Source organism: Engystomops pustulosus, chromosome 9, assembly GCF_040894005.1.
Source record: "Engystomops pustulosus chromosome 9, aEngPut4.maternal, whole genome shotgun sequence".
Taxonomy (NCBI): domain Eukaryota; kingdom Metazoa; phylum Chordata; class Amphibia; order Anura; family Leptodactylidae; genus Engystomops; species Engystomops pustulosus.
The window spans coordinates 8,370,092-8,593,829 of NC_092419.1; the positions used below are offsets into that span (position 1 = coordinate 8,370,092).

Sequence of the window (223,738 nt, forward strand, 5' to 3'; positions counted from 1 at the left end):
TTTTTCAGCAAAAGAATAATCTTATACCATTGACAGATCCACATGGAAGAAATGTGGGTCTCCTCAATTACTGAAGTTAAGGTGTGACTGTAACACATAGGGGCTTATTTACTAAGGGTCCGCAGATCGCATTTCCGTCAGGTTTTCCAAAGATTTTGGGTATCGCACCGCTGGGACAGGGATTAAGAAGTGGATTTTGGCGCACAAGATTGGATTATGCTGCAGTGCTGGCTTTCATGCGACACAAATCGGGGTGGGCCGCTGGACGATCTGACTGATTCAGACAAACCGCGGGATAAAAACTTAAAATTGTGTCGCAAGACAATGCACTTACATGCACCAGGAGGAAGACGGTGAACTCCGGGGACTTGAGTGGGGAAGCGACACATTGCAGGATATCGGGCACACGATCTTATTGAATCGCGGCACAGGGCATTGTCATCGGACAATGCACTTTCGGGAAATCCTCCGGACCAGGTAAGTAAATGTGCCCCATTGTATCCTGTAGCTACAGCCCAATCAGGAGGTGAATAATGGGATATGTTTGAATAAACTTCAGAATGCTGACTTTATTTTACCTTGTATTTCTGGATATTTCTAGAGTATGAGAAAGCCATATATCAGTGCCATTCCTGCAAAGAATAAGTCTAATATTGTTCCCTCTAAGTTTGCTTCATGAAATTCTGTGTCCGCGTTATGTTTTTCCTAAAATAAATATAGAATTTCTTAATCAAATGTATTCTGGGGGTCAAATAAAAGTAAATAAATTACGTAAATTAAATTAATTCGTTCAGTAAATAAATTGTTACGTGTTGCACAAGCAACCAATAAAATAATTACTATCAAATATTTTCATGACAGTATCAATGGTCTGAGTATCTTAGATAATTTCCGCACCTCCTCCATCTTTATGAGGAAGCAATCTATGAAGTCACGGGGTCAGTTCTCATCCAGGGCGGCTCGGTGGGTTTTCACCTTTTCCTTAACGAATTGTTTCAGACTGTCCATAATTTTAAAGATCATCTGATAATGACCAGGAAGGTAATACATCAGAGTTGGGAATAAAGTGAAAAGCTGATTGAAAAAAAATGATAGAATAAATGTAAAAATAATATTATTTTCTTTAGTATCACCTTACATGTTATATAGAATTTATCATACTTTGTATTCTCTCAAAGACTGTTGGCGGTGTCTGTTTTTTTTTTTCAAAAAGACATTGGGGTACATTTATCATATGATAGCGTCACCCGGCAGGGGTGGATGAAGACTGCCATAAGGCATAAGGAAGGAATTAGGCACAATGGGGCTCATTTACTTACCCGGCCGCAGAGTTTTCAGAAAGTGCATTGTCCGACGATAATGCACTGTGCAGCAATTCACTAAGATCATGCGCCCGATATCCTGCATGTGTCGCTTCCCCGCTCAGGTCCCCGGAGTTCACCTTCTTCTTCCTGGTGCATGTAAGTGCATTGTCCGTGTATAATGTGCTGTGCGGGGAGTCACCAAGATCGTGCGCCAGATATCCTGCATGTGTCGCTTCCCCGCTCAGGTCCCCGGAGTTCACCTTCTTCTTCCTGGTACATGTAAGTGCATTGTCCGTGTATAATGCGCTGTGCGGGGAGTCACTAAGATCGTGCACCCGATATACTGCATGTGTCGCTTCCCCACTCAGGTCCCCGGAGTTCACCTTCTTCCTGGTGCATGTAAGTGCATTGTCCGTGTATAATGCGCTGTGCGGGGAGTCACTAAGATCCTGCGCCTGATATCCTGCATGTGTCACTTCCCCGCTCAGGTCCCCGGAGTTCACCTTCTTCTTCCTGGTGCATGTAAGTGCATTGTCTGTGTATAATGCGCTGTGCGGGGAGTCACTAAGATCGTGCATCCGATATCCTGCATGTGTCGCTTCGCCGCTCAGGTCCCCGGAGTTCTCCTTCTTCTTCCCGGTGCATGTAAGTGCATTGTCCGTGTATAATGCACTGTGCGGGGAGTCACTAAGATCGTGCGCCCAATATCCTGCATGTGTCACTTCCCTGCTCAGGTCCCGGAGTTCTCCTTCTTCTTCCCGGTGCATGTAAGTGCATTGTCCGTGTATAATGCGCTGTGCGGGGAGTCACTAAGATCCTGCGCCTGATATCCTGCATGTGTCACTTCCCCGCTCAGGTCCCCGGAGTTCACCTTCTTCTTCCTGGTGCATGTAAGTGCATTGTCTGTGTATAATGCGCTGTGCGGGGAGTCACTAAGATCGTGCGCCCAATATCCTGCATGTGTCACTTCCCTGCTCAGGTCCCGGAGTTCTCCTTCTTCTTCCCGGTGCATCTAAGTGCATTGTCCGTGTATAATGCGCTGTGCGGGGAGTCACTAAGATCGTGCACCCGATATCCTGCATGTGTCGCTTCCCCGCATGACTCCTAGATTTAATTGAAATCAGTTTCTTTGTGGTGTGCAGGCATGAACTTTACATTTTTGTCTTTGAATGGAGGGCCAACACTTTGTAGCAAACTCTGCATTTGGCACAGACATAGAAAGGTCAGCAGACCCCCCCCCCCCTTCCCAAGATAAGTGAAGGACTCAGAGTTGGGACCCGCATCTATCATGTATGTATAGAATGTCCCATGTATATGGTATTGTAGCTGTTAGCCATGTAGGCCAAAATTAACAAAGGTAATGAAAACCTTCTAGATTTTGGACTTATCCTTTGCACCCATAAACATTTAATACATGTTGTACTTACCTGTCCAGAGCGGCTGCTGAAAACCTTGAAAAGATTGTTAATATTTGATATGAGAGTCAAATATTTTTGGTCTTCATAGTCAAATCTTTCACCAAACACAACGGAGCAGATGACATTGGAAACAGCGAGTCATAATATAAAGGACCGATTTGACATGCTTGTGCAGCGCTGCGTAACCTGTGTGCGCTATATAAATAAAGAATTATTATTATTATTATTATAAATGTTGGGTCAATTGGAGCGTCTGTTGGTACATATATAAATTTAGACAGTTGTTGCTTGAAATGGTTATTCCTACCTGAGGTTTTTATTTTTTCTAAATAATTGATAGCTACAGAAGCAAACTCTAGAACCCACACTACATTCTCCAGAATCGGGGTCTTCTAACCAACACCCCATGGCCAGATTGAATGGAGAGCATAGCCAAGAGATTAGCCTTGGTTATTTTTTTATTCCCATTTTGTTGAAAGGAGAGAATGTGCAAGAAAGGTTTGTGACCCCTCTGTATTTATGTTGCAACTTGTGAATATTTTATAAATAGAGATAAGTTTTCATTTGAATTTGGGGCTTGGGGTTCAGGTGCGTCCCATGTGACCCTGAAATATAAGTGTATTGGAGTCTGAATCTCCAATATGGCAAACTGACGCCCCTAGCTATCAACCATGGCTGTGATTGGCCAGAGGGACAGCCCAAAAACTAGCTGCATCAGCTGTTTTCCATCCATTGGGCCATATATACAGGTCATGCGGGACACACCCAAATCCTGACCCGAGCGGAAACTTTGGGTCCACTCATCTCTAGTCAAAAAATGCCACAAAAAATAAAAAATATTGCAACTGGAAAAAAACATATCATAGTAGAATGAAGCTGAACTATAGGAGTGTGACAGTATGGTAGGGTCTGGTGTGTAACTTCATATCGGGTTGCCTTTTGCTTGTCTTATTGTCCACTATTATGTTATGAGCTTAGGTCACCAATCTGACCCTGAATGTGTATCAAAGCCAAACTAAAAAAAGATAGCCTGATGCCGATTATCCCAAGAGTGGTGATAGAATTTTATCAACCATAGGCTCGCGGAAGTACGTAAAACGGCCTTCACCATGGTCTGTCTACCAGGCTCGCGGAAGTACGTAAAACGGCCTTCGTCATGGTCTGTCTACCCCACCTTCACCAAGCAAGTTTTCATGGATGTGTCTGTTGCTCATCAGCTATAGGATGTAATATGTGTCACAAACTTAAGAGACTTTGACAAATATATTTGGATCTCCATCCACCTTTATCATTCATAAATTTCTCCGAAAGAAACTGGGCTTCTTCTTGGATTCTCTCTTCAATGCTTCTCTTTCCCATTCCAAAATTTCTCAAAGTCGTCAAAGAAAATCGACGAAGGATTTTCCACTTTTCACCACTGCTGAGAAGGATTCCTGTACATACATGAAAACAGTTAATTAACATCTTCTCCGAAACGTAAATTTACAGAAAAAGCTAAAAATGAATAAAGGATAAGAATTCTCTCATGTACTTAACGGGGCTGTCCACTGATTGATATCATTGGCGTAGCCTGAGGATATAGTGTCAATAAAAATTAGTGGACGACCCCTTTCAAAAACTCCTACACTCCTGTATCAGGAGATTATGATCAGGACAAGTTTTTATGGTTTGTGGGTGTAAATCGTGTCCCTGAGCATAACACAGAAGCCTTTAATTTTACATATACTTTTAGGTAGGTTGACTACAGAACTCCAATCTCTCACCTATTACCAATACATACAAGCAACATAGGGGGGGCACATTTACTAAGGGTCCACGGACCGCGATTCCGTCGTGTTTTCCTGAATATTTCCCATTTTGCTGCGTTTTGCGCAGAATTGCCCAGGGTTTTTGCCGCACACGCTTGGATTGTGGCGCCTCGGCGCCCGCTTGCACGCGACAGAAATTGGTGGGTGTGGCCGTCGGACAACCCAACGGATTCGAAAAAAAACTCGAAATTTAAAAAACGAAAAGTGTTGCAAGATCAAGGACTCACATGTATCAGGAAGAAGAAGGTGAACTCCGGCGGACCTCGGCGCAACAACGACACCTGCAGGACGCACGATGTCAGTGAATCACGCCGGACCCGAATCCTTGTCGGATAAAGCACGGCGGGATCGCGACAGGAACGGGTAAGTAAATGTGCCCCATGTTATTAAATATATAACGTTGATTTCTTAAAGGGGTATTCTCATCTGGGCACTCACCTTCACCTTCATTCATCTGACATATGTAAACATTTCTTCAACTAGATGTTGTTAAAAAAAAAAGTTCCTGTGTGAAGATAATTTCTCATAAATGTAACCATGTTGCCCCTTAGAAACGAGATCAGTTTCCTTGGATACGACCACCTCTGCTGGAGTGATTGTACAAAGAAGCAAAAGGTTTTTGTATATGAAATGTCCGGGAGTTACTGCATATCCTACAGCCGTCCTGTGGTAATGATTGCTGAATCCTGGTGGTCCGGCAGGACTCTATAGCGCAAGTCTGGCCACTACTGCCAGAGTGTGACGTGGTCGTATCCGAGGAAGCCATCTCGTTTCTAAGGACAACATTTATGAGAAATTATCTTCACAGAGGAACATTTTTTTAATTAACATCCAATTGAAGAAATGCTTACATAAGGCAAATGAATTTAATTAAATGTAAATGCCCAGATGGGAATACCCCTTTAAGTATTTACCAGTCATTGTTTTTTGATTACCGGTATGTACATTATCATCTTACCAAAGTCCTTTGTGAAAACCTCTCCTAGTCCTATGTCTTCTCTATCACTAAACACATCACCATGGTCCACCAAGGCTTCCTTCACAGCGTCATATCCTATCAGCATGACTGTCCGAACGTTTACCATGTAGATGGTGTAGACCGGTCCATACTTATTACCCAGCTAGAGGGAAATAGATGACATAAAACGGTGTATAAGACACTTAAAGTGATTTTACATAAGGAGATTTCAGGTCGGAACAAAAGCAGTGACAAGGATCCTGCCTAGTCAACAATAGTCAATCCCAGAGAATTTGTCAACAGCTTTCTGGTCACTTCAGTATAATATGATAATATAGCAATAGTAGAGATATCCATTTTGGATTGTCTCTTGTATTTGCCAGAGAGGGGCAAAACTACCCCCCCAAAAAAAACTTATTGGAGGACCTAATATGTTATTGAACATTAAATCCAATGGTCTTCATTTAATGCAACATTCCCTCTACAGGAGCTCTGCAGGCACACTTAAAGGGAACCTGTCGCCAGGGACCTCATTTTCACTAAAGACGGGTTACAGAAGCCCCTCACACCTGCAGTGCACATCTGCCACTCTGCCTTCTGTAAGCATTTGCATTACAATATAATTGTGTGTTATAATTTACCTTGCATCCTGACAGAATCCTCTGTGTAGTCCCAGGGGTTGGGCTTTGGTTTGGATGCATTTAAAAAAAAACATGTGACTTGTCTGTGCTGCAGACTGCTCATCTCTTGGTCCCCACCTTTGTATTCTTGTACAGCTCCTCCCTCTCCCACTGATGTCATCTCACCAGGCTGTGACCTCTGTGAAGGAGCAGGATGGAGGAGCTGTAGAGGAGCACAAAGGTGGGAACTGAGATCTGAGGAGTTTGCCGCACAGACAAGTTACATGTTGTTTTTTTTTAATTCTTCCAAACCAAAGCCCAACCCCTGGGACTATACCGAGGATTCTGAGAGGGTGCAAGTTAAGTTGTAATACACAGTTTTATTGTAATGCAAATGCTCAGAGAAAGTAGAAAGGCAGATGTGCACTTCTGGTGTGATGGGCTTCTGTAACTTGTCTTTAGTGAAAATGAGGTCCCTGGTGAAAGGTCCCTTTAATGGTAGATTCCACCACAAATCACAACTGATCGTTGATGGTTCCCACAGTAGGATTCTATATGATCCATGGATTGTAAAGAATCCTTTCTGGCCCTAAGTATGCTGGGAGGTTTCAGCATTACGGCTTTAGCGATGTGATTTTTTTTTACCCTAAAGTCCTACAGGTCCTACAAGCAAGTAGGTGTACAAACCTTCATAAAAGACTGTGGTACTTAGCTGAAATATATTCCCCAGGATTGGTAGGGGTGTAGGTCCTGGGGGTAGGTTCTTCTGTTTGATCCCACGCCACCATTTAAGTAGATAAATTAGAAGGGTGACCACAGTAACCAAGAAAAGCGTCGCTGTAATGTTCACAGCCATCCTGTGCCCCGGGGACAACAACGTTGTCTACAATGTGCTCCTCTGTTCCTCTGTATTTATATTATCAGACACTTAGAAGAAATCCAGATAACTTGCGTAGTGTAAGACCAGTCGGGGCGTGTTCAACGTCTCTACAAAGTTCACATGGATTGCGCAATGTGTTGTAAATGCTAAAAATAGGACAACTGCAGGACAGGAACAGGAAGAGGAAGAAAGCGGAGGGCATTGTTTTTCTTTTGTGTTGTTGTTTTGTACACAAGACCCGGTGCTGCTTCTAAGAACCGTACAAGATTTTGTGGCACATTTTCTAGTAGTTTCAAAAAGTTTGTGCAAAAATTGATCGTTTATGGCTTATATTCTTTGGAAAGTAGTCGACTACACCGCTCGAGAAACTACACAGCATTGAACTTTTTGAATCTTTGTAACTTTATAACTGCAGCAATAAATGTGCAATTCATACCGGATGTGGACTGGTTGTTGACTTTATTTAGTGCTAAATCAGCACTTGATCTTTAGACATTGTCAACTCCTCTTTACAGCTGGGATGAGCACAGATGATAATAAAATCTATTGAGAAGAGGATGAAATAAAATCTCAGAGCTGGAGAGGGTTCGATGTAGAGCCACAAAAATGATAAGGGGTATGGAGGGTCTCAGTTATGATGAAAGATTAAAACAACTAGATTTATTTAGTCTGGAAAAGAGACGACTACGAGGGGACAGGATTAATTTATATAAATATATGAATGGTCCATACAAAAATATGATGGTAAGTTGTTTTCAAATAAATCAAATCAAATGACGAGGGGGCACTGTCTGGAGAAAACAAGGTTTAATCACCAGAGGCGACAGGACTTTTTTACTATGAGAACTGTCAATCTGTGGAATAGCCTGCCTCAGGCTCTGGTCACAGCAGGGACAGCAGAGAGCTCAGGAGCAGAGCACAGCAGGGACAGCAGAGAGCTCAGGCGCTGGTCACAGCAGGGACAGCAGAGAGCTCAGGCGCTGGTCACAGCAGGGACAGCAGAGAGCTTCAAGAAGGGTCTAGATGCCTTTTTACACCTAAATAACATTGATGGTTATGTTATATAGAATTGTTTCCCCTAAATCCCTTCCCCTTCCAATCCCTTCCCTTCCTTGGTTGAACTTCATGGACATGTGTCTTCTTTCAACCGTATAAACTAAACTATGATACTATGATATGTTGATGTCATTTTTCAATACTTGTCCTCCAAATCCTGCAAACTGCAAAGAAATTCAGACTTTTTCATTTTTCTATTTCGGAGAAGAAACACAGTTTTTTCCATATTACCTTAATATGTGTGTGGAAACAACTTCTTGCCAGTGTAGGTGTTCATCAAGCCCCCAAAATATGGTATAAAAAAGTGTGTGTTCTGTAACCCATTACTAAACCATCAAACATTAAAAAAAAAAAAAATATGTGTAACAGAATATGGTAATTTTTTTTTTTAATTTCAAACGTATTGTCCCAGGTTTTCTTGTTATCCGTCATCTCACAGGAAAAGGAAAACCAAGATAATCAATGAGGGTCTGGACCATCATTGATCCAGCGGTCATGATAATGCACCCACAGTAATTTAGAGAAAATAGGTAGAACCACCAAGTTATGTCATCTACGGTCCTTAACCCACTAACATTTGCAAAATCTGATCACATGAAATCACAGCAGCCTCCGTGGAGGATAGGGAGGAGTAGAATTCCTAGAATTCCATGGAGGTTGCTGTGATTTCATGTGATCAGATACATACAAGGGGTAGATTTTGCATATGTTAGTGGATAAAGGACCTTAGATGACATCACTCTAGTCACATGACATGAAGTGCTGAATGGTGAGAAGGAGGCATGGAGCATGGGGAGGAGTAAAAGTGAGTGAGGATAGGAGGAAACCCCACCCCCACCTCGATGCAAGATCTGGCTGCATATCAGGTCAGATAACAATGTTGATTTTAATGAGGATGTAAGGGAAATTTTTTATTTGCTAAAAGAAGGTTGGCAATTTGTTAATGGGAACCTGTCACTAGCTGTATTATTACATTATTATTATTTATTAGGAGTAAAGTGACTGCCAGCTGGAAAGAGACAATGCAAACACCTGACAATGCTCCAAGCTCCCATAATTGTAGTAGAAAAGCCTGGGTCACCCCTAATCTCAGCATTTATGTATTAGTAGTAGTGATCTTCTACTAACTGTTACTTGACCAAGAGGACAATGACCTAGAAAGTCTTCTCTTAGCTTAGGTTACACACAACATAGCAGATAATATTTGGATTTGCATCCATAGTTTTCCTGTGTTTCACTGTATAATATTCTATACATTGATACAGTACAATTTTATAGATTATAAATTATTATACATATTATATTATTTTATAGACAATTAAAAAAATACACGTTTCTATTTTACAAAAATAATTTTTTTTATTATCCAATTAAAAGTTTTCAAATTTTCCCTTTGTGGGCCATTTCTGAGAACTTTCCAATTTTTTGTCAAATTTCTACTCTCTGCTCATGAAAAGAATATTTTCACCAGTAAATTCATCCCCTGAAATTCTGTGTCTGAATTCTTTTACGAAACGAAAACCTAGTCACGTGGAAAGTTCTCATCTCAGGTGTTTTAGGGAGTTCTCACCATCTTGAATAAAATTCCTTAACTTGTCCATCATTTCCGGTTGGCTGTGATTTACCTAAACAAAAACGAATATGTGTTAATGGAGGATAATAGTGACCAAGAACATTTTTTCATTGTCCACTCTCCATTCATTGTCCATTGCCTAATTTCCATTGTTACATTTCAACCCAAGATGCCTTTTCCACCGATAACCTACACTACATTTCCCTAAACCCGCTTCCAAACTTTAGATTTTTTTCATATCTACTTCCATCATTACACCCTCATCGAATGCAAGAATAACTCCTAAGTATGGGGGCATCTCTATCCATTTCAAAAAATTTTCCTTTGCAACCCCTTCGCAACATGTTACGTGGCCATATATGTCCTAGGGGTACATGTCCGGTGCTGTTAGTGTTGTGTGAACTTCTCTTCACCAGGTTGCTACAGATTGTTTAAACTCTCCCACCCTTGTCCTTGCTAGATCCCCCTCCCACCGAGCCTACATTCCCCATTCCAGAATCCTGCTCAACCCCTCCCATTCATTCTGCATTCCCCTGGTTGTCTGAAAAACATACTTTTCCTGCAGCTCCTTAACGTTTCATTCTCTGTGATCCAGGCTTAAAGAGGGGAAAAAAGACAAATTGTATCTGATTTGCAGATTCAGCAGATACAAACTATGTATAGAAAAAGAAAAAGTAAAATAGAATAAAAAAAAATAAATGTATATACCGTATATATACTTGAGTATAAGCCGACCCAAGTATAAGCCGAGACCCCTAATTTTACCACAAAAACCTGGTAAAAACCTACATTTTTTTTACTTGAGTATAAGCCGAGTTAGAGTTTTCAGCACATTTTTTGTGCTGAAAAACTAGGCTTATACTCGAGTATAAATGGTATATAAAAAGACTACCATCAGTGATTAAACCGGGGGTGTAGTTTTCTACATGTGGTCTTTCACTGGTCACACACAAAGGCCACTGAAAACCTGAAAAAGATCCTATTTGCCTTTACTACTGAAGCCCCGCAGTCTGATTGATCAAGTATATACTCGAGTATAAGCCTAGTTTTTCAGCACAAAAAATGTGCTGAAAAACCCAAACTCGGCTTATACTCGAGTCAAAAAATAAATATATCTAAACTCACCTTTCCGATGACCCCTGTATATCATCTGTGCGATCTGTCCAGCAGCGGCGGCAGGCTATAAACACTGGGGCAGGGGCAGGCTGGCTACATACTGGGGGGGTCTGTGACCAATGCATTTCCCACCCTCGGCTTATACTCGAGTCAATAGGTTTTCCCAGTATTTTGTGGTAAAATTAGTGGCCTCGGCTTATACTCGGGTCGGCTTATACTCGAGTATATATGGTAATCAAAGAACATTTTTGAATATTTTGAAGGTAGGTTTACTTAATTTGGGGTGTACAGGCCTCACGTAGTTTAATTGCTCTCTAAATGGTAAATTTTGAAAACTTGACAACAGTAAATGTAAGGGTTGGAATCAAACCTAAGAATTTTTTGAAACACCTTTGTTCTCAAAATAGAGACAAGCTTAGCTGTACAAACTTACAAAAAATCCCAGCATGCACCATACAAACTTGTTACAAAAAACATTTTTATTTTAAAGAAAAAATTACAGAATAACTTTATATTTTATTTTGTACACTGATACATTCTTGGGGGGGAGGGGGATTTATCACGCACTGGCACATTCACACCTTCCCCCTGCCATAGAGGGGACTTATAAGGGAAAATAGTCTCAATTACCAGCTCCAGGACTACTTCAGGGTTTCTATGCCAGAAAACTGATGTACAACCATCCCCTTGAGTTACTTATTCAAGTATTTCCTAAAAATCTAGCAGTTTTTTATTGTAAGATCTCAAAACGATTGGTTTCTTTAAAGCAAAAAATTGTCCTTAATTCATAGACGAGGGACGACTTTCATCTGGTAAGCATGAGGACTTGTTCCATTGGTGTTGGGCTCTGGCCTAATATCCAAATTGTCTCTGTCTATGGTCGGCTCCAAGGTGAACTTCTGCAGTATGGTTGTTAAGAAGAGGAAAAGCTCCATGCGGGCCAGGCCTTCCCCTACACAGATACGTTTGCCTAAAAAAAGGAAATAATAGGAAACGGAATGAACATGGGGTACGTGAACAAAATTTAAGGGGTTTTTCAACTAGCTCTGAGTTTTTAATTTCCAGCCATAAAAATACAAAAAAACTTGTACTCTTTGGGGGTCATTTACTAAGCGCCCGATTGGCGTTTTCCCAACGTGTTACCCGAATATTTCCGATTTGCGCTGATTTTCCTTGTATTGCCCCGGGATTTTGGCGCACGCAATCGGATTGTGGCGCATCGCCGCTGGCATGCACGCAACGGAAATCGGGGGGCGTGGCCGAACGAAAACTCAACGGATTCGGAAAAACCGCCGCATTTAAAAAACGAAAAATGTGTTGCGGAGCTTGCACTTACCTTCACTCAGCTCGGTGTAATCCAGTGCGTTCTGATTCTCTTCAGCGCAGCAGCGCCACCTGGTGGATGGCAGAGGAACTACCTTAGTGAATCCCGGCCGGACCGGAATCCACCGCAGAGAAGGCGCCGCTGGATCGCGAATGGGCCGGGTAAGTAAATCTGCCCCTTTGTCTTAAAGTGTTTTACATAAAAACGAGCCATGCTTTTGGTCTTCCAATGTCTGTTTATTTCCACATATTCTATGACTTTGAATCTCAACTTCAACTCATCAACAATTTTCTGGTGTTTTTGAAACTGATCACTTACCTGCAGAGAAGGGCATAAATGCATCATTTTTCTTGAAGCCACCTTTATCATCAAGAAAGTGTCCAGGATCAAACTCATTTGGGTTCTTAAAATATTTGGGGTCTTTGAGGACAGAGGTCAGCACTGGAAGCACCAGGGTTCCCTAAAAACAAGTGTACAAAATCTGATAAAACTTATTGTAGATCTGGATGGTCTGTGAATGCATTCTTCAAGATCGTGAGAAGATCCCACTTTCTTTGACATGGAATGGAATCTTGAGACTAGCGCTTTATTAGGTAACAGCAATATAGGTAATGTTAGTCCAAAAGAACAGAAATAAGAAAGAAAATGAGTCAAGAAGTTCAAAAATGACCAACATTTGGCACCTTAGGAATGTGATATCCTCTGAAGGTTGTGTCCTTGTTGGCCGCACGGGGCAATCCTGATGGGACAATATCTGCAAATCTCTGGATCTCGTGGATCACGGCGTCGGTATAGGGCAACTTACTCCTGTCTTCTATTGATGGAAAGCGATCTCTGCCAATCACATTGTCAATCTCCTTGTGGATCTTCTCTGTGGATTTACATGGACAGAAAAAAATATATTCAATGATTTACATTTGCTGGATGTGGCAAATATTTAGAGAAGCAGCAAGTACGTAATTTGAAGTTCCGGGGCCTAAAATCCCTAACAATGTTACCTACCGACTAAGTTTACCATATATACTCGAGTATAAGCCAAGTTTTTCAGCACAAAAAATGGCGGCTTATACTCGAGTCAAGAAAAATAAAGTGTACTCGCCTTCCGACCCCCCCCCCCCCTGGCAGGTCCTCTTTCGTACATCGTGGCCCTGGTATAGGCTCCGTGTCCCGGCATGGTACGTCGCAGGTATTGTTGTGTCAGGCGCACGCTGATGTTCTTATGTGTGCACCGACATCAACACACACTATGATGTCAGTGAGCGGCTGACGTCACCATGTCTGTGACGGACCGCCCCGGGCCACAGAGCTGATTCTGGAGCATCGATGTATAGAAGAGGACGCGCCAGGGGCGTCAGAAGGTGAGTACACTGTTTGTTTTTTTCCTATAGGCATTTTATTGGGGGCAGGGGCTGCAGGCTATATACTGTGGGGGGGGGGGAGGCTGCAGACTATATACTGGGGGACAGGGGCTGCAGACTATATACTGGGGGCAGGGGCTGCAGACTATATACTAAAGGGGCTGGCAGGCTATATACTACAGGGGCTGGCAGGCTGTATACTACAGGGGGCTGGCTGGCTATATACTACAGGGGCTGGCAGGCTATATACTACAGGGGCTGGCAGGCTATATACTACAGGGGGCTGGCTGGCTATATACTACAGTGGCTAGCAGGCTATATACTGGGGGGGGGCTGTGACCAATGCATTTTCCACCCTTGGCTTATACTCAAGTCAATAGGCTTTTCCAGTTTTTTGTGTTAATATTAGGGGTCTCAGTTTATACTCGGGTCGGCTTATACTCCAGTGTATACGGTAATTTATAATATTTGTCGCAGGAATGTTGGTCTTCTGAGGTGCTTAAGGAAATATGCCTTTGTGTGCTCCCGCTGCTCTTCTTTTAGCTTCTTATACCCTGTTTTTAATTAAAAAAGGCTTTTAAAATTATGCAAATTAGCATGAGGGGCTCCAGGCTCCATTGGTGTTAATGGAGCCCCTCAGGCTCATTTGTATAATTTATGAAGCCCTTTTTTCTTATAAACAAGGGCATAAAAAGCTAAAAGAGGAGCAGGTCATGCCAGAGGCAGTATGCCAGTGTGCTTGGTTTACAATCCTTCATCCTGGTGGTAGATGTCCTTTAAGCTCATGCATGACTGTAACATCGACTATAGCTACTACTCTGTAAGTGGTAAATAATTTGTCAATTACATATATAAATATAAAATTCTGATATTTTACCTTGTACTTCAGGATATTTCAAGAGTATAAGAAAACCATATCTCAGCGTCATGCTTGTCGTCTCCATTCCTGCAAAGAACAAGTCTAATATTGTTCCTTCTAAGTTTGTCTCATGAAATTCTGTGCTTGGATTCTTTTTTTCCTAATTAAGAAATAGAGTGTCTCATTAATCTTTATATATCCCCAAATCATCCCAAATTTCTGTCTGTATAACAAGAGTCAATTGTACAATAAGAATAATGGATTAAAGACCACAACAAAGTCTAAAAACATCGATAAACTCACCTCGTCCATCTTTATGAGGAAGCAATCTATGAAGTCACCAGGGCAGTTCTCATCCAGGGCGGCTCGATGGGCTTTCACTTTCTCCTTAATAAATTGCTTCAGGCTGTCCATAATTTTGAAGATCATCTGGTGATGACCAGGAATGTGATACATCAGAGTTGGAAATACGGTAAAAAGCTAAGGAGAAAAGGCATAAAAATATTACTTTGACATCTCAATGGGGTTGAATCATTATACCTTCTCTTTCAGTTTTTTTCCCCCTCCAAACGACATGCTACTATGGGCATGTCTCGGAGTAGGAGTTCCCGGGGCATGGACACCCAGTACCACCAGATTCACTATAGTCTCCGCTGGAAAATCCGAGCAAAATATAGCAAAAAACTCAGTTCAGAACTGGTCTTAGGTCGGAACTGGCAGAGTTTGCATCTGATCTTCCAAGAAGCTGGAGCCTCGTAGTAGATATGGGCCCCAGAGCTCCACCATGGGTAATATCTACTATGAGGTAATATCTACTACTTGGCTCCAGCTTCTTGGAAGACCAGGAGCAAACTCTGCCTGTTCCGACCTAGGACCAGGTCTGAACTAACTGAGTTTTTTGCTATATTATGCTCCAGTGGAGACTATAGTAATATTGGCATTCAAAACTTAGGTCTTAAAGAGGACCTGTCACCCAATTTATCGGCACTAGGAGCTGCTTACTAGAGTAAGCAGCTCCTAGTGCTTGATTAAACGCCGCAGTGTTAGAGGGATAGCGTTACCAGAAGCCTCCTATAACGCTATCTAACACTGCGGCGGGGTACAGTGTAATTTTCGGACAGCTAGCAAAGCTGTCCGACGTATTCATTAGGGGCGGGGTTAGGGCGTGGCTAGGGGTGGTGACTGCCGCCTAGCGCGCGGCAGTCACTGCCGGCCTATGGAGTGAGCGGGGCGGTCCGGGGAAGAGGCAGCGCCTCGGACCGCCCCCTCATGAATACATCGGATAGCTTTTTGCGAGCTGTCCGATGATTACACTGTACCCCGCCGCAGTGTTTGATAGCATTACCGGAGGTTTCCGGTAACGCTATCACTCTAACACTGCGGCGTTTGATCAAGCACTAGGAGCTGCTTACTTTAGTAAGCAGCTCCTAGTGCCGAAAATTTAGGTGACAGGTCCTCTTTAATGAATTCCACCCAATGATTCCAAAGGAAAGGTCCTCTTTACTGTGCAGTAGTTTCAACCATTGTCGGACTGGCCCACCAGAGTACCAGAGGATCCTTCGGTGGGCCCTGGCTCAACCCAATACTGAACCCCCGAGGTCCATCAGAAAACAAAACAATTTGTAGGCTGCTAGAGTATATTTCCTAGGGTGATAATGAAGAGTGGGCCCCCAAATTGATTTTCTCAGGTGGGCCTAATGAAACCCAGTCCGACATTGACTTCAACTGTCGTCATCCAAAGATAACAAAGATAGAGACACCAAGTTTTTTTAAATTCATGTTGATTAAATTAACAAAATTAATTTTAGACAATTTTATGGTATAACTTACTTGCCCTGAACGACTTGTAAAGACCTTGGAAATGTTGTCAATGTTTGATATCAGAGTCAAATATTTTTGGTTTTCATAGTCAAATCTTTCACCAAACACAATGGAACAGATGACATTGGAAACAGCGAGTCGTAATATGTGCGTTGGGTCAATTGGATTGTCTGTTGGCAAATATAAATAAATGGTCAGACAGGGGTATTTTCTTTGAGTTATTAATGTTTACACAAGCTATTGTTAGAGAACATTCCATACTTTCCTAAACCCATTTTAAATGGTGAGCAAATGGCATTTGTGACCTCCTCTTCATTTGGCCCTACTCTAGAATGGGGATGAGGGGACCACTGAACTAAAGATGGTTGGGGATCCGCATCTCTCAGGTATTTATGACATATCCTATGGATAAATCAAACAATGGAGATCATTTACTTACCCGTCCATTGTAGTTCAAAGAAAGTGCATTTTCTGATGATAATGCACTGTGCCGCAACTCATGTGTCGCTTCCCCGCTCAGGTCCGACGGAGTTCACCTTCTTCTTCTGGGTGCATGTAAGTGCATTGTCCGTGTATAATGCGCTGTGCGGGGAATCACTAAGATCGTGCGTCCAATATCCTGCATGTGTCACTTCCCCGTCCAGGTCCCCGGAGTTCACCTTCTTCTTCCTGGTGCATGTAAGTGCATTGTCCATGTATAATGCGCTGTGCGGGGAGTCACTAAGATCCTGCGCCCGATATCCTGCATGTGTCGCTTCCCCGCTCAGGTCCCCGGAGTTCACCTTCTTCTTCTGGGTGCATGTAAGTGCATTGTCCGTGTATAATGCGCTGTGCGGGGAATCACTAAGATCGTGCGTCCAATATCCTGCATGTGTCACTTCCCCGTCCAGGTCCCCGGAGTTCACCTTCTTCTTCCTGGTGCATGTAAGTGCATTGTCCATGTATAATGCGCTGTGCGGGGAGTCACTAAGATCCTGCGCCCGATATCCTGCATGTGTCGCTTCCCCGCTCAGGTCCCCGGAGTTCACCTTCTTCTTCCTGGTGCATGTAAGTGCATTGTCCGTGTATAATGTGCTGTGCGGGGAGTCACTAAGATCGTGCACCCGATATCCTGCATGTGTCACTTCCCCGCTCAGGTCCCCAGAGTTCACCTTCTTCTTCCTGGTGCATGTAAGTGCAATGTCTGTGTATAATGCGCTGTGCGGGGAGACACTAAGATCCTGCGCCCGATATCCTGCATGTGTCGCTTCCCCGCTCAGGTCCCCGGAGTTCACCTTCTTCTTCCTGGTGCATGTAAGTGCATTGTCCGTGTATAATGCGCTGTGCGGGGAGTCACTAAGATCCTGCGCCCGATATCCTGCATGTGTCGCTTCCCCGCTCAGGTCCCCGGAGTTCACCTTCTTCTTCCTGGTGCATGTAAGTGCATTGTCCGTGTATAATGTGCTGTGCGGGGAGTCACTAAGATCGTGCACCCGATATCCTGCATGTGTCACTTCCCCGCTCAGGTCCCCAGAGTTCACCTTCTTCTTCCTGGTGCATGTAAGTGCAATGTCTGTGTATAATGCGCTGTGCGGGGAATCACTAAGATCGTGTGCCCGATATCCTGCATGTGTCGCTTCCCCGCTCAGGTCCCTGGAGTTCACCTTCTTCTTCCGGGTGAATGTAAGTGCATTGTCCGTGTATAATGTGCTGTGCGGGGAGTCACTAAGATCCTGTGCCCGATATCCTGCATGTGTCGCTTCCCCGCTCAGGTCCCCGGAGTTCACCTTCTTCTTCCTGGTGCATGTAAGTGCATTGTCCGTGTATAATGCGCTGTGCGGGGAGTCACTAAGATCGTGTGCCCGATATCCTGCATGTGTCGCTTCCCCGCTCAGGTCCCTGGAGTTCACCTTCTTCTTCCGGGTGCATGTAAGTGCGTTGTCTTGCAACATAATTTGAAAGTTAAATTCTGCGCTCAGTCTGAATCAGTCGGATCGTCCGACGGCCGCCCCCCGATTTGTGCCGCATTGAAGCCAGCGCAGCTGCGCCACAATCCGATTGAAATGTGGACTCAGTCGAATATCCACAACTTTTTTCGTTATTTCAAGGTTGCGGTTTAATTCCGTATCACTCTAAAGTGGATTAGTGAATAGACCAGAAAGGTCATTCTAACGAAATATTAACCTCCTCTAGGTGTATTGGAAATATATTAGCCCCCTTTTTACATCTATATGATTCATTGTTTTGAATAAATCATAAAAAACAAGTACTGTCACATATGAACAGACACAACAAAATATCTGAATATTGTGATTTCAATTTCAATCTAGAACACATGGTTGCAAATCCCACCATATGGTCAACTGTATGAGAGAGCCCATCGAATATGGCGAATTTTTTGTCACAACAATTATCGTATGACAATATTTCGAATGAAATCTCTAAAGTGTTCTCCAGGGAAACTTTACCTTTAAATCAGTCCGACATTAATACAGCGTTTAGAGATTTACAAAAAACCTATAGACAATACGTAAAATCTAGTTGGGAAGTAGCAAGCTTCGAAACATATCTGAAACAGAAGCTGGTATATAGGGGACTCCGCATTAACCTACACCCCAATTCACATCAAGAATATAATGAATTCATTAAGGGGTGGCAACAAATTCTTACTGAAAATTCGCTCCGACTGATTAACTACCTCTATGAATACGAGAAAGTGCATCTTAACAAACTACATGAAAGACTAAATAAAGAGATTAAAGAGATCCAGACTTTCAACACAAATTCTGAGTTTATTACTCTAGAAAGTAAATTACAGAAAAACGTTATATCGCTTACAAACGATATAAAAGAACGGAAACACAAAAAGTTCCTGAGGGACGTGAAAGATTTTGAGACCGACCAGGTTTACGCTCGCAGGAATCCTAATCAGTTTAGAGCCAGAAACATCGGCAATACAGACGTTTCAGAATCAGAAATATCCTCTTCCGATCTAGACTCAAATCAAACAAGGGAAGGCAGTAGAAACAAACGTAAAATTAGCCATCGGAAAGGTGGATATACAAAAAGGGCGTCGAATAACAATAATAAAAAAACAGAACAATGGCCTTCTCGATCATACTCCTTACCTATTGTTTCACATCCATACAATACACCTCTCCCGAGTGGACAAGTACCACAAACAACATGGGGCATGCAAACATCGAATCCGAATACTATAGGATCAAATACCACAATTCATCCGGTAGGGAATCAATTCTTCCCCATGCAAAGAGAAACCAACATATGTGGGTCCGTACAAACCCCCATGCCAAGGGATATTGTGGGAACACCAGGTTTGAATGCTACAACACATCCCACTATTGGGACAAACCAGGGTATAACAACAAATCCCCTAACAATGATGAATACGAACACAAGTGTGGCACCCAAGACCTCTTTTTTAGGGACACCGGCCCCCAACATGCAACTACGGGACCGAGAAAAATGGGGGTTCAATGGGAAATGAAGAGACATCGAGAAGATCTTGATATTAGAACTCTGAATGCAATAGACAAATTAGTGATCAACATCTCTTCCTATACTCTAGATGATGATGAGCTAAACCTTCTTCGTAAAGGACTATCTTTCACGCCAACCCCATCCTTTGATACTTTCAACTGGATAAAGGACATAAACTTGTTTGCACGGAAATTGGCACTACACAAGCAACACCTCAAATGGGACAATGAGACTCAGGAGAGATGTAGAGATGATAGAACACTACAAATCCTTCTAGATTTAGAGGAAGAAAACATAAACTGCCCAAAAGGCATTAATCCACCTCTCACATCTTTAAGACCTCGGTCCAGAAACACACCACCTTTCTCACTTTACCCCATAATAGAAACATTTGTACATCTAGTCACAAAAGACATCAAGCGTATCAAAGTCCAGAAAAATGAAATTAACTCAAATTTGAGCAAACAGGAACAATTTGCTTTCCAGAGATTGAAAGAAAACAATCAAATAATTCTCAAACCATCTGATAAAGGTGGCAACACCGTCGTAATGGACAGCAAACAATATGTAGAAATGGTGAAAAAAATCTTAGAAGATAGAGACACATACGAAATATTGACACAAGACCCGACTAAACAATATCTCAGTGATCTCAAAGAGATCCTTGATGATGGTCTTGGAAGAAATTTGATTACTCTGGAGGAATATAAATATGTCTATAACAACAAACCAACCATATCAACTATGTATGCCCTTCCCAAGATACACAAACAGGTCACCCCTATCCCAGGTCGCCCTATAATATCTGGCACCAACAACCTAACACAAGGCATCAGTGAGTATGTTGACAACATTTTACATCCGTTTGTATCCACCTTACCCTCGTATCTGAAAGATACAAAGGATGTGATAAACAAAATACAAGATATGAGGGTACCCCCAGGAACGTTTTTAGCCAGTCTTGATGTGGAGGGGTTATACTCGAACATTATACACCATCTGGGCCTAACTGCAGTTAAGAGTTTTCTGGACACGAAAGGGACACATTTTACAGACCACAACTATTTTACGTTGACACTTTTGGATTTTTTACTGTCACACAATTATTTTTTGTTTGGCGGTACCTTTTACCATCAGGTGAAAGGTACCGCCATGGGCACTATCTGCGCACCCACTTACGCGAATTTATTTCTTGGGTGGTGGGAATCTTTTTATGTTTTCAATGAGGAAAACACATCATACACGGATCACATTTTATTTTGGGGCCGTTATATAGATGATGTCCTCATCCTGTGGAATGGGGATGAGGACACATTCTATAGGATGGTAGATATACTGAACAAAAATGATATAGGTATGAGATTCACACCAGAAATTAATGCATCAAAAATTAATTTTCTGGACCTTACCATAAGCATCAATCACCTTGGTGACCTGGAAACTGCAGTTTACCGAAAAAGTACCTCAACCAACAGTCTGTTAAACTGGAACAGCTGGCATCCCAAGCCTTTGAAACAGGGAATACCGATTGGACAGTATCTGAGAGCAAAACGGAACTGCTCATCAGTCGAAGCATTTGAGACTGAATCTAAAATTCTGTACAGACGATTTCTTGACAAAGGTTATCCTAAAAAGTGCCTAAAACGAGCCTATAGAAGGGCGAAACAAGCAAATAGGGATACCCTTATTTCCGAATCAACAAGGAGGCAAGAGAAGGAAAAGTTGGTACGGTGTATAGGGACCTTTGATTCCCGGACTGGAGATATTCTAAACATTCTAAAAAAGTACTGGCCAATTCTACAGTCGGATGACGATCTCAGAAGTGTAATTAGTAATAAACCGAGTATTACCTATCGCCAGGGCAGAAACATCAAGGATACCCTAGTCCATAGTTTTTTTGAAACAAAATATAACAAGAAAGAAACGTGGCTAACAACATCACTAGTAGGCTCCTACCCCTGTGGAGATTGTAGCTTTTGTAAGTACATGGTAAAAGTAAAAGAATTCTCGGCTAATAGTAAGACGTACACTATTCGGAAGTTCCTGAACTGCAAGAGCACCTGTGTGATCTATATAGCACAGTGTGCCTGTCCCAAAATATATGTGGGAAAAACAATCCAGGAGTTAAGAAGGAGAATATCAGCGCATCTCAGCACAATCAGGACAGATAAAGAAACATCCCTGGCGAAACACGTAAAACAGCAACATGGAGGTAACATGAATCATCTAAGGTTCTGGGCTATAGACCAAATTAAAATAGGCCCTCGGAAGGGCAACATAGATAAATTACTGCTTCAATTGGAAGCTCGATGGATTGACCGGTTAGAATGTTTAAGCCCGAGAGGCCTGAATGAAGGCTTTACTTTCTCGGCCTTCTTATAAACCCCTTTACCTTTAATCGTGCAGCTCTACTGTATAGCGATTATACCTTCATTGCCATACTTCTGAAAATTGATTGACTACTCAGAGGCTTAGACATATGAATGGGAGCCCACATTAGGATGGGCTAATAATAGCAACAATATTTTAAAATACTACCAGAGGAGGACTATGAATACTATGAATACAAGATACTACAATTTTATGATGCACTAACAACATAAATGGACAAATATTAATGTCATTTTTGAGTTCCGCATACACCCCAATATAGAAATGTTGATGCACCACAATTCCCCCCCTCCCCTCCCTCCACACAGAACATCGGAAAATTAAATACTTACCTACTGTGGATCGCTAACCTTGAACAGCATACCCTTGAAAAATGTGATAATCTCTTCAGGACATGAGGATCAGCTACACGACTCCGATCTGAAGTCCCCACGCATGCGCATTAAAATTTGTCAACGCAGAAAATAACTTGAAGTTGTGGCGCATGCGTAGCTAGATAGATTCTAGTTACCGTATCTTAAGTTCCTGCGCGTGCGCATACTAGCTATCTCTAGTTGCGAAACTCCAAGTTTTCGCGCGTGCGCACATATCAAACCACCTGGTACTTGGTATTTTCAAGTTCTTGCGCACGCGCGCCAGAAATTCGCATAAAAACCACTTACTCACCAAACTTACAAAGTTGTTGCGCACGCGCGTCAGTAGGTGCGCACGTCAGCTGGAAGGTTAGGATGGGCGGTCTAGGAGCAGAGACATTGGATGACTCCTCTGGGGGGGCGTGTTTTTCATGCCCTCACTCATTCCGCTCTTCGTTACGGATAGGCTAACTCACTTGCAACAATAGTTGCTATAGGTCAGAGATGAGGGGAGGAAACAGTGACAACATAGTGACGACACAAACGGAGGTGTTATAAACCGGAACCTGGCTCGGGAGAGCACACTCTAGCCCCGGCACCCCTGAGGACGCCACTAGTGTGGCGAAACATGTCGGGGGGGCGTTAGTGTGAACAAACTTTTAAGTAGCAGATAAAGTGTGTGTGTGGAATCAATTGAACGAATGATTACTAGGGATAGACTAACGTAGGATTAATGAGATGATAGAATTGAATACCAGATACATAGGATCTCAACTACCCCTGGAGTGTAGCCATTTGACTGGCAGTGAATAGCAACTGCAAATAATACAAGTGCAACATCCCCCACCGGGGCCTAGCCTTAAAGGTGAGGCCTGGAGACAGCCGGGGCCCGCGGTACCGGAGTGGCTGGCGGTTGCGGCCTAAGCACGCTATTGTCACGGTGCTTGGTACGGGGGAACCGGAGGGCTGTCCTACAGCCTGGCAGGTCTCCAGCAGGGTGGTGTTGGCAAGAAATGATGAGGGAGAGGCTGCTATAGCGGATCTCCCTGGGGCAACCCCCCGATGTCCCGAGTGTGAGTCTCTGGGTGATGGACAGGGTGCCGGTGATGAAGGCAGCCGTATTAGCAGGGACCAGACGGAGACAGAAGTTGAAGAAAACAACTTACAGTTCTTTATTTGAACCGCAGGAACCGCAGCAAACGTGCCTTTAACAGGTAGGTAGGGTGCCGAGATGTGAGTTGGAGGGAGCCTCAGGAGATAGTTCACCAGCCTGGATGTAGAGGGCAGGCTGGGAGGCAGCTGTGTCCTGGTAGGAAGCTTCAGCTTGTCCTGTAGGGCTTCAGGTATCACCTTCAAAGGTAAGATGATACCCCTTTTCCTCACTACACTTACTCTAGTCTGATGCTCCACTCTTCAGAGGCAGGGGCTAAGCTCTTCCTGCTCTGGTATGGGCTAGACAGAGATTACTCACTCACTGATTCTCCTACAACAGAATCTCTCTGAATCCTTACTAGAATAATCTAGTCTCCAGAACATTCCTGGCCAGAGGTTTTATTACCTCCCTTTGGTCAGGTGGTGGCTGCTCCTCCAATCACATCTCAGCTTACAGAGCACAGGATGTAACACATATCATTGGATAACAGCATCTGGCATTATACAAAATACTTAACCTCTGCCTTGCCAGGCAGGATTCACCACTGCAATATCCCTATGTCCTATTAGAACCATGTTGTGTAATGGGATTACATGCAGGTGGGACGTATTCGCAAGCACTACCTCGCCATTGCATCGGCGAGGGTGTTGCATACCCCGGGGGCAATTGAAAGAGCCGCCCTCGGCTCGACTACAGATGGTTTGGGGCACAGAGGGGGCTAAGGGCACTTCTGGGAAGTGCAGGCTATGTGAGGTGTAGGGACAAACCGCCCATGGTCCTGGAGACAGGCACCTGGGTTGGTGTCGGACTAAGACAAAAATATAGCTGTATGACAGTTGGTCGCTGACGCCATTAAACCGAACTGTACAGTAGGAAAGGTGTGGTGTCATGTCCTGTAATCCACTCCTTGCACCAAGGCCTGTATATTTGTTTGATCAACACTTCTTCCCTGGCGGCAATTATATAGTGTATATATGCATACATTGGCATATGTGACACAATAAAACATTGTACTACATAGAGACGGTCCGACACAGCCACTCTACAACCTGAAAAGCCTATGAAAGGGTTAATGCAGACTACTGGCATATATGACAGTGTGCAAACAGGTTAAGATCACATTGGCTTAGGAGCCCAATGGGTACACATCTTATAACATTGCAAACGTTACAGAGGTGGATAGGCTACTCAGGGTAGCACGATAGTAAATGTCTCTTTCCTGCAAAGAAAAGGCATAAAAAAGTGCAAACAGAATGTCCATACCTAAAAAGGAAGGCATTAAGTGCAAAATAATAAGTCAATAGCCACTTTTCCCTTGTAGTATCTGGCAAAAGTCTCACAGAAGGTCTCTAATGACAAAGTCCATCTTCTGGGTACAGCCCTTGATGTGGGGAAAAGTGCAATGGAAAAAGCAAAGGGTCTCCTCCATGTGTAGAGGGACAGAGTCCTTTGAAGAAACTCTCTGCTGTGGCAGAGGAAGGGGTGCTATCATAGCACAGGCCAATAATCAGTTCAAGGTATGTCTCTTGACTGAGATAAATAAGGGTAAGAGTCTCAGGAAAGTCTCTGGCTCTTTGGGGTAAGGACAGAAATATACACAATATGTACAGTACCTGAAGTGGGCTACAGCCCTTCAGGGGTTACTCTGCATCTTCTTCGGTGGTAAGTACTTCGGTGTCAGAAAAACGTACCTGCCTCCTGCTCCTGCGGGTCACCAGCTGGTACTCCTGCAGGTACGCAGGAGCTTTACCTTTTGTCTCCCTTTGAGACCTCCGCAGTTCCGGCTGGGAGAAGATAACAATCTCCTCATCGTCCTCCTCTGATTCAGGCGCTGGAGTCGGAGTCTCAGCTGGCTCTGATGTTTCAGGGGTTGCAGACAGTGGAGCCGGATCATCCTCCACAGGCAGCAGTATTGGAGACTGCGGTGGGGATGATGGTCTCTGCGAGGTACCTCTTACTGGAGTGGAAACAAAACAGAATTGAGGCACAGTCACAAGTTCCAAGAAACTGGGGGTAGGCGAACACAAGGAGGTCTGTAAGTTGGGGGTCGAGGTGAGAGGTGTAGACATAGGGGCAAAAGGACGAAGACATCTCTTCAGCCGGTTCCTATGTACCCGGAGTGGTGGACGGTCTCCTCTTGAAATCTCGTAGACTTCAGGGGAGAGACTGTCCCTAACTAGGTATGGCTCACGCTCCCAACGCCCATCTAGCTTACTGGTAGGATGGTTGTTGCGCAGCCACACTCGATCTCCTGGGGCAAAAGGCTCAGCACAGGCATTACGATCGAAGTCCCTTTTTTGTTTCTCTCGGGCCTCTTCTAACCGCAGATCCACAACTTCTCTGGCATCCGCCAGGCGCCTCTGGTGTTCGTGAACCCAGTCAGTCTGAGGGAGTAAAGACTGGGAATCAGGGGACTCCATGTCCCAGGTCATATCAGCAGGGAGATGGCCGTGTCTCCCGAACATCAGATAATACGGGGTGTATCCTGTGGAGCAATGAGTGGTATTGTTGTACAGGTACACTAATTCGGGCAATAGTTTTGGCCAGTCAGCCCTTTTTGCAGGGGTCAGAGTCCTCAGCATATTGATTAGAGTCTGATTCATCTTTTCACACAGCCCGTTGCCTTGGGGATGATAAGCTGTGGTCCTCAGCTTCTTGCAGCCATATAGGGTGCACAGCTCCTGGAAGACTTGGGACTCAAATGCTGTTCCTTGGTCTGTAAGGATCTGGTCCGGACAGCCATAGGGGAGGATGAAGCTCTTCCACAGGGCCGCTGCGGTAGTCCCTGCAGACAGATCTCTGACAGGTACTGCAACCACAAATTTGGTATAGTGGTCGATGATCGTAAGAGCATAACTGTGACCGGATCTGCTGGGCTCCAACTTCACGTGGTCCAATGCCAGGATCTCCAAGGGCCGTTGGCTCACAATGGGATGGAGAGGGGCCCTTTGGTTGTGTCGCTCTCCTCGAGCGATGGCGCAGGCCGGGCATTCTCGACACCAGGCTTCAATGTCGGACTTCATGTTGACCCAGAAGAATCGCCTTCGGAGGGTGGCTTCAGTCTTCTGAGCGCCAAAGTGTCCAGACTGGTCATGGTACATTTCCAGTACTATCTTGGCGTCCCTCCTGGGAATCAGAATCTGGTATATCCGATCATAAGTGATAGGGTCCAGAGTTCTTCTCTTGAGCAGACCTTGGTGCATGCTCAGAGTCTTTCTCTGGCGCCACAATTGAGACAGTTCTCCATCAGCTCTTCTGCGCCGGATTCTTTCAGGCACTCGCCCACTAGAGAGATAGTCCATTACTTCTCCTATGGCACGGCTATCAGCCTGAAGACTCATCCAGAGGTCCTTCTCCGCAGGGGGCTCTGACTCTTCTTGAGGAGTCGCTGGCTCTGCCTCTGTCGGTAGGGAGTAAACTCTCTGGGCATCTTGACGCACAAACCGGGCATAGAACGCTGGCATCTCCACATCTTCCCACTGAGCATCCGTGGAGGGTCCCTCCCACTGGTCAGGGAGACGGGACAGAGCGTCGGCGTTGTCATTGGTCTTACCAGCCCGGTACTTGATGGTAAAGCTGAAATTGGCAAGTCTGGAGGCCCACCGTTGTTCCAGTGCTCCAAGACGAGCGGTGTTCAGGTGCGCCAAAGGATTATTGTCTGTGAAGACAGTGAAAGATGATGCAGCTAGGTAGTCCTTGAACTTTTCGGTCACAGCCCAGACTAACGCCAGAAACTCCAACTTGAAGGAACTATAGTTCTGGTCGTTTTGCTCCGGTTCTCGGAGGGAACGGCTGGCGTAGGCTATGACCCTTTCAGTTCCGTTTTGGAGCTGGGATAATACCGCCCCTAGACCTTGCTTGCTGGCATCAGTGTATAGGGTGAAAGGCAGACTGTAGTCTGGATATCCCAACACCGGAGGTTCAGTCAGCCGTTGCTTGAGCATCTGGAAGGCAGCTTCTCGTTCGGCCGTCCACTCAATGGATACTCGGGAACGTTGGCTCTCTTTTGGCAGGCCCCTTAGGAGCTCTTGCAGGGGAGCCGCCAGCTGGGCAAACTTCGGGATGAAACGCCTGTAATAACTGGCAAATCCCAGGAAGCTTTTGATGTCCCGTACGGTTGATGGGGTAGGCCAGTCGTGGACAGCTGCAATCTTCTCTGGATCTGGCTCAATTCCATGAGCGCTCACCACATGTCCCAGGTACTTGACACTAGGTTGTAGCAGGTGGCACTTGGATGGCTTGACCTTCAACCCATGTTGGGTCAGGATTTGGAAGACTTCAGCCAGATGGTGGAGGTGGTCTTCATAAGTCTTGGAGTAGATGATAATGTCGTCCAAATATAGCAGGACGGTCTCGAAGTTGCGATGACCCAAACATCTCTCCATCAGCCGTTGAAATGTGCCTGGGGCGTTGCATAGCCCAAACGGCATGTTGTTGAACTCGAACAGGCCCATTGGGGTGGTGAAAGCCTTCTTCTCTCGGTCTTCTGGCGCCATGGCCACTTGCCAGTAGCCACTGGTCAGGTCCAGGGTAGAGAAGTAGGCAGCTGACCCTAGGGCTGCGAGGGATTCCTCGATTCGAGGCAGAGGATAGGCGTCCTTGTGGGTGATATTGTTGATTTTCCTATAGTCAACACAGAATCGAAGGGTTCCATCCTTCTTCTTCACAAGGACCAGCGGGGCAGCCCATGGGCTGCGACTCTCCCGGATAACGTTGGCTGTCTTCATCTCTTGTACCAGCTTCTTCACCTCTTGGTAACGGGCTGGAGGTATGGGCCGATATCGTTCCTTGATAGGAGGATGAGAGCCAGTAGGGATGGTGTGTTGGATCAGAGTAGTCTGTCCAGGGGGTGTTTGCTGAAGGCCTGTTGATGCTTCATAACGACATCCAGGACACCTTGTACTTGGTCTGCAGGAGTAAAATCGTCATCTCCAATATTGAGCTCAAGCCACCAGGATTGCTCGGCAGGCTCATCTTCAGCACCTTGCTTCACTTCCAACTGTTGGGAGGCAGACAGAGAGGTTTCCACCAAGTCTTCAGGATGGACACTGAAGAGAGTAGCTACGGCTTGGTACTTTCTCAGATCCACTGGGGAGTCTCCCACATTTAGTAATCGAATGGGTACTTGTCCTCGGGATACAGTGACTAGGCTCCTGGCGGCTAGAATGGGCAGGTCTTCATCAGCTGGTAGAGGTTCTACTATCGCCTGGTAGTCTTGACCTTGGACGCCCATGCAGGCTCGACACCATACTAACGTCTCAGTCCCAGGTTGAAGGCGGACAGGTTGGGGATCCTTGATCCGGGCTCTGCAGATTTCTCCATTAGGGCCAGCAAACTTCTGTTGCGCCGCTAGAACCTGCATAGTCTCCTGAATTACCTTCCGGGAACCGTTGGGCACTGTTGGCAGGGAGTCGTGGAGAGCCTGCAGCACTTCAGGGTAGCAGTTGCGGAGGACATTGGTACCCAGTACCAGGGAGAAGTTACCGTTTTCGGGCACACGTGTCACCACTACGCCCTGTCTGGTTAACTCAGTGTCTCCAATGGTTAGCGTGGGCTCCCAGTAGCCGCGGATGGGTACGGGTTTTCCGTTCGTAGCAATGATATTCAAGTAAGCCTTTGGAGGCTGGACTAAGGATGCTCTTCCTCGGCATTTCTCGAAGGCAGCACTCCGGAGGGTGGTCACTTGAGAGCCGGTATCAATTAAGGCCGGTAGGGTAACTCCATTGATGGTTACATGAACCATGGGGCGAGTCCCCACGAACCTGGGCATCCAGTTAGCATCTCGGGGACTTACAAGTTCTTCCCTTGGAGGTCGTCCCTTAGCTCCAAGGGTTTGTCGTTTAACTGACGACAATCATTCTCTTCATGCCCATATTTATGGCAGTAGCTGCACCGCTGACGGGGTTTCTTCTGACTCCAGGTGCTTAACGACTTCGCTTCTTTTGGGCGCTGTTTAGTCGGAGATTCACGAGGAGTAGCTGACCGTACCGGGTTCTCTGGAGGTTTCCTCCTCCTAGCGGAGACAGTTACTTCCAACTGGGTCAACCGATCGAGGATTTGATGCAGGGTGTCCGCCAGATTAGAGACCTGTCCTGCTAAGTCAGCAACTTCCGTAGCCGCAGGAGTAGGTGATGTCGACTGCATTGGATAGCAAGCTAGAGCAGATTCCTCCATTTCCACGGATTCAGGCTCTTTCTGCGGTCCAGTAGGCGGTCGGTCCCCTAATATGTCAATGGCAATTTCCTTAAACTCAAGGAAGGAGGCCTGGGCATGTTGAGAAGAGATGATCTTTAGTTGACACCTTTGATTTCTATCAACAAGTCCATTAATAAATTGTTCCCTTAAGGTTTGATCAGAGGTTTCAGCGTCTTTGGGCTCAAGGCAGGTGATGGCCTTCCATGTCTCCTGTAGGGAGAGGGCAAAGTCTCGGAGGGACTCTTGGGGCTTCTGTCTTTTCCCGAAGAATTTCTGCTTCAACTCGGAGACAGTACACTTGTCAAAGGTATTGCGTAGCCTATCAAGAATCTGGACCACATTCTGACACTGTTCTCGGGGCCAAGACTTGACTTCCCGGAGAGCGGGTCCTTTCAACTGCCCGATGAGGATGCCCACTTTCTGTTCCTCTGTAAACGGACACAGGGCGAAGGTGGCTAACAATTTGTCTCTGAATTCAGAGAGAGTGTGTGATTCTCCCTCGTAGTGGGGTAACCAGGGGGCCCCCGGATAGTAGGGCATAGTCAGAGGCATCATGGTGGGAGTCCCAGGGACACTAGTTGTAGCAGGGCTGAAAGGACTCTCTGGAGGACTTAACATGCTCCGGTACCCTGAGGAGGGACCAGGGGACGGGACTTGCGCCAGTCCCGTATCTTCGTCCTGGGCGGACATGACTTGCCTAGCTGAGGGAAGTCTGTAGAGTTACACAATGTCCGTTGCTATGGGCGATGGCTAGAATGGGACGTGGGCACTTTAAGACACAGTCACTATTCCCTGGGAGGTGAGCCAATAACCTAGCGTCGGAAACAATCTCTACCCCCCTTTAACTTCCCCAGCGGTACTCACTCAGGATCAGCCGCGGTGACAGGACAGCTCCGGTGCATGAAGGACTCCGTTCCCGATGTCCGGCAGGCAGCAGGGGCTCGGTGATGCTCAGCGGTGTTCTCCTCCAGTCGCAGGACACGTGCGCCGGACCTCCGGATGAGGCGCACACTGTTGGCAGGCTTCAGGCGCGGCCTGCGCCGAAATCCAAGATGGCCGATTAACCCTCTTCGTTGCCGGCCGCACTCGCTCCAGCTCCTCCTCCACGGTAGTTCGCGCCACTCGCGCAGGGGGCGGAGCCTAGTGACGCCTCTGGAGTTCCCGCCAGTGAGGATTTGGCGGGCTGGAAATACTTGCTGCTCCACACGCCTCTGAGGTAAATGCTTCAGGCGCAGCAGCGCCGGATGTAGCAGAGCTGAAACAGTTCTTGCAGGAATTAACCTCTTGAGTGCTGGAGCGGCGCTCGACAGCACGTGGCAGCAGTATAAAGTTCAATGTAGAAACACACAAATACTTGGGCCTAAACCCGGATGGCAGCAGGGTTAGGCAGCACAGTCTTTTTCTTAATAAAGTACAGTCTTTAGTGCCAGGATAAGGCACAGAAGTATATATCCTGTGATTCGTGACGCCACTTGCAACATCCCCCACCGGGGCCTAGCCTTAAAGGTGAGGCCTGGAGACAGCCGGGGCCCGCGGTACCGGAGTGGCTGGCGGTTGCGGCCTAAGCACGCTATTGTCACGGTGCTTGGTACGGGGGAACCGGAGGGCTGTCCTACAGCCTGGCAGGTCTCCAGCAGGGTGGTGTTGGCAAGAAATGATGAGGGAGAGGCTGCTATAGCGGATCTCCCTGGGGCAACCCCTTAGTGTCCCGAGTGTGAGTCTCTGGGTGATGGGCAGGGTGCCGGTGATGAAGGCAGCCGTATTAGCAGGGACCAGACGGAGACAGAAGTTGAAGAAAACAACTTACAGTTCTTTATTTGAACCGCAGGAACCGCAGCAAACGTGCCTTTAACAGGTAGGTAGGGTGCCGAGATGTGAGTTGGAGGGAGCCTCAGGAGATAGTTCACCAGCCTGGATGTAGAGGGCAGGCTGGGAGGCAGCTGTGTCCTGGTAGGAAGCTTCAGCTTGTCCTGTAGGGCTTCAGGTATCACCTTCAAAGGTAAGATGATACCCCTTTTCCTCACTACACTTACTCTAGTCTGATGCTCCACTCTTCAGAGGCAGGGGCTAAGCTCTTCCTGCTCTGGTATGGGCTAGACAGAGATTACTCACTCACTGATTCTCCTACAACAGAATCTCTCTGAATCCTTACTAGAATAATCTAGTCTCCAGAACATTCCTGGCCAGAGGTTTTATTACCTCCCTTTGGTCAGGTGGTGGCTGCTCCTCCAATCACATCTCAGCTTACAGAGCACAGGATGTAACACATATCATTGGATAACAGCATCTGGCATTATACAAAATACTTAACCTCTGCCTTGCCAGGCAGGATTCACCACTGCAATATCCCTATGTCCTATTAGAACCATGTTGTGTAATGGGATTACATGCAGGTGGGACGTATTCGCAAGCACTACCTCGCCATTGCATCGGCGAGGGTGTTGCACAAGCACTGGCTCACATCGAAGTAGAGCACTGGGCATGAGACTATACATGCCTTCAAGGTAGTCACACCAGAATGATGTGTGTGTGTTAGATGACATATGAGAGGATCTAAGAAATTGATACTGGATAAAGTATTATAATTGAGAACTGCAACATTGTAGCATCACCGTCAATAAAAATAAAACTGACGATCAATGCCAAACTAACAGCACAATACTGACATCTAGTGGCCTTTGAATTATATATATCAAGATCCTGTGTTCTTTCTAAAGATAGTCTTCCTAGTTCTGTGTTGTACCACACAACAAAGTCTCCACGATGGTCTGCATAATTTTAATATAAGCCAGACAATTGTCCAAGTTAAAAATTTCATTCAAGTGGTTGAAGATTACAACCCCCTTTTAGTACAAGTATTAATAAAAGTGAAGTTTTAACGACTAATGAGTCTCAGTGAGGTCTAACGACCTTTTTTGTAAATACAATCCGATTGCATGCAACACAATCCCAGCGCAGGCACCTGTTAAATACCTGTCAAAGCTGTGCCATCCCTGAAAAAGGCAGAAAATCAGGGGAGAGTGGAGGGGAGAGTTGCTTTCTGTTTGTTTTTCATGTTTGGCAAAAGAAATTAAATTAACAAAAACTACTGGCTCAAAATTTTAAAAAAAAAAAAAACATACAATAGTAATATTCTGATGTCCATAAGGTTTCAAAAGGACACATGTCCAGTTGTCCAAACTGTTGGACTACAGCTCAGATCCATTATTGAGTTTAGAATCCACCAATGGATCTGGTACACTGGTGTCTAAACCTGCATGTGCATTAAAGGGCTTTTCCCCCGAAGGCATGTGGATACGGCCTAACTTGTCTTCGTGTGATAACCCCTTTAAGCCCAAACTGTCAACTTCTTTGTGCTTATCACAAAAAGACAAAACATATAGAACATTTCTGACGGATGCAGATTAGATGGTAGAACATTATTGAAATTTTGCTTCGAGTGTCAAGGACAGTAGAATATCTACTATGCATCGCCAACATGAGAGTACAAGACAAATAGTTTAAGATCTCCACTCACCTTTGTCCTTCATAAATTTCTCAGCAAGAAACTGGGCTTCTTCTTGGATTCTTTCCTCGATGCTTCTCTTTCCCATTCCAAAATTTCTCAAAGTTGTCAGGGAAAATCGACGAAGGATTTTCCACCTTTCTCCACTACTGAAAAGGACCCCTGTTAGTTCATGAAAACGGTTTATTAAGATGTAACCCTAATATATAGGAATCTTATGTTCACATAAAAAGCGAAGGATGGATAAAGGAAAATAAATCTCTCACATACTAAAAGGGTTGTCCACTAATTTTTGCTGAATTGCTATTGATTGTTCATCCTACATTAGGGTCAATATAAGAGGAAAATAAGAGGCTCTGTAGGCAAGTCCATATCTTTCTTCTCCCCCCATGGTGGGAGCTTGTTGGATAGTAGAGCTTCTTGCCTTGGCATAATCAATAGTTCTATGGGATTGTTGTGTGGTCTGTGCGGGTTTAAGAATTTCGAAGGGCCCAAGCTTAATTTGGGGAAACCAAAGACAATAGACAAGCTTATTAGGGCAAAGACCTTGATCGATTCTATTCCAAAGCTCCTGGAAGACACTCTGCAGACTATATGGACTAATGTATCTCTTAGCAGGTTAATGAATAAACTCAAGAGCTTGTCATGCATGATTAATGTATCCCCTTAAGCTAAGAACCAGTGGTGCCTTCACAAAGTAATTGGTGTAAGTATACAGCCAATGGGTTACTTCTATCGAGAGCTGATTGTTTGAAGTCAAATAGTTTGGAGGTGCCAATACATATAAACAACATATTATTGAATCAAGAACTTTTTTTTCTAAAGAATGACCAGTTTTTGTTATTTTGGTAATGTAAGTTATTGTCTTACCATAGTCCAATGTGAAAACCTTTCCCAATCCTACGTCTCCCCTATCACTAAACGCTTCACCATTATCCACCAAGGCTTCTTTCACAGCGTCGTATCCAATAAGTACAACGGTCCGAACATTTACCATGTAGACAGTGTAGACAGGTCCATGCTTCTCACCCAGCTAAAGAGACATAGAAAAACATAACATGTGCTAACTCTGAGGGAAAGTTGTGTACAGTACTGGAACTATCTATCTATCTCATATCTATCTATCTCATATCTATCTATCTATCTATCTCATATCTATCTGGGGCAGATTTACTTACGCGGTCCATTCGCGATCCAGTGGCGCGTTCTCTGCGGTGGATTCGGGTCCGGCCGGGATTCACTAAGGCAGTTCTTCCGACGTCCACCAGGTGGCGCTGCTGCGCTGAAGTTCCCCGAGGCCCGCGGGAATGCACTGAAGTTCACCGGCCTATTCCTGGTGAAGGTAAACGCGAGTCCAGCAACGTTTTTTTTTTTTTTTTAAATGTGGCGGTTTTTCCGAATCCGTCGGGTTTTCGTTCGGCCACGCCCCCCGATTTCCGTCGCGTGCATGCCAGCGCCGATGCTCCACAATCCAATCGCGTGTGCCAAAATCCCGGGGCAATGCAGGGAAAATCGGTGCAAATCGGAAATATTCGGGTAACCCGTCGGGAAAACACGAATCGGGCCATTAGTAAATGACCCCCTATCTATCTATCTAATATGATGTGATAAAGAGGAAGGTCAATGATGTGGAAGCCGGCGGGGCCATATTTGCATTTGTCAATATTTCAAGAAAGATTGAACCTAGAAAGCTTAATCCTGGTCTTAAACCTCCAGCCAGATTTAGAAAACATTGGTCTAGTATCACGGCCATAAATAAAGAACAGACAGCAGAAATAAACCTGATTGCGATACAATCCGTCCTGTAAAACGTCAACGAGTAAGTGTAGTATAAATACCTCGAGCAAAGACTGTGGCATTTCCGAGGTTTTGAACTGAAGCATGTTCCCCAGGATAGGAATAGGGGTAGGTCCTGGAGGTAGGTTCTTCTGCTTGACCCCATGCCACCACTTTATAAGATAGATTAGTAGGGTGACCCCAGTGGTCAGGAGAAGCGTCGCTGCAATGCTCAGAGCCATCCTGCGCCCCGGTGGCTACAGTTCTGGCCGTCCTGTGATCTTCATCCAGGAGAAATCCACATGACGTGCGAGCACTAACACAGGGCCGGGCGTGTTCAGCGTCTACACAAAGTTCACATATATTGCACAATAAACTATTGGTGCTAAAAATAACACAGAACAGGAAGGAAGCCACTCATGCTGTTTCTCTCATACGTCCTTTTCTAGCTGAATTTCATGTTTTGTACACAGCTCCATGACGTTCCTTCTAGGAACTGTGCACATCTCAGCAGAATGTCCTGCTTGCAGTTAGTGCAGGTTTAAGACATTTTGTAGACGTTTAAGATACTTTTTAGGCATTTTACGAGACCACAAAAAGTAGGCGTGTCTTAATGTAAAGTAAGCGTGGCTTGGGTTGTGATTGGGCAATGATATCTTATACAGTATGAGAATAGTATCAGCCTAGTCTAACGTCTTTTTAGGTGGCATTTACAAAGCTAAACCTTTAAAGGAAACCTACCATTTGATTTGATGTACTATGAAGCAAACATACCCTGAGACTGCTGTAGCTACACTGATGCAGGATCATATCTTGGTTAATCCCTGAGCTGAGTGGATTTGCTAGTAAATCAGATATAACATTATGATAATGAAGCTTGGTCGCTTCTATGGCTCCTTCAGCTCTTCTCCTAGCCTGTGAGGTTTTCTCTGCAGGAGATGACGATGCAATCACTGTTCTCCCTGCCAGACAGAATAATCAATTGCTGCACCATCCCCCAGCTGCTCTGTATCCAGCTCAGGTTGATTAGTGCTTGACTAGTCATGCTTAGTCATGCTTTCCTTACCAGCCATTTGTAAGTCCAAACTCCCGTGTGTAACGTGTTTATCTTGGCAGCCATGCTGTCCCAGCTTTCCCAAGGTCCTGAATATTATAATTGTCTTTTCAGCAAAACCAGATCAGGTCAGGGTCTAACCAAGATATGATCCTGCATCAGTGTAGCTACAGCATTCTCAGGGTATGTTTGCTTCATACTGCATCAAATTAAAATGGTAGGTTTCCATTACCTTCCATGCAGAGATGGATTGTATGGATATTATAGCCCCCCCCCCCCAGCTTGATTAATCTGCCCCAGAGAGTTCTTTCACATGACCTTGTCCTCTGTGAGCAGGAAGCATCCCCTCCCCTCTTGTGAGACTGTAGATTTGTTTATAGGACGGACCCCCGGGCTTCTCAGCACAGGCAGAGGAAGGAGCTACTTCAGCACTGAGGTAATCTGAGGGGTAAAGCAGAGAAACTACTGAGTATAGGTAAGAAAGACAATGGGGCTCATTTACTAAGGGTCCTGCGGCCGCACTCTGGTCGGATATTCCGACGATTTCCGATCCCTGGCGCATCACTCCGGGGATTGTGTTTTTGGTGCATCGGCGCCGGCTTGCACGCGACACAAATCGGGGGGCGGGCCGTCAGACAACCTGACGGTTTGGACAGAGTGCAGGTTTTAACATTTCAAATTGTGTTGCAAGACACGCACTCAAATGCACCAGGAAGAAGAAGGTGAACTCCGGCGGACCTCGGCGGGGAAGCGACGGATGCAGGAACTCGGCGCACAAGCTACGTGAATCGCGACGGACATCATTTTCGTCGGACCGTCCGGATCAGGGATCGCGACAGGACCGGGTAAGTAAATGTGCCCCAATAGGCAAAGTTGTTCTACATCACAAGAGCTACTGATTTGTGGAAAAAGAAAATCTTGACAGTTGTCTTCTAACTGATCCAGATGGTCTATGGGCCTCATTTTATAAGAACCTTGTGCTAGTTTTCTGTCGGACGTTACCGCTTCTATTAGGTGTAAACCGCTTGCACAGGTAATTAAGGAGTGTCTGTGCCACATCTGTATTACATGTATGTAAGGATAGCCCTTTGTAGGCCTAATTCGTAACTCCCCTCTATCTTTATCCCCTCTAATCTTTAATCCTCATAGCTGCACGCTGAAGATGTCTGGTAAGGGGACCAAAGAGGCAACTGGGGCGTAGAGAGTAGCTGCGCCGTGAAGCCTCAGCTCCAGCTACTCCACGCCCGAGTAGCCTTTTTCAGAAAATTAGCATATTACCATGATTAAAGATTAGCAAAGATAGAGGGGAGTAAAGGATTAGCCTTAAAAAGTTCTTTCCTTACATACATTAGATGTACCTTAAAAGGTAGATCCGTAGTGCTAGGTTTCCTTTAATAATGATGTGATTTGTGATGACTTTGCTGTGCCTTCCAAAACGCAATGAAAGCGCAGTGTGTGAATGCTGCCAAAGAAAATGCCAAAGGAATGTAGCATGTAGCATGTGGTGGGCCTCCAGACTGACACTGTGTGGATTATTTCGGGCATAACCTTACATTTATCCACAAAGAACCTCCTTTGCCAAGTGGATTCCCGAACACTCCATGACCCATATATAATAAATAGAGATGAGCGAGTATACTCGTCTGAGATTGATGCTCGTTATAGTATTAACATACTCGAAACGGCTCGTTGCTCGGACGAGTATTTCCCCTGCTCAAGATCGAGCATTTACTTAAGAAAAGACAGTGAAGAACAGTGAAGAATACAATGAAAACAGTGAACACAGGATCATTTAAGTGAAGAACACAGTGAAGAACACATTGCAGATGTTCGCGTACATCTGCTAACTTATCCGAAGACATGCGTGCAGAACGGTGTTCTTCACAATAGTATGTGAAGAACAATATGTGTGAAGAACACATTGCAGATGTATGATGTTCTTCACACATACTGTATTGTTCTTCTTTCAATGTGTTCTTTCAGTGAAAAATGCTCGGGTCTTCCATTGACTTCAATGGGGCTCGTTATTCGAGACAAGCACTCGAGCATCTGAAAAAGTTCATCTCGATTAACGAGCACTCAAGCATTTTAGTGCTCGCTCATCTCTAATAATAAACTAGTGCACTGACTGCATTAGTTTTCTCTGCACTTTCTTTGTGCATTAATTTAAGATGTCAGTTTTCAAGGTGTGAACAAAGGTGAACATATTTTTCTTGGTGCACTTGGCTCCATGCTGTTGTGACCGAATTGTGTTACATATTTGCTATAAATGTGTTGCAAACTACAATCACACTAACATGCCCCATTGAGTGCACAGTATGAAAAAGTGCTAGGCAACTAACCATGGCTATGGTTGGCTATGGTTGGCTATGATTGGCTATGATTGGTTATGTTTGGCTATGATTGGCTATGATTAGCTATGATTGGCTAGAGGTGTCCAGGTCGTGCAGCCAAATTATACTAATGAGCCTGAAACGCTACTAGGGGGGTTCCAAGAGCCCATCCATGCTGCAGATTCACAGGCTGTTAGACTGTCTTACCTGCCCTCTGCTCATGCTTTGTACTGAGGGGGGAAGTGTTCATCGCACTGTGTAGCAGCCTGTGAATCTGCAGCATGGAGGGGCTCTGGGAACTACCCTAGTAGCCTTTCAGGCTCATTAGCATAATCGTAAAAGTTTATTTTAGAAGGAAGAATGCGATGGTACATTTGATAGAGAACAGTAGATTTCCTTTAATAAACAAGTGAAATTTTAATGGGCTCAGCAAAGAACCTTTAAGTACACCACTGGCGATCAGTAAGAATTGTTGACCACAACTCTCTGGATATGATCTTTCAGCCAGTTTTTGATCCAATTGCAATCCTGCCAAACCAATAGAGCTGTCAGGGTCAGAGGTACACAATGACACAAGCCAACACCTGGGACCTGGTACCTGGTCTTCACCAGAGCGGGTTGGACTTGCTTTGGCAAGTCCCTACCAGGTCGTTCCACAGGCACGACTTGTCCGCAGTGGAAGCCAAGGTCGAGGTACAGAAATGGCAGGCAATCACATAGTTGGGGACAGGCAGGAGGTCAAGATGGGCATCACAGGGTCAGAGTTGGGGACGTAGCAACAGGTCAGGGCAGGCAGCAGAGGAGCGTAGTCAGAAACAGAACTGGGGTCACAACGGGAAATCTCAAAAACAGCACAAGGCATCAGACACAGCTTTCTCTAAAGCACAAGGTCCGGCAGGGTGTGCAGGAAGAGGCAGGCTTATATGGGATTCTGAAACTGGGCAGCGCCAATTAATGACACGCCGGACCTTTAAATTTAGAGAAGCCGGCATGCGCACGCCCTAGGAGTCGGGAACGCGTGCACACGGTGGATGGAGCCGAGACAGGAGCTGGGACAGGTTAGATGCACGCCACGCGATATGGGTCGTGGGACCACCCGTGACAAGAGCTTATTATAACAATTAGCAATTGTGGATCCTCATTTGGGCAGAATAGGTGGTCACTGGGGGCCTCTGGCCACCAAAACCTCCATAGTAAAAATTTGTCTAAGGTTTCTTGAGGAAGTTTTGGACAGTTTCTGTGTGCAGGGCAGGAAACAGTTAACACTGCTGCACAGACAGTGTTCAATGACCTATGACCCTGAGATATCATCAAACTTTTTCCTGTGCCCCTCTGCTCTTCACTGAACTTCAGAAGGGATAGCAGCTGGAGGGTTCCATTAGCCTGGACTGTTGAGGAGATCTGCTACTTGGAATGGTGTGGGGGATGTGCTGTCTGAGTGGGTGGTTGTAAGAGTGGTTGTAGGGAGTGCTTGACTAATTTATATAGTACAATATAATAAAGTTTGTTGGTCGGGGGTGTATATAGGCTACAAATGGTGCCCCTGGCCATTCATAGACATTGCTAGTTGCTATGGGTGTCAGTTTACCGATTGGTTGTTCAGCCACCAATCCATCAATAGGTCCAAGTTGAGTGGGCGGTGGGTTAGTTTCGGTTAATACCTGGCAAAATGTATTGTCAAAGTCCACAGTTTTCTACATGCGTTTCATTGTATTATATTCTATACCTTTATAAGGTCATGGACAATGAGATTTTTTTAGATGATTTTAAAAAACATGATTTGCTTCCTTCTAAAGCCTTTCCAAGATATTCTTCAAATTAACAGTCTTCAAATGTTCTTAATTAAAAAATACTCTCAACTTCCTTCATGCAGAAATAGATCTACATCAATAACGAGGGATGACTTCCATCGAGTAACTATGAGGTCTTGTTGCGTTGGTCTTGGGTTCTGGTCTTATACTTAAGTCTTCTCTGTCGATTATGGGCTCCATGGTAAACTTCTGCAGTATAGTGGTGAAAAAGAGGAAGAGCTCCATGCGGGCCAGGCCTTCCCCTAGACAGATACGTTTGCCTGAGGAAATAGAAGCAGCAATTATAAGAAGTCAAGCTAAACCCAAAATGGTAGCTCTTCCTGTCGTGACTTATTTGCCAAATCTCAAAGTCTTTGGTGATGACCATAACTCAGAATAATACGACTTGTTTACAAAAAGAAAGAACAATTGAAACCAAAGTCATGTTTTTGGTCTCCCCTAACATGAGCTGACCCACCTACCGAATCAAAATAAGAGATCTTCAAATTTTGTTTGTATACCAAATTTTATATTGATAGCTGAGGAAGCCGAGCTGCAGCCATAGTTTATAAATCATATCCTAAAAATCTGATCACCTACCTGCGGAAAATGGCATAAAGGCCTCGTGTTTCTTGAAGCCACCTTTCTCATCAAGGAAGTGTCCAGGATCAAACTCATCTGGGTTCTTGAATTGTTTGGGGTCTTTCAAGACAGTGGTGAGAACTGGAAGAACCATGGTGCCCTAAAAAATGAATTAATGAAATATGAAGATCTACCAAAATACAGTCGGTACCCTACTTAAGTACACCCGACTTACAGACGACCCCTAGTTACAGATGGAACTCTGGATGTTGGTAACTTACTGTACTTTTGCCCTAGGCTACAATAAACATCTATAACAGTTATCACAGGTGTCTGCAATGAAGCTTTATTGTTAATCCTGGTTCTTCTGAAAACCCAAAAGTTTTAAAATCCAATTGTCACAGAGACCAAGATTTGGCTAGGGTTACAATTCTAAAATATACAGTTCCGACTTACATACAAATTGAAATTAAGAACAAACCTACAGGACCTATCTTGTAAATGTTAATGAACAGTAAGTTATATGAAAGTCAAGAAGTTGATGAGACAATTATATTGTACCTTTGGAATTTGATATCCATTGATGGTTGTGTCCTTGTTGGCAGTATGGGGGACACCTGAGGGGACAATATCGGCAAACCTCTGGATCTCATGGATTACGGCGTCTGTATATGGCATATTACTCCTGTCTTCTATAGACGGAGAGCGATCTCTGCCGATCACATTGTCAATCTCTTTGTGGAGCTTCTCTAAAGTTTATAAAAACAAAACAATTGAATTAAAAAAAAAAAAATTCATGACATCATAACAGTTTGACATTATTTGTCAGGGAAGGATCAAAGCCCCTCACCCCTGCTCTCCGACATACATTTCATGAATATGATTCTCCCGGAAGAAGGATACATACGCGAAAATCACTTTATAGCGGTTGTGGTTGGGTTATGAGCTTGCCCCACACATCATATCGGGTCATTATGGTTTTGTGTAACATTAACTATTTTGTTATTATCAGGGGGGTTGGGGCTTAAGAAACAAAAGCTACCCCCCCCAAAACTGTCATCTGCCTACTGTCTCGGTGAGTCCTAATGACGCTGGACAACTAGAAGACAATCCCTCCTTAGGTATCGGTGCACACACGGAACAACCTACTAGTGCAGATCAAGGAAGGTCCTGACGCAGTGTAACAGCTATTGGGTAGCCAGAAAAACAAATCGTGGAACAGCACAGCAAGCAGAGGTACCAGGGTCCCAACCAGGCCACATTCAGAAGAAGGTGTATGACAGGTTTTATTAAAGGTCTTAAAAACACAACGCGTTTCGGGGTAAGGAACACGAGGGTACAACATAGATCCCTCCCAGGAAAATGCCCAGGAGGGTCTCCTCAGTTATTAGACCCCATGGTGGTCATAGTGAGGTATCCTTGTTGTTGTCTCTTTTTCTCTTCTAGTGTTTTTTTTGGGTGGGGGGTTATTTATGATAAGGGTGTTTAATGTTATGTTACATGTGTTCAATTGTATTTTTGGCACAATATTTTCCTCCTTCCATGAAAGAATCTTGCGACAAGGTTTTGCTGGCATAGTTATGCACCTATTTTTTAATGATGCAACTCAAACAACCACATCCACCATGAAAAGATAAATAAGGCAATCCTCAGGAAGCGGAGAAACTTTTTTTTGAAACATTTTTTAGAATGGGCACAAAAAAGGCACAAATGTCTAAAAAAAGTTGCAAATAGATAGAAAAGAAAGAATAACAACTGTAATAACACCCCCATGTGCGAGTGCTGCATCCACATACCCTAAATACACAATGCTGATGCAAAGAATACTGATTGTTACCTTGTATTTCTGGATATTTCATGAGTATCAGAAAACCATATCGCAGAGTCAAACTTGTCGTCTCTGTCCCTGCAAAGAATAGATCCAATATTGTCGCCTGTAAATTTGCCTCATGAAATTCTGTATCTGGATTCTTTTTTTCCTAATAAAAAATGTGAATTTTGTCAATACTTTTATTTTTTGTTTATGATTATTTATTCCGCTGGTTGCCAGTGTCAACATTAAACAATTTACAAGATTATGCTTCGAACTTTTGGCTTCATATCTCACCATGCACTTCCATGACAATCATCTTGACTATCTCATGCATAAATTTGACTTGCTACTATTTACCATATGCTTAGTTATGCAGATTATTGTCATAAAACTCTCCTAATGGTGGAACTATCCTTTCTCTTGTATACTATAAATTGCATCCTCTTCCTACATTCCCTAATAGTTTGTTATTAGGTGTCATGTAAGTGAAAGTTGAGGAAGAACCCTTGAATTGAGGAAGAACCATGAAAAAGATTCCCAAGAAACGACGCGCTGCCCTAGTCTCCTGCCCACTCTTACCTCTCCGCGATCCTGTTCTTCTCCCGGCTAGGCCACGCACGTGTCCCTGCACTCAAGGGCACGCGCGCGCCAGCACTCAAAGAATTAAAGGGCCCACGCACTGCTGATTGGCGCTGGAACTTCCAGGTTTCCTTAAGAGGCTGGCTGTTCCCAGGATTCCATGCCGGATCTTCAAGCCATCTTGTGTTGTTCTTCCAGGCTTGGACTGTGTTCTGCACTGCTACCTTGGCTGCCAATGCGGGCTATAGCACCTGTGGAACAACCTGTTGGCACCCCACCACAGCAAGACCATCCCACTTTGCGGCAGGCTCTGGTGAAGACCAGGTGCCACTTAGACTCTGGTCCCAGGTGTCGGCTAGTATCATCTCTCACGGTGGTCCAGGGGGTCCACTGAACCTTGACAAAGCATCATTCAGGTAATCAATAGGTAATCTCAGCCAAGAAAATTGACAAATTTCATCATGTCAGTTCAATAAAAGTTGGATGAATACAAAATGAAGTCCGTCCGTCCATTCCAAAGCTAAGAGGTAGACATCCAACAAGTCAGCAAGTTGTTATACCACTAAGTCTATTAGTAGTCGTGTGACAAAATGGTTAGTGGAGGCGAATCAAAACTTCAGACTTCATAATAGTGGGATTACAGACTTGCAATCACCAAGTGACACGCATGGAATGGTGGCCTTAATAAAGGTGAGGAAGCCTTGACTTCAAAATCATTGTAAGAAGTATAATTGCTGGACTAGCCCTCAAAGTCCATGGACCTCAAAGTCAACCCAATCAAACACTTGTGGGTAGAGTTGAAGATTGGGTCAACATTGGAAATGACTAGAAATGACCTTGGATCAGATTTTAGATGAGCCACGCCTGAGTCTGATAAAGAGCATGCCAAGGAGGCCAACAATTGGTTAATAAAATATTAACAAAATAATACAAATTTTAATTTAGATTTTTAGGAGCAAAACAGGAACAACAAAGTTACTTGGTTAGAATCTACATAACTAGGCATATGTTAAATAGTTGCAAGTCAAATATATATATGTAGATTTATATATATATATATATATATATATATATATATATATATATTTATATATATATGAGTTAGCAAAGATGATTGTATTTAAAATCATGTTAGCTTCATGTTCAAAGCTCTAGTAGATTGTGAGATGTGGAGCCTGAAAGTCAAACTTTTAAAACATTTTTAAACTTTTGATCATCATATTTTGTCATGTTGGCTCTGGCGACCAGTGGATGAGACTCGTACACACAAAACAGAAAAAAAGGGTCTCAGTGTCTAAGTTTATGTACATACGCACCTCGTCCATCTTTATGAGGAAGCAATCTATGAAGTCACGAGGGCAGTTCTCATCCAGGGTGGCTTGGTGAGTTTTTACCATATCTGTAATAAATTGCTTCAGCTTTCTCATAATTGGGAAGAGTTTCTGGTGCGGACCAGGAATGTAATGCATTACAGTGGGGAATAGGCTAGAAAGCTAAGGTAAAAAAGCAATAAAAAAGTAACAATAAAATTCTCTTAATTTTCATATTATATAAACGTTATGCTTTGACAATTTGAAGAGTCATGACGTCACATGTACAGGCAGGCTCTGGTTATGTAAGTCGGAACTGATATAATTTGTAAGTGTAACTCCAAACAAAATTTATTTGTCCATGTGGCAGTAGTATTTTCAGAATTTTGAGTTGTCGTAGGAAGAAGGACTGAAGGGGTTGCCTATGTTTAGTTTGAACCCTTTGGAGTTTAATTACTTATTGACAGGCTCAAGGGTTAGTGAAGCCTCTGGACCACCGCGTGGACTATCCGTCTGTCCCCAACCTTGAGCCTGGCTTGTGTTCCTGTACTTCGACCCTGGCTGCCACGGTGGACAAAGTTGTGCCTGTGGAATGACTTGGTGGTATCACACCGCAACAAGTACAACCTGCTTTGCGGCGGGCTCTGGTGAAAACTGGGTACCGCTTAGACGCCAGTCCCAGGTGTCGGCTTATGTCATTGCCCGCGGTGGCCCAGAGGATCCACTACCACTGATCCTGACAAGTAGCTTCTTATAATAGCATGTAAGGCACACAGCACTGATCGCGTTGCCACTTTTGGGCCTCTGTAAACAAAAAAAGACTAAGCAGTGAGGACTGGCACCACAGCTGAACAGGAGCGGGAAGATAGGTGAGTATAAGCACCTTATTATTTTTCAAGCCCCCAATCATAAATTTAAAATAATTCAAACCTGGACTATCACTTTAAAAATAAAGCTTCATTGGAGACATCTTTGATAACTCTTACAATTGAAGCCGGAAAGTTCCGAAAGTAACCACCATCCAAAGAGCTTCACCAGAAATCCATTTGTAACTAGGGGTTGTCTATAAGTCGGGAACTGCCTGTATTATTACAATAATGCATGTAATTTCTCACTAAATACATGAAATATCTTGTAAAACAGAACCTTTTTACGTTGTCTTGGTCAATCTCCCACAGCTTTGTGTTTACAAGCTCTATATAGATAATTGTATCTCCATGGTTACAGACTACAAAAACAATGCTTTGTAGTCTGATCCTGCAATAATTATCACTTTCAATTCTTGTTAAACTATGACATGTACCAGAAGATCCATCTCTATATGTCCTGTCTATATCTCTGCCTATGGAGATGGATCTTCTGGGCCTATTGCAAAGCAAAGATAAAAAAGGCATTAAGGTTCCTAAAGTCATCATAAGGACATTGTACCCTAAAAATTTTGTAATACTGACCTGTCCTGTGCGACTGTTGAACACTTCAGAAAAATCATTAAAATTTGTCATAAGCATCAAGAATCTTTGGTCCTCGTAGTCAAATCTTTCACCAAACACGACAGAGCAGATGACATTGGAAACAGCGAGTCGTAATATGTATGTTGGATCAATTGGAGCGTCTGAAGGGAAAAAGTCGGTGAGAAACTGTCCATATTTATAGCAAGCTAAATATATTGCAAAATGTTTGGGTTTTCCCAAGAATTTTAGGCCAATGCTGTTATGTATTGATGGTGATCTGTCACATTTATTGCTATCTTTTTTTCTGTAATTTATGTAGCTTTTTTGTTGCAGTGGTGGATTTGTACTTTTTCTAGACTCCTTACAAAGTGCACTGTTCCTGTGTTGTCCAGTGCCTTATTTAACACTAAAATCCAGATGTTAAATCTTCTCCATGATGTATGGTACTAGGACTGCATGGGTTTTGCAAAAAAATTGCATACTTTTTGGAAAAGTTGCCCAAAAAATAAACCATAATAAAAGAAACAATTCTAAAACTCTGAAGGTTTTGGTTCAAGGATCCACCAAAACGATAAACACCCCCATAGAGTTGATATCTGCCAAAAAGTTATCAAAAGATATAAGTCTACAAATGTCTACTGATTAGTGAACCCTTTAGTAGCCTTTGAGGGCTTGACCCAGCATAAGAAAGTTTACAAGGTTAAGTACAATAACCTAATAGGGTTGAACCATTTTTTACTTATACTATTAAACGTTTCCTTTCAGCCCAGGGGAGCTGCAGCTCATGTGTTCCCCAGTAGCTATTTTTTGGAACTTCCTGTCCATCCTGTGTCCTACCGGGGTTCCATGTGCTCTCTACTGCCCGAATGCCCATCCCATGTCACTGGTTGCAGAGGGGGGCCAAGGACCTTCTATCCCATGCTCTATGATCAGTCAAAGAGTTTAACACAACTTCTTTTGGACCTCCACCCACCTTTATCCTTCATAAATTTCTCAGCTAGACATCGGGCTTCTTCTTGGATTCTCTCCTCAATGCTCCTCTTTCCCATTCCAAAATTTCTCAAAGTTGACAGAGAAAATCGTCGAAGGATCTTCCACCTTTCTCCACTGCTGGCAATGATCCCTGAATATTCAAACATGTGAGTTAATTCCTTTGTAGGGTCTCCAAAAATGTGTTATTTATATTAAAATAGTAAAAAATATCAATGAATCCTCTTAACTCATATAAAACTCGTATAAACCGTACAGGATATCCAAAAAAAACCCAAAACAAACATAATTAAATAATTGCATTTTTTTTTGAATGGCAAATTATTGACATGTTATCATCTTACCGTGGTCCTTTGAAAAAACTTCTCCAATTCCTATGTCCCCTCTATCACTAAACGCGTCTCCATGGTCCACCAAGGCTTCCTTCACAGCATCGTATCCAGTCAGTATTATTGCCCGACCGTTGATCATGTACAGGGTGATGACAGGTCCATACTTCTTACCCAGCTAGAAATATATAGAGAAATATTTGTAGGACACTTTTATATGAGCAGATTACAGGTCAGAGAAAGATATGAATATAATACGAAGAGAACGAGAGATGTTGGTAGAGGCGTCCCCTAGAATATTCCCAATTATTTACCAGAAAGAGGGTCAGATTCAACAAACACATTTCACTGGAGGACTTAAAGGAACACTCCAGTCACAGAGGTTTCATTACATTATACCTTGTGCAGGGCCGGTAGGGAGAAGCATGACTCTAGGTTCTGGGAATACAATGACAATGAGTCCTGCTCCTCTCTTCAGGCCCTGCGCCTTGTATTACTCAGTTTATTAACTTTGAATGGAATTGGTATAATGGAAACCTACCACCATGGATCTAACTATTATGGTGGCAGGTTCTTCTAATGTATAGTAGTATAGCCCTTTTCAGTGCTACCTCTTTTGTGGCCCAGAACTTTTATAAATTTTTATTCCCCCAATATGCAAATTTCCTAAAGAGGCTACTGGGGCGTGGAGTAGCCGGAGCTGAGGCTACACGGCACGGCTACTCCACACTCCAGTAGCCTCTTGTGCTTCCCCTACCAGTTCATCTTTAGCGCACAGCTTCAAGGAGATATTCTGTGAAGCTGGGTTCTGCGCATGCGAAAAACGCAGGCTGCCGGTTGCGTAGTCTTGGCTCTGAAGCCAGAGCTACTGCGCATGCGCAGAACCCAGCTTCGCAGACAAGTGCGCACAACTACCAGGAGCTGCGTGCTGAAGATGCATGGTAGGCGGAACGCAAGAGGCTACTGTGGTGTGGAATAGCCGCGCCGTGTAGCCTCAGCTCCAGCTATTCCACATCCCTGTAGCCTCTTTAGAAAATCTGCATATTCAGAGAATTAAAATGTATAAAAGGTCTGGGCCACAAAAGAATTATCCCTAAAAAGGGCTCTACTACTATATATTAGAGGAACCTGCCACGGGATCTACCCAGTAATTACTGGATCCACCTGAGTGGTAGGCTAAATGAACAGCCGATTCACAACAGATATGTCGATATAGTGAGTGCCCTGGAGAGAGTAAGAAGGTAAGTGAACATACCTCAACAAAAGACTGTGGTAGTTCAGAGGTATTTAGATGAAGCATATTCCCGAGGATGGGTAAAGGTGCAGGACCTGGGGGTAGGTTCTTCTGTTTCACCCAACTCCACCATTTAAATAGGTAGATCAGTAAGGTGACTCCAGTGACCCGGAGAAGCGTCGCTGCGACATTCAGAACCATCCTGAGGTCCTGTGACTACAGCTCCGTCTCTGCTTTGCTTAGAAGTAATTCAGATAACATGAGAGCGCTGGGAACAGGCTTCGCTTTGTTTAGCTTCTGCACAAAGTCTCAATCTGTTGCACAATGTATTGTGGAGGCCAATAATAGCAGGAATGCTGCCGGGAACACTTCCTGTAACTGGAGAAAACAGCTCGAGTTGTCTCTCTCAGTTTTAGCTGGAAAGTATATTTTTGTAGGTTCTTTGTAAGTTTTAGGACTGCGAATAAGTGGAAGTAAAATGTTAGACCTTAAAAGTATTTATTAAAAGTATAAAGAACCTGTTGTAACAACTTTATCTGGGTGGAGCTGTGGCCTTAAACTTTCAAGAGAGTTATCAAAGTGTCAGCCGTTTTCTTTTCAAAATATCTCAATGTGTAGCCCTCTCTACGCATACACTATGGATAAATGAGTGTTTTCGTTAGCAGCTGTGGTTACCACTTTTGTTTTTATTGAAGGTATTCCAGACATGATAACACTTGTCAAAATATTTATGACATAAATCAGGTAGGTATCTCTGCGGAACTTCATTTCTCCTGGAGAAGACGAAGAGCGACTTGTTTTTTATGAAGAATCTAATATTGTTTCGAGACAAGTCCTTTTATGATATCAGAGATATTTTTTTAATACGCAGTGACCAGGTATCATTTTCTCCTGCAGACCTCCCAGGGGCTAAAGGGCAAGTAGTCCGTGTGGTTATAATCCCTCAGGGAATTTTGTTCAAATTTCTCAATTTCTTTACATTGCAACCAGCTTGGATCTGCACAGTTGAGGTTGAGAGCACAATTCCAGATTGTTAGGTCAATGTCCCTAGAATAGGTAGTGATTCGCAGAAGTTGGGTTGTAGTTTGCAGCTTGGGATGGAGTCTGAATTTTAGCAAAGTGGTCAACAAGCAAAGTCAGTGAGAAAGTAGCAAGTCAAAGGCTATTCTAAAATCATATGAAGCTGACAAATCAGGAATCAATCCCACCAATAAAACCACCACCGGTACAGTTCAGTACAGTACTGAAAGGCAGGACATCTTTTACCCCAAACAAAGGGTGTAGACATCACTACATGCTTACGAAATGGTATCGGGTATGAACCATACACCTTTAAAGGGAACCTACCACCACATATCTACCAATAAAGGTAGATCGTGTGGTAGGTGGATCTACAGGACGTGAGGATAGCCCTTTTAAGGGCAAATACTCATGTTCCCGCAATCTTTTGCTAACTTTTATTTGGAAAATATGTAAATTTTGTAAAGCTGCTACTGGGGCATGGAGTAGTCAGAGCTGAGGCTACGCGGCACGGCTACTCCAGGCTCCAGTAGCCTCTTTGTTCCTCGTACCAAAAATCTTCAACGCTCAGCTCCACGCGGGCCTGCTGTTCTGCGCATGCGCAGGCGGCAGGATTCTCAGATGAGAGCGTGCAGCTACGTGGAGCTGCCGCTGCAAAGATTATTGGTAGGAGAAACATAGAGGCTACTGGGTCCCAGAGTAGCTGCCCCGTATAGCCGCTTTACAAAATTTACATATTTTCCAGAAAAAAGTTAGCAAAAGATTGTGGGGACGTGAGTATTAGCCCTTAAAAGGGCTATCCTCATGCCCTATCGATCCACCTACCACCCCATCTACCGTTATAAGTAGATCCATGGTGGTAGGTTACCTTTAAGAACACAAAAAAATTATTAAAGAAACTACATACAACAATCTGTACAAGACACAAGATATTCAGATTTTGGGATTTAGAGTATTTATACAATATACAGTTTACAATCATTGATGGTCATCAAAAACGAGTACAGCCTTCATTCTGATTAAAGAAGTTTTCCTCCAAATTAGAGACGGGGAACCAATTTCATCTCATATGAGCGAGGTTTTAATCCATTGGTTTTGGGTTCTGGTGTTATCTCCAAATTTTTCCGGTCAATGGTGGGTTCCAAGGTAAACTTTTGTAAAATACTAGTTAGAAAGAGGAAAAGCTCCATCCGGGCTAGGCCTTCTCCCACACATATGCGTTTGCCTGTAAAGATAGACGCGGTAAGAACTTAGGCCATAGTAGCTTGTCTTGTTACTATGTAGGATCTTTCCACTAAGGACGATTGCTAAGACCTATCGTAGGTGTTTTTTGTAATGGCCGTAACCTACACATGTGAATACAATTGCTGGTATCTTAATGAAAAAAACACCCACAATAGTCCCAGAAATAAATTGAATTTGACAAAAGTAAAAATAAACTAAATGTCTATGAAAATGAACAAATGAAAGGCTGACATTGCTTTTCCTTCAAAGCTTTAAAATAATTTTTTTAAAATATAAAACTCAGGAAACAGCCCAGGACAGAAATGATAGCTCCTTACATCAATATTTTGTTGCACAACCTTCTGAGACAATGGGGCACATTTACTTACCCGTCCCGTCGCGATCCCCCAGGTGCGTTGTCCGACGAGGATGAAGTCCGGCGCGGTTCACTAAGATCGTGAGTCAGATATCCTGCATGTGTCGCTTCCCCGCTCAGGTCCGCCGGAGTTCACCTTTTTCTTCCTGGTGCATGTAAGTGCGTTGTCTTGTGACACAATTTGAATTTTAAATCCGAATCAGTCAGATCGTCCGATTTGTGTCGCATGAGAGTTGCATCGGAAATAGTCGGGAAACCCAACGGAAATGCGGTGTGCAGACCCTTGGAAAATGTGCCCCAATGACTGCAATAATTGGGGAGATGGGAGAAAAGTGAGGATGTGCGGGAAGCCGGCTATCACAACTCTATCTTGGATCACTCCCAGACTGATTCATCAACCATTTCAAAATATTTTTATATGTCAAATTTTATAATAAAAAGGCTACGACACTGACCTTCAAACAAACTTTTTATATTATTAATGCTAGTTAGCTAGTTAGAACTTTATTATGTTATAGTTTCTTACCAGTGGAGAAGGGCATAAAGGCATCACTTTTCTTGAAGCCACCTTTCTCATCAAGAAAATGTCCAGGATAAAAAACATTTGGGTTCTTGAAATGTTTTGGGTCTTTCAGGACAGAGGTCAGAACTGGAAACACCAAGGTTCCCTGAAGTGAAGATACAAAAAATGGTGATGGCTGGATGGTTGCTGATTGAGATATGATATTAGCACAACTTGTTTGGATCAGGATTAGAGATGAGCGAGCACTAAAATGCTCGAGTGCTCGTTAATCGAGATGAACTTTTGCCGATGCAAATCAATCTTCACACATATTGTTCTTCACATATCATTTGTGTAGAACACCGTTCTGCACTCGTGTCTTCTGATAAGTTAGCAGATGTACGCAACATCAGAAGACAATTTGCATTGACTCAAGCAGTTCTCGAGCGGGCGAAATACTCGTCCGAGCAACGAGCCGTTTAGAGTACGCTAATACTTGAACGAGCATCAAGCTCGGACGATTATGCTCGCTCATCTCTACTCAGGATATTTCTTGAAGCCACTACCCTTGTACGTACAAAACATACAGCACTGCTAATAAATATTGTAGTATAAGGTCATATATAGACCTATATATATGTAATGGGAGGAACTTGAAAAGACCAATTTCCTTCACCTTAGGAATGTGATATCCTCTGAAGGTTGTGGCCTGGCTGACAGAATGGGGTAACCCAAAAGGAAAGATATCAGCAAATCTCTGGATCTCATGGATCACGGCATCTGTATAGGGCATATTACTCCTGTCTTGTATGGAAGGACAGCGATCTCTGCCGATCACATTATCGATCTCTTCATGGAGCTTTTCTGAAATGTACAGAAAGTATATTTTTACAAATATTGACAGTCCCCAGGTTAATTTTGTATGTAAGTCGGTACTGTATATTTTTTAATTGTAACTGTAGACCAAAGTTTTTTTTGGTCCAGGGACAACTTAATTTTAATTTGTTTTTGCTGTAATGGGAACATAAATTACCATATATACTTGCGTATAAGCCGATCCGAGTATAAGCCGAGACCCCTAATTTTAACACAAAAATTGGAAAAACCTATTGACTCGAGTATAAGCCGAGGGTGGGAAATGCATTGGTCACAGCCCCCCCCCCCCAGTTTATAGCCTGCCAGACCATGCAGTATATAGCCTAACAGCCCCTGCCCCCCAGTATATAGCCTGAGGACCCTGCCCATCAGTATATAGCCTGAAAACCCTGCCCCCCCCAGTATATAGCCTGCCTCCCTGCCCCTTCCCAGTTTATAGCCTGCAGCCCCTGCCCCCAATATAATGCCTGTAGAAAACACAAAAAGTGTACCCTCCTTCCGACGCCCCCGGCAGGTCCTCTTCTATCCATCAAGGCTCCAGCGCCGCAAGTTGATATCATGGTGTGTGCCGATGCTGGGCCCGCGATGTATAGAAGAGGAACTGCCAGGGGGGCTTCGGAAGGTGAGTGCACTTTTTGTTTTTTTTCTTGACTCGAGTACGAGCCAAGTTCAGTTCAGCCAAGTAAGTCGGGTGTCCTTAAGTAGGGGGCCGTCTGTATTTTAATCTTGTGTTATATTTATTTTCTGAATAAAGGATAAGTTGACTTGACAGATATTTTGAGGGCCAGAGATGTAGCCTGATGTTCCTGGACCCCAATATAAAATTTGTAATTGGACCACAGCCTACCAAGTTATATAACACTGGTGTCTACAGTATTTATATGAAGCTATTTGAGCCCTCCTTTACCATACTCTATAGGTAAAATTCTGACAGGCAAAATAATAATTTACTTGCAAATGAAAAAAAACAATCACACCAATCACCTTGGATTTCTGGATATTTCATGAGTATAAGAAACCCATATCTCAATGTCAAAGTCGTTGTCTCTGTTCCTGCAAAGAATAGATCTAATACCGTCCCCTCCAGGTTTAATGCATGAAATTCTGTGTCTGGGTTCTTTTTGTCCTATAATAATAATAATAATAATAATAATTGATAAAGAATTCCTAATTATTATATAATAAACATATCTCATATACATTTAGACGAGGGGGCACTGTCTCCGTCTGGATAAAACAAGGTTTAATCACAAGAGGCGACAGGGCTTTTTAACTGTGAGAACTGTCAATCTGTAGAATAGCCGAGCTCAGGTGCTGGTCACAGCAGGGACAGCAGAGAGCTTCAAGAAGGGTCTAAATGCCTTTTCACTCCTAAATAACATTAATGGTTATCTTATATGGAATTGTTTCCCCTAAATCTCTTCCTCATCCAATCACTTCCCTTCCTTGGTTGAACTTGATGAACATGTGTTTTTTTAAACCGTATAAACTATAACTATGACATTGTGATACATTGTTTGAATGTTTTGTCCAAATTACAGCAAATAATATATATAACACAGATCAATAAGTCTTACACACAAAACTAAAGGTTTATTATTTACAAACCCCAAACCCACCTCGTCCATCTTTATGAGGAAGCAATCTATGAAGTCACGGGGGCAGTTCTCATCCAGGGCGGCTCGGTGGCTTTTCACCATGTCCCAAATAAACAGTTTTAGACTTTCTATAATTTTGAAGATCTTCTGATGAGGACCAGGAACGTGGGACATCACTTTTGGGAATATGCTTAAAATCTTTTTGAAAAAAAAAAGCAAAAAATAACAAAATACGGTACATAGTATTAATACATTATAGACTTTACATTAGTCTCAAACTGTTCTGTGTCTAGAGTTTGTATGTAGCTTTTTTGTTTCCATGGTTACAGACTACAAAGAATCTCAGTAGTCTGATGCTTCTCTTCATAATAGCATAATACATTATGTAACTGGGTTTTCCATTTTCTGCTAATATTGTTTTATTTCTCTAGGGCAATTAGTTGGGTACATCCCAGGGCATTGCCGCTCTCTGCATGGCAACTTAACCTGGAGTCCACCATGCAGGCCTAAGTATTAAAAGTCTTGTTTTTATAAATCTGTGTAAATTTATTGCGCATTTCGGATAATTTACCTGCCCTGACTGGCTGTTAAGTATCTCAGTGAGATCGTGAAAATATGAAAAGAGAGTCAAAAATTTTTGGTCTTCATAGTGAAATCTTTCACCAAACACAACGGAGCAGATGACATTGGAAACAGCGAGGCGTAATATGTGTGTTGGGTCAAATGGAGTATCTGTTAGAAGATATGAAAAAAAGTGGTCAGACATTGGTTCAACTGTAGAATAACAACTTTGCCTATCAAAGTTTTTACAAAGCTCAATAGCTCAAGTCCACGATAAATTTATATCAATAGGTCGTTACAAGATAAAGTGGTTCATCACCATCTAATATACATTGCAAGGCAAACATTTTTGGGTCTCTGCCTACCTTTGTCCTTCATGAATTTCTCAGTTAGGAACTGAGCCTCCTCCTGGATTCTCTCTTCAATACTCCTCTTCCCCATTCCAAAATTCCTCAAGGTGGTTAGAGCAAATCGACGAAGGATTTTCCACCTTTTTCCACTGCTTGGAAAGACCCCTGGAAGTTCAGGTAGATGTTTAAGAACATCTACCTCAAGGATGGCAAAAATGTACAGTAGATATTTGTCTACATGTTTCCCTTAATGGGGTTTTCCAGGAATCCTGGAAGTCCTTCTGGGGTTCTTTTGTGACCCAAAAAGTGTATTTAGCATGCTTTTGTTCCTGGCTCCAGAGTTACAACTTCTGATCATGGACAGTGATGGCCTAGCCAGAAGTAATGGAGATCACAAGTATCATAATGGTTGAGGGACGCAAGATGGCTAAGAGGAGACCTCATTAAAATGTACAAATAAGTGAAGGTGCAGTACAGGGATCTTTCTAGTGATATTTTTATATCCAGGCCTGTGGGGAAGACAAAGGGGCATGTTCTACAACTAGAGGAGAGGTGGATCTATCACAGCCGTAGACGGAGATTATTTACTGTAAGAATGAGACTGTGGAAGTCAACACTACAAGATGTTGCGGCTAAGGCAATGGCTGATCCTCTGCCAGAATAACCAAATCTTTCGCTTCAGTAAAGTGATATTTTTGCTCTAAGGAATGGGATCCATGTCCCTCTTGTTCAGGAGAGGCCTGGAACCCATTTTTTACAACAAAAGCATCACATGTTACAGAAACAAAAGATTTGGTTGATTTGATGTTGATCCATTCTGATGTTGATCCATTCTGGCAAAGGATCAGCCATTGCCTTAGCCACAACATCAGAGAATTTTCCCTACTTTGTATCAACTGGCATCAGCCTTGTAGGGGACTTTTGCCTTCCTCTGAAACAACACCGTGGAACTTTTCCAAATGTATTTACTACGAAACTAGGAAGATAATGGGGTTTGTAAGATTTGAGTGAAGTGATTATGATTATCTGATACTAGGAGGCCTAAACGGCTTCTTCTTTGTATCATAGTGTCATATGTAGCGGCCTACCAAAATGTTACTTCCTTCATCACATTACTATGGACTATAAAACTGAACATAATCATTTACATAATGGGGAGTTTATTTTAATTCTGTTCATTAATGTTTTCCTTGAAACCCCCATTAATGTAACAACTTACCATAATCTTTAGTAAAAATTTCTGCTGTTCCCAAGTCTCCCCTATCACTGAACACGTCACTGTGGTCCACCAAGGCCTCCTTCACAGCATCGTACCCCACCAGTACTACAGATCGAAGGTTTACCATGTAGATTGTGTAGACAGGTCCATACTTCTCACTCAACTGGAAGGACACAAAATATATATAAAACATGGAGTACACAAAGCCTATTCAATGCAAAGCCTCTCCCTTAAAATGTACAGATATGTGAATGGTGAGTGCAGAGATCTCTACAAAGATGTTTGTATACATAGGCCTGTGGCAAGCAGAAGGAGGCATCTTCTACACCTAGAGGAGAGGAGGTTCCACCATCACCATAGACAGGGGGCATCCTCTACACCTAGAGGAGAGGAGGTTATATCATCACAATAGACAGGGTGCATCGTCTACACCTAGAGGAGAGGAGGTTCCACCATCACCATAGACAGGGAGCATCCTCTACACCTAGAGGATAGGAGGTTCTACCATCACCATAGTCAGGGGGCATCCTCTACACCTAGAGGATAGGAGGTTCTACCATCACCATAGACAGAGGGCATCCTCTACACCTAGAGGAGAGGAGGTTCCACCATCACCATAGACAGGGGGCATCCTCTACACCTAGAGGAGAGGAGGTTATATCATCACAATAGACAGGGTGCATCGTCTACACCTAGAGGAGAGGAGGTTCCACCATCACCATAGACAGGGAGCATCCTCTACACCTAGAGGAGAGGAGGTTCTACCATCACCATAGACAGGGGGCATCCTCTACACCTAGAGGAGAGGAGGTTATATCATCACAATAGACAGGGTGCATCGTCTACACCTAGAGGAGAGGAGGTTCTACCATCACCATAGACAGGGGGCATCCTCTACACCTAGAGGAGAGGAGGTTCTACCATCACCAGAGACAGGGGACATCCTCTACACCTAGAGGAGAGGAGGTTCTACCATCACCAGAGACAGGGGGCATCCTCTACACCTAGAGGAGAGGAGGTTCTACCATCACCATAGACAGGGGACATCCTCTACACCTAGAGGAGAGGAGGTTCTACCATCACCATAGACAGGGGGTATCCTCTACACCTAGAGGAGAGGAGGTTCTACCATCACCATAGACAGGGGGCATCCTCTACATCTAGAGGAGAGGAGGTTCTACCATCACCATAGACAGGGGGCATCCTCTACACCTAGAGGAGAGGAGGTTCTACCATCACCAGAGACAGGGGACATCCTCTACACCTAGAGGAGAGGAGGTTCTACCATCACCATAGACAGGGGACATCCTCTACACCTAGAGGAGAGGATGTTCTATCATCATCATAGACAGGGGGCATCCTCTACACCTAGAGGAGAGGAGGTACTACCATCACCACAGACAGGGGACATCCTCTACACCTAGAGGAGAGGAGGTTCTATCATCACCATAGATAGGGGGCATCCTCTACACCTAGAGGAGAGTAGGTTCTACCATTGCGATAGACAGGGATTCCTTACTTTGGCTGATAATTGGAACATAGAGGGGCCTGGATGCCTTTCTGGATAGTAATAATATCACATCATATAGGAATAAAACTTTTTGTAAGTAGTTTTTGTTGATCCATGCAGTTATTCTGACCATAAACGTGTAGAGATAAGTTCACTCATCCTCTCAGTACATGGTCTTGGAAACCCCAGTTTTAGGGCGAGAAGGAAAAATCGAAAAGAAGTTTTTCCAGCTGAGAAGACATCCAGGCGATATTCATCATGACAGTCATTATTAAGGGCAGTTCTCTGCCAGAAACCTGTTGACTTTTATTGTACCATTGAGATGTATCGTGGAAAAAATCAATAAAGCTTGTATATGGCCTGGATGTCTTCTCCGCTGCTAAATCATCTTTTCGATTTAGTTCTTCTCTCCACTATATTATGGGTTTGAGAAGGAATTTTTATCTCCTTTGGGCCAACTTGCATCAACCTCGCATGGTTTTTGCCTTCTTCTGGATCAACTCATATCTCTTCTGTATAATTTAATAGGTTGAACTTGATGGACTGATGTCTTCTTTTAATGTTTTTTGCTATGATTCCAGTCCTGTAATCACAGACCAGAATCAGCACAAGCACCAGGGTACAATGGACCCTTGTTCACTCCTGAAACCCCCAAGAACAACAAGATATTCCTTATCCTGTGAATAGGGGATATTTGTAAGTACTTGCAAGCAGTGATAGAGCAAGCAGAAGAGCAGGAGCTGAGCAGGTACAACTCTACTATTCATGTATAAAGGAAGTCTACTCCTCATGTACACCGCCTTGTAAAGTAGTCTTCTCCACCCCCTCTGTTGGATGCAGTCTCCTACAACTTCCTTAAACAAAGGAGGGGCTGCTCACAGGCACACAGGAGCTGCAAGAGTCTTCTTTCATGGTCTATTACACTCACTTGGGGACTTCCTTGACAACATCTTTGTAGCAGAAATCCGTACATAATATTTGCACTTATAATGGTACATACCTTAAGTAAAGACTGTGGTAGCTCTGACATGCTGATCTGATGGACATTTCCTAGTCCAGGAAGAGGTGTAGGTCCTGGGGGTAGGTTCTTCTGTCTTACCCCATGCCACCACTTTATAAGATAGATTAGTAGGGTGACCCCAGTGGTCAGGAGAAGCGTTGCTGCAATGCTCAGAGCCATCCTGCGCCCTGGTGGCTATGGTTCTGACGGTACTATGCTCCTCAGTATCTGCAAATCCAGATAACATGAGGTTAAGAGCAGGAAGGGGGTGGGTAGAGTCTGTGTAGGATAATATATATGTTGCACAATGAATGGTGAATGCTATAAATAGAAAGACTCACTTCATGCCACAGGGAGAGATCAGCTCATTGTGTTCCTCTTATGCGTCCGGTTTTATCCAGAGGCCAGAGCTTGTATAGAGAACTGAAGAATGATTTCTAAGAACTATACACAATGGTAACAGCTCCCCTTATGGGCTTTGTCTGATATTACGACCATGTTACTGTCATTATCAACTACATTATTTGGACTCTGGGCTAAATAGGGGTAGCCATTGGTCTCCTGTGTTGCCCCTTATTTCCATCTTGGGCTACTTGTGTCCCCCATACATTGTATTTATATTCTTTTCCCATTTGAGGGTTATATATGTTGAATTGATGTATTTATTTCTAAATAAAGAATATTACTTTTTATACATTAGTGTTTTTTGCCGCTCTGGTTCTTTTGGTGTCCCCTTATGGGCTTTGTCTGATATTACGACTAAGGCAAAAATGTAATTCTCCAAACTTCTCCTACAATAAGAAGGTTCAGAATGTTCATAGTCACAGCAGGTGCAATTGCGACCAGACCATTAGGGGGAGGGACTCTTCATTGGTTGTGCAACACCCCTGCCAATGCGCATGGCAGAGGAGCAGTTGCGAATAAGCCCTTTCATCCATTTAGTACTTTCAGAGGTAATTGTGCAGCGGTATATTCTGCCTGGATAGGCAAGGGTTAATGTTTCTTAATGTTGTCATCCAATGATGTTCCACTATTGTAACTGGAGTGTGATTGGAGAAGGAGATCACATGACCAGGGATTAACTAAACCCTTAGTCAGGGGAGGAGTTAGCTCTTCGGCCCAGCTCTCACCTCATGAGGAGCTCTTAGGCCCAGCTCTCCTAGTGAGCAGACCGCTGTCTTAGGATCCAGCTTCTGACTGAGAAGCACCACCTCAGAGCAGAAGCTCTTGCTAAGGGCCTTCTAGGCCTCAGCATATCAATTATACACTGAGTGACACAGAACTACCAGGACAAAGCTGCAGCTTCCAGGATTGGATACAGCTACATCCCAGCCTGCCCCTGCATCCAGGCTGGTGACCAAACTCCTGAGGTTCCCTCTCCAAGATCACTCCAATAACTTGCACTTGTACAGTATCGTTTGGCCTGTTGTTACCGTTGGTTGAATAAAGAACTGTAAGTTACTTTTATGCACAACATTGCCTCTGTCTGGTCCCTGCTACGGCTGTATCACCATCAAGAGCGACCCAGCTATCTACCAGGGACACATACTACAGACTCAAAGGGCTGCCCCAGGGAGAAGCAGTACCACAGCCTCTCCCTCATCTAATTTCTTTCTCACACCACCCGCTGGAGACCTGCCAGGCTGTAGGACAGCCCTCCGGTCCTCATACCAAGCACCGTGGCATCAGCGTGCCTAGGCCGCAACCGCCAGCCACTCAGGTATTCTGGGCCCCGGCTACCTCCAGGCGCCAAGAAAAGGCTAGGCCCCGATGGGGGATGTTGCAGTTGCTTGTTCATGTCCAGTGGGAAGAAGAGGGACCCCTTCCCCACACATTACATCAGGGGTGGGATCCGGCTTAAAGGGAACCCGTCACCACATTTTTCACAAATAGTGGTAGGTTCTCATAGAGCCCTAGTAACTATCTGACACACTTCTTTTAGCTAAAAATTGTTTCCCTCAGATCCCCATAAAATCAGAGTTATAATCTTGCCTGGTGGACGTCAGAGGAACTGCCTTAGTGAATCGCTGGAAGACCCGAATCCACTACAGAGAACGCTGGATTGCAAATGGACCGGGAAAGTAAATCTGCCCCATTGAGTAACAATGTCACACACCATACATGATGCTACTAAAAAATGTTTTTACATGTGATGAAGCATTTTGCCCAATGCATTTCAAAACACATGGCAAACGCGCCATGCGAACGCAACCTAAATAGGTTTCTTAATCTTTTGTTAGCAGTGGATCATTGGAGAGTGTCTAGCACAGCTCTATTCTAGTAACATGCCGGGGGGAAATGGGCAGAGGTGTTCGCTTGACGGCTTTGATAGGGGCAGAGCCTAGGGCAACAACGACACTAAATATGGCCCTGCCTGCATAGACAATGCCCAAATATAATAGTACAATTACTAATTAGACAATCAAGTGCAAAGATACAGCTTGCACTTTGAAAACAGATCGAGACTAATGATCCCATCCCATATGTAAATAATAAATAAGTCCATGCAAATTAGATTCTTTATTTAGGATATTACGGTGAAAGTTGATGTTTCGCCATTTATACCTTCATAAGACACTGAAATAAGAACATACAGACAGTCCCCGGGATACAGACAAGATAGGGTCTGTAGGTTTGTTCTTAAGTTGAATTTGTCTGTAAGTTGGAACTGTATATTTTATTATTGTAATCCCATCCAGAACTGTTTTGGTCTCTGTGACAATTGGATTTTAAAAGTCTTAGGTCGTCATAAGAACCAGGAGTAACACTAAAGCTTCATTACAGACGCCTGTGATAACTGTTATAGCTGATTATTGTAGCCTAAGGATAAAGTACAATAAATTACCAATATCCAGTGGTCCGTTTGTAACTAGAGGTCGTATGTAAGTTGAGTGTTCTTAAGTAGGGGACTGCCTGTATATAGCAAAGTTTGTAAAAAAAATATAGTATATCACATGAGACAATTGAAATATCAGATAGCATCCAAAGATTACAACCATCTCAGATCTTGTCAATTTATGCAGGTAGGTACAAATTCGACTTGGGTCGGATTATGGGACCCATTTTTTTTCCATAGTATGAATGTAATACATGATGGGCTGTCAAAATGAACCGACAATAGTAGATAATAGATTTAATAGAATATAATTGATAAGTGACTGTGTTATTAAATGGAAAGCCTTAAAGGAAACCTACCACTTCATCCCGGCCAAAATGACCTCCTCACACCACCCTCTGGGCTCTTTACCACTGACATATTTTGTTTAGTGACAAAAAACGATAGTTTAGGCAAAAAAAGGATATCATAATCTATAGAAATGTGGCTTGGTACGTCACCCTGGCAATTCCGCGCACCTCTGATATTTAATTATGCACGCCCCGTCTTTGTTGTGTTCCTCCTCCTTGGACCGAGAGCCGGTGACATCACTTGGCTCTCGGCACTTCTCGCGCATGTGCAGTCAGTAAATCTTGCACAGCCAGTTGTGACACATTGCAGCTATACGAGACGAGGAGGAACACAGCGAAGATGGGGCGTGCATAATTAAATATCGGAGGTGCACGGAATCGCCAGCGTGACGTAAGTGAAGCGCCGAAGCCACATTTCTATAGATTGTAGAATCCTTTTTTTGCCTAAACTATCGGCTTTTGTCCCTAAACAAAATATGTCCTGAGGTCAGTGGTAAAGAGCCCAGAGGGCGGTGTGAGGAGGTCATTTCGGTAGGGATCAAGTGGTAGGTTTCCTTTAAAAAAGGCTGGTATAAAAAAAGAGAGGGTAGAAAAGGGTGAGAGAATAGAGAGGATAGAGGAGGATAAGTGTGGGGGGGGGGGGGGCGGAGGGTGTTCCTGTGTGGATGAGCCAAACAATTGTAGTTGGAATAGGATCGAGGCTTTGGGGTTCATAAATAGTGCACATATTTCAACCATTTAAGATGATTATAATAAATCTTTAATATGGCAATAATTTGCTGCAGCTGGAACAGGGGTTGTCTGTAAGTCGGGTGTTCTTAAGTAGGGGACTGCCTGTATATGTATGTATTCACTGCCGGACAGTCTTCTTATTACATGGGGGTCGGAGGGCACAGATGTGCAGTATAATATGTATATAATGGTGAATATCCTCCATTCTTTAGGGTGGTAGATTGGGTGGCAGGGCCCCCTGACACTGCAAGCCCCATAGCAGCTGCTATCGATGCTACCACATAAGTTATACCCCTGCCTGACAGCATATTGATGATAAGAAGGTTCATGCTTGAAGCAAAATCTGCTGAAGTCTAATCTTTTAGATCATCTCTTTCCTATATGATGGAAGACTCAGACAGAGCCGTTCTAGCAGATATGGAGGTCATATGGGGTGTTTTTACTTGGTCAGGAAATAGAAGGTCCATGTTTTAAATACATGGTCCACTTACCCCAGATACATGTAAGAGATAAGTTACTTACTCAGGCTGCCAGGTAGGTAGCATATGGAGTTCCGAACCAAAAAAAAAAAATATGGAAAATTACAGGGCACGAGACGCAGGACAGTCCGTGTTTTTATGGACATACAGGAATCCTCAACATCTGCAATTATTGTATATTTTATTCTGTTCATTGATGATGTAATGTTGTAAATTGAAATACAAAGTTAAAACATTTTTTCAAAGTCCATTTATCATATTTTCCATTGACATTGTTGAATATTAGAGCAGTTTTCTTATTTTGTCTTTCCTTTCTGTAAAGGTTTCAGAGACGAGGGATGACTTCCATCTGGTAAGTACGGGGTCTAAATCCATTGGTGTTGGGTTCAGGTCTTATACTCAAAGTCTTCCTGTCTACGGTCGGCTCCAAGGTAAACTTCTGCAGTATAGTGGTGAGGAAGAGGAAGAGCTCCATGCGGGCCAGGCCTTCTCCCGCACATACACGTTTACCTGAGAAAACAGAGAGAGTATATATAAAATGAAGAAGAGCTAAACTTATGGGGAGCAATTTATCATGACTGATTGCATTGTGCGCCAGTTGTCACTCCCTCCATTGGTGCAGGATCCACTCAATATACCAAGAGGCTGCAATAGCCTGAGCCCAGATACCGTGCAAGCTATAGCAAATTCTGTTTGCACAGGACAGGGGGTCTCAATATGAGGAAGTTGGAGGACAGGAGGCGACAGTGTGAAGGGGAGGAGGTTGGATTACAGTTAGCTAGGGTAATATAAGTGTGTGGGGCCATAGAAAGGGTGGGGGTTAAATGAAGAGGGGCTGTTATATGAGTTTAAAGGGGGAGGAGATAAGCTGTCATTGTACAGGGAGGGGGAGGAGATAAGCTGTGACATCATCTATTGTCAGTAGTGATGTAATGATGGGTCAGTGTTATCTATATAGAGGTCATTGTACAGGAGGAGGAGGAGATAAGCTGTGACATCATCTATAGTCAGTAGTGATGTAATGATGGGTCAGTGTTATCTATATAGAGGTCATTGTACAGGGAGGGGGAGGAGATAAGCTGTGACATCATCTATTGTCAGTAGTGATGTAATGATGGGTCAGTGTCATCTATATAGAGGTCATTGTACAGGAGGAGGAGGAGATAAGCTGTGACATCATCTATAGTCAGTAGTGATGTAATGATGAGTCAGTGTTATCTATATAGAGGTCATTGTACAGGGAGGGGGAGGAGATAAGCTGTGACATCATCTATTGTCAGTAGTGATGTAATGATGGGTCAGTGTTACCTATATAGAGGTCATTGTACAGGGGGAGGAGATAAGCTGTGACATCATCTAATGTCAGTAGTGATGTAATGATGGGTCAGTGTTATCTATATAGAGGTCATTGTACAGGGAGGGGGAGGAGATAAGCTGTGACATCATCTATTGTCAGGGGTGATGTAATGATGGGTCAGTGTTATCTAAATAGAGGTCATTGTACAGGGAGGGGATAAGCTGTGACATCATCTATTATCAGTAGTGATGTCATGATGGGTCAGTGTCATCTATATAGAGGTCATTGTACAGGGAGGAGGAGATAAGCTGTGACATCATCTATTGTCAGTAGTGATGTCATGATGGGTCAGTGTCATCTATATAGAGGTCATTGTACAGGGAGGAGGAGGAGATAAGCTGTGACATCATCTATTGTCAGTAGTGATGTAATGATGGGTCAGTGTTATCTATATAGAGGTCATTGTACAGGAGGAGGAGGAGATAAGCTGTGACATCATCTATAGTCAGTAGTGATGTAATGATGGGTCAGTGTTATCTATATAGAGGTCATTGTACAGGGAGGGGGAGGAGATAAGCTGTGACATCATCTATTGTCAGTAGTGATGTAATGATGGGTCAGTGTCATCTATATAGAGGTCATTGTACAGGAGGAGGAGGAGATAAGCTGTGACATCATCTATAGTCAGTAGTGATGTAATGATGAGTCAGTGTTATCTATATAGAGGTCATTGTACAGGGAGGGGGAGGAGATAAGCTGTGACATCATCTATTGTCAGTAGTGATGTAATGATGGGTCAGTGTTACCTATATAGAGGTCATTGTACAGGGGGAGGAGATAAGCTGTGACATCATCTAATGTCAGTAGTGATGTAATGATGGGTCAGTGTTATCTATATAGAGGTCATTGTACAGGGAGGGGGAGGAGATAAGCTGTGACATCATCTATTGTCAGGGGTGATGTAATGATGGGTCAGTGTTATCTAAATAGAGGTCATTGTACAGGGAGGGGATAAGCTGTGACATCATCTATTATCAGTAGTGATGTCATGATGGGTCAGTGTCATCTATATAGAGGTCATTGTACAGGGAGGAGGAGATAAGCTGTGACATCATCTATTGTCAGTAGTGATGTCATGATGGGTCAGTGTCATCTATATAGAGGTCATTGTACAGGGAGGAGGAGGAGATAAGCTGTGACATCATCTATTGTCAGTAGTGATGTAATGATGTGTCAGTGTTATCTATATAGAGGTCATTGTACAGGAGGGGGAGGAGATAAGCTGTGACATCATCTATTGTCAGTAGTGATGTAATGATGGATTAGTGTTATCTATATAGAGGTCATTGTACAGGGAGGAGGAGGAGATAAGCTGTGACATCATCTATTGTCAGTAGTGATGTAATGATGGGTCAGTGTTATCTATAGAGAGGTCATTGTACAGGAGGGGGAGGAGATAAGCTGTGACATCATCTATTGTCAGTAGTGATGTAATGATGGGTCAGTGTTACCTATATAGAGGTCATTGTACAGGGAGGGGTAGTATTTAAGCTGTGACATCATCTATTGTCAGTAGTGATGTAATGATGGGTCAGTGTTATCTCTATAGAGGGCATTGTACAGGAGGGGGAGGAGATAAGCTGTGACATCATCTATTGTCAGTAGTGATGTAATGATGGGTCAGTGTTATCTATATAGAGGTCATTGTACAGGAGGGGGAGGAGACAAGCTGTGACATCATCTATTGTCAGTAATGATGTAATGATAGGTCAGTGTTACCTATATAGAGGTAATTGTACAGGGAGGAGATAAGCTGTGACATCATCTATTGTCAGTAGTGATGTAATGATGGGTCAGTGTTATCTATATAGAGGTCATTGTACAAGGAGGAGGAGGAGATAAGCTGTGACATCATCTATTGTCAGTAGTGATGTAATGATGGGTCAGTGTTATCTATATAGAGGTCATTGTACAGGGAGGGGAGGAGATAAGCTGTGACATCATCTATCGTCAGTAGTGATGTAATGATGGGTCAGTGTCATCTATATAGAGGTCATTGTACAGGAGGAGGAGGAGATAAGCTGTGACATCATCTATAGTCAGTAGTGATGTAATGATGAGTCAGTGTTATCTATATAGAGGTCATTGTACAGGGAGGGGGAGGAGATAAGCTGTGACATCATCTATTGTCAGGGGTGATGTAATGATGGGTCAGTGTTATCTAAATAGAGGTCATTGTACAGGGAGGGGATAAGCTGTGACATCATCTATTATCAGTAGTGATGTCATGATGGGTCAGTGTCATCTATATAGAGGTCATTGTACAGGGATGAGGAGATAAGCTGTGACATCATCTATTGTCAGTAGTGATGTCATGATGGGTCAGTGTCATCTATATAGAGGTCATTGTACAGGGAGGAGGAGGAGATAAGCTGTGACATCATCTATTGTCAGTAGTGATGTAATGATGTGTCAGTGTTATCTATATAGAGGTCATTGTACAGGAGGGGGAGGAGATAAGCTGTGACATCATCTATTGTCAGTAGTGATGTAATGATGGATTAGTGTAATCTATATAGAGGTCATTGTACAGGGAGGAGGAGGAGATAAGCTGTGACATCATCTATTGTCAGTAGTGATGTAATGATGGGTCAGTGTTATCTATATAGAGGTCATTGTACAGGAGGGGGAGGAGATAAGCTGTGACATCATCTATTGTCAGTAGTGATGTAATGATGGGTCAGTGTTACCTATATAGAGGTCATTGTACAGGGAGGGGTAGTATTTAAGCTGTGACATCATCTTTTGTCAGTAGTGATGTAATGATGGGTCAGTGTTATCTCTATAGAGGGCATTGTACAGGAGGGGGAGGAGATAAGCTGTGACATCATCTATTGTCAGTAGTGATGTAATGATGGGTCAGTGTTATCTATATAGAGGTCATTGTACAGGAGGGGGAGGAGACAAGCTGTGACATCATCTATTGTCAGTAATGATGTAATGATAGGTCAGTGTTACCTATATAGAGGTAATTGTACAGGAGTTGGAGGAGATAAGCTGTGACATCATCTATTGTCAGTAGTGATGTAATGATGGGTCAGTGTTATCTATATAGAGGTCATTGTACAGGAGGGGGAGGGGATAAGCTGTGACATCATCTATTGTCAGTAGTGATGTAATGATCGGTCAGTGCTATCTATATAGAGGTCATTGTACAGGAGGGGGAGGAGACAAGCTGTGACATCATCTATTGTCAGGGGTGATGTAATGATGGGTCAGTGTTATCTAAATAGAGGTCATTGTACAGGGAGGGGATAAGCTGTGACATCATCTATTGTCATTAGTGATGTAATGATGGGTCAGTGTTATCTATATACAGGACATTGTACAGGGAGGGGGAGGAGATAAGCTGTGACATCATCTATTGTCAGTAGTGATGTAATGATAGGTCAGTGTTATCTATATAGAGGTCATTGTACAGGGAGGAGTAGGAGATAAGCTGTGACATCATCTATTGTCATTAGTGATGTAATGATGGGTCAGTGTTATCTATATAGAGGTCATTGTACAGGGAGGAGGAGGAGATAAGCTGTGACATCATCTACTGCTATCCTTTTTGTCTAGTTTAAAAATGAGACTGCTGCCCCTACAGAATTAGTAATATATCATTAGGTAAGAGTGAAAACGGCAGACTGTAATGTATAATGTTTGAAGAAATCTACAAAACACTAAAAACTCCTGCAAATATTGCAACTTAAAATCATGAACTATGAGTAAGTTATCATGACTTACCTGCAGAGAAGGGCATAAATGCATCATTTTTCTTAAAGCAACCTTTGTCATCAAGAAAGTGTCCAGGATCAAACTCATTTGGGTTCTTAAAATATTTGGGGTCTTTCAGGACAGATGTCAGGACTGGAAACACCAAGGTTCCCTGAAAGTACATGTATCAAATAGAAAGATCTGGAAATCAGAATTGATGAAAGCAGTTTGGTAGGTAGTTGATTGGATGAACTCAACCAAGACTTTGAGATGATAATCACTTTAGTATGGGAAAGCCACTGAAGCTAGAATCGCTAAGGTTTATATCAGATTGTGATGCCTTTAAATTGTGAGCTTAACAGTTAGCATATGTAGAGATGAGTGAATTTCTCAGGGTAGCCCTATCTAGCTAGACCCAGATCTTTCATAAAGTCATAAAGTTACCATCTTTGGGTTATGACTAGACCTGGGTGGGTCCTCCTGTTGGTGATGGAGAACTGCAGTTTCCAGGCAGTTTCCAGGCAATGCCCTTGATATCTGGGTTGTCTAAAGTGACCAGGATGTGGTATGCTGAAAATTGCTGTAGGAGCTTAAACAGGGCTTCCACAAATTCCCGGAGCCCCAAACTTGTCCCATTTACCAAGTCAAGAGAGTTGGGACATCCTAAGAATAGACTTAAGAGGAGAAAAGTGGAGGTTTTGTGGCTACATGTTGAGACCAGGAGGTCATGAAAGCCCTATCCAACCATCTGGAGTCTTTTACCTCATGGCCTGGCGCATTTATGCCAAGAACAGGAGTGTCTTAAAAACTGGCCACGTTCTCGATCTCCTAGACTTCCAGGAAGGACACTGTTTGGTGGACGCTCCCTGGGAATTGCTGCTCTGGTTCAACAGCAGGAGGTCACTGTCCCTCACAAGGCAAATCAAGGCTCCAGAAGGGTAGCCACTAGAGATGAGCGAGTATACTCGTCCGAGCTTGATGCTCGTTCGAGTATTAAGGTACTCGAAGCGGCTCGTTGCTCGGACGAGTATTTCCCCTGCTCGAGATCGAGCATTTAATTAAAAAAACACAGTGAAGAACAATGAAGAATAGAATAAAAACAGTGAGCACAGTGACCACAGGATCATTTAAGTGAAAAAGACAGTGAAGAACACAGTGAAGAATAGATTACAGATGTTCGGCACATCTGCTTACTTGTCGGAAGATACGCGCGGAACAGCAGCAGGGAGACATCAAGCATCAGGGAGACATCAAGCAGCACGGGGAGACATCGGGCAGCACAGGGGAGACATGGGGCTCGTTATTCGAGACGAGCACTCGAGCATCTGGAAAAGTTTGTCTCGAATAACGAGCACCCGAGCATTTTAGTGCTCGCTCATCTCTAGTAGCCACCATCATACTATACCTTAGGTATATGATATCCTCGGAAGGTTGTGTCTTTGCTTGCGGAATGAGCCAGTCCTGCTGGAACAATATCTGCAAATCTCTGGATCTCGTGGATCACGGCGTCTGTATAGGGCATCTTACTCTTGTCTTCTATTGATGGACATCGATCTTTGCCGATCACATTGTCAATCTCCTTGTGGATCTTCTCTGTATTTGAAAGTACGAAAACAGAAGCACAGACATAATGGAGGGCACTTATTAAGCCTCATATGATTTTTGGTGTACGGGGCAATAAATAGTTGAAATTATAGTACAATTGTATTGTACGAAAAAGACACAACTAAAAATTGTGGACTATGGATATAATTTGGGGAGCACAGATGTACCTTAAAGATTTTGACCCCTTTATAAAGGTCTATTCACAAGATCATATTCAGTTCACACAACACTGTACATGTATCTTACATGATGAACTAACCAAAATTAAATTTACAGCTACATGGTGGTTCAAGAGTTCTTGAACTATTGAAACCCTTCTGTCCTCTACTCACTGTAGACCTCCTTGACAACTCCTATTTTGCATGAATTTGGATGTTGGGCTAATGTTTGATCCTCATAGCTTCAACCCCTTAAGAGTGCAACTTGAAGAGGGAGGACCCCATAGAAGACTTCTGAATGGGGCCCCACTTCCCACTTAAAAAATATACATATTTGTATACACATGCAAGCTACAATCACACATTTATACACTCATGCACACACATATAGAGCATATACACACACAAATACAGTGCCATATATAAGTTAAAGAATATATTCACACTGTATATACACACACCATACACCGTATACACATACAGCATATACACATCCCATATATGTTATATACATGTTATGCTGTACAATATGCAGCATAATATGTATATAATAGTGTACATCCTCAATTCTTTAGTGTGTCAGGTTGGATGATGGGGCCCCCTGACACTGCGGGCCCCATAGAAGCCACTATGGCTTCTACCACTATAGTTACGGCCCTGGTTGTATGCAAATTTAAAAAAAAAGGATAATAAAATTTATTAAACTCATTACCTTGTATTTCTGGATATTTCAAGAGAATAAGAAAACCATATCTCAGGGTCAAACTTGTCGTCTCTGTTCCAGCAAAGAACAGATCAAATATTGTTGCCTCTAAGTTTGTGTCATGAAATTCCGTATCTGAATTCTTTTTTTCCTATAAATAAAATACAACACCTCATTACTTTAATTTAATTTTAATTTTCAAAATCTCTGTTTTTTTTTTTTTACAACATTACATGAGTCAAAACCAGAACAAACCAATAACATGATTGCTATTATACTATCGTTATCTGAGACCATACCATGCTTGGACTGGATAAAACTAAACTCATGGGCCCTGAGCTAAATTGGACCCCTAAGCCCTGCATTCCTAGACTATTTCCACATTCAGGTTTTCAGGTGCAGTTTTTGATGTCCAAACCAGGACGTGGAAACGCAGCCTAAGAGCACCTGGTCCTCTCCAGTGAGTAGGAGGAGCCCCTGCCCCTATTTCTGATGCATGTTAAGGGCACACCGATACTGCTTTGCCAAATGCAGTACAGAAAGTCATAAATTCTATGGGGAGATCGATCAGATGTATCTGAGTTAAAGGGGTATTCCGGGAATATGAACGTCTAACACAAAAACCCATGATGATATAAATAAATGAATACAACACTACTCAATGTCATTAGTCACAAAACGGAGCTAAAATAATATGATTTTATGATTTACAAAATTTATGGCCTCTCTAAAGTAGGTGGAGTTATCACTAAGATGGCCGCCACTGGAAACTACAAGTTCCATGATCCTTTAGTTCTCAGTAACTCCTCCTACCACTTATGCTCTTATGCACTTATGCTAGCATTGATGATGTAACAGGTTTTCTTGCTCTGTTGCCATAGTAATGATGTGTAACTGCCATCACCACACACCGGCCATACTGGATGCACTGCAACCAACCGACTACAGCCAAACGTAGTGGTGATCACATGACCCTGCCCAGGCAGGTACAGGACATGTGATGTGGACGTGTGACCAGCAGCCATCTTCTTTTCTGTGGCGGAGGAAATTAACGGACTGATTAAAGGGCCGGTAGCATTTTAATTCTTCATTACAATCTATGTCACCAGCATTTTCTGCTAAGGGGAGCAAAATTTTAAATAACAACTAATTACACATTAGCTTATATTTTGAGTACCCACTTGTATATGAATTATGCTGATTCCTGGAATACCCCTTTAAAACTGTTCCAGTTGCCTGTAGAAACCAATCAGAGCTCAGCTGTAATTTCCTAAACAGCTTTAGGAAAATAAAAGCTAAGTTCTCATTGGTTGCCATGGGCACCAAGAACAGTTCTGCTCTCAGAAACCTCAGATAAATCTCCCCCTATAGGTCGAGAAGTTACATGTAAGGAAGGGGACAGAGCTTCAATGGTCACAGGGGCGGGGCTTTGCGGGTTATGGCACTGGAGCAGCTTTGTGACCTTTGTGATGAGAGAAGATGCGCTTGGAAGACCAGAAATGCAGGACTGACCTGTATGTTCTCGGTGAGGGGAAAGTTGAAGGAAGGAGCGATTTGTTTTATTTTTACATTTGATTTGCAGGATGGCAGAGTATTTTAGTGGGAGGGTTTTTATTTTGCATAAGACTGAAGGGGTGCGCCAGAATAGAATGTAAACCATACACCGGATGGAAGGAATGCAGAGTATAGGCCATAATTGCGGTCAGCAGTGTAGGCCTGAAAGAGTCTTTCCTTCCATCCAGTGCATGCAGGCAGAGTCCACTCCAGGTATCAGTAGGCCCCTGGGTGACAGAGCCTTAGGGGGCCCCTTTGCAGTGAACTCACATGGCAGCCTTAAAAATTCAGAAACTAAAACAGTCTCCTGTTCCCTAAAGGTTTATCATCCCAAACAGCCCCCTTGTGATTATCTTATATACAGCCCCCTTGTAGTTATCTTATATACCCCCCCCCTCGTGCTTATCTTATAAACTGCCCCCTCATAGATATTTTCTATAAAGCCTCCCTCATCCCCAAGGATTCCTTATGTACAGCCATATGTGCCCCCCCAGTATGATTGGGTTTACATCATATGCTGCTGCACATACTCCCCAGAGGGCCATGTAACATAAACTGCTCCCACAAAATTACACTGTCCTGGTGGTGGAGTAAGGTGTTAAATAGTTGCAATTCCTGGCTAAATTGAGCTAATTTAGGGCTTGGCATACAAGATGTGATAAATCCCCCCCTGTATTTTAAGGGGTGTGTCCAAATTACATATATGGGAGAAGGGCTATGGTGCTCTCATTCAAAACAGTGGCACCCATTATTGGTGGGATTACATCCACAGCACATGCACTGGACTGGAGGTAAAACCTGAGGCCTCATTACACGTGGCATTTTGGTTGTGTATGGAAACACAATTCAAAGGAGGGGTTTAGCCTCTCAATTATGATGCAACTAAAACGCCACATATCAACGTGGCCTCGGCTAAGCACTGATTGTTTGTAACTTACACTTCATCTATCTACGCACCTCTTCCATCTTTATGAGGAAGCAATCTATGAAGTCCCGAGGGCAGTTCTCATCCAGGGTGGCTCGATGGGTTTTAACCATCTCCTTAATAAACAGTTTCAGCTTGTCTGAAATTTTGAAGATCTTCTGGTGAGGACCAGGGATGTAGGTCATCACAGCTGGGAGAATGGCAAAAAGCTACGTTCAAAAAAAGTTCAAAACATTGTTATTGATCTGATGGTTAAGTGTCAAATTATATATATCAATACTTAAATATTTTAATAACCTCAAAGGATGATTACACCCATTTTAGTAGTTGTGTATTGTTTACCTGCCCTGAGCGGGTGCTGAACAACGTGATCACATCGTGAATATATGACAAGAGAGTCAAGAATTTTTGGTCTTCATAGTCAAATCTTTCACCAAATACAACGGAGCAGATGACATTGGAAACGGCCTGTCGTAATATATATGTTGGCTCGATTGGAGTGTCTGTAATTATAAAGAAGTGGCGGACATTGCTTTATATACAAAATTTCTGCGGTAAAATTATTTAAAGTCTATAGCTATATATCTATAGCTGGCTGTCAATGCAAAAGCTACCAATCAATCCAAATAAATTGCCATATGGCACCTGTTGTGTATGCAGGAGCAGTCCACTACTAGTCCAATGTTGTGGAATGCCATGGGGTACTGTGTGCCGAAGTGCAGGGACTTATTTGGTTTCATTGGACAGGTCCCCCATAACCATTGACTAGTAATGACTGGACCCATCAGAATTCATGTCCGAAGGGTTCCTGCTATCGCCTGTGAATGTTGCTTGCACTGTTTTTGATTGTTAACCCTTTAAATGGGTCTGCTCACCCACTGGTAACGCCTGCTATCAGTGTTGCCGCAGATCGTAGGTTTTATCCCTTACATGACACGGGCAATGACGGTCTTGCTATGCAATTGCTGCACCCCCATTTTGCCATGGATCATGGGATGCAACAGTACTTGAGAAAATGGTGGTGTACATGCATTGGTTGGGATTGTTTGATGTCAGGACTTCAGGATAAGACCCATAAGACCCATCGATTGACCATGGATGAAGGGGAAACCAAACCCAAAGATGTCTCTGAAGTCTAGTCTTGTGTTTTGTGGACCCGAACCTGAACATTGCAGCTTGGGTCTGCTCACTACCATTGACCATTGACATTGACTACCATTTTAATAAGAAGGTGACCATAAAAAAACGTAGATGACATTCAATTACGTAATGACAGCTGTGAGCAGTGGCAATGGTGCATGAGTGCAACCTAACTGCTTCAAAGGTGGATGTAAAGAATTGTCCAGCCCTATAGATTTTGAACATAGTGACTCACTCTTTTTATAAGGTTGGAAAAGATATAGGTCAATAGAGTAAAGTCCAAAAAGATCTTTAACCACCTTGTCACAAACAGCAGTTATATAATCACCAACCTGAGAGTATAAGACAAATAGTTTTCGAACTTCTACCTACCTTTGTCCTTCATAAATTTCTCAGCCAGACATCGGGCTTCTTCTTGGGTTCTTTCTTCAATACTTCTCTTTCCCATTCCAAAATTTCTCAAAGTTGTCAGAGAAAAACGTCGAAGGATTTTCCACCTCTCTCCACTACTTGCAATGACCCCTGTTAATGAATTTAAAAGTAAATGGGAAAAATAAAGGAACTGAACTGTACTATACTGTAGTTATATAAATGATCTTATTTTTAACACTTTCTAGTCTAGATTTACTTTTAGGGCCAAAAAGTTTCCAAGTCTTTAATCCGTGAAAAAAAAAATATAGCTATTTTTCACAATTCCTACCAAGCACTTCTGTACTTACAGGCACTCCCCGGGTTACGTACAAGATAGGTTCTGTAGGTTTATTCATACGTTTAATTTGTATGTAAGTCGGAACTGTAAACAATTCATCTTAAAAACAGACACCTGTGGCAACTGTTATAGCTCATTGTAGCCTAAGGCTAAAGTACAGTAAATTGTCAACATCCAGTTGTCCATTTGTAACTAGGGGTCATCTGTAAGTCAGGTGTTCTTAAGTAGGGGACCGCCTGTATTTATAATGGTGGTGCTTGGTATTATGGCTAAGCCCCCTGGGCATGAACAGTGACTTAAGAATCTCATGGATTCTGACTCTGTGTTCAGTAAAGTACGGGGGTGAAGAATCCATCACTAGAAATGAGCTGACCCTTCAAAATTAGGGTTTGGCCAAATTCCACCGATCGTTTAAATGCCACTAGCAAATTTGGCAGTGGCATTTAAATTAGCCCGACACGCCACCATTTTGGGGAGGATCATCTCTCCCGGTGACATGATCAGGGAGCAACGATAATTTCCAAAATGGCTGAACCCTGTGTTACCAGCGTGCTAGAGCTAGCGTATGAGGTTTAGCCTTTTAAATGCTGCTGTTGACTCTTCCAGTAGCTTTTAAAGAGTTAACGTCATCATTGCCAGCACTGATTATGGCAATTAACGGCAGGAGAGGGCGGTTAACGGACACTCAGTCCCAAAACTTCTCATATAGTTTGGGGTCTGGTCGGGGGGACTCGGACTTCTATGGTTCAGCTCCGCTCATCATTATTCATCACCCATTCTCAAGATTGGTAATTATATTTTGTAATATTGTAGACCGTTGCTTGATCATCTTACCAAAATCCTTAGAAAAAACTTCCCCTGTTCCTGTGTCTCCCCTATCGGTAAATGCATCGCTGCGGTCCACCAAGGCTTCCTTCACAGCATCGTAGCCAATCAGAATGATAGATCGAAGGTTTGACATGTAGATGGTGTAGACAGGTCCGTACTTCTCACTCAGCTAGAAGGATATGAAAAACACAATGGGGCTCATTTACTAAGGGACCGAATCGCCGGGTTTCCGAAATTTGTCCCTGAATTGCCACAGGTTTTTGGCGCACGCGAGCGGATTGTGTCGCCTCAGCGCCGGCTTGCATGCGACGGAAATCGGGGGGGCGTGAACGTCGGAAAACCCGACGGATTCTGAAAAACTGCGGTATTTAAGAAAAAAAATGTGTCGCAAGATCCGCACTTACATGCACCGAGGAGTAGAAGGTGAACTCCGGCGGATCTCAGCGCTGCAGCGACACCTGGTGGGCATTGTGTGCACGGACCTTATTGAATCCCGGCAGAACCCGAATCCTCGTCGGACAACGCACCGCGGGATCGCAACTGGACCGGGTAAGTAAATGTGCCCCTATATATGTATTATATGCATCGAATAATTGATATCGTTTACATAAGGAAAAGTTAATACAGGTTCCAATATACTTTCTTTATTTCTTTTTTTCTTTCTTTCTATACTTTCAACTCCTCGCAGTTTTCTCAATCTCTGCTTGCTGTCATTATATCGAAAGCTTATTTTTTTTTACTTCCAGTGGATAGAAATCTGCCCCTGGTCATGTGATGCAGGTGCACAGGTCATTAGTATCACACGGCTCGGATTACTCTCTGTTATAATATCGTCTTGTGCACCTGCATGTCCATCGCAAGACCAGGGACGGATTTCTATTCACTGGAAGTAAACATAGAAGCTTTCTATAGCAGGACAGCAAGCGGAGATCTAGAAAACAAATTGATAAAGATGATATATTGTAAAATTATATAACTTTTTATTATACAAACAATATCAATTATTTGCTAAAAGTGGACAACCCCCTTAAATTGTAGTAAATTCACATAAAAGTTACAACTGTGAACAGAAGCTGTAAACTAAAAAAAGGGGGCAGCATGGTGGCTCAGTGATTAGCACTACAGCCTTGCAGCACAGTGGCTTAGTGTGTAGCATTACAGCCTTGCAGTGCTGGGAACCTGGTTTCAAGTCCCAGGGTCAACATCTGCAAAGAGTTTGTATGTTTTCTCTGTGTTTGCGTGGGTTTCCTCCGGATCCTCTGGTTTCCTCCCACACTCCAATACATACTGGTAGGTTGATTAGATTGTGAGCCCCATTGGGGACAGGGACTGATTTGGCAAACTCTGTGCAGCGTTGTGTAACATAAATTATCTAATGTATTGTCCAATCCAGTGAGATCTGGATCTTCACATGAACTGATTGGTTCCTGATCTGCTCAGACTGAATACATTGGGGCACATTTACTTACCCGGTCCATTCGCGGTCCCGCGGCGCGTTGTCCGACAAGGATTCGGAGCTTGCTGGGATTCATTAAGGTTGTGTGCCCGATATCCAGCAGGTGTCACTGCTGCACAATCCGATCACGTGCGCCGAAAACCCGGGGCAATTCGGCACAAATTGGAAATATTAGGGAAACCCGACAAAAATGCGCGATTCGGACCCTTAGTAAATGAGCCCCATTGGCTACACATCACCACTATCAAGGATTTCTAAGTTTGAAGGAATTAGGTTGTCTCATTATAGTGCATAAGTGTACTTACCTTCACCAAAGACTGTGGCATTTCAGTGGTGCTGATCTGGAAGACATTCCCCAGGATGGGTAGAGGGGTAGGTCCTGGGGGTAGGTTCTTCTGTTTGACCCCATGCCACCACTTTATAAGATAGATTAGTAGGGTGACCCCAGTGGTCAGGAGAAGCGTCCCTGCAATGCTCAGAGCCATCCTGTGCCTCGGTAACTACTGCTCTGCCTGTACTATGTACCTTCCTTTATGTACTGTGTCAGCAGAGACTGAGCAATAACTCAGATTACATAAGATCACTGAGGGCAGGATGGGTGTGTTCATGGTGTTGCCTAATGTAAATGCTATAAATAACCATTGGTGGGAAGAATGGAACATAACAATTACATAAAGGGGATTTTTTGCAATTTTATGAACCTGCAAAATCCACATAACCTCAAGGTAAAGTCCTGCGCCAGAACAATGGTGCAAATAGGATATTTTTCCATTCACTCCAATACAAAAATAAATTTGCCCCACAAAAAACAAGCCCTTATCTGATTATTTGTATTGCTGATTATTTATCAGATTTTTTGTATGAAAAATAAATTCTATGGCTCTTTGGGGCAAGAATTTAAAAAATGTTGCATTTACAGGTGGTCTCCTACTTAAGGACACACGACTTACAGACGATCCCTAGTTACAAACGGACCTCTGGATGTTGGTAATTTACTGTACTTTAGCCTTAGGCTACAATGATCAGCTGTAACAGTTATCACAGGCGTCTGTAATGAAGATTTATTGTTACTCCTGGTTCTTATGACAACCCAACATTTTTAAAATCCAATTGTCACAGAGACCAAAAATAATTGTCTGGGGTTACAATATAAAGTATACAGTTCCGACTTACATGTGTAGCTGGATTCTTTTTTTTCCTGAAAATAAAAAAAAAAATGTATCATCACTTTAAAGGAAATCTACCATCAGAAATGATAAACTTGGGACACGTTCTCATAGATCCAGGCACTTGACACTTTGGGGCAGATTTACGTACCCGGTCCATTCGCGATCCAGCGGCGCGTTCTCTGCGGTGGATTCGGGTCTTCCGGCGATTCGCTAAGGTAGTTCCTCTGACGTCCACCAGATGTCGCTGCTGCGCTGAAGTCCACCGAAGTCCGCCGGAGTTCACGATCTGTTGCTGGGTGCAGGTAAGCGCGTGTCCGGCGACACTTTTTCTTTTTTAAATGCGGCGGTTTCTCAGAATCCGTCGGGTTTTTGTTCGACCACGCCCCCCGATCTCCGTCGCGTGCATGCCAGCGCCAATGCGCCACAATCCGATCGAGTGCGCCAAAATCCCGGGGCAATTCAGGGAAAATGCAGCGCAAAACCGGAAATATTCCGGTAACCTGCCGTAAGAATGTGATTCGGGCCCTTAGTACATGACCCCCTTTGTTCTTAAATCAACTTTTTAAATAATGCTAATGAGCCAGAAGGGCTCTGGGGGGCATTATCAGGATGGGTGTTTTTGGAGTGCCAGAATTAAAGGTGTTTTACATGAAATATTATACATGCTTTCAATAACAGGATGAATTTTCTGTTTCTCTCAGCTTTTATATACGGGATAAAGACTGTGGACACTTGTGTGCAATGGAAATCAGTAAACACAAATGGTGCTCGGTATTTTAATTAAATATAGATATTTTGATAATAGTTTATACAAAACAAAATCAACACAATAGGGGAGATTCATCAAGGTTTGTGCGCCAGTTTTCTGGCACAGTACCCCTAAAATAATCCTTGCAAACCACCGAGGTGTTCAATTATTTTCCCTTTCGTGCCACCTCCATGCCAAGTGTGAGTAGAGGGTGCTGTGCCAGGTGGTGGAGTGGGCCGGTGTAGGGCGCTCATGCACCATGCCTGGTCACAACCAATAGCAGGACCTATTCAGTCCTGAATGGGTGGAGCTTATAGCACAATTCTTATCCAAGCAGGAGCTGGCATAATACTGTAGGCCAGCTCAACTGTCCATCAAGGTTATCAGGACTCCGGAGCCTCCTCATACAGATGTAGTCAACATGGCTGAAACTGTGTAAACAGATTGGGGCACATTTACTTACCTGTCCCGTCACGATCCCCGCTGTGCATTGTCCGACGATGATTCGGGTCTGCCGCGATTCACTAAGATCGAGCGTCCAATTTCCTGCATGTGTCACTTCCCCACTGAGGTCCGCCGGAGTTCACCATCTTCTTCCCGGTGCATGTGAGTGCTTGATCTTGCGACAAAATTTATTTTTTAAATTCCGCGGCTTGTCCGAATCAGTCGGGTTGTCCGACGGCCCGCCCCCTGATTTGTGTCGCATGGAAGCCGGCGCTGATGCGCCACAATCTGATCGCATGCCACCCAGGCAAATTCGTCGCAAAAAGGAAATATTGGGGAAATCCGACAGAATCACGGTTCACGGACCCTTAGTAAATGTGCCCCATTTAGTTATCAAAAAATATCACTTACACTACAGATTGTGTTATCAGATTGGTTAACGAATTAAGCCAGTCATACCTGAACAAAGACCCCAACAGATTTTTAAATTTGGGTTTGTTGGAATTTGGCCCAAACCAGGTTTCAACACTGCAAAAGTAGTACAGTAGTCGTACTCTTTGAGTCCATACCACCATAAATTGCAAATCAAATGCTCTTATTAAGAGGTCATAGTAAGGCTCATACTGGATGACAGGTTTAATATATAGTCTCAATATACTGATGTTTATTTCCTTTTGCCAGAAATGGCCACACTCTTTTCTATAGATTTCGGCCTCCGTTGTAGCTCAAACCAAATCAATTGATCAATTTTCAATTTCAGATGGAAGCTCCTCCCATAATAGGGAAATTTTGGTATTGTGACCTAAGCATGGGAGTGGTTTCATTTGTTTGCAGAAAATTGATTAAAAGACATGTAGTAGTCCAATGAAACATTATGGGGCAAATTTATCAAGCTGTCTGAAAGTCAGAATATTTCTAGTTGCCCATGGCAGCCAATCACAGCTCTTATTTTACCAGTGCTCATGAATATTTTAAAGGGGAACTGTGATTGGTTGCCATGGGCAACTAAGAATATTCTGACTTTCAGACAGCTTGATAAATCTGCCCCTATATGTAAAAGAGGAATAATAGCCACCACATGGCTCCTGGAGATAAGTCTCGGTGTAGCAATCACTGATCACATGTGCGGCTACTGACTGGTAACAAGTATATCTAGATTCCAATAGCTCAGACAGGATACCGCGCCACATTCAATTTAAAAATGTTTATGCTTTATTGTAATTCCTGTAAAAAATCCAAAAGTACAACAATACATATCAGCTAACAATTCAGCCTACGCGTTTCTGATAAACATCCTTACTCACGGCTTCTACTCATAGTTCAATGTTTTATTAACATTAAATGATTACAGATTTTAACAATTTTCGATACAGGCGGTCCCCTACTTAAGAACACCTGACTTACAGATGACCCTTAGTTACAAACGGACCTCTGGATGTTGGTAACTTACTGTACTTTAGCCTTAGGCTACAATAATCAGCTATAAAAGTTATCACCGGCAACTGTAATGAAGCTTTAGTGTTACTCCTGGTTCTTATGACAATCCAATATTTTTAAAATCCAGTTGTTACAGAGAGCAAAAAAAAAAAAATTGCCTGGGGTTACAATTATAAAATATAAAGTTCCGTCTTACATACAAATTCAACTTAAGAACAAACCTACAGAACCTATCCTGTACGTAACCCGGGGACTTCCTGTATTAATATAGGAATGAAGTATTTGTGTTGGAATTGGAAGTTTTCTCTGCTCAACTCTACACTCTAAGCTTATTTTATGTAAGAAGTGTTCCTCAGAGACGAGGGACGACTTTCATCTGGTATATATGGGGTAGTGAAGCATTGCTGTTGGGCGCTGGTCTTATGCTCAGATCCTCTCTCTCTATGGTCGGCTCCAATGTAAACTTCTGTAGTATGGAGGTTAGAAAGAGGAAGAGCTCCATACGGGCCAGGCCTTCTCCCATACACATCCGTTTACCTGACAAAAAAAGAAAAGGCAAAATAAAGTTCAAAGCGTTTGTCATGTTTGAAAAACTAATTTTTAATTGTACTTCCTGGCCATGACCATTTTCACCCTTATGACACCTTCATGCCAAGTGAGTCATGGAGGAACATAAACGGGTCGTGGCCAGCGTTGGAGTGAGCTAACATGGGGCGCTCTTACCCTGCACCGGCACAGAAGTTACAGCCAGGAACCAGAAAACAAGGCTTTTAGACCTCTATATATTCTAAGACTGTATACACAATCACATGAATCTGCAGAAGCGCGAAACGCGTCATTCCTTTTATTGTTTTAATTCTTTTATATTTTATTGCCATAATTGGCTTAAATAAAAGAAACTTTTTTCTAAAAAAATGTCCTTTTTGAGCAAGCCAGCGCCGATTCCTTTACAAACGTCCCAAATAGGAGAGCAACGCACCCTTCCTGGATGCTATTCGTTTATTCCACAGCCAGGAACTGCCACTGGGTGTATCACAATCCTCCAAGCAGGAGGGGTGCAGGGTTTACACCAATCCCCCCAATGTGTTACTAACAATTTACCCCAGGGCATCTATTTACACATCCTCAGTTGCGTTTACAAGTCAGATCCCGACTTGAAACGCGTTTTATTTTAAAATGCCTTTTTTATTTTGTGAAGTATTTTATATAAAGAATATACTTTATACTACTGGCACTGGCAGTGCTGTGCACCACAAAGAACAAGGAAACACGATTTCTGTTGAATTTGCAAAACTTCAAAGGTGAGAGTCATCCTGTTCTCTTTTAAAACAATGGGGCACATTTACTAAGTTGGTTGTGCCAGTTTTTGGGCATATTTTGTACGTTCTTTCATGTACAAACTACTTACACACGTATTTAAGAAGTCCCTGCGCCACATATATGTCACACGCGACCCTTTTGTGTTGCACTATTTTTTATGCAACACATAGTTTTGCACATAAAGGGGCGTTCCCGTGCTCAGTCGGATCATGCGCCACATTTATCATGCAAAGTCCGTCAGAAGTGTGTTGCACGCCCCATGTAAAAGGTGCACTTTGAGGGCGCCAGATTCATGAAGAAAGTGCGCCAGATTCAGGATTTCTGGACACTCTGCACACCACACCACACTACACCTCACTACACCTCACTACACCTCACTACACCACACAGGCAAATTGCAAATAGTGCAGTTTGCACAGTTTTTAGCAAATGTGCCCCAATGAGTTTACAAATGATGTGCTGTTTTTATTTTCTTTTTTACCTGTGGAGAAGGGTATAAATGAATCACTTTTCTTGAAGCCGCCTTTATCATCAAGAAAGTGTCCAGGATCAAACTCTTCTGGGTTCTTGAACTGTTTGGGGTCTTTCAGGACCGAGGTCAGGACTGGAAACACAAAAGTTCCCTGAAAATGTAAGTATAAAATGGTAATATCTAGAAAAGTCAAATCAAGAAGATCATTAGGAAGAAGTAAACCAAAATGTTCATAGTAGGACATATTCTTCTGTCCCGTTGGTACCAGATCTAGTTTTGAAGCATAAAGACTAGTTATAAGTGAACATAGTAAAAATTTGAATAAAAAGTTTAACATTTCAACCACCAACTAAAAGCTTCAATTAAAAAACTTGAAAAGACCATTATACTGCACCTTAGGGATGTGATATCCGCGGAAGGTTGTGTCCTTGCTGACCGCATGAGGAACTCCAAGAGGGACAATATCAGCAAATCTCTGGATCTCGTGGATCACGGCGTCTGTATAGGGCATCTTACTCCTGTCTTCTATGGATGGACAACGATCTTTGCCGATCACTTGGTCAATCTCTTGGTGAATCTTATCTTAAATTTACAAAAAGAGAACAAAATTATTTTCTTTTGTCTGTTATGATATTACTATTGTTTCCCTAGTTCATTTACACCTAAATAAAGATGTTTTGAAAATGTCAAATACACAACCATGGGGCCATATTTTACAAGACATAGATTGGCAGGTTTATTAATCTTTTTATGACAGAATTCTATCTTCAGACATTTTCTGTAAAGTTGCTTTGTGGGAAAAAGTTGTGCGCTGAAAATTATGTGAATGTGCCAGAATTTTCATGAACTAAGCAAACTTAAAGGAGGTCAAAAGTATGACTAGACAATGATAAACTTTTCAAGATTTATCATCCAGCATTAGACACTTTTATAAACCTGAAGCATCATAAAAATGTTAAGTCTAACTTTGCACAGTCTTACTTTGAGATGTTTTGTAACATGAACTCTGGGAATGGACAGTTAACACAGACATTGTGCCCTGTTGCTAAACCCACTTCCAAGCTGTGTATTTCCCGGCCCATGCTAGGAGGTGGCTAGAGAACTGTAAGACATTCCCAACCTATGCCAAAGTGCACAACACAGAGGAACAGTTTCCAGAGCTGGTGTCACAGTACTAGTGGGACGAGAGCAGGAGTCCAGTAGTTTAGTAAGGCAGAGGAGGCTGGAGGCAAGGGGGCTGCCGTAGCAGTCTTGAACAGGAGTGTAGAGACCAGAGCAGTAGTCTGTCGTATCTCAGGAGCTGAAGGTGCAGTATAGACAACTTGCAGTCAGCAAAGGGTATGTTCCAAGGAACTAGAAGAAGACCTACAACAAGGAGGTCTCCTGAGTGTACAGGCTGTACTCACTAAACTGCAAACAATACTAACACAAACCAGGAAGTGTCGTAGACACACATATATATATATACAGAGCAATCAAGGTAAACTCCGGGGAGTTCTAATCAGGAGAAACAGGTGTCGGGTTTTACAAGTAGGTTCAACACAATAGTCCAGAAGACAACTGTTCAACTAGCTGAGGGGCTCAGCAAACAAGGAGACACAGAACCAGGCACCAGAACACAGGTTCGAATCCTGACAGCTGGATCGCAAAAAAGAGGGAAAATTCTGTACAAAATCACAAAAACAGTAGAGTAGACTGAACAAGAGTCAAGGTCAAGATAAAAAGAAAACAATGATCATAAGCAAGTTATGTAACTAGAAAGATGTCTATAACCAGCAGCATAAGAAGTGTGAACAGGACTATTGCGATCTCAGAACCTAGTCTAAATAGTGAGTGGACCAGAACTCAGAGATCCACACAAAACATGGAGGCAGATAACTATTGTGATGCTGTCAATCTAACTGGTAACTAACTGTGAACAGGATCTACAGCTCCAGGAAAGAGATATGTGTGTGGTACTAATCAATCCCGACAGCATAGATAGCTTAAACCTACTTTCACACTTCAGTAGTTCTGGAAGACACAAAGGTACAATCAGCACTTACTCAGCCGCACAACAAAGAGAGAGAGGATGATGCCGAGACGGGTGTTCCATACTTTTTATAAATCTGCCCCATGTAGTCTTCATTTTCACATGGAATTTGATGAATTTCATCATATGCCGTATTTTAATCCCCCTAATTTTTGTCCCTTAAATGACAACCTACCAAAGGTTCAATGTTTTAACCATTTTCGATGAGGCATTAGAAGGAGTTTTGCTTTTGATTTGCACAAAATATACTCGATTCTAAGCCGACCCAAGTATAAGCCGACCCAAGTATAAGCCGAGGCCCCTAATTCTACCACAAAAACCTGGTAAGACCTATATATTTTTTTTTACTTGAGTATAAGCCGAGTTTGGGGTTTCAGCACATTTTTTTGTGCTGAAAAACTAGGCTTATACTCGAGTTAAAATTCACAGCTGGGGCATCTATTCTCTGTTTTCGGTGAAAGAAGAACTATTGAGATTGGTGAACGTAACAGATGTAGAGGAGACAGCGATTAAGCACGGAATTCCAGTCTACTCATGTAGCACGTGCGATAACGAATACTAGGGTCTCCTTGTGTGGAGATATTTTACAACCCCTTATGCATCATAACATGATATGAACTTTATATATTCACTGTACATAGCTACAACCCTATTGGTAGAGCAAAAGTTTTATTAAAAACAATCATCAAAATTGTTACCTTGAATTTCTGGATATTTCATAAGTATCAAAAACCCATATCTCAGAGTCACACTTGAGGTCTCCGTCCCAGCAAAGAATAAATCTAGTATTGTCGCCTCCAGGTTTTTCTCATGAAATTCTGTGTCTGGATTCTTTTTTTCCTAAAAAATATGAAATGTCTTGTTATTCAATATAAGAACTAGAGATGAGCGAGTATACTCATCCTAGCTTGATGCTTGTTCGAGTATTAGAGTACTCGAAACAGCTCGTTGCTCGGACGAGTATCTCGCCGGCTCGATATTGAGCATTTAGTTAACGAAACACAGTGAAGAATAGTGAAGAATACAATTAAAACAGTGAACACAGGATCATTTAAGTGAAGAACACATTGAAAGAACACAGTGAAGAACACATTGCAGATGTTCCGTACATCTGCTAACTTATCCGAAGACACGTGTGCTGAAAGTTGTTCTTCACAATAGTATGTGAAGAACAATATGTGTGTTCTTTCAATGTGTTCTTTCAGTGAAAAATGCTCGAGTCTCCCATTGACTTCAATGGGGTTCGTTATTCGATATGAGCACTCGAGCATCGGGAAAAGTTCGCCCCGAGTAACGAGCACTCGAGCATTTTAGTGCTCGCTCATCTCTAGTAAGAACATTTTCAAGGCCTTATATGTGATGACCCTATGATGTTGAAGTAACTTAAAGGGGTTTGGCCATGAAAGAAAATTCTCAAATTTCAATCCCCTAGTGATGTTTACACAATAAAGATCATTTTTAACCACCTATTTTACAACTCTTGCTGCTTTAGCTCCTATCACTGATTGTCAGTGTAAAATTCTAGAGTGTGAGTGGGGACTTTCTAAGCAGGCACTTCATAATCCCTATGTGCTATGAGATGCTGTGTGCTGACAATGTGCTTAGATTATCAGGGTACAAGGTTTGTATATCCTTTCATTTAGTCTCTAAACATTCACTAGCATCTGTCACATAGAAAGAGACATGAGACAGATGAGAGATCCATGAGATGCATATTACATATAACATTCTCAGCTCTGCTTTAATATCTATAACATACACATATCACTGCTATATGCCTCCCTTCCCCTCGCCTTGATAAAGACCTTATCTGCCTGTAGCTTGTAGATTTATTCAGCTGCTTGCCGCAGGAAGTCTTTGTGTGTGAGCTTGTCCTGGAATGAAAGGGTGGGGACAGGAGTGCAGGGAGCAGCTCAGTGCAGCTAGAGAACAATATATCTACCGGACCCTAAAGTCATAAGATTAATGGTTGGATCCAGAGGCAACTGAAATTGTGTACAGCAGGACTGGTAGAGACAGGTTGGAATTATATCTGGAATTATATCTGTGAAATGCTGCATTTTTGTTAATAACAGTGAATTAGAGAATGTGATATTCTGTTATCCCGAATATATTTAAGAATCTTGTCTTTGTGGGAGGAATACCCCTTTAAGTTAAAAATGAAAGGATGAAAAAGAACAGTGCTGACCTGTTTAAACAATAAGTTGCTTCATTTCAACTTACTTCTTCCATTCTCATAAGGAAGCAATCTATAAAGTCACGAGGGCAGTTCTGATCCAGGGTGGCCCGGTGGGTGTTCACCATCTTCTTTATAAATTCCTTCATGTAATCTACCATTTTAAACATCTTCTGGTGAGGACCAGGAATGTGCAGCATTATGGATGGGAACATGTTAAAAAGCTAATTAAAAAATAAAGAAATAGAAAAAATTATTCCATTCTTTACAATCTCCTATATAATCATTGTAAATTTCTTACCACAGTATCGATTCAATCTTACAGAAAATATTGTAGTAGTGCTACAGTGTAGGCTGTCCAAAAATAAGATCATGTTTCTCATACTGCTCAAAAAATATCATTGTGCTTTCTGCCTTCAGTTCCTACCCAGAGCTGTGCTATATTCCTCTATAGTTTCAGACTACAATCAAAACTTGTTGTTATTCAACACTGCAGACATTGGGGCACATTTACTTACCCAGTCCTGGCGCGATCCCCGTTGTGCATTGTCCGACGATCATGGACTCCTTTGCGATTCACTAAGATCCTGCACCTGATATCCCGCACGTATCTCTTCCCCGCTCAAGTCCCCGGAGTTCACCTTCTTCCTCCCGGTGCATGTAAGTGCATTGTCTTGCGACACAATTTAAATGTTAAACCCTGCGCTCAGTCCGAATCCATCAGATCGTCCAACGGCCACGTCTCCCCGATTTCTGTCGCATAAATCCGATCGCATGTGATACAATCCCCTTACTAAATCCCTGTCCCAGCAGCGCGATCCCCAAAAACTGCAAAAAAACTTGACGTAAATGCGGCCGGGGGACCCTTAGTAAATAAGCTCCATAGTCTTAATATTTAATCCCATGTAGATAGAAGTAAGTATGACTGTTGAATCACAATGCACAGGCATGTTTGTAGTCTGTCGCCATGGAGACAATTAATTCATTAAAGTCAGTAAAGCAATTTTTGAAAATACATGATGAATGTATCAAATATGCACAGGCAGCCTTCAGGTTATGTATAAGATAGGTTCTTACGGTTTGCTCTTACAGGAAACCTACAGCCACAGATCTACCTAGTAAGGTAAATCTGGTGGTAGATGCCTCTAACGTATGTAAGGATAGTCCTTTTTAGGGCTAATCCTTTACTCCCCTCTATCTTTTTTAATCTTTAATGGGGGGTATATGAAAATTTCCTTAAGAGGCTACTGGGGCGTGGAGTAGCCAGAGCTGAGGCTACACGGCAAGGCTACTACTCCACGCCCCAGTAGGCTCTTTGATCCTCCTACCAGATAGGAGCTGCCCGTACTCGTCCACAAAGCCGGAGCTCTGCACATGAGCAGAATGCAGGCCGGCGGCTGCGCAATCTCTGCTCCGGGGCCAGAGTCACTGTGCATGCACAGAAATCCGGCTTTGTGGAAGAGCTGCTTGCTGAAGATATCTGGGTAAGAGTATCAAAGAGGCTACTGGGGCGTGGAGTTGCCGCGTCGTGTTGCCCCAGCAAGCTCTTTAAATAATTTGCATATTACCAGAATTATAAAAGATAGAGTGGAGTAAAGGATTAGCCCTAAAAAGAGCTATTCTTACAAACATTAGATGCACCTACCACTCGATCTATCTTAATAGGTAGATCCCTGGTGGTAGGTTTCCTTTACATTCACTTTGTATGTAAGTCAGAACAGGCATATCTAGTAAGTGTAACTCCAAACAGAATTGTTATTGTCCCTTTCAATTGACCATTGCAGCCTGGGACTAAAGTAAACCATGATCAGAGGTCACAATGGGCAAAGAGGTCCATAACTAGGGTTCATCTGTGAGCCAGGTGTTCTAAAGTCGGGGAGAGCAAGCCATTTTGTAATATTTACCTGTCCAGAGCGACTGGTCAACAGTCGTATTAGCTCCTGTAGACTGTTCAAGAGTCTCAAAAAATTTTGGTCCTTATAGTCAAACCTTTCACCAAACACGACAGAGCAAATAACATTGGAAACAGAAAGTCGCAATATATATGTTGGGTCAATTGGAGTATCTGTTAAAAAGTAAAAACAAATGGTTATTAGTAGAGATGAGCGAACATACTCGTCCGAGCTTGATGCTCGATCGAGCATTAGCGTACTCGTAACTGCTCGTTGCTCGGACGAGTATTTCGCCCGCTCGAGAAAATGGCAGCTCCCGCCGTTTTGCTTTTTGGCGGCCAGAAACAGAGCCAATCACAAGCCAGGAGACTCTGCACTCCACCCAGCATGACGTGGTACCCTTACACGTAGATAGCAGTGGTTGGCTGGCCAGATCAGGTGACCCTGGGATAGACTAGCCGCTGCCCGCGCTGCTCGGATCATTCTCTGTCTGGATGCCGCTAGGGAGAGAGCTGCTGCTGGTCAGGGAAAGAGTTAGGCTGTTATATTAGCTTACTGTTAGGCAGGAGTGATTCTAAAAGAACCCAACAGCCCTTCTTAGGGCTACAATAACGTTCTAATTTTTTTTTTTTATTATTTGCAGCTAGTACCATATTGTGAGGAATTTGCAGGGGGACTTGCTACCGTTGTGTTTAGCTTTTAGTGACACACATATCCACCTCAAACACCAAAGTGGGAAAATTTATTAGGGGTTTGAGTAGAATTAGGCACAGTCTGCCAGTTTCTTTTTAGTTTACGTTTATTGTTTTCATAACTCAGCGTCATCTCATCTGGCATAGTAGTGTGCTGTAATACTTGGCTAGAAAATAGCCATAGGAGAATACAAACGGCTTAATTACGCCTACAGTAGCGTTATATATATTTGATTTCTGGTTGATCTGCTGGAGGCTGTAGTTGTTGCAGTGCATCTACTAGTAAATTGTGAGCAATTTGGAGTCAGACTTGCGACCACTGTGTTTTAGTGACGCACATATCCATCGCAAAGACCGAAGTGGGAAAATTTATTAGGGCCCGGGGTTGTATTTCAATTAGGCACAGTCTGCCATTTCCTTTTTTATTTTACGTTTATTTTTTTCATAACTCAGCGTCATCTCATCTGGCATAGTAGTGTGCTGTAATACTTGGCTAGAAAATAGCCATAGCAATAGGATAGCATCGTTTGGTTTTAAAAACTAAAAAACACAAAAAAAAAAACAAAAACAAAAAAAAAAAGTTAAAAAAAAAATTCAAGTTATAACTCTCATTTTCAAAATGTTTAACCCGAGGGCTAGGGGTAGAGGACGAGGGCGGGGACGTGGGCGTCCAACTACTGCAGGGGTCAGAGGCCGTGGTCCTGGGCGGGGTGAGACACCACCTGCTTATGAGGGAGCAGGGGAACGCCGCAGAGCTACACTCCCTAGGTTCATGTCTGAAGTTACTGGGAATCGTGGTAGAGCACTGCTGAGGCCAGAACAGTGCGAACAGGTGATGTCGTGGATTGCCGACAATGCTTCGAGCAATTTGTCCACCAGTCAGTCTTCCACGCAGTCCACCCATGTCACCGAAATCGGCACTCCTCCAGCTCCTGCACCTCAGCCTCCTCCCCCCCAGTCTGCCCCCTCCCAGCAAAATTTGCCATTTGAACCGGCATACTCTGAGGAACTGTTTTCTGGACCATTCCCACAGTCACAAACCACTTGTCCGGTTGCTGATGAGCAATTTTCCGATGCCCAGGTTTTCCACCAGTCGCAGTCTGTGGGTGATGATGACCTTGTTGACGTACTGGAAGAAGTGTGTAAAGAGGTGTCCGACGATGAGGAGACACGGTTGTCAGACAGTGGGGAAGTTGTTGTCAGGGCAGGAAGTCCGAGGGGGGAGCAGACTGAGGGATCGGAGGATGATGAGGTGACAGACCCAAGCTGGGTTGAGAGGCCGGGTGAACACAGTGCTTCTGAGACGGAGGAGAGTCCTCGACCAGAACAGGTTGGAAGAGGCAGTGGTGGGGCCAGACGGAGAGGCAGGGCCAGAGCTGGTGCATCAGCGCCAAATGTGTCAACTAGTGAAGCTCCCGTGGCAAGGGCTCCTGCGGCGAGGGCTAGATTTTAGGAAGTCTGGAGGTTCTTTAAGGAAACACCGGATGACCGACGGACTGTGGTGTGCCACATTTGCCAAACCAGGATCAGCAGGGGTTCCACCACTACTAGCTTAACTACCACCAGTATGCGCAGGCATATGAATGCTAAACACCCCACTCAGTGGCAACAAGCGCGTTCACCTCCGGCCGTGCACACCACTGCTCCTTCCCCTGTGTCAGCTGATAGTCAGCCCCCTGCCCAGGACCCTGCCACAAAAACCCCATCGTCGCCTCCACGATCCTCCACAGCATCCACCAGCGTTCAGCTCTCCATACCCCAGACGCTGGAGCGGAAACGCAAATATAGTGCAACCCACCCGCACGCCCAAGCCCTTAATGTGCACATCTCCAGATTGCTAAGCCTGGAGATGCTGCCCTATAGGCTAGTAGAGACCGAGGCCTTTCGCAGCCTCATGGCGGCGGCCGCCCCTCGGTATTCGGTCCCCAGCCGCCACTACTTTTCCCGATGTGCCGTCCCAGCCCTGCACCAGCACGTGTCAGACAACATAATCCGTGCCCTGACCAACGCCGTTTCTGACAAGGTCCACCTGACCACGGACACGTGGACGAGTGCTGCCGGGCAGGGCCACTATATATCTCTGACGGCACATTGGGTTAACTTGGTGGAGGCTGGGACCGAGTGTGACCCTGCGGCTGGTCATATACTGCCGACGCCGAGGATTGCGGGGCCTACCTCGGTCCAGGTGTTTCAGGCCTACTATGCCTCCTCCTCCTCCCACCCCTCCTCCACCTCCTCCTCCGAACGACCATCCGTGGGCATGGCGCCATCAGTCGGTAGCTCTAGGCACAGCAGCAGTGCCGTCGCTAAGCGACAGCAGGCGGTGCTCAAACTGCTGAGCCTAGGCGATAAAAGGCACACCGCCCAAGAACTATTACAGGGCATCACGGCGCAGACTGATCTGTGGCTGGCACCGCTGAACCTGAAGCCAGGCATGGTTGTGTGTGACAACGGCCGTAACCTGGTGGCGGCTCTGCAACTCGGCAGACTGACACATGTGCCATGCCTGGCCCATGTGTTAAATCTGATAGTTCAGCGTTTCCTCAAGACATACCCCAATCTGTCTGATTTGCTCACGAAGGTGCGCCGCATCTGTGCGCATTTCAGGAAGTCCAGCACAGATGCTGCCATTCTCAGGGCAGCGCAGCGCCGCCTCCAACTGCCCGCTCACCGACTGTTGTGCGACGTGCCCACGAGGTGGAATTCAACACTGACCATGTTATCCAGAGTTTACCAGCAGCGCCGAGCGATTGTAGACTGCCAGATGTCAACTTCCACCAGAACTGGTAGTCAGGTCAGTCAGCTTCCTCAAGTCTACAATGAGGAGTGGACGTGGATGTCTGATATCTGTCAGGTGCTGAGTAACTTTGAGGAGTCAACACAGATGGTCAGTGGCGATGCCGCCATCATCAGCCTCACCATCCCGCTGCTTGGCCTGTTGAAAAACTCTCTGGTCAGCATGAAGTCGGAAGCTTTGCGCTCCTCACAAGAGACGGGGGAAGAAGATTCCCTTGTTGATAGCCAAAGCACCCTTAGGTCTGTTTCTCAGCGCATATCGGAGGAGGTGGAGGTGGAGGAGGATGAGGAGGAAGAGGAGGAGAATGTTGGCGAGACACAAGAGGGGACCATTGTTGAGTCCTTCACTGTTGAGCGTGTATGGGCAGAAGAAGAGGAATTGGAGGAGTTGGAGGAGGAGGAAATGGACAGTCAGGCCAGTGAGGGGAGCGAATTCTTACGCGTTGGTACTCTGGCGCATATGGCAGATTTCATGCTAGGCTGCCTATCCCGTGACCCTCGCTTTCAAAGAATTTATTCCAGCACCGATTACTGGGTGTTCACTCTCCTGGACCCACGGTACAAGCAAAATCTTTCCACTCTCATCCCTGGAGAGGAAAGGAGTGTGAGAATGCATGAATACCAGCAGGCCCTGGTGCACAAGCTGAAACAGTATTTCCCTTCTGACAGCGCTAGCGGCAGAGTGCATAGTTCTGCGGGACAAGTAGCGAGGGAGAGTAGGCGAGCAGGCAGCTTGTCCAGCACTGGCAAGGGTACGCTTTACAAGGCTTTTGCCAGCTTTATGTCACCCCAGCAAGACACTGTCACCTGTCCCCAGTCTCGGCAGAGTAGGGCTGATCTTTACAGAAAGATGGTGAGGGAGTACGTAGCTGACCATACCATCGTCCTAAATGATCACACAGCTCCCTACAACTACTGGGTTTCAAAGCTGGACATGTGGCACGAACTGGCGCTGTACGCCTTGGAGGTTCTTGCCTGCCCTGCCGCTAGCGTCTTGTCCGAGCGGGTTTTCAGTGCAGCTGGTGGCATCATCACCGATAAGTGTACACGCCTGTCGACTGACAGCGCTGACAGGCTGACGCTTATCAAGATGAATAAAGCCTGGATTTCTCCAAATTTCCAATCTCCAGCAGGTGAAGGAAGCTCAACCTGAATAATTTATCCACTCCTACTCCTCCTCATTTTCCTCCTTCTCCTGCTCTTTGTACAGTAAAGCAGAGGAAACTGGCTATTTTTTGACAGGGCCCACTGGCTCTACCTATAGTACTTTATGCATTTAATTTTTCTGGAGGGCCACCGACCCGGTCCTCTGTTTTAAACAATTTTTTGGACTGCCACATACAGGCACTCAATCTATTCCATTTTTCTGGAGGGCCACCTACCTGCTCCTCTGGTTTGAAAACTTTTTTGGACTGCCACATACAGGCACTCAATCTATTCAATTTTTCTGGAGGGCCACCCACCTGCTCCTCTGGTTTGAAAACTTTTTTGGACTGCCACATACAGGCACTCAATCTATTCCATTTTTCTGGAGGGCCACCTACCTGCTCCTCTGGTTTAAAAACTTTTTTGGACTGCCACATACAGGCACTCAATCTATTCCATTTTTCTGGAGGGCCACCTACCTGCTCCTCTGGTTTAAAAACTTTTTTGGACTGCCACATACAGGCACTCAATCTATTCCATTTTTCTGGAGGGCCACCTACCTGCTCCTCTGGTTTAAAAACTTTTTTGGACTGCCACATACAGGCACTCAATCTATTCCATTTTTCTGGAGGGCCACCTACCTGCTCCTCTGGTTTGAAAAATTTTTTGGACTGCCACATACAGGCACTATCCAAATTGAATTGTCTCCATAGCAGCCTCCACACGTTGTCTCCATTGCTACCTCCAAAAGTCGTCCATATAGCTGCCTCCATACATCGTCCCTTTATCAAACGAGGTTTGTCAGGCCGAAATTTGGGTTGTTTTCATGGATTCCACATCAAAGTTGTTAACTTTGTCGCCACCCTGCTGTGTTATCCACAAAATACACTGGCAAACTTTTACCATTTACGGATATTATTTCAGCGCTTCTTGCGCATCTGTTTACATTCCCCTCACCCGCCATATCCCAAACTTATAAGAACGCTACTACACTTGATCTTATACAAAAGGTTCTTAGAAGTGCTGTTTGGGTAGTAGCCTAGAGACACGGGCTTGGATTGGCGAAAGCTCGCCTGGCAGCGGAGCGCCAGCTCCATGCCAAGAAACAACTAACATAGTTTTAACTGCAGCACCTTTAATCTACTACTAGTTCACTGCCTCCATACATGCCCGCCTTATCAAACGTGCTGTGTCAGGCAGAATTTTGGGTTGTTTTCATGGCTTCCACAACAAACTTGTTAACTTTGTCGCCACCCTGCTGTGTAATCCACAAAATATACTGGCAAACTTTTTTCATTTACGGATATTATTTCAGCGCTTCTTGCGCAGATGTTTACATTACCCTCACCCGCCATATCCTAAACTTATAAGAACGCTACTACACTTGATCTTATACAAAAGGTTCTTAGAAGTGCTGTTTGGGGAGTAGCCTAGAGACAGGGGCTTGGATTGGCGAAAGCTCGCCTGGCAGCGGAGCGGCAGCTCCATGCCAAGAACCAACTAACATAGTTTTAACTGCAGCACCTTTAATCTACTACTAGTTCACTGCCTCCATACATCGTCCCCTTATCAAATGAGCTGTGTCAGGCAGAATTTTGGATTGTTTTCATGGCTTCCATGTTAACTTTGTCGCCACCCTGCTGTGTAATCCACAAAATATACTGGCAAACTTTTATCATGTACCGATATTATTTGAGCGCTTCTTGCTCACCTCCTTTGGTTTCTCACTGCTACCCATTGGTTTGAAGCCTGAGTCCATTTAGGGTATGTCGCCATGCCACTCTCTAGCCTTCCGCTGCTGCCGCTGCCTCTGCATGCCGTCCCCTATAGTGTCAGGGTCAATTATTGGATGTTTTAGATGCTATCTAGCTTCATTCTGTCACTCTGTCATGGCCATGCTGTTGCCCATAATTTTGGCATAATGGTGCATTTAAGCAGCCTCAGAGGCATCCATGCATGCTGCCCCTGCTGTTTCCTGTCCATTTCCGTGGTGTTTCCATCCTTTTCTGAGGTTCCCAGGTGTTTGGCCCAACTTCCCTGTGCAGAGCCTTGGTCCCCTTGAAAAATGCTCGAGTCTCCCATTGACTTCAATGGGGCTTGTTACTCGAAACAAGCACTCGAGCATCGGGAAAAGTTCGTCTCGAATAACGAGTACCCGAGCATTTTAGTGCTCGCTCATCTCTAGTTAGTAGGGATGAGAGGAAACAGGAGGGTCAAAAAAAGGCTGAGAACAAAAGTTTAGTTTGGGAACCCAACACTAACATTCTTTATTGGTACCAGCACCAATCTTGGTGAGTGTGAAAAGCTGGGTGAGCCGAAATGCCAAAGCCAAACTTCAAAATGAAGTCTGGGTTTGGGGCCTTGAACTCGTTATGTTCTTTGTAATATGCGTCCACTATTCACTAATGGTTAGCCATTGGAACAGATTTAACATGGACTTGTACACACCAAAGGTTTGTCAAAAATTGGTTACATGGAGAATGGAGTCTTGATCACTTTCCTGCAGTGTAATTAATTACTGTATCACCATAAGACAGACACTAGAATAATTGATACCATGGCATGTGCATAGTCAGGGATGTGTCTATAAAGCTTATTGTCATGAGTGCTCCCGCGACCCACGACTTGGGTTAGGGTCTGTGTGCTCTGTGTGCCCTGACTTGACCTCCTGCTCTGTCTCTGACCCTGAACCGTTGCCGTCTGTCTTGACCACCTGCTTGTCCCCAACCATTGCCTTCCATTCCAATACCTCGACCTTGGCTGCCACCGGCTGTCACCCCTGTGAACGACCTGCTGACCATTCTGCTTTGTGGCGGGCTCTGGTGAAGACCGGGTGCCACTTAGATTCCGGTCCCAGGTGTCGGCTTGTGTCATCGTCCATGGTGGTCCAAGGGGTTCACTGACCCCGATCCCTGACACTTATCAATGGTGTTGCACCAGTTGACTTGTTGAGTACACACCATTTGAGTATGCATGTTAACGAGTAAACCTACCTACACAAGATCAATCCATGAATCATGATTATAGTATGCAACATTATTGTGGATCAATCACCGTTGGCTTTGGATTTCCACCAACCTTTATCCTCCAGAAATTTCTCATTAAGAAAATGAGCTTCTTCTTGGATTCTTTCCTCGATGCTCCTCTTCCCCATTCCAAAATTTCTTAAAGTTGTCAGAGAAAAACGACGAAGGATTTTCCACCTTTCTCCATTGCTTGCTATGACCCCTGTAAGATTCAGCATGCAACCAACTTAAAAATATGCAAAAATCAATGGATGTACTAAGCTGAAGCAGGAAAGATGTAAAAAAGGAGAAATACACCAAAGCAAAATTCATCATATATTGCTAACCCATTTCGATATCTGATACCCTAGTATACAACATTACAAAGAATTGTAGGGGCCCAGACACAGATCAATCTTATGGGCCCCAATATACATCACTGCTTTATGTGGCAGAGCAGGATGTCTATTGCTTCGTTCTTCCATAACTCTATGGAAAATTATGAATCCTACATCTACTTTTTCTATCATTTTTTTAAATTAACTACCCCAGAAAAGCCTGGATCCTGGACCCTGATCTTCAGGGCAAGTTAACAGTAATCCCTGTATTGACTTTTGATGACAACTTTACATTGCTGGCATTGGTATACATGTGAGCTAAAAAAAAAAAGGTATAAATTGTTGATTTTCTATAATAATTATTGACACTATAGACATGTTTACTGTACAGGCAGTCCCTGGATTATGTACAAGATAGGTTCCTTAGGTTTGTACTTAAGTTGAATTTGTATGTAAGTCGGAACTGTATATTTTATCATTGTAGCTCCAAACTATTTTTTTTTTTTATCCCAGTGACAATTTTTTTTGCTGTAATGGGACCAAGTATTATCAGCTGAAACAGCTGATCATTGCAGTCAGGGACTAAAGTAAAGCACCCAGAGAGCTTCACCAGAGGTCACAGTGGGTAGAGAGGTCCGTCTTTATCAAGGGGTCGTCTGTAAGTCGGGTCTCCTTGAGAAGGGGACCGCCTGTATTTCAAGTCACGGAACATTAAATGTGCCAAGGCAGTTTTTTCATCGGAAGATTAAATAAATAATTAAGAAATGCGGCAATGGGGCACATTTACTTACCTGTCCACGTCGCGATCCCCGATCTGGAATGTCCGACGATCATGGATTGTGCCACAATTCACTACGAGCGTGCACCCGATATCCTGCATGTGTCGCTCCCTGCTCAGGTCTGCCAGAGTTCACCTTCTTCTTCCCGATGCATGTAAGTGCATGGCTTGCGACACAATTTAAATGTTAAATCCCGCACCTAGTCCGAATTGGTCGAATCGTTTGATGGCACCCCCCCCCCCCCCACAGATTTGTGTTGCCTGAAAGACGGCGCCGGTGCGTCAAAATCTGATCACCTGTGCCAAAACCCCCTGCTAAATGCGGCGGAAATCATCAGAATATCCGACAATAGCACAGTCCTCGGATCTTAGTAAATGAGCCCCAATATATTAGTTTCATTCTTTAACTTTAGCTCGAAAAATAAAGAAGAATAGTAAAACAATAAGGCAAAATATTGTTAAGAATCAAGTATGCATTTAAAGGTTTGTACTAGAATGAAAAACCATAACTGCCTAAAAACAAGCCCATACCAGTAGATTGGTCGTGTTTGATTGTGCAGCTAAGCCCTATTCACTGTAATTGAGCCAAGCTGCAATACTAGGCTCACCCTAAGGAGATGTAGTATTTTAGAAGAAAGTTTGTCTGGCAGATGAAAATCAAACTAAAAGCAGTTCCAAAAGAACAACAGTAATTTTAACAACTTACCAAAATCCTTCTGAAAAAATTCTCCCGCTCCGGTGTCCCCCCTACCACTAAAAGCATCGCTGTGGTCCACCAAGGCTTCCTTCACCGTGTCGTACCCAACCAGAACTATCGATTGAAGGTTTCCTAAATAAATGGTGTAAACAGGTCCATACTTCTGGCTCAACTATGGAAATATAAAAGTTATAAAAACATGTTTTAACATCCGCGCCAAAGGTTTAGGTGTAGAGATGAGCGAGTATACTCATCCGAGCTTGATGCTCGGTTGAGTATTAGCAGACTCGGACCGGCTCGTTGCTTGGACAAGTATTTCCCCTGCTCGATAACGAGCATTTAGTTAACGAGAGAACAGTGAAGAACAATACATTTCAGATGTTTCCAGATGTTTTCCTTGTAAGAACACATTGAAATAACACTATTCTTCACTTGCAGGTGTTCGCACGTGTCTTCCGATAAGTTAGGAGATGTTCGGAACATCTGGAATGTGAAGAATAGTGTTCTTTCAATGTGTTCTGCACTTAAATGATCCTGTGTTCACTGGGGCAGATTTACTTACCCGGTCTATTCTCGATCCAGCGGCGCATTCTGTGTGGATGATTCGGGTCTTCCGGCGATTCACTAAGGCAGCTCCCCCAATGTCCACTAGATGTCGCTGCTGCGCTGAAGTTCCTCGGAATGCACTGAACTTCACCAAGCCAGGAGGGGGCAGGTAAACGCGTGTCAAGCGACACTTTTTTTAAAAAAATGCGGCGGTTTTTCCGAATCCGTTGGGGTTTCGTAACGAGCACTCGAGCATTTTAGTGCTCGCTCATCTCTAGTAATAAGCAATCCAAAAAGTAATTTTGTGTAACGTTTCACACGGATCACATATGGAATCAGACACGGATTGCAGGGGGATGGAAGGCTGAAGAAACGTGGAGCTGGCTTAATATATATGGTTGTATATAGGATTGGTGGAAACCTCTCCTCTCTGGTGGACGGTTTCCACAATTTTTATATCCAACCTTTTATTAGTGGTCAGCTCCGCGCTTCTTCAGCCCTCAATCCCCCTGCACTCCGTGTCTGATGAAGGTCTTAAGACTGAACCATTACACAAAATTACTTTTTGGATTGCTTATCACTTAATCAATTTACAGTTTCATCATAAAGAAGGAGTGTCAAGTTTTTATTTTTACTTATCTATGGACTAGTTGCACTACTTGAGCACCCTATGAACTCCAAGTGGAGTAAAGTGCAGTATTTGGCTAATTTGGAGTTGACTGCACCTTATCCTCCTGTAGTCTGCTCTGGTCCAGAAACAGTAATCTGTTGTGACTGACAGATCTCTGCTCCAATCACCTGAAACAGAGTCTCCTGCAAGTGTTTGTTTCACATTTAGTCCAGTGCCGCTGTTATATTTGCTTGACCTGCTTATCCTCTGTGAGATAACTCTGTGTGCTCTTCTTTCTTTACTTCTGAACATCTGGTTACATGATCCTGGCTTACGTTTAGTGACTATCCCTTTGGACTACGATTTTGTGCTGTTTCTGCTATCTCTGTTGTTACCTGGACTACGCCCTATTGTTTTTTTCCTTTTTATTGTCTCTGTGGTTGTTCGATATCGCTTAGTATACGCAGAAGCAAGCAGGAGGCAGTTTGGGTGGCTTAGTTTTAGGACTCACTGTCCTGTCTATCCTCCAGGAGTCCAGAGTCCTCATTACAAATGTTTTTTTGTATTAATCTCTGAATTACTCAAGGGTATTCTGAATAATAACACAGGAGGATATTTTAGGACTCTCCTTTATTTGCTAGTAAGGAGAAGAGCAACAAAGAACTTGTTTCTGGAGCACCCAACAAATCCACGTATCATATTTATCTTATGACTCTATACAGACGCCATGTAATACTTCATCTCTCCTGCGGGGGTGCTGCATAAAACGCTTATTATTGGCTTCCTCTACAAATCACAGCTGATTGCTGATGGTGCTGGCGGTTAGATTCCATGTTATCAGTGGATTATAAAGGAACCTGTTTAGTAAATCATTATTCTCTAACATAGAGGAATTCAATTTTAATTCTAATTTTTTATATTTAAAAATTTGTGATAATAACAACTGTACATATAATTTATATATTGTACAAATTTTTCTTCACTTTTATCCATTAAAATTCATCTTTTCTATAACAGGACTGAGGGAAATATAATTTTCTTTTCTTACTGTAGATTTTATTTGCTGCCGCTACCATTATCGGCCTCCCCCACACTATCTGCCCTGGTACCACACACACCAGGAGATGCGTTCATTATATTGTGGACCCCTTTTCCCCTCCCCCTCCTGGCTCTCATGGGTCTGAACAAGGCCTATACTTGTGGACCAAGCCACCGCGAGTCCACACTACAGCCAGCCACTTAAGTCCTTGGGATTCCAACTGCCCCAATACTGTGTCCCGGCCCCGGGAGAGCCACGTTGCAGATATTAGAAGAATAAAGTAGATATTTAGGTGTAAATTATTTTGATCCATTTTGATTATTTTGATCCATTTTGATTGAGTGAGGAAAGACCCATTCTCACTATATTAAGATATCCTGCGGACAACAATCTGATCAGTGATGGAGCAGTCTCTGGGGCCTCCACCACTCACCATAATGAGGTCCCATTCTCATTAATGAATGGAGAGGCAACATTTTTTTTTCTGCTGCTCCTTTCACTTTCTATTGGGGTGATGGAAATTGCAAAGTGTAGAATGGAATGGCTGGGCATGTGTTCATCTTGCACATTGTCATGACTGGTGGGGATCCCAACAGCCAGAGCCCCCCAAGTACATTGTTATCTCCTATCCCATAGGGTAACTGCACATTATATGGACTGCCTATAGATTTACCAGCAAAACCCCTAGGTAATACAGCTGCATTGTAGTACACACAATGGGGGGAGGTCATTATTGTTGCAGACTCTGACAGTGAAGACCTCAAAAACATTAATCTAGAGCTCCACCAGATTCATCAAAGTGATGATAAATCTGGTGCAGTTTAAGTCAGTCAGGTTCTACTTTTAGACCTGATTTAGCTGGTCTAAACTGTGCACCACAGTGGGACAGATTTACTTACCCGGTCCTGTCGCCCATCCCGTGGTGCATTGTCTGACGAGGATTCGGGTCTGCGCGATTCACTAAGCTTGTGCGCCCAAGTTCCTGCATCCGTCACTTCTGCGCTCAGGTCTGCCGGAGTTCACCTTCTTCCTCCCAGTGCTAGGAGTGCGTGTCTTGCGACACAATTCTAAATGTTAAATCCTGCGTGTTGTTGATGGGCCTCCCCCCTCCCCCATTTCTGACGCGTGCAAGCCCGCGCCGATGCGCCAAAATCCGATCGCACGCACCAAAAATCCGGGGCAATTCGACGCAGAACGAAAATCGTCGGGAAACCCGACTAAAATGCTTTTGACGGACCCTTACTAAATGAACCCCAATGGGGGTTTGTGTTAGTTTGTCCTTATATTTTGCCACATGAATTATTTTCTTAACAGCCACAAAAAAAGTTCAGTGCAAAAAACAGCTGCAAGTGCATATTAATTTACTATAGGAACTAAGCATCATATGTAATTATTGACTCCTACGGCACACGAGTGTCCATAACCTTCCTATCCCTTAAATTAGAGATGAGGGAAATGGATGTTTTATCTTTGTATTGAAAAAATGTATACATTTGAATCCTTCTGCCATTTCCTATGGACATCGGTGGGATGAATAAAGCTCACTCGTCAATGGCAGACACCCACAATAGAAAATTGCTAAATTTTCATGTTCATGTGCATGAGGTCTTACAAGGATTACTTTCTAGCCAGGTCTCTGATCACAGTACGATTGTAATGCACGTACCGTAACTAACGACTGTGGTATTTCTGACATGTTGATCTGCAGGACATTCCCAAGGACTGGCAGAGGGGTAGGTCCTGGAGGTAGGTTCTTCTGTTTCACCCTAATCCACCATTTAATGAGATAAATTAGTAGGGTGACTGCAGTCGCCAGGAGAAGCGTTGATGTAATACTCAGAGCATACCTCCCAACATTTGGGAAAAGGAAAGAGGGACAAAATGGCGATCCCCCTAAGCCACACCCCCAATCACTCCCTGGCCACGCCCCAAATTTTAGCCATATTAAAAATAATAAAAATCATAATTTAAAAAAAAAAAAAAAAAATATTATCCTCATTGGGATTTGAACCCAGAACCTGCAGTGTCCATGTACAATAATAACACAGCGCCTCAACCCACTGAGCTATAGCCTCAGTGATTAACAAGTGGAGAATTTTGGTAACTAAGAACTATATACTGCCTTGGTATATAGGGAGGGATCTTCTCAGATTATTGTAATTATTGAGACTATTATTATTATTATTATTATTATTATTGAGATGATTATTATTATTTTTACCATTATTAATAATCATCTCCATAATAATAAAATTTATAATAATAATAATAATAATAATAGTCTCAATAATTACAATAATAATCTCTGAGAAGATCCCTCTCTGTGTCACAGTGTAAATGGCAGATAACATGTCTTACTTACCAGAAATCCTCAGCTCTGTATCACTGGGCTTATAGCTCAGTTAGTTAGGCTCCTGTCTATGGTGCAGAGGGTCCCAGGTTCGAATCTCAGCCTGGCCAAAACTTTATTTAATTTAATTATATAAAGAGCTTGTGTCTGGGGAAGACCTGGAGACCATATATGGACAGATAGAGATCTGAGCTGATGACGTGGTCCCTGCTCTCTCCACTAAGCCGACACTTCTCTGAAAAGGATTCCCTGCCCGATGTCTGCTCTGGGGAACTCTAGGAGATGCAGTGACCATATATGGACAGATCTGAAGCTGATGACGTGGTCCCTGCTCTGCGCTAAGCCCGACACTTCTCTGAAAAGGATTCCCTCCCTATGTCTGTAAAAGCCATTCTGTACTGTGAGTTCAGGCTTTCAAAGTATTTACTATGCTGACACAGCGGGACCTGGGGGGAGAATCCGTGACAATATCATAGCTGCCCGTGACGCGGGGCAGGGGTACGAAAAACGGGAAAGTCCCGTCAAAATCGGGACGGTTGGGAGCTATGCTCAGAGCCATTCTGTGCCTCCGTGACTACAGCTCTGCCTGTACTATGTCCCTTTGTATTGACATCCAGCAGGAGCTGGGCAGCCTTCCAGCGTTATCTGTGAGGACAGGATGGGCGTTTCAGAGCCTCGGCGTTGAAGCTGTATTAAATGAACTTTCTAAATCCTTTCAATACCAAGATGAAAACAGCCATTTCTCTCAGCTCTAATAAATCGGCTAAAAGCGGTGGACACTTATGTGCCATAGGAGTCGATAAGCTCATATGGTGATCGGTTCTTATAGTAAATTGATCTGCACTTGGCTGTTTTTTTTGCACCAAATTTTTTTGTTGTGCATTCAGAAATGATAATTTCCAATTTGTAGCTTTCCCTACGTTCAGAGATTTGGCTGTCGCATGTTCCCTAGCAATGGACACATGCTATCTCCTCTGGCACAAAAGAGGGCTTCAGCTTTCCCCATCCGTCCGCAAACCCCCCAATAATACATCTATATACAGCCACCTCACCCCCAGTAACAAATCTATATACAGCTGCCTTGCTCCACAGTACTACATCTATATCCAAACCCGCCAGTATTACATCTATATACAGCCGCCTCACCCTCCAGTAATGCATCTATATATAGCCACTTCACCCCAAGTAAAACATATACATACAGCCGCCAACCGCCCAGCAATACATCTATATACAGCCGCCAAACCCTCAGTAATACATCTACATTCAGCCGTCAACCCCCCCAGTAATACATCTTTATACAGCCGCCAAACCCCTAGTAATACATCTATATACAGCTGCCTCACTGCCCAGCAATACATATACACCTTCCCAGTACAACTGACCCCCTGGCCCAGTACATCTACCCCCCTGCCCAGTACACCTACCTCCCGCCTAGTACACCTATCATCCCCCCTGCCCAGTACACATACCATCTCCCGTGCTCAGTATGCATTGCTCCAGACAGTTGGCTCACAGCTCACTGTCTGTAACTTGCGGCATACCCAGGTTGGGATTAGGAGATATACAAGCAGCGGCAATGCATCGGCAGTGTGTAGCTACCTTTTCACTGCATGCTGACTGTCCCTGGCTGATAGTGTTTTGCTGCAACATCACTGCTGGGCATCTCTCATTTCCAGAGAGCGACAGTCAGTTCACTGTCTGGGAGCATTATCGGTGCATGCCAAATATGTCATCTGGTCGAGGCGCCACCTGAAAGCAAGATGGTGGGGGCACCGGGGCAAGCGCCCTGGGTGCCCCGCTTGTCATCCTCCTCTGCCTGCGGGTCTGCAGCATCAAGAATATTCTCAAGAATATAGATGATGGCATTTACCTCTTTAACCGCTGACATCAGGGTTCTTAGTTCTGTAAATGATGAGGCCAATGATTGGTCTCATCTGTCACATGATCTCTGCAAAGTGATGCATAGCGGTATCGGGGAGAAAGATTGAAATGAGTTACATTTATTTCAAAATAAATGTCTACAGTTTTGACTAAACAAAGTGACCGGTAGTGTTAGGTATTTTCCATGTGGAGCAGTTGAATCATACCTTTGTATGCATTCCAGGATTGTAGCTGAATTCAGAGTACTGTGATGCACTTGTGTATTAAATCTATTCTCTGAACACAGCACCCCCAGGTACATGCTGTAGTAATAAAACAGAAGCCTGCTACACCATAGACTTATCACAGAGGGGCTCTGCTTTGTTTAGTGAAAATCTTTGGATCCTGTCTATAGGATATATAGGTTCATAGCATCATTGTAAGATATGAGACTGTTACCTTGTCATGTATTGCCATCTAGTGGTTGACTGCATGTTTGGACATTTTTTTTTCTGTATTTCTACATGGTGTATCTTGTTGTGGCTATTTTGTGATATTATTAACTTGTCCCCGACTACCCACTGATGAAAGACATCAGTGGGTGTGGGTCCCGAGTCTGCAGTGACGTCTTTTGACGTCTGCCCCCACAGAGGCTCTTACAGATGCCCTAATAACACTTAAAAACCCTTTACTGTTTATACGGGTGCTCCTCCCACCCACACCTTGGGTCACAGGCTCACCCGTGCCCCTCTCTGTGCTCCAGCGCCACGATGGTCCGACTTAGCTCTCCCCGTTCCTGCTCAGTTACGCGCGTCACCGCCTCCTAGAGCGGAAGTGCCGGCTCCAGAATATTTAAAGGGCCACCATGCAATTGATTGGTGCTGGCCATTCCCAGAATCCCTGATAAGCCAGCCTCTTCCTGCATACCCTGCCGGATCTTTGTGCCTCATATCTTGTTCCTGATGCCCTGTGCTTGTATTGTGAATTCTCGTTGTGGCTACGGTTCCGTTATTGACTTTGATCCTGTTAGAGTAGTTCAATCCTTAGGCAGAAATTAATTAATGAAATGAATGCATATGCTTATGTCAGGGGTAGTGGGCCCACTGGACCTCCGCAGACAATAACCAACGTAAGCCAACACCTGGGACCGGAATCTAAGTGGCACCCACTTTTCACCAGTGCCCTCTGCAAAGCGGGTTGGACTTTTAGCGGCATGGTACCACCAGGTCATTCTACAGGTGTGATTTTGTCCACGGCAGCCAAGAAAGGTAAATAGACATTAAGCAGGATCATAGTCGGAGACAGGCAGGAGGTCAAGACGGGCAGCACGGAATCGGAGTCAGGGACTACGCAACAGATCAGGGAAGGCAGAACACGATCAAAGTCAAATACGGAACCGGGGTCACAACTGGAAATCACACAAAGAACGCAGGGCATCAGGGAACAAGGTTTTTCAACGGCACTAGGCACAAAGATCCGTCAGGGGGTTGCAGGAGCACCCGTGACAGTACCCCCCCCTTCAGACTCCCCCTTTTCTTAGGCAGAACTCTCTGCAGGAGGTCATGGTCCAGGATATTGTCCTCAGGCTCCCAAGATCTCTCCTCCAGACCGAACCCATTCCAGCCAACCGAGAAGAACCACGTACCTCTCACCATCTTCATATCTAGGATCTCTTTTACTTGTTGTAGCCAGGGATCTTTAGCTGGACATACCTGGAGGACAACCAGATTTTGTCACCTGGAGAGAAAATAGGAGGAGGCCTGGTTTCTTATCAGCCTGGAGCTTGGTTGGAGCAGAAGCCTGTAACAAGGAAAGGCAATTCTGCTCCCAAACGGACTTCAGATCCTATACCAATTCTTCAACTGCAGGAATGTCTAAGGACGCAAGTAGAGGAAGAGGAGGGAATGGGTGCAGTCCATTATTGATGAAGAATGGAGCAGAGCCGGCAGAAGCTGAATCCACAGAGTTATAAGAGAACTCCGCTCATGGCAACAGATTGGACCAGTTGTCCTGACGGGCAGAAACAAAATGGTGGAGATAACAGCCCAGAGTCTAGTTAACTCTCTCCAGTTGTCCATTAGACTGTGCGTGATAGGCAGAAAAAAAGTCAAATTTAACTTTAAGACAGGGATCACCAGAATTTAGAAACAAACTGAACCCCCCAATCAAAAACGATGTGTCGGGGAAGCCCATGGAGCCGGTAGATGTGATGGAATGCTGGCAAGGCATGGAGCAAGCGGAAGACCTGGCAGAGGAACAAAATGTGACATTTTGGAAAGCCGGTCAGTTACCACTCAGATGACAGTATTGCCAGAGGAAGGCGGAGAGTCAGCTATGGGTAACAGCTGAAGAAGTCCAGCAGGTTTCAGACGAGCCTGTGGTGGATTGAGTTGCTGTGCAGTCGCTGGTTTCAGAGGAGCCTATGGTGGATTGACTCGCTGAGCAGTCTGGAGATAGAGGAGATTCTTGTGATCAGTGTATATACAGACCGGAAAATTAGCTCCCTCCAGAGGATAACGCCATTCTTCTAAGGCAAGTATAATCGCCAACAGTTCTCAATCGCCTATAGAGTAATTCCTCTCTGCGGAGGAGAAGGTCTTTGAGATAACACCGTGAGTGAGAGTTCGGCCTTTGGGCCCTTTCTGGGTGAGCACCACCCCAGCTCCTATTGAGGAAGCTTCAAGTTCCAGGTAAAATGGCTTCTCAGTATCAGGCCGTGTGAAACCTGGGGCTGAGGCAAAAGCAGACTTTCATTTAGAGAAGGCTCCTTTGGCCTCTGGAGGCCAGAGTCGGGGATTGGCGCCTTTCTTGGTGAGCTCCACAATAGGAGACAAAACAGAGGAGTATGAGATAAACTGCCTGTAGTAATTCGCAAAGCCCAAAATCTTTGTATAGCAAGTAGACCTAGTGGGCGTGGTCAATGAAGAACTGAAGACAACTTGGTAGCATCAATCTATAGAGCCCTGTCAGAAATAATGTAGCCGAGGAAGGGATGACTCTTCTAATGGATCTGGCACTTCTCAAGCTTGGCGTAGAGGTGATTGGCTCTACAGCTGAGGACTTGGCGTACGTGGGACTCCAGGTCCATGGCGAACACCAGGATATCGTCAAGACCACGACAGGGGTGTGTAGCAAGTCTCTCAAGATGTCGTTGACGAATTCCTGAAAGACGGCTGGTGCATTACAAAGTCCAAACGGCATAACCAGGTACTCAAAGTGTCCATCACGAGTATTAAAAGTAGTGTTCAACTCATCTCCCTTGCGGAAACGGATGAGGTTGTTGGCCACACTAAGGTCAAGTTTGGAGAAGAACTCCAAGCTCCATGTAGGCGGTCGAACAGTTCAGTAATCAATGGCAAAGGATAGTGGTTCTTAACCTTAGCCTTGTAAAGACCACGATACATGGACACAGTGACCCATCCTTTTTGGTTGCAAAGAAGAAGCCCGCAACAGCCGTATGAACCCCCTTTGTAGGTGCTCTTTGATGTAGTCAGATATTGCTGGGGTTTCGGGCACAGAAATTGGGTACACCTGACCTTGAGGAGGAGATTTACCCAGCAGCAGATCAACATGGCAGTAGTAGGGAAGGTGTGGAGGCAAAGTCTCTGCTTTCTTTTTCAAAAAGATGTCAGCAAAGTTTTTATAGAAAGCTGGGAGACCCTCCAGAGGCTTGGAGACCACATAAGAGACCATGACAGGTACTGGATGAGGAACCACCATACAGTGAGACTGGCAATCAGATCCCCAACAAAGAATCTCCCCTGTCTTCCAGGTAAGCACAGGTGCGTGGAGCTGCAACCACGGAAGACCCAACAGGAGAGAAGACGTGGACTGAGGTAGAACATAGAAAGACAGTCTCTCTTTATGTAGTGCTCTGACTTGCATGAACAAAGGCTCAGTGCGGTACCTGACCGGATTTGGCCACTGACAAAGGAGATGACCAGGGGCTTCTCGAGGTGGACCACAGGGAATTGATGCTAGGAGACCAGAGCAGCATCCACAAAATTAATAAATAATAATAATTCTTTATTTATATAGCGCACACAGATTACACAGTGCTGAACAAAGCATGACAAATTGGTCCTTGTCCCCATGGGGCTCACAATCTAAACAACCTAACAGTATGTTTTGGAGTGTGGGAGGAAACCGGAGTCACCGGAGGAAACCCACGCAAACACGGAGAGAACATACAAACTCTTTGCAGGTGTTGACCTGGGTGAGATTCAAATCCAGGACCCCAGTGCTGCAAGGTAGAAGTGCTACCCACTCAGCCACTGTGTCACCCAAAGTTTCCTGCAGTTCTGGAGTCCAATAAGGCAGAAACCTGATAATGGCTTCCTGTGCCAGAGCTGAGAAGAACAGGAAGGTACAGACGTGGAGAAGCTTTGTACTCACCTAGGGATGGATCTCCCAAGAACCCTAGGTGCAAGCATTTTCCAGACGCTGAGGACGGAGTGGACAGGTCTTAAGGAAGTGTTCCGGGCTGGCACAATAGAGGCAAAGGTTCTCCCAACATTGTCTGCAATGTTCCTGGGATAGGTTCAGGGTTCAGTAAATGGGTTTCCCTTTTGTATCTCTGTCCTCGAGCCCGAATGGCAATTAATAATAATCTAGCAGATTCCTTCACCTTGGTCTGGGGCACCGGTCATGTCTGCTCTTTATCACCCCTTCTTTTTGTGCTAGCTATAGAGCCTCTTGCAATTAGACTGAGAACTGACACCCAATATGTAGGGGTGCCGCATGGATCTGGACAAGATAGTCTTAGCTTATATGCGGATGATCTTTTCCTATTCATGTCGCACCCAGAGTAGTCTTTACCCAGGGTTATAGAACTGATGCATATGGGAACTTCTCAGGCCTACATATACATTGGGGAAAATCTTGTCTTTTGTACTTAAACATCAGGAGAGCAGCAGAATCACCATCTCAGATTCATGATCTACCAGTAGTGGACAAGTTTAAATCTTTATGCATTATTTTTTCCAAACAACCAGGGGTGGCCTCTTTAGAGATAAGTTTAAGGTATGGGCGTCATTACACCTCTCTGTAGCAGGTAAAATCAACTTAGTAAAAATGGTGGTGCCACCCAAATTATTATATGTACTCCAACACGTTTACTACCCGAGTCCTTCTGGATTCCATGATTATACCATTTATCGGGGCTCATCACGCTCTAAACTCCAACTTGCAAAACTGCAGAGCCCAACTCAGCTCCACTCAATTCAAGCAGGTCATCAGTTATTGAGACTCTCTCTAACTTACCCTGACGACCAACACCTGCCACACCACTGATTTGCCTCTTTGGCATTTTAGAAGTGGTGAGAATTCCCTTTGACATCTTATACCATAGCCAAATTGCAATGTAACATTAGATAACAGTAGAATGCAGCCCAAGCTTGTGCTAGACACCCTGAGCCTTCATTTCAGTGGCCCGTTGTATTTTTTATATTCACATTTCATATCCTTGAAAGTCTTTTTTTAGTTTTCTCTGCTCGACTCTCCACCTTATTTTATGCAAGAAATTTTCCTCAGCGACGAGGGACGACTTTCATCTGGTAAGTTTGGGGTATTGATGCATTGGTGTTGGGCGCTGGTCTTATGCTCAACTCCTCTCTGTTTATGGTCGGCTCCAAGGTAAACTTCTGTAGTATGGAGGTAAGGAAGAGGAAGAGCTCCATACGGGCCAGGCTTTCTCCCATACACATCCGTTTACCTGAGAAAGAAAGCATATAGAATAATTTAGAATTTTTCATTTAATCAATGAGAATAGCGACATCGTTCAGGCAGAATAAAGATTGTAATGGTCCCTATGCAATACTTTATTTTTCCTGTGGGGGCACTGTAGGATAAATGAATGCTTGTACAATGAACAACATTCCCCCTTCATGTCATGTGGACCTGAAGGGTTCATGGCCAGGGGCAGAGGGGGCCAACATGGGACAGTCATGCCCTGTACCTGCACCCTAGTTATAGCCAGTTCCAGGAAATGGTGCATGGTTTAGCTCAATTCCACAACAGGCAGAATGCTGAGAGTGGGGAGAGTGGGAAGTCTTTACATCAATCCCGACATGTGTTACTAACAGTTTACCACAGGACATCTGAAACCCTAATACATTGTAGGTCATTTACTAAGGGCCCGAATCGCGTTTTTACGGCAGGTTACCCGAATTTTTCTGTTTTGCGCCGATTGGCGCATTGGCGCCAGCGTGCACGTGTCGGAAATTCGGGGACATGGCCGTACGAAAACCCGACAGATTCGGAAAAAACGCCGCATTTAAAAAAAAAAAGTGTTGCTTGACACGCGCTTACCTGCACCCGGCCTGGCTCGGTGAACTCCAGTGCATTCCGATGGAATTCAGCACAGCAGCGACACCTGGTGGACATCGGGGGAAGTACCTTAGTGAATCGCCGGAAGACCCGAATCCTCCACACAGAATGCGCCGCTGGATCGCGAATGGACCGGGTAAGTAAATCTGCCCCATTGTCTTAAAGGATTTGTTAAGGGTCAAACATTCATCTACTATCTAATGAATGGATTCCCAATTATAGAAACTACCACCAAATATGATATAAGGCACCTTTTACCTAATTTATGGAGTATTAGGTCTGGCTGGCATCCGGCTGGTCAATTTAACGTCTAATGGCCAAACACTTTTGCCAATTCCTGTAACTCTCATGGCGAAATAATAAAATACATGCTGGTCCTGCTGCCTCTATCCAGTGGTGGTATCCTATGGAGAGAGGGTCATTTGAATTTGTAGCAATCCCCTTAACAGTGGGGAAATTTGCCAGTCTTCAACCACTCTGCACAGAGTTGTAAGATGCGTCAGAGTAATAAAGGGGCACATCTTTAATAACTAAGTCTCTTAAAGAGAACCTGAAGCCACATTTTCACAAATACAGCTAGTGTCAGGTTCTCATAGAGCCCTATTAATTAACTAGCACCCTTCTTTAGCTAAAAATTGTTTCCTTCACATCACCTTTATCTTGAAGGGACTTTGCCCTGCTGATTCGGCCTCTTCCATCTACACCTCCACATGTCCCATGCTTCTTCTCAGCATGTCATGTGACATGAGTGACACCATTACAGGTCCTTTAGCCTCCTAACATTAGCAAACTGTACATCATGTATATATCTGATCACATGGAGTAATTACACTACACTTCATTGTCAGAAATAAGTGTCTCAACTAGAGGCTTATCTTTGGCTGGTTCGCAATGCATGGAAACAAATAGTAGAATGTATCTGGGGATGTTTCTGCTTTAAGGTTTTAGGCTATTGAAAGGGTGCAGTCCTCTCCAAGAGGAAGCAACAGATGTTGCCTCTTTATAAGAGACGGCTTTAGGATTTTGTTATTGAATACTGTTGTTCCACATGGTTTGAATACTAGAAATAATTTGATCTTAATATATTAAAGTTTCTTCTAAGATATGGGGGCACATTTACTTACCCATCCGGAGGAGTTCACAGAAGCGACACATGCAGGAAATCGGACACACGATCTTAGTGACTCCCCGCACAATGCACTTTCGGGGACGGGTAAGTAAATGTGCCCCAATGTTCCACCTAGGAACAGTTCTGTAACACTGAGACTTGTTAATCAGGAACTAGGAGGCAAAGCAATGCAAGTAACTCAAGTGTGTGCAGGGCTTCATTGGACTCAAGTATTGACATTGGACTCACGGCAGATGAGTTGCATACAACTTTACAAATTGATTTTTTTGGGGTTAATGACAGGTTCTCTTTAAATGTCAACGATGGGGTAATCCTGCAAAATAGATTGACATCCAAAGACATAAAACAAATCTGCAGTGATATTTAGGTGGAAATTTAAATTGTTGTCCAAAAAAATATATAATTGAAAGTGCATTTTAATAGTACCGTATATACTTGTCTATAAGCACAAAAAATGTGCTGAAAAACCTCACCTCGGCTTATACACGAGTCAAGTAAAAAATAAAAAACTTAATACTCAACCTCCAGTTTCCGGATCCCGATCTTCAGCGCGCGAGTCCCGATCTTCAGCGCGCGGTATCAGGAGGCGGCGGCTCCTCTTCCCTCTTCTTTCTACTGTGGCCGGCAGATCGCGTCCATGCGATCTGCTGTCGGGTGCACAATAAGATGCAGCGGTGTCGCGGCTAATGATGTCATCAGCCGCGACACCGCGGTATCATAGTGCGCGCCCGCCTGCAGATCGCATGGACGGGACCCGGGCGCTGAAAATCGGGACCCGCGCCAACAATCCGGACACCGGAGGGTGAGTACTAAGTTTTTTATTTTTTTATACGCTTGGCAGGGGGCAGGCTGCATACTTTATGGGGGCATGCTGCATACTTTATGGGGTAAGGCTGCATATTTTTGGGGGGCAGGCTGCATACTTTATGGGGACAGGCTGCATACATTATGGGGGTAGGCTGCATACTTTATGGGGCAGGCTGCATACTTTATGGGGGCAGGCTGCATACTTTATGGGGTAAGGCTGCATATTTTTGGGGGGCAGGCTGCATACTTTATGGGGACAGGCTGCATACATTATGGGGGTAGGCTGCATACTTTATGGGGCAGGCTGCATACTTTATGGGGGCAGGCTGCATACTTTATGGGGGCAGGCTGCATACTTTATGGGGGCAGGCTGTATACCTCATGGGGGCAGGCTGTATACCTCATGGGGGCTGGCTGTATACCACATGGGGGCTGGCTCTATACAACATGGGGGCTGGCTGTATAGAACATGGGGACTGGCTGTATACTACATGGGGGCTGGCTAGCTGTATACTACACCCTCGGCTTATACTCAAGTCAATAGGCTTTCCCAGTTTTTGGTGGTAAAATGAGGGGTCTCGGCTTATCTTCGGGTCGGCTTATACTTGAGTATATACGGTAACTATAAACTACAATATAATTATGCAACAATCTCCTACCTGTGGAGAATGCCAGAAATGCATCACTTTTCTTGAAGCCACCTTTATCATCAAGAAAGCGTCCAGGATCAAACTCTTCTGGGTTCTTGAATTGTTTGGGGTCTTTCAAGACTGAAGTCAGGAGTGGAAACACCATGGTGCCCTGAAAATTTTAGTATAAAATAAAAAATATTTTGAAAAGTCAAATGAAGAAGCAAACCAAGATGTTGAGAGCAGGACACCTCCTGTCCCCATGCTGTCCTGTTGGCGCCAATTCTAGTTTTAAAGCATAAATACTGGATATAATTAATAATAGTAAAAATATGATAGTGTTACATTTCAGCCAACTCCTAAAAGCGTAAAAATAAAATGACTGAGAAGACCATTATATTCAACCTTAGGAATGTGATATCCTCGGAAGATTGTGTCCTTGCTGACCGCATGGGGAACTCCTGTGGGGACAATATCAGCAAATCTCTGGATCTCGTGGATCACGGCGTCTGTATAGGGCAACTTACTCCTGTCTTCTATCGATGGACAGCGATCTTCGCCGATCACATTGTCAATCTCCTGTTGAATCTTCTCTGAAATTTACAAAAAAGGAGAGAAGATATTTTCTTTTGTCTGATAGTGTATCCATAATTCATTTACATCGAAATTTAGTTAAGATGCTTTAAAGATGTTAAGGCCCCATACACAGGGTCGGACTAGCCCACTGGTGGACCGGTGGTTCCACTGGTGGGCCCCAACTCCTGTCCTATCAGAGAGCTATGGCAGAGGCCTCTGCACCCAAAGGAGGTCCCTGCCATTGATAGTAATAGTACTCGATTCAGCTGGAAACGGCTGCTCGCTCGGACTATCCCTCTGCCAAAAAGACATTGCATCTACGCCTTTATGACGCATATGCATTGTCAATGAGTGCAACGCGGTTGGGAGACTTCCCGGCGCATTTCACACTATGACCAAAGATGCGTGGCAGCGTGATGACATCATCACCAGGCCGTTCCATAGGATAGGGCCTAACTTGCTGATTGAAGGGGACTTCGGTGATGAGACCCCCACAGATCATGAAAACGAGTGGTCCCAGGTAGATCCGTCGTATCCCTCATCATTCCATCAGAATAATGGAGGAGACGGAGATCGCCGAGCGTGGGGAATGAATTTATCTCTCCACTGCACACAGCTAAAATTATATTGGGATTGCGGAAGTTTTTTTTAAAAAAAATTGTTACCTTGAATTTATGGATATTTCATGGGTATCAAAAACCCATATCTCAGCGTGACAGTTGTGGTCTCCGTTCCAGCAAAAAATAAATCTAATATTGTTGGCTCCAGGTTTTTCTCATTAAATTCTGTGTGTGGATTCTTTTTTTCCTAAAAGATATGAAATGTCTTGTTATTTAAAATAAGATTTTTATTTTTATGAAAGGCCTTATATACGGTGACCCCATGGTGTTAACCCCTTCCCAATGCTGGACGTAATAGTACTAAATGGGGTAGGTAATTTACGGACCGGCGCCATACTATTATGTCCTGATTCTCCAAGCGGACAAAAGGGGAATATGCCTCTTGCCCCAGTGGATCAAACCCCCTGTGCCGCTTACCAGGCAGAATTCTTATCCTCCTACGGCATTTTGGAGGTTTGCCGTTTTTGGGAGAGCTGCCCAATAAGTCAGGCCTTCCTCCATGCAGAACCCGAATGTAACCTACATGCTGCGCATCCTGAGTGAGTTACATAACACACTGCAATACATGTTACATGGCATTTTCGACTTTGGCAACTATTTTACGTTACCTGGTTAAACCCCAGGAATAACAGTTATTACATTTTGATAGATTGGACATTTTGGGACTCGGTGATACCTAACATGTTTATTAACATGTTGTTTTTTAAAGGGGTTCCCCAAACTGTAAAAAAACCTTGGTGGCCGGGAGGGGGTTGCTTAAAAAAACAAACATTTCCTTACCTCCGTGGTCCCTCCCAGTGTCCCACAATGCCATCTCTCTGCTCCATGCCCCTTGTAAACACCAAGGTTTTATTTTACAGTCTTGGACAACCCCTTTATCTTTTTATCTTTTACTATTTTCAAGCCCCCTAGGGTACTTAAACCCTAGGTTGTCTGATTGATTCTACCATATACTGTTATACTACAGTATGGCAGTATTTGGGGATTTTCCACATTATCTATTATAATAAATGGGTTATTTAGGCTTCTCGAAGTAACTGTAAAGCCGAGCAGGTGCCTCAAAAGAATAAGTTTGTGTTTTTACAAAAGATTAAAAAAATTGCACCTAATAGTCTAATCCCCTTAACTTTGTACACATAAAAAACCAATCCAGCATAAAGCCGTTGGAAAAAAGTGCGAAATTTTGAATTTTGAAAATTTTTCGAGAATTTTTCTGAATTTTTGTCAAAGATCAGAGTTTTTTTATCATAAATCACCTGAAAACACATCACCTAAAATTTACAGCTAACATGAAGTGCAATGTGTTACGAGAAAATAATCTCAAAAATCCCCCGATATGTTGAAGTGTTTCAAAGTTCTAACCACTTAAATTGACCACTAGATGGTTGATTCTAACATTTGACTGTCAAAATAATTTCATTTGTCTTATGGGAAACTAAGGGGAATCTAAATACGTTACCTAAAAGGTTATTTATTTTTTTAAGTACTTTTAAACTTACCTCTTCCATTCTCATAAGGAAGCAATCTATGAAGTCACGAGGGCAGTTCTCATCCAGGGTGGCCCGGTGGGCGTCCACCATCTCCTTTATAGATTTTTTCATGTAAGTTATCATTTTAAACATCTCCTGGTGTGGACCAGGAATGTGCGGCTTTATGGATGGGAACATGTTAAGAAGCTAATTAAAAAATAAACACAATGATTATATTCTATAAATTTCATGTATAAATGTTGTACAGTTCTTAATGCTATAACTATTCAATCTCAATGCACCTTATAAGAATATTGTAGGATTGCTACATTGTGGATTGACCAAAATTACCATAATTTTTCTTAATTCTGCTAAAAAAATATCCTTCTGCTTTATGTCTTCATCTATATATAGCTATAGATGTGTACCTTTTCCGGGCCATTAGGCGCACCGGAATATAAGGCGCATTAGTCCGATGTGCCTTATATATGTAATAATTCCATATATAAGGAGCATCGGACTATAAGGCGCGGGTCGGGGGAGTGGCGGAGGTCCGGGGGCGGAGTGGAGACCCGACGGGACGAGACGCGACGCGACGCCGAGACGCGACGCGGAACGCGGGGAAGGTGAGCGGGGAAGGTGAGGGGGAGGTGGAGGATGGCAGCGGACCATACTTACATAGGTCCCCGCTACCGGAGACAGCAGATCTCCAGCGGGAACTGCAGACCGACGCGGCAGAAGTTGTTCGTGCCGCGTGGTCTGCAGTTCCCGCTGGAGATCTGCTGTCTCCGGTAGCGGGGACCTATGTAAGTAGGGTCCGCTGCCCTGCGCCATACATAGGGCGCACCGGACTATAAGGCGCACTTTGGATTTCTAAGGAAATCCAAGGCTTTTATGTGCGCCTTATAGTCCGGAAAATACGGTATATAGATATATTAGATAGTTACCAGTCCAGGATGATTGTTGAGCAGTTGGAATATTTCCTGTAGATTCTTCAATAGTGTCAAAAATGTTTGGTCCTTATAGTCAAATCTTTCGCCAAACACGACGGAGCAGATGACATTAGAAACAGCTAGTCGTAATATAAATGTTGGGTCAAATGGAGAGTCTGTTGAAAAGTAAAAACTGATAGTTACTAGTGATAAGCAGACACATGAGGTTCCACTAAGGGACATGAATAAAAGTTCAGAACGGTTACCCAAACCAACCCCAACACCGCGATTAATAACCAGTACTGCAGGTATTAACTGGTTGAAGACATTGGGGGTCATTTACTAAGGGCCCGATTCGCGGTTTCCTGACGTGTTACCCGAATATTTCCGATTTGCGCCGATTTCCCCTGAATTGCCCCGGGATTTTGGCGCACGCGATCGGATTTTGGTGCATCTGCTCTGGCATGCACGCGACGGAAATCGGGGGCGTGGCCAAACAAAAACCCGACGGATTTGGAAAAACCGCCGCATTTAAAAAAAAAAATCTGTCGCAGAGCTTGCACTTACCTTCACTCAGCCCGGCTCGGTGAACTCCAGCGTGTTCCGCTGCTCTTCAACGCAGCAGCGCCACCTGGTGGATGGCGGAGGAACTACCTTAATGAATCCTGGCCGAATCCAGCGCGAATGGATCGGGTAAGTAAATCTGCCCCATTGGACGAAAGAGATTGTCCTAATTAGCAACCTGTTGCGAAATTTGGACGATCTCTTTTGTCCACGGGATCTGCAATAGAAGACCGGCTGTTACATACAGTCAAGCCCCCAATGCCTCTGCCCGGCAGGGAGATCATACCTTGCCATATATTTAACCCCTTAACTACCTTGATCCATGTTTGATTGCGATAGCTAAGGAGAGAGACAGAGGAAACGGGGTTCCCGCTGTCACACCCCAGGTCCCCCACAGTGCAATCATGAGGAGCCTGTGTGTTGCCATGGCAGCCAAAAGTATGGCAAAGACTTTTTTGTCGTATCTATAAAAAATTTAAATTAAAAATCTCATTAAATATTGCTATTTTAGTGCCTCCTCCGAAAAAATATTTAATAGAAAGCCAGAAGTTCCCTTTAATAGTATCAATCAAAGAATCACCTTTTCCTGCATTAAAAAAGCGATATTAATCCTGTTGAATAAAATCGTGGTGTATAGAATATGGGGACACATAGGAAAAAGAGGTTTCCTTAAAAATGTGTTTGGTTTGTTTAAGTAGTAAAACCATAGGAAAACCTTTACCTGCTTGGTGCCTCCTTAATCATACTAACCTATAGAATAGTTTTATCATGTTTATTATACTATATGGTGAGCTGTGTAAAAGTTTTAATTAAAACACAAGTGGCAAAACAGGTGTTTCAGTCTGTTCCGCTGCAGGAAAGAGTTAATGAATTTGATCATCATGCTATTTTTACCATAAAAATGTACACATTGAACCATCTGTGCTCTGAGCTGACAATGTGCTTAGATTATCAGTGTACGGGTTTATCTATACTTTCATTTAGATTCTGGACATTTTACTGGTATCTGACACATAGAAAAAGGAAGATGATGAGATGGATATAAAACACATTGACACTTTCAGCTCTACTAACTCCCCAATAACACACACAGAGTCAGGTCTGCTCCCTCACCTTATTAATAAAACGCACAGTCTATTCGGCTTATCTTGCCTGTAGAGTTAGTAGAGTCTGCACACTGCTGCTTGCCGACAGGAAGTGCCTGTGTCTGAGCTGGTCACACTATACGGGGGAAGGTCAGGAGACAGAGAGCACTGCAGTGTGCAGATGAGAGAAGCTATTCATGAGAAGAATCCTACCATAGTCAGAAGATTTACAGTATTATCCAGGGACAGCCAAAAATGTAAGCAACAGGTAATTGGAATTATATCTATAAAATTCTGTAATTTTGTTAATTACAGTGAATAAGTAAAGCTGGGTGAGACTGAATTCTTAACTTCTATCTTAGGTCTGGATTTGGGCCCTGAACCCACAATATTCAGCACAGACCTTTGGGTCCAGACATCACTAATGGTTAGTTATTGGAATAAATCATATTCTTAGAGCATAGACCTGAGGTTAGGGACTTTCAAAATCCTATTTGTGCAAATGCAGTATTCCCCCCCCCCCCCCTCCCTTCCCCCGCTGCTTCACCAGGACTTCACCAGATTAAGGTAATTTACACATGATTGTGAACTATGGCTGATTTATCATTACTGTACACAACCTTATTGTGAATAACTGACTGTTGGGTTTGGATCTCCACCAACCTTTATCTTTCTGAAATCTCTCATTAAGAAAACGAGCTTCTTCTTGGATTCTTTCTTCAACGCTTCTCTTTCCCATTCCAAAATATTTTAAGGTTGTCAGAGAAAAACGACGAAGTGTTTTCCACCTTTCTCCATTACTGGCAATGACCCCTGTAATATTAAGCATGAAACCAAGTTCAGGGGTTTGCAACATTCGATGTTGTCAAATATTGTACTGTAGAAATGTCTGGTTATAAGATTATAGAGAGATTTACAATGAAATCATAAAGAAAGATCAGTAATAATTTTATCAACTTACCAAAATCCTTCTCAAAAAATTCTCCACCTCCTACTATTCCCCTACTGCTAAAAGCATCACTGTGGTCCACCAAGGCTTCCTTCACCACATCATACCCAACCAGAACTACTGTTCGAAGGTTTCCTATATAAATGGTGTAGACAGGTCCATACTTGTTGCTCAACTACAGAAATGTTAAAAAACATAAAAACATTACTCTACTGTATATGGAATTTCTAAATTATTATAGGGTAATTGGGTCTTTATAATCCCTTACCGACATTGGACATAGTCCTATGTCACAGGCGGCAAGGACTTGCCGCATCGTAACGTAGCACTACATCCAGCTTCTGGCACCGGCTGCCAAATGGTGTCGGCTGTATATTATAGCCGACACCCGCTGCTAACACCCATGATCAGAGATTTGAAAAAATGGAAAGTGTCAGAAAGGTGAAAAGTGCTTTGACGTTAAGGGGTTAAGGACTCTCCTTTATATGACAATAAAGATAAAAGAGTCTTGTAAAAAAAAAAGTCCTGGATGACCCAACAAATCCATGTATTACATTTATCCAATGACTTTATACATCCAACATGCAATACTTCATCTCTCCTGCAGGGGCGCTGCAGGCACATAGAACTTAGTTCTGGATTATTCTACAAATCACAACTGAATGTTGATGGTGCTGGTGGTTGGATTCCATTTGATCAATGGATCATAAATGAATCTGCATAGCAAAGCATTTTTCTCTATAAAAGAGGAATGAACTATTTTTTAAAGTGAAAATTTAATTATAACAATCACTTTCAATGTAATCCATATATTGTACAGATGTTTTTTCTACCCCTTTATCAATAGAAATTATTTTTTCCAATGCAGGATATAAAGATCTTATCAAGTTTTTGTTTTTGCTTCTTTGATTTTATTTTACAATTACAGATTGAATGGTACTAATAGAATTCCAGTATATAACACAATACACATAAGTTTTCTGGTAAAAAAAAACAAAACATCATGATACTAATGTTAAATGGGAGAAATTCAAATCTATCCTGGGTTTTTATACTTCTAAATTTATTCCAAAAGGTAACAAGTATAGACGGGCTAGATTACACCCCTTGTGGCTTACAGCTACAGTTAAAAGGCCAATTGAAGAGAAAAAGAGGGCATTTAAAAAATATAAATCTGATGGGTCACCTGAGGCTTTCAATACTTACCAAAATCTGTAAAAAAGAAATCAAATCAGCCAAAATACAAAATGAAAGACAGGTGGCTAAAGATAGCAAAACAAAAAAAAAAATTTTTTAAGTATATCAATGCAAAAAAAAAATGGATCAGAACAGGTTGGACCCCTTTATTCTGAAAATGGGTCATCGGTGACTGGAGACCAGGAGAAGGCGGAGATACTTAATAGGTTTTTTAGCTCCGTTTATACGTTAGAAGAGAGAAATTCTGACGTGGGTGGTGCCAGTGCAGGTCATGCACCCTGTGATATACTAGACTGGCTGAATGTAGACATTATCCAATCTAAGCTCAATAAAATCAATGTGTACAAAGCTCCTGGACCAGATGGGTTACACCCCAGAGTTCTTAAAGAACTCAGTTCTGTTATTGCTGTACCGCTGTCTAACATCTTCAGGGATTCCGTAATGTCTGGTGTGGTGCCAAGTGACTGGCGCAAGGCAAATGTGGTGCCAATATATAAAAAAGGCTCTAGAACTTCGCCTGGCAATTACAGGCCTGTAAGCTTAACTTCCATTGTGGGGAAAATACTGGAAGGGTTAGTAAAAGACGATATACTGGAGTATGTGACATCAAATAGTATAACAAGTGACAGCCAGCGAGGGGTTACTAAGGATAGAAGTTGTCAAACTAACCTGATCTGCTTCTATGAAGAGGTGAGCAGATGCCTGGATGGAGGAGCAGCTGTGGATATTGTGTTCTTGGACTTTGCAAAGGCATTTGACACTGTCCCTCATAGACGCCTGATGGGTAAAATTAGGGCTATTGGTTTGGCAGAAATCATTTGCAATTGGATTGAAAACTGGCTGAAGGATCGTATCCAGAGAGTTGGGGTCAATGATTCCTACTCGAAATGGTCACCAGTTATGAGTGGTGTACCCCAGGGTTCTGTGCTTGGCCCACTACTATTTAATATATTTATTAATGCTATAGAGATAGGAATTAATAGCACCGAGCTGTGTAGTGTAATACAGTCTATGGAGGATGTTCATAGGCTGCAGGGTGACTTGGATAAACTGAATGTTTGGTCATCCACTTGGCAAATGAGGTTTAATGTGGATAAATGTAAGGTTATGCACCTAAGGGCCAATAATCCAAAGGCAAAATATGTCCTTGGGGGAGTAAATCTGGGAGAGCCCCTTGTTGAGAAGGACCTAGCGGTACTAGTAGATCATAAATTGAATAACAGCATGCAATGTCAAGCAGCTGCCTCTAAAGCTAGCAGGATCTTGTCATGTATCAAAAAGGGTATGGACTCTCGTGATAGGGATGTAATATTATCACTATACAAGGCATTGGTTCCGCCTCACCTGGAATATGCTGTCCAGTTCTGGGCACCGGTCCATTAAAAGGAGGCCCTGGAGCTGGAGAGGGTTCAACGTAGAGCCACAAAAATGATAAGGGGTACGGAGGGTCTCAGTTATGAGGAAAGATTAAAACAACTAGAATTATTTAGTCTGGAAAAGAGACGACTACGAGGGGACATGATTAATTTATATCAATATATGACTGGTCCATACAAAAAATATGGTTGTAACTTGTTTAAGATTAAATCAAATCAAAAGACGAGGGGGCACTGTCTCCGTCTGGAGAAAACAAGGTTTAATAACCAGAGGGGACAGGGCTTCTTTACTATGAGAACTGTCAATCTGTGGAATAGCCGAGCTCAGGCGCTGGTCACAGCAGGGACAGCAGAGAGCTCAGGCGCTGGTCACAGCAGGGACAGCAGAGAGCTCAGGCGCTGGTCACAGCAGGGACAGCAGAGAGCTCAGGCACTGGTCACAGCAGGGACAGCAGAGAGCTCAGGCGCAGAGCACAGCAGGGACAGCAGAGAGCTCAGGCGCTGGTCACAGCAGGGACAGCAGAGAGCTCAGGAGCAGAGCACAGCAGGGACAGCAGAGAGCTTCAAGAAGGGTCTAGATGCCTTTTTACACCTAAATAACATTGATGGTTATGTTATATAGAATTATTTCCCCTAAATCCCTTCCTCATCCAATCCCTTCCCTTCCTTGGTTGAACTTGATGGACAAATGTCCTTTTCAACCGAATAAACTATGAAACTATGAAAAACATGAAATTTCACCTCTTTACTACATCTCCATTTCAAGTATGCATGGAGGGGCGTGAAGGAAGTGTTACCCAAGGCAGTTATGTCCCGCCCATGCACCAGCTATAGCCTGCGGCAGTTCCACATAATGAATATAGTAAGTATACTCTAATTGTAATAGACCTAATAAAATATAAAGCTGTTTATTCTATTAGGCCAACATTTGGCTACTCCATTTGGCAATTTGCATCGGAATGTGTTTATATTATTTATACAAAGCATCAAACATTTCAAACATTAAAGAGATGATATAAAATTCAGAGCAAATTTAAAAACTATGCTAAAGAATATAGCCTGAAGTGTTGTGGGGCTGTTACCAGAGCCTCTCCATGCTTCCAGGCTGTTACTTTGTCTCCCCCGTCCCCCGTTCTGCTTCTTCAGGACTCCCCCCCCCTTTTCTATGCACAGCTACGGTATGTGCACAGAAATATAAGAAACAAGTTATGAAGGACAGAATAGGAAGAGACAAAAGAAATTTTCTTTTGCAATTTCCTTTTTCTTTTTTTCTTTTTCAAGTTCTCTGAAAAACACAATAAAAAATATATTAATGTATATATATATATACAGGCAGTCCCCGGGTTACGTACAAGATAGGGTCCGGAGGTTTGTTCTTAAGTTGAATTTGTATGTAAGTCGAAACTGTATATTTTATAATTGTAGATCCAGACAAAAAAAAATTTGGCCCCAGTGACAATTGGAGTTTAAACATTTTTTGCTGTAATGGGACCAAGGATTATCAATAAAGCTTCATTACAGACACCTTACAGCTGAGCATTGCAGCCCGGGACTATAGTAACATCCAGAGAGGTCACCAGAGGTCACAGGGGTCCGTCTGTAACTAGGGGTCATCTGTAAGTCGGGTGTCCTTAAGTAGGGGACCGCCTATATATATATATATATATATATATATATATATATATATATATATATATATATCTGGGTAGGGTATGATATGATGTGACAATATTTTCCGGTCATTATGGCATAACTATTTTTCTATCCACTGAATCTGTACAGGTTTCCAGTACATTATACATTGATGAGTGTCATTATAATGTATCACAGAAAATCCACCGCCGTGTACAGTAAATCTTCATGAATGCAAAAGTTAAAAAGTTATTGAAGTAGCAAAATGCAAAGACGGAAAGGAGCTGCAATGAGAAGGGGTGAAGATAGGTACATTTCTTTTATCCATAACATACACAGACCTCATGACAATTACATGTACTTACCTTAAGTAAACACTGTGGTAATTCAGAGGCAACTAGTTGAAAGATGTTCCCCATGATGGGTAGAGGGGTAGGTCCTGGAGGTAGGTTCTTCTGTTTGACCCCATGCCACCACTTTATAAGATATATTAGCAGGGTGACCCCAGTGGTCAGGAGAAGCGTCGCTGCAATGTTCAGAGCCATCCTGTGTCCCGGGGACTATAGTTCTCTCTGTACTGAGCAGAGTGTGTGACTGCCCAGGGCACCAGGGTGGAGGAGGCGCTGAGGAGCACATCACAACCTCCAACCTTCTCTGCACACAAAATATCTTTATTAGAGATGAGCGAGCACTAAAATGCTCGGGTACTCGTTATTCGAGACGAACTTTTCCCGATGCTCGAGTGCTCGTCTCGAATAACGAGCCCCATTGAAGTCAATGGGAGACTCGAGCATTTTTCAAGGGGACCAAGGCTCTGCACAGGGAAGCTTGGCCAAACACCTGGGAACCTCAGAAAAGGATGGAAACACCACGGAAATGGACAGGAAACAGCAGGGGCAGCATGCATGGATGCCTCTGAGGCTGCTTAATCGCACCATTATGCCAAAATTATGGGGAACAGCATGGCCATGACAGAGTGACCGAATGAGGCTAGATAGCATCTAAAACATCCAATAATTGACCCTGACACTATAGGGGACGGCATGCAGAGGCAGCGGCAGCAGCGGCAGGCTAGAGAGTGGCATGGCGACATACCCTAAATGGACTCAGGCTTCAAACCAATGGGTGGCAGAGAGGAACCAAAGGAGGTGAGCAAGAAGCGCTCAAATAATATCGGTACATGATAAAAGTTTGCCAGTATATTTTGTGGATTACACAGCAGGGTGGCGACAAAGTTAACATGGAAGCCATGAAAACAACCCAAAATTCTGCCTGACACAGCTCGTTTGATAAGAGGACCATGTATGGAGGCAGTGAACTAGTAGTAGATTAAAGGTGCTGCAGTTAAAACTATGTTAGTTGGATCTTGGCATGGAGCTGGCGCTCCGCTGCCAGGCGAGCTTTCGCCAATCCAAGCCCCTGTCTCTAGGCTACTCCCCAAACAGCACTTCTAAGAACCTTTTGTATAAGATCAAGTGTAGTAGCGTTCTTATAAGTTTGGGATATGGCGGGTGAGGGGAATGTAAACAGATGCGCAAGAAGCGCATGATGCGCATGGAGCTGGCGCTCCGCTGCCAGGCGAGCTTTCGCCAATCCAAGCCCCTGTCTCTAGGCTACTCCCCAAACAGCACTTCTAAGAACCTTTTGTATAAGATCAAGTGTAGTAGCGTTCTTATAAGTTTAGGATATGGCGGGTGAGGGGAATGTAAACAGATGCGCAAGAAGCGCTGAAATAATATTGGTAAATGATAAAAGTTTGCCAGTATATTTTGTGGATAACACAGCAGGGTGGCGACAAAGTTAACAACTTTGATGTGGAACCCATGAAAACAACCCAAATTTCTGCTTGACACACCTCGTTTGATAAGGGGACGATGTATGGAGGCAGCTATATGGACGACTTTTGGAGGTAGCAATGGAGACAACGTGTGGAGGCTGCTATGGAGACAATTTAATTTGGATAGTGCCTATATGTGGCAGTCCAAAAAAGTTTTCAAACCAGAGGAGCGGGTAGGTGGCCCTCCAGTAAAATGGAATAGATTGAGTGCCTGTATGTGGCAGTCCAAAAAACTTTTCAAACCAGAGGAGCAGGTAGGTGGCCCTCCAGTAAAATGGAATAGATTGAGTGCCTGTATGTGGCAGTCCAAAAAAGTTTTCAAACCAGAGGAGCGGGTAGGTGGCCCTCCAGAAAAATTGAATAGATTGAGTGCCTGTATGTGGCAGTCCAAAAAACTTTTCAAACCAGAGGAGCAGGTAGGTGGCCCTCCAGTAAAATTGAATAGATTGAGTGCCTGTATGTGGCAGTCCAAAAAAGTTTTCAAACCAGAGGAGCAGGTAGGTGGCCCTCCAGTAAAATGGAATAGATTGAGTGCCTGTATGTGGCAGTCCAAAAAAGTTTTCAAACCAGAGGAGCGGGTAGGTGGCCCTCCAGAAAAATTGAATAGATTGAGTGCCTGTATGTGGCAGTCCAAAAAACTTTTCAAACCAGAGGAGCAGGTAGGTGGCCCTCCAGTAAAATGGAATAGATTGAGTGCCTGTATGTGGCAGTCCAAAAAAGTTTTCAAACCAGAGGAGCAGGTAGGTGGCCCTCCAGAAAAATGGAATAGATTGAGTGCCTGTATGTGGCAGTCCAAAAAAGTTTTCAAACCAGAGGAGCGGTTAGGTGGCCCTCCAGAAAAATTGAATAGATTGAGTGCCTGTATGTGGCAGTCCAAAAAACTTTTCAAACCAGAGGAGCGGTTAGGTGGCCCTCCAGAAAAATTGAATAGATTGAGTGCCTGTATGTGGCAGTCCAAAAAACTTTTCAAACCAGAGGAGCAGGTAGGTGGCCCTCCAGTAAAATGGAATAGATTGAGTGCCTGTATGTGGCAGTCCAAAAAACTTTTCAAACCAGAGGAGCAGGTAGGTGGCCCTCCAGTAAAATGGAATAGATTGAGTGCCTGTATGTGGCAGTCCAAAAAAGTTTTCAAACCAGAGGAGCAGGTAGGTGGCCCTCCAGTAAAATGAAATAGATTGAGTGCCTGTATGTGGCAGTCCAAAAAAGTTTTCAAACCAGAGGAGCGGGTAGGTGGCCCTCCAGAAAAATTGAATAGATTGAGTGCCTGTATTTGGCAGTCCAAAAAACTTTTCAATCCAGAGGAGCAGGTAGGTGGCCCTCCAGTAAAATGGAATAGATTGAGTGCCTGTATGTGGCAGTCCAAAAAAGTTTTCAAACCAGAGGAGCAGGTAGGTGGCCCTCCAGTAAAATGAAATAGATTGAGTGCCTGTATGTGGCAGTCCAAAAAACTTTTCAAACCAGAGGAGCGGGTAGGTGGCCCTCCAGAAAAATTGAATAGATTGAGTGCCTGTATGTGGCAGTCCAAAAAACTTTTCAAACCAGAGGAGCAGGTAGGTGGCCCTCCAGTAAAATGGAATAGATTGAGTGCCTGTATGTGGCAGTCCAAAAAAGTTTTCAAACCAGAGGAGCAGGTAGGTGGCCCTCCAGTAAAATGGAATAGATTGAGTGCCTGTATGTGGCAGTCCAAAAAAGTTTTCAAACCAGAGGAGCGGGTAGGTGGCCCTCCAGAAATATTGAATAGATTGAGTGCCTGTATGTGGCACTCCCAAAAATTGTTTAAAACAGAGGACCGGGTAGGTGGCTCTCCAGAAAAATTGAATAGATTGAGTGCCTGTATGTGGCACTCCCAAAAATTTTTTAAAACAGAGGACCGGGTAGGTGGCCCTCCAGAAAAATTAAATGCATAAAGTACTATAGCTAGAGCCAGTGGGCCCTGTAAAAAAATAGCCAGTTTCCTCTGCTTTACTGTACAAAGAGGAGGAGAAGGAGGAAAATGAGGAGGAGGAGGAGTGGATAAATTATTCAGGTTGAGCTTCCTTCACCTGGTGGAGATTGGGAATTATGAGAAATCCATGCTTTATTCATCTTAATAAGCGTCAGCCTGTCAGCGCTGTCAGTCGACAGGCGTGTACGCTTATCGGTGATGATGCCACCAGCTGCACTGAAAACCCGCTCGGACAAGACGCTAGCGGCAGGGCAGGCAAGAACCTCCAAGGCGTACAGCGCCAGTTCGTGCCACATGTCCAGCTTTGAAACCCAGTAGTTGTAGGGAGCTGTGTGATCATTTAGGACGATGGTATGGTCAGCTACGTACTCCCTCACCATCTTTCTGTAAAGATCAGCCCTACTCTGCCGAGACTGGGGACAGGTGACAGTGTCTTGCTGGGGTGACATAAAGCTGGCAAAAGCCTTGTAAAGCGTACCCTTGCCAGTGCTGGACAAGCTGCCTGCTCGCCTACTCTCCCTCGCTACTTGTCCCGCAGAACTACGCACTCTGCCGCTAGCGCTGTCAGAAGGGAAATACTGTTTCAGCTTGTGAACCAGGGCCTGCTGGTATTCATGCATTCTCACACTCCTTTCCTCTCCAGGGATTAGAGTGGAAAGATTTTGCTTGTACCGTGGGTCCAGGAGAGTGAACACCCAGTAATCGGTGCTGGAATAAATTCTTTGAACGCGAGGGTCACGGGATAGGCAGCCTAGCATGAAATCTGCCATATGCGCCAGAGTACCAACGCGTAAGAATTCACTCCCCTCACTGGCCTGACTGTCCATTTCCTCCTCCTCCAACTCCTCCAACTCCTCTTCTTCTGCCCATACACGCTGAACAGTGAAGGACTCAACAATGGTCCCCTCTTGTGTCTCGCCAACATTCTCCTCCTCTTCCTCCTCATCCTCCTCCACCTCCACCTCCTCGATATGCGCTGAGAAACAGACCTAAGGGTGCTTTGGCTATCAACAAGGGAATCTTCTTCCCCCGTCTCTTGTGAGGAGCGCAAAGCTTCCGACTTCATGCTGACCAGAGAGTTTTTCAACAGGCCAAGCAGCGGGATGGTGAGGCTGATGATGGCGGCATCGCCACTGACCATCTGTGTTGACTCCTCAAAGTTACTCAGCACCTGACAGATATCAGACATCCACGTCCACTCCTCATTGTAGACTTGAGGAAGCTGACTGACCTGACTACCAGTTCTGGTGGAAGTTGACATCTGACAGTCTACAATCGCTCTGCGCTGCTGGTAAACTCTGGATAACATGGTTAATGTTGAATTCCACCTCGTAGGCACGTCGCACAACAGTCGGTGAGCGGGCAGTTGGAGGCGGCGCTGCGCTGCCCTGAGAGTGGCAGCATCTGTGCTGGACTTCCTGAAATGCGCACAGATGCGGCGCACCTTCGTGAGCAAATCAGACAGATTGGGGTATGTCTTGAGGAAACTCTGAACTATCAGATTTAACACATGGGCCAGGCATGGCACATGTGTCAGTCTGCCGAGTTGCAGAGCCGCCACCAGGTTATGGCCGTTGTCACACACAACCATGCCTGGCTTCAGGTTCAGCGGTGCCAGCCACAGATCAGTCTGCGCCGTGATGCCCTGTAATAGCTCTTGGGCAGTGTGCCTTTTATCGCCTAGGCTCAGCAGTTTGAGCACCGCCTGCTGTCGCTTAGCGACGGCACTGCTGCTGTGCCTAGAGCTACCGACTGATGGCGCCATGCCCACGGATGGTAATTCGGAGGAGGAGGAGGTGGAGGAGGGGTGGGAGGAGGAGTTGGCATAGTAGGCCTGAAACACCTGGACCGAGGTAGGCCCCGCAATCCTCGGCGTCGGCAGTATATGACCAGCCGCAGGGTCAGACTCGGTCCCAGCCTCCACCAAGTTAACCCAATGTGCCGTCAGCGATATATAGTGGCCCTGCCCGGCAGCACTCGTCCACGTGTCCGTGGTCAGGTGGACCTTGTCAGAAACGGCGTTGGTCAGGGCACGGATGATGTTGTCTGACACGTGCTGGTGCAGGGCTGGGACGGCACATCGGGAAAAGTAGTGGCGGCTGGGGACCGAATACCGAGGGGCGGCCGCCACCATGAGGTTGCGAAAGGCCTCGGTCTCTACTAGCCTATAGGGCAGCATCTCCAGGCTAAGCAATCTGGAGATGTGGACATTAAGGGCTTGGGCGTGCGGCTGACTATCAGCTGACACAGGGGAAGGAGCAGTGGTGTGCACGGCCGGAGGTGAACGGGCTTGTTGCCACTGAGTGGGGTGTTTAGCATTCATATGCCTGCGCATACTGGTGGTAGTTAAGCTAGTAGTGGTGGAACCCCTGCTGAGCCTGGTTTGGCAAATGTTGCACACCACAGTCCGTCGGTCATCCGGTGTTTCCTTAAAGAACCTCCAGACTTCTGAAAATCTAGCCCTCGCCGCAAGAGCCCTCGCCACGGGAGCTTCACTAGTTGACACATTTGGCGCTGATGCACCAGCTCTGGCCCTGCCTCTCCGTCTGGCCCCACCACTGCCTCTTCCAACCTGTTCTGGTCGAGGACTCTCCTCTGTCTCAGAAGCACTGTGTTCACCCGGCCTATCAACCCAGCTTGGGTCTGTCACCTCATCATCCTCCGATCCCTCAGTCTGCTCCCCCCTCGGACTTCCTGCCCTGACAACAACTTCCACACTGTCTGACAACCGTGTCTCCTCATCGTCGGACACCTCTTTAGACACTTCTTCCACTATGTCAAGAAGGTCATCATCAACCACAGACTGCGACTGGTGGAAAACCTGGGCATCGGAAAATTGCTCAGCAGCAACCGGACAAGTGGTTTGTGAGTGTGGGAAGGGTCCAGAAAACAGTTCCTCAGAGTATGCCGGTTCAAATGGCAAATTTTCCTGGGAGGGGCAGACTGGGGGGGAGGAGGCTGAGGTGCAGGAGCTGGAGGAGTGCCGATTTCGGTGACATGGGTGGACTGCGTGGAAGACTGACTGGTGGACAAATTGCTCGAAGCATTGTCGGCAATCCACGACATCACCTGTTTGCACTGTTCTGGCCTCAACAGTGCTCTACCACGAGTCCCAGTAACTTCAGACATGAACCTAGGGAGTGTAGCTCTGCGGCGTTCCCCTGCTCCCTCATAAGCAGGTGGTGTCTCACCCCGCCCAGGACCACGGCCTCTGACCCCTGCAGTAGTTGGACGCCCACGTCCCCGCCCTCGTCCTCTACCCCTAGCCCTCGGGTTAAACATTTTGAAAATGAGAGTTATAACTTTAATTTTTTTTTAACTTTTTTTTGTGTTTTTTTGGTTTTTTTTGTGTTTTTTAGTTTTTAAAACCAAACGATGCTATCCTATTGCTATGGCTATTTTCTAGCCAAGTATGAAAGCACACTACTATGTCAGATGAGATGACGCTGAGTTATTAAACAAAATAAACGTAAAATAAAAAAGGAAATGGCAGACTGTGCCTAATTGAAATCCAACCCCTAATAAATTTTCCCTTCGGTCTTTGCAATGGATATGTGCATCACTAAGCGCAAAACACAGCGGTCGCAAGTCTCACTACAAATTTCTCACAATTTGCTAGTAGATGCACTGCAGCAAGTACAGCCACCAGCAGATCAACCAGAAATCAAATATATATAACGCTACTGTAGGCGTAAGTAAGCCGTTTGGATTCTCATATGGCTATTTTCTAGCCAAATATGAAAGCACACTACTATGCCAGATGAGATGACACTGAGTTATTAAACAAAATAAACGTAAAATAAAAAAGGAAATGGCAGACTGTGCCTAATTGAAATCCAACCCCTAATAAATTTTTCCACTTCGGTCTTTGCAATGGATATGTGCGTCACTAAGCGCAAAACACAGCGGTCGCAAGTCTCACTACAAATTGCTCACAATTTGCTAGTAGATGCACTGCAGCAACTACAGCCACCAGCAGATCAACCAGAAATCAAATATATATAACGCTACTGTAGGCGTATTTAAGCCGTTTGGATTCTCCTATGGCTATTTTCTAGCCAAGTATGAAAGCACACTACTATGCCAGATGAGATGACGCTGAGTTATTAAAAAAATAAACGTAAAATAAAAAGTAAATGGCAGACTGTGCCTAATTGAAATCAAACCCCTAATAAATTTTCCCACTTTGGTGTTTGAGGTGGATATGTGTGTCACTAAGAGCTAAACACAACGGTAGCAAGTCCCCCTGCAAATTCCTCACAATATGGTACTAGCTACAAAAAAAAAAAAAAAAGTATAACGTTATTGTAGCCCTAAGAAGGGCTGTTGGGTTCTTGTAGAATCACTCCTGCCTAACAGTAAGCTAATAGAACACCCTAACGCTTTCCCTGACCAGCAGCAGCTCTCTCCCTAGCGGCATCCAGACACAGAATGATCCGAGCAGCGCGGGCAGCGGCTAGTCTATCCCAGGGTCACCTGATCTGGCCAGCCAACCACTGCTATCGACGTGTAAGGGTACCACGTCATGCTGGGTGGAGTGCAGAGTCTCCTGGCTTGTGATTGGCTCTGTTTCTGGCCGCCAAAAAGCAAAACGGCGGGAGCTGCCATCTTCTCGAGCGGGCGAAGTATTCGTCCGTGCAACGAGCAGTTTCGAGTACCCTAATGCTCGACCGAGCATCAAGCTCGGACGAGTATGTTCGCTCATCTCTAATCTTTATGCTTCAATATGTCCGTAACCTCAGGACACTAAGATAGTAGAGCCCCATAATAGGAGAAATTTAGCTACACATTGAATGAAAGTTATAGATGGGGAAAAAAGGGTCGGGACACAGGATCCCAGTACAACTCATCCAGTGAGAGGCCTCCTGTAACTCGTACCTCCCAAACTTTGCAGGAGAGAAAGTGGCACAAAAGGTGCTGCAGAATTGCAGTATCCACACAGTATTTCTCACCCTCTTAGTGCCTCCATCTCCGTAAGGGCTCTTTCACACAATCGTGTGCAGTCCGTGTATATGTGTCCTATGGTGGCGCGATACCACGGGCTGCGGACAGAGAAGAGGGCGGGAGTCAGTGCTTGATACAGAAATATAATGCAGGGATGTTCTCTCTGCCAGACAAGCAGCGCCAGACCTGTGATAGTTAATATTGTTTCGGTGCGGCTGTTCGTCCGGCAGAGGGAACATCCTTGCATTATATTTCCATATAATGCAGGGACTCCAGTCCACTGCACAGTGTGCAGCCAGTGGGATCGTGGCACCATTAGAGATGGGCGAATCGATTCTAATGATTCTAACTTTCAGGAAAGGTTTAATTCGTCACTAAGCGGAAGTTTATGCTGATTCGCGGGAACGAAGTTGGTTTTTTTCCCCTCATGTTTCTGCTAAATGGGCACGAGAACAACGTGTTACATGGGGCAGAGAACTCTGGGAAGGAGAAAGGAACACCCCCGATGACATCTGCAGACCCGTAAGCCAATCAGCGAGCGGCAGGCTTATGTGATGTCACACAGCCCTATAAAACCAGCCATTTTCTATCTCAGCACTTCACACTTCATGTTGTAGCGTCCAGCTGCTGCTATAATGCTACGCGATTCTTGCTGCAATCCCTCGCTGTTCTCTAAGGGGGATCTGTATACCCCAAATAGCAGTTCTGTTTAGTGACAAAATCGAATAGGAAGAAATCTGTTTGACATTCATGCATCTGCAGTAGTGAGCTGTCAGTTGTGGGGTATCTGTATAACGCACATTGCCATACCTTATTGTGGCTCTAGTTTACAGCCAGATTCACGTGTCAAATCCACGTAGTTTATACAGTGATTTTTGCTGAAATTACACTGTCAGTTGTGGGGTATCTGTATAACGCACATTGCAATACCTTTTGGGGGCTCTAGTTTACAGCCAGATTCACGTGTCAAATCCACGTAGTTTATAAACCACTATGTCAGACAGAAAGGTGGCAGGTGGAGCAGGCAGAGGTGGCAGCACAGTAAGGGGATGTCGCAGCAGGGGTGACTGAGGCCAGAACTGCCGTTGTCATCTAGTGGCAGTGTGTTGATCAACAACCCAAAGGTTGTTGAATGGTTGACTAGGTCATCCAATTCCTCAAATATAACATCTGACAACCCCAGCCAAGAGTCCGTGGGTTCCTCTGATACATCAACAAGTTGACATGGCCCAGGAGCAGGTCTGCGGCCCTCACCTGTCCTCAACCAGGCTCTGTCCTGTTCCTTTCCCGCAGCCAGAGAGCTACTAGGTGGTCTGGGCTCAGCGCCACTATTCAGCGAGGACGAAGTGTATGAGGACAGTCAGCAGCTGCTTTGCAGTGAAGAGGTGGGGCAGACTTCCGCTGCTTCCTGCAGCAGGCAGGCTGTGCATACTGACACCGGTGAGGAGAGTAGCAGTGACCGGGAAACGCAAATTGACGTTGATGTAGCCGATCGCACTTGGGAGCCAGGTGTAGCAGGGGATTCATCATCGTCGGGCGAAGAGAGTGTCAGCTTGCGAGAGTGTTGGCAGTAAAATTACCACCTCAGCGGTGTGGCAGTTTTTTGTAAAGACACCAGAGGAGCCGAGCGTGGGTATATGTCGTATCTGCGGGCAGAAAGTGAAGCGTGGCCAGGGAGCTAACCTTGGCACCACGGCCCTGCGCCAACACATGCAGCGTCACCATCCAATGGCCTGGGAGAAACGGGTGTCAGATGCGGTCCATCCTGCAGGCGCAGCAACAGCAGCAGCACCTAGTGGCACACATGATGTTTCAGCAAGTCAAGGCTCCAGCACCTCTGCCGAAGAGAGCTGTTTGTCTTTGACATCATCTCCCCGTCCAGATGCTCCTGCTCCTCGCTATGCATGGACATGTACATAAAATGAGACTGCTGGGACTAGGGGGAAATCTGTGTATTTGGGTAAGTAATTGGCTTAGTGATAGAAAACAGAGGGTCGTCATTATTGGCACATTCTCAGATTGGGTGGATGCTACCAGTGGAGTGCCACAGGGGTCAGTATTGGGGCCACTTCTTTTTAATATTTTTAGTAACGATCTTGTAGTGGGTTTACACAGTCAAGTTTCAATATTTGCAGATGATACTAAGCTGTGTAAAGTAATAAATACTGAGGTCGATAGTTTAGCATTACAGAGGGATTTGTGGAAGCTTGAGGAGTGGGCAGAGAAATGGTTGATGAGGTTTAATGTAGGTAAATGTAAAGTTATACGCTTGGGCAATTAAAACAAAAAGTATAATTATGTTCTAAACAGTCAATTATGTGGTAAAGCTGCAGCTGAAAAATACCTGTGGGTATTGGTAGATGGTAAACTTAATTTTAGTGACCAGAGGCAGGCAAATAAAACCATGGGATGTATCGAGAGGAATAGATTCTCACGATAAGGACATAGTTTTGGCCTTATATAAATCCTTGGTCAGACCACACATGGAATATTGTGTACAGTTTTGGGCACCAGTGCATAAAAGCGACATAGTAGAACCGGGGGAAGAGGAGAGCAACCAAGATTATTAGGGGAATGGGGGGACTGGAATACAATGACAGATTACAAAATTTGGAATTATTCAGTTTAGAAAAAAGACGACTGAGGGGAAACCTCATTACAATGTACAAATACCCGAATGAGCAGTATAAGGATCTCTCCAAAGATATTTTAATACCTAGGCCTTTGACCAGGACAAGGGGCCATCCTCTACGCCTAGAGGAGAAGCGGTTCTACCATCCCCATAGACAGGGGTCATCCTCTACACCTAGAGGAGAGGTGGTTCTACCATCACCATAGACAGGGGGCATCCTCTACGCCTAGAGGACGTCCTACCATCACCATAGACAGGGGGCATCCTCTACACCTAGAGGAGAGGCGATTCTACCATCACCATAGACAGGGGGCATCCTCTACACCTAGAGAAGAGGAGGTTCTACCATCACCATAGACAGGGGGCATCCTCTACACCTAGAGGAGAGGCGATTCTACCATCACCATAGACAGGGGGCATCCTCTACACCTAGAGGAGAGAAGGTTCTACCATCACCATAGACAGGAGACATCCTCTACACCTAGAGGAGAGGAGGTTCTACCATCACCATAGACAGGGGACACCCTCTACACCTAGAGGAGAGGAGGTTCTACCATCACCATAGACAGGAGGCATCCTCTACACCTAGAGGAGAGGCGGTTCTATAATCACCATAGACAGGGGGCATCCTATACACCTAGAGGAGAGGAGGTTCTACCATCACCATAGACAGGGGGCATCCTCTACACCTAGAGTAGAGGAGGTTCTACCATCACCATAGACAGGGGGTGTCCTCTACACCTATAGGAGAGGAGGTTCTACCATCCCCATAGACAGGGGGCATCCTCTACACCTAGAGGAGAGGGGGTTCTACCATCACCATAGACAGGGGGCATCCTCTACACCTAGAGGAGAGTAGGTTCTACCATCACCATAGACAGAGGGCATCCCCTACACCTAACCACCAAATCCACAAGACACTCAATTAAGTGGCACAGAGGCCTAACTTTATTTTAAATAACACACACACATGCAATCAATGTTAATTTTCCTGTTTCAAATTTTCCTAAGAATCTCCACTTGCCCATGGTGATTTGCCACCAGATCTAGGTGAGCTGGAGGAACTCTTTCATATGCATTATTTGCCACCAGACCTGTGGACTACCCTCTTGGAGATCCACTTCCCATCCTGGGGTCCTTGCCCACGAGAATTCATCCCACAAGGCCCCTCCTACCACTGCTGCTGCGACAGACTGGTAACCCAAATGCTGAAATATCAAATTAAAGGGGACAGTGTTTGGCAGCAGATGGTAAGTCTTTGTAAGTATTTTGGTTTACTTCTAAAACCCGTTTTGGCCCACCTCTCTGCACTTTTCCTCTAACCAAAACAAAACCCCTCCCTTTTAAATGACCCCTGTTCTGCTAGTTAATTGCCCCTGTCATGCGCTGACTACGTTCCATCTCTGGCTACTCTACATTGCTTACTTTATTTGGGGTAGAGGGGCAAATATGAAGGTTTTCCCTAAGGTTTGGGCCAAATGACCTAGAGACTGCCATGGCTGGTACTGAGCTCCCCGGTATCTATCTGATTATTGGGAACAGGCTGAGCAGCGTCACTGTGCTGAGTTGTATTGCATCATATTTTATGCACATTATAATAATGAAGCTCATATTTTTTCTGAGCTGGATCCCAGGCTTGGTAAGTAGCCCTGTTATGCTGCTACTGAGATCGATACAGGTTCTTTTTCTGAACCAGCGCCATTAGTTTCCTGTTCTACAACTTGGAAAACCTGATCTGCAAGTTGCGAGGCTGAACAAAGTTTAACTGTTTAAATATTTTACTGTGTAAACTACAAAGTAAATAAATATTTTTGTTTCACAAATTCATTTTTAATATTCTTACCCACAACAGCAATGAATATACAATTTGTATGGTAAGATATAATAGTTGTATCGCTAAATCTGCACTTTATCTCCCAGCATTGCCCAGGATAGTAAATCTCTGCTCTAAGCTAGAGATGAGCGAGCACTAAAATTCTCGAGTGCTCGTTACTCGAGTCGAACTTTTCCCGATGCTCGAGTGCTCGTTTCCAATAATGAACCCCATTGAAGTCAATAGGAGACTCGAGCATTTTTCAAGGGGACCAAGGCTCTGCAATAAAATGTGTCATTTTATTGAGAAATAAGGAAGTCAGTCCTGTTTCTTTGTTTTTTTTATTCAATGGAATATTCGTGGGAACTTAAAAAAGGAGAATGACTCGTGTTAAACATCTACATTGTGTTCTTCACACATATTGTTCTTCACATACTATCGTGAAGAACACCGTTCTGCACTAATGTCTTCTGATAAGTTAGCAGATGTACGGAAACATCTGCAATGTGTTCTTCACTTAAATGATCCTTAAATTTCACTGTTCTTCACTGTGTTTACTTAAGTGAAAGCTCGTTATCGAGCAGGCGAAATACTCGTCCGAGCAACAAACCATTTGGAGTATGCTAATACTCGAATGAGCATAAAGCTCGGACAGGTATACTCGCTCATCTCTACTCTGACCGCCTCTGTCTCTCTCGCTGACTGTGTCTGTCTCAGACTGTCTGTTTCTGTCTGTCTCTAACTGTGTCTTTCTCTGACTTTTTCTGTCTCTGACCATGTCTATCTGTCTCTGTCTCTGACTTTGTATGTCTGTCTCTGTCTGTCTCTGACCCGGGAAATGCTCGGCCGCGCCCCCCGATTTCCGTCACGTGCATGCCGGCCACAATCCGATCGTGTGCTCCAAAATCCTGGGGTAATACAGGGAAAATCGCCGCAAATCGGAAATATTCGGGTAACACGTCGGGAAAACGCGAATCGGCTCTTAGTAAATGACCCCCATTGACTGATTCAAGATGGCAGCTGGTGTCCCATCGTATGAAATTCAAACCCTTTCCTGCTGATTTTGCGTTTCCATTTTGTTGCCTACCATCTCAGAAAACTGGCAGAGCATTTTATTTCCCCCCTTGCTGCGCCTTATTTATGAAAAGACAGCACTACAATATCAATGCTTTCCCGACACTCACTACTTGTTCTGTTTTTGGGTGCAAAATTGTGCCACCGCTTGTGAATCGGACACGTTTTCTGGCGCTTCTATCTTTCTGACGCAATTTTTGGCACAAAAACAGAGAAAAGCTAAAAGCAAATCTAGTGAATTCTATTTCACTTCATGAATGTGGAGACAGTTCTTAATCTTTGGGTTTGGCCGCCAAATCATCAATCCCTTGCGCCATAAACTTAAATCATACAGAAAATTGTAGCACATTCCCAGCGCCACCCTGGGCCCAAATTAATGGCCCCGACAGTGCTATATAAAGGGCAAGGTAGTTACTGCACATATCTTCTAGCAGGTCTGTTTCTTTGTTAGTAAATACTTAAAGGAAGAGTCTTGTTTTTGGCTGACGGAGCACATGACTCATATCAGTTTAACCCGAAGCAACATTGTTACCCGGCATCATCTCCTTGTTATTTGACAATGCCATGATGCATAAATATTAGCATAAGAAAGTTCATCATTGTTTTATCTATACTCATTTTATATTAAGTATATAGTAAGTAAGTAAGCATTCTAGTGGTCAAGATTCAATGGGGTTTATTTACTAAGGGTCTGCGGCCGCACAGTGGACTTTCAGTGGACTTTCCATCGTTTTTGGGTTTAAAGCGGCTGTGACTGGTATTTTACTGGGGATTGTGTCACATGCGATTGGATTGTGGCACGGCTACGCTGCTTCCATGCGACAGAAATCGGGGGGCGGCCGTCTGACAATCCGACTGATTCGGACTGAGTGCGGGATTTAACTTTCAAATTGTGTCGCCAGATCAAGAACTTACATGCACCAGGAAGAAGGTAAACTCCGGTGGACCTGAGCGGGGAAGCGTCATATGCAGGATATCTTAGTGACTCCCCGCAAAGCGCATTATACACGGACAATGCCCTTACATGCACCAGGAAGAAGGTGAACTCAGGGAACCTGAGCTGGGAAGAGACATATGCAGGAAATTGAGCGCACGAACTTAGTGAATCCCTCCGGTGGACCTGAGCGGGGAAGCGTCATATGCAGGATATCTTAGTGACTCCCCGCACAGCACATTCTACACGGACAATGCACTTACATGTACCGGGAAGAAGAAGGTGAACTCCGGGGACCTGAGCGGGGAAGTGACACATGCAGGATATCGGGCGCACGATCTTAGTGACTCCCCGCACAGCGCAATATACACGGACAATGCACTTACATGCACCAGGAAGAAGAAGGTGATTTCCAGGGACCTGAGCATTGAAACGACACATGCAGAATATCGGGCGCACGATCTTAGTGACTCCCCGCACAGCGCATTATACATGGGCAATGCACTTAAATGCACCAGGAAGAAGAAGGTGAACTCCGGGGACCTGAGCAGGGACGCGACACATGCAGGATATCGAGCGCACGATCTTAGTAACTCCCCGCACAGCGCATTATACACGGACAATGCACTTACATGCACTAGGAAGAAGAAGGTGATTTTCAGGGACCTGAGCGGAGAAGCGACACATGCAGGATATCGGGCGCAGGATCTTAGTGACTCCCCGCACAGCGCATTATACACAGACAATGCACTTACATGTACCAGGAAGAAGAAGGTGAACTCCGGGGACCTGAGCGGGGAAGCGACATATGCAGGATATCGGGCGCGGGATCTTAGTGACTCCCCGCACAGCGCATTATACACGGACAATGCACTTACATGCACCAGGAAGAAGAAGGTGAACTCCGGGGACCTGAGCGGGGAAGCGACACATGCAGGATATCGAGCGCATGATCTTAGTGACTCCCCGCACAGCGCATTATACATGGACAATGCACTTATATGCACCAGGAAGACGAAGGTGAACTCCGGGGACCTGAGCGGGGAAGCGACACATGCAGGATATCGGGGGCATGATCTTAGTGACTCCCCGCACAGCGGATTATACACGGACAATGCACTTACATGCACCAGGAAGAAGAGGGTGAACTCCGGGGACCTAAGCGGGGAAGCGACACATGCAATATATCGGGTGCACGATATCAGTGACTCCCAGCACAGCGGATTATACACGGACAATGCACTTACATGCACCAGGAAGAAGTAGGTGAACTCCGGGGACCTGAGCGGGGAAGCGACACATGCAGACTCCTCTACCACAACTACCTGCACTCTCTTTCCAGTTGTCAAAGAGACTCCCACAACATCCATAGGATTTGCTCCTCACTTTCCCTCTTGTTGCGTTCTTTTTCTCTGGGTTCTGCTTAAGTAATGTTCTCCAGACGTGGGAGTCTCCAGAACTTGCAGTCCAATGCTGTCCGTTCCTCAAAACTTGATAATCTAGCCCCTTGTGTGTCAAGGCATACATACAGACATACAGCATATGCACATCACTTATGCAAACACATATAATGCATATGCACTCAACATTTACACACACATTCAGCAAATACACACATACATAAAGTACAGTATACAGAACATACACACACATACAGTATATACGCACCACACATACAGCATTACCCATTACCCCAGATATCAGGGCCCCCTGACAAAGCTGGCCCCATAGCAGCCGCTACCGCTTTAGTTATGCCCCTGGCATAGATAATTCATAATGCACTGATTCATTTGTAAAGTCTATAAAGCAAGTGAAGGCACCGAGATGGTCACTACAGAATAGATGCAGGCAGTACGGAACCAGAACTAGGACATTTTGAAAATTATGATGATTTTTTTTTAACTTGAGGAATAACAGGCCTGTGAGTTTTGCTGAGACTCCAAGCTGTTATGTTAACAGATTTCTGTTCTGTGCTTTCCAAAACTCTCATAATATTGAATGGAGCATCAGGACACACATCTGCGATCCATCAATGAAAGACCCTACTGTTCATATTGTTATCCCATGTACTGCGATCCTGTCAATAGGAGACAACAATTAGGTTGAATCAACCCGAACATATGGCTATCGGGTCGTAGCCGGATGGGCATACGTCCGGCAAAATAAAGAGGAGGAGGGGTGACCACTCTACATAGAAATGTAAGGTGTACTGGCCATGCACACGGGTCAAGAAAGGACAAGTCCTCTTCCCCATGTATGGAGCTCCGTGTGGCTTTTGCAGTCTATGGGGGATGTCCCCCATGCGGTCATGTGAATGCGGCCTTAAACCTGGTACAAACCCTTTAATGTTCATGAGTCCATCATTGAGGAGGACAATAAACAAGAATGACAGGATTGAAAGGAGAAAGCCTTTGCTCTCCAAAAAGAACATGTCCCCCTCCCAGCAGTTTGTTAAAGCTCGAAGGCTGGGGTTAATGATTGATGTTTTTGGATGGATGACACCAAAATAAAGTCTTTTGGAGTAAATGAGAAACAATTTATCCTGGGAAAGAAAATCAGATTCCACAATAAAAACTTTCTACTATTCTTATAATACACAGTTGGCGGTAAAATGTTTGGGGTCTATCTCGTTGCATCTGGGCCAGGATGTTCCTTCATCAATGGAAGAATAAATTCTAAATTATACCAGCAAACCTAAAAGGTAAATGTTACAAGACAAGAGACACAATACAGACCAATGTTTTTTTTTATATAGTTGTTTTAATCTATTGTTTACATTCATGATTAACACTAGAAATTATTTGATAAGTTCTAAATCATCAAAAGTAGGATCCATGTATGGTAGATGTTTCTCTAATTCAGAGACGAGGGATGACTTTCATCTGGTAAGTATGGGGTCTTGATGCATTGGTGTTGGGTTCTGGTTTTATGCTTAAAGTCTTTCTGTCTACGGTCGGCTCCAAGGTGAACTTCTGCAGTATGGTGGTTAGGAAAAGGAAGAGCTCCATGCGGGCCATGCCTTCTCCCACGCATACACGTTTGCCTAAGAAGTAGAATGAAAATAGAATGGAACTCAACTGTAGACTTAAAGGAGTTGTCCATTTTCTCCCATTTAGCCACTTCTTGTAATGAGTGGATGGACAGATCCCTTCATCAGTACCCCCTTCTATTAGCCAGGGCTATAAGCAATCTACCAAGGGACACTGTAATTCTTTACTCTGCCTCTTGAAGTGCTGCAGGAAAGTTGAATACTTATTGCCAACACAGGTCACAAGTGAATTTGAAATATCTTCAGATTTACAAATCCTTAGCTTTTTGTCTGATGTGGATGTGGTGTGTTCATCAATGTATAATGGGGCCTATTGCTACAAATGATCCCATTATTTAGCATCTGTTACAGCGTGTCACTGAGAAAAACATATACAGGACACCAACAGGATACCAATATGGACACAATATTAACGGTAACATTTTACTTAAACTAACACAATGGGGCACATTTACTTACCCGGCCCATTCGCGATCCAGCGGCGCATTCTCTGCTCTGGATTCGGGTCCGGCCGGGATTTGTGAAGGTAGTTCCTCCGCCGTCCACCAGGTGGCGCTGCTGCGCTGAAAATCATCTCAACGCGCCGGAATGCACCACCTCGGACCAGGTGAAGGTAAGCGCTTCCTGAGCGACACTTTTTCGGTTTTTAAATGCGGCGGTTTTTCCGAATACGTCGGGTTTTCGTTCGGCCACGCCCCCCGATTTCCGTTGTGCGCATGCCGGCGCCGATGCGCCACAATCCGATCGCGTGCGCCAAAAACCCGGGGCAATTCAGGTACAATCGGCGCAAATCGGAAATATTTGGGTAACACGTCGGGAAAACGCGAATCGGGCCCTTAGTAAATGACCCCCAATAACTAAACATATTTTGTGAACCGCTATCATACAGCAGTACAACTATCCCTATATTGTTCCTTTCCATGCCTGAAAGGTTACATAGACTATTGATACAGTTGGAGATGAGGCTCCAGAAAGCTGGAGGTGAGTCTGAGGTAGAAGATCATAAATATGCATAGATGTGAGACAACTTCATACAAATGGATTGAGGAACTTTTCCGGCGCTTTGAATAGCAATATAGGGATAGTTGTACTGCTGGATACAAGCAATCTTTAAAAATATGTTTATTTAGTGTGGGTAGTTTAGCTGACAGGTTCCCTTTAAGAAATGATAGTATCCTGAAAGGTTAATTATCTTGAGACACACAAATCTGGAAATGTAGAAGCAATGTGTGAACTGAGGAAGGACATAGCTGAATCAGGTGAGAAGACAATGGGGCACATTTACTAAGGGTCCGCAGCCGCGAATGAGTTGGGTTTTTCCCGGGATTGTGGCGCACACGATCGATTTTTGCCGCAATCGCGCCGACTTTCACGCGACACAAATCGGGGGGCGTGGCCACCGGACAACCCGAAGGATTCGGAAAAAACACGGAATTTAAAAAGCCATTTGTGTCGCAAGATCAAGCACTCACATACACCAGAAAAAAGCAGGTGAACTTCGTGAATCCCGGCAGAACCCGAATCAGCATCGGAGAACCCGCCGCTGGATCGCGACTGGACCAGGTAAGTAAATGGGCTCCAAAAATCGATCGCGTGCGCCACAATCCCGTGAAATACAGCGCAAAGCGGAAATATTTGGGAAAAACCCGACAGATTCGCGGCTGCGGACCCTTAGTAAATGTGCCCCAATGAATCCTACCAAGTAATGTTTTTACCTAGATCTTAGCCTAGACCTACCTAACACATGAAAACATAATATAGAAAGACCTCAAAAAATTTCATATAGCAAATAATACTTCAAACTAGTGGGAGGCTTCACTTCAGAAAGAATAGTTTTACCGATAGCCACAAATTTTTGCTCAGTTCTTATCTCTTACCTGTAGAGAATGCCATAAATGCTTCACTTTTCTTGAAGCAACCTTTGTCGTCAAGAAAGTGTCCAGGATCAAACTCTTCTGGATTCTTGAATTGTTTGGGATCTTTCAAGACAGAGGACAAAACTGGAAACACCATGGTGCCCTAGACATGAATATATTAAACATGAAGATATAGTAGTGTAGAGTGTTATAATTAAGGCCAAAATCATAATTGTCTAAAACCAAGATGTTCAGAAGATCAGTACATCTAGTATGTCATGTGACACTGCTTGAATCTTTATCCTTTGCGGATACCATGCAGTAAGGATTAGAGTTATGGGTACTTTAAAGTTTATAAATCTTAAGAAGTAGACACATACAGTCATGGCCATAAGTTTTGAGAGTGATACAAATGTTAATTTTTACAAAGTCTTCTGCATCAGGTTTTATAATGGTAATTTGCATATACTCCAGAATGTTATAAAGAGAGATCAGCTTAACACTAATTAATTGCAAAGTCAGTATTTGCCTAGAAAATGAACTTTTTCCCCCAAAACACATTTCAACTTCATTGCAGGCGCCTTAAAAGGAGCAGGTAACATGGTGTCAGTGATGTCTCCAGTAACACAGGTGCGGGTGCTGATGAGGACAGGGCTGGAGATCAATCTGTCATGATTAAGTAAGAATTACACCCCTGGACACTTTACAAGGAGGCTGGTGCTTGGCATCATTGTTTCTCTTCTGTTAACCATGGTTATCTCTAAAGAAACACGTGCAGTCATCATTGCACTGCACAAAACTGGCCTAACAGGGAAGAGTATCACAGCTAGAAAGATTGCACCTCAGTCAGCAATCTATTGCATCATCAATGAATTCAAGGAGAGAGGTTCAATTGTTGCCAAATTGGCGCCCAAGAAGGGAGTCCAAGAAGGACCAGCAAGCGCCAGGACCGTCTCTTAAAAGTGTCTCAGCTTGGGGATGGGCCTCCCAGCAGTGCAGAGCTTGCTCAGGAATGGCAGCAGGCAGGTGTGAGGGCATCTGCAATCACTGTGAGACTGCGTACACACTTAGGACAAGGCCTGGTGTCAAGGAGGGCAGCAAAGAAACCAGAGGGCAATGTGAAAATATAATATTTGTATCATTCTCAAAACTTTTGGCCATGGCTGTACTAGGAGATTGACAAAACTAACACACAACACCTTAGGAATGTGATATCCTCTGAAGTTTGTGTCTTTGCTAGTAGCATGGGGCAATCCTGTGGGGAGAATATCAGCAATTCTCTGGGTCTCGTGGATCACGGCGTCTGTATATGGCATTTTACTCTTGTCTTCTATTGATGGAAAGCGATCTCTGCCAATCACATTGTCAATCTCCTTGTGGATCTTCTCTGAAATAAAAACAAAGGTATCAAATTTTAACTGTATCTGTGGTGCAACGACAGGTCAGTCATATTAAGAATGGAAGGTCATGGCTTATTAAAGTCTAACAACAGTATTTAGCATAAAGAACATTAACAGGATTTTGTAGGGGAAGAAATATGCATTTTATATGTGCCACTTGCGTGCTTGGACGTTGTGTCACTTTTTCTAAACACAGCCATCACAGTTACCCAGAGTGCTTAGGTTTTTCATAAATGTGGAATTAAAATTAATTTGCTGCCATATTTCCAAATAAGCCCCTCTAGATAGTCCTCCTCTCACCTTCCTCCTATCATACTCCACTAACAAAAGAATTATCAGAATTATGTAAATCTACACGAATTATGGTTTCAGGATAAGGATTGAAGTGGGCAATTTTTTGCCATACATAAATAATAAAATAATATGTTGCAAAAATGCCTCAGACGTATTACCTTGTATTTCGGGATATTTTAAGAGAACAAGAAACGCATATCTCAGTGTCAAACTTGTTGTCTCTGTTCCGGCAAAGAATAAATCTATAATAGTAGCCTCTAGGTTATCATCGTGAAATTCTGTGTCTGGGTTCTTTTTTTCCTGAAAATTAGAATTTTATTATATTTTAATGATCAAAAATTGTGAAAGCTCAATTTTCTGAAAATCTAAAATTCCTTAGTAAACACAAATTAAAAAGTTCACTTTCTTATTACGTTACCTATGGAAATCAACAAAATGATTGCTTTTGACATTTCATTTTACAAGGTGAACATTGGCTCTTATTAGGGATGAGCAATGTTAGAGAGGACCTGGCGTTTGGACATACCCCTCGTTGGGAACACATGGACACCTGAATCAAACTTTTAGTATCTCAAACCTGAGAATCCCACACTCACCTCTTTCATTCTCATGAGGAAGCAATCTATGAAGTCACGAGGGCAGTTCTCATCGAGGCTGGCTTGATGGGTTTTCATCACATCCCTAATAACCTGCTTCAAGTTGTCCGTAATTTTGAAGATTTTCTGGTGAGGACCAGGAATGTAGGCCATTATGGTTGGGAACATGTTGAAAAGCTAAAGGAAATGTAAAAACAAGTATTGGATCAGAATTGTTTCAATGCATTTAAAGAATTATAAGTATCCAAATAAATCCACTTCTTATCTCCACCACAATGATCAGCTTTTTGGGGGGTTTCAAGCTGAAAACGGTTAACTCTGTGTCTCTGTATCAGCTGGAGCTTACAACTTCCATCCAATACAGGGATCAAAGAGCAATCATGGTAATTTGTATATATAGAAATAATAGAAAGGTCATGTGCTCCATGGCAAATTGGAAATAGGGTTCTTGGTTTTTGTGTACAACTTGACCCTACTCAACTTTTGGCTCTGCTGTTTCAATTCCTTGCCAAGACTGCATACAGTCATAGGCTACATTCACATTAACATCTGCCCACCGTACTGTAGCACGGCGGGCACACGTCGGTGCCGGGGAGAGGAGGAGGAGCTGAGTGCTGCTCCCCCCGCCCCTCTCCATAGAGGAACATTGCGCATGGTGCCGTATTGCGGAGAAAGATAGGACATGCTCCCATCCACACTGCTCCCGTAGTGCACCGTCCTCCATATATACATCACATGTACGTTGGCCATATATACGGCCCCCATACGTTTGTGTGAATGTAGTCTTAGACTTTGGCCTGCCAATACATTACTATATTCTGCATACACATGGCTAGACACATATCATGGACACCAGATAATTTATATGCAACCAAAGTTGTTAAAAATAGTGAAACAGTATAATTTTTGTAAATCTTTCTTCATTTTGTTGCACCCTTATAGATTCTAGATATAATAGCATACTTACCTGGCCAGAGGGGTTGTTGAATAACTGAAAGATATCCTGGAGATATGTCAAGAGAGTCAAGAATTTTTGATCATCATAGTCAAATCTTTCACCAAACACGATGGAGCAGATGACATTGGAAACAGCGAGTCGCATAATATATGTTGGGTTAATTGGAGCATCTGTCATTTAATACAAAGAGAGGGTCAGACATTTTGACTAATACACGTTATAATATAAACACTGGGATATTTCAGACAACCAACCTTTATCCTTCATAAATTTCTCAGTGAGGAACCGAGCTTCTTCTTGGATTCTTTCTTCAACGCTTCTCTTTCCCATTCCAAAATTTCTCAAAGTTGTCAGTGAAAATCGACGAAGGGTTTTCCATCTTTCTCCACTACTTGCTATGACTCCTGTTAGTTCAAGCAGTTAAAGGGATTTAAATATTCATCATAATTTTTTTTTTGTGGACACCATAATATTAGCTTAAGCTGTCGTAAGTTTTAGGGGTTTGCTTTTCGATAACACTTTCGAGATCCATAATGGTTATAATGGTCAAACAAGACATCTACCACCCATATTTACAACCTTTGTACAGTACTAGTGTCCCCACGCCTCCTGCTTTTTGGGTTCCATGGGGACCAAGGCCTAGTACTAATCAGGTTTAATAGCAAGGTATATTAGAATTGTTTTCTCATGGCTTGAAACTGAAGTGGCAAGAGTACATTGGAGGAAAAGACCTCTCTGCATCATGTTCTAAGCTCTACCTTTCTGAATCTGATGTGAATTTTAGATATCAAGCACTCAATATCCACAAACATTTGAAGAACATCTAAGAAACTCCTGGCTACGGCTGCCAAAGCAGTGCTTCTTCCTGAGCCCATCCAGTATATCACAGAACCCAAGGATATTAAGTTGTTTGACAGAGAAGATCTCATTTTATGGTCTGTTACAGTAGATAAGCTCTTTGCAACTGGGATTACTGGGTTACATCTGCCTCCTTTGGTTGTCACATAAAAGTGGTCATTAGGTTTTACTGTCTTGGTTGCCAAGTTTTACAGAACTTAGCTATCCTGTCTAAGTGATGGTGAATCCATTGTGATAACCATGGCCAAGTCACTCATGGAAACCCAATGCTTTAACAGTGTAAGTGGACTTACCAATTTGGGGCTGAGATTTAGGCGAGAAGTGGAAGGAAAAACAAGGGAAAGTGGTGGCGGGTAGTGGAAAGTGCCGTGAACTGTAATGTTTTTATGACTCTTGGGATGAATATTTAGACTTGGATGGACCTATGATCTGTGAGGTGGAACTGCTGTCTCCAGTTGTTTGGATCCGACAATTATTGGACATTTTCCATAAACAATATCACTTCTTCCATGTACTATATTTGGTTCTAAAGTTCAGGTTAACTTAAATAAATAGCAATTAGCTACAGAACCCTTCAGAGCCAAGAAAAAGAGGGGCACCGTTACTACGAGAGGAGTAGATTTCTTTCTTTTTTTTTTTAAAGGTCCTACAACTAGTCAGCACAACCTGACAACGAAGGTTATATAAGTTGTAACAGAAATAGACTTCTAAAGCATTTTACACTTTGTATAATGTCCCCCCCAGAAATGTTTACTACAGAAAAAGTCACATTACGAAACATGAAGCGTCTTACCAAAATCCTGTGTAAAAAAATCTGCTGATCCTGTGTCTCCTCTATCACTAAATGCATCACTACGGTCCACCAAGGCTTCCTTCACAGCATCGTACCCGATCAGGACTATTGTACGAATGTTTGACAAGTATATAGTGTAGACAGGTCCATACTTCTTACTCAGCTACAAAGGTATAGAAACAATTATAAGTAACTATAACTATATGTAATTATATATAACTAGAGAAGAGAACATCTGTTGGTAAGAATCTGCCAAGTTTCTAGCACCAAAACGGAACATGTTTTTTTCGGATTCACTTTGGATAAACTTATGTTGTTCAAATGTCCTGAAAATCGGTATATAACTTCCTCGAGTCCATTGAAACCCTGATTTCTAAAAAAAAAAACTTTCTCTAAGTGTGTTCATTTTATCAGAATTTAGGGTTTATCATAAAAGAAGTTGTTGAAAACGAGCAAAATTAGGTGCTTTTGAGGACTTTTGAGAGATGTTTACCGATTTCAAGACCAACTGGAGAAACCTTGGGTCATCCAAATTCATTTCGGACCCAAATCATATCTTTCGAAGAATTTGGTGGAGCTTATACTAGTTGAATTTTGAATGATTTGCAAACTATTTTTTTATATAATTATAGTAGATTAGGTCAGATAAAGACAATGGTCCTTCAAGTCCAATTTTTAATTCTCTGGTTTTGATCTAGAGGAAGGTAAATCTAATTAGATTTATGGCCTCTTGGACTTGTCCTAATAATCTGTTACACCACTATAAAGTGTACATACCTTTATCAAAGACCGTGGTATTTCAGATGTGCTGAGCTGTAGGAAATTCCCCAGGATGGGTAGGGGAGTAGGTCCTGGTGGAAAGTTCTTTTGCTTGACCCCATTCCACCATTTTAGAAGATAGATTATTAGAGCGGCTCCAGTAGCGAGGAGAAGCGTTGCTGCTATGTTCAGAGCCATCCTGTGCCCCAGTGACTACAATCTGTACTATGACCCCTGTATTTAAATATGACCATGTAATCATCACTCTTCCGACATGTGATCTTTGGGCTCAGGCTGGTCATATATAGTGTCCTGAATTACACTTGTATTGCTTAAAGAGGTATTCCATGAATAAATATAATTAATATACAAATGGTTCTTTAAAATATAAGATGATATTATTCAAAATTTAGCTCCTGTTAGCAGAAAAATGTTGCTGACATGCAGTGTAATGAAGAATTAAGATGCTACTGGCCCATTAATCAGTCCTTTGACTTTCTCTGCACCAAGCAGACACAGGACAGAAGATGGCCGCTGGTCACATGTCCACATCACATGTCCTGCACCAGTCTGGGTAGGTCATGTGATCATCACCTTGTTTGGCTGTAGGCGGTTGGTTGCAGTTGCATCTAGTATGACTAGTGTTGTGGTGAGACGTCATCTCAGTGGAGGAATATACAGTATTTTTCGGACTATAAGGCGCACCGGAGTATAAGGCGCACCATCAATAAATGCCTGCTAAAACGTCTAGGTTCATATATAAGGCGCACTGGACTATAAGGCACACCTGATTATAAGGATGAATGACCAGCAGGTGGCAGACCTGTGCACAGTTCAAGGCAGCTGTTGTCTGTCAGTACAGTTCATATATAAGGCGCACTGGACTATAAGGCGCACCTTTGATTTCTGAGAAAATCAAAGGATTTTTTGTGCGCTTTATAGTCCGAAAAATATGGCACAGTGATGGCATCATTGCTATTAACAGAGCAAACACGTCTGGAAGGGGGGGGGGGGGCGTGTCCTGCCATGCTAGGAGCTGCACGCACCTAAAGTGAGCTCCGCAGCAGGCCAACGGAAAAGGGATGACCAGCACCCAAATTAATGGGGCAATCAGATCGGAAGAGACCCCCAGAAAAGAAGGGACCTACTCAGAGTGCGGAGACTTCTTTACACCGCTGCAAGCCCGATCCCCATCCACAGGCAGCGCTTCCCGCTGTCTCGGATCGCGGGCGCCGCCATCTTGCAGGGCGCACCACACTGCTGCTGACTCGTCCCCGAGGCAGATAGGAGAGCGGGGAAATAAGGAGAATAGAGGACGCAGGGCACAGATCAGGTCCAGGTCCACAGGTACAGACACCCTGCAACCCCGGAAGCCTCTGGTAAGTAGCCAACCCACAACCCACCAGAGCAGCCCCTTCAGAGGATCTTAGGGACAGGGAACAGGCCTCCTCTGCGGATAGAGCCAATATGGCGCCCCCGCATAAACATAGGGAAGCGCAAGCCCCGCTGGCCACCCCTAAGGGAAAGGGGACAGATGTAAACAGTGAGGGGAATATCCCTAGCCCCCCCTCCAAGAGATCCCTATTCACTCAGGATTCTCAACCTGATCCCCAACACACTCCTTCTGCCACTGGTACCAGCAGGTCAGATCTTCCACATCCAGAAGAAGCTGCTAACACACTCAGAGCCTATCCAGAACTACAGGCGCTCTTAGCTCTTTTACCGTCCAAAAGAGATATGGACACCCTAGCTACAGATCTTATGGGCGCTTGGCGTCAAGATTTACAGATTTACAAGTACATTCTGAGATTTCCACAATAAAAGATAGATTGAACGATCTTGAAACTTTTAAGTATGAAATGTCATCTACTATGCAAAGCGCCCAGAAGAGGGTGACAGAGCACTCTATGTACCAACAGCAGCTGTCAATGCAGATTGATGATCTGGAAAACAGGAATAGGCGAAATAATATAAGGGTCAGGGGACTTCCTGAAGCTACACAGACGCCTGAATTATTACCCATCTTAACTGGCATCTCAAATATCTTATTGGGTCGACCAGCTGATACACCCATAGAAATGGACCGAGCTGACCCAACCCGTCCCAGAGACGTGATCTGCAGAATCCACCATTACGCAACCAAAGAATTGATAATGCAGAAAGCCAGGGCTAAAGGAGACCTGGACTTCGATGGAGCCACGATAACGCTGTTCCCTGATCTTTCCCGCCGAACCCTTCGACAAAGAGCCATCTTGCGCCCACTGTTATCCCTTCTACAAGAAAGAAAAATTTCTTATCGTTGGGGCTTTCCATTTGCCCTACATGCAAAAACAGGAAGCAAGACAGTGACTCTCTCTCGCCACGATGAACTACACGAGTTTCTCCGCTCCTTGGATTTACCAGATGTTCGAATTCCCGACTGGAATAACCCGCCTCCTTTTCAAACGCAACGTACAACAAACACCCCCTCCTGGGGGCCCGAACCGTCTCCTTCCATCGGCACTCCTCGTCCGCAACGAAAAAGGTTCCGGGGAAACCCGCTGTCACGGGTGCTCCCGCGATCCCTGTCTCGGATCACGGGGTGCATCCGTGCACCCCCGTTTGCCCCCGCTGCAGGCCGGTCTCTGCACTCACCTCTCCCGGCTCCTGCTCTTCCCCGGACTGCCGTGCGCACGCGTCCCCGCCTCCTAGGGCGCGCGCGCGGCTCCTGCCGAAAATTTAAAGGGCCAGCGCACTTGGTGCATTGGCTGAACCTCACCTTTAAGAATCCTGCCTCTTCCTGTGTCCCCTGCCGGATCTTTGTGCCTCATAGCCTTAGAGAAAGCTTCCAAGCGAGTATTCCTGCGTTCCTGTGTATTCCTGCGTTCCTGTGTATTCCTGCATATTCCTGTGTTCCTGTGTATTCCTGTGTATTCCTGTGTGTTCCCTCTCCTGAGTCCTGTGTTGCCGTGTTACCTGAGTTCCTCCGTGTTGCTGTGTTCTGTGTGCCTGTGTTCCCGTTCCCACCTGCCTGGACCTCCTGTTGCTGACCCCGGACTTGGACCTGACGTTGCATCTCTGCCGCCTGCCCTGACCCTGTGCCTGGACCTGTCTACGAGATTGTCATCCGCTAAGGTACCTCGACCTCGGCTGCCACCGTGGGCTAGTCACACCTGGGAACGACCTAGTGGTATCCTGCCGCAGCAAGTCCAACCCGCTTTGCGGCGGGCTCTGGTGAATACCAGGTGCCGCTAGGCTCCGGTTCCAGGTGTTGGCTAGTTACATCTCCCGCGGTGGTCCAGAGAATCCACTGATCCTAACAACCGCCAGCAGAAAGAGAACAAGAGGACTGACAGCCGACATCTGATATCAGATTGAGTATAACCTGCTTTAACGTCTTTGACATGTGTTTTGTTGTACATCTATATTTATCTCGCTAATTTAGATAAATGTTTTACACATGACCTTGAACGCGACCACATAACCCTCTTATAGTTCTTTTGGTTGATACTTGAACCCTGCTGTTCGCTAACTCACCATATTGAGGGGTTATGAGCTCGCCTATTACGAAATCCCACTGATTTCCCCATGAACTACTCTAATAGCATTACTGCTTCCAAAACTGCCCTGTAAAAGGGTTACCCGTCAGCAGTAGGAAATCAGGAGGACTGTTAACTGACAACTGCTATCCGAATATTCTGTATTAATGTTTTTGAAATGGGTTTTGCTATACATCTTTATATATCTCTTTAACCTAGATAAATGTCCTACCCAGGACCTTGAGCGCGACCTCATATTCCCCTCATTGTTCCTTAGGTCGTTGCTTGAACACTGCTGTTCATTAACCCGCCATATTGAGGGGTTATAAGCTCGCCCACTACTAAATCTCCCTGATTTTCCCACACACTTACTGCCTTCAATAATGTCCCGTAAATAAATAAAACAATCCTAAATACAATCAGAAATACCGTTGGCCCGGTAACGACGCCACATTCCAACTAACTCTTGACTTCTTCCAACATCTAGAGCATCTCTACCCGAGGTGTACTCTATAGTCATTGTTAGCTGAGTTCCTACAGTTCCCCCAATAGGTTCAGCTGTGATAAGGTCTCACAGTTGGCACTTGCCTACAGGCATAAATTGTTTTTAGTAGAGTCCTCAACAAGGACTCTTAACGTTTTTACACATATCCTTTCCCCCAAGGTCAGTGCAAACCCCACCCCCTATCTTCCCCTCTACCGGTCTCTCCTGAACGTCCCCCCCCACTCCCTCCACACCCTAGGGCAGGAGTGAGTCTCGACTCATCAATAAGGAAATTACCTTGGTGTAATTCAAGCAATATGTCCCAATTAACGATTGTATCTTTTAATGCCAAAGGTCTAAATTTACCCGAAAAGTGCTCACAGACATTGGGGCACATTTACTAAGGGTCCGCAGCCGTGAATCCGTCGGGTTTTTCCCGAATATTTCCTCTTTGCGTTGTGCACTCACATACACCAGAAAAAAGCAGGTGAACTCCAGCGGACCTCGGTGCAGCAGCGACACCTGGTGAATATCGGCGCACGGACCTTAGTGAATCGAGGCAGAACCCGAATCAGCGTCGGAGAACCCGCCGCTGGATTGCGACTGGACCGGGTAAGTAAATGTGCCCCATTGTATTCCTTTCATAAACTCAAAGCGCATGTCTTATGCATCCAAGAGACGCACTTTAACCCCTTAAGGACGCTGGGTTTTTCGGCTCATTTCTCGCTCTCCAACTTCAAAAATCCATAACTTTTTCATTTTTACGTGTACAGAGCTGTGTGAGGGCTTATTTTGTGCGTAACAAATTTTACTTTCCCGTAATGTTATTTATTTTAACAAACCGCGTCACGTTCTTGTGGGCTCAGTTTTTACGACTTTCACTCTTCGCTCCAAATAACACGCCTACTTTATTCTTTGGTTCGGTGCGATCGCTGTGATACCAAATTTATATAGGTTTTATTGTGTTTTAATAAATTAAACGAATGTGTACAAAAAAGAAAAAAAAAATTTGCCAACTTTTTCATACTTTGGCGCACGGAGATGTGTGAGGGGTAATTTTTTGCAAAATGAGGCGACGTTTTCATTGCTACCATTTTGAGGTCTGTGCGACATTTTGATCATTTTTTATTTCATTTTTTATGTTATGTAAAAAGGTGTAAAAGTCGACATTTGGGCACCATTTCCCGCCTCGGAGGTCACCGCCGCCCGTAACCGTTTTTATATTTTGATAGATCGGGCATTTTTAGACGCGGTGATACCTAATATGTTTGTGATTTTTACTGTTCATTGTGTTTTATATCAGTTCTAGGGAAAGGGGGGTGATTAGAATTTTTTATATTTTATTAATTTTTTTTATTTTTTAAACTTTTTTTTTCTTTTTTTTCCCACTATTTTTTAGACCATCTAGGGTACATTAACCCTAGATGGTCAGATCGCTCCTACCATATACTGCAATACTACAGTATTGCAATATATGGCATTTTTGCAGGTCATACATTACAATGAGCCAGTGGCTCATTGTAACGAACCTGCATAAGCCATGTGGCCTCGTGTCAAAAGAAGACCCGAGGCTACCATGGTAACCGATCGCCGCCCCCCCGATGACGTTCGGGGGCACGGCGATCGTAATAAAGATGGCGCCGCCCGCGCGCCGCCGTCTTTTAAATGCCGCCGGCAAAGTCGCTTGGGAGGGTTAATAGCCGCGATCGGTGCAAGCACCGACTGCGGTTATTAGCGGTGGGGGTTTTGTGCAAAATGCAAAAACCCCCACCTTTGTATGAAGAGGACTCAGCCCGTGAGCCCTCTTCATACATCCCTTATACCTCTGCGCCGTAGAGCTACGGCGCAGAGCGTTAAGGGGTTAAAACTGGTCATGAACCCAAGATAAACAACAGATACTACCCCACTGTATATCATAGTACAAACCCACAAGGAAAGTCAAAAGGAGCATCCATTTTCATACATAAGGATGCTCAGTGCGAGGTCCCAGAGGTTGAGAAAGACGAGGGAGGCAGATACATTTTTATTAGATGCAACATTCAGGGATCTATCTACACTGTAGCAAATGTGTACGCTCCTAACACTGGTCAAACGAGCTTTCTAACCTGTGTTCTTTCCCGCTTAAGCTCCTTCACTAGGGGATCCTTGATCCTCTGCGGAGACCTTAATATGGTGATGAATCCTCTTATCGACTCCTCCACGGGCAAATCATCAGTACCATACATTAGGATTAACAGAATTAGGAAAGACCTACATTCACTACAGCTCTGTGACGCCTGGAGAATTCAGCACCCAGAGGTTAGAGACTATTTTTTCTTCTCTCCGGTGCATAACACGTACAGCAGACTTGACTACATTTTCATCCAGCACAATCTTCTTCAGTAATTGACACAAAGATCGGTGCAATGTTCATGTCAGACCACGCACCAGTGTCATGCACACTCTCAATATCTCCAGCCCAGCATAGGCCTTTCAATTGGAGGTTGAATGAATCCCTTCTCCATGACTCCCTATGTATAACTGAAATGAAGGATTATATTCAAAACTATAGAGCAAACCACTCTGGAGATTCCACCCCTGAAACAGTCAAATGGGAAATGTTAAAAACCAATGTTAAAAACCAATTCTTATGAAACATGGATCCAGACTAAAAAAAGAGGCGGCTTCAAATTGCAATCTCTGTTCACTAAACTACAAAACCTAGAGGCTCAGCACAAACAGACTCTTCAGGAATCTACCCTTAGACAATTAACCCAAACCCGTCAGGAGATTAATGCCCATTTAGAAGTCAAACAACAGAGGCTCAAACTTCTACGCTCCCGCTCGTTATACGAATGGGGAAATAAGCCAGGGAGACAGTTAGCCAGGGCACTTAGAGATAGGAAAGCTTCAACATACATCCCTTCAATAAAAAATGCATTGGGTAAGACAGCTCATAAATGGAGGAAATAGCAGAGGCATTTACTAAATACTATTGTTCTCTATATAATCAACCCCTACCCTCTCAATCCTTTCCCCCACCACGGCTTCAGCACTTACTCTCACAATACATACAGGAAACTGCGTTACCCACTATAAAAGATTATAAAGCATTACTAGAATCTCCTTTTACATCTGAAGAAATTCAGGAAACCATCAAAGCCCTCCCCGCAGGTAAAAGCCCGGGACCGGATGGCTATACGGCCGCTTTCTATAAATCTCTACTCCAAGATTTAACTCCTTCACTTATAGAGGTGTTTAACTCCATTTCAGCTGAAAGCCACTTCCATCCCTCATTTTTCCACGCCCACATAACTGTCATTCCTAAAGAGGGGAAAGATCCCCAGCTCTGTCCTAGTTATAGGCCTATATCACTGATCAATTCAGATGCCAAAATCTTCGCCAAATTGATAGCAGTCAGAATGGGCCGTGTAGTGGGTTCCCTTGTCCATCTCGATCAGGTTGGCTTCATACCTGCTAGAGAGGCGAGGGATAACACCCTCAAGACCTTTTCCTTAATAAAGCATACCTCACAGGCTTCCATGCCCTTCCTAGCTCTTTCCCTTGATGCTGAGAAGGCCTTTGATCGGGTGGACTGGGGGTTCCTTCGGGCAACCCTAAAACAAATAGGGCTAGGACCACGCATGCTTTCCCGCATTCAAGCCCTTTATAGGGCACCACAAGCCAACATAAGGGTTAACGGAACCTTGTCGCCCTCCTTTACAATTAGTAACAGCACTAGACAAGGGTGCCCCCTATCGCCCTTACTATATGCTCTGTTCATAGAGCACCTACTGGTAGTAATTAGACAACGCACGGACATTAAAGGAATTTGAGTAGGTCCTACTGAATACAAATGTTCCGCTTTTGCGGACGACGTCCTTCTTTATCTAACTGATCCACAAACCTCTCTGCCGCCCTTAATGGAGACGCTCAATACATTTGGGCATTTTAGCAATCACAAAATAAATATGTCTAAAAGTGTAGCTATGGGTTTGAACCTAGGAGCTGCCGTTTCTCAGGTCCTCGCAGCCAACTACCCATTCACCTGGAAAACAGATGCCATTACCTACTTGGGAATCCATATTCCCGCTGTTCTTAACAAAACATTTCAATTAAACTATGTGCCTCTTCTAGAAAAACTTAAAGCAGACCTTACCAAATGGTCCAGCAAAAAGATATCATGGTTGGGAAGGGTGGGATGCATAAAAATGACGACATTACCCAAACTACTCTACCTATTCCAAACCATCCCCTTTTCAATTCCGAAAATATTCTTCAATAGACTCAATAGCCTCTTAAGCCGATTCCTGTGGGCACAATTAAGACCCAGAGTTGCTAGACAGATCCTGATACGCAGAAAGCTACAAGGTGGTTTGGGTCTGCCTAATTACAAGGGTTACTTCCTAGCAGCCACAGCTGCCAGAATTCTGGACTGGTTCCATCATGGTAAAAACAAACTTTGAGTGAGTTTAGAGGAACATCTGTCACCAGCCCCTCTAACTGCCCTACCTTGGCTAGCCGCGTTTAACACACATAACCACTCTCTACAAGCCCTTCCTTATACAGCGTCCCAAGTTTTGAAGAGGTTGAAAAGATTTACGAACCAGACGACACTATTTACCCCTGATGGCCCACTTATCCCAGTGACAGGGAACCCAGACTTCCCCCCCGGAATTTCCAAAGATTTCTTACGCCCTCTAAGAACATCCGTTCCACTGTGTTTTCAAAACCTCCTGGACCCAGAGTCACTTAAATCTCTAGAAGCTATATTACCACAGCCAGATCTCACACCAAGATTACAATGGGAATACAAACAATTAGATCACTTCTACCGTAGTACCAAAAACAGGACAAACTTGCACCGAAGCATGACACCTTTTGAAACTCTATGCACCTCCAACACAGAGATTCCACATGCCATATCTACAGTATATAACCTCCTATTAGACAAGTGGGGTTCCTCTGATCCACCCTTTATTGCAACTTGGGAGAATGAATGCAACAAGACATACACTACAGATGAATGGCTCAAGGCTTACGAGCTGTGCCATAAACTCTCAATTTCAAGTAAGGCACAAGAAACTAACTACAAGGTACTATCAAGATGGTATTGGGTCCCCAGTAGATTGCACAAGATCTACCCATCCTGTCCAGACAGATGCTGGTGCTGCCTGTCAGCCCCAGATACTATGGCCCATATCTGGTGGGGGTGCCCGAAATTGCAACCTTTCTGGCAGGTGCGCAAGCTGATTCTAGACCTGACAGGTATTAATCTAGAAAATGAGCCGGCAGTTCTCTTATTATCAATACTCCCTGTTTCGGCGTCAAAGACTAAGAGATCACTGATGGGATATATGCTTATAGCAGCACGCGCTCTTATCCCAAGATTATGGAAATCTTCAAGAATCCCCCTTATATCTGACTGGTTTGGGGAAATTTCCTTACTGCATAATCTGGAAGAGGCCACAGCGGCATTACATAACAAAGCCACAGACCACTCATTAATATGGGCCCCATGGCTGACGTTCAAACATTCTACCGAATTTTAATGGTAACGTTTTTGATGTACTTGTATATGCATATAGATGTAATTATTCATATGCAGAAATATAATATAAGCTCTATATGTTACTTGTTGGACCTGCGTGTCCTATGCTCTGGTAATTCTGTTTCTTTTCTAACCGCAATAAAGAAGAATGATACAAAAAAAAACAAGTCTGGAAGATCATCACTGGGAGTAGAACATAAGAAGGAGGATGAGTTACTGAGAGCTAAAGTATCATGGGACTTGTAGTTTCCACTGGCGGCCATCTAGGGGATAACTCCACCCATTTTGTAGCTAATGACATTTAATTTTGTTATATTTATTTATTTATAACATTATGGGTTTTTGTATCAGATATTCATATTCCCGAAATACCCCTTTAATATTCTGGAAATGCTCTAATAATTACTATTACTCTAATAAGTTCCAGTTACTTCTCTTAGCTAAAGGGGTTTCGAGGAATATATGAAACTGCAGGAGCCAGTGCCAGGGTGGGAATAAAAAGAACCCAAGAACACATATTTGCTGTGCTTCAGCTAAGAGTTTCTGTGTCACTTTGGTACTTCCATTTTTCGTGCATCGGGAGAGCAGTTTAAGGTGTCATGGGACCAGCTCCAGCCAACGAGCGTCCACCTTGGATCAGGGGACACCACACCCATGGTGTGAGGAGTCTTCTCATTTGATGAACCAAAGTGCTGGAGTGCAGGGAGCGATAGTAGGGTAAATATGCTTTCTTTTCTTTGGCACCATATCCATTTGAAGGTTTCTAAATTCCTGAAAAAATAGTTTAAGAACTGGTCCTCTAACACAGAGCCCAAAAGCTTCTTTAGCAGTGAAACTATACTTTTTTTCAAATGCAGCGCTAATGTGGCCTAAATATTTTGTCTAAGACCGCACTTCAACAGATTTAGCTCAATTAATGTAGCAGTTCACAAAGCTACTTCCAGGTTGAGAAAACATGAAAACTAGAGACTTTCCATCACATGACCTAACAACCGTCCTGAACATGGGCTTTTCTACAGTTCTATGCAAAAGTTTTGTGTAGAACATGATCACAAATAGCAATGGTAAATTTGAAATTTTGAAATGATCAATCAACTCAATAACAAATAGAAAGTTTCAAGTTGCCAGTGGCCACTAAAAGAGGTTGATTTGTGAAACACATTAGTAAAATAGGCCCTACAGGGGGGAAGTATAATAATTAAACATTACTAACCGCTACATGTGGCTTTTACTACCACCACTCCTGGTCCCTGATGCACACTTCCACTGTGTTTCCCAACAATAAACAAAATACAAGCCGATCACTGGTTGGTGTAATTTCTGGGGTCAACCAGTGATTGGCTAAGAAGACACTTATAGTGCCTTCTGTGGTGTCAGGAGGCATCTAGGACGTTAAGTCCATAAGAATAAGGAACAGTGGTGAGCAAGGTTTATTATTTTACCGGCCTCACGTAGAGAACATTTGTAATTTATTAATCAACCATATTATTATGTGATACCTCTAAATGAGTTACCAAAATCTCCGATTCCATTATTTACAAATGTACATCTTCCATCTTTATGAGGAAGCAATCTCTGAAGTCTCGAGGGCAGTTCGATGGGTTTTCAGCATCTCCTTCCAAAACGGTTTCAGTCTGTCCATAATTTGGAACATCTTCTAATGAGGACCGGGGATGTCGGCCATTAAGGTTGGGAACATGTTAAAAAGTTAACATGAAAAAAACCCACAGATAAACAACCTCGTGAGACTCCACCTATTAAGAAACACCGCCTACAAAGATGTTCTGAAGCTTGAAATTCTGAGACTCTTTGAGAATGTGAAGGGGGATTCTCATGACATATCCTAGCTTCCTCTTTTTATTAGTTAAATTAGGAATTCATAATTCTCCTTTTCCGTTGTGTAACATGGGACAACAGTGACACTGGGACCCTAATTCTATAGATAAGTGTACATACATTAATTAAAAATAAATAGATATATGGCTGAGATTAAATCCTCTTTCGCATTTACAGTCACAACCAGATATAGTAGAGAGTATGGAAACAGCCAGATCTTGTTGCAGTGAGCTCTGCAGATTTTTGTGGCACATTACCTTTAAAAAAAGCATCAGAAAAGCGAGTGTGTGAGCTTGGCGGCGAGTGTGCATTGATCTGAAGTGTGTGCAGTGTCTTAAGTGTGACTTAAGTTTAAGGGAAGGAGTACTTTTTGGATCCAGCAACAAATAGATAAGTGCATCTACATTTTTATTTCCTGATATTCATTGTGTGATTTTTATTGCAACCAAGTAGATCTGAAGGTATTTTACTTGCATAATCTGTATATTGTGTGGGGGGTATAGGGAGGCATTCACCTTGCATATCTAGACAGTATAGTCACAGGTGCTGCCTAATTAATAGTGGGGTGTGGCTATCTAATTAGCAGCCTCTATATACTTCTGTGGTCAGTTTGTTTGGTGGTTTGCAGCCAGATCTTGTGCAGTGAGCTCTGCAAATTTTTGTGGCAGATATCCTTTAAAAATCAGAAAAGCGAGTGTGTGAGCTTGGCGGCGAGTGTGCATTGATCCTCAGTGTGTGCAGTGTCTTAAGTGTGACTTAGGTTTAAGGGACTTAAGTTTGAGGGGCTTTAGCAGGTAACTGCTGTATTTTGTGTTACTTCGACTGTAAATTCTTCCTTCTGTGCATATTTCTATTGTAATCCCCATTAGAACAATGGACTCCATAAGTGGCATTGCTACACAGTGTACATCCTGTGCCATGTATGTAATGTCTGAGGAGGTATATACTGCTGTCTACATCCTGTGCCATGTATGCTTTCCTTGAACAGCCGTTCGAGGGGGAATACTGCTGTGTGGGATGTGTGAAAATTGCTCACCTGGAAGCCCAGATTCTGGATCTAAATGAGCAAGTTTCAAGGCTGCGGGCAATTGATAATATGGAACGAAGTTTGCTGCTTCTGGAGCACAAACTCTCTGGGGAAGATGGGTGTGGGGAGGGAAGTATGGAGGTACAGAGTGAGGGGGTATCTAGTTGGGTAACATGTAGAAGGCGGGGTAGAGGGAAGAGTTGTAGAGAGTCTAGTCCTGATCTGGTGCACCCCAATAAGTTTGCCAGGCTGGCGGAGGAGGGGGATATCGGCTCTGGGGTAGCAATGCTGCAGAAAGACGTGGCCGCTAGCAACCAGGGGAATTTCTGCTACGGTAAGAAGGGTAATGGGAGCACAGGCAAGGTCAGACAGGTGCTGGTAGTGGGAGATTCGATTATTAGAGGAACACACAGGGCAATCTGTCACAAAGACCGTGCATACCGAACAGTGTGTTGTTTGCCGGGTGCTCGGGTTCGGCATGTTGCGGATCGGGTTGACGGATTACTGGGAGGGGCTGGTGAGGAACCAGCGGTCATGGTCCACATTGGCACTAATGACAAAGTAAGAGGTAGGTGGAAGGTCCTTAAAAATGATTTCAGAGATTTAGGCCATAAGCTCAGGGCAAGGACCTCAAAGGTATTTTTCTCCGAAATACTGCCTGTACCACGTGCCACACCAGAAAGGCAGCAGGAGATCAAGGAGGTAAATAAGTGGCTCAAAAGTTGGTGTAGGAAGGAGGGTTTTGGGTTCATGGAGAACTGGACTGACTTTTCTGTCGGCTACAGGCTCTACAGTAGGGATGGGCTGCACCTCAATGGGGAGGGGGCCGCTGTTTTAGGGGAAAAATGGCTAGAAGGTTGGAGGAGTGTTTAAACTAGAGACCTGGGGGGAGGGCAACTACACTTGTGCAGGGCAAATAGACAGTGTACATAGAGAGCTGGGAAGAGTCCTAGTCCATGGGGAGGAAGGGGGGCTGGAATGAGATTGGGGAATAAGGACAAAAGGAATACGGACAGGGAAAACCATATAAAGTGTATGTACACAAATGCCAGAAGCCTCACAAACAAAATGGAGGAACTGGAACTCTTGATGTTGGAGCGGAAATCTGATATAGTAGGTATCAGCGAGACATGGCTGGACAGTAGCTATGACTGGGCTGTTACTATAGATGGTTATAGTCTTTTTAGAAAGGATCGTATAAATAAAAAAGGGGGAGGGGTTTGTTTATATGTGAATTCTTGCCTCAAGCCTGTCTTGCGAGATGACATCAGTAACGCAAATGTGGAGTCCCTATGGGTTGAGATAAGAGGAGGGAAAAAGAATAATAAAATATTACTAGGGGTTTGTTATAAGGCTCCAAATATAATGGAGGCAGCAGAGGAAATGCTGATAAGTGAAATGGATGCGGCTTCAAAGCATGGTGAAGTACTTATCATGGGGGACTTCAATTACCCAGATATTGACTGGGGGCAGAAACCTGCAGGTCCTTCAAAGGTAGCAGGTTCTTGTCAACAACAAAAGACAATTACCTGTCGCAGCTAGTCCTGGAGCCAACAAGAGGGGGGCACTGCTGGACCTTATCCTTACCAACAGACCTGATAGGGTATCAAAACTACGGGTTGGGGGGAACCTGGGGAATAGTGATCATAATATCATTGATTTTGTATTACGCTTTACTAAGAGCGTTAGTGAAGGGGCAACCAACACTCTAAACTTCAGGAGGGTAAATTTTGAGCAACTAAGGGAAGACTTTAAAGGCATAGACTGGGATAATGTTCTCAAAGACAAAAGCCCCCCCCAAAAATGGGACTTTTTCTCATATATTCTGAAAAAGTCCTGTGAGAAACACATATCTTATGGGAAAAAGCATAAAAGGAACAAGAAAAATACTATGTGGCTAACTAGTCTTGTAAGGAAAGCAATAAGCGAGAAAGATAAAGCGTTTAAGGTGCTAAAACGTGAAGGTAGCGATGAGGCATTACAGGATTATAGAGAGAAGAATAAATCCTGTAAAAAGCAGATAAAGGCCGCAAAAATAGAGACTGAGAGAAATATTGCCAGAGAGAGCAAAAATAATCCCAAATTATTTTTAAGAAACTAAAAACAGAGAGTGTGGGTCCCTTTAGAAATAACATGGGGTCATGGTGGAAGGAAATGAGGAAAGGGCCAATCTACTGAATGTCGCCTTCTCAACTGTCTTTACCCAGGAAAATCCCCTGGTGGAAGACACAATGAGGAATAATGTTAATTCTTTTTATAATGTCAACAGTTTAAACCAGGAAGAGGTACGGCGCCGCCTCGCAACCACTAAGATAGATAAATCACCTGGGCCAGATGGCATACACCCCCGGGTTCTGCATGAATTATGTACGGTGATAGACAAACCGTTATTTTTAATATTTGAAGATTCACTGAGAACTGGTTATGTTCCACAGGAATGGCGCATAGGAAATGTGGTACCAATATAAAAAAAAGGATCAAATAGCGATCCTGGAAACTACAGACCCGTGAGTCTAACTGCTGTGGTGGGGAAAATATTTGAGGGGTTTATTAGAGATGCTATCCTGGAGTATCTCACTGTGCACAACCTTATAACCCAGCGTCAGCATGGGTTTATGAGAAATCGGTCCTGTCAGACTAATCTGATTGGTTTCTACGAGGAGGTAAGTTCAAGACTGGATCTGGGGGACGCTGTGGATGTTGTATATCTGGACTTTTCAAAGGCATTTGACACTGTGCCACATAAAAGGTTGGTATATAAAATGAGACTGCTGGGAATAGGAGAAAATCTGTGTATTTGGGTAAATAATTGGCTTAGTGATAGAAAACAGAGGGTGGTCATTAATGGTACATTCTCAGATTGGGTTGATGTTACCAGTGGAGTGCCACAGGGGTCAGTATTTGGGCCACTTCTTTTTAATATTTTTATTAATGACCTTGTAGTGGGTTTACACAGTCAAGTTTCAATATTTGCAGATGATACTAAGCTGTGTAAAGTAATAAATACTGAGGTCGATAGTTTAGCATTACAGAGGGATTTGTGGAAGCTTGAGGGATGGGCAGAGAAATGGTTGATGAGGTTTAATGTAGATAAATGTAAAGTTATGCACTTGGGCCATGGAAACAAAAAGTATAATTATGTTCTAAACGGTCAATTACTTAGTAAAACTGAAGCTGAAAAGGACTTGGGGGTATTGGTGGATGGTAAACTTAATTTTAGTGACCAGAGCCAGGCGGCTGCTGCTAAAGCAAATAAAATTATGGGATGTATCAAGAGAGGAATAGATTCTCATGATAAAGACATAGGTTTGCCCTTATACAAATCCCTGGTCAGACCACACATGGAATATTGTGTACAGTTTTGGGCACCAGTGTATAAAAAGGATATAGTAGAGCTGGAACGGGTGCAGAGGAGAGCAACCAGGATTATTAGGGGAATGGGGGAACTAAAATACACTGACAGATTAAAAAATTTGGGATTATTCAGTTTAGAAAAAAGACGACTGAGGGGAGACCTCATTACAATGTACAAATACCTGAACGGACAGTACAAGGATCTCTCCAAAGATCGTTTTATACCTCGGCCTGTGACCAGGACAAGGGGGCATCCTCTACGCATAGAGGAGAGGCGATTCTACCATCAACATAGACAAAGGTTCTTTACTGTAAGAGCAGTGAGACTGTGGAACTCTCTACCGCAGGAGTTTGTTGTGACGGACTCTATGTACATGTTCAAGAGAGGCCTGGATGACTTTCTGGAGAGAAAAAATATCACGGGTTATGGGGATAAAACATTTATTTAATTCTTAAAGGTTGGACTTGATGGACTTGCGTCTCCTTCCAGCCTTATATACTATGATACTATGAATCCTACTACACGGCTCGTTTTTACTATATTTCACTTCTGAGGTTGTAGGTGTAATATTGTAGAGTTGCTGTTGGCCTGTTGCCATCTCTGGCCACATCAAATGGACGAAAATTGTAAACGCAGGCATTAAAAGGTTGAAATACGGCTTCAATATAGAGTAGTAGAACATAAAAACACAATGCAAACAGAGCCTTCAGTAGGCAAAATGGGAATATTTACCATTTTTACTACGCCCAAAGGAGCAACAAAGGACAAAGTTCCAAAATACATGAAATGCACTTATTGATCATGACAGTACACAGTTAACTGTATCTAATGATAATATCTGATTTACTTCCAAACTTCATCCATGCATCCATGGTCCTTAGTTTGGTAGAGTGGACCTTAACAACAATGAAGTCCAGGCCGGAAGCAGGAGCAAGAATGGGTGACTAGAAGCTGTGGGGCGCTGGGGAACACAGAGGGACGCAGTTGAACCTTCGAAGACTGTGGTAGTTCAAAGGTGCAGATGGGAAGCACATTCCCCAAGCCACGTATAAGTGTGTGTTTTAGGGTGGGTTCTTCTGTTTGGCCCCGTTCCCTCACTTATTGCAAATGAAATGTTGCATTTATTAAGAGATCATACTCTTAGCTGGTTTAATATATGGTCCCAAGAAACTGATTCTTATTTACTTCTTGCCAGAAACAAAAAAACTCGTTTCTATGGAATCCGGCTGCCATTCTAGCTCAAAGCAGAACGATTGTTCAAACTTATAATTTCAGATCTAAGCTCCTCCCACAACATGGTAATTTTTGTATTTGCGGAATAGGTTCATCTTTATGCTACAAACCCATTAACACAGCATATTGAATTAAACATTAAATAGTTACAGATTTTGAGAATTCTATTAGATTTTTATATTGATACAGGAAACATTTTTTTAAGTTTTCTCTGCTCAAATCTACAACTTATACACTTATTTTATGCAAGAGGTTTTCCTCAGAGACGAGGGACGACTTTCATCAGGTAAATATGGGGTATGGATGCATTGATGTTGGGTTCTGGTCTTATGTTCAGATCTTCTCTGTCTATGGTCGGCTCCAGGGAAAACTTCTGCAGTATGGAGGTGAGGAAGAGGAAGAGCTCCATACGGGCAAGGTTTTCTCCCATACACATCCGTTTGCCTGAGAAGAGAAAAAGCATATAGAACAAAAACAAATGTAAACTTAAAGGAGTTTACATGTTTGAAAAACTAATTTTTAATTGTACTTTTTAGCGTTTTTCATAAAACTTTTTATGATATCCACATAGTTGAGCCAGAATCTATAATGATTAATCGTTACTAGTATCATTGTATCATAATATATAAAGCTGAAAAAATCTAGTCCAACCTTTAAGAATTAAAAAAATGTTTTTTCTCCATATTCAGTAATATTTTTGCTCTCCAGAAGGCATCCAGGCTTCTCTTAAACACGTACATAGAGTTGGCCCTAACCACCTCCTGCAGCAGAGAATTACATAGTCTCACTGCTCTTACAGTAAAGAATCCCCATCTATGGTGATGGTAGAACCTCCTCTTCTCTAGGTGTAGAGGATGCTCCCTGTCTATGGTGATGGTAGAACCTCCTCTTCTCTAGGTGTAGAGGATGTCCTCTGTCTATGGTGATGGTAGAACCTCCTCTCCTCTAGGTGTAGAGGATGCTCCCTGTCTATGGTGATGGTAGAACCACCTCTCCTCTAGGTGTAGAGGATGCCCCCTGTCTATGGTGATGGTAGAACCTCCTCTCCTCCAGGTGTAGAGGATGCCTCCTGTCTATGGTGATGGTAGAACCTCCTCTTCTCTAGGTGTAGAGGATGCTCCCTGTCTATGGTTATGGTAGAACCTCCTCTCCTCCAGGTGTAGAGGATGCCCCCTGTCTATGGTGATGGTAGAACATCCTCTCCTCTAGGTGTAGAGGATGCCCCCTGTCTATGGTGATGGTAGAACCTCCTCTCCTCTAGGTGTAGAGGATGTCCCCTGTCTATGGTGATGGTAGAAGCACCTCTCCTCTAGGTGTAAAGGATGCCCCCTGTCTATCGTGATGGTAGAACATCCTCTCCTCTAGGTGTAGAGGATGCCCCCCATCTATGGTAATGGTAGAACCTCCTCTCCTCTAGGTGTAGAGGATGCCCCCTGTCTATGGTGATGGTAGAACCTCCTCTCCTCTAGGTGTAGAGGATGCCCTCTGTCTATGGTGATGGTAGAACCTCCTTTCCTCTAGGTGCAGAGGATGTCCCCTGTCTATGGTGATGGTAGAACCTCCTCTCCTCTAGGTATAGAGGATGCCCCCTATATATGGTGATGATAGAACCTCCTCTCCTCTAGGTGTAGAGGATGCCCCCTGTCTATGATGATGGTAGAACCTCCTCTCCTCTAGGTGTAGAGGATGCCCTCTGTCTATGGTGATGGTAGAACCTCCTCTCCTCTAGGTGTAGAGGATGCCCCCTGTCTATGGTGATGATAGAACCTCCTCTCCTCTAGGTGTAACGGATGCCCCCTGTCTATAGTGATGGTAGAACCTCCTCTCCTCTAGGTGTAGAGGATGCCCCCTGTCTATGGTGATGGTAGAACCTCCTCTCATCTAAGTGTAGAGGATGCCCCCTGTCTATGGTGATGGTAGAACCTCCTCTCCTCTAGGTATAGAGGATGCCCCCTATCTATGGTGATGATAGAAACTCCTCTCCTCCAGGTGTAGAGGATGCCCCCTGTCTATGGTGATGATAGAACCTCCTCTCCTCTAGGTGTAGAAGATGTCCCCTGTCTATGGTGATGGTAGAACCTCCTCTCCTCTAGGTATAGAGGATGCCCCCTATCTATGGTGATGATAGAAACTCCTCTCCTCCAGGTGTAGAGGATGCCCCCTGTCTATGGTGATGATAGAACCTCCTCTCCTCTAGGTGTAGAAGATGTCCCCTGTCTATGGTGATGGTAGAACCTCCTCTCCTCTAGGTATAGAGGATGCCCCCTATCTATGGTGATGATAGAACCTCCTCTCCTCTAGGTGTAGAGGATGCCCCCTGTCTATGGTGATGGTAGAACCTCCTCTCCTCTAGACGTAGATGATGCCCCCTTGTCCTGGTCACATGCCTGGGTATAAAAAGATCTTTGGAGAGATCCTTGCACTGCCTGTTCAGGTATTTGTACATTGTAATGAGGTCTCCCCTTAGTCGTCTTTTTTCTAAACTGAATAATTCCCAAGTTTTGTAATCTGTCAGTGTATTCTAGTCCCCCCATTTCCCTAATAATCCTGGTTGCTCTCCTCTGCACCCGTTCCATCTCTACTATATCCTTTTTATACACTGGTGCCCAAAACTGCACACAATGGGGGTCATTTTCTAAGGGCCCGATTTGTGTTGTAATGCATATTGTTGGAATCACAGCTGCTACAGAAATAATTTTAATCTCTTTAGTTCTTTGTATAATTTTAATAAGTCAAAGTGATTGTTTATCATGCTCATTTTCTGAATAAGGTTTTAATGAAGATTGAAATAACAACCAGTTATTATTTAATAATATAACACCATTAGGCGAGGTTTACATGATGTGTCACTAGCAATTTACCATAGGAAATTTGTGTGCCCTAGTACATTGCCTTAAAGTCTTTGTTAAGATTTAAACTGTCACCTAGTATCAAAATGATAGAGTCCTAATTATAGGGCCCCCAATTGAATACTATTAAATGGAGTTTCCTATTGTCTCAATTTCAAGTCTATGGAGCTACGAAATCATAGTCTAACACAGCTTTTGCTCATTCCCGGAACTCTCATAGATAAATAATAGATAGGCAAGATGCATGCTGGTCCTGCTGCTTCATCAGATGATCGGTGGAGATCCCAGTGGTTCTATCCTATCAATAGGGAATAACAATTGAAAATGTAGAAAACCCTATAACTAAGAGGGGAGAAATTTTTCACTCGCTAACCAGTCTTCATCTTTTGCGCAATGGAGTAATATTTGCATAAATAATAAAGAGAAACACCTTTAATAATTAATAAAGTCTCCTAAATCTCATAGAAGGGGAAATCCTACAATGTAATTTGGCATCCTGGTGCAAATGACATACATTGGGGCCGATTTACTGTTTTCCTGTCGCGATCCAGCGGCGCGTTCTCAGTCGCTGATTCAAGTCTTCCGGTGATCCACTAAGGTAGTGCGCCCGATGTCCACCAGGTGTCGCTGCGGCGCTGAAGTCCGTCGGAGTTCACTGGAGTTCACCATCCGTTGCTGGGTGCAGGTAAGCGCGTGTCAAGCGACACTGTTTTTTTTCAAACTCCGCGGCTTTTCCGAATCCGTCGGGTTCCCCGACGGCCACGCCCCCGATTTCCGTCGCGTGCATGCCGGCGCCGATGCGCCACAATCTGATCGCGTGCGCCAAAAACCCGGGGCAATTTGGTGCAAATCGGAAAAATTCGGGAAACACGGCGAAAAAAAAAAAAATATTCGGCCCTTAGTAAATGACCCCCTATATATCCAAAGAAGCTCATATTTATTGAACATAAAAAAATCCACATATAGTAATCACATACAATAAAATACAAAGGAAATGTCAAACTTTTTATAACAAATACAACATACTGTATATACTCGAGTATAAGCCGACCCAAGTATAAGCCGAGGCCCCTTATTTTACCACAAAAAACTGGTAAAACCAATATTTTTTTTTACTCGCGTATAAGCCGAGTTTGGGTTTTCAGCACATTTTTTGTGCTGAAAACTAGGCTTATACTCGTGTATATATGGTAATTAAAATATTTTTGAATAAACTTTATGATAATCTCTTACCTGCAGAGAAGGGCATGAAGGCATCACTTTTCTTGAAGCCACCTTCGTCATCCAGAAAGTGTCCAGGATCAAACTCTTCTGGGTTCTTAAACTTTTGGGGGTCTTTGAGTACAGAGGTCAGGACTGGAAACACCAAGGTTCCCTGAAAATACAAGTATAAAATTAAAATATTACGAAAAGTCAAATTCAGAAGATAAGAGAAGAAGGGAAACCAGAGAAGAAGTATACCAGGATCTTGATGGCAGGCCATCATCTTCAGACCTGATAGTACCAAATCTAGTTGAAGCATAAAGACTGGTTATAAGTAAGAGTAGTAACAATACAAAATAAAAAGTTTTACATTTAAGCCACCAACAAAAGGCTTAAAAATAAAAATTTTTAGAAGACTATTATACTGCACCTTAGGGATGTGATATCCTCTGAATGTTGCGTCTTTGCTCAAAGCATGTAAAGCTCCTAATGGGGAAATATCTGCAAATCTCTGGATCTCGTGGATCACGGCTTCTGTATAGGGCATCTTACTCCTGTCTTCTATTGATGGACATCGAGCTCTGCCGATCACTTGGTCAATCTCTTTGTGGAGCTTCTCTGAAGTTGACGAAACCAGAATTAAAATTATATTATTCACTCATCTTTGTATCTAGGGAACTTTTACAGCTAAATGTATGAGTGAAGATGCTAAGAAGATAAGTTACATAAATAAACCACATGAAATAAGATACAATCATTCAACACTCAGAAATCTATGAGACCATATAGCACCGTATACTTGAAATACTACACAGAGACATATAGGGGCAGGTTTATTATTCGGTCTACGACTGAATACTGTTGTGATTACCGCCCATAAAAATGCCTTAGCTCACATTTATCAGGGGTTGAAGACTGTTTTCAGACAGTTTAATGACTTCTGGTGACCCAGGAAAAAGTATGGGGTCCAAATATTATGGGAATTTACTAACATTTTAGCTCAATTTTCTGCAGTAAACTAAGCCAACTAAAAGCGTGTACAACATATGACTCGACAGTCTTAATGGGGTTGGCCAATTTACCCTAATGTTTTTTGTAAGTGTGTGGGGACAGGATATTAGGTAATTTACCAATACACATCTATTAATGGTTCTGCTCCGCTCTCCTGATGTCAGGCGGTGGGGGGAAAGACAACCAGACAGTGAGCCCTGAGGCTGAACCCCCCCCACTTTCCCTACCTACTTGCCTCAAGACAGCTCTAGCAACTGCGGACAACCTCGGTGGCGGTCCCTATACTATGTAAGTGACACACGTAACAGGACAAGACAGACAACACAATAAGGGGTAGTCGACAAGCCAGAATCAAAACCAGAAGAATCGCAGTACAAAGTCAGTAGGCAAAAAACGGTAGTCAAAGTCAGGCAGAGGTTCGGCAACGATAACAGAAGGTACAAAGAGGTCACAGGAAAATATGGGGAGCTGGGATATCCAGGTAAGAACTAGACAATAGCCAGCACGCAATTGAGCCACTAGCTGCCTTATAAGTGAAGCTGGAGAGACAGACAAGAAGCTGATAGGACTAGTGCTGATTGGAGCTGAAATCACCTGCATCAGTCCAGCAAAGACCAGGTAACTCATTAACTGCTGGACCATAGTCATCGGGTGTGTCCAGATTCCAGAGGCACAATTCACATTGCACATTACTGTCAGAACTTGCTGCACCACGGCAATCGGGCGTGTCAAAACCCCTGAGACACAATTCACACTGAACGGTTCTGACAGTACCCCCCCTCTTATGAGGGGCCTCAGGACCCTTAATCGTTGGACCAGGCTTAGAAGGATTATGTAAATGGTACCGCCGGACCAGACGGGGCGCATGCATGTCTTTAGCAGAGACCCATGTGCGCTCCTCCGGTCCGAAACCCTTCCAGTGGACCAGATACTGTAAGGAGTCCTGTACCCAGCGGGAATTCAAAATTTTCTCCACCTCCTACTCCAATTCCCCCTGGACGATGAGTGGAGCCGGAGGAGGTGAAGGCAACACCGGTGGCACATATCTTTTAAGAAGAGACTTATGAAACACAGGATGGATACGAAGAGCATTGGGTAGTTTCAACCTAAAGGTTACCGGATTAATGATTTCCACAATGGTATAAGGTCCAATATATTTGGGTGCCAGTTTCCCTGACTGCACCCTAAGTTTCAGATTTTTAGCTGAAAGCCAGACCTTCTCACCTAGTACATATTGCTGGCCAGATATACGTCTTTTATTAGCATGTCTTTGATAAGACTCTTGGGCTTTTACCAAGTTCTGATGAGCTTGGGCCCAAACTGTGCACAGTTTAGAGAAAATGGCCTCGGCTGAGGGATTAATAGATTCTGCAGAATGAACAGACGAGTACCTGGGGTTAAAACCATAATTACAGAAGAATGGTGACATCTTAATAGCACGTTGTTCATGATTGTTTATAGCAAACTCTGCTAGAGAAATGAAGTCTTTCCACTTATTCTGAGTATCAGCCACAAAACATCTTAGAAATTGCTCTAACGATTGATTGGTCCTCTCTGTCTGTCCATTTGTCTGAGGATGGAATGCAGACGAGAAGGACAGAGAGATACCTAATTTGCCACAGAACTCTCTCCAAAACCTAGCCACAAACTGGACACCCCTGTCGGAAACAACATTCTCAGGCACCCCATGAAGACGTAGAATATGATTAATAAAAAGTGTGGCGAGTGTGCGAGCGTTAGGCAGTTTACGTAGTGGAATGAGATGACACATCTTAGAAAATCTATCCACCACTACCCAAATGACTGTCTTACCCTTAGATAGTGGCAAGTCGGTAATAAAATCCATAGAAAGATGCTTCCAAGGTCTCGTAGGGACCGGTAGAGGATGTAACAGACCCTCGGGTGGCCTACGAGGGACCTTGGACCTAGCACAAACCTCACAAGCTTCGACAAAAGCCTTGACATCTCGAGCCCAAGATGGCCACCAGTAATGGCGTGAGAGCAGATACTTAGTTCCTGCCACACCTGGATGACCAGACAAAACTGAACTATGAATCTCTTCAAGAACTCGGAGTCGAAGGTTAGGCGGTACATACAACAAAGAGTCTGGAGTGTTATGAGGTGCTTGACCCTGAGATTCTGCAATCAGGGTCACCAAGTCAGGTTGCAAAATAGACACTACTACCCCGGGTCTTAAAACAGTATCAGATTGAGTTCTGGGGGAACTTTCTAAATCAAAGCTACGAGACAAGGCGTCAGCCTTGATATTACGGGAACCAGGTCGGTAAGTGACTTCAAAATCGAATCTGGTAAAAAACAAAGCCCATCGGGCTTGACGTGGCGAGAGACGTTTAGCATTGTCTAGGTAAACCAGATTCTTATGATCAGTGAGTACCACCACCTTATGTTTGGCACCTTCAAGGAAATGCCTCCATTCATCAAATGCCAACTTGATGGCCAATAGTTCTCTATTACCGATATCATAGTTACATTCAGCTTGAGAGAACTTCTTTGAGAAGAACGCAATAGGTCGCAGGTTAGTAAGAGTGTCCGATCCTTGGGACAACACCGCTCCTACCCCTACCTCTGATGCGTCCACCTCCACAATAAAAGGACGTTCAAAATTAGGTTGAGTCAGTACTGGGGCCTCTGAAAAACACTTACGGAGCTTGTCAAATGCTCGGATAGCCTCATGAGACCAGTTGACAAGATCTGCCCCCTTCCTGGTGAGATCAGTAAGTGGTTTGGCTATAACAGAAAACCCCTTAATAAATTTCCTATAATAATTAGCGAACCCCAGAAATCTTTGTAAGGCCTTCAAATTATTGGGACGTTCCCACTTTTCGATGGCCACCACCTTAAGGGGATCCATACGGAAGGAATTAGGGGTGACGTAGTAACCCAAAAAAGAGACCTCCTGGATACCAAACTGACATTTAGACAACTTAGCAAACAGACTGTTTTGTCTAAGCAGTTCCATCACTACACGAACATGTTTTATGTGTGAAGCCCAGTCGGGAGAAAAAATCAAAATGTCATCTAAGTAGACCACAAGAAAACGACCTAGATGCTGACGAAATATATCATTCACAAAATGTTGAAAGACCGCCGGGGCATTGCATAAACCGAAAGGCATCACTAGATATTCAAAATGACCCTCTGGTGTATTGAAAGCGGTCTTCCATTCATCACCCTCTCTGATTCTAATCAAATTGTAAGCCTCTCGCAAGTCTATCTTGGAAAACCATTTGGCCCCCACAATTTGGTTAAATAAGTCAGGAATCAGGGGTAGAGGGTGTTGATTCTTAACAGTGATTCTGTTAAGTTGTCGATAATCTATACAGGGTCGTAATCCCCCATCCTTCTTTCCCACAAAAAAGAACCCTGCTCCCAATGGGGAGGAAGATGGGCGAATGTGACCCTTCTGGAGACTTTCCTTAATATACTCCCGCATAGCCTCCCTTTCTGGACAAGACAAGTTAAAAATACGACCTCGAGGAAACTTGGCACCGGGAATTAATTCAATGGCACAGTCGTATGATCTGTGTGGCGGCAATCCGTCCACAGCTTTTTCATCAAATACATCTGCATAATCGGACAAAAAACTCGGAATACCCTCTTCCATGGAAGAGCACCCAGCAAAAGAAACCACCTCACAATGGGAGTCACATTCAGTACCCCATTTTACCAGTTCCCGGTTTGCCCAATTAAAAACAGGATTGTGCTTCTCCAACCAAGGCAAACCTAAGATCACATCAGACGACAGGTTATGCAGACACAAAAACTTCATACGTTCCACATGAACTGCCCCCACCTTAACCTCAAGGCAGGGAGTGATGTAACGTATATCCCCCTGAGCAAAGGGGGCTGAGTCTGCTCCTGTGACATTAACAGGAGATTGGAGCAGAAGGGGACACACCTCTAGACCGGAAAAGAACATAGGGTTAACAAAATTAGCAGAAGACCCCGAGTCAATCTGAGCATAACCAGAGATGTTTCTCCCTCCCAAAGACAATGAAATAGGCAATAATAACTTATTCTTATTGGTGAAGGTTACCTGTTCGCCTGAGTGACCCCCTCGATAGTCACTCAGGCGTAGAAGTTTTCCGGCGGTGGTCCAGGAAGGGATGGACATTGCCGGACTCGATGTCCTGCTTTCCCACAGTAGAAACATAAGTTGTTCAACACACGATATGCACGTCTGGTCTTGGCATCAGTAGAATCCACTTGCATAGGTTCCTCTGATGGGGGTATAGCAGGAGGGGAAGGACTAGGGTTGGTAACACGAATAGGTGAAGGTCTAAAGGCGTCTGATGTACCTCTCTCCTTTAGCCTGTCTCTCAAGCGTCTGTCAACTCGGATAGCTAATGTCATGCTATCCTCAAGGGAACTAGGAGTGGGATAAGCTACCAACAGATCCTTCAACCGATCATTCAGTCCGACACGAAACTGAAATCGGAGTGCCGAGTCATTCCAAGTGGAGGGACCACTCCACTGCCTAAACTCCGAGCAATATTCCTCCACAGGACGTCTACCCTGCCTCAGACCTGTCAAGTGACGTTCAGCATTAGCTGCACTATCCGGGTCATCATACAGTAGCCCTAGGGCCTGAAAAAACCCATCCACCGTCTGCAACTCAGGAGAACTAGGAGGTAACGAGAAAGCCCATTCCTGTGGTGACCCCTGGAGTAGAGACATAACTATGCCCACCTTCTGGACCTCATCCCCAGAAGAGCGGGGGCGCAATCTAAAAAACAATTTACACCCCTCCCGAAATGCACAGAATCTCTTTCTATCCCCACTGAACTTATCTGGGAGTTGTACAGGTGGCTCAGGTGGTGCTGGGGAAGCCATGGTAAACTGACGTGGGGCCGTCTCCTGCTCATGAAGCCGAACAGCTAGTTCCTGCACCATGGTGTTGATTTGCTGCATCTGTTCCACAATATTTGTCAACGCAGTTCTGCTGTCCATGACAGCGACAGTATATTGGGCTGGCTATTCTGTCAGGCGGTGGGGGGAAAGACAACCAGACAGTGAGCCCTGAGGCTGAACCCCCCCCACTGTCCCTACCTACTTGCCTCAAGACAGCTCTAGCAACTGCGGACAACCTCGGTGGCGGTCCCTATACTATGTAAGTGACACACGTAACAGGACAAGACAGACAACACAATAAGGGGTAGTCGACAAGCCAGAATCAAAACCAGAAGAATCGCAGTACAAAGTCAGTAGGCAAAAAACGGTAGTCAAAGTCAGGCAGAGGTTCGGCAACGATAACAGAAGGTACAAAGAGGTCACAGGAAAATATGGGGAGCTGGGATATCCAGGTAAGAACTAGACAATAGCCAGCACGCAATTGAGCCACTAGCTGCCTTATAAGTGAAGCTGGAGAGACAGACAAGAAGCTGATAGGACTAGTGCTGATTGGAGCTGAAATCACCTGCATCAGTCCAGCAAAGACCAGGTAACTCATTAACTGCTGGACCATAGTCATCGGGTGTGTCCAGATTCCAGAGGCACAATTCACATTGCACATTACTGTCAGAACTTGCTGCACCACGGCAATCGGGCGTGTCAAAACCCCTGAGACACAATTCACACTGAACGGTTCTGACACCTGATATGTAAAGTGAAGCCTCCTGTCTTTTACCTCATCAGTCAGACATTCCTGTCCATAAAATGGCGGCAGATGGAGGGTCATGTGATCTCTAACTGGTTGTCAGGGTTCTGGGTCAGTGAACTACCTCGGACAATAACACTAGCCGACACCTAGGACCAGAATCTAAGTGGCACCTGATCTTCACCAGAGTCCGCCGCAAAGCATGATGGTCTTGCTGCGGCAGGGTGCCACTAGGTCATACCACAGGTGCGACTAGCCCGGGGTGGCAGTCAAGGTCGAGGTTCAGGCACGATAGGCAATCTCATGGTCAGAAGCAGGCAGAAGTTCAAGGCAGGCGGCAGAGGTGCAGAGTCAGGGTCAAGTCTGGGGTCTCAACGGGAGAGCAGAACAGGAACACAAGGAACGCAGGGAGGAAGCCTTCTCAGATGCATGTAGCACAAAGATCCGGCAGGGATTGATGGGAGCAGCCGGCCTTTAAGGAAAACCCTGAAGTGACCAGCACCAATCAGCAGTGCACTGGCCCTTTAAGTGTTCGAGAGCCGATGCGCTCGCGGGCCGGATGAGGAGGAAGCAGGAGCGTGGAGAGGTAAATGAAGACTGGGAATCGAGCCGCCATGGAGAGGGGCACGGGTGTGCCTGTGATCTGATATGTGGATCGTAGGGACACCCGTGACACTGGTGATTGCTCATATACAGGTACAGATCACATGACCTTTCATCTGTGGCCATGGCCATTTTATGGACAGGAATCTCCGGCTGATGAGGTAAAAGACAGGAGGCGTCACTTTACATATAAGTAAAATGGAACAGAACTTTAAATAGATGTATATTGGTAAATTACCTAATATCCCCCCCCCCCCCGGCACTTACACACACATTACAAAAAACATGAGGTAAAGAGGCCAACATCTTCAAACTATGCAAGTTTTAAGTCTGGTGCAGCAGGAGACTTCTTTTGCTCTTACTATGTCACGGACTTGACAGATATGAAGGAGACAGAAATAAGGGAAATTCCAGGGTTACCCACTTATTATGTGCCATATCTAATATTTGGGTCTCGTTATGTGAAAATAATTCAGGACTCCTGATACAACATAACAGGCTGATGGGTGTAGCTACAGCCCTATTTGTAGTGTTAATGTTTTGTTTAAAAAAAAAAAAAAGTCATCAAAATTGTTACCTTGAATTTCTGGATATTTCATGAGTAACAAAAACCCATATCTCAGCGTTAAACCTGTGGATTCTGTTCCAGCAAAGAATAAATCTAATATTGTCGCCTCAAGGTTTTCCTCGTGAAATTCTGTGTCTCGGTTCATTTTTTCCTAAGAAATATTAAATGGCTTGTTATTTAATAGTAAAACCATTTGAAAGTCCTTATAGATGATGTTGAAGTAACAAAAGTACCGTATATACTCGAGTATAAGCCGAGTTTTTCAGCACAATTTTTGCGCTGAAAATTCCCCACTTGGCTTATACTCGGGTATATAAAAAACTGAACTGACTACTCACCATTACGACAGCCTGGGCAGCTCCTCTTCTATCTTCATGTGCGTGGCAGGTCTGCGACAGCTCCGTGCGCACGGCCTGGCCGGCGCACTCCGTGATGTCAGCAGCGCACATGAAGATAGAAGAGGAGCTGCCCAGGCCGCTGGAATGGTGAATACTCAGTTTATTTTTTTTACGGGCAAACTATACGCTACAGAGGGCTTGCTATATACTTTAATGGGCTGGTAGGATATATACTAAAGGGGGGTCTAGCTATATACTACAAGGGGCTGGCAGGCTGTATACTACAGGGGGCAGGCTATATACTACAAGGGCTGGCAGGCTATATACTACAGGGGGCTGGCAGGCTATACACTTCAGGGGCCTGGAAGGTTATACACTACAGGGGCCTGGAAGGCTATACACTACAGGGGGCTGCAAGGCTATATACTGCAGGGGGCTTTCAAGTGATATACTGGGAATGCTGTGACCAATGCATTTCCAACCCTCGGCTTATACTCGAGTCAATAGGTTTTCCCAGACTTTGGTGGTAAAATTAGGTACCTCGGCTTATTCTCGAGTATATACAATAAAAAAGTAAATAAAAGTAAAATAAAAACAAATAAGTAGCTACTTCTAACATTTTATGGTTAGAAATTCATGAAATATTTGTAGAATTTGTTGAAATTGTTGATTTTTTGTTAATAAGGGCAGCTCCTAAGTATGTTACCTTAAAGGTCATTTACTATTTGAAGAAAAAAAAAATATTGTACATAAATTCACCTCATTCATCTTGATGAGGAAGCAATCTATGAAGTCACGAGGGCAGTGCTCATCCAAGGTGGCTCTGTGGGTGTCCACCATCTCCTTAGTAAATTCTTTTGTCTTGGCTAGAAGTTTGAAGATCTTCTGGTGAGGACCGGGCAGGTGCGGCATTATGGTTGGGAATATGTTGAAAAGCTAATTAAAAGAACAATGTAAAAGAATTAGAAAACACGATGATAATATTATATTAGTTGAAAAATATAAATTAATTCAGTTAACTTCATACTGTAAAAACTCTTCAACAATGTCCCTTACAAAAGATACTATAGTGCTGTTACATGTAGATTTCCCAAAATAGGTCTGATAAAAAATATCCAGTGTGGCTGTAGAATCAGACTACACCAGGTTTGTTTGTGGTCTGTAGCCATGGAGACACTAAAGTCATCTAAGAAAGTAAAGACATTTTGGGATATACATGATGATTAACGTATATACTCGAGTATAAGAAGAGTTTTTTAGCACAAAAAATGTCGGCTTATATTCGAGTCAAGAAAAAAAACCAAAAAGTATCCGGCTGACGTCATGGTGCCTGCGACGGACCAGGACACGGAGCTGATGCCAGAACTGCGATAGATAGAAGAGGACCTGCCAGGGGGGCGTTGGAAGATGAGTACACTTTTAGTTTTTTTCCTACAGGCATTATATTGGGGACAGGGGCTGGCAGGCTATATACTACAGTGGCTGGCAGTCTATACGCTAAAGGGGGCTGGCAGTCTATATACTAGAGGGGGCTTGCAGGCTATATACTAGAGGGGGTTGGCAGGCTGTATACTGCTTCGGCTGGCAGGCTATATACTGCAGGGGCTTGCAGGCTATATACTACAGGGGGTTGGCAGGCTATATACTGCAGGGGCTGGCAGGCTATATACTACAGGGGGCTGGCAGGCTGTATACTAGAGGGGGCTGGCAGGGTATATACTACAGGGGGTTGGCAGGCTATATACTAGAGGGGGCTGGCAGACTATATACTGCAGTGGCTGGCAGGCTATATACTACAGGGGGGCTGGCAGGCTATATGCTACAGAGGGATGGCTGGCTATATACTGGGGGAACTGTGACCAATGCATTTCCCACCCTTGGCTTATACCCGAGTCAATAGGTTTTTCCAGTTTTTTGTGTTAAAATTAGGAGCCTCGGCTTATACTCGGGTCGGCTTATACTCGAGTATATGCGGTATGTACATGTATAGAGTTATGTTATAATCACTATTTTGTTACATTTACCTGTCCAGGACGTTCGAACAATAGTCGGAAAAATTCCTGAATATTTTTCAGGAGAGTCAAAAATGTTTGGTCCTTATAATCAAATCTTTTACCAAACACAACGGAGCAGATGACATTAGAAGCAGCGAGTCGTAATATATCTCTTGGGTCAAATGGTGTATCTGAAGATAAATCAATAGATAATCATTGGGACAGATTTATTATGGTCTTATATACATCCAAGGTTTGTGGCTTTTTAAATTACATTTGTACGTTGCATTTATTCATGCATCTGGAGTATTTTCACCCCTCTAAGCACTTTTGTTTAAAAAAGGTGGCACGGATGACCACAGGACTTCACCAGATTTATCATCAGATTCAATTTTTGTGGCAGGAGGTGGATGTCTTGTCATTAGAGACGAGCAGAGCTGAAGGCTGGGTTTGGGTACTTCCACCTGACCCTTACCAGATTGGTGGAGGAACAGCCAATTTTCGACAAGTTAAAGCTTTTAGCTACTAGCTCCTGGCCAATCATAGCCATGGCTGAACCCAACCTGATCATCTCTACTTGTCTTAAAATTGGATTTGATAAATTTCCAATTTTACAACATTACAACTGGCATATAGTCACAGTTCCTAGAAGTGCACCACAAACTGTGAGTATATTGAAGCTTGTACACCAGAACAAGACTTGATATAATCCCCCCCATAGAGTTTGTACAAAGAGAGTAAGAATGTTACTAAGGAAAACTACCTGTGCACGACCATGCAAACAACCATGCACACGACCATGCACACGGCCATGCACACGACCATGCACCGGACCATAGATGATTATTACAGTTCAAAGACTTGTTGTGGATGAATAAACACTGGGGCACATTTTCTAAGGGTCGGGCGCCAGTTTTCTGTCATACTGGGGGTCATTTACTAAGGGCCCGATTCGCGTTTTCCCGACGTGTTACCCAAATATTTCTGATTTGCGCCAATTTTCCCTGAATTGCCCCGGGATTTTGGCGCACGCGATCGAATTTTGCCGCATCGGCGCCGGCATGCACGCGACGGAAATAGGGGGGCGTGGCCAAACGAAAACCCAACAGATTCTAAAAAAAAAAATGTGTTGCGAAACTTGCACTTACCTTCACTAGGAATAGGCCGGTGAATTTCAGGGCATTCCAGCGGGTCTCGGCGGACTTCAGCGCAGCAGCGACATCTGGTGGACGGCGGAGGATCTACCTTAGTGAATCCCGGCCGGACCCGAATCCACCGCAGAGAACGAGGCGCTGGATCGCGAATGGGCCGGGTAAGTAAATCTGCCCCATTGTGCATGATCCTTCTTGCACAGGCATTTAAGAAATTTCCGCACCACATTTGTGTCATACACTGCCCTTTTGTGTCACGGCTGAACGCGGCATCATGCAACACAAATTTCTGCACTGAAGGGGACGCTCCAGTGCTCAGTCGGACCATGTGCCAGATTTAACATGCAAAGTCCGACAGAAATGTGTTGCACTCCCCATGTTAAAGGTGCACCAAAAACATGTGGTGCACTCTGTCGGAGCAGTGCAGGGGGCACCAGATTCATGATAAAAACATGCCAGAAATCCTGAATCTGGTGCCCCCTACACTATACACAGGTAACTGCACAAAGTATGCACAGAGTACAAACTAGACATAGTACACAGGACACTGCACATAGTACACGCTGCACATAGTACACCCCCTGCACATAGTACACACCACACATAGTACACACCGTACATAGTACACACTGCACATAGTACACACCACTCATAGTACACACCGCACATAGTACACACCACACATAGTACACACCGTACATAGTACACACTGCACATAGTACACACCACTCATAGTACACACCGCACATAGTACACACCACTCATAGTACACACCGCACATAGTACACACTGCACATAGTACACGCTGCACATAGTACACCCCCGTGCAAAGAGGACCCCACGCCAAACCCTGTTGACACCTAGACAAAAGGAAACACCTCCAGACCTGGTGAGATTCGTTACAAATTATAATTCTCAGTGGCAAGAAATGCGCCAAACACTTGCACGGTTTTGGCCAATTCTTCTAGGGGATCCTGTAATTGGCAAATATGTCACACCCTACCCCTCAGTAACGGCCCGAAGATCCAAAAACTTACGTGACCTTCTGGTTAGAAGTCACTATGTCTCGGGAAAATCGGGCACCATTTTCGGAGCAGATCGACCTACAGGGGGGTGCAAACCCTGTGGTAACTGCATCGCATGTCCCAATGTGGAACGTGCATATACCTTTACGGACTCATCAGGCTCTAAGACCTACAACATCTTACAAAATATCTCTTGCAGAACCACAGCGGTAATTTACTACGCCACCTGCCCCTGTAATTTGATATATATTGGCCTAACCAGCAGGGCCATGAAAATAAGGGTTAGGGAACATATGCGTGACATTAAAACCACACTCGGCAGTGATGCAGATCTTGAGGGTAAACCAGTGGCACTCCATTTTAAGGAGAAACACAACTCGGATCCAAGTCTCCTGCGAGTACGCGGTATTGAAAAAGTGGACCTTGGAATTAGAGGTGGTCCGATCCAGAAAATCTTAGCTCAACACGAAACCCGGTGGATCTGGACCTTAAATACCCTAAAACCAAAAGGTCTCAACGAGACCCTTAGCTTTGCTCCATTTCTCCAATAAACGTACCCAAAAACAAAAATTATCTCTCACCCACCCCCCAAATTTCTACCCTGTTAATGCTGCGGTGTTCATGCCTTGCATTTATACACTGGCGTCTTAGCACACCAGTTTTTAACTGTTGTTATTATGTTGCTAACTCAAATATTTTCTGTTTTCCAGCATTTTTTCTTCCCACAGTATTCGATAATTATACATCACCTATAATAATTGAGCCTTTGAGGATCTTGTTCATACGAATGATGATATATACATAAAATCGAATTGAAAATTCATCCAAACCTGTCTTCATCACTAATTCTTTCTTGCGCAAAGTCCATAGAAATATTCTCCTGGTTCTTCGAGGACATGGCCTCTTAAGGACATGCATTCAGGCATATGTAACTATACTGTATAAATATTTCTGGTATTCATGTCCCCCATACCAAATGATAAATCCAAGACAATATTGCCATTGTTACTTCTGTAATATATATATTTATGCAAAATGGTTGATATATTCACCTTGTTCCCCCACATTTTCCCTTCACTCCCCCACACTCTTGTCCCCCCCCCCTCTTGTCCCCGCACTATCCCCCATCACCACCCACCACTGCACTTGATTATTATTATTATTATTATTTTTAAGTCAAAAAATGGGGATGTATGTACACCATAGGTATTTTAATTCATCTATTATTTATAAATGTTGATACTTTATTCTCTATAAAGACCTATGTGAAAAATTATCAATGATAATGTTAAGAACTTGTAAAGATCTATGTGATGAAAAAAGTAATAATCTGTTTTACCCAATTGATTATCGAAGGATCTCTTTATGCACTTGTCACTTTACCTCTTAAACATTGCACTAATTTTATGTGTTTGTCATGCATAATTCGTCTACATTTTCTTTAAACACTACACTAATTTTAAGAGTCTGTCTCGTAACACATAATTTATTTAATATTTTCTTCTGAATTTGCACTATAATATTTGGTACACTAGGTCACAGTACTGAATCACCAAATGCATCTTATTTAATCTTCATACATTAGCGATACTTACCCTTTGCAACCAAATTGGTCCAGATTAATATATTACATGAAATATTTTTCCTTACTCTGCAATTACATATCGTTTCTATAGGGGGCGCCAGACATACATGCGCTCCACAATGTCTCTTTTTTGCGCTTCTAGACCAGCAACGAACACATGTTGCAGTCTCGCGATATTCAGTCACATGACCCGATGACGCTACAGGTCACATGACAAACCAGTCACCCCCTGACCTATTGGTAATTAGCGAACCTGCGCTCTGTGACGCCGCGGGTCACGTGACAAACCTTACACCACCCGCTTTCGTAATCAGCAGGTTTGAGACCACACGTAATTCTTCCCACAACGCCCATTGGCTCTTCTTCCTCTTATATACACCTCCTACACCCTATTGACGCCAACCCCCAGACGAAGGCTCAAGCGCGAGCCGAAACGCGCGTCGGGGACACGGTGTACCCTGGACAGTGGAGGCCCTTTACGTTCCTTACCTGGTAGGAGCTGTCGCTTTAACTTGGCTTTTATACTTACCTATTTACCCTTTCTGCAAGGCATTTTCTGTCCCACTTGTTGGGCACTAATGCCTAGTTGATGGATTAACATATTGACAGTACACCCTTAGTGAGATACACTCTTTCAGGCCCAGCTTCACTCGTTTTACTGCATATACCATCTCCTTCCACTCTGTCCAGGCAGTCCCGTTTCTGTATCTGCAACACCTCATTACCTGTTTTTGCCATTTTTTCATACAAATTTTATTCATATATCAGTGCCTTGTCTTTGTCACTTGTATATATATTTTTATGTTTGCATTGTGCCACCAATAAAAATGTACTTTTATTCTAATATCAGTCTTCAGTGTTTGTCCAACTTCCCCTATAATGCAAGGGGTACCCCTCTGATTTATCTAGTGTTTTTTTGGATTTAAACACATTAGGTGCATCTACACTGGGTTACCATCTACAATACCATATTTGTACTACAGTTACACAGCGATCGACAATCTCTGTTAATCGGTACCCATGTCCATATCCAATCGGTCTATTTTATTTTACCCCCTGCACATAGTACACACCACACATAGTACACACCGCACATAGTACACACTGCACATAGTACACACCACACATAGCACACACCGCACATAGTACACACCGCATATACAGTAGTACACCCTGTACATAGTACACCCTGCACATAGTACACACCCTGCACATAGTACACACACTGCACATAGTACACACACTGCACTTTGTATACACTGCACATAGTACATACTGCACTGCTCTTAGTAAATTTGCCAAATTGGGCTTGGTTTTTCCAATCACCTTTATCTTCCAGAAATTTCCCACTAAGAAAACAAGCTTCTTCTAGGATTCTTTCTTCAATGCTTCTCTTTCCCATTCCAAAATTTCTTAAAATTGTCATTGAAAATCGCCGAAGTATTTTCCACCTTTCTCCATTGCTGGCAATGACCCCTGTTAATATTAAGCATGAAACCAATTTCAAGGGTTTGAAATATTCAATATTGTCAAATATTGTATAGTAGAAATGTCTGATTATAAGATTATAAAGGAATTTACAATAAATTCATCACCAGTTACAATGAGACACACCAGTAATAATTTTAACAACTTACCAAAATCCTTCTGAAAAAATTTGCCGGCTCCTGTGTCCCCCCTACTGCTAAAAGCATCACTGTGGTCCACCAAGGCTTCCTTCACCACATCATACCCAACCAGAACTATCGCCCGAAGATTTCCTATGTAAATGGTGTAGACAGGTCCATACTTCTTGCTCAACTATGGAAATATTTAAAAATATTAAAAAATAGTACTACTCTATAATGGATTTCTGAATTATTATAGGGAAAATTGGGAATTTTTAGGACTCTCCTTTATTTGCTAGTAAAGCGAAAAGAATTTAAGGACTTGTTCTTGGAGAACCCAGCTATTCCATGTTTTACATTTATCCACTGACTTTATACATCCTTCTTCATAGTATCATAGTTCATACGGTTGAAAAAAGACACATGTCCATCAATTTCAACCAAGGAAGGGAAGGGATTACATGAGGAAGAGATTTCGGGGAAACAATTCTTTATAACAAAACCATCAATGTTATTTGGGTGTAAAAAGGCATCTAGACTAGAGATCAGCGAACACACTCGTCCGAGCTTGATGCTCGTTCGCGTACTCGTAACTGCTCGTTGCTCGGACATATACTTCGCCATCTCGAGAAAATGGCAGCTCCCGCCGTTTTGATCTTTGGCGGCCAGAAACAGAGCCAATCACAAGCCAGGAGACTTTGCACTCCACCCAGCATGACATGGTACCCTTACACGTCAATAGCAGTGGTTGGTTGGCCTGATCAGGTGACCGTGGAATAGACTCGTCCCTGCCCGCGCTGCTCGCATCATTCTCTGTCTGGATGCCGTTAGGGAGAGAGCTGCTGCTGCAGGGATAGCGTTAGGGTGTTATATTAGCTTACTGTTAGGCAGGAGTGATTCTACAAGGACCCAACAGCGCTTGTTAGGGCTAGAATAGCGTTATATTTTTTTTGTTGTTTGCTTGAAGCTGGGCTTGCTGGAACTAGTAGTGCAGCTAGTACCATATTGTGAGGAATTTGCAGGGAGACTTGGGAACGTTCTATTTAGCTCTTAGTGACACACATATCCATCTCAAACACCTAAGTGGGACAATTTATTAGGGGTTTGATTGAATTAGGCGCAGTTTGCTTTTTCTTTTTTTTTTTTACTTTTCTTTTTTTTATAACTCGAATTCATCAGGCACAGCACAAAATCCAGTTGTGTGCTGTCAGTGTAGGCTTGAAACTAGCCATAGCAATAGGATAGCATCGTTTTGTTAAAAAAACAAAAACACAAAAAAAAACACCAAAAAAAACCCCACAAAAATAATTTACAGTTTACACTTTAATTTTGAAAATGTTGAACCCGAGGTCTAGGGGTAGAGGACGAGGGCGTAGGCGTGGGCGTCAGAGGCCGTAGTCCTGGGCGGGGTGAGACACCACCTGCTGATGAGGGAGCAGAGGGACGCCGCAATGCCTACCTCGGTCCAGGTCTCTCAGGCGTACTATGCCTTCTCCTCCTCCTACCCCTCCTCCACCTCCTCCTCCTCCGAATTACCATCTGTGGGCATGGCACCATCAGTCGGTAGCTCTAGGCACAGCAGCAGTGCCGTTGTTAAGCGACAGCAGGCGGTGCTCAAACTGCGGAGCCTAGGCGATAAAAGGCACACCGCCCAAGAGCTATTACAGGGCATCACGGCGCAGACTGATCTGTGGCTGGCACCACTGAACCTGAAGCCAGGCATGGTTGTGTGTGACAACGGCCGTAACCTGGTGGCGGCTCTGCAACTCGGCAGACTGACACATGTGCCATTCCTGGCCCATGTGTTAAATCTCATAGTTCAGCGTTTCCTCAAGACATACCCCAATCTGTCTGATTTGCTCACGAAGGTGCGCCTCATCGGTGCGCATTTCAGGAAGTCCAGCACAGATGCTGTCACTCTCAGGGCAGCGCAGCGCCGCCTCCAACTGCCCGCTCACCGACTGTTGTGCGACGTGCCCACCAGGTGGAATTCAACATTAACCATGTTATCTAGAGTTTACCAGCAGTGCAGAGCGATTGTAGACTGCCAGATGTCAATTTCCACCAGAACTGGTAGTCAGGTCAGTCAGCTTCCTCAAGTCTACAATGAGGAGTGGACGTGAATGTCTGATATCTGTCAGGTGCTGAGTAACTTTGAGGAGTCAACACAGATGGTCAGTGGCGATGCCGCCATCATCAGCCACACCATCCCGCTGCTTGGCCTGTTGAAAAACTCTCTGGTCAGCATGAAATCAGAAGCTTTGCGCTCGTCAGAGAGCCGGGGAAGAAGATTCCCTTGTTGATAGCCAAAGCACCCTCAGGTCTGTTTCTCAGCGCATATCGGAGGAGGTGGAGGAGGATGAGGAGGAAGAGGAGGAGAATGTTGACGAGACAGAAGAGGGGAGCATTGCTCAGTCATTCACTTTTCAGCGTGTATGGGCAGAAGAAGAGGAGTTGGAGGAGTTGGAGGAGGAGGAAATGGACAGTCAGGCCAGTGAGGGGAGTGAATTCTTGCGCGTTGGGTGCTCTGGCGCATATGGCAGATTTCATGCTAGGCTGCCTATCCAGTGACCCTCGCGTTCAAAGAATTTATTTCAGCACCAATTACTGGGTATTCACTCTCCTGGACCCACGGTACAAGCAAAATCTTTCCACTCTCATCCCTGGAGAGGAAAGGAGTGTGAGAATGCATGAATACCAGCAGGCCCTTGTGCACAAGCTGAAACAGTATTTCCCTTCTGACATCGCTAGCGGCAGAGGGCGTACTTCTGCGGCACAAGTAGCAATGGAGAGTAGGCGAGCAGGCAGCTTGTCCAGCACTGGCAGGGGTACGCTTTACAAGGTCTTTGCCAGTTTTATGTCACCCCAGCAAGACACTGTCACCTGTCCCCAGTCTCGGCAGAGTAGGGCTGATCTTTACAGAAAGATGGTGAGGGAGTACGTAGCTGACCATACCATCGTCCTAAATGATCACACAGCTCCCTACAACTACTGGGTTTCAAAGCTGGACATGTGGCACGAACTGGCGCTGTACGCCTTGGAGGTTCTTGCCTGCCCTGCCACTAGCGTGTTGTCTGAGCGGGTTTTCAGTGCAGCTGGTGGCATCATCACCGATAAGCGTACACGCCTGTCGACTGACAGCGCTGACAGCGCTGACAGGCTGCCGCTTATCAAGATGAATAAAGCCTGGATTTCTCAGGATTTCCATTCTCCACCAGGTGAAGGAAGCTCAACCTGAATAATGTATGCACTCCTCCTCCTCATTGTCCTCCTTCTCCTCCTCTTTGTACACTAAAGCAGAGGAAACTGGCTATTTTTTTGCCAGGGCCAACTGTCTCTAGGTATAGTACTCTATGTATTTAATTTTTCTGGAGGGCCACCCACCCGGTCCTCTGGTTTGAAAACTTTTTTGGACTGCCACATACAGGCACTGTCCAAATTTAATTGTGTCCATAGCAGCCTCAACACGTCGTCTTTATAGCTGCTGTTAGGATCAGTGGATCCTCTGGACCACCGCGGGAGATGTAACTAGCCAACACCCGGAACCGGAGCCTAGCGGCACCTGGTTTTCACCAGAGCCCGCCGCAAAGCGGGTTGGACTTGCTGCGGCAGGATACCACTAGGTCGTTCCCAGGTGTGACTAGCCCACGGTGGCAGCCGAGGTCGAGGTACCTTAACGGATGACAAACTCGTAGTCGGGTCCAGGCACAGGGTCAGGGCAGGCGGCAGAGATGCAACATCAGGTTCAAGTCCGGGGTCAGCAACAGGAGGTCCAGGCAGGAGGGAACGGGAACACAGGCACACAGCAACAGGGAGGAACACAGGTAACACGGCAACACAGGACTCAGGAACGGGAACACACAGGAATACACTGGAACGCAGGAATGCAGGAATACGCAGGAACACAGCAATACTCGCTAGGAAGCTTTCTCTAAGGCTAAGAGGCACAATGATCCGGCAGGGAATGATGGGAAACAAAGGGTTATATACAAAACAGGAAATGACCAATACTAATCACCTGTGCGCTGGCCCTTTAAATCTTGAGGCAGTGCCGCGCGCGCGCCCTAGGGAGCGGGGCCGCGCGCGAGACCCAGTCCGGACGGGAGCGGGAGCCAGGAGAGGTCAGTGCACCGGAGCAGCAGTGGGGCAGCGGAGGGAGGCACGGGTGCACCCGCGATCCGCGATATGGATCGCGGGGGTGCCCGCAACGGAGGCACGGGTGCACCCGCGATCCGTGGTATGGATCGCGGGGGTGCCCGTGACAGTACCCCCCCCCCCCCTTCGGCCTCTCCCTCTTCTTCTTGGTCCCAAGAAACCTCTGGAGGAGAGTCCGATCAAAAATATTCTCCTCAGGCTCCCAGGATCTCTCCTCAGGCCCGAACCCCTTCCAATCTACAAGGAAGAACCGCTTACCCCTTACGAACTTCATGTCCAGAACCTCCTTGACTTCATATACATCTGGAGAATCAGCCTCAGGAGCCGGAGGAGGGGATTGCTGGGAGAAACGGTTCAAGACGACTGGCTTCAGGAGGGATACATGAAAGGAGTTCGGGATGCGCATAGATGGAGGAAGGCGGAGCTTGTATGCCACTTGATTAATGCGCTTGATTACCTCAAAGGGGCCAAGGAACCGGGGCCCAAGTTTATAGCTGGGTATCTTAAGCCGGACGTATCTGGAGGATAGCCATACTTTGTCACCAGGAGAGAAGACAGGAGGAGCTCGACGTCTTTTATCAGCCTGGGTCTTGGTACGGTCTGAAGCTCGTAGAAGGGACTGGCGGGTCTGGTCCCAAACAGCCTTGAGATCCTGCACCAGATCCTCCACCGCAGGGACAACAGAGGGAGTAGACAGCGGGAGAGGTGGGCGAGGAATACGTCCATAGACCACGAAGAACGGAGCCGAACTAGTAGATCCCGAGTCCAGAGAATTGTAAGAGAACTCAGCCCAAGGTAGAAGGTCAGTCCAATTGTCTTGACGGGCTGAGACGAAGTGGCGCAAGTAGCAGCCCAAAGTCTGGTTCACCCTCTCTACTTGACCATTCGACTGAGGGTGGTAAGCAGAAGAAAAGTCAAGGATGACCTGCAGTTGGTTACATAAAGAACGCCAGAATTTAGAGACAAACTGGACTCCTCGATCGGACACAATGTGAAGCGGAAGGCCATGCAGATGGAAGATATGTTTGAAGAACAAACTGGCAAGCTGTGGAGAAGACGGAAGACCTGGAAGGGGAACAAAATGGGACATTTTGGAAAACCGGTCCGTCACCACCCAGATGACAGTATTGCCCGAGGAGACAGGCAAATCAGTAACAAAGTCCATTGCCACGTGAGACCACGGGCGACTGGGTATCGGCAACGGGAGTAACAGTCCAGCCGGTTTGAGACAAGAGGCTTTATTGCGGGCACAGGAGGAGCAGGATCCCACAAACTCCCGAACATCTTTGACCAGGTCTGGCCACCAGTAATAGCGGGAGATGAGGGCCAAGGAGCGCTGCACCCCAGGGTGCCCAGCCAGACGAGAAGAATGTCCCCAAGACAGAATCCTCTTCCTGAGAGCAGGTCTAACATACGTCTTGCCAGGAGGCAGCTGCCGAAGGTCCACCGGAGCTGCAACAACAAGCTGATCAGGACAAATTATGTGCCGAGGAACTGGTTCATCTCCAACAACATCTGACGAACGGGACAGAGCATCAGCCTTGACATTCTTGTCTGCCGGACGAAAATGAATCAGCAAGTCAAAGCGGGAGAAGAACAAAGACCACCGGGCTTGCCTGGGATTCAGGCGCTGGGCTGTCTGGAGGTACAGAAGATTCTTGTGGTCAGTGTACACACAAACAGGATGGAGAGCTCCCTCCAGAAGATATCGCCATTCTTCAAGAGAAAGTTTGATGGCTAATAGTTCTCTGTCTCCAATGGAATAATTTCTCTCAGCTGGAGAAAAAGTCTTGGAAAAGAAACCGCAAGTCAAAGTTCGGCCCTTGGGCCCTTTCTGAGTGAGCACCGCTCCAGCTCCTATGGAGGATGCGTCCACCTCCAGAAGAAAGGGTTTGTCCGTATCTGGCCTAGAGAGTACGGGAGCCGAGGAGAAAGCAGACTTTAACTTGGAGAAGGCCATTTCAGCAGCTGGAGACCAGGCACGTGGATTGGCACCCTTCTTGGTGAGCGCCACGATGGGGGACACCAGAGTGGAGAAATGGGGAATAAACTGACGGTAATAGTTCGCAAACCCCAGGAACCTCTGTATGGCTCGGAGACCCTCTGGACGTGGCCACTGAAGAACTGCAGACAGCTTCGCGGGGTCCATCTGAAGGCCTCTGTTGGAAATTATGTAACCAAGGAAGGGAAGGCAGTGCTGGTGAAACAGGCATTTTTCTAACTTGGCATAGAGGTGATTGGCACGAAGTCGACCTAGAACTTGTCGTACGTGTGCCTGGTGGGACTCAAGGTCTGGAGAGTACACCAAGATGTCATCGAGGTAGACCACGACACAAGTATAAAGAAGGTCCCGAAAAATGTCGTTCACAAACTCCTGAAAAACAGCAGGGGCATTACACAGTCCAAAGGGCATCACTAGGTACTCAAAGTGCCTGTCACGGGTGTTAAACGCCGTCTTCCACTCATCACCTTTGCGGATCCGGATGAGATTGTAAGCACCACGGAGGTCCAGCTTGGAGAACACCTTGGAACCACGTAGGCGATCAAAGAGTTCTGTAATCAACGGCAGAGGGTAACGGTTTTTTACCGTGATCTTATTCAGCCCATGATAGTCTATACAGGGACGTAGGGAGCCGTCCTTCTTGGTAACGAAGAAAAACCCTGCGCCAGCCGGAGAGGAGGACTTGCGTATAAAACCCCTCTGCAGATTCTCCTTGATGTAGTCGGACATGGCTAGAGACTCAGGTACAGAAAGAGGGTAGACACGACCTCTGGGAGGAGTGGCGCCAGGAAGAAGATCCACAGGGCAATCATAGGGACGATGTGGTGGTAGAATCTCCGCCTGCTTCTTGGAGAAAACGTCCGAAAAGTCCCGATAACAAGCTGGCAGACCCTCCAGAGACTTGGGAGCCAGAGTCGAAGTCCTCACAGGTAGCGGACGGGGAATCTGCATACAACGTGAAGCACAGTTCGGACCCCAACGGAGGATATGCCCAGAGGACCAGTCCAGTACAGGGGCATGAAGCTGCAACCAGGGGAGACCCAGCAGTAGAGCAGATGTGCTTTGGGGCAGCACAAAAAACGAAAGTCTCTCTTGATGTAGGGCACCAACTTGCAGAAGCAGGGGCTCCGTGCGAAACCAGATGGGTACGGAGAGAATCTGACCATTGACCGAGGCAATAGACAATGGCTTCTTGAGACGAACCACCGGGAAGTGATGCCGAGAGACCAAGGCTGCATCCACGAAGTTCGCTGTAGAGCCCGAGTCCAGGAAGGCAGTAACCTGGATCTGGGTACCGGTGCCAACGCTGAGGAGCACGGGAAGAGTCAGACGTGGAGAAGCTGTATTTACACCTAGGGATGCTTCTCCCAAGAAGCCTAGGTGCTGGCGTTTCCCGGACGTTGAGGACGGACAGGACAGGAACCGATGAAATGCTCAGGGCTGGCACAGTACAGACATAGGTTCTCCTGTCGGCGTCTTGAACGCTCTCGTAGAGTGAGCCGGGTTCAGTCAACCTGCATGGGTTCCTCAGCAGAAGATTCAGGCGGACCCTGGAGCGGCCTTTGGAAGACTGGCGCCAGGCGAGGAATGCGTCTAACACGGCCTTGGGGATACTCGGAGCGTAGTTCCTCAGCTCGCTCCTTAAACCGAACATCAATTCGAGTGGCCAAGGTGATGAGGTCACTCAGAGTAGATGGAAGATCCCGAGCTGCCAGTGCGTCCTTGACCTGTGCAGAGAGCCCTTTCTTAAATGTAGCGATGAGGGCTGCATCGTTCCACGCAAGTTCAGAAGCCAGGGTGCAGAATTGAACTGCGTACTCTCCCACCGATGAGTTGCCCTGACGCAAGTTCAACAATGCAGACTCCGCAGAGGAGGCTCGTGCTGGTTCCTCGAAGACAGACCGGAACTTTGACAGAAACGCAGTGAGGTTAGACACAACCGGGTCATCTCTGTCCCAAAGCGGAGTAGCCCAGGCCAGGGCTTTCCCGGAAAGAAGGCTGAGGACAAATGCCACCTTGGACCGCTCTGTGGCAAATTGCGACGGCATCAGTTCTATGTGCAAGGAGCACTGGGTTATGAAGCCCCTGCACATCTTTGGATCTCCATCATACTTGCCGGGCAAAGAGAGGCGTAGCCTGGGTTCAGCAGCAGGAAGGTAAGCCAGGGCAGCAGGGGTCGCAGCGGCCGCTTCAGGAGACTGTTGCTGATGTTGGGTAGCAAGTAGTTGTTGGAGCATGGCGGTGACTTGCTCTAGCTGATTCCGCTGTGCTGCAATCTGCCGGGACTGGTGGATCACGATGGTGGCGAGATCAGGCTGACTGGGAGAAGGAGCCTCGGCGGGATCCATGGCCGGATCTTACTGTTAGGATCAGTGGATCCTCTGGACCACCGCGGGAGATGTAACTAGCCAACACCCGGAACCGGAGCCTAGCGGCACCTGGTTTTCACCAGAGCCCGCCGCAAAGCGGGTTGGACTTGCTGCGGCAGGATACCACTAGGTCGTTCCCAGGTGTGACTAGCCCACGGTGGCAGCCGAGGTCGAGGTACCTTAACGGATGACAAACTCGTAGTCGGGTCCAGGCACAGGGTCAGGGCAGGCGGCAGAGATGCAACATCAGGTTCAAGTCCGGGGTCAGCAACAGGAGGTCCAGGCAGGAGGGAACGGGAACACAGGCACACAGCAACAGGGAGGAACACAGGTAACACGGCAACACAGGACTCAGGAACGGGAACACACAGGAATACACTGGAACACAGGAATACAGGAATACGCAGGAACACAGCAATACTCGCTAGGAAGCTTTCTCTAAGGCTAAGAGGCACAAAGATCCGGCAGGGAATGATGGGAAACAAAGGGTTATATACAAAACAGGAAATGACCAACACTAATCACCTGTGCGCTGGCCCTTTAAATCTTGAGGCAGTGCCGCGCGCGCCCTAGGGAGCGGGGCCGCGCGCGAGACCCAGTCCGGACGGGAGCGGGAGCCAGGAGAGGTGAGTGCACCGGAGCAGCAGTGGGGCAGCGGAGGGAGGCACGGGTGCACCCGCGATCCGCGATATGGATCGCGGGGGTGCCCGCAACGGAGGCACGGGTGCACCCGCGATCCGTGGTATGGATCGCGTGGGTGCCCGAGACAGCTGCCTCCACACGTTGTCTTCATTGCTACCTCCACACATCATCTCCATAGCTGCCTCCCTAAGTCGTCCATATAGCTGCCTCCATACATGGTCCCCTTATCAAACGAGCTGTGTCAGGCAGAATTTTGGGTTGTTTTCATGGCTTCCACATTAAACTTATTAACTTTGTCGCCACCCTGCTGTGTTATCCACAAAATATACTGGCAAACTTTTATCATTTACCGATATTATTTCAGCGCTTCTTGCGCATCTGTTTACATCCCCTCAACCGCCATATCCTAAACTTATAAGAACACTACTACACTTAATCTTATTTAAAAGTTTCTTAGAAGTGCTGTTTGTAGCCCCCGCCTGCTTTGAAAATGATACTTTTGGTCAAAGGAAACGCTTCTGGCCCACAGGCCCATTTTGCCCATTTTAGCCGAGAGACAGGGGCTTGGACAGGCGAAAGCTCGCCTGGCAGCAGACCGCCAGCTCCATCCCAAGATTAGGCAGCCTCAGAGGCATCCATGCATACTGCCCCTGCGGTTTCCTGTCCATTTCGCCTCCACGATCCTCCACAGTGTCCACCAATGTCTCCATGCGCAACTTTCAACTGTCTATACTGGAGCGCGAGAGGATATAAATTACATCATCCCCTTATCAAACGAGCGTTGTCAGGCAGAATTTTCAGGTGTTTCACCAGATACATAATGGAACTCGGCTAATCTGTCGCCGCCATGCTGTAGACTTGAAGTTTCAATCATAGCAGCGCAATATGAATGCCCCATACTGTCGCTCTTAATCATGGAAGTGATCTCCATGGCTGCCTCCACATGTCGTCCCTTTATCAAACGAGCTGTGTCAGGCTCATTTTTCGTGTGTTTCACCAGATACGTTATGGAACTTGGTAACTATGTCGCCACCATGCTGTGTTATCGACTAAATATACCGTCAACCTTTTGTTGATATAGGAAATCATTTCAGCGCTTCTTGCTCACCTCCTTTGGTTCCTCTCTGCCACCCATTGGTTTGAAGCCTGAGTCCATTTGGGGTATGTCGCCATGCCACTCTCTAGCCTGCCGCTGCTGTCGCTTGCCTCTGCATGCCGTCCCCTATAGTGTCAGGGTCAATTATTGGATGTTTTAGATGCTATCTAGCCTCATTCGGTCACTCTGTCATGGCCATGCTGTTGCCCATAATTTTGGCATAATGGTGCGATTAAGGTGCCTCAGAGGCATCCATGCATGCTGCCCCTGCTGTTTCCTGTCCATTTCTGTGGTGTTTCCATCATTTTCTGAGGTTTCAAGGTGTTTCACCAAGCTTCCCTGTGCAGACCCTTGGTCCCCTTGAAAAATGCTCTAGTCTCCCATTGACTTCAATGGAGTTCGTTATTCGAGACGAGCACTCGAGCATCGGGAAAAGTTTGTCTCGAATAACGAGCACCCGAGCTTTTTGGTGCTCGCTCATCTCTAATCTAGACCCTTCTTGAAGCTCTCTGCTGTCTCTGCTGTGACCAGCGCCTGAGGCAGGCTATTCCACAGATTGACAGTTCTCATAGTAAAAAAGCCCTGTCGCCTTCGGTGATGAAACCTTGTTTTCTCCAGACGGAGACAGTGCCCCCTCGTCTATTGATTTGATTTATTCTGAAACAACTTTACACCATATTTTTTTTATGTACCATTCATATATTTATATAATATAATTTTTCAGACTAAATAAATCTAGTTGTTTTAATCTGTCCTCATAACATTTTTGTGGCTCTACGTTGAACCCTCTCCAGCTACAGGGCCTCCTTTTTATGGACCGGAGCCCAGAACTGGATGGCATATTCCAGGTGAGGCCGAACCAATGCTTTGTACAGTGGTAATAATACATCCCTATCCCAGAGTCCAGACCACTGCTGATACATGACAAGATCCTACTGGCTTTAGAGGCAGCTGATTGGCATTGTGCTGTTATTTAATGTATGATCTACTAGTGAGCCAGGTCCTTCTCAACAAGGGACTCTCCCAAATTTACTCCCCAAAGGACAGATGTTGTAGGTGGATTTTTAGCCTCAAGGTGCATAACCTTACATTTATCCACATTAAACCTCATTTGCTAAGTGGATGACCAAACATTCTGCAGCATATGAACATCCTCCATAGACTGTAATACACTACACAGTTTGTACTACTCCTCCCATCCTCCATAGACTGTAATACACTACACAGCTTGTACTACTTCCCCCATCCTCCATAGACTGTACTACACTACATAGTTTGTACTACTCCCCTCATCCTCAATAGACCGTGTGTTTTGATCTTGTCATGTATCAGCAGTGGTCTGGACTCTAGGGATAGGGATATAATATTACACTGTACAAGGCATTGGTTCAGCCTCACCTGGATTATGGTGTCCAGTTCTGGGCACCGGTCCATAAAAAGGAGGCCCTGGAGCTGGAGTGGGTTCCATGTAGAGCCACAAAAATGGGAGGGTATGGAGGGTCTCAGTTATGAGGAAAGATTAAAGGAACTAGATTTATTTAGTCTGGAAAAGAGACGACTACAAGGGGACATGATTAATTTATATAACTATATGAATGGTCTATTCAAAAAATATGGTGGAAAGTTGTTTCAGAATAAATCAAACCAAAAGACGAGGGGGCACTGTCTCCGTCTAGAGAAAACAAGGTTTAATCACCAGAGGTGACAGGGCTTTTTTACTATGAGTACTGTCAATCTGTGGAATAGCTGAGCTCAGGTGCTGGTCACAGCAGGGACAGCAGACAGCTTAAAGAAGGGTCTAGATGCCTTTTTACACCTAAATAACATTGATGGTTATATATAGAATCTTTTCCCATAAATCTCTTCTTCATCCAATTCCCTCCCCTTCCTTGGTTGAACTTGATTGACACGTGTCTTCTTTCAACCGTATAAACTATGATACTATGATTAACAGTGTAGCAGTAAATAAAAATCAAATACCAATTTGCATCAACATGTGTTTAGATTTTTATAGAAAGGTCTAAGTCTAGGCATAAAAAATGTAACAATGTATATAAAATTAAAAGCAATTTTTAAAATTATGCTAATGATTATAGACTCAACCGCTTTCGGGAGAATTGCCAGAGTTTCCCTGTGCTTTAGCTTCACAGGCTGTTACAATGTCTCCCCCTCTATTTCCCTCAGTACTTCCCCTCCCTTTCCCTTACACAGCTATGATATGTATACTTAAAGGTTAAAAAAAAGTTATGAGGGTCAGATTAGGATGACAAAAGAGAATTTTTTTTTGTTTTACTTTTATACTTTTTTTTATTCTTTCATAAAAACAATAAAAAAAAGTGAAGATTTATATAAAACTGGTATTGATGTGATGACGCTGCACAAATATTGTAAATGTCTTTTTCACATTATGGGAATCATTTTTTTTTTCCCATCCCCAGAATTTTTACAGGTTTCCAGTACATTTCATATTTAATGGTCACTATGATGTACCTTTTGTACCGACAGAAAATACAATAATAATGCAAAATTTTCAAGTAGCAATTGGAAAATGGACAAAAAGTAAAAATGCAACAGCAGGAAGGGGTAAAAATAGGTAATTTTCTTAGTCAAATATAGGAAATCCTCACATTCTCTTACTATAAAAAAGTCAGCAGAGTTCAGGTTGCAGTTCTGGTGGTTTTTAGCCATAGCATATACAGACCTCATGACATGTACCGAATTTTTCGGACTATAAGGCGCACAAAAAATCCATTGATTTTCTCAGAAATCAAAGGTGCGCCTTATAGTCCAGTGCGCCTTATATATGAACCTAGATATTTTAGCAGGCGTTTATTATACTCCGGTGTGCCTTATAGTCCGAAAAATACTGTACTTACCTTAACTAAAGACTGAGGTAATTCAGAGGCATCTAGCTGAAAGATGTTCCCCAGGATGGGTAGAGGGGTAGGTCCTGGAGGTAGGTTCTTCTGTCTGACCCCATGCCACCACTTTATAAGATAGATTAGTAGGGTGACCCCAGTGGTCAGGAGAAGCGTCGCTGCAATGTTCAGAGCCATCCTGTGCCCTCTGTCTGTACGGAGCGATGCTGTGCCAACCACTGGCAAGGCGTGTGACTGCCCTGGGCCACCATGGTGGAGGAGGCGCTGAGGAGCACATCACAGCCTCTAACCTCCTCTGAAAAATATCATTATGCATAAATATGTCTACAACCTCAGGACACTATTATATGTGAGCCCCAAGGCAGAAGAAACTTAGCTACATATTGGGCCTCTTGTGTTTTCCCATCAAGTACGAGTTATACATGGAAGGATAGAAGAGTCGAAGCATCGGACCCCTGTATAATTCTTCATGAGAGAGATCTCCTGTTACTGGCTGAGGGTGCACGTATGATCAAGTTACTAGGTGACTAGAAACTGGAGGAGGTAAGAGAGACACAGCACAGCAGGGTGTAAACAGGGGCGCACCTGCCATGCTGGACGAGGGGGCGGCACCGACACCATGCTCCCGCCCACCCGCTGGTCGGCGTCGTCTTCCCACCACGACCGGGGCCATGCTCCCACCCACCCACTGATCGGCACGGTGCTCCCGCCTTCCGGCCGGCACAATGTATGCATGTATGTATGATGTATACATTTTATACTACGTGGCTGCACACTGTGTGCATTTTATACTACATGGCGGCACGCTGTATCTATCTAATACTACATGGCGGTACGCTGTATGCTGACACATCTGGTCCCTGATATATTACAAATATGGGGAGGGGGGGGCATCTCTCTATGGCTCGCCTCAGGCAGCAGAAAGGCTTGGTTCACCCCTGGGTATACAGTGACACAGCACAGCGGGGTATACAGGGACACAGCACAGCAGGATATACAGAGACACAGCACAGTGGGGTATACAGGGCCACAGCACAGCAGAGTATACAGTGACACAGCAGAGCGGGGTCTACAGAGACACAGCAGAGCAGGATACACAGAGACACAGCACAGCAGGGAGTACAGAAACACAGCAGAGCAGGATATACAGAGACACAGCACAGCAGGGTATACAGAGACATACAAGAAAGCAAGGTATACAGAGACACAGAGCACAACAGGGTATACAGAGACAGAGCACAGCGGGATATACAGAGACACAGCTGAGCAGGATATACAGAGACACAGCACAGCAGGGTATACAGAGACACAGTACAGGTGATGATCTGCTCCATCAGGAAGTGGACGTCTTTACGATTTCTCACAGCCATGGTTTATTTCTGCTGACTTCACAGTCAAATGTCTTCAGCTCTATGCAGCACAACTCCACACTACGCTCATAAAAATACCACAGTCACTTACAGTATAATGGAGGGTGTTCCTAATATGTATTATCCTTACAACATGACTGAACACACTATTCTCATAAACATCCTTTATATTCCCCCCAAAAAATTATAGTATCTACAGCTACCACATTGTATAATATATAGCAGGCCCCCTGAACTTCAGCACCCTGCTAATTTACATACACACCCAATTTATATACAGTTTCCTTAATTTATTTATAACAGCCCCCATGTACACACTCACAAATTAAATGATATACATTACTCCTTATAAGGCCACCCAGTTTAATTAAAATGCAGCCCCTATATACAGACTCCTCCACCCCAGTATACACAGCCTCCCCCAGTATAAACAGCCTGTCCCCCCAGTATATACAGTCTGCCCATCCTAGTATACACAAACTGCCCCCCCCCCCAGTATACACAGCCTCCCCTAGAATACACAGCCTCCCCGCCAGTATATACAGCCTGCCCATCCTAGTATACACAAACTGCCCCCCCCCAGTATACACAGCCTCCCCTAGTATACACAGCCTCCCCCCCAGTATATACAGCCTGCCCAGAGACAAAGATCACTGCACAGCCGTTCTCATTATAATGTTCAGCAGCATTGGAAAGGTGTATTGTGAGGTTGTGTAGCAGCTGAGCTGTGGACTGTGAGCTGCAGCCGCAAGTGCGGCATTATTATTAGCTAAGGTATGTATGAGGAGGTTCTGTAGAATATAGGGGGTTTTAAATGAGGTTCTACAGCAGCTGTATACAGGGGCGTAACTAGGAGAGGCTGGGCCCCATAGCAGATTTCTGCATGGGGCCCCCCTTCCCCTTAAAATATATATATATGGCAGGCACACGTCGGACGTGCTGGAGAGAAGGAGAGGTGAGCGCGGCTCACCCCTCCCCTCTCCATAGAGAATAGAGCCGCTTGGTCGTTCTTACGGCCATAGATTGAGCACGCTCTCTCTCTTTTGCTCAAAACAGTGAGTACTCGTTGTGCTCACCGTGCCGAGCCCATGCGTATAGAAGCTTATGGGGGAACTATATCCGGCAGCAAATCTGCGGCCAGATATACATCCCCAATATGTTCTTGGGAAGGTACCCCTATACAGTCATGTTTATACAATTACACACATTTATACACTGATATATACACACCTTTATATACACACATAAAGTTCTACTCTCGTATACTCACACCCATATACATACAAGCATTCACTTATACACACATTTATGCACTCATATACATTTATACACTAATACACAGAGTATATACAAACTCATACAGTATACACATTATATACATATAATACAATACACACACATATATATATATATACATACATACATACATACACAAATACAGTATACACTGACCATATATACACATACATGCAGGATAAAAACACCATATACACACATGCTGCATATACATACAGAATATACACATACATTCAGTATATACAGCATACATACTTACCACATACAAAAACACACATCATATATATATATATATATATATATATATATATATATATATATGCTAATATAAATACATGCATGTAAAAATACAGTATTTGCTTCAATGCATTTATACACAGTATATACATGTATACATAGTAGATGCATATATACACATATACACAGGATTTACATATATATATATATATATATATATATATATATATATATATATGGAATATGCATAAATAGTATATATATATATATATATATATATATATATATATATATTTATGTATACACAGTATATATACAATATATACACATATACACAGTATATACACACATATACACACTATATATACAATATATACACATATACACACATATACACAGTATATATACATTATATACACATATACACAGTATATATACAATATATACACATATACACACATATACACACTATATACACACATATACACACTATATATACAATATATACACATATACACACATATACACAGTATATATACATTATATACACATATACACAGTATATATACAATATATACACATATACACAGTATATATACATTATATACACATATACACAGTATATATACAATATATACACATATACACAGTATATACACAATATATACACATATACACACATATTCACAGTATATATGCAATATATACACATATACACAGTATATACACAATATATACACACATATTCACAGTATATATGCAATATATACACACATATACACAGTATATATACAATATATACACATATACACAGTATATACACACATATACACAGTATATATACAATATATACACAGTATATAGACAATATATACACAGTATATACACACATATACACAGTATATATACAATATATACACATATACACAGTATATACACACACATATACACAGTATATACACAGATATACCCAGTATATATACAATATATACACATATACACAGTATATATACAATATATACACATATACACACATATACACAGTATATATACAATATATACACATATACACAGTATATACACACATATACACTGTATATACACTGTATATACATATGTACACAGTATATGCATATAAATACATATATGCAACATCCCCCATCGGGGCCTAGCCTTTTCTCGGGGCCTGAAGTCAGCCGGGGCCCGCAGTACCTGAGTGGCTGGCGGTTGCGGCCTAGGCACGGTGCTTGGTATGGGGAACCGGAGGGCTGTCCTACAGCCTGGCAGGTCTCCAGTAGGGTGGTGTTGGCAAGAAATGATGAGGGAGAGGCTGCTATAGCGGATCTCCCTGGGGCAACCCTTTGGTCTCTAGAGGATGAGTCTCTGTGTGGTGGACAGGGTGCCTGTGATGATGGCAGCTGTAGTAGCAGGGACCAGACGGAGGCAGAGGTTGAACAGAAACAACTTACAGTTCTTTATTGGAACCGACAGGAACATCAGCAACGTGCCTTTAACAAGATGGTGGAGTACTGGAGAGGTATTTGGAGGGAGCCACAGGATGTAGATCACCAGCCTGGATGCAATGGCAGGCTGGGAGGCAGCTGTGTCCTAATAGGAAGCTTCAGCTTGATCCTGGATATCTTCAGGTATCACCCTTGAAGGTAGGATGATACCCCTTTCCTCACTACCTAGCTATTAGCTCCACTTCAGGCAGGGGCTAGGCTCTTCCTGCTCTGGTCTGGTGTGCTAGCTGTACAGACTCCGAAGAGTCTGTACTGGAGAGACTCCAGTCTGCTTCTGAGCTACTGCTCAGCTAACTGCTCCCTTCTCTCTAGAATATTCTTGGTTAGGGGTTTTATCATCTCCCTCAGGTGGTGGCTGCTCCTCCAATTACCTCTCAGGTCACAGAGACAGGTTGTAACACAGATCATATACATCATATACTCTTACATCATATACAGATTAACTTCTGCCTTGCCAGGCAGGATTAACCACTGCAATGTCCCCTGTGTGATGTGATGACATGCTATGGGGGCTTATTCGCAAGCACTCCTTCGCCATTGCAACGGCGAGGGTGTTGCATATATACATACAGATAAATACATATATACAAACAGATAAATACATATATACATACAGATAAATACATCTGTATATACTTACCTTTTAGGAAGTTTGGGGGCTGTGTGGGTGTTCAGGCAGGTGTTCAGGTGGGTGTCCAGATGCATTCAGACGGCGGGGGGGGGCGCGAGCGGGGGGGGGGCGAGTGGAGGGGGGCGAGCGGGGGAAGGGGGGGCCGAGCGGGGGAAGGGGGGGCCGAGCGGGGGGGGGCAGAGAATCAACTGTGCCGCCCTGCAGGCTGATGAGCGGGCAGGTCAGGGAGATGAGGGGGGCGTGTCAGAGAGGGGCTGGGGGGCGGGTCAAGGATTTGAGCAGGCAGGGATCCCGGAAAGAGGTGAATGGGTGGGTGGGCGGCCGGGCTCAGGAGACTTGTAGATGCACCGAGAGGGAGGGGCCCGGGGGCACGATCCGGCACTGCAGCCCCGGACCACTTACCCCAGGCCGTGACAAAGCACTGCAGGGAGCGTGCATCCCCGGGCCCCTGAACCTCACGGGCCCCGTAGCAACCGCTACGGCTGCTATGGCGGTAGGTACGCCACTGGCTGTATATTACAAGGTTCTGCAGCTTTCAACAATATTTTGGCAGGGAGTCGCAAATGTTGGCCCAATGACTTAGAGACTGCAGTGGTAGCAGCCATAGCAGCTGCTATGGGGCCCACAGTGTCGGGTGAGGGGCTCCTACATGTATCACCACAGGGGTAGCGATGCTGCAGTGAAACACAGCCTCTAGTAACTGTCTGCTGCAGTAAGAAAGGGAATGGGAGCACAGGCAAGGTCAGACAGGTGCTGGTAGAGGGAACACTAATAAGTCCATTATTAGGGGAACAGACAGGGCGAATTGTCACAAAGATCAACAACCAAGAAAGAGATTGATGGAAGGTTCTTAAAAATTATTTCAGGGAATTATGGCATAAGGACCTCAAAAGAAGCTTTTCATGAAACACTACCTGCACCACGTGCCACACCAAAAGGGCATAAGCCCACTAACCACTTCACACTGACCTCATTGTAGTAGGTCCCTACACTATTAAGTGCTGCATCACATGGCTTCCATCTCCACTGCAACACAGCACCAGCAGGGACCTAGACCCAGTTGCCCCCCAGCACCCATACTGGCAGGGATAGCCGCCATGGCTCCGGGCCCCCGGGTCCCCACCAGCACCTCACCACATATAGTGGCCACCTACTTCCTCTCAGCTAGTGTCTGCAACCCCATGGAAAAGTGAGTATTCAAGACCTGTTCACACATGGTGAGCATTGTTCACATCAAGTCCTGTTCACATGGTGCAATATTGCATTGTATCTGCTGCTTCTGTGGTACGGCTCTGGTGGGGACCCAGGGCCCGGAGCCATGGCCACGGGAGTGCATTGTGCATGGCACGGTACGGTGAGCACACATATGCTCTATCTTTCGCCGTACTTACAGCCTGGCGGCACAGCTTCCAATGGAGTGCTGAAGGCTGAGGAGCACTGGGAGCAGTGGACACAAGGGTGACTCACTGGGGCAGATTTACTTACCCGGTCCTGTTGCGATCCTCGAGGTGCGTTCTCCGACGAGGATGAAGTCTACAGCAATTCTTCAAGATCGTGCATCCATTTTCCTACATGTGTCGCTTCACTGCTGAGGTCCCCGGTGTTCACCTTCTTCTTCCCTTTGTATGTGAGTGCATTGTCTTATGACACAATTTGAGTTGTAAATCTCGCGCTTAGTCCGAATCAGTCGGGTTGTCTGTCGGCCATGCCCCCGATTTGTGTTGCATGCAAAAAACCCCTCTTAAATGTGCCACAAATCGGAAATAGTCCAACGAAAATGCACCGTGCGGACCCTTAGTAAATGTGCCCCATTGTATCGGTCATCTTGGGTGCAATAGGGGAGAAACCCCACCAATCAGCTGTGGGTAGGGCCTAACTTGCTATCACTGGACAACCACGTTAACGGCTGATGAAGATCTCTAACAGTCCTGTGTGATATACTTACCTAGTGTTAGTTTATGTTGTGCTCTTCATACTGTATAATGGCTGTATATAATTAGACAAACAAACGCCCTGTGATGAGGCAATATTCTTTTTAGTGTCTCCGATATTGCTGACCTGTCCATATTTGAGCTCAGTCCTGAGTCCATTTCACACGCATTTTCTGCACCTTAAAAACGCATTGAAATTGCATTGAAAACGCGCGTGAAAAACTGAGACACTGAACAAACTCTGACTGAAAACTGATTGCACTCTGATGCAAAATGTGCATTTTTCACTGACCAAACCCTGATCGCTCCCTGATCAGACTCTGACGTGATCTGCAACGCAAGTGTGGAAGGGGCCTTAGTCCTGTTTTCGGCTGCCGTTGGAGCACCTGACTGACGTCTGTATAGCCCCGAGCTTATTGTCTCCTTGTTCTTTGACAATGACTTGATGCACAAATATTAACATAAGAAAGTTAATCATAGTTCTATCTATTCTCACTATGGGGCTTGTTTACTAAGCGTCTGGGTACACATTTTCATCGGACTTTCCGAAGTTTTCGGGATTTGCACGGCTGTGACAGGTATTTAACAGGGGGTTGTGTCGCATGCAATCAGATTGTTGTGCAGCTGCAATGCTTTCATGTGACACAAATTGGGGGGGTGGGGTTGAGTGCCGTCGGACGGTCTGACTGATTTGGACTGAGTGCGGGATTTAACTTTCAAATTGTGTCGCAAGACAATGATGCATTTACATGCATCGGGAAGAAGAAGGTGCAGGATCTTAGTGGCTCCCCGCACAGCGCATTATACACGGACAATGCACATACATGCACCAGGAAGAAGAAGGTGAACTCCGGGGACCTGAGCGGTGAAGCGACACATGCAGGATATCAGGGCACGATCTTAGTGACTCCCCGCACAGCGCATTATACACGGACAATGCACTTACATGCACCAGGAAGAAGAAGGTGAACTCTGGGGACCTGAGCGGGGAAGCGACACATGCAGGATATCGGGTGCACGATCTTAGTGACTCCCTGCACAGCGCATTACACATGGACAATGCACTTACATGTACCAGGAAGAAGAAGGTGAACTCCGGGGACCTGAGCGGGGAAGCGACACATGCAGGATATCGGGCGCAGGATCTTAGTGACTCCCCGCACAGCGCATTATACACGGACAATGCACTTACATGCACCAGGAAGAAGAAGGTGAACTCCAGGGACCTGAGCGGGGAAGCGACACATGCAGGATATCGGGTGCAGGATCTTAGTGACTCCCCGCACAGCGCATTATACATGGACAATGCACTTACATGCACCAGGAAGAAGAAGGTGAACTCCAGGGACCTGAGCGGGGAAGAGACACATGCAGGATATCAGGCGCACGATCTTAGTGACTCCCCGCACAGCGCATTATACACGGACAATGCACTTACATGCACCAGGAAGAAGAAGGTGAACTCTGGGGACCTGAGCAAGGAAGTGAAACATGCAGGATATCGGGTGCAGGATCTTAGTGACTCCCCGCACAGCGCATTATACACGGACAATCCACTTACATGCACCAGGAAGAACAAGGTGAACTCCGGGACCTGAGGGCGGAAGCGACACATGCAGGATATCGGGCTCACGATCTTAGTGACTTAGTGACCCCTCTGTTCAGCACCGCGCTCCCGCCCTCTGTTCAGCACCGCGCTCCCGCCCGCCGACCGGGGCCATAGAAAAGTGAGTATTCAAGACCTGTTCACACATGGTGAGCATTGTTCACATCAGGTCCTGTTCACATGGTGCAATATTTCATGGAATCTGCTGCTTCTGTAGTACGGCTCTGTTGGGGACACAGGGCCCGGAGCCATGGCAATGGGAGTGGATAGTGCATGGCACGGTACGGTGAGCACACACATGCTCTATGTTTCGCCGTACTTACAGCCTGGCGGCACAGCTTCCAATGGAGTGCTGATGGCTGAGGAGCACTGGGAGCAGTGGACACAAGGGTAACTCACTGTATCGGTTGTCTTGGGTGCAATAGGGGAGGAACCCCACCAATCAGCTGTGGATAGAGCCTAACTTGCTATCACTGGACAACCTCGTTAACAGCTGATGAAGATCTCTAACAGTCCTGTGTGATATACTTACCTAGTGTTAGTTTATGTTGTGCTCTTCATACTGTATAATTTCTGTCTAGGATGTACATAATTAGACAAACGCTCTGTGATGAGGCAATATTCCTTTTTAGAGTCTCTGATATTGCTGACCCGTCTATATTTGATAATGAGATGTAGATGTGATGGTCCCGGCTCACAGTGTTATGGAAATGCACTGATCTTCTTGCGGGACGATTTCTTTGTTAGTAGATACAAATGTTGGAATAGTCTAATTTAGTCTTGTTTTCGGCTGCCGTTGGAGCACCTGACTGACGTCTGTATAACCCGAAGCTTATTGTCTCCTTGTTCTTTGACAATGACTTTATGCACAAATATTAGCATAAGAAAGTTACTCATCGTTCTATCTATTCTCACTATGGGGCTCATTTACTAAGGGTCCGGGGTACACATTTTCATCAGACTTTCCGAAGTTTATGGAATTTGCACGGCTGTGACAGTAATTTAACAGGGGATTATGTCGCACGCGTTCGGATTGTGGCGCAGCTGCTTTCATGTGACACAAATCGGGGGGAGTGGACGAAAGACAATGCGACTGATTCAGACTGAGCGTGGGATTTCAAATTGTGTCGCAAGACAATGCACTTACATGCACCAGGAAGAAGAAGGTTAACTCCGGGGAACTGAGCGGGGAAGTGACATATGCAGGATATCGGGTGCACGATCTTAGTGTCTCCCCGCACAGCGCATTATACACGGACAATGCACTTACATGCACCAGGAAGAAGAAGGTGAACTCCGGGGACCTGAGCGGGGAAGCGACACATGCAGGATATCGGGAGCAGGATCTTAGTGACTCCCCGCACAGCACATTATACATGGACAATGCACTTACATGCACAGGGGAGAAGAAGGGGAACTCCGGGGACCTGAGCGGGGAAGCGACACATGCAGGATATGGGGAGCACGATCTTAGTGACTCCCCGCACAGCACATTATACACGGACAATGCACTTACATGCACCAGGAAGAAGAAGGTGAACTCCGGGGACCTGAGCGGGGAAGCGACACATGCAGGATATCGGGCGCACGATCTTAGTGACTCCCCGCACAGCACATTATACACGGACAATGCACTTACATGCACCAGGAAGAAGAAGGTGAACTCCGGGGACCTGAGCGGGGAAGCGACACATGCAGGATATCGGGAACACGATCTTAGTGACTCCCCGCACAGCGCATTATACACGGACAATGCACTTACATGCACAGGGGAGAAGAAGGGGAACTCCGGGGACCTGAGCGGGGAAGCGACACATGCAGGATATCGGGTGGAGGATCTTAGTGACTCCCCGCACAGCGCATTATACATGGACAATGCACTTACATGCACCGGGATGAAGAAGGTGAACTCCGCGGACCTGAGCGGGGAAGCGACACATGCAGGATATCGGGAGCAGGAACTTAGTGACTCCCCGCACAGCACATTAAACACAGACAATGTACTTACATGCACCAGGAAGAAGAAGTTGGACTCCGGGGACCTGAGCGGGGAAGCGACACATGCAGGATATTGGGAGCAGGATCTTAGTGACTCCCCGCACAGCACATTATACATGGACAATGCACTTACATGCACTGGGAAGAAGAAGGTGAACTCCGGGGACCTGAGCGGGGAAGCAACACATGCAGGATATCGGGCGCACAATCTTAGTGACTCCCCGCACAGCACATTATACATGGACAATGCACTTACATGCACGAGGGAGAAGAAGGTGAACTCCAGGGACCTGAGCGGGGAAGCGACACAAGCAGGATATCGGGCGCAGGATCTTAGTGACTCCCCGCACAGCACATTATACACGGACAATGTACTTACATGCACCAGGAAGAAAAAGGTGAACTCCGGGGACCTGAGCGGGGAAGCGACACATGCAGGATATCGGGTGGAGGATCTTAGTGACTCCCCGCACAGCGCATTATACATGGACAATGCACTTACATGCACCGGGATGAAGAAGGTGAACTCCGGGGACCTGAACGGTGAAGCGACACATGCAGGATATTGGGCGCAGGATCTTAGTGACTCCCCGCACAGCGCATTATACACGGACAATGCACTTACATGCACCAGGAAGAAGAAGGTGAACTCCGGGGACCTGAGCGGGGAAGCAACACATGCAGGATATTGGGCGCACAATCTTAGTGACTCCCCGCACAGCGCATTATACACGGACAATGCACTTACATGCACCGGGATGAAGAAGGTGAACTCCGGGGACCTGAGCGGGGAAGCGACACATGCAGGATATCGGGCGCAGGATCTTAGTGAATCGCAGAAGACTGCATTATGTAAGTGAATTATTGGCGGACAATGCACTGTCGTGAACTCCCCTTAACCGTGTAAGTAAATCTGCCCCTATATGTTAAGTGTTTTTAGTAAGATAATAATACAGCAGTTACACCAGTTAGATCACTTTTCACAAAGAGCATGAATGTAGTCCGGTTTCACCGGTTCAGGCTTTGGAAAATAGCGTTTCTATCCACAGGACAGTTAGTTTTTCCCTCTTGTCCACCTGAGAAATTCTGCTCAGACCAAGTGGGACAGTTTTATGATCTCTCAGAGTTACAAATCGATAAGAGGTTTTCCCACGGCTCAAATCCTAGTCGGAGCAAAACATTTGTAATTTGGTAAAAACGGAACATACAAAACGTTTGAACCTATTAATGATAAAAACACTTGAAGTTGTCCATATAAAATAGATACAGAGCTTCACCCTCTACCACCAAGGCCATTGTAAAGAAACAGACGCCTCCTCCCGTAAAGACAAAGCTCCATATACAAAGTATAAAAAGTTATGAGCATCTGAATATGGTGATACATTTTTTGAAATTTATGCCATTCATACTATTTTGGACGCTTTTGAATCTAATTGTTACCAAGATTTTCGGTTTGGTGAAGAGTATTTCTTGCAGGTGCATGGGGTCCTTCATGGGGGCTTCTGTGGCTCCACCAATATCTACATGTCTTACTTTGAAAATTAGTTTTTTTTAAAACTGTGTAGCAAATGCTAGGAGGGTATTCAAAAGACGAGGTGGAAAAAAGTAGCGGAAAAAGTTAAAAGAAGGAAAAAAGATTACGACTGAACAAGTGAGATGTACTGAAATAAATAAATAAAAGCAAATAGCCATATTTTTCTAATCAAGCATTTCAATCAAGACATTTTTCATACACAGTCAAACAGAGACAGTAAAGGAAAAAACATTATCTGCAGTACATAAAATATACATAACTTATATATATAACATAACTGAGGGGCTCCAGGTTCCTATGATGCCTTAATGCTTATAAAACTTGGAGCTCCTCAAACTTATTTGCATAATTCTAAAACCTTTTTTTAAAAAAAAAAACCAGGGCATAAGAAGCTAAAAGAAGAGCGGATCCTACCAGAGGGGGTGCACACCAGTATGTCAGTGTACTGGGTTTACAATCCTTGATCCCGGTGGTAGATATGCTTTAACTAAGCCACTTTATGTATAATCAGGTATACACCCGACAAACCTCAAAAACGAAAAAATTGACATTTATTCAGCTCAAAAAACATAATATTTCCCAATGTTTTTATTTGTAAAAAAATACTGTAATTACAGATGTTCACATATATTGATATTTCCATGGCCAATAATGGCAAAAAACTGTTTTGAAAAATAATTTTTTTAATTTCAATTAAAAAACAGAGACAGCCTTTTGATTTTCAATTACCATATATACTCGAGTATAAGCCGAGGCCTCTAATTTTACCTCCAAAAACTGGGAAGACATATTGACTTGAGTATAAGCCAAGGGTGGGAAATGCCTTGGTCACAGCCTCCCAGTATATAGCCAACCAGCCCCCAGTAGTATACAGCCACCAGCCCCCTGTAGTATATAGCCAACCAGCCCCCAGTAGTATACAGCCACCAGCCCTCTGTAGTATACAGCCAACCAGCCCCCAGTAGTATACAGCCAGCCCCCAGTAGTATACAGCCAGCCCCTTGTAGCATACAGCCAGCCAGCCCCCTTCAATATATAGCCAGCCAGCCCCCAGTAGTGTACAGCCATCCCTCTTTTGTATACAGCCAGCTAGCCACCTTTAGTAGCCAGCCAGCCCCCCGTTAATATACAGCCAGCCTCCAGTTTGCCAAGCACTTAAAATAAATTTACATACTCACCTTTGGGTGGTCCCGATGTTCAGCATGGCTCCACGATTCTCGACGCAGCTCCTCTTCTGTCTTCAGTCTGCTGTAACAGCCAGCAGAGACGCGGCCATGCACTCTGCTGGCCGGCGCACAATATGATGCGGCCACTAATGACGTCATTGTATGCGCCGGCCGGCAGAGCCGCGTCAACATTGGGGAGCCGTGCCGTGCATTGGGGATGCCGGAAGGTGAGCATGTAAGTTTATTTTTTTATTGACTCGTGTATAAGCCGAGGTGAGGTTTTTAGCACATTTTTTGTACATTAATGCAATAGTTTATGCCATCAGAGACGAGGGAGAACTTTCATCTGGTATGTACAAGGTCTTGATGCATTGGTGTTAGGCTCTGGTGTTATATTCAGAATTTTTCTGTCTACGGTGGGCTCCAAGGTGAACTTCTGCAGTATGGTGGTTATGAAGAGGAAGAGCTCCATGCGGGCCAGGCCTTCCCCTAGACATACACGTTTTCCTGACATAAAAAATAGAGTTAGAAAACATCTTGCTCGATTTTCCTATTTAACAATTTTAAGATAATTGTGCAAGAGGTTCCCCAGTTAAGTAATCCTAAAAAAAACCTTGTCATTGTTGATGTGTTTATGTAATAGTAACAATGTAATGCTTTATTTTTGCTAAGGGGGCGCTGTGGTGTAATTACTTTCTGCCTATTCCAACACCGATAGTGTCATATACAGATTTCCTACAAATTACATAGAAGTCAAATATAGGGGGTCATTTACTAAGGGCCCGATTCGCGTTTTCCCGACGTGTTACCCGAATATTTCCGATTTGCGCCGATTTTCCCTGTATTGCCCCGGGATTTTGGCGCACGGATCGGATTGTGGCGCATCGGCGCCGGCTTGCGCGCGACGGAAATCGGGGGCGTGGCCGAACGAAAACCCGACGTATTCGGAAAAACCGCCGCATTTAAAAACCGAAAAAGTGTCGCTTGGGAAGCGCTTACCTTCACCTGGTCCGAGGTGGTGCATTCCGGATCGCAAATGGGCCAGGTAAGTAAATCTGCCCCATAGTTTAATTTGTCAGGTCGGTCTCATATTTTAATGAATAATAAACCAGTAGAACCATCACATAAATCCAACAACATTTGGACCAACCGGACATACATACAAATCTCAAAATCCTGTCCGGAATCTATATATTTAGTAGATCCTGATAGAAGATTCTTTATGGTAATTTTGCTGCTCTGTGCACATCAATGCAGTATGTGCACATTACCAGCCGGAGGGCATCCCTTGCACAAGTTCCAGGTCCCTTGCTGGCTACACTGAGCCTGCAACGCTTCGGGAACCATTGCGCCATGTGGGGGGGGGGGGGGGTTGAGGAGTGCGCGACTCTGCAGGGACTACTTGGGAGGTGGAGAAGCCTTAATCATTACCTAGTATTAGGAAATATAAAAGCGAGATTGCACTCCTCTAAGGCCACATGCACACTGCCGTTGCCCGCCATACCGTAGCACATCGGGAACACGGCAGCGCGCGTAGAGAGGAGTAGGAGGTGAGTGCTGCTCACCCCCGACCCTCTCCACAGGAACATATGGCGCCGTAACACGGGAAAAGATAGGACATGTCCTATCTTTTCCCAGGCTACGGAGTGGTAAGGTGCGGCACATGTGCTGCACCACACAGCTCCCGTACAGGACCGTAAGCCCATAGCGATATATGGGGGACGTATGTCAGCCGTATATACGTCAGCCGTATATACATCCCCCATACATGTGTGTGCATGTACTGTAAGGTAGATAAAACACAATCAAATAGTGGAGAGGCTTATAAAAGACTTGGCTTAAGCCTTTCATTAAATATCCAGGAGGAGCTGCCCAACAGTCAGATACCGTGTCTAGACTGCACTCGCTGGTCAGTACTTGGGGAGACCAAGGAGGGGTGACTGGAACGGCGCTAGATGGATGGTAACCATTCAGGAAAGGTGTCCACATTTAATAAGTATTGGTTTAAATGTTGCTTTATTGAAGATGCGTTTCGGAGATGCACCATCTCCTTCTTCAGATCAATGCGTGTAGCAAGAGTTGCTGAGAGAGTTGGACTAATCAGAAAGATAACAGAGCCTACTCCATACCCCATAAAATATAATAAATAGAGATGAGCGAACACAATCGTCCAAGCTTGATGTTCGTTCGAGCATTAGCGTACTCGAAACTGCTCGATGCTCGGACGAGTATTTCGCCCGCTCGAGAGAATTGCATCTCCCGCCGTTTTGATTTTTGGCGGCCAGAAACAGAGCCAATCACAAGCCAGGAGACTCTGCACTCCACCCAGCATGACGTGGTACCCTTACACGTCGATAGCAGTGGTTGGCTGGCCTGATCAGGTGACCCTGGAATAGACTAGCCCCTGCCCAAGCTGCTCGCATCATTCTCTGTCTGGATGCCGCTAGGGAGAGCGTCAGGGAAAGCGTTAGGGTGTAATATCAGCTTACTGTTAGGCAGGAGTGATTCTACAAGAACCCAACAGCCCTTGTTAGGGCTACAATAGCATTATATTTTATTTTTTTTTTGTTTGCTTGTGCAGCTAGTACCATATTGTGAGGAATTTGCAGGGAGACTTGCGACCGTTGTGGTTAGCTCTTAGTCACACACATTTCCACCTCAAACACCGAAGTGGGACAATTTATTAGGGGTTTGATTTGAATTAGGCACAGTCTGCTGATTTTTAATTTTTTTACGTTTATTTTTTTTTATAACTCAAAGTCATCAGGCACAGCACAAAATCCAGTTGTGTGCTGTCAGTGTAGGTTAGAAACTAGCCATAGCAATAGGATAGCATTGTTTTGTTTTGAAAAAAAAAAAAACACACTTACAGTTTACACTTTCATTTTGAAAATATTTAACCCGAGGGCTAGGGGTAGAGGACGAGGGCGTGGGCGACCAACTACTGCAGGGTTCAGAGGCCGTGGTCCTGGGCGGGGTTAGACACCACCTGCTGATGAGGGAGCAGGGGAACGCCGCAGAGCTACACTCCCTAGGTTCATGTCTCAAGTTACTGGGACCCGTGGTAGAGCACTGTTGAGGCCAGAACAGTGCAAACAGGTGATGTTGTGGATTGTGGACAATGCTTCTAGCCATTTGTCCACCAGTCAGTCTTCCACGCAGTCCACTCATGTCACCGAAATCAGCACTCCTCCAGCTCCTCCACCTCAGCCTCCTTCCCCCCAGTCTGCCCCCTTCCAGCAAAATTTGGCATTTGAACCGGCATACTCTGAGGAACTGTTTTCTGGACCCTTCCTAGAGTCACAAACCACTTGTCCGGTTGCTGCTGAGATCTTTTCCGATGCCCGGTTTTCCACTGGTCGCAGTCGCAGCAGTGGTGATGATGACATTATTGACGTTGTGGAAGTGTGTAAAGAGGTGTCGGACGATGAGGAGACATGGTTGTCAGACAGTGGTGAAGTTATTGTCAGGGCAGAAAGTCCGAGGGGGGAGCAGACTGAGGGATCGGAGGATGATGAGGTGACAGACCCAAGCTGGGTTGATAGGCCGGGTGAACACAGTGCTTCTGAGATGGAGGCGAGTCCTATAGCAGAACAGGGTGGAAGAGGCAGTGGTGGGGCCAGACGAAGATTCAGGGCCAGAGCTGGTGCATCAGCGCCAAATGTTTCACGTAGTCAAGCTCCTATGGCAAGAGCTAAATTTTCAGAAGTCTGGAGGTTCTTTAAAGAAACACCGGATGACCGACGGACTGTGGTGTGCAACCTGTGCCGAACCAGGATCAGCAGGGGTTCCACCACTACTAGCTTAACCACCACCAATATGCGCAGGAATATGTATGCTAAACACCCCACTCAATGGCACCAAGCCCGTTCACCTCCGGCCGGGCACACCACTGCTCCTTCCCCTGTGTCATCTGCTAGTCAGCCCCCTGCCCAGGACCCCGACCCAAACACCTCCCGTTCGAAAACCCCATCTTCGCCTCCACGATCCTCCACAGCGTCCACCAGCGTTCAGCTCTTCATACCCCAGACGCTGGAGCGCAAAAGGAAGTATAGTGCAACCCACCCACACGCCCAAGCCCTCAACGTCCACATCTCCAAACTGCTTAGCCTGGAGATGCTGCCCTATAGGCTGGTAGAGACCGAGACCTTTCGAAACCTCATGGCGGCGGCCGCCCCTCGGTATTCGGTCCCCAGCCGCCACTACTTTTGCCGATGTGCCTTCCCAGCCCTGTACAAGCACGTGTCAGACAACATAATCCATGCCCTGACCAACGCCGTTTCTGACAAGGTCCACCTGACCACGGACACGTGGACGAGTGCTGCCGGGCAGGGCCACTATATATCGCTGACAGCACATTGGTTTAACTTGGTGGAGGCTGGGACCGAGTCTGACCCTGGGGCTGGTCATATACTGCCGACGCCGAGGATTGCGGGGGCTACCTCGGTCCAGGTCTCCCAGGGATACTATGCCTCCTCCTCCTCCCAACCCTCCTCCACCTCCTCCTCCGAATTACCATCCCTGGGCATGGCGCCATCAGTCGGTAGCTCTAGGCACAGCAGCAGTACTCAAACTGCTGAGCCTAGGCGATAAAAGGCACACCGCCCAAGAGCTATTACAGGGCATCACGGCGCAGACTGATCTGTGGCTGGCACCGCTGAACCTGAAGCCAGGCATGGTTGTGTGTGACAACGGCCGTAAGCTGGTGGCGGCTCTGCAACTCGGCAGACTGACACATGTGCCATACCTGGCCCTTGTGTTAAATCTCATAGTTCAGCGGTTCTTCAAGAGATACCCCCCTATCTGTCTGATTTGCTCACGAAGGTGCGCCGCATCTGTGTGCATTTCAGGAAGTCCAGCACAGATGCTGCTACTCTCAGGGCAGCGCAGCGCCGCCTCCAACTGCCCGCTCACCGACTGTTGTGCGACGTGCCCATGAGGTGGAATTCAACATTAACCATGTTATCCAGAGTTTACCAGCAGCGCAGAGCGATTGTAGACTGCCAGATGTCAACTTCCACCAGAACTGGTAGTCAGGTCAGTCAGCTTCCTCAAGTCTACAATGAGGAGTGGACATGGATGTCTGATATCTGTCAGATGCTGAGTAACACAGATGGTCAGTGGCGATGCCGCCATCATCAGCCTCACCATCCCGCTGCTTGGCCTGTTGAAAAACTCTCTGGTCAGCATGAAGTCAGAAGCTTTGCACTCGTCACTAGAGAAGGGGGAAGAAGATTCCCTTGTTGATAGCCAAAGCACCCTCAGGTCTGTTTCTCAGCGCATATCGGAGGAGGTGGAGGAGGAGGAGAATGTTGGCGAGACAGAAGAGGGGGCCATTGTTCAGTCCTTCACTGTTTAGCGTGTATGGGCAGAAGAAGAGGAGTTGGAGGAGGAGGAAATGGAGAGTCAGGCCAGTGAGGGGAGTGAATTCTTGCGCGTTGGGACTATGGCACATATGGCAGATTTCATGCTAGGCTGCCTATCCCGTGACCCTTGCGTTCAAAGAATTTATTCCTGCACCGATTACTGGGTATTCACTCTCCTGGACCCACGGTACAAGCAAAATCTTTCCACTCTCATCCCTGGAGAGGAAAGGAGTGTGAGAATGCATGAATACCAGCAGGCCCTGGTGCACAAGCTGAAACAGTATTTCCCTTCTGACAGCGCTAGCGGCAGAGGGTGTACTTCTGCGGGACAAGTAGTGTGGGAGAGTAGGCGAGCAGGCAGCTTGTCCAGCACTGGCAAGGGTACGCTTTACAAGGCTTTTGCCAGCTTTATGTCACCCCAGCAAGACACTGTCACCTGTCCCCAGTCTTGGCAGAGTAGGGCTGATCTTTACAGAAAGATGGTGAGGGAGTACGTAGCTGACCATACCATCGTCCTAAATGATCACACAGCTCCCTACAACTACTGGGTTTCAATGCTGGACATGGGGCACGAACTGGCGCTGTACACCTTAGAGGTTCTTGCCTGCCCTGCCGCTAGCATGTTGTCCGAGTGGGTTTTCAGTGCAGCTGGTGGCATCATCACCGATAAGCGTACACGCCTGTCGACTGACAGCCCTGACAGGCTGACGCTTATCAAGATGAATAAACTATAAAATAGAAATAAAGACCGGCACTACCCCCTCTTGTATCAAACCATTAGGATGGTATATGCAAGGGGCAACAGTAATGTGTATTGGTACCTCTGGGGTGCTCAGCGCGAGCGTAGATCCGGGTCACTATATAAGCAGTTGCAGAGAAGTGTGGTACATCAATGCTTTCTTTATTCGGTGCTAGGCTTGAGAAAGCGCTTTGTAGCGCGAAAAGGCCCGTTGCCTTGCCGCATGTCAGCGTCCTGTACCTGCACCTGCACCGAATAAAGAAAGCATTGATGTACCACACTGGAGAGTGCCGCACCTTCTTCTCTGCAACTGCTTATCAAGATGAATAAAGCCTTGATTTCTCAGGATTTCAATTCTCCACCAGGTGAAAGAAGCTCAACTTGAATAATGTATGCACTCCTCCTCCTCCTCATTGTCCTTCTTCTCCTCCTCTTTGTACACTAAAGCAGAGGAAACTGGCTATTTTATGCCAGGGCCAACAGGCTCTAGCTATAGTACTCTATGTATTTAATTTTTCTGGAGGGCCACCTACCTGCTCCTCTGTTTTAAACAATTTTTGGGAGTGCCACATACAGGCACTCAATCTATTTAATTTTTCTGGAGGACCACCTACCTGCTCCTCTGGTTTGAAAACTTTTTTGGACTGCCACATACAGGCACTCAATCTATTTATTTTTTCTGGAGGACCACCTACCTGCTCCTCTGGTTTGAAAACTTTTTTGGACTGCCACATACAGGCACTCAATCTATTCCATTTTTCTGGAGGGCCACCTACCTGCTCCTCTGGTTTGAAAACTTTTTTGGACTGCCACATACAGGCACTCAATCTATTTCATTTTTCTGGAGGGCCACCTACCTGCTCCTCTGGTTTGAAAACTTTTTTGGACTGCCACATACAGGCACTATCCAAATTAACTTGTCTCCATAGCAGCCTCCACACGTTGTCTCCATTGCTACCTCCAAAAGTCGTCCATATAGCTGCCTCCATACATCGTCCCCTTATCAAATGAGGTGTGTCAGGCAGAAATTTGGGTTGTTTTCATGGATTCCACATCAAAGTTGTTAACTTTGTCGCCACCCTGCTGTGTTATCCATAAAATATACTGGCAAACTTTAATGATTAACCAATATTATTTCAGCGCTTCTTGCGCATCTGTTTACATTCCCCTCACCCGCCATATCGCAAACTTATAAGAACGCTACTACACTTAACTTGGTGCAGGCTGGGAACGAGTCTGACCCTGGGGCTGGTCATATACTGCCGACGCAGAGGATTGCGGGGCCTACCTCGGTCCAGGTCTCAAAGCCCTACTATACCTCCTCCTCCTCCCACCCCTCCTCCACCTCCTCCTCCTCCGAATTACCATCCGTGGGCATGGCGCCATCAGTCGGTAGCTCTAGGCACAGCAGCAGTGCCATCGCTAAGCGACAGCAGGCGGTGCTCAAACTGCTGAGCCTAGGCGATAAAAGGCACACCGCCCAAGAGCTATTACAGGGCATTCCACATCAAACTTGTTAACTTTGTCGCCACCCTGCTGTGTAATCCACAAAATATACTGGCAAACTTTTATCATTTACCAATATTATTTCATTGCTTCTTGCGCATCTGTTTACATTCCCCTCACCCGCCATATCCTAAACTTATAAGAACGCTACTACACTTGATCTTATACAAAAGGTTCTTAGAAGTGCTGTTTGGGGAGTAGCCTAGAGACAGGGGCTTGGATTGGCGAAAGCTCGCCTGGCAGCGGAGCGCCAGCTCCATGCCAAGATCCAACTAACATAGTTTTAACTGCAGCACCTTTAATCTACTACTAGTTCACTGCCTCCATACATGGTCCCCTTATCAAACGAGCTGTGTCAGGCAGAATTTTGGGTTGTTTTCATGGCTTCCACATCAAACTTGTTAACTTTGTCGCCACCCTGCTGTGTAATCCACAAAATATACTGGCAAACTTTTATCATTTACCAATATTATTTCAGCGCTTCTTGCGCATCTGTTTACATTCCCCTCACCTGCCATATCCTAAACTTATAAGAACGCTACTACACTTGATCTTATACAAAAGGTTCTTAGAAGTGCTGTTTGGGGAGTAGCCTAGAGACAGGGGCTTGGATTGGCGAAAGCTCGCCTGGCAGCAGAGCGCCAGCTCCATGCCAAGATCCAACTAACATAGTTTTAACTGCAGCACCTTTAATCTACTACTAGTTCACTGCCTCCATACATGGTCCCCTTATCAAACGAGCTGTGTCAGGCAGAATTTTGGGTTGTTTTCATGGCTTCCATGTTAACTTTGTCGCCATCCTGCTGTGTAATCCACAAAATATACTGGCAAACTTTTATCATGTACCGATATTATTTCAGCGCTTCTTGCTCACCTCCTTTGGTTCCTCTCTGCCACCCATTGGTTTGAAGCCTGAGTCCATTTAGGGTATGTCGCCATGCCACTCTCTAGCCTGCCGCTGCAGCCGCTGCCTCTGCATGCCGTCCCCTATAGTGTCAGGGTCAATTATTGGATGTTTTAGATGCTATCTAGCTTCATTCTGTCACTCTGTCATGGCCATGCTGTTGCCCATAATTTTGGCATAATGGTGCGATTAAGCAGCCTCAGAGGCATCCATGCATGCTGCCCCTGCTGTTTCATGTCCAATTCTGTGGTGTTTCCATCCTTTTCGGAGGTTCCCAGGTGTTTGGCCAAGCTTCCCTGTGCAGAGCCTTGGTCCCCTTGAAAAATGCTCGAGTCCCCCATTGACTTCAATGGGGCTCGTTATTCGAGACGAGCACTCGAGCATCGGGAAAAGTTCGTCTCGAATAACGAGTACCCGAGCATTTTAGTGCTCGCTCATCTCTAATAGCAGTCAGAATGGCCCGTGTAGTTGGTTCCCTTGTCCATCTCGATCAGGTTGGCTTCATACCTACTAGAGAGGCGAGGGATAACACCCTCAAGACCTTTTCCTTAATACAGCATACCTCACAGGCTTCCATGCCCTTCCTAGCTCTTTCCCTTGATGCTGAGAAGGCCTTTGATCGGGTGGGCTGGGGGTTCCTCTGGGTGACCCTAAAACAAGTAGGACTAGGACCACGCATGCTTACCCGCATTCAAGCCCTTTATAGGGCACCACAAGCCAACATCAGGGTTAACGGAACCTTGTCGCCTTCCTTTACAATTAGTAACGGCACTAGACAAGGGTGCCCCCTATTGCCCTTACTCTATGCCCTGTTCATAGAGCACCTACTGGTAGTAATTAGACAACGCACGGACATTAAAGGAATTTGAGTAGGTCCTACTGAATACAAATGTTCCGCTTTTGCGGACAATGACCTTCTTTATCTAACTGATCCACAAACCTCTCTGCCGCCCTTAATGGAGACGCTCAATACATTTGGGCATTTTAGCAATCACAAAATAAATATGTCTAAAAGTGTAGCTATGGGAGTGAACCTAGGAGCTGACGTTTCTCAGGTCCTCGCAGCCAACTACCCATTTACCTGGAAAACAGATGCCATTACCTACTTGAATCTACAAGAATCCCTACAATATCTGACTGGTTTGGGGAAATTTCCTTACTGCATAATCTGGAAGAGGCCACAGCAGCATTACATAACAAAGCCACGGACCACTCATTAATATGGGCCCCATGGCTGACGTTCAAACATTCTACCAAATTTTTGACCTACTCATGACTCGTTCCTGACCTATCCCTCTCCCAACCTCCCCTCTTTTTCTTCATACCTTCTGCTTCCCTTAACCCCCTACATATGGACCTATAGGTTTGCGTTTGTTTTATACTGACCAGTCCATATTCTCATTTCGAGCATATACTTCGAAGTAAATGTGTTCCAAACCTGTTATTCACCCAGCACTGTTGCATGGGTACAAATAGATGCGTTCAAAAGGAAACCTGCTATAAAAGTAAACTTTCATAATACATCTACCAGACGATTAATGGTAACGTTTTTGATGTACTTGTATATGCATATCGATGTAATTATTCATATGCAGAAATATAATATAAGCTCTATATGTTACTTGTTGGACCTGCGTGTCCTATGCTCTGTTAATTCTGTTTCTTTTCTAACCGCAATAAAGAAGAATGATACAAAAAAAACAAGTCTGGAAGATCATCACTGGGAGTAGAACATAAGAAGGAGGATGAGTTACTGAGAGCTAAAGTATCATGGGACTTGTAGTTTCCACTGGCGGCCATCTAGGGGATAACTCCACCCATTTTGTAGATAATGACATTTAATTTTGTTATATTTATTTATTTATAACATTATGGGTTTTTGTATCAGTTCATATTCCCGAAATACCCCTTTAATATACTGGAAATGCTCTAATAATTACTATTACTCTAATAAGTTCCAGTTACTTCTCTTAGCTAAAGGGGTTTCGAGGAATATATGAAACTGCAGGAGCCAGAGCCAGGGTGGGAATAAAAAGAACCCAAGAACACATATTTGCTGTGCTTCAGCTAAGAGTTTCTGTGTCACTTTGGTACTTCCATTTTTCGTGCATCGGGATAGCAGTTTAAGGTGTCATGGGACCAGCTCCAGCCAACGAGCGTCCACCTTGGATCAGGGGACACCACACCCATGGTGTGAGGAGTCTTCTCATTTGATGAACCAAAGTGCTGGAGTGCAGGGAGCGATAGTAGGGTAAATATGCTTTCTTTTCTTTGGCACCATATCCATTTGAAGGTTTCTAAATTCCTGAAAAAATAGTTTAAGGACTGGTCCTCTAACACAGAACCCAAAAGCTTCTTTAGCAGTGAAACTATACTTTTTTTGAAATGCAGCGCTAATGTGGCCTAAATATTTTGTCTAAGACCGCACTTCAACAGATTTAGCTCAATTAATGTAGCAGTTCACAAAGCTACTTCCAGGTTGAGAAA

At 44.6% G+C, this 223,738-nt stretch overlaps 7 protein-coding genes and 1 pseudogene across 12 annotated transcripts; all 8 read right to left on the reverse strand.

The window, feature by feature from the left end:
* Positions 1-11,193: 11,193 nt before the first annotated feature.
* On the reverse strand, positions 11,194-35,275 carry LOC140077975 (cytochrome P450 2G1-like). The gene is made up of 9 exons (XM_072125670.1): positions 35,011-35,275; positions 34,043-34,205; positions 33,185-33,334; positions 16,105-16,265; positions 14,578-14,754; positions 14,293-14,434; positions 12,741-12,928; positions 12,376-12,517; positions 11,194-11,703 (listed from the first exon to the last, which is right to left on the reverse strand). The coding sequence occupies exons 1-9, from the start codon at positions 35,188-35,190 to the stop codon at positions 11,519-11,521; spliced, it is 1,488 nt and encodes a 495-aa protein (XP_071981771.1). The 5' UTR covers positions 35,191-35,275; the 3' UTR covers positions 11,194-11,518.
* A 3,443-nt stretch (positions 35,276-38,718) lies between these two features.
* LOC140077970 (cytochrome P450 2C8-like) lies at positions 38,719-48,858 on the reverse strand. 2 transcript variants are annotated; one of them, XM_072125664.1, is made up of 9 exons: positions 48,435-48,850; positions 47,195-47,357; positions 46,834-46,983; positions 45,861-46,021; positions 44,416-44,592; positions 42,545-42,686; positions 41,269-41,456; positions 40,726-40,867; positions 38,719-40,406 (listed from the first exon to the last, which is right to left on the reverse strand). In XM_072125664.1, the coding sequence occupies exons 1-9, from the start codon at positions 48,612-48,614 to the stop codon at positions 40,222-40,224; spliced, it is 1,488 nt and encodes a 495-aa protein (XP_071981765.1). In that variant the 5' UTR covers positions 48,615-48,850; the 3' UTR covers positions 38,719-40,221. The 2 variants fall into 2 exon arrangements, with proteins under 2 accessions (XP_071981765.1, XP_071981766.1); XM_072125665.1 differs by lacking the exon at positions 44,416-44,592 and having other exon boundaries at positions 48,435-48,858.
* A 1,410-nt stretch (positions 48,859-50,268) lies between these two features.
* Positions 50,269-59,090, reverse strand: LOC140077977 (cytochrome P450 2G1-like). Its single transcript, XM_072125672.1, has 10 exons — positions 58,991-59,090; positions 58,650-58,877; positions 56,140-56,302; positions 54,936-55,085; positions 54,581-54,741; positions 54,031-54,207; positions 53,396-53,537; positions 52,212-52,399; positions 51,560-51,701; positions 50,269-50,658 (listed from the first exon to the last, which is right to left on the reverse strand). Exons 2-10 carry the CDS (start codon positions 58,827-58,829, stop codon positions 50,474-50,476), a joined length of 1,488 nt encoding a protein of 495 aa, XP_071981773.1. The 5' UTR covers positions 58,830-58,877; positions 58,991-59,090; the 3' UTR covers positions 50,269-50,473.
* Positions 59,091-63,211: 4,121 nt separating this feature from the next.
* LOC140077974 (cytochrome P450 2G1-like) lies at positions 63,212-77,723 on the reverse strand. Its single transcript, XM_072125669.1, has 9 exons — positions 77,489-77,723; positions 75,734-75,896; positions 74,563-74,712; positions 73,393-73,553; positions 73,083-73,259; positions 70,581-70,722; positions 69,511-69,698; positions 68,136-68,277; positions 63,212-63,556 (listed from the first exon to the last, which is right to left on the reverse strand). Exons 1-9 carry the CDS (start codon positions 77,666-77,668, stop codon positions 63,372-63,374), a joined length of 1,488 nt encoding a protein of 495 aa, XP_071981770.1. The 5' UTR covers positions 77,669-77,723; the 3' UTR covers positions 63,212-63,371.
* Positions 77,724-81,132: 3,409 nt separating this feature from the next.
* On the reverse strand, positions 81,133-102,356 carry LOC140077979 (cytochrome P450 2A4-like). 5 transcript variants are annotated; one of them, XM_072125677.1, is made up of 9 exons: positions 102,187-102,356; positions 98,335-98,497; positions 96,586-96,735; positions 88,886-89,046; positions 87,029-87,151; positions 85,504-85,645; positions 83,168-83,355; positions 82,783-82,924; positions 81,133-81,518 (listed from the first exon to the last, which is right to left on the reverse strand). In XM_072125677.1, the coding sequence occupies exons 1-9, from the start codon at positions 102,214-102,216 to the stop codon at positions 81,334-81,336; spliced, it is 1,284 nt and encodes a 427-aa protein (XP_071981778.1). In that variant the 5' UTR covers positions 102,217-102,356; the 3' UTR covers positions 81,133-81,333. The 5 variants fall into 5 exon arrangements, with proteins under 5 accessions (XP_071981778.1, XP_071981777.1, XP_071981776.1 ...); XM_072125676.1 differs by having other exon boundaries at positions 87,029-87,154; XM_072125675.1 differs by having other exon boundaries at positions 87,029-87,205.
* A 7,905-nt stretch (positions 102,357-110,261) lies between these two features.
* Positions 110,262-124,570, reverse strand: LOC140077980 (cytochrome P450 2G1-like; annotated as a pseudogene).
* Positions 124,571-141,932: 17,362 nt separating this feature from the next.
* On the reverse strand, positions 141,933-149,992 carry LOC140077968 (cytochrome P450 2G1-like). The gene is made up of 9 exons (XM_072125662.1): positions 149,786-149,992; positions 149,009-149,171; positions 147,612-147,761; positions 147,367-147,527; positions 146,400-146,576; positions 145,962-146,103; positions 145,309-145,496; positions 144,131-144,272; positions 141,933-142,247 (listed from the first exon to the last, which is right to left on the reverse strand). The coding sequence occupies exons 1-9, from the start codon at positions 149,963-149,965 to the stop codon at positions 142,063-142,065; spliced, it is 1,488 nt and encodes a 495-aa protein (XP_071981763.1). The 5' UTR covers positions 149,966-149,992; the 3' UTR covers positions 141,933-142,062.
* Positions 149,993-166,227: 16,235 nt separating this feature from the next.
* Positions 166,228-199,687, reverse strand: LOC140077971 (cytochrome P450 2C8-like). The gene is made up of 9 exons (XM_072125667.1): positions 199,442-199,687; positions 186,332-186,494; positions 186,021-186,170; positions 180,964-181,124; positions 179,699-179,875; positions 178,611-178,752; positions 171,233-171,420; positions 170,833-170,974; positions 166,228-167,194 (listed from the first exon to the last, which is right to left on the reverse strand). The coding sequence occupies exons 1-9, from the start codon at positions 199,619-199,621 to the stop codon at positions 167,010-167,012; spliced, it is 1,488 nt and encodes a 495-aa protein (XP_071981768.1). The 5' UTR covers positions 199,622-199,687; the 3' UTR covers positions 166,228-167,009.
* Positions 199,688-223,738: the final 24,051 nt, after the last annotated feature.

Bases quoted from the DNA above. Each gene is read 5' to 3' on its own strand.
- LOC140077975 (XM_072125670.1), bottom strand. From the start codon at position 35,190: ATGGCTCTGAGCATTGCAGCGACGCTTCTCCTGACCACTGGGGTCACC. The intron at 14,435-14,577 runs GTGAGTTTATCG...TTTCTTAATTAG, and splicing joins TCCTCATAAAGATGGACGAG to GAAAAAAAGAATCCAAGCAC. The intron at 11,704-12,375 runs GTAAGTGATCAG...TCCTTTTTTTAG, and splicing joins ATTTATGCCCTTCTCTGCAG to GCAAACGTATCTGTGTAGGG.
- LOC140077970 (XM_072125664.1), bottom strand. From the start codon at position 48,614: ATGGTTCTGAATGTCGCAGCGACGCTTCTCCGGGTCACTGGAGTCACC. The intron at 46,022-46,833 runs GTGGGTGGAGGT...TTTTCCCTTCAG, and splicing joins GAAATTTATGAAGGATAAAG to ACGCTCCAATTGATCCAACA. The intron at 40,407-40,725 runs GTAGGTGATCAG...CTATTTCCTCAG, and splicing joins CTTTATGCCATTTTCCGCAG to GCAAACGTATCTGTCTAGGG.
- LOC140077977 (XM_072125672.1), bottom strand. From the start codon at position 58,829: ATGGCTCTGAGCATTGCAGCAACGCTTCTCCTGACCACTGGGGTCACC. The intron at 56,303-58,649 runs GTATGTACCATT...GTGTCCTTCCAG, and splicing joins TACCACAGTCTTTACTTAAG to TTGAGTGAGAAGTATGGACC. The intron at 54,208-54,580 runs GTAAATTATCCG...TTTTTCAAAAAG, and splicing joins TTAACAGCCAGTCAGGGCAG to ATTTTAAGCATATTCCCAAA.
- LOC140077974 (XM_072125669.1), bottom strand. From the start codon at position 77,668: ATGGCTCTGAGCATTGCAGGGACGCTTCTCCTGACCACTGGGGTCACC. The intron at 75,897-77,488 runs GTAAGTACACTT...ATATCCTTCTAG, and splicing joins TGCCACAGTCTTTGGTGAAG to CTGAGTGAGAAGTACGGACC. The intron at 74,713-75,733 runs GTAAGATGATCA...ATTCATTAACAG, and splicing joins AGTTTTTTCTAAGGATTTTG to GGGTCATTGCAAGTAGTGGA.
- LOC140077979 (XM_072125675.1), bottom strand. From the start codon at position 102,216: ATGTCAGAAATACCACAGTCGTTAGTTACG. The intron at 98,498-102,186 runs GTACGTGCATTA...ATATTTCCATAG, and splicing joins TACCACAGTCGTTAGTTACG to TTGAGCCAGAAGTATGGACC. The intron at 82,925-83,167 runs GTGCAGTATAAT...TTACATTTTCAG, and splicing joins GCGGATATCACATCCCTAAG to GGAACTTTTGTGTTTCCAGT.
- LOC140077968 (XM_072125662.1), bottom strand. From the start codon at position 149,965: ATGGCTCTGAACATAGCAGCAACGCTTCTCCTCGCTACTGGAGCCGCT. The intron at 146,104-146,399 runs GTGAGTGTGGGA...TCTAATTTTCAG, and splicing joins TCCTCATGAGAATGAAAGAG to GAAAAAAAGAACCCAGACAC. The intron at 142,248-144,130 runs GTAAGAGATAAG...TCTACTTCTTAG, and splicing joins ATTTATGGCATTCTCTACAG to GCAAACGTGTATGCGTGGGA.
- LOC140077971 (XM_072125667.1), bottom strand. From the start codon at position 199,621: ATGGCTCTGAACATTGCAGCGACGCTTCTCCTGACCACTGGGGTCACC. The intron at 186,495-199,441 runs GTAAGTACAGTA...ATATTTCCATAG, and splicing joins TACCTCAGTCTTTAGTTAAG to TTGAGCAAGAAGTATGGACC. The intron at 181,125-186,020 runs GTGATTGGAAAA...ATTTATCTTCAG, and splicing joins GAAATTTCTGGAAGATAAAG to ATACACCATTTGACCCAAGA.